The following is a 288,358-nucleotide window of genomic DNA, read 5'->3' as shown; positions in this document are numbered from 1 at the left end:
TTTTTTGGGAATTATGACCATGGCGGTTACCGCCATGGTCATCTGCCGCTTCTCCGTTCCGCCCACCAGGGCGGAGGCGACCGCTGGGCTGGAGACCTGGGTCTCCAGCCCGGCGGTCGTCACTATACCGCCGGTGGTATTTTGATCCGGCTTACCGCCATGGATTTCATGCGGTTGGAACCGCCATGAAATCCATGGCGGTAAGCACTATCAGTGCCAGGGAATTCCTTCCCTGGCACTGATAGGGGTCTCCCCCACCACCCACCCCATCCCAACTCCCTCCCCTACACCCACCACCACCCCTGCCACCCCCCAAAGGTGGCAGGACCCCCCTCCCCACCCGACCCCCAACATCACATCACTCATGCACACATGACACGCATGCAGGCACCACCAACACACAAACACGCACACACACCGACATACATGCCAACATCCACACACACAGTCAGACACACACACCCACATTCATACATACACACACACAACCATGCAGACATACCTACAGACATACACGCACTCATTTCCATACTCACAACACCCCCGCAAGCATACAGGCACTCACACATCCCCACTACATACACACATGCACACCCCCATGCACGCACACAACACACAACACCCCCCATCCCCCTCCCCTCACGGACGATCGACTTACCTGGTCCTCCGGGAGGGGACGGGTGCCATGGGGGCTGCTCCGCCGACACCACACCGTCAACAGAACACCGCCATGCCGAATCACAGGACGTGATTCGGTGGGCAGTGTTCTGTTGACGTGGCGGTGGAGGTGGAGCAACCTCCACTTCCCTGCCGCCCGCCAGTATGGCTGTTGGCGGCTCTCTGTCCGAAAAAGGACGGAGAGCTGCCAAGAGTCATAATACGCCGAGCGGAAAACCGCCACCACTGGCGGTCTTCTGCACGGCGGTCCCTCAGTGGTCTTGACAAAAGACCACTGAGGTCAAAATGACCTCCTATATCTCCAAAAGATTATCCTTTAATAAAGACTAAAGCCATTTCTAACCAGACATACATCAACATTCACACCTATTTAGTTCTCTGTCTGGAGAAGAGAGATTTTGAAAATGCAGGGCAATGAAGCATTAATTCATGTCCTTGTCCTCCCATCACTATTGCTGTCTCTAAAATATAAATTAGGGGAATGACAATCACAAATCAAACCTTTTTTAATTGTACAGCATTGAAATAATGACATTCATTTGATGCCCTATTTCTCCTCTTCCTGTTGCCGCATGTAGGTGATAGAGAACCTGGTTCTCAGCTCCAATTCAAGGGTGTTTGCAGAAACTATAAAAGAGTCCCCCACAATAGACCACTCTTTAAATATATGAGTGCCGGAGACTACTGATCACCTAGCACTCAAGACACAACATACGGCAGTCAGGATGACATTCTTATTTGTTGTGAAAGGTAGAAAGCGGACAGTCATGTTAGCAAAATACTTTAAAAAAACACTCTTGCGGAAATTCCCACTCACCTAACATGTAACAAGGAACCTTCAATGTTCCAGAAAACACTACCGTTTTCATGGGATAGCAAATAGTCAATCTCTTTGCCGAGATGGTTTTAACAAGTAGGAATGTAACACTTCTTGTAAGGTAGGGTACTCAATGGCAGATCTCTCTTTCAAATCACTAGTTACTAAATCGTGATACAGCCGGTTCCTACAAGCTACATATTACAACAGTAATTGTTAAACCTGGAACTGATTCCTTCATCTTACCCCTTGCTTAATTTTGCACCAAATCCTCTCATTATATCCTCAACAATTAGTGGTAAAAATGAGCTCAGCATTTTAGTAAGAAATATTCCCTGTTTTCTTGTCTTTCTGTAACCATTGCCTTCCCTAAAATGTAAAATTGTAGACATATAGGGGGTTATTCTAACTTTGGAGGAGTGTTAATCCGTCCCAAAAGTGACGGTAAAGTGACGTGTATACCACCAGCCGTATTACGAGTTCCATAGGATATAATTGACGCGTAATACGGCTGGTGGTAAATCCGTCACTTTTCCGTCACTTTTGGGACGGATTAACACCTCCTCCAAAGTTAGAATAACCCCCATAGACAGGAATCCCAACTTAAGTGCATGTATGCTGACTACTAAAAAGTCACCTTATGCCACATGCCCTTTAAATGTACATATGCCAGACATCAATACTCTCTAGCATGCTGTCTCAAAACTAATGGGTTCAGGAAGTCACTAACCTTTACTGCTTAAAGAGCTCAAGAGTTGTATGCACACCTATCAGTGAGGTGATTGGGACCTGTGCAGCTTAAAACTTGTGAGGGTTGGTTTGTGGTGCAAAACCTTTACTCATTCATCTACCTACTGAATAAGAATAAGCAGTGCACAGGTATTGGGCTACACACGACAGTAGTTTCACACGTGCAGTCTGCACATGTGTGCTCATGTGTGTGCAGATGTGCTCACATGTAACCAGCCAAGTGCTGCTATCCTAGCTGCATCACAGTGGCTTTATCTTGAAAGGTGGACACTGGTGGTAAACACTTGCAGTCCAATTAACAAGTGATTACCATTGGTGAGACACAAATAGTGAGATGTACATACAATAAAAAGTTCAAAATCCAGGTGATCAAAAGGCAAAAAGTCTGAGTAGATTAAATGGGCAGAAATCATTTGCAACACCTACCACATCACCAATGCCAGCAACTCAAAAACATAGTTAAACCTCTGTGAAATGTTAATTTATCTGAACCTTGCCCCACAATGATAAATTTAGTGAGGACAACCCTGGGAAATCTCTTGAGGACTTTGCAATGAGTGGCTTAATGATGTCTTTCACCTTGTCCTGCCAGGCATTGATTAACAAGAGTGCCCAGATAATTATGGTTTCTTGGCACTGGTGTGTACAGAAATTGGGTCTTTCTTGTTGCTGGTCTTTAGGGGTAGGACATCTCTTTTACCACAATTAATGCAGTTAAGCGAGAAGGATGAAAATTAGCTGATTATCAACTGTGTTTTCTTTATTGATGTGAGGGGAGTGGTGAGTGTAAGGAGGATAGCATCTATATATAAAAAAAATATTTGTGACCCTGTTCGTGTTCAGATACTCACTATGCAACAGAAGTGTCTAATGGCATCTCTTAGTGTTTTAAGGATGGTCAAGAAAAAAAAAAGCAAGAGCAGGCAACCCTATCTCATACTTTATCATCATTATCATCATCATCATCATCAAAACAAAGCTTTAGTCAGTCATAAAAACCATCAAAGCATACAACCAGAATACTCCATATAAATTACAAAAATAAATAGAATAGATAAATAAAAAATTAAATCATCAGAAAATGCTAACAGCAATAAAATCAGTCAATCTCGAGACCCAAGAACTGAGCATACATGATTAGTACTAGGTATCAAACATGAATTCCATAAAAAAAAAAAATACAGCCTTCTATACATAGATAAAAAAAGAAAAATACATATTAACAATCTTTTAAAAAACGGGTATCAACATACCATGCGGCCAAAAGAAACCTGCTAACTGCATGTGCCAAGATGGTTGAAGTATCGCTTTTAAAAATCCTGAGAGCAATAGAATATTGTCTGATGCCCAGGCTCCTGCAAATTGGATGTATCTACTTACGCCGGGAGATAGCATAAGCTGTACAAAAAACAGAAAATGTTCAACCGACCCCTAGGCAATGCCACAAGCTGGGCATAAGATTGATACAGATGTCGCCCTCCAACTACTTTTAAAAGACATTAGCAGCAAACACCCATAACAAAAGCGAACGTAAAAGCTCCTGGCTAAGGGTTCAGGGATAATATCTAAGAAGGACTAATACCAAGGGTACCACTTAAAATTGAGAAATCGATTGGTCACCTGCCCATTGGTTGTGCCAAGGGGATAATTGTTCCTGACATAGGTCCTATAAGCTGATTTCAGGGATTGCACCTGGGCTTTTCTTAGGCCCTGTAGGTGCTCCCAAAAACTCCAGAGACCCGGATATGAAACCAGTTTGACACATGCTTGACCCATGGTATAGAGGCTACATCAGGTCTTTTTAAGAGATCAAGGAGTGAGTTCCTATAAATACTGAGTTCTGGCATAGACCAGGTTGTTACCCAGTAAAGGAGAGGTCTTAAAGCTAACATGTCTGATATATTCGATTGAAGCCAAGATCCAGATAAATAGGAACCAGAGGGGTACTACCTGGACACACAAGTAATACTCTACCAAAACAATTTTCAATCACAGTTTGTGAGCTTTGCAAAAACTCCACACCTCTGCACCATAGGCAGCAGCATTTTGTGCTTTTGCCAGGTAAATCTTAAGGGTCGGAGAAACAGTTCTTGCGCCAGTACTTTTATACAAGTGCAAAATGGCACTTGATCCGTGTTGCAGAAGAGATGAGCTCTTGTTAATCTGGTCATCCCAGTTAAAATTATTAGAGATCCAAACACTAGATAATCTATTGAGCTAACTCTATCCAAAGAAACACTTCCTACAGAAATTGTGCATCTCGTGGCTGGCCCCAGACTGAACGCCATCAGTTTGGTTTTGCTGACATTCAGTTCCAGCCCGTGGTTGGCACAAAACGCAGTGAACCTGTTAATGAGAGACTATAGCCCCATCAGAGTCTTGGAAATAAGGAGGGAGTCATCCGCAAAAGCAGTATGGGAATTTTTGGGGCATGGAGAGAGGGAGCATCATTTTGGCAAAGAGACACAGCTTAAACCACCTCATTTATATATAAAGTGAATAATGTTGGTGACAGAACGCAACCTTGATGAACCCCCCACTGAGCGGGGATGTCATCAATTAATTCTCCCTGGCTGCCCCGTCTCATCTGAGCATAGGTGTCCTCATGAAGCCACTCTAACAGATGAATTATATTCCCAGGAGTGCCTGCTTTATGTAAAGCCTCTCACAACTTCCCTCTAGGAGCCACATCAAATGCAGACCGAAGGTCCACGAAAACAACATAAAAATTTTGTTTGGCAAGAAGTACATATTTCCAATATAAAAGAGTCAACCGAAAGACATGATCCATGCTACTTGTTCTGGATCGAAAGCCAGCCTGAAAGGGAGACAGCACATGATTGGCATCAACCCACTCTAACAACCTATCCAATACCTGCTTTGCAAAGATTTTTTGGAGGTTATCAATAAGGCTAATAGGTCTGTAGTTTGCAGGAGAACTCATTTCATCCTTCTTGTAAATGGGTATAATTTCGGGCCCTTCCAAGTATCAAGAATTGGGCCCCTGGCTCCAATTGCATTAGATATCACATTAATATATATCTAGACCGAATGTGCGGCTCAGATTTGTATAGGTCCCCTGGTATCTTAGCTGAGCCAGGGGCTTTGGTGAGTTTTAGGGAGGCCATTTCAGCATTGGTTTCCCCCAAGTTAAAAACAATGCAGTCGTCAGGACTACTGATGCTCACTTTAGGCCCTCCTGAAAGTAAGTTCTTTTCAAGCAGCCTCAGACAGGGAGAGTCATGACTGGATGTATCACAGGGTGGAGCATATAGATTGGAAAAATGATCCAACCAACTCTCTAGTTGGATATGAGTTTGATTAAAGCTCCTACCCTCATTATGACTATAGGAGTCACATTATTGTTTCATCTAGTTGTGTCAAGCAAATTCTACCAGATGGTATCTTCCCAATTTTTCTTTGCCTGTGCTATTGTCAACACCAGGGCAGTACGCACTCTATTGGCGACTAGAATGTAAAAACCCAGCACTCTCAAAACAACGTAATTTATGCATTGTGCTGATATGTTGTTGTTTAACCTTTTGCATTGCAGAGTTCAATCCTGAAGACTTATTTTTAATGTGCTTACAAATGCTGTTCATTTGCAATGTATTGCTGAGGGCTTTCAGAGTGTGTTAGGGTGTGGTCCCTTTCCATGGCCTTCTAGAGACTTTCCCTGCAACATGCCTGGGTGTGGTTGTGGGCTGGGCCAAGACTCTATAAAAAGGAGCCAGCCCAGCTCCAACTGCTCACTATTCAGAGGTCCCGGTGCAGAGCAGCAGCTACTTCCTGAGCTCCTGTCCCAGTGGCCTATTTGATCTTCCAGACATCTGACTTTCATTCTTCATTTGGAGATCCTTGTTCTGAGTGGTAAGACGGTGGTTGGGCTGGCCTCCCGACGACGTTATCGAGAACTCTCATGTTCTTGGGCCTAATTCTTTTATGATTTGACAGAGTACTTTGCACGTGTGAAATATGCGCTTGAGTGTTTGTGACATTTCCAGGGTGACTTGCGAATCGGCAACACGCGCGATTCGTTTCATGATAATTTAATCTTGTTATTCATTGCACGCTACCATTTCTTGACATTTGCATGGTGGCTTAAGAATCGGCAAGACGCGTGATTCGTTTTATGGTGTTTTAACTTTGTTGTTCATTGCGCGCTACCATTTCTTGACATTTACATGGTGGCTTAAGAATCGGCAAAAGACGCGCGATTCGTTTCATTGTACTTTGATCTTGTTATTCATTGTGAGCTCTTATTTCTTGGCATTTACATCGTGGTTTACGAATCAGCAAGACGCGCGATTCGTTTAATGATGATTTGACTTTGATATTCATTGCGTACTACCATTTCTTGGCATTTTACATGGTGACACTCGGATCGGCAAGACGCACGATTCTCTCCTCGAGTTTAATTCATGTTGTTTATTGTATGCCACTATTCTAAGATATTTATCATGTAATATTCGAGTTGACAAATTATGTGATTTATTTTCCTGAATCCATATTGTGTTATTCATGGTGCACAATCCTTTTATGGTGTTTACTATATATAAATATATGTATATATATAAATCTACAATATGCGCAATTTGTGTTGAAACATTTTAAGAGTACACAGAAGCTCAGAGTTTCTAGATGCAATATTGTATGGTCCAAGTATGTATTCTCAAAAAAGGATTTATATGACTGGTTTAAAATTTAGTCAGAATGTTTTTCTGATTCTCATGTAAAGGAAAGTACTTGAATAAGAAAGTTTTCATTTAATCCATCTTGATTCCCTTACAGGTATCCGGCCATCTTGAAACTTAGTCATTTTAAACTTAATTCTTAGATTGTTCATGTTTTCAGAATAACTATGCTTAGAATCATAGTCTAGTATTGATTTCAGGAGATATAATTTTCATAGTGTGTGTTCTAACCTTTTTTTTACTACAGGTCTCCTTCCCAGCTGTTTCCCTTCCTAATCCCCTCTTCCCCTCTTGAACTCTCTTAGCCTCTGTGATTTATCTAGCAGAGTCTTGGAGCTGTTCAGTGGTGGACGTGTTGGGAACGTGCGACGACCCCGAGGATCTGGTGACTCTGACAACTATGGACACTTTAAAGGCAGTTTTGGCCATGCTAATCTTCCCCTGTGAGTGAGACACAATAGCTACTTTAGCACTGATTTGGCCTTTGAGCAATCATTATTAAACCACTCTTTTTTTGTGTTGAGGCAATTCTCTTGGAGTAGTCTTACTACAAAAAATGTCCCGTAGTTTAGGCCGCAAAATCTTGTGAATGCTGAGGATTGGGATGTTTCCAACCTCATACTCCTCATAATTTGATAAAGCATCAATAAAAAAATTATAAATATCCTTGTGCAAATAGGGATTTGACATCATTTTTGGCCAATTAACACATTTGTGGTCATTGGCCACTGGTGGCTGAGGCACCAAGGTAAAATGATTATTATGAGATCTCCTGAATACATCACTATGTAGAGTAAGAAGCAGAGAATTATGATCATTCTTGTGCAAAAGGCAACCCCTATATCTTCCAGCATTGGCCACAACCTAACATCCACTAAAAAGTAGTCAGTGACACTAGTAAACTAGCCTCGCTTGAAGACAGGAGCGTTACTTAGATCTGAACGCGTACAACCATTACAAGCTCTGAGCCCTCATTTAAGACACAGCGATGTTAGCTGAAGTGCAGCACGAGAACAAATTCGCTCTTGTTTTCCCATCAATTGTGGAATACCCCAATATCCATCCTTATCAGCCATCAGATTGCAGCTATTAGAAAATGGTTCAAATGAACAGATGACATCACCTGCGACCACTTAGTTAGAAGAATAGTGCAATGCGTAATAAATTCAGATAACTGGGCCAAGGTCTGAGACTCTATACCCCGTGATACTGACCTAGCATATACATTAATTATTACAAGCTTTAAGCCTTGTTTGAATTCAAGCTGTAGACCTAGTAAATCTATTTTAAGGACTGAATTAGTGCACTGCCGATTCTTATTTATCAATATGAAGAGGCCTCCCTTAGCCTGATTGCTGCCGCCAATGGTGGGCTGGGCCTCCACATAATAAGATTTAAAAAAATCCAGGAAAACTGGGCCCAAAGCCCAAGTCCCCTGAAATATACATATTTCCTGCTTATTGACATAGGTAGCCCACTCTGGATCCACTAGTTTGCTTCTCAACCAAGTCAGATTCCAAGACATGATGTATAACTTAGCACTATCTTCCAAGGTACTAGACCAACATTGCTGGGCCTTATACACTCCCCTAAAGTCAGCAGTCCCAGCCAACACCCCAACTCTACCCACAAAGGCCACTGGCAAAATTGCTGCATGAAATTTAGTGAATAGTCAATCAACAGTTGTTGGATGAGTGGAATTGTTACCTACCAGGGCAGGAACATGTGTTTGGCTAAGATCACACTTACCACCTGCTGTCCCCTTGCAAATTGTAGGTATGATGATATCGGGTGGAGATAGTTTTAGCCTGATGCTTACCCCTCTAGGGATCCTGAAGTAACAGATGCGCAATTCAAAATCAATGAGATTGGTCACTAACAACTTGCCAATAAGAAGAATAGAGATAAAATCATGGTTTGACCCTTGCAGGCTATGTCTTTCGTCCTCTAAAATATCCACTCTAGCAACAAAGAGGCAGTTATGCTGAGCTCTCAGCCAGTAAATAACCTTATTTATCATGGAATCCTGATGGCAGCCCTAGTGGCAGCTTTGGTACCCCAATCATAAAGATAATGCTTCCTGACCTCCCCACACCGTGTGCCTGTTTCTTAGATGTTAATGATCTTACTTCAGACAGTTGTAAACTGTAGCATCATGTCCTGGTCTTTTGTACTCTAGATGTAACTTCTCCAGCCAACACCTGAATGCCATCCTCTCCACAAGGGTCCCCTATGTAAGCAGCAGGTTAGACTTGGACAGGGCAGCCAAAGTCAGCAAAATTCCTCCCCTAAACATCAAGACTGCGCTTACGCCTTTTGGCCTCAAAGGAGGCCTCTATTCCCTCGACATGAGAAGCAGGTTGATTAATAGGATGCAATTTTGTGGCAAACCCTGAAGGCTGATCACTTAATAATAACCTAGGTTCTGAAAAAACAGTACCAATTGACTTTCCCCTTGAAACAGGCACAGTTCCACCCGTACTTGACCTCGGGCACCTACACCTACAAAACTGTCCAGAGTCCCTTGTTACTTTGTCCAACAGCAGCAGCACCAGGCTCTTAACTTCCTCCAGTTTCTGGTGCACGGACACCAAATCAGGGTTACTACACAACCTCTGCAGGTTTCCTATGCCCAAGGATATATTGCCCAAGGTATTGTCTCCAGCAGGTACCCCAGTGCATGCGGGAGTAGCAATATCACAGGGCCCCCAGTTTTAGGCCAGAGGCCCATACCGGTTGGAGTTCAAGATGTTTAGAACCACAATGATCTCAGGACTTAGGGGAGGGCAGAGGGCCTCCTCTTCCACAGCAGGACCTCCATCATCAAACTTGGGGGCAGCCAAGCCAGTGAGCTGGATAGTAGTCAACACAGAGGATGAAACTGAACTTGTGTGTTGGATCGCTTCCTTCTGTCCAGTCTCTCTAAAGGTTTTAAATGGATGCGGCCTTTTCTTGAACATATCAGGAATTTTGTTGGCTTGGCGGCCTCAGTTTGCAGGGGATATAGTTGCATTGCTTCTCAGAATGGCCTCCACTTCCTCTACCAGGGTATCTATATTCTCTGGAGTGCTATTCTCCTTACAACCCAAAGGGCTGGTTTTATTATTTGGACGTTTCTTAGGTGTTTTTAGGACCACATATATGTGCATGAGCGTCTACAGCTGTACGCTTCCCCATAGCCTTGATGTTATTCTAAAAAGATGACTACAAAAAGACTGATAATAGTGTGGCCCAAGTTCTGTAATGACCAACTTTTGAATCTAAAACTTACTTCTGGAGAAACGAAGGAAACGCCCAGCCCGGCCTCTTCCAGGCGATGACGGGCGAAGACAGGACCATCTTGCACGCTTTTATAGTGCGTCAGCAGGTACAGAGGGAAAGGTCTCGAGAGCAGTGCAGGCTGGGGGGATGAAGTCCCACCCCAGCTGACATCTTGGCCTAAAGGATTCTCCAAATGACAAGTGTGTCTCATACTTGTTTTTATTGGTAAAACATTAGATTTGAACCCACTGCAGTTGCTTATGGATATAGACTATATATAAAACCATTTTACAATGATGGTAAAGCCCAGACCAATAACTGCCCTCTTCATGGGATTGGAACAAGCCCCCCTCCCCTAACCCCCCAAATAAACATTTCTAAAAGTTTTTTGTCCTGTTCTAAAGAGAGGGCCATTCTGAAATCTGAGTTAATATATACTTCACACAGGATGAGCATCAGTGTCCTTATGTTGCTACTTGAGGATTGTCTCAGCACAAACCACACTTGGGAAAGATAAATCAGGCCTGGGGTTACCACTTCAATCTACTGGCCAAAATCTTATTGTCCTTATTCAGGAGGATTATCGGTCAATAAAGCACTGGAGATGACTTTTCCCTGATTTTTTTTAATATTGGCGCTATTAAAGTTGGGTCGCAGGGCACCAGTAAATTTGGCATCTTTGAACAGCCATTCAACATTCTTGCTAACTTTTCATGCCCATAATAGTTGGGAGCTTTTCCTGCCACTATTTCAGTGATGACAGTATGGATCTTTTTAACTATGATAGTTTTACCTAAGTTACTTTCAGAAGCCCTTGGAACAGTATGCATTAGAAGACCTGAGATGAATGTAGTCCACTGAGTAATACTGTTCCGCTGACCAGAGTCATTTTGCTTCCTGAAAAAATAGCTGGTGATATCTAAAGGGTTTGCCAACAGATTCCCATTTTACCAACAAATGGCTGGGATTACCACAGAGGTTTCCAGTTGACAGAGGTGCAACGCTAACAATCTATCTGCTTCCTCTTTGTATTTTTATAGTGTTGTCTGGCAGTTCTTGACACAGTAAGCATGAAAAGTCTTGACATGAACTCAGTCCCCTGTGCAACAGGATCTTGTTGGTCAGCGTCTAATCATCTTTCTTCAGTTTGTGAAATACATAAACCATAAAAGAGCATGCATTAAAACTAAGGACAAACTTAAATGGTGCAATTCTCTCTAGCGTAATTATTTATAATTACAGAAAAATTGTGAGTTTTAAATATGTGAAAATTTAGAGCTATTTTCTTAGCATTAAAGGCCCTCTTGCATCCAAAATGAGCCTGAGGATGCATTTTGGGCTAAGAAACAGCAGTAAATGCTACAGGAGACAAACAGCAGAAGCCAGCAGCTGCTTGCTCTCTCTTAGATCATTGTTCCTGTGTTGCTGCAGCATGATTTTTGCCCTACATTACACTTATGGCTCTGGGCTTAAGTTTAATGGTATTTATTTTTTTAACGTTTCTGTCTGTATTTATCCATTTTTATTTTTTGCTCATTTTATCATCTTTATCCATATTTGTTTTTGTCGCAAGGAAAAGAAGACTCTGCAACTAGTATTTTTTCACATTTCTTTAAATAGACAATACAAACTTGCACTCAGTTGTTATAAGTTTATATATATTTAAATATATGGCAGATTAAATAAAAACAATACATTCACCTGAAAACTTTGCTATAGTAGTACAATCATATGTGCATTTCACGAGACTTTGCAGACACTGAAGCTCACACTTCTCTTCACCGCCTTGAAACTCAGATTTTTATTGCACCAATAGTGTGGGGCAAATGGTATTTTGTATTGTCACTGTAATCCGAGAGGTGAGCGATCCTTTGCTCCTGATTCACACAGTGTGAATCAGGAGAGAAGGATTGCTCACTTCTCCGCTGACAGTACAAAAGCAATGTCTAATTTGTAGATAAAAACATGCCAGTGCCCAAAGCCCTCCTCTTAAACACACAGCTGCTGCAATTAAATGTGCAAACACATAATTCTGAAGCAGAGTAATCCTGAAGCCATTTGGGGCCTCTCCAATCCATTTAATGCTACTCCCTGCCCCTTCAGCTCACTCTTGCAGCTTTCTCCTTTGTGATGCTTTTTCGTTATTCTCTTCCTCTGTCTTTGCCACATGTGTCTTTTGCTCGCAGTAAATGCTTGAGGCAGGAAAAATAAGTGCCGGCCCTCAAAAAAAGTTGTTGGTGTGCCAGACCAGAAACAACAAGCACAAATTAAGCATTGTATAAAAGACCATTGCCCACCATTGCCCCGCACTACTGAGGCAATAAAAATGCAGGTTACAAGATGGTGCAGAGAAGTTTGAATCACTATGGTGGGCAAATGGTCTTTTGTATTGACACTGTAGGCGGAGAGGTGAGTGATCCTTCTCTCCTGATTCACACAGTGTGAATTTGGGAGTGAAGGATCGCTTACCTCTCCGCTTAGTGACAACAATACAGCAGTATTTTACTGTTTATATTTATAATTACAGACAACAGAAAAATAGGTTTCCGCCTGTATACTGTATTATACTTAGTTAGTAAAATTGGCATAATTCAGTAATTTTTATAATTTTGCATCACAAGAGTATTGTAATACAGAACTACAGAAATTAAGAAATTGTTCTGATTGCTTTGGCGTAATTAAAATTTAATCCAGGCTTAATTAAAACAAATAAAATACAATATCTTAAAATCATTAGAACGTGCCTAATTTCAACCTACAGAGGATGTAAGACATTCTATGATTCAAAATGCATATTATCCAAATTAATTAATCATTTCCTAATACGCACAGTCTCTGAGACAAAATTTACTACTGCACTACAAAACATTATGTTGTCTGAATTAATCAAATATGTCAATGCTGGTTTGTATTTGGTAAAATTTCTATTCAATTAAATGTTTTAAAAATTGCCTTCTTGGGACACTGAAAAATATACAAAATAATATAAAGTGTGCAGTGGATTGTATAGCTGTCCGATCACAAGTACATGGAAGCTTAACATTGTTCCACTGTCTCATTTTAGGAAATGCCACCATACGGTGAGCTTAACCTAAACAAAATCATGTAAGTGTGTTTCTATTAGATCATTTTGAAACATTAAAAAGATAACGTTGGGTGCTATCGTAGGAAAAGAATAGTTGAGTCTTACTTTACATGACTCAACACAAGCTTTCTTCTGCTCTCTAAATGTAATAAACAATGCCTTGAGTTCCTTTATTGAACAGCTAATTATCATCATAGGTGAGTGCAAAAACTAATGGTCATCCAATTTATTTAAAAGAGGGGTGCTATGTGCAAGATCTAGATCAAGGCAATCCTTTAAAGTACCTCTAGTAAAGGAAGTTTCTGGCTTGGATCACCGCGCAAGTCAAAGAAAAGCAGGCTTGACATATAAAGTGTTCTCAGTGTGGGATATAACTAACTCCTTATAAATGGCAGATACAGAAGTCAATCAAAGAAGAGCAAGCAACATTTGAGGGACTTAGGGCCTGCTTTATATTTAGGGGGGCGGCCCGCCATTCCGCCATGGGGACGGAGTAAATTACTCCATCCTCATACTGCAGAGGCCACCCACCTCATTTACAAATGACCGCCGAACAGGCAATGTAAGAAATTGGGCTGTTGGTTGACTGGGTTGTGAACCAGGATCAAGCAGCAACTGCAACTCTTGTCAGGATAAGCCACAAGCAAACCCCAACTTAACCTGTGCTCAACCCCTGATAACTAGGCACGGAGCCATCAGGCTTAACTTAGAGGTAATGTCTAAAGTATTTGTGAAACACTTCAAACAGTAACACAGTGAAAACACACCACAAAAGGAGCCCATCACAGAGTTAGAGAAATAGAGTAGTATTTAATAAATAAAACAAGACATAAACAACATAAATCCAATTAGTGAAACCAATCAAGAACCACAAAGTGCTGTTGGGGATATCTGGTCGTGCTCGACCAGGACAACATCACAAGTTCGGGGCAACTGTGATGAAGCACAGGCCAGCTATATGGACACAATTAGGTCTGCTGAACAAAGTACCTTAAATCCTGGTAGCAGAGTGTTGTGTGGATCCGTATCAATGATGCGTTGCGCAGCTTAGTCAATGCATTGGTTCTGAGATGCAGTGAGGCTGCAGTGCGAGGTCCTGTTCCGTTGAGGATCCCGTTGACAGGGCTTGCGATACAAAGACTGGTGTACATTAGAGGTGATGAACCAATTCCAAAGAGTGTTGATTCGGAGGTTCATCGTCATCGTCAAGGCTGCCGTGGATGAGAGATGGAATGACCCGTTCTGGGGAAGCATTGCACATCTGTGGTTCCGAATGTGATGCATCGGACCCAAGATGCAGGATGCGGCAGAGATGTGTTTCTTTTGCAAAGGGTTCAATCCATGCAGAAGCAGCAATGCTTCAGTTCTGCTCAGGGATGTGCCACTCAGCCAAGGAGCTATGTCAGTCTGCTTAGGGATGCATCAGTCAGCAGAGAAGATGCATCGATTCAGCTGGCAAATACTTTAGGCCCAATTGCATGGGTCCAGGACTGGGGTGGCACCACTAGGCAGGGTAGACTCACAGATTGCAGAGTCCAGGTGCAGATGCAAGGAGGTTGTAAGCCTGGTTTGTGCCTGAGGCTTCGGATCAGGAGGGCAGCCAACTAGCCTTTGAAGTCATTCTGGGATCAAGAAATACAGGACCAGTCCTTCTCACCCAGGCAAGAGGGTAGCAGATAGCAGGTCAGCACAGTAAAGCAGGAGTCCATCAGAGTGCAGTCTAGAAGAGTCATTCAGCAGCACAACAGTCTTTCTTCCTTGTAGATTATCCACAGACCCAGAAGTGGGAATGTCTGTGGTCCAGAATGTATACCTTGGTGCCCTGGTTCTGGAAGGTGGGAGCCACTTCTAGTCAGTGGCTTTGAAGTGCAATCATTTCCTTGCCTCCCCTGCCTGGCTCCAAGCTGGCTGGAGTGACAGTACAGGGTTATTAAGCCCTTTGTGTGTTGACAGGGCAAAGACGATACCGGTATAAGTGAGGGTGTGTGCAGCTCCTCCACCCCATCCTGTCCTGGAATTGCCCATCAAGTCACACCTAAGCTCCCATTGTGTGGCTGTATCAGAGGAATACACAAAGCCCAACTGCCAACTACACCCAGTCATGTGACCTGAGACAGGCTGTGGGCAGCAAATGACTAAGGCAAGAAAATGTCAACCTTGTAAATGTGGCATTTTCAGAATTGCAATTTAGAATCTGACTTCAGCATAATTTAGGATTTTAAATTGTGATTCCAGAGACACCAATGCAGCCTGTAGCAAAAGTTAATCCTAGAACAGGATTTCCTTTTTTGAAAAGAAAAACTATAATACTCACCTCATCATGAGAGTCTACTGTTCCCTACTGCCAGGTTTTACCTGCCGGTAAGAAACAGTAAAAAATTACTACATGCCCGCTGATCCAAATTGAGCAGTCGGTCATGTAAACATTTTGTCTGATGGCCCTTACTGCCCAGGTTTGTCAGAGAATTTCCGTGATGGTGGAAACAGAGTAGCCTCTGCCGTGGCCAAATGTCAGGTCTTTCGGCATTTGAATGGGGCAGATGTTCATATTGGCAGTATTGAGACTGCCTCGCCTTAGCGACATAGTATACATACTGCCAATATAGAGATCTGGCTCTAATTCTCTTGTCTTTGAACTATTGTGTTTGAACCATAACTCCATAGACCCGTCCCACATAAGCCAATCCCTCAAGACACTTGTAATTGTATATGGTTAATATATCTCTACAGGGTTTGGAGTCCAGCTTTGTAGCAAATCAAAAAATTCCTTCTGTTAAATGTGATAAATTAGTAGGAATATAGCCAGTCATATTGCTTCCGAAGAACATACCAATTTCTCATGTGAGACCTAAAGCATGTTCCAACAGATTTCCTTTCTCCCCATTGTGATAACAAAAGAGGTTTCCATGTGATGGATTTGCAACACTAAGACTCAATCTACTTTTTCATTGTGTTCATAGTGTTTCCACCTTATCCTTATCCTACTGATATCCTACCTGTATGGTGAAAAAAACTGTTAAGGTCATATTTAGGTCACAGCTGTTGGCTTTCTCAAGGTCTTTCAACAGGCTGGCCAAGGGTGACCTGGAGTACTGAGCTTATGCTGAAGTGTTTTTAATCTGTCCTTATAATTGCTTCTATTTATCACTTATTTTTTTTACATCTCAACACAGTCCCTCATCGTTTTGCCATATAAGTATGCCTTAAAAAAGTCATCCAGTGAATGTTTGTTGGAGAAAAGATAATCCAAAAGATGTGCTTGCAGCACTTAGTAGGTGGGTTCACCAATCCTAGGGAAAGCTGAAAAATTACTGGAGAGTGATTCAGAAAGCTGCATTTCAAGATAACACAAGATAACACATTCAGATGTGCTGTATTCAATACCATAATAAAGTTAATACTTTTGTGTATTCTGTGTCCAGAGGACAAAAAGGTGAATTCCATGGCTGCCTAGTCAGCCATACATAAGTTAGGGCATGATCATTTATTGCATTCAAGGGAAGGTTTGTGTCCCCACCATTCAGGAGATCTGGTCTACCTGATCTGTCAAGGAGGAGGTCAAAAATTGTATTTTAATCACTCCCTATAATCAGTTTATGTCTGCTGCTTTCTGTGATAATCCTAGATAGACCAGAGAAGAAAGTGAATTTATTGCCGGTAGGCATTTAAAGCGACCATCCCCTGTTTTTTTATCTTAGCAAAGACATACCTGCCTTTATTGTCCTTCCAGGTTTTCACATTGCACATTGGGAAGGTCTTGTGAAAATGAATTGCCCAATGGCCGTTCTTACAAAATTTTGGTGTATAGTCGTTCTTCTGTGTAGCTACTGGGATGTCTGCAAAGACAGCTCTCCTCACGCAGTTCCTTTTCAATATCTCTGCTTCTGTGGATATTAAATGTGCTCTTGTATGTTGGATCTGTCTGTTTTTGCAGTGTCTCAACTAGATTTTCTGTTCCTGAACCTGCTTTTTTGGCATTAGAACTCTCTCCCTAATACATGGCAGACATGGTACAAATGTCATCTACCTGATTGGTACATTTAGTTTACTTTTATGTACCTATTACATTGTACCTCATGTATCCAGGGCCTGTGAATTAAATGCTACAAGTGGGCCTGCAGCTCTCATTGTGTCACCCACTAACTTAGCCTTTTAAAGCATGTCTCAGGCCTGCCACTGCAGCATGTAGTGCAGTTTTAAACCACCATTTCGACTTGGCAAAACACACTTTTTGACTGGCATAAACCTTCCTTTGTAATAGTTCTAAGTCACTCTTAAGGCAGGCCCTAAATTCTCATAGGGCAGGGTGCATTGTATTACAAATGTATGACCTGTATACTTACGTTTTACATGTTCTGGTAATGAAAAACTCCTAAAGTTGTTTTCCACTGTTGTAAGACCTATCTCTACATAGATTAACACTGAGGTCCTTATTTACAAGCTCTTTGTGCCACCGCTGCATCATTTTTTTTCACACAGTGGCGGTGTTAGCAGTGCACTACATTGCTCCATGTTCACAAACTGACACATTGGACCCAATGCATCAGTTTGTAAAGCACTGCATCACATTATATCTGCCCAAGGTGTAATGTATGCAGAGTATGCTTTCCCACAGAAAACACCATGTAGAACTGACGCAGTGAAATGTACAACTTTTCACTGCGTTATTCTACGACTTAACCACATAAAAATTTTACCGCCTGCTCAGAGCAGGCATAAAATTGATGCAGGGTGTTTTCTTATGGGACTCGTCTCTCATTGCTGGAGTTGTGTCAGTTTAACGACTGAACTCCAGCAATGCACCAGTTTAGCGGCAACAAATGCATCAGAATTTCTGACACATGTTTAAAAACATGTACCATGGAGCTTTGAATTGTAAGTTTAGCATATCCATGGCGTCATTAGGAGATGTGAGGCAGACACAAGAAATCTGATGCACCGCTGCTGATGCATCTGATTCTTGTATATGAAGCCCTGAGTTTCCTAATTACATTTAATAAGCGCTAACTCTGGATAGGTAGCAAATAGAGATAGGATGTTTACACTCAAGTGAATTGTAATTTAAAGTCCTCTTTAATGGTAAAGTTTAATTTTAAGTCATGATTCTGAAAAATAATAAATTTTAGTTGCACAAACATTTGTGCCTTCTGCCAGTGTACTATGAATGGCTCTGCTGTTAAGGTTTTTATATTGCTTCCAGACAGTAACACGAAAGGGGCTTGGATACGGATATGATGGGCCATCCTCACAGGATGACGAGAGGAGCTATACCCTGCCTCACGTACACTTCAAATGTCTTTGCCTCCAACACACACAAACGAACCTGACACCAGGCTTGCTTTTTTTTTTGTCACCAAAGACAGTTTAGAGCTTTGAAAGGGGAAAGGGAAGAACTTTCCTGAATCCAATGTGGGGGCAGGTCGGTGAATACCCTCTCATGAATGCTGGCACCAAATAGAAATATTGGACCTCCACTCATCGGAACACTCATGAACTTGTGAACAATACAGAAAAACAGCTGCCCTGGTGCAAGAGGACTGCCCTGCTACTGAGGACTGCCTTTGCCTCGGGCTAACCTGAGTGACTCCAACAGTCAGTTGGCTGACCTCCTGTGTGAGCTACATGGACCTAAGAAGCTTTAGAGGCCTCCCTCCAACTGACCAGCTAACCTACTGCACTAGACCTGCCCGGATCTGCAACTGGACCTGCCTGAGCCCTGCTGCCTCTAATGGAGTGTGCTCTTGATCCCCAAAGAGTGTCCTGGACCCATGGCTGGTATCAGTTTGAAGTGTAATTCTGATGTTTGGGATCTTAGCGACAGCTAATGAGCCCCTTCATGCTGATACTCTGCCTTTAACGATGACCACCAACGTGAAGCTATAGTGAGACCTGTTCCCTGCACTACAGTGACTGCTAGCGATGACTGGCAACATGGGATTTGCACTCTGCACTAAAAGTACGACAACTTGTGGTGACTTCCAATGTGAAGCTCCAGCAATGATCATCCGTAATGCTCTCCCAGCTCTTCTCAGCCTATTCCTCTGAAAAGTAAATTCTTCATGCTGGATTTTGAGAAGGCAACTTTTTCAGGCAGACTAACCTGGCCCATGTATCTAACCCATGCTCCTTTGGAATCAGCCTGAACTTATGACTTTCCTCTGGTCTCGGATGACCAGGTGTCCATGAGTGATGATTGTGCTTTTAGGTACTACTTTCACATAAAACGTTGAAATTGCATATCTCCAGTTGAACTGAATGGATTTTATTTATTAAAATTTACTTCAAATTTATAAATTGGTTTGGGATTTTTCTTGTGTTGCGTTTTCAGTTGTTTACTGTTTGTTTGCTGCATCAGTACTTTACGCATTGCTTTAAGTTAAAACTGACTGCTTTGTGCCAAGCTACCAGAGAGTTAAGCAAATGTTAATTTATTTATCTTTGTGGATCATCCAGACAGGGATTGTGGTTGTTGCCTGAGTGGGGATTCCACCCCCTCACCAAATAACACAATTTCTTATACTATATCTTTGCTATGTGTGGGGTTTTGGAGGCCAGATAAGATGGAATGTTTTCATGTTCCATGAAGTATGTGAGGCAGTTTAATTTGAGAAAAATAACAAAGTGTTTGGCATGTATTCTGGCCTGATCCATTTGTGAAGGAGTATAATGGGGCATAGTGGTTTGGATCCTAAGACGGTATTAGAGAACTCAATTGCAATCATTTATATAGCTCACAAAGATAAGTAAATATCTTTGAGTGCTGCCTAGGTGGGAGAAGAAAAAGGAAAGGTGAAATCAGTAAGAAAGGAGGGGAGATTGAATGGGATATGGAGCTGCGGTACTTGAGATCTGTAAGGACATGTAGCAAGTTACTCCATATTATACCTTAATCTGTCCCTCCTCTCCAGTGGAAACTATCAAAAATTAAAACAGCCAGAATACAAAAAATACGCCATGTAGCTTTCTTATTTGTAGACAGGTGGGCTAATCCCTCCAGCCATGTGCATGGCAGGACAGCCAACATCAGTTACTGGTCGGGCCAATACCATCCCGACCTTTCATCTAACAGTCATGCAGTGCTAGTGCTACAGATGTCCTGTGTCTCCTATGGTTCCCATCCTCTGAAATGGGGTTATTCTGTAGTGTCCAGAAATTACCCTCTATTTTCCCATCTATATATGCAAGATGAACACCCAAAACTGGAACAATGGCAAAAGGAAGCATTACTACAAATAACTGTACTCAAATCATCTTTCGTAGTAGCCACAATAAAAAGTAATTGCCAAGTCTGGATGGGGTGCTTTATTGTAGTTCAGGGCTTATGCAGGGATCTAGATTTGTCTCTACCCCTTAGGGTGTGTACAATAGTAATTTTTCCCCTCTGTCATCTCACTTGCTTGTGATTGACTTCTGGCATTCTCTTTCCACTCTCAAATCTTCCCCAGGAGCATGGGCTACATGTAAATGCCTGCTATTTAATCATGGCAGGCATTTCCATGCAAAGTTCCAGAGTTGAGGGGGAGCATGGCGGCCGGCAGGCATGCCGCACGCTGAGCATCCTACCTGTGCTCCCCAGTGGATGCTGAGCGCAGTGTTTTCTTTCCTCCCTCTGGCGAAGGTGCATCAGCGGCATAGGCCTCCCGGTAGGCTTATGTGTGGGGGCTCCAGCCCCTCAAAGACGGACGGCGGCGACTCGGCTGGAGCTGCGGGTTGGGCACGGGCCACCCTGGAGGTCCGGAAGAGCCTCCAGGCAGCGGGAAGAGTCAGCACCAGTCGGGTTGCTGAGCAGGCGGCGACCTGCAAGGCAGACATGGAGCAAGACAATTCTGGCAGGAGGACGAGCAGGTATCTCTCTTCCTCTAAGGTGGTAAGAGGCTCTATTTTAGGTAAGAGAGAAGCCTATAAAAAGGAGGCATTTACTAATAAAACAAAAATAAAAGACTTAAGTTTGTCTTTAGGAGGAGGTGGGGAGGAGGAAGATAGACCTCAGACTAAAGGCCCTCCCGGTGAGGAGTTTGGATGGAATTTGAGAAAAGCCACTTTAAGACAGAAAACAAGCATTGGTAAAGTCAAAGTGACCCCCCCTCTGTGTGGGCATTTAGGGTTCTTCCATTAGCAATCTCTACTTCTAGTGCCCAGATGGAGCAGATGGTTCAGGTGGTTCCATTCCCACAAGAAGAGGGCATGGCGAAGGAGGGTATCATACCCCTCGGTCTCGAGGAGTTATCTCAGGTTGGGTCTTGCTGCGATAGCCAAGGGGGAGGTATGCTCATTATGGAAGATTTAGAGTTATCTAATCATTCTAACCCTGGGGGGCCTTTGGGGGGATGGGATTTCCCTCCCCTCTGGGTAATTTGGGCCTGGCTGAGCAATCTGAGCCCGATAAATTGGACAGTATGTTTCTGGCACTACAGAGAACATATCTAAAGGGTTTGCAGTCTCAGAGGCAAATCAAGGAAAGATTAGGTTGGCTTGTGTGTCCTTAGGAAAAAGGTTTGATCTTCCAGCCCTTAGGATCCAAGCCCTCAAAGAGTCAATGGAGACCATCAAAGGAGAAATGAGTAAGAATAAGGAGGAAATTAAACTACTTAAGGAAAGTGAACATAATCTACAGGAGAAATTGGAGTATCTGGAAAATTCTTCAAGGAGGAACAATCTAAGGATTTTAAAGGTGCTGAAGGTGTGGAAGGAGACGACCTAAAAAATATGTTGCTTCTCTAATAAAAAAATCAGTGCCCGTGGAGGAAAGTGAAGCTGAGATCATAAAATATATTCAGAGGATCCATTGAGATCCGTTCAGGAGAGATCTTAACAAGAAGAAGCCGCAGAAGATTTTGGTTAACTTTCAGACCCATCATTTGAAAGAAAAAATATTGGTGAAAGCATTGGGGCTGCGACCCTTGAAAGTTGAGGAGTTCTCATTTGAGATTAGGTCCGAATTATCTAGTGTAACATTAATAGGCAGTGGGAGCTGGGAAAAAGATTGGAAGAATTTAAAAGTGTAGGTGCAGTAGCCCAACTTAAATTCCCAGCAACTTTGCATGTAATGTACAATAATAAAATGTACAATATTAGAGATCCAGCCTTAGCAGATGAAATACTAGATGGTATAAAAAAGGGTGACACTGTGCAGGATACGCCGGGGAGCTCAAAGGAGCTCTATATGAGACCAAAGGGTCTGTTAATAGAACAGGGGGTTCCCCTGGTCTGTGAGGGTGGGGGTGGCAAGAGGGGGGGTCACAGCGAAGGTCAGGGAGATGGGGAGTGCACTGAAGGTGGTTTGGTTGGAAGAAAGCTATAAAATGTCCTTATGCACCTTAGGTCACTTATGTATAATTGTATAGGGTTATAGGGAGTCAGGGGGAGGGGCAGGTTTAATTCAAATAATGTCCTGGAATGTTAATGGTTTAAGGGTGAAGGCTAGGACAAGGAAAATTCTGTTGTTGCTCAGGGAATATCCAGTGCATAAAATAATCTTGCAAGAGACGCACCTAACCAAAGAGGAAATGTCTAGCTTGTTCTCCAGTCATAAATGGATCCGACACTATGTTTGTGCAGATCACAATTTTAACACTAGGGGGGTAGCGATTTTAGCTAAATGACAGGTGAATGTATTATTGATAGGAGCCAAAACGGATAAGTCAGGCAGATGGCTCATGGTTACTCTCCAGTTAGAAGGAAGAAAATGTACAATGGTAGGGTTTTATGGCCCCAACTGTGATGATATAGAACCCTTGCAGAAGGTCTTTACGAATCTTTTGAATTGTATGGATCGGGTTATTATGGTTGGGGATTTCAATGTGGTCTTAGACAACAAGTTGGATAGGTCAGCCAGTTCTAGGTCAGCGGGTACACCAAAATCACAACAATATTTTAAATTAATGATGAAAGAGTTCCAATTATGTGATTTATGGAGGTTAAGAGCAGACGAGGACCGGGAATTTTCTTTTCACAATAGAAAGTACGGCCAGGCGTCACAAATTGATTATGTTTTAGTAGATAAATCTGTGTGCAGCCTAGTAAAGGATATTATCTATTCTCCTGCACATTTGCTGACCATGCTGCAGTGATTTTAAGAATGAATTGTCCTCAGGAGATGAGCGGGAGAAGGTGGACTCTTGATAGAACTTTACTGTTAGGAGAAGATATCATAGCCTGGCTTCGGAAGTACACGGAGGAGTTTTTCTTTAGAATTAACTACGGTTCAGCTCCTATAGGTATAGTCTGGGATACTTATAAGGCAGTAATGAGGGGGAGGATTATAAGTTTTGCCAGTTATAGAAGAAGGCAGTATAGGGATCAGCTGGAGGGTATTGAGAGTCAAATACGGTTATGTGATTCTGATTTGGAGAAAGGGGGTGACGAGGAGTACTGGAACAATAAAAGAAGGAACTTGAGTCAGCAGTTGGAGTCGGTTTTACAAGCTGAAATAGGGAAGAGATGGGAGGTAAACAAGCAGATCCAGTTTGAGATTGGAGATAATATGATGAAGTTGCTGGCCTGGAAAGTTAAGGAAGATCAGGTTCGGGGTAATATAGACGAGATGGGGATAGTTACTCAGGACTAGATTGACATCCCCAGATGAAATAAGGGAGGCCTTTCTAAAGTGTTTTGTATCTATATGGAGGGAGGATGAGGAAGTAGAGGACAAGGCAGCTGAGAAGTGGTTAGATAGGGATGTCCTTCCCCATCTTACGCAGGACAAGCATTCATACTTGAATAGACCTATTACAGAGGGGGAAATAAGGACAATTCTTAAAAAAGAGTAATAAGGAGAAGGCGGCAGGACTGGATGGTATCCCAATTGAATTCTATCAGATTTTAGGTGATTCTATAATTCCTCCGATGGTCCAATTGTTTTTGGAGGTTTTTGAGGAGGGCGTTTCTCTACCAGTTTTGTGGCGTGAAGCTACTATTTCTCCTATTTTAAAACCAGGAAAATCCCCCAGTAAAGTGTGAATCATATAGACCAATATCTTTGTTGAATACGGACTACAAAATTTATGCTAAGGTTTTAGCAAATAGGTTGAGTTGGGTAATAGGTGAATTAATTCATCAAGATCAGAAAGGCTTTATACGGAATAGGTTTATGCACGAACAAACATTTAACCTAATTGGTGCTATTGACTTAGCTATTACGTATCAAGAACCATTGGCAGTAATAGCTTTGGATGCTATGAAAGCGTTTGATAGGGTTACTTGGAACTATTTAAACTTAGTTCTGGAACGGAACAATTTGGGTAGCAAATTTTGTTAAGCAATCCGCTTGATTTACCAGTCACCAGAGGCGAGGGTTCTGTTGAATGGGGTGCTTACGGATTCGCTTGAGATCACTAGAGGCACTAGACAGGGCTGTCCTCTTTCCCCCTTATTGTTTGATCTGTATATAGAGCCCTTTGCAAGGAGGATCAGGCAAGATCCAAAAATTTCCCACTTTAGTAGTAAAGGGTGGGTGAAGAAAGTTGCCTTATTCGCTGATGACCTTTTAATTTATACTTCAAATCTATCTGACTCTTTTTCGGCATTAGTAAGTTTGGCGGAAGGCTTCGGGAGGGTTTTGGGCTACCATATTAATCCGTATAAAACAGAAATAATGGTATGGAACTTGGAGGTCGATAATTGCCATACGACAAAATCTATGAGGTACTTAGGCTTATTAATAGATCAGGAGGTGGACCGAATTGCAGAAGTTAATGCTAGGTCTGTAGTAAGTTAATGTAAAGATGGGCACACTTACCCCTTACATTGATTGGAAGGGTGCATTTGGTTAAAATGATGATCCTCCCTAAGTTGAATTTACTTTTCAATTCCATTCCATTATTAATGGATAGTAAGCTCCTGAGTAGGTTTCAACAAAAGCTCAATTAGTTTATTTAGGCACAAAAAGGTGCCAGGATTGCATGGAAGAAACTGCATAGAAGAAAGGAGAAAGGAGGCCTTGCACTTCCTGATTTACAGTATTACGCAAGGCATTCCATCTTAGGAATGTTACAATGCTATTCTCCAATAAAGATCCTTCAGCAGTTGGAGAAATGCTTAATTATATGGTAACAAGAGTAAATGGTGCAGCTACTCACTTTTTGTATAAGTTCGGGGATCCCAAGTTTTTTAAAGAAAGTGAGACTGAAGATATTGCAAGATGCAGCTAAAGTGTGGGATAGGGTACAGCGAGTGGCAAGAATCGACTACTATAGTTTTTGGGCTCCGGTCTGGGAGTCCCCGGGGACGCCTGAATGTCTTACGGATGTACTAGCTTTGCCTCTTACGAGAGCGGGAATCCAATACTGGGGGGATTTATTCAGCAGTGGTTCATTACTTTCTTGGGAAGTTTTTACAGAACTGACTGCTGGGAATTTGCCTAGGTTGAAGAGCATACAACTGAGGAGTTGGTCCCAGAAGGTTACAGCTAGGTTGGTGGCCGAAAACCAGTTTGTAGTTAATATAATAAATAACCAGGCGAGTGTAAGGAAGATCTCTAGTTGGTACTGGGCCTTGGTGGAGGCGCAGGATGGGGATTTCAACTTGCCGTATTCCCTTTGGGGGGAAGTTATGTCTGTGGATCAAATACAAAGTTGGTGCGAAAATTCAATGCGTATTGTATATAAGGAAGTCAAATTAGCATCTCTGTTGAGGAACCATCTTTTTACTTTGCATATGGTCTTTGTTACCCCAGCGAAGCTCTTGAAGATGAGAGGAGGGGATCCAGTTAATTGTGCAAAATGTGGTTTATCGAAAGCTTCAGACATCCACATGTTTTGGGACTGCCCATTGGTACAAAGCTTTTGGGTAGAAGTTTGTAAGGTTATCGCGAATGTTGTGGAGCAACAGATTTTGCCGAGCCTCCCCTTGGTAATTTTTAGTGTCCCGAAAGAAGGCGAAGTTAAGGGGAGGGTGAAGAAGAGATTAATTTGTTATGCAACAGGAGGGAAGGCTAGGAGGGAAATATGTTGTAAATGGACATCCTCCCCCCCCCCTTCATATATGGCTTGGTTCAGTGCACTCAATGGGATCTCTAGGCGGGAGGTAATATCTAAGGATTTAAATAGGGAAGGAAAGGTGCAGGTATGGTCACAATTATGGAATAAGGGTGTACAGGACAACACTGTTTGATAGAGTATCATTATTAACCTATATACTGGCTGATGATTGAAGGCTAGGTCAATTAAACTGGTATTGAGACCAAGTGAGAGAGACCCGGCTGCCCCCTGGCATTACATATCTCTATATGTGAGTGTGACCATCTGCTCGCTTGGATGATATAGAGTTGATTCAATCAGAGGTGTAAGAGAACAATAAAAAGAAAAGAAAAAAAAAGTTGCAGATTTGCCAAAAACATCCAGGTAAAGTTCTTTGCTTTTGCCACTGAGAATGATTAGCACGTGGGCGATTCAATCCTTGCCTAATCTCACATTTTCAGAGTCATATTCAAGGGGCCAGGAACTGTCAACTTTTAAGGCTGGTTTTCTGTAAAATGCCTGCAGTGATAAAGATCTTGTGTTCCTTACAGTGAAAGGAAACAATTTTTTTCTTTGCCACAGTCAATATCTGGCGGCTTTTTGGTAACGTAAAAGAAATACTGGGTTAATCATGCTTTTAGAGGTGCCGAGATGAGATCCTGTGTGTCCTCTGAAATTCCTACAACGCAGAAGTCATGCTGAAAGGCTTTTTGGTAACACAAACAAAATGTTTTGATCAGTCTGGGTTTCTCATGCTTTGAGAGGTGCCAAGACTGGATCCTATTTGCCCTCTGAAAGTCCAACTGAGGAGAGAAGTCATGCAACCACAACTCTGGGAGACTTGAAGGGAGGAAATGCATCAAAGCAGAGTGCCCAACTCCTTCAGGTATTCCCATGAATCATACTTTAGTCTCTCCTATTTATTTCTTCCAAATCCAATATTTCTGTTGCCCTGCCATGACTCTTGCTCCTTTGTTTGTATCTTCTATTCAGGTATCTATTTCTCCAAATCTTTGTTTTGACATATCCTGCTGTGTCTTGAAAGTGACTATATTATCTCCTATTGACATCCCCACCTTCACAGTCTCCATAGGCCCATCTCTAATTGCATCAATTGTCTTGTCTGTGTATCCAGAGTCATATCCTCCATGGTAGGTGTTTGACTAGATAGGTGTTCAGCTTTTGATTTGCCTGCCACTGCTTCACAATAGGACTGTTGTTTTTGATATTTCAAATTAGACATTAACGTTTTACTAAAGTTTCAACAGATGTAGTGTACTCCTGATCACACCACAGGGTCTACTAGATAAACCACTTCCAACAATACAGTACTAGATGAGGGCTGTTACTCTTCCATATGTTAGAGGTCACCAAGCTTTCAGATACAAATCAGGTGTAGCAGATGCACCTTTGACTAACTACCGGGGGCAGCGCATCCTGGAGACTACCATTCTGTGTCATCAAATGTAGTCACATAAAGTGTCATTATCCCACCTTCAGCTTTTCAATTTTGCTGTGCCCATCTTACTTCACAGAACTCTGTATCTTTGGAAAATGATTGATTCTTCCTCATCCCATACCCAGCTGTATTGTTGGCAGACCAGGAGACCCTGTCTTCATAACAGTACCAGTCTTCAGTGTGTTAAATCATGGCTCTCCTATGAAGCCCAGGCATTTCACCCTAGCAGCATGCTGCAGAAATTAGGCAGGTACCAGATGAGTCAACTGGTAAAGGTGAGTTCCCACTTGCTAGTATTTATTTATAGGCATCTCATTGCCGAAATTAAATACCGCTCTGTGGTGTAAGGGTTTACTGCTGTTTAACATGTCTAGTGCCTAATTAGATTCTTCTATCTTATCGGAGTTGATCTAAATGCAATTTTCACCCCCTTATTACTAGCGCTAAAACATGATGATGCCATGTTTTTAGACTTCATATGAGCAGCATCCAGTTTTTCCTACAGTTTCCTTAATAGATAATTACATTGAGCGCTGTCGCTTCTTCCTTTCTTTTTGCAGATTGACTACCTTTTATTAAATATATTGAATTCTTCTACATAGCTGACGCTGAATATATTTCCATGGTATGTTCTCGTTTCCTTTTGACTCTAGATACACATGTTTGTCAATAATAAGTAAAAAATTACTCTTTATAGTTATGTGCGTTCTAGTCCACTCATGGGTATATTTGAATTGCTGAATAATGGGTGCCAGCACCGCCACTTTATTTATCACTGCATCCATTGCTTAATTGTATTCATCACGTTTCTCACTCAGCACAGTGGTTTATCCTTTCCATTTCAATATATCCATTTTTGATATCATGAAAGGAATAGTTTACATTTATTTCTTGATCTTTCTACTTCCCTACTGGGAACCAATTGGTGCAACTGCATTTTTTCACATGGGCATTTCCTTTTGCTACAATCTTCTGCTGACTGTGCTTTTGGGTCTGATGGTATAGCAAGGCCCTTTTCCTAAGATTTTGGGTACCCACCTTTTGGTGCTTATTAGTCTATATGACCTCTTATTTTTACTCTCATTCTTAATTTACTTACTCTCATTTCCCACAGCCTTGAGAAAGCCCTGGTGGATATACCATAAAGGGTGAAACACGTGTTGGCTGAGCACTTTGTATGTTCTATCTGTTACCTACATATCTCATAATATGATGGAATAAATACAACTTCACCTACCACAAGCTTGACTCACGTCTCGGATATTACTTCTCCCTGCAAAACTTTGGAACCTCGTATGCTAATATCTAAGCACCTTCCAAGGCAATGAGAAGCCTATAAATTAATACTAGCAAGAGGGAACTCACCTTTACCAGTTCGACTATTTCATATATGGGGGACTAGGGTCCAATCCCCCGGTTTGAGCTCCCACTACCTCTTAACATTACCAGTGAACAGGCATTTTCTTATCACCAGATGAGTCAAGTTAATGATTCAGTGCCAAGCTGAAGAGAAGATGTGTTTGAGATCTTCTCTTTCCAAGATGCAGAACTTCTGACCCTGCATTTATCTCCTTAAGTAAGTTGGCAAATAACAATATATTTCTGAAAGTAAAAAGTTTTACTGATTTAGCTCCTGTTTATATTTTACTCTTTTTGCTTAATCTTGCATTCTCTATGAAAGTGAGTTATTTTCATGATGTTGAGTTTCTGTATATTTTTATTGTGTGATATATTACTCTTATATGGAACATGTTTAGAACTGAATCGCCTCAAGGTGCTTACAATTGGCCACGATCGAGAGCTATGAAGCTGTGGCTGAAGGCAGTGTGAGTTATTCACATTGCCTATCAGTGGGCCAAAAATGTGTTCAGAAAATATGGCCATTCTATCTTTGCCATCTCTGCAGAGCATACAGAGCAATGGTCACGTATTCCAGTTGCAATTGTTATTCTGTGCAAATGGGTGTGAAGGCAGTACAGAGTTGTCAAAATAGGTACACAGTGGAAGTAAAAGAAAATGCAGTGTTTACAGGTGAGTCGGTGCGTTGTGCGTTTGGAGGTGGTGAAGTGAATAAGATGGCAGGAAGTGCATTCAAGAGGGATTTAAAACAGGGTGCTGAAGAGGAAAGAGATGACGTGTAAGTTATGCAGGTGAAGGAGATGTTGAGAGAAAAGGTCTGTGAGCTTCTCGGTGCAGAATGCCAGTTTTGGACCCATGACAAATGCCTCCCAAGGGCAGGACCAGTGGGCCACGGGAAGCCCAACCCCACGAAAGAAAGGCGAATGGATTGGTCGACATGCTTCAACCTGGCAAGTCAGGTGCGAAGGCAATGGACACTGTGGGACATAAAACAAGCAACCCCCAGCATTGAGCAACCTCCAGCACTGATGATGTTGTAAGACCATATATCGAAGTGGGAGCAGTGCAGTGGATGCAGCGCCAAGGCAGACTCCGTTGTGAGTGAGAGGACCAAAGGTGCTGTCAAAGAGCCAAGACTGCAGAGTGAAGGTACTGCCAACGAGCCAAGTCTGCAGCAGTGCCAAGGACCACCAAGCAGACCAGATCGGCCAGCGACAACCCCCTGCAAGTGGACAGCAGCTAGGAGAGGCAGAGAGGAGTGCAGGGTGGAAGAAAGGAAGCAGTGAAAGAAGCAAAGCTTCTGTTAAAGCAGTATCAGCGTGTCATTGGGGGCAGAGCTCTGCAGCGCGTTGTCTGCCACCATCCATGGAGATGAGCATAAGGTGGGAACAGAGGCCAACACCCTCCACTAATTCGGCACTTAAAAGGACAGCACTAGCATTGTTTGGCAGGCAAAATTCAGGACACGGACTGAACCCATCCCTAGGAGATCCCAATTGGATTTATTAGAGAATCATACTGGCAGACTGCACTGAGTGGGATATAGCGCAGTGACAGAACAATTGACTGTGGAGTGGCAGGTCACAGGCCACATACACGTCTTACCAGAGCAACTACAGCTCCTGCCAGCTTTGGTCATTTTTCAGTTAGAATAAAACTGCAGCGAGGGTGCCTTTAACAAAGGTTGTGCACTTGCCTTCACTGAGCAAGGACAGTGAGATGGATGATATGAGCAAGCCATTGGGCAAAGGATGAGTGAGAAAGTCCCCTGCACATTACAGGGATGATTGTAAGACAATGGTGAGGACAGTTGGAGGGCAAATGGGAAAAGCCACAGAGCGAAACCACCAGGAGCCAGAGTTCGATGACGATGTGGACAAACTATTAAGGAGAGTGAGACAACGTAGAGGCAGTAAAAGTAAGGCAAGACCACCTGAGCAGGGCCTGGCTAAGAGACAGAGAGCCGGGCAAGAGGGAGGTCCGAGAAGCAGCCAACTTGGGGCAAGAAGAATAGTGGCTCATGGTGTAGGTGGCTGCAGCCATAACGGTACCCCCTGTTAAGCATACGGTGGCCGGGGCTCTAAGTAGTGTAGAAGCACAGCGAGGGCTCAACCCTCCAACATGGGGTCACACCACAACATGCCAAATTAGGGGGACGACTCTCCTACTCCTCTGGAAAGTGAGGGAACAAGCAAAGGGAGCAGTAACAACAACCTGAAAGCAGTTTAGGGCAGGGTGCCTGGAGCTAGTACGGCAGCAGCCACAGAACCAGCTCAAGAGCATCGGACATCACATGAGGGTGAGCAACCAGAGCAGCTGAAGCTTGGATGCAGTGCAGCACGGGGGTGTCCAATGGGAACCATGAAGGATTCACACATGGCGGCAGGGCAAGAAACCAGCCAGACTGCAAGCAGGGCAAGTCCTACTCAACAGTTTGCTGGAAATATGGCAAAGATTAATGTAAGTGGGGGCAAGCCTGCAAATTTAGACATAGCTCGAGTAAATGTAGAGGGACTCACCCAGCAGTCGAGCGTAGAAATGCAAAAGGAACAGGAGAAGGGAAGGACAGCAGCAATAAGAAGTAGATTAGTCGAGACAGGGCTCGGGCCCCCAGGATGTCTCTACTCAACCAATCCACATAGGGCAGCTGTTCTACTCACTCAGTGGGTATCCAAGAAAGGCGAAAGGGCTGCTATTGGTCAAGGGATTTACAGTAGGATTTACCATCTCATACAGTGGCCCCCAGGGACACCGCATGTGCAAGAATCTGAAATCAGTCAGTGACAGCGCATCAGTGGCTAGGAAGAAGGTGGCAAAGGAGCTGTCCTTGAGAAGGGTGACAGTCCCATTTTCTGTCCCACCCTTAAATACTTCATAGTATTCCCCCCGGGGGTGGTTTCTAAAAAAGAGGAAAGGAAATTCAGACTAATTCATCAGCTGTCATACCCCTGTGAGGTTCAGTGAACAGTGGGCTTGACCCAGGTAGCTGCTCAGTATCCTATGCTACGGTGGATGATGCGGTGGATCAGATTAAAGAGTTAGGAAAGGGTGTGTTTTTAGCAAGTTCTTATTTAAAAAATGCCTTCTGCCTCCTGCCAGGGCACCCAGATAGCTATCATCTGTTGGGGGTTGAGGGTTATTTTTATTATGACAAATGCCTGCCATCGGACTGTGTCATCTCATGCTCATACTTTGAGACATTTAGCTCCTACCTGGAATGGGTCCTCCTAAAAATGTGTTTAGCAAGGGGGTGCATGCATTACCTAGATGACTTCTTATTCATTGGTAGGGTGGGCACCAGTGATTGTGAGGAGCTTCTGCAGGCTTTTATGATGCTAGCTAAGTAACTGAGAATACCTTTGTCAGAAGGAAAAATAGAATGCCCATCCACTTGCCATATTGTTCCTGGACCTAGAGCTGGATGCTACAGAAGGAGTGTGCAGGCTCCCCTAACCCAAGGTAGAAGAGCTACAGTGGGACATTGACGCCATGCTTACAAAGAGGAAGGTGAAACTAGGCAAAATCCAGCAGCTCCTAGGCAGGCTCAATTCATGAATAGGATGATCCTGGCAGGCAGGCCTTTCGCCAGGCATTTAGCGTGGTTATGCAAGGGTCTCACCGAGAAGCACCAAAGAGTATGTCTGGCACAAGGAGTCAAGAAGGACCTAGAGCAGTGACTGGGTCTCCTGAGTAGCTTTAATGGAACACTAATCTGGGGGGATCCTGGGTCTCCGCAAGGCAACTCAAACTGTTCACAGATGCAGCAGTGGTGAGGGTTTCAGAGCAGTCCTGGGATCAGTATAGACAGCAACTCACTGGCTCATCTCATGGAATGTGTGAGGGGTCACCAAGAACATCATGGTGGTGATGCTTTTCCCTATAGTCATTGCCTTCGCCATATGGGGGGAAGACTTGCGAACAGGTAGATCATGCTATGGTCTGACAGTCACGTGGTGGTGAATGCGTTAAATCTAGGGACAGCCCAATGCTCCCTGGTAGTGCGCCTATTACACCACCTAATGGTATGTCAGTTAATGGACAACATTGCAGAGGGCTAGGAAAAATCCTGGTTATGAAAACTCAGTGGGTGACAAGGTATCTGATGCCCCATGCAGCTGCGGGGACTAGTGGAACTGTCCTGACGATGTTGGTGGAAGACGCGTTAGCCCCAAGATAGCAGAAAGATAAGTAAGTTCTGGGAGGTCTTCCAGAAGGTGACTGTCTTGAAGGGGTGGGGTGAGGTCACTGCTGAGGAGATACAAACGTTTATACACTGGGCTTTCACAGGGTGCAGGCGCAAGGCATGGCACAGGCCCCCTCATCGTGATCTCATACTATGCAAAATTGTACTCAGGATGAACCCTACCAACTCCTTCTACTGCAGGGCGGCCATGAAAAGGTGGAGTAGACTACAGCCTAGGCACCATGACCAGTGACTACCCATTGAATTCTCAATGTTTTGGTGCTGCTAATAGCAGCTCTACCCAAGGTATACAGGACTGAACACGAGAGCGTGCTCTTCAAGGCAGTTTTCAAGCTGGCTTTGTTTGGGGCTTATCATGTCAGTGAGCTTGTTGCACCCTCCAGGTCAAACCCAGGGGTGGCATGCCTCCAAGGGCAAGATGTACTCATGGGTGATGGATATATGACAATTCACCTGCAGAGGACAAAAACAGACCAAGGGTGTAAAGGGAAATATTCTGGGCTTTATAGCCTGGATGAGGGTACCCTCTGCCATGTGTGCAGCACTAAGGATTACATGAGGCTGGGTATCCAAAGGACTTACTGCTGTTTTGGCATGAGGATTGCTCTTGCCTCAGCTGCTTTCAATTCTTGGCAGTATTTAAAATGGCCACCACCAAAGCTGGGCTTCACCTGACAGGTTTGGGTCCCACTCCTTCTGCATAGGCACGGCCTTGGTGCCAGTAGCAAGTAGGACTAGCGAGGATTGGATAAAAAGATTGGGTCCCTGGTCATCAGGCGCATTTAAGGGTTACATTGTGTCTGTGGGCCACTAAGTTTTAACCTCCCCCCTTTTTTTCTCATGGCAACCCCCCTGCCCCGTCGCTGGGAACAGAATTTGGATTGTTGGCCACTCTTATGTCTCACGAGCACAGTGGTGGGCAGTGCGAAACAATTATGGAGGACTTCGGTTGTGAAGCACATCTGTGCCGTGGATGGGCCAGACTGGGATGAGATAGGCCCAGCTACACCTCGCCGTGCGGAGCACCATGCTGCAGAAAGGCAGGCCAGATGCCAAGGTGATACCCCTGCGAGGGAACAACCTAACTTGCCTGGGTAGGAAGGACTTTTTGGGTGTGATGGTATTGGGTCTCACAGTGGTGGCACAACTGACCTTTTATGGTCTGAAATCACAGCAAGGGCAGAGTGGAGGGGGACCAAGGAACACGTGGCAGTTAAAAGATTCAGGAGAAAGTTGAACATATACATGGCCACATTATGCAGGGCCAATCCTAGGGATTTTGTGAGGCAGGGGTTCATCAACCTCAGGACACCAGGGTTTTATGAATCAGATGGGGTCCACTTGGAGGGGGTAGGCATGGAAATGTTCTTGTTAAACATAGTTGGAACAGTAGAACAAATAGGGTTCCCATAGGGCAAGAAAAAAAAGGGGGAGCTGTCTGTGATCAGGTAACCACATGCAGCATGGCGGAGAAAAAACACAGCCAGACGGATAGCATAATAGCCTAAAGAAGACAAGCTGCTCAGATAGTGTCCTTGGGATGCCTCATGGCAGGGCCACAGGGGAGCAGACAAAGGCCAACAAGGGTTAGCAGCAGGCAGACACAGCACTTGCAGGCCTGCAAGGCCAGGGGTCCTTGAACTGCAATTTGGTAGCAAGGGAAGCCTAGCGCATAAACCTCTGTCTACCTGACTAAAGGGCCTTCAGGAGAAAAGGCTGTGCTGGAAGACTGGCAACCAGTAAAATAACATGCGAACCATAGGTTAACCTGAAAGACACAGAAACCTTTTATAGTGCACTGAACTTGATGACCAGAATTGCAATGTTTTACGTTTTGGATGTAGAATTCAATAAACTGTGGCCATTTGTATCTCAGTAATGTCTACCTCCGTTTGCATCTCGGGGAAGGGGCGGCAGGGGTATCCAAGGAATGGCCAGGAATGGGAGATGGTCTTTCTCACATCTGAAAGGGTTTGGTTCATAAGCCAGTCGGCCCAGCAGACCAGTTTGGTCCCGGTGACAAACTCCTCTCAATAGTGGGACCAGAGGGCCATGGGAGGCCCAAGTCTGCAAAAGAAAGGTGCTCAGATTGACCGATATTCTTCAAACCGGCCAATCAGGTGCAAAGGCAAAGGACACTGCAGAGTTTAAAGAGGGAGCAAGGTGGTAACCCAAAAACAAGTGACCCCCAGCCTTGACCAACCCACCCCCTCACACCATGGGAGCGGGCATTGCAGCCACAGGTTTGCGTCTAGGCGTGAAGTAGAGAAAAAACACAGCCAGACAGGTAGCACAATAGCCTAAAGAAAAAGAGCTACTCAGGTAGTGTCTTTGGGATGCCTTGTGGCAGGGACATGGGCGAACTGACAAAGGTGAACAAGGATTAGCAGCAGGCAGACACGGCACTTGCAGCTCAGGCAAGGCCAGGAGGCCTCCCACTGCAATTTGGTAGCAATGGAAGCTTAGTCACATAAACACTGACTACCTTACCAAAGGGCCCTCAGGAGAAAAGTCTGTGCAGTAACACTGGCGGCCAGTAACCTAACATGCAAACCACAGGGTAACCTAAAGGACACAAAAACCTTTTATTGTGCATTGAACTTGATGACCAGAATTGTGATGTTTTATGTTTTTGATGTACAATTTAATAAATTGCAGCTGTTTGTATCCCAGTAATGTCTACCCGGTTTGTGTCACAGGGAAGAAGGGAGAGACCAGGGGTATCCAAGAAATGTCCAGGAGGGGGAAATAGTCTCTTGCACATCTGGTAGGGGTTAGTGTGTACATGTCAAACAGACAGAACACAAAATAATTGACTGAGACACCTTTAAGGCTATCCCTTCCACATGCCTCCCTAATGTTTAATGCACAACATCAACACATTTCTGAATTGAAACATTTTCAATATTAATTATTTACAACCAAATGTTTGTTGTTACTCAGTTTTCTTAAGTGCTAACAGAAATTAACAAAGAAAATAGCTCTGGCTGGTTTTAGTGTATGTCTGTGTGTTATATATCTGAGTGCAGTAATAGAAAACTCAGAGAGGCACCAAAATACTAGTTGATTGGCACACTATGAGACACACACAAATTTAGTCTATGTGTTTAAGCCACCTTTCTTAGTTGCAGAGGTCATGCCCCTTTTATCACAACCTGGCTTTCAACACTGTAAATGGCCAAGACCCTTATGCCACCACCTGCACAGGACCCGCCCATCCCTGCTTATCACTGTTTTTCCACATAATAATAACAACAGTTGCATGGCTCTAAGATTTGGCAAACAAAATTTCAGCTACAACTTACTCATAAAATTTCAGCTACAACTCACTCATAAAATTAAGCAAAAATGCACACGCAAAATATAAGCCATACTAAACGCTAATAAATTATTTTTATCACAGAATTCTAACCCCACATATAACTATCCCGAATCCACAAAATCACTGTGCTTCAACACATAGCATAAGTATAGAAATAGTAATTCTGACTAATACCCATCTAAACATCGAACCCATAGATTTAGAAATAAACAACCACGTAGTGCACATCCTAATATTCATAGAGCAGATCAGGTAACCGCAATGATGCATGTTTTTACATCATATTATTCCCAATGAACCACACATGAACACAAGCATAGAACCTAGAGCAGCACTGCAGCAGTTGTAGCCCAAATGGCTTGCTGCTAGCTTTCGCACCTGTGATCACTCCCTCACGTATGTGTTGCGTGTGAGATTTTGGCCCACCGGCTGGACCGGGGAACGATGTTTGACTTTGGATGCCGGCGGTGCCAATGTCTTCAAGGTGTGTTATTTTTGCAACTTGCCGTCTCCTAAATTTTGACATGTCTGATGAAGAAATCCACTGCAGTGTCCGTAGGAGAGGAAGACAGAGGAGCAGGGTGAACCAGAGTCTGAAAGGACAGGACTGCAATGAGTGGGCTGGTTCGCTGGGGGGCGCCCACTTGAAGCAAGAAGTTGCTCAGCTGATGGAGAAAATAGACATTCCAGTGTACGTGAAGCTGACCAGCTCCTGATATTCTGAGGTAAGCGACTGCAGCTCGGTCCAAGGTATTTGGTGGGGCCTGGTGATTTTAACATGAGGAAGCACAATGTAAGGATACCTTCTACTGGCCAGAATATATCTCCTGCTCAGAGAGTAATGCGGCAGGTAGGGCACGGACGCCTGGCAGTGAAGGCCAGAAGGAGCATGGGGCAGGTAATGCAGCAGGGGGTGTAAGCACTGTTACCAACCTCGGGGCAGCAACAAAGGCCAAGGAATACACAATATTTCAGAAAGTTACAAGCAGCCAATTGGTAAAGGAGACAAAGTGAAAGCAACAATTAGGTCAGGAGAATTCAAGACTGAGTTCAAATATGGACAATGGACAGAGTGACAGTGAGGAAATAACTGATGTTAATCCTCAAGCAACAACTTATTTGGGGGGAAAAGGTGTTACAGGCGTGACCTCCTTGGTTAATGAGGCACATTGAGGGTCCGCGGGTTAGGGATGAACCTGCTGACAGCAATAAAAGAGACACTGATTGGACTCTGTGCTGTAAGTAGAGACTGTGAAAGTTTTGTTTGAGACGATTCTCGCTGAAATTCATGAAATAGGACAGCAGATGGTACAGGAAATTGAAAAGCTACAGCAAAGACTGACTAAGATTGAGCAGCAGATAAGGCGGGCTCCTTTGACAAAGAAATTCTAATTGAACAAAAGAAGGTTCAATATTTAGAAAACAAGGGTGGAAGAAATGAAAAATCATGCAAGACGTTCAAACTTTTGATTTATTTAGATCCCAGAAAGGAGTGAATCTCAAGGGTCAACCCAGAATGTAACACAGTTGATGGACTATCGTATTAGGAAGCATATTTTAGTGAACTCACCAGCTGACCTGATGATCATGAGGGTGCACAGAGTCTCAGCACATCAGCCAGTAAACACAAAGTTTCTAAGAGTCATTTTGGACAACTTTTCAGACTATCAGATTAAAAAGAAGTTTCTGAAGACAGCGATTAACAAACAAACAAATCACTCCTGTTATCAGACAACATTCATATGCGCTTGTTTTCAGATCTATCAAGAACAGTGGCTTAACATCGAAAAGATTTTCAAGGATTGGTTAAGGAATTTTGGGGGTCATTCCGACCCTGGCGGTAAATACCGCCAGGGCCGGGGACCGCGGGAGCACCGCCAACAGGCTGGCGGTGCTCCCTTGGGCATTCTGACCGCGGCGGTTCGGCCGCGGTCAGAACAGGAAAACCGGCGGTCTCCCACCGGTTTTCCGCTGCCCTGGGAATCCCCCATGGCGGCGCAGCTTGCTGCGCCGCCATGGGGGATTCCGACCCCCTCACCGCCATCCTGTTCCTAGCGGTTCCGCCCGCCAGGAACAGGATGGCGGTGAGGGGTGTCGTGGGGCCCCTGGGGGCCCCTGCAGTGCCCATGCCAATGGCATGGGCACTGCAGGGGCCCCCGTAAGAGGGCCCCACTTTGTATTTCAGTGTCTACATTGCAGACACTGAAATACGCGACGGGTGCCACTGCACCCGTCGCACATCCTCCACTCCGCCGGCTCCATTCGGAGCCGGCATCCTCATGGAGGGCTGTTTCCCACTGGGCTGGCGGGCGGCCTTTTGGCGGTCGCCCGCCAACCCAGTGGGAAACCCAGAATGACCGCCGTGGTCTTTTGACCGCGGTACGGTCTTCTGGCAGTTCCCTCCAGGCAGGCGGCTCCCGCCGGGTTAGGATGACCCCCTTTATCTTGTGGGGAAGCAACCCTCATTATTTCAACAATCTAAGTTGAAGGTATTGGTTAATCAACAATTTCAAGTGTTCTCAAGTGCTGATGAGGCAAAGGTTTTCTTGTCTAAAATGTCAAAGTCTTGAATGCCATAAATGTGAATTATTGAGTTGACAAAAGAGGGAACAGTCTGTATGAAGCCTAGTGTTAAGACTGGGCTGAGCTTTAGTAGATTGTGGAGAGAGAGATAAACAATGAATGCCAAGGGAATTGTCAGGGCACCATTCGAGGGCAGGGAACCTTGGGGGAAAGGTGAGGAATCCCTGAAGGATGAGGTGGTGGTGAGGGAGAGAGCAGTTGAAAAGAGCAGGGTAAAGGTGAGTCTTGAATGGTTGAAGTCGAAGTTGAATGCAAAGACTAAGGGCCTAATTATGATCTCAGTGACATTGCTGCCGAGACTGTCAATACAGCAGGGGTGAGGCTGTTATCAAGGTGGTGGCCTCACCCCAGTCCTGTTATAAGGTTTCTGCTGGGCTGACCAATGGAAATGTCATATTACAAAGACTGTGACAGTATTGACTTTTGCTCCCTTAGGGAGCTTAGGCCAATGCTGTCCCACACCAGCACCCTCAGAAGTGCGCTTTCCGAGGGTGCTGGCAGGGAGGCTGTGCACTGCCTAAGACATGGTCATGGGAAGTGCAGGTACCCCTCTGTGGCTCCCAGCACTGGCTTTCCGCTAGCCTTTTCATGGTGAGGAACCTGTCATGAAAAGGCTGGAAGAAAGTGAAGTTGTGATCAGCACTATGGTGCTGCCATGGGCACTGCCGTGGCTGACTACGACTTCAACCGTCTCCAACCCATCAGGATCCATGTTCCTGGTGGTGGTCTCCTGATGGTCTGACCGCCGGGAGTGCAGCAGTACGACTGCCGCTGCGAGTCTGACGGTCTGTGGACCACAAAACTCGTAATGAGGCCCTAAGTTGTTGGGCACGTGCATATGTCTGGATAAGGTGATAACAGGTAATGTGAAGGTTAGAAGAAAAAACTGAGCAATATGATATGTTAAAATTATTACATGCAATGTGAATAGATTAGTAAATAGACGTAAGTGTGAAGCACTGATGAAGTGGCTCTTTTCATTCAGCTCTGAAGTTATCCGTTTGCAGAAAATGCATTTCAGAGCAACACCCAGAAATTGCGTTTAACAGGAAGGTTTTCACAAGCCTATTTCACCTCACCTGGGGTGGCAATAAGGGGTGTAGCAAGGACAGATTGGTCAGTTTTGTAAATGAATCTGGCCCTGTGACGGATGATCCGCAATCTTTGAAACAAATATACGACTCAGCCATGAAAGCAGAGGGGATCATTGTTATGGGAGGGGATTTTAACTTTATTCAAGATATAATAAAAAGACACCTCAAATAAAATGAAGAAACAGCTACACAGCCAAGCTGCTGAAAATAAGGAAGCAGGATTTTAGGTTAATTGACCATTGGTAGGTAGATCACCCAGAAGTTTAACAATATACATATTACTCGAATAAATAGATTTTTTCTTATAACAAACACAGTGAAATTGGGGGCTCTGGAAATTGAAGCAAACTCATTGTCTGACCACTCAATAGCCTATCTTCAAATAAAGCTGAGTCTGCTCCTAAATGTAAGGCCAAGGTGGCATTTTGATGTATCGCTCCTTTCAGATCAGATTTGGTTGGAGGAGATGAAGTATTTTATAAAATATGTTTTTTTAAATTAATTGTAATACCTTATCCAATTTTATAGTTTGGGAGGTGTTTAAAGACACATTTGGGGGTAAGTGATAGCTTATAAAGTGAGATGTAATAAGCTTTGTCTTGTGACAATCCAGACGCTTCAAGCTATAGTTGATAAAGCTTTGAATGATTTTTTGGCAATCAAGGGCAGTCTAATAGCCTTGGCAGAATATCAGTAAAAGAAGAACTTGCTTGACAAAGCAAAACAAGATTTGAAAGGACTATTTTTGCTCAAAGAAATTTGGGGGGATAAAGCATTTAGGCAAAAGCTATATGAGGAACATCAAAATATTGGGAAAAATGTGGCCTGGATTCAAAACAATGTCTTGATTGTGTCGCCTCTGGAAGGAATGTGTAAAATAAAGCTGTTCGCTGATGACATTCTATTATATTTAATGGCGGAGAGTGGGAATTTACAGCAATTGACTGATGAAATTAAAGCTTTTACCAGTATAGGAGGCAACAAAACAAATGAGGCAAAAATGGAATTTGTATTACTTAATGCATCCAAAGAGGATCTTCCAGTCAGTCTACAATCGTTACCTCAGTGACCCATTCGTTATCGAGAAATCTATGTTATTAACGATTTCACTAAACTTTTCCCAACTAAATTACAGAGCAACTTTCAACAAGATTAAAGTGTTGCTTGAGCGGTGGACTTTTTTACTACTTATGGTTATCGGGAGTGTTGCTTTAATCAAAATGTCAATTCTGCAATTGCTTTTATTTCTTTTTATTAATCTCCCTTTGTGGATACCTAATTTATATTTTAAAGAACTTGACATCATTTCTCAAAAATGTTTATGGCAGAATAAAGAGCCTATTGTAAAGAAAGCAATATTAGAATTGGAGGATGAGCAAAGGGGACTGGCATTGCCCCACCTATTATCGGGCAGTACTTCTGGGCAATCTGATCTATCTTTCAAAAACAGCTACAAAGTTTGACTATTTTTTTCTGTAATCTTATGATCAGGGAAAGTGAGATTAAATTGCCGGTATTTTTGAAGACGGCGAAGTTACCTAAAAAGTCTAGATATAATATTTTGGGGGTCGTAAAACAGCATTGTTGGAAAATGGGTTATTGGTAAAGGCAGGTAAGTACCTACACTTAGCTATAGGCCACTAACCTCCACCTAGGTCCAGTTAGGTCTCAGTAAATTAAACCTAGCTCAACCCTTGGTAGCTTGGCAACGAGCGACAAGGCTTAACTTAGGAGACAAAGCGTAAAGCATTAAAATATCACAAAACAGTAATTAAATAAAGCACAGGAAACAGTTTAAAAATCCACAATCAATTTATAAAAATAGGAAATATTTTTAGCTTTAAAATGACACAAAAACTAGTATAATCGGATAAGGGGAACCGGAGATATGAATTTTTAAAGAATTAATGCTTTCTAGAGCATAGAGGCAACTAGCGCTCAAAGGGTTAAAAAGGTCACACTGGAAAGGAACAAAGTCCAGAGTTCAGGCCACCCACGAGGTAACACTGTCAGACTTACTTTCAGAAGTGTCTGATTCAGGAAAGTGGTCCACAGCACAAGCCAAGGGTTCGGAGGCTCTGGTGTGCCTCTTGGGACTCTGGGACTACAACTCCCACAATGCACCTCTTCAACTTATGGAGTTCCTCCAAACATCTCCAAACTTCTGGATCTTCTTCCAGAGGTCCTTTTTGTGTCCTTGAAGTGTCCACAACTTGATCAAAGGTTCCAGAAGTTTTGAGTTGCTCCTTGAGAGTTGGGGCTACAATTCCCAGAATGCACCTGGTCAGAATCCTCAAATGTCCACTTGACGCTGGTCAGCTGGGCTCTGCTTGCAGGACTTGATGCAGGGGACTCTGGGCAGCTCCTTTGTACCTGTAGCAAACAGGGAGTCCCTTTTTGAAGCAGTAGAAGACAGATAAAGTCCTTCTAGTGGTGAAGCCCAAGTGTGCAGCTGGTGCAGTCCTCCAGAGTACAGTGTCCAGGTGCAGGTCAGGGGTCCAGCAGGGCAGTCCTTCTTCTCCTGTAGTTCTTCCTTGTAGGAATCTGATAGGGATCTGAGGTGTGGGTGCAGGTCTGCCAGTTTTATCCTTGCTCCTGGGTGAAAAACAGGGGGGTCCTGGTTCTCCAATCAGGGGCAAGGTCCTTCCCCCTGTGATGACCACTTCCTGGGAAGTGTGGCAAAAATTAATCCCAGGGAGCAACATTCCTCAAAAATCCATCATGGCTGAAAGTGATTTTTGGAGGTTACATCTGGCTGAGCCCACCCACTGGTGTGGTTAAAATCCTAAACACACCCCTCTCCTGCCCTCTCCTAATCTAATCAAGGGGCACCTAATTGTCTGGGTTTGCAGGCTGTGAGGGTGTTGCTGGGTTGCTCCAAATGTCCTTGTCTGCCTTTGAAGACCAGTTTGACAGCCCTCCCCCTTCCTGCTCCACCATCTGCTGAGGGGAGATCTCCTCCCCCAGGCACATCTCTTTGTGTGGAGCCACGCCACTTCACACCTCATCAAGGCAGCCTGGCCAGGCTGCTCAGGCTGGCTAATCAGAGCACAGCAGCAAACACACTGCAGGGCTGAAGTTTAAAACTCTTTACCTGAACAAGTTATATTCAATCCAACAACTGGAAGTTGTGGTATTTATCATAAAAATTAACTGGATACCAAACTTCTGGTATCTGTTACTTAAGGGGACTTTTAAAATTAAAATAAAGTCTCCCCATTCTAGCCTATGGAGCCCATTCACTACAATGAGGGAAAAACGAATTTGCCTGTTTTACCTCACCAGGGCTTATAAAACTATTTTTATCAGGTCCCTGCTTATAGTTACATGGCACCCAGCCCTAGGAGCACATAGGGCACACCTTAGGGGTGACTTATATGTAAAAATAAGGTAGTTTAAGACTTTGGAACTGCTTTTAATTCCAAAGTCGAATGTGCATGTAACTTTAATTTAAAAGCAACCAGTAAGGCAAGCCTGCATTTAAAATGACACTGGGCACCTCAGCAGTGCACCTATGGGTGCACTACCTATGCAGGGGTCCCTAAACCTACATGCCCTACCATATACTAGGGACTTATAGGTAGGTTGACTTAGACAATTATAATTAGCCTAATGTGCATACTGAGTTTACACAGAGCACAGGCCCTGGGACTGGTTAGCAGTACCCAGGGCACCATCAGAGTCAAGAAAACTCCAGCAAAAAGTTGAAAATGGGGGCAAAAAGTTAGGGGGCCTCTGCAATTAGCCCTGTTCTCCCACAAGCATCAGCAAGCATTTTTAAGTGTTTGGGAGATTGCAACTTCCCATACGTCCACCCTGTTACAGGATAGGGAAATCTGGGGATTGGCTGTTGTAGAGCCAATGATATATCTATGGGAAGATAAATGGTTTAATAATTTGGGGGATTTTTATATTGGTATGAGTTTAGTTTCATGGGACCAAGTAATGTAACGATTTGGGAGCAATAGTTTGTTTCTTCAGCTCAGTTGTAGACAAATAATGACTGTGTTAAAAGTAAACTATCAAAAAATTAAGGTGGATCCTCGTTCCTTAGTCCACTTGTTTTACGAGAATGGAATTTCAGGAGTGGGAAATTAGTATAGGCTTTTGCAAAAAATCTAGCCAAGTAGTTGTACCAGATGTTCTAGAGAGAGTAGCTAGAGAAACGAGATGTAGATTAACAATAGGTGAATGGCAATATATTTGTGAGCTGGGGCATAAATCTCTAAGAGTAGCCAATTATATGAGAATGCTTCTTTTTCAAGGTGGTTCGCTTATTATACACTATTTCGGCTCCATAAAATGTATCTGTCTCAACTTAATGTTTTCCGTCTGATGCACCTGAAAAAGGTGATTGAGGTCATATTTTCTTTGCCTGCCCTAGGTTGCAGCAATATTGGGTTCAGATGTAATCGCATAAGCGAATACAGTGATGTTGATGGCTTTCTGTAACAAGTTGTTTGGAATCAATGGCACTTTACTAGTACAGCTGCATTTTATATCTGCGTAGAACTCCGTTGTCGTGATCTTTCAAATGAAAAAGAGGTTACTGAACAATGACAACGTATCTGTAGAGTTGCACTTTATATGTTTGAGTGGTTTTGCTAACAAAAAGATTTGTGATCTTACTAGTTTAACTTGTACCTCTCTCCTGATGATTTATCTTAATTGTTGAGTAAGCTGCCAACTTGAGAGGTCTAAATGCACGTTAATAGCACAAATGCACTTTAAAATTTGGATATGGGGTGTGGCTTGGTACCGTTTGAAGATGGCCACCTTCTATGGAGCTCCGTGAACGCTGCGAAAGTTGGGAGAGCCGGCTGATGCCTGTGGGCACTTTTTATGTCCCTGCACTAGAGCAGAGGTGGGGGAACATACCTGGAATGCAGTGTACCTCTTAACAGGATTTCAGAGGTACTTTTAAGCCCTCTTTGTTGATTTTGATGGCGGTCATGTGTGGAATTTCATTGCAGCCCCCATTTTGTTTTTTCTTTTTACTTCACGTTTTTCTTTTTCAAGTATGCTTCGCTGCTTGAAAGATTCCTTTTACATTTTGTGACCTACAAGTGTACGGTTTTACATTCTCTGCTCAACGTGCCTTGCCTTTTGGATGATTTTGTCCAGCTTTATTTTGTATATATTTTATGACTATTTGGGCAAAATTATATATTTTTGCTTATGAGCAGATCTAGGAACCTTCAATTGACTACTAAAAAAGAGCAGAGCAATAAAAGTTCTGATAATATTCCTTTGTCAAACTCTTTTGCTCCTTTATCAAATAAGGAAAATACAGGAGCTACTTCTCTAGGTGTTACCTGTTTCTCCTCCTGCTCTTATTAATAAAGTTCCGTCCAAGCTTCCGGTAACGGACTCAATGTCCACAAATAAGAGAGCTAAAAAGGATCCTCCATCTACCATTAAAGTTACAGATACCCTATCGTTGGAGTTACTTCTTGTGGAAATAAGGGCGCTTAAACCTTATATGGAAGATACAAATAAACAACTACAAATATTGGATGACAAATGGTCTCTTGTGGAGAACAGAGTCTCTTGTGTGGAACGAAGAGTGGAACGAAGAGTGGAAGCGCTTGAGGATTCAGTTACATCGATTTAATCTTTACAATCTGAGGTTGCTATGTTGAAAAAGCATGCAGAGGATATAGAAAATCGGAACCACAGGAATAATCTATGTATTTATGGTCTGCCTGAAGGAATTGAAGGTTCAGACTCTTTATCTTTTTTCAAGCATTTCTGCCCAAGATTCTGGACCTGCCTACTTCTCCTGTTTTGAATATACAAAGAGTGCATAGACGTGGTCATCCTTCACATTTGGCTTCGACGTCTAAGAAATCGAGAGGAATAATACTTTATTTTTTTGAATATACAAACTTGCTAAAGGTTCTCAGAGCAGCAAGAGCTAAAGGTCGGATCACGTGGTCAGGTTCCAATCTCTTTTTTGCTCAGGACTATGCTAAGTCAACAGCAGACAAACAGCAGAAATTTCTAGATATGCGTCCGGCATTGAAGTCGCTTAATGCTCGGTATGGTCTTTTCCATCCGTGCTTGTTCAAGGTGACTTACAATAATAAGAATACAACATATGTGGACCCAGTATTTCTTCAACGGTTTATTAATTCTTGTAGAGGTGAAATAATTGGATGTGTTCTTTGTTGGTCCATTGTAATCTTAAACGTGTTTTGATTATTTAAGGAATTTGAATGTTTCCTTTGTTCTCTCCTTTTAGATCTTCATGCATTCAATGTGCCCGTTTTTTGTGGTTGCAACCTGGGGTGGTCGTATCTCCCTTCCCTTCCGTGTCCACGGTTATGGAGTGAAGGTTGTGTCGTCCTCCCTTTCTGGTTTCACCACCCTCACGTTGTTTTTGTCTCATAGGTATGTTTTTATTATTCATTCAGTGTTCTTTCTGTAGTTGTCATGTTTTCTTCTAAATTATATTCTCTTTGTTTTCTTCAACTTCCTCTCCTATTACTTTTCTTTCTTTTCTTTTCTTTTCTTTTCTCTTTTTTCTCATGTTTATAATTTTATTTTTCACTTACTGTACACTAAATATTTTCTTTTGGTTCTTTTGGTTCAATTTCTTCACATTAATATGTGGTGTATATGCATTAATCTCATGGTCATATTACTTATTCTTTATAGTAAATGACAATTAGATTTCTTTCATGGAATGTTAAAGGTTTGGGATCCCCAATAAAACGTCAAAGAGTTTTAACTCATATTTTAAAATTGAAAGCTGATTTTGCACTGTTGGAAGAGACTCATATAACAAGTGTTGAGGTGGCCAAACCTAAAAGACAATGTGTGGGTCATGTTTTTGCCTCTCCGGGTACGGGAAAAAAAATTGGGTTACTATACTCTGTCATAAAACTTTGAATATTTCTGATTTTTCTCAGGATTCTGATGAGCAGAGTAGATGGGTTATAGTTTCAATGAATATTAATAAAGTACCTTTAACTATATTTAATGTATATGCTCCTACCCAACCTAATAAATCCTTTTGGAATTAAATATTAGCTAAGTTAATGACTCTTTCAGATGAATATTTAATTTTTGGAGGAGATTGCAATATGGTTATGGATCCTTTTCTTGATCGTAAATCTAACTCTAGATTTGTACCATCCACCATATTTTCACAGTTTACCTCCATGATTAAACAAAGAGCATTAGCAGATTTTTAGTGATTGTGTAACTCCACATTACAGGAATTCTCGTTTTTTCTCTAGTGCATTCTTCCCAATCGAGGTCTGATTATTTATTTGTCTCACAATATCTCGTACAACATATTTTGAGTTCGGAAATTGGTTCCATATTAATATCGGATCATGCTCCAGTGTGTTTTGATCTTGATATTGTGCCATATAAACGGCCAAGTAACAGATGGAGATTTAATAACGCATTGGTTCTTGATACTAATTTTACTCAGCTTTTTTAGAAGTTTGCTACACAATTCTTTGTAGAAAACGATACCCCCAGCTATCTGTTCAGATTATTCATTCAAAGTGGCCTCTAGGGATTTTATTATTTCATATGTTGCCAATAAAAGGAAAATGTCTAATAAAAAGTTATTTAACTTAATGGATCGTATTAAACAGCTAGAAAACCTCTATTACTCTTCCAAATCTGAAGGTTGTCTCAAGGAGTTACTTCAAGCTAAATTCACTTTTAATAAAAACTCTACTGATATTGCTAATTCTTATCTTCTTAAGTCCAGTGCTAAGTATTATGGGGGCAAAATAAATCAGGAAAAAGATAGAACAAAGATAGAATCTATTTGTAACTCTACTCACCTTTTATTACACAAGAATGAATATATCTTGGATGAATTTGTTCATTTCTTGACAGAGTTAAACACTCCTGATTCTCTTCCCACGCAGGAGCTTATTGAGGAATACTTGTCTACCATTAATCCACCTGTACTCCCCTCTTTTGAGTTTACTGCTCTTGATAATGATATTTCTCCTAAAGACATCCTAAATGCACTAAATCTTCTTAAAAAAGGTAAAGCTCCCGGCCCAGATGGCTTTATTATTGAGTTCTATTTGTATTTTTCTAATTTATTAGTTCCAGGATTATTTAATCTTTTTACTTATTTTGTTAACGCCAAATCTTCTGGAGGGTCTTTTCTGGAGGCTTTTAATTGTTCTTATACCAAAAGATAACAAAGATCCAACGTTTTGTAAGAATTATAGACCCATATCTCTAGTAAACACAGATTATAAAATGTTTGCTAAATTTATCGCTATGCGTTTGGAATTGATTCTCCCTAAGTTAAATGGTGAAGCACAGTCTGGCTTTATTAAAGGACATTTATTATCAGATAACACACGCTTATTTTTGAACATTGTAAGTAAATCTGTGATGTATAAGGGTTCACTTTCTGCAATTGCTCTTGATGCTGAAAAAGCTTTTGATCGTGTTAACTGGTCCTTTAATTTTTCAAGGCTTTCATGGTTTGGCCTGGAACAAAATTTATAAATCTTATTTTATTACTATTTTCCTCTCCTAAGGCTGCTATTTATCTAAATGGTCTCATCTCTCCCTTGTTTTCACTTCACAGAGGAGTTCGTCAGGTATGTCCGTTATCACCGCTATTGTTTGTTCTTGCCTTGGAACCCTTTTTATTGAAACTTAAGGCTAATCCAAATTTACATGGTTTCCAGTTTGGGGAAGGACAGATACACTTTTTGGCTTATGCTGAGGATATCTTACGTTTTATGTCAAATCCAAAATCTTCACTTCCTTCTTTTGTTTCTGAAGTAGAACATTTTGCTTCCATTTCAGGGTATAAATTAAATAAGGAAAAGTGTGAAATTCTTCCTTTAAATAAATGTTGCCTTCCAGATGACTTTAAATCTTCCAATTTTCACTGGAATAATGATACAATTAAATATCTTGGTCTTTGGTTTAAACCTTCATTCCAAGATACAATTTCTTGTAATTTTTTGCAATTATTTTCAAGCCTTGATTCTCTTATATCTAAATGGAACCCTTTATTTTTATCCTGGTGGGGTAGATTAGATTCTCTAAAGATGATGTTACTTCTTATCATTCTCTTTTATTTCTCAAATATTCCAATTAATATTCCAAATAATTACTTTAAGAGGTTGAACGTTATTTTAACTAAATTCCTATGGAATAATGGGAGATCCAGAATGTCTCTCCAAAAATTGGTGAGACCTAAAATTCACAGAGGTGTTAATTTTCCGAATCTTCATTCTTATCATATGACTTTTTCTCTTGAGCAGGTATCCTGTTTATTGACTGAAGATGTCTCTGCTTTTTTACCTTTATGGGTTGAAGTTGAAAAGTCTTTCGTTGTTCCTTTCACGTTTCCGGAAGTATTAACTTTGTCAAAAAAAACATCATATATCTCCCTCCTGATTTAAAAAAATTCATGCAGAATTCTGCAACCTATATTTGCTTCATACAATGGAGACAAGGGGAAATTTCTGAATTCGTCAGTATGGTATAACAAACTTATCAAGTTGAATAATAAAACCATCTACTGGAAATCGTGGCATTTGAAGGGGTTAAGATGGGTCCATCAACTCTTTGACAATGATTCCCCTATTTCTTTTGCACAAGGACGTTTTCTTTTTTCATTTCCATCCTCTTTTAATAAGAAATATGATGCTCTAATAAATGTTGTAAATACTTCTTATAAATCTTTTCCAGTTCAGCAAATATCATTGGTCCGTCCTTTTCCAATTAAGAACCTGTGATTACAATCTGCATCAGCTTCTAGTATTTATCAAACAATTACAGCTCTTCCTGAGGATAGACCTAAATCAGCAATAGAAATACAATGGGAGAAAGATTTGGCTATTTTACTTTCACCTTCTTTATGGAATAAAGTGTGGATTAAAATACTGTCAACATCAGGACAGTGCCCGCTCTACGGGCGACTTAAATGCAAAAACCCAGCTCTTATGCAGGGTCATAATTCATGCATTATGTTTCTATGCAGTATGTTAACCTTTTGCATTGCAGAACTTTTACCTTGAAAAGCCATTAATGCTGTTTGTAATGTATTGTTCATTTGCAAGGCTTTGCTGCAGGCTTATAGGGTGTGGTTAGGGAGTGGTCCCTATTCTAAGACTTTCTAGAAGCCTTTCCTGTAGCATGGCTGGCTGTGGCTCGTGGGCGGGGCTTGGCTCTATTTAAGGGAGCCAGCCCAGCTCCAAGTGCTCACTATTCAGAGGTCCCGGTGCAGAGCAGCAGCATTTTCCTTAGCTCCCATTCCAGAGGCCTACCTAGGTATTTCCAGGCCTGCCCTCATTTCCTTGGTGATCCTCAAGCATGGCGGTAAGGCAGAGGTCGGGTTAGGCCCCCGACTCCGTTTTCAATGACATTCGACTTTTGGGCCTAATTTTGAAATCGCGTGTGCGATTGTTTTTCCTTGCATTTAACCTTGCCTTCAGGTCGTCAGTGTGCGCGATCATTTCATGGCATTTGCATTGTGATGTTCAAATCGGCAACAGTGTGCGCAATTCATTCCTGGTATTGAACTCTTGGCATTCAGGTCGGCAGTGTACGCAATCATTTCATGGCATTTGTATTGTGATGTTCGAATCGGCAACAGTGTGCGCGATTCATTCCTGGCATTAAACTCTTGGCATTCAGGTCGGCAGTGTGCGCGATCATTTCATGGCATTTGCATTGTGATGTTCGAATCGGCAACAGTATGCACGATTCATTCCTGACATTGAAACCCTGGCATTCAGATCATCAGGTTGCGCAATCATTTTATGGCTTTTGAATAGTGACGCTTGAATCGGCAACAGTGTGCGCGATTCATTCCTGGCATTTAACTCTTGAAGTACAGATCGGCAGAGTGCTCAATCATTTCTAGATCTTGAAATCTTTGATGTACAGTTTGATTGTTAATGTGCATAATAATTCCTGAACAATTGAAACTTAAGACTCTTAGACAGAGTGTGACATTGTAGTTTTATTCATGATTCTAGTGCAGTTCATTCATGAAGGAAAAACCATGTGTTGTTTGATCTTTGTTATAATGTAGTGACTATTCTAGGAACCAAATGGAGAGTGTTTAATATTCAAAGTGTGAGATGTTACACTCTGGAATGCTCATATGACAGTTTGCATAATCCTTCTTGATTTCCAGGTACCCAGATTTCTGAGGCCTAGTTATAGGGAAACTCTAGGCCATTCAAGTTCTCAGTATAATGTTATTTGAAAGCAAAGCTTATTGAAAGTTATTGTGTTTAATCTTGCAATTGTGTTGTTTAACTCTTGCTTCCGCAGGTCTCCTTCCCCGCTGTTCCCAACCCAAAACCCATTCCCCCACTTGGCCATTCTTTAACTCTGTGATATAATATCTAGTGGAGTTTGGAGCTGCCAAGAGGTGGACATGTTGGGAACATGCGCAAGCCCCGAGGATCTGGTCTCCCTGACAAATACGAAAGACCACAAGAGCAGCTAATGCAATTCAAAGTTAATTTTTTATATATAATAGGTTATTAATTACACCTTCATCTTTACATAAATTAACTTTAACCTCTCGCCCTCTTGTTGGTCTCGTAGTAAGCCGGTATCAGATCTTAAATACATGCTCTTTGAGTGTCCATATACTTTTCAATTTTGGGTTAAAGTATGGAATCAAATTAATACTATTTTTAAAACTCAAATTTCCTTAACTTTTACAAATATATTTTAGGCAGCCTAGCTGCTGACTGGTTACGTTTCCCAAAAAGTTCAATTGTAATTTTAGATTTATTGTTGGCTGTTGCTTTACAACAAATTACGAAAACTTGGAAGGACTCCTCTCAATTATCCTTTCAGGCTTGGTGGTATGGTGTATGTTACAACCATCGGTTGGATAGAGCTTATTTTTACCCTGTATCCCTGGGTATTAAAAGAGACATGTTATGGTTACCTATTACGAATTACCTAAACTCTTTGGCTTACTCTTCGTGTAATCATTTCCCTCGAAATGAGGAGGTTTCTAAACCGCCATGAAATGTTTCTCTTTACTATTTTATTGTACTAAATCCTACTATTTATAACTCTTTCTACTAATATATTTAATATATGTATATCTATTTGTGATTTTAAGTATTAATATATTTATTGTGCTTCTCAATATTGTCCCTTTTAGGAAATTGAGCAGTTATTGTTTTATTTCTCTCTTGCTATCAAATGTGTTTATATCTTTTGGATATTGTATGAATCTTCAATAAACTTTCTCTTTTAAACGTAAAAATTTTGGGGGATATATGCTGTTAGTTGGGACGTTGTTGAGAAATTAGTAATATATTTAATGCACATATGTACTTATGCTCTTTAACACATTTGCGGAAAGGTTTTCAATATAAGAGGGTCATTTGCACTTAGCGTTAATGATGCTGTTGAAAAATCTGTCGTATTCGTAATGCTTGTATGCACTTTCTTGCTATGTCCAACAATGTGGAAGATGCTTCTTTTCAATTTCTTCTTTTTGTAATGTTATTTCCCATCTTTTATCCTGCTCAATAAATAGTGTTATAAAAACACATGTGAACTTGCATGACTGCAGGACTTCTTGTGTGACCACCTCTCTTATGCTAAAGCATCATGGCCCTCTCTCTTTATCGCTCCAATGACATGGGTAGACACCACGACAAAAACACAATGAAGCCACAAATCTAGTCTTCACAACCAATATTTTCACCGCCCTCAGAGGTGACACAAATTACACTCTTCCATACATAGCACTCCCACTGAGAGCATGCTACCTTTTCCTGCGCCTCGACAAGGGAAAGAAGCGCTCTATAAATGTAACTACAATACAACCTACACACGTTAAACAGCAATACACATAAAGCTATGAGATTTAAAGTGTTCTCCAAAAGTGTACATTCAGCATTATTCCATCCATAGACAAACAAACGACACCTAAGAAATAACATTTTCTTTATTATGTGTAAATACCAAAGCTTTGAAATGCAAAACAATGCAAATAAATAATCACACATTTGAATATTACTTGGAGGCTCTCACTTAGTCATCAGGAACAGAGCACAAAGTTATCATTCCTAACAACACACAGTACCTTTGAATATTTATTTTTTCACAAATCTCTATTTCTACAGCAGCACGCTCTTCATAAAACAGTTCATGCATTTTCATTAGTGGAACGTGCATTTTTATTAGCAGTACATATCCTTTTTCCACATGGTTGCATGTGACACATCTGATGACACCATCACTTCTTTTTCAGAGGTCGAGTACAAATAAAACCGATGAACCGCCTCGTTAGTCTGTTTTTGATTCCCCTTCAGATGGAACCGATGGTTGTTATACTGAAAAAAAGCTTCTACAATGGAAATCATTTTTATTTTAGGATTCGAGTTATGAAACTATTCTACCCACCGTGGCTAACACAAGGAGCACGGGCATAGAATATTCGGCCAGCAGCAGTGCAACTCCACATACAATTCAGGCTGTAGCAGCACTGCAAACACGAGCATAAGCAACATCAGTGCAAGTGTTCTTTCCATCACATTAACAGCATGGTCAGCGGCTGTAGAAGCTGCTTCCATCCTCCCACTACCACGCATACACACGCACTACCGCCCACACAGGAACGCTAGGCATATTGTGTCACATCAGAAAAGTTTACATTTTGTGTCACCAGAAAGCTGGGCTTGTATCAGCTGTTACAGTGCGACGTGCCATCAAAATGGTGGGCATGCTTCAGCCTGATGCCGCCGTCCTTGGTGGTACCGGACTTGGGCCTATATTTATACTTTTTTAGCGCCGCATTTGCACCGCTTTTTAACGCAAAAGCTGCGCAAACGTACAAAATACTATTGGCCTATATTTCTACTTTTTGATGCAAAACTGGGCCGACGCAGTTTTGCGTCAAAAATTTTAACCCTGGCTAATGCCATTTCTTTGCTCCGCTCAGGCGTCAAATTTATACTTTGACGTTCTGCGGCGCGAACCACTGGTGTGAGTCATTTTTTTGTACTCAAACCAATGCGTCACGTCGTAAAGAAAAACAACGTTAACGCAGCAAAATGACTTTAATCCAGTTTACGACATCGCAAACCGGATACGTGGCTTTTTTGCATCAAAAAGCGGCGCAAACACACCAAAATGTGCAAAGGAGAGCCAACATGGATCCCAGAAGCTTTGAGAGACCCCAGGAAGATGACAACCGACCAGGAACCAGCCAAGAGGACCCACACAAGACCCAGGAGAGGGAGAAGAAGAGAAGGAAGTGTCGGTTCAGTGCAGAGGAGCAGGAAATACTGGTGAAAGAGGTGACGGAACACCAGCACCAACTTTTTGTCACCTCTAAATTGCCAATTAGTAGGAGAGAAGCAATTTGACAGAAAATTGTTGACAAGATAAACAGTGTGGCAGAAGTACGGAGAACAGTCATCGAGTGCAAGAAACGCTGGCCTGACTGCAAGCGCAGGACCAAGGAAAAGATGGCCAGGAACATGAAGGCAGTACTGCAGACTGGAGGTGGGAGTCCAGCACCGCAGGAGGCCCTGGACCACATGGAGGAGATGGTGGCAGCCATCATCCCTGAGGAGATCGTCACAAGGATTCAAGGACAGGACAGCGCAGACTACCAGGAGACAACACAGATGCAGGGTAAGTGGCATGGAGAACTAAAATGCCTATTTGTTAACTGTAAGCAGGGGGTGGTAACATACCTACTACACAATGCGTGGAAGTCATGATATTCAGGGAGTGGAATGGGCAAAGGGCACAACACAGGGGCATGGGCTGTTCAGAGGAAACCTGGGGCACAGTACTACACTAGTAACACAAAAGGATGATGGACGGAGTGCTGACAATGCATACACTCACCCCCAGTCACAGATATGGGTTTAATCCATCGTTCTTTTGCTCACCATGCCACCCCAGTTCGGACCCAGCCATATGCAAATCAGTCTTGACCCTGCTCCTGATGGGAACAGTCCAACCCGAACTGCCAGGCCAGGTCCTCCCTGGACCTGAAACAAGCATCCTGGGACCGGTTTCAGGGTATCACCCTTCTTCAGCCAGGCTAGCTTGATTCAAGTGGCACAGTGAGCAAGGGACCCACGTTTGGGCATACCCTTCCCACTTAGGGCAACATTAGTAACACAAAAGGATGATGGATGGAGTGCTGACAATGTATACACTAACCCCCAGTCACAGATCTGAGTTTAATCCATCGTTCTTTTGCTCACCATGCCACCCCAGTTCGGACCCAGCCATATGCAAATCAGTCTTGACCCTGTTCCTCATGGGAACAGTCCAGCCCGAACTGCCAGGCCAGGTCCTCCCTGGACCGGAAACAAGCATCCTGGGACCGGTTTCAGGGTATCACGCTTCTTCAGCCAGGCTAGCTTGATTCCAGTGACACAGTGAGCAAGGGACCCACGTCTGGGCATACCCTTCCCACTTAGGGCAACATTAGTAACACAAAAGGGTGATGGACGGAGTGCTGACAATGCATACACTCACCCCTAGTCACAGATCTGGGTTTAATCCATCGTTCTTTTGCTCACCATGCCACCCCAGTTCGTACCCAGCCATCTACAAATCAGTCTTGACCCTGTTCCTCATGGGAACAGTCCAGCCCGAACTGCCAGGCCTACAGTACTACACTACACCAACAACCTTTGCATTGGCGTATGCTGCCATGCCAAGGATGTTGAAAAGGTAAAGGCAGTCCAGGAGGGTAGGATACAACGTAAAACTGGCCAGCTGTCACACGACAGCTGGTATTCTCCCTACATGAACCAGGGCTCAATTAACAGTATCAGGCCATATCCGCAAGTGGAATTTAACACTGACAACAGTTGCCACCATCACCTCTGCTGTGTGTGCACGGCAAGTATCTAATGGCAGTTAGGTGCCCATGGACAAACACACCCAAATTAGAGGGTTCAGGATGACAACATTATCAATCCCCTGTAATCAATAAAAATGGGCTAATCCTGTCAAATGTGAATGTCCATAGTCGCTACAAACATCAGCCATTGTTATAAACATTATGAGGTACACAGCAGTAATGTCATACCCATGCTGCATATTTCAGGGTCCACCCTGTGCCTGGGTCACAATAGCTGCAATGACACCAGGCAACATCCCAACTGTTATACTGCTCAGACAACTGCATTGAGGGGGAGGTCATATGTTACCGGCTAGTGAAATACACCCGCACAGCCAGAAAAGGAAAAGGAATACTGCTAGAACCATCAGTGCAATCCAATGTAGCACACATTCCCCAACATCAACATTACACACTACCAATGCTGACATCTGTAGTGTGCCATGGCAATGCTATACATAGTATATGCTAGGTCTCAGCAACATATAGCTGGATGTGAAATATCAGAGACTCAGAGACTGGGGCAGTTCCAGTTTGTTAAGTGTGGTACAAGTGCCATCAGAACACCCACAGCCAGTGCAAGGCCACAACATGAGAATGGAAGTAGACAGAGGGTTGAGTTGCACAATAAGTTGGCAACATACAATTTGGGCAGAACCTACACCTAGAGGATGTGGCGCAGACTAGTCCCCAAACTGCCCACACTACATGTGACATGCAATGGGGCATAGGCCTGGGATAATGCTAATATTAAAGACAGGAACAATGAACAGGATCCAATATCACAATGTGCAACTATTAGGAAGTCAGGCATGTCACATTACAAATGCCACAACACAGACACACTAATTGTACTATATCTCTTTGCAGAGGACGATGGCTCACCTGGGGATATGCCTGTCCTGGACTTCCCTGATGACATGCTGATGACCATTAGCCAGCAGACCCTCCAAGATGTCCTTGGAACCCTCCAGACCCCACCTTCAGTCGCAAGGAGGAGCACAGATACAGCAGTCATCACAGAGGACTCACCCACCACTCCAATAGTACGACCTGCCAGCTCCAACCCAGATGAGGACTCCGACGACACTGGCACCAGCTTTGAGAGGACTGTAGTTGGAGTACAGTGGGAGCTGGCCAAGGAGGTGCGGTGGGAATGGAAAAGCCAACTTAGAGGGGGTGCATTCCTGCATGATGTCAACTGCAGAACAGGCAGCAGCCATGCAAGGGCGAACATCAATCTTGTAAGAACTTCAACAAAGTGTGAAGGAAATCAGCACAGCAGTAAGGGAGTTGACACAACACCTCCAACAGCAAACCTATAAACGCATGCACAATGCAATATTGACTCCCTCAGGGCTGACCTGGCTGCCTACTACAGTGATGTAGCTGCTATCCCTAAGAACCAGCAGCTCCTCTTGCTGCAGTACTGCCCTTAATAGCTCCACGGTTGGCAGCTACCGTGATTTCTTACTCCACGTCTTCAAACACTGAAGTGTGTGGTGCCCCTTCAAACCCACCACCACCAAGGGCAGAGGAGATGACACACACATCAGAAGATGAAGATGTGGAACAGATCACCTTCACCTGTAAGAGTACCCGGAAGCACTAGTCCCTGCCACATAGGCACTTATAACCAAGGTCCTGTGCTTTGTAACATGTCAGTCTTGCAACAGCTGCTCACAAGCACTATTCTCCAGCCCACTGTTTACCTTGTCACTATGCCCCGTGATTGTCTCTCACTACCTCATTGGCAATTCATGTTCCTCTGCACTGTACGACACTTCACCCCAGCATGTCCAATGACATGTCCTTTTGCACTTGTGTAGGATCACAATGGAAGATGTCACACTAATGGACTCACAATCCTGGATTATGTAAATATAGCACTACAGCACTTAAATATAAATAGCACTTTCACAACCACTTTGTCTCTGTGTAATGTGACACATCAACCATGAGGGAGATCAGTGATATTTGCCTCATGTCAATGCCCATAGAATGTCAATACAACTGCCCTGAAAGATTGTGGGCTCATAACTATGCACTGTGGTCTGGATTGTACCATCATCTGCCCTTCCTGAGGGTTAATTCTGAAGTCATGCAGTTTAATGCTGTGTTGGACAGAATAAGTCTTCTTCAAGGGATGTCTAAGCAGAAAATAATTGTCTTCAAAATTTTCTTCCAGACAATCTTTAGCTATGTGACATTTGACTAAAACTTTTCATCACACACACCATACAGCAGGAATGGATGTGTACGAGTATATGTACAAATAAGTAACCTGGCTGTACAATGTAACATATGATAGGTGTGAGTTATGTATACTATACTACATGAGATTATACCATCACTCACCTTATCAGGGTTCACATGAACATCAGGCTGCAGGCAGACTTAACACAGTGTCCTCAATACCAAATCTTGTCTCAAAGTATGACAGATTGAAAACATACATCCAAACTTAACAACACATTGGGAACCATGGAAACCTTGAGTGGTGTGTGCAATGGATGGCAGATTCCTAGTGAGAAGCTTTGGTGTAGCTGCTAATGTGACACCTCAATTGGGATTTGGATGCAGGATGGAACACACATGCAAATACTAAATTGACACTGTTCACCCATGCAAAGGACCTGATCCCCAAGCATATGACACATACTGTAAAGGAGTACCTACATATTTATTCAACTGTAAAAATAGGATGCTAAAACTAGGGGAAACACCTTAACTAACCTAACCTATCCTAACTACACATTACCCACAACTGGCCCTAACTACCCTAAGCTAAACATACTTATCACATTTAACTAAACACTCTAAACATCAACCCTCCACCCCTCTTATATGACGGGACACACAGATGACAACATATACTAACCTAAACACATACTATCTTATACTAAACTAATATATATATATATATATATATATATATATATATATATATATATATATTTATCTATATATATATATATGTGTTGGAGGGTGGAGGGTATGATATTTTTACATGTGATTTTTTTGTGGGTGGGTGGGGGATGATGTTGGGGGTTTTGTGTACTAAATAAAAATATATATATATATAAAAACACAGAGGACAACACATACTAACCTAAACACATACTATCTATACTAAACAAATATATATAGATATATTTGTTTAGTATAAGATAGTATGTGTTTAGGTTAGTATGTGTTGTCCTCTGTGTTTTTATATATATATTTATTTGTTTAGTATAAGATAGTTTGTGTTTAGGTTAGTATATGTTGTCCTCTGTGTTTTTATATATATATATTTTTTTATTTAGTACACAAAAACCCCAACATCATCCCCCACCCACCCACAAAAAAATCACACGTAAAAATATCAATACCCTCCACCCTCCAACCCACTAACAATAACTAAACTAACAGCCTATTCTAACCTAACACTAAGCCCCCTACAGCCACTAATTAAAGGAACCAGGAAAGAAGAGGGAGCGGAGGGAATCATGGGTGAGGGTATCAAAGTCACAAATTCGCCCTCCGCAGGGTCTTCTTAATCGCACGCACTCTCTTGTTTATCTGCGACACCTCCTGCTGCAGCCTGTCCAGTCTGCGCAACATCCGTTGCATGTCACGTTGCATTGCACAAAATTCCATATTGTCAATGACAGCAGCAGGGGTGGTCCAGCAGGTTTTGCTCTCTGGCAACAAGGTGAGCCCAGCGGTGCTTCATTGATACCCATGTATCACCCTGCCACCTGCTTCACCGTCAGGGTTAGGAAGTGGCACACCAACCAAAGGAATGCCCCCAGCTCCTCCTCACGCATTCTACCCAGACGCGGCCTACCCAACATGACAGAAATAATAGTAAAAATAAAGGGTACAGAGGAAAATAAAGGGAAAGGAGGGAGGAAAATGAAAGTAAAGTAACCCACAAATAGCCCAACTATCCCCAAACTAACAATACCCACTACAGACTTTCAACAGTACAAAGACAAAATTAGACACCAAATATGACAAATAAACACTTACAAAGAACAACTGAGACAATTACAAATAAAACAGATGACAAATAGGATGGCACACAGGAGACAAAAGCACAAATGGGACAGACAAAACTCTAAGCACAGCCACACAGTTTAGAAAAATCACAGACTGCAAAGTGAAAGTGAAAGTGCACCCACTGTACCATATTTGTAAACAGAATATCCTATTACATCACTTCCTGCCTCAAATGCGGTGCGTTTTTATTATGATGTGTCAAAATTGTATGACGTTTACACTCTGTGCGTCAATTTTTTTTAACGCAAATGCTTTAAAATTACCCCGCATCCATAGTTCAAAATATTTAGCCTTGGTAAACAATTTCATGGGGTACAGTGTAGGAATTACCGCTGGATGTATAATGTCTGTGAGTGTCATTTTTCAACGCATATGCAGCAATTTTTTATGCATATGCGTCTTTTTTTACGCGTTTGTGTCAAAATTTATGTCTTTTACTGTGTTTGTGTCATTTCTCACATTTTTAAAGTACATGACATTTGTAACTGTACAGAGATAGTCTGTTTGCACCTGCATTGTGAATTCCAGTGTTTGGGCACATGTGGCGGATCACACTACTGCAGACCATGATACTCCAGTTGTTGTACCGGATGAGCACTCTTCACTGATGCAATAGATACCCAAACTTTTCGAATACAAATTAGTATTACCCAGTTTGAGCAGGTTGTGCATCAATAGAGGATAGCAAGGCTACGCAACGTAATACATAAACTCATTGACTGTGTGTCAATGTCTGTGAATTGGCTATTTTAATTTTTGTTGGGCCCCTGTGTGAATGTCACAAGACGTGCTTTCATTAATGCGCTTGTATGCATGTGTTGTAAATGTGGATAACCTTCACAAACTATTTAGTGTAGATATGAGTAAGGATATGTGTTTGTCATACACGTAGCATCTAATGCTGTGTGAACTGCACTGACATTTGAGACAATACATCTCCCATGACAAACTATGCACAGGATAGATAGAGGACGGTTGATAATGGCAATGAGTAAGCCATCACATGTACAGGAATGTTGGATACCACATCCTGGTAACTTGTTTGTACACTACCCATGAGTCAGTCTTTTGAAAATGCTTTGTAGGTATAGTGTTTGTGGCACAGAGTCACAAAACAATCCAAAAATGTAATGTCACTCCCCTGTTTGAGTCCTATATATAACCTATGTTTCTCGTGTGGCAGTGGAGGACCAGCAGACCAAGCTGCATATGTTCACATATTTTCAGTGGTTAATTGCACAAAGGTGTCCAGTTCAAGTGTGTGGCCATGTGTACCCGGTGTCATTATTGTCCTCCATGTTGTCACTTTTACGTGCATGTCTACTCATGAGTCTGTGGATCCATTCCCTGCATTAACAGAGTATCCTTCAAAGCAGAATTGACCAAAAGCCAAAGGGGAATATGTTATTGGTTTGAAGGGCCTTTTGGTTATGGCATCCGGATTGTGGTGTGTGCAAGTTTGCTGAGATCTTTCTATTGTGTATTCATTTATTATTTATGGGTATGTCCTGGACTTGGGATATAGCACAGAGACATGAACAAATTAATAAATCCATTTATAAAGTTAACATCACCGACTCTACCATCAACTTGTTCATTAGTGTAATTCCATATCTCCATTCTTGTCAATAGTTGATGCTGGCGTTCCTCTTATGTCACTACATACAAAGCTTCAGAGAGTCTAAGCAAGAACGCAGAGTAATATTATCGGATGGTTGTGCCATTCTATGTGTGACTTGTCAGCTAAAGTCAAGCATTTCTCATAATTCTTCAACATTGATAGACATATTTATTCTTTGATTGGGGTTCATCATTGTGATATTCACAAGCTTTTAAAGTAATGATCCTAAATGCTTGGATTCTGAAGCTAACATTTTCTGATTGATGATTACTATATCTGGCTTTGGGGTGAAATGAACTGATAAAAGGTACAGGTGGTGAGGGACCCTTTTTGCCCGCATATATCAGTTTACTGTTTTCTTCATTATTTTTGGTTCGTCCCGTCATTGAGGTTGTTTATTGTAAGCCATCACATCCGTTTCTTTAACTTCAACGTTTGTGCAGCACACAATGCTGAAGAGTCTGTAGTAGGGCAGATCCCATTTATGACTGATTAACACATTGGAACACAGTGTTTCTTTTTTTGGCAAAATCACTAAGATACTTACTATAAATGATTATCTTACAAAAATCAACAAAATAACAAAATATTACACACCATAACAGTGCAACGCAAAGAATGTAACATACCTATAACCTAACAAATATCACATAACTATAGCAGTTGCAAAGTTAACATATCAATCCAAACTCACACAATAACAATTCATCACAAAAAACACCATACAATAATACAGTACATAAAGTCAACACATCAACACATCAGATTAACCACCCATCACAGCACAGTAGACCCTGAAAAACACAACAACAAGGTATTGTGATAGCAACACATAAAAAACACATAACAAAAATAGAAGCTAACAAAATCAAAACACAGCCCCGTTGCATTGTCATGCAATTGTGTTTAGTGTTGTGTGACTATGTTGTATTAATATTTTGAGTCAGTGTGCTACTGTATAGGAATACTATTTTTGTGTTGTTAACTTGGTTTTGTGTTCTATTCTATAGTATTGATGTTCTTTGTTACTGTTGGCTTGTTGGTCTGATTTCTGTTGTTTTTCATTTTGGTGTGTTGTGCTCTGTTATGTTGTTGTGTTGGCCCGTTGCTGTATTCTGTTAGTGTGCAGGAGGGTTGTTGTGTTGTATTGCAGTACTGGTACTATGGTGTTGTGTAATTGTAATGCACTGTTGTTTTATATTATCATTATTGTGGCTCACCTGCAATCATCAGATTAAATATGCACAAATATGTTTGTCATGTTACCACCCCCAAAAATCTACTTTCGTGATACAGTGGTAAAAGACATTCATGCCTAACCATGTGTTATAAAAAGGAACACAATGTTTGTGATTTGATTTTATTTGTGTTGCACAAATACGTTATGGGGATTCAGTATTAAAGTTCCTTATCTAAACAAATCTTTGATTATGTGTAAAAAATCTTGCATGGTGCTTCAGACTTCTGATGTGGTGCCAAAACACCCTAGTGTTGAAGTAGCATGATATGCAACATAAGTGCTTAGATAGGACAGCATACATCTGTCATGTGTTTTGATGTCATCTGTGAGCATCAGAATAGTGTTCTTATTCAGTTTTTCTGGCCGCCCCATTAAAGTGAAAAGAGGGAGAGGTAAGATGCTTAGGCACATGGCTACTAGGGTGTGGTTGGTGAGACACTGTGTGAAATCAGTGTGGGTTTTTGTGGTGTTTTGATATTGAGCTTGTTGTTGTGAAAGCATAAGCACTTATACACAAAGCGAAGTGCTACAGTTTCAGGTGGGTGTTATGTAGATTCAGGTATAATTTAAATTATGTTGTCATCATTCATATAATTTTGTGAATTTTGCAATATGCGCGGTGCATACAATTTCCTAAATTATTCCAAAATGTAAAATGTTGTGCCCCACATGGCAAAATATTACTGGAAGTGCATGGGAATAACACAGGCAGTGAGAACATAAGAAGCTGTTGCTCATGCCACTTGTATTTTTTTCACTCTTTCTTAACCACACAATCCATCCTCGTTTAAACCATAAAATGAGAATGTTAGACCAGACATGCTGAGGTGGTGCTTCCTTAACTTTTTTTGCTTTTTCTAGTAGGTTTTGCTGATTCCCGCTTAGTGGCCTCAGGGCCCTAGGCACTTTCCCACTGTAAGTACAGTGTGAATGTGCATGTGCACCGTCCCACATATGTTAGGCAGTGGCACTGGCCTGTGTGTGTGCACTAGCACCAATGGTGCTTTAAACATGTATCCTGCCTGACTTAGCAGGCCTATGTGAGCACCTGCACCTATAGTGCCTTTAAACATATGTTTAGCCTGCAAATGCAGACTTGTGTGCACGCAAGGGCACGCATGCCCAGAAAGTGATGAATATCCATGTGTGTTTTCACTTATAGGAGAGCTGCTTTGCCCATAGGTTAACATCGAGGAAGTGTTACAATTCCTCCTAGCTACAACAGTGGATTGCAGCACAGCAGCCTCATTTTGTTTGCTATCTTTGGATTCATCTTGATAAGCCCCTCTATGGTAAAGGTGGTTTTGTAAATAATCATGGAGAAATTCCACTTCTAGAAAGTGGACATTCTCTGCCTTTCAATTTGACTCGAGTCCACACTGGGGGATGTAGGAGCATATCTATTCTTTCCCCCGCGACAGCTATAAAACTTGGGCACACAGCTGGAAAGAAGACCTCTGCCATTTGTGGGCCTGGCTAGATAGATTGGAGGGAGAGGTTCTGACACTTGGCCTCTTGAGGCCAGATCATGGTCCCACTAAAGATTAAGATCTGCATTCCACAGCCCCATGGTAGACAGGACTGAAATTAAGGGGAGTCGTCCTAAATGTTTGTTCAGTCTTCATACCAACTAAAACGCACGCACAAGCTGTGCCAGATCTCAGTGACTTATTGTTGAAATTGCCTCTGGATATATACTAGTGATGGGGGGACTGGGACACAGTGATTGACCCTATGGAAGATAGAACAAGCCCAAAAACCAGCAAGAGGAGTCCTTTTTCCCTATCGGCCCTCATGGATGCTATAGGCCTTACAGGCCTTTTGGAGATTACAAAACCCCTTCGACTGCCAATACGCATTTCACTCGGCGGCACACTCCAGCGCATCCAAACTGGATTGTCTAATGACCAATCACAATACCGCATTCAAATTTGTAGGGTCCAAACAGGGGGCCAAAGGATTATCTGATGGTTCACCACTGAAAGTGACACTTTGGGGATCACTCCCTAGGCCAGAAGCGATGCCACGTATAAATCCCTGGTACTTTAGAGATAAGAAAAGATTATACAATTTAAAGAAGCGGAGCACTACCTTAAGGACAATTCAGGCACAGTCCAGTCCCCATGTTTTCTGTGGGAAGCCTTTAAAACAGTAATTAAAGACTAAGCAATCTCTAGCACTAGAGTGAGAAATACAAGAGCTAGAAGCTGCAGCCCCAGACCAGGCGAACAGACAGAGGAGCCATGAACTCCGACTCAAACAAAGCGAGTTTCAGACACTCTCTGGAAACTTAGCTAGAAAACACACACTGTGTACACAATTTCGACTCTATGAGGTTAGAAATAAAGCACGTAGACTCCTGGCATGTCTGGGAAGATGTGATCAGGGGAGGAGTGCTACAGATTCAAGACAATAAAGGGGGTTACTGCGACCCAGCAGAGGACAATATAGACACATTTGTGATCTATTCTGAGATTCTCTATATCACTTCCTCTGGGGTCACACCAGAGGATTGTGATGAGTTTCTTAAAAACATTCAAGTCCCTATCTGACGTGGACAGAGACACACTGGAGAGTGAACTCTCGAAGACCAAAAGTATAGAAGCCCTGAGGTCCCTTCAGGGGGGAAGGGGCCGGGTCCCAGTGGCCTACTGTTTGAAATTTACAAGGGGATGGCAACGAAAGTGCCTACACATCTACTGGCTATGCATCACAAGGCACAGTGGGTGGGCAAAATCCCCATGGACCAGAGGATGGCGACGATCATGGTGATCTGAAGGAAAATTAAGCCACTTATGGGGTGCTCTTCCTATTGCCCCATTTCACTCCTAAATGCAGAGGTCAAGGTGCTGGCAAAATTACTGGCATTACTCCTACATGTACATGTAGTGATCACCTCAGTGATATACCTGGATCAATTGAGATTTATGCCCCACAGGGGAACATGCCTTAATCTCAGGAGATTATATGGAGTAGTTCACTAAACAGGGAAGGATGTTCAAGAGCCAGATGTAGTACTAATGCTAGATACCGGAATGGCTTTCAACAGTATTGAAACAGACTTTCTGTTTGCTGCACTGCAGCACCTTGACTATGATCCCAAGTTCTGTTCTTGGGTCCGCTTTCTAAATGCAAATCCATTAGCAATGGTGATGGTCAACAGAGTTCTCTCTAGGCAATTTGGCTCAGTTAGAGGCTCACAACGGGGATGCCCACTGTCCCTCATGTTATTCAAACTAGCGTTGGAAACTCTGGTGGCCTGGGTGGGAGAGGACCCAGTCCTCTGGAGCGTAGAGGGAGGAAATGACTGGGAAGAATGAATCTCCATATTTGCTGATAATGTCAATTTATACCTCAGTTTCCCTACCCTGTCAATTGGCAGAGTTCTTATAATTTTCCATAGTTTCGGAGATCATTCTGCCTATTGTATAAACTGGATTAAATCATTTCTGTTCCCACTGACAGGGTAGTGACCCAACTCTTGAGAAGGACATCACTACCCATACCCTCAGAAGGGTTCACCCATCTAGGAATCCACATTACTGGGAATGCCATCTCTACACGATCCTTGACAGACTCCATCACGATGTAGACAACTGGCACAAGCTACCATTATAATTAATGGGTAAAGCCACCTTGTATAAAATGCTGGCCATACTGCACTTACTATGTGCCCTAAATAAGACACCATTCCCCATTCCTCCTCCATTCTTCCAAAAAATAGAACAAGAGGTCTGACATTTGCTCAGGGACGAATGACTGGCAAGGATCACGCTGAAGAAGCTTCAGAGAAGAGTACGATGGCGGATTGGCAATCTCCAACATTGTTAAATACTATTGTGGTAATTAATGATTGGGTCTGCACAGACTGTCAAGAACCCGCAATACGGGCTGAACAGGATGCAATGAGGACCATAGGCTACATCCCCATGCTATACCACAAAATAATTTGGAAAACACTACCAATCTATACTCGAACTGTCGCTGATATATGGTGAGCAGCTACTCATCTCCTGGGGGGGAGGGGCAGATTGACAGAACAGACCCCACTTTGGGACAGTGATCAATTATCTGAGGTCAGGGGATTACAGGGATTTTCCATGTGGGAATTGATAGGTATCAAGAGTCTGGGGGACCTGTTGAAAGGTGATAGACCTAAGGTCTTTGAGAAATTAGAAGCTGAGTTTCAGCTCGCTGACGCAGAGTACTATCATTACTGACAAGTAACACATGCCCTCGGGGTTCTCCTCTTATGGAGTTTCAAATAGAGGAATCCTCATCCCTGGAATATCGACTCTTACTAGACCCCATGACTGAAAAGGCCACCTCACTAACATATAAAAAGATTATAAAAAATGCCCCGGAGGATCTGGAACCACTCAGAGCACAATGGGAAGCAGAATTAGGACACTTGGGAGAAGAGAAATGGGCAGAGTTACTACAAAGCCCTGGAAAAATAACTATTCAAATGGGATTCCGCCTGATTCAATTACGTTTTTTATACCAAACATATTACACTTCTACCCTGCTTTATAAAATAGGGAGGGCCTTAACCAAGGACAGCATCAGAGGGTGTGGACAAGAGGGCACATTTCTACATACACCTTGGTCCATCCTGGGATACAACCCTACTGGGTGGGAGTCACTTGATTGATGACACTGGTGACAGCAATTCCCATTACCTTAGATGCAGAGTGGCTTCTCCTGAAAATGATGGGTGAACAGACTGGGTCTAAATATAAGGCAATTTGGAAGTCATTTGGGGCCATCATAGCATTGCTTAGAGGAACATAGCAAGGGCATTGGGAGTGCCACAACCCCGACGATTCAAGATTGGCAAAGGGATACGGACTGGTGCCAAAGCACAGAAAAAATAATATACCAAGCAAGAGGTTGCTGGGGAAAATGGAAAAAGATATGGGGTTAATGGGACATTCCTTGAGTAACCGAGATGATACCTGAATAACTATGGAGAGCAAGCCAGGAAAGTTACACAACCGGACATAGCGAAAATGGTCATGTATCACTGTCCATGAGGTGGGGTGATTAATGTACTTCACAAAGGGATCGGATGTAATGCTTGCCTATGTTACTACAATGTAATATACATGTAATGTGAGATGTGACCATTGGCGCCACTGTGAACAGCATGTGTCCCAAAGTGACCCTCGCCCGTGCTTTGCAGACTAGGGCTTGCGTCAGAGACCCGAGTGAACTTTCTGAGAGGTGGCCAGTCCTCCATTTGTCGACTGTTGCCTGATCATTCATTATCTCTCCCCCCACAACTTTTACCTGGGATCCTGAATAAGTGTAATTCCTGCTGTGAGTGTCCTAGTGTCCTAGTGTCCTAGTGTCTGTGGAAAGGGTGCTTTCATCTCAAGCTTAAGGGGTGGGGGCTGGGTAGTAGGAACTGGTCGCAGGATGGAGGGAGGTTTGGACCCAGGGAGTGTCTGCGAGTGCAGTGAACTCTAGCCTGCCGGACATCAGTGCACCACATTAGGATGCTGGGAGTGAGTGTGTAAAGGTGCATGTTATTCTAGACTTCCTGATATCCGTGGCACCACGTAGCAGTGCAGAGCGAGTGGGTAGGAGTGATTACCTGCGGTTGACTACACACCCGGCGGTGTGCCCATACACGTTGTTTTTTTGTCAGAGGAATATCATGGTTGATATTAGGTTTACCCTGTGTGGCCTAGGCAACTGAGCTATTTAAAAGTACTGATATCTATTCTCTATAAGCCCACATTGCTGCTATCGTTGTGAACCTGGGTGCACCCTATAATTGTGTGATATTGAGTTGGGTGATCGCTGTGGTGGGTAACGTGCAGACAATGTTTTGGCACTGCATGAGGTTTCTGGCAGGGAACGTATTTTTTTCTCACATGTGCATACTGCTAATGTCATTTGAACAGAATTGCGCCTAGTACTGCTAGTGATATTTCTAAATGTGATTTATGCCCAGATTGACATGATGTTCATGTTGTGTTAACTAATATGTGTGTTGAATGCAAACTTTATTTACATGCACCTCTTGTGAAGTCCCTTTTGTGGCGCTCAGTGTATTTGTATTTGTGGTAGTGATGTGCCAAAGCTTTACACATGTCCCTGTGATAAACCTGAATGCTCTGTGCCAAGGTACCCAGGGGTGAGTGTAGGTTACATAGTGAGTGTAGTCACCAACCCCTGATGGGAGTGATAGGTTCTGCCTGGCTTGGGCCTCGCCTCAGCCAAGCAGAGTGTGGCTCCTCCAACATTTGAACGCATTTCACACTACAATATAATGCTAATTAATGAATGTGTGTTAGACCTGACAGGTTTAGGGTGGTCACCCTCAACTTTTTGCCTGCCTCCCTTCACTTTTTGACACTGTTTTTGCTAGTTTTAGGACTCTGCGCACTTTACCACTGCTAACCAGTGTTAAAGTGCAAATGTTCTCTCCCTTAAAACATGGTGACATTAGCTCATACCCAATCGGCTTAGTTAATTTACTTATAAGTCCCTAGTAAAGTGCACTACATGTGCCCAGGGCCTGTAGATTAAATGCTACTAGTGGGCCTGCAGTGCTGATTGTGCTACCCACATAAGTAGCCCTTTAACCATGTCTCAGGCCTGCCATTGCAAGGCCTGTGTGTGCAGTTTCACTGTCAATTCGATTTGGCATTTAAAAGTACTTGCCAAGCCTTAAACTCCCCTTTTTCTACATATAGGTCACCCCTAAGGTAGGCCCTAGGCAACCCATAGGGCAGGGTGCTATGTAGATAAAGGACAGGAGATATACCTGTTTAGTTTATATGTCCTGGTAGTGAAAAACTCTTAAATTCGTTTTTCACTGCCGTGAGGTCTGCTCCTTTCATAGGCTAACATTAGGGCTACCCTCATATACTGCTTGAGTGGTAGATTCTGATCTGAAAGGGGTAACAGGGTCATATTTACTATGGCCAGAATGGTAATATAAAATTCTGCGGACTGGCAAAGTTGGATTTCATATTTCTATTTTAGAAATGCCACTTTTTGAAAGTGAGCATTTCTCTGCACTTAAATCCTTCTGTGGCTTACAATCCATGTCTGGCTAGGTTAGTTGACAGCTCCTGTGCGCATTTCACTCAGACAACCCCAAACACAGGATGCTCAGTAACACCTGCACATATCTGCATGCTGAATGGGTCTTCCTGGGCTGGGTGGGTGGAGGGCCTGACACATGTCAAAGGACAGTGGCCTGCCCTCACACAATGGACTGCCAAACCCCCTACTGGGCCTTGACAGACAGGATGGAACTGAAAGGGGACCTTGTGCACTTCTAAGCCACTCTTTGAAGTCTCCCCCACTTCAAATGCACATTTGGGTATTTAAACCGGGTCTCTGACCCTACCAACTCAGACACTTCTTAACAAGATATCTCCTGGGAAAGAAACTCTGAACCAGAACCTGCAACCTGCCAAGGGAAGCTGCCTGGCGGCCCAAAGGACTCATCTGGACTGCTTTGCTGTAAAGGACTGCTTCCTTGCTGTTGCCCTGCTGCCTTGCTGCCCTCCGGCTCTGCTGAGAAGTGCTCTCCAAGTGCTTGGATTGAGCTTGCCTCCTGTTTTCTGAAGTCTCAGAGCCAAAAACACTTCATCTCTGCAAATAGCTCCTTGTGTGGGTAAAATCAACGCACAGCCTGCCGGAATCGATGCACAGCCTGCCCGGCGGTGAGACAATCACCTCAACGCCGAACCGAAACAACGCATTCCAGCTCCCTGAGTGGCGATCGACGCAGAGCCAGCCTTGCGACCTGAACTTCGACGCACGTCCAACTGAATCGACACATAGCCAAGCCAGAACGATGCAGCCTGATTTCCTGCAAGAGGAATTGACACAGCACCTACTGTGAGACAGAAATTTCCCTGCATCACCCACCGGATCAACGCAGCTCCTGTGACATCGCCCTGTACGCCCAGGATTTCTCTGCATCGTCCCCGGGGTGTCCAAATACCCCGCAACCCAAAGAGGATCCAAGTCTGTGGGCCGGAAATCGACGCAAAGCTCTTGTTACATGGAAAAGCATTGACGCATTGTCTGTGTGTGCCCAGAGAAACCGATGCACACCTCCCCGTTTTCCACGCATCTCCTCCTCTGCGGTCCCGTGTGGATAATTTAGATGCAAACCAGGTACTTTGTGCTTGCAAGATGCACTTATTGCTTTTTAAGAACTAAAGACTCTATTTATCATTACCAAAGTGATATTTCAACTTGTACTTATCAAATCTTGATCGTTTTAACCTTATTTTATCCAGATAAATATTCTATATTTTTCTAAACCTGTGTGGTATATTTTTTGTGGTGTTTATACTGTGTTATTGCCTGGTTTATTTCACAAATACATTACACATTGCCTTCTAATTTAAGCCTGACTGCTCAGTGCCAAGCTACCAGAGGGTGGGCCCAGGATAATTTGTATTGTGTGTGACTTAACCTGACTAGAGTGAGGGTCCTTCCTTGGACAGGGGGTAACCTGACTGCCAACCATAGACCCCGTTTCTAACATTGGTGACCAGCGGTGAGGATAGGACTTGTATTTGTGCAGTGACATACAATAGATATACATACACTATCTACCCACAGTTAAAGGTCAACTTGATTTTTCTCTTTTTTTTCAGCAAATTTCATTTTTTTGCTTGACATTTTAAGGATGTTGAGGAGGAGGAGCCAGAAGATGGCCCCTCAGAGGATTTGCCACCAGCAATGGGGGATGTTACCCCTGGAATTGTTCTCCCTGGTAAACCAGGGAGCAGTGTCTCTAGCCATCGCCTGACTGCAGAGGAAAGGAGGGAGGAGAGAGAATTTCAATTCCAAATGGCAAAGTTAAACATGGAGGCAGAGGAAAGGAAAGCTCAGAGATAGGTAGAGGAGAGCTGAGGCTGCAGCTGAGAGAGCCTTGGCTGAAAAGAAACTTTGGTTGGCTCATGAACTGAGTCTCAGAGAGCTGGATATGAAGGCGAGGCAGTCTGAGTCTGGCAGTGATGGTGGCAGCATACATGCAGGACCTGCTGGGGAAAAGAAGGTTTGTATACCCATAAATGTGATGCCAAGTTATGTGGTGGGAGATGACATTGATAAGTGGTTGGTTGCGTACGAAGTTGCGCTAAGGGCTTCAGGGGTTTCTGAAGAGCTATGGGGGGCAGCCTTGTGGTGGTATGTACCAATAGTGGGGAGGGACACACTCCTTGCATTGGCTCCAAGGGAACGAGACACATATGCACCCATGAAAACCTCTTTACTTGACAGGTTTGGGCTGACCCCTGAGGAGTACTGTCAGAGGTTCAGGGACAGCACTAAACTCTCCACACAGAACTGGGTAGACTTTTTTGATTTCTTCAGTAAGGCACTGAATGGACGGGTGTGGGGCAGTAAAGTAGATAACTATTTGGGGTTGTATAATTTGATCCTGAAAGAGCATATGTTCAGTGTTTGTTTTACAGAGTTGCACCAGCACTTAGTTGACAGTAAGCTGACTGATCCTAGAAAGCTTGCTGAGGAGGCAGACCTATGGGTTAGCACCAGAGTGTCCAAAAGGGCACCTGGGGGAGGCACCCACAAAGGTCGTCAGGGTTCCCACCAGAAGAAAGAGGGGGGAGACAAACTTAAAAATAAGGAGTTCTCAAAAGGCCCCCAAAACAATTCCCAGGGGGGTGTTAACCAGTCCCAGTCTAAATTTGGGAAGAGTCTAGGGTACTTTGACAAGAAGCAAGGGAAATTTTTCCCCAAATGCTTAGAGTGTTTCAAGCATGGACACTCTAAGGGTGACTCCCAGTGTCCCAAGAGGGCACAGCCCCACACTGGACATCAGACACTTGGGTTGGCTGATGTAGCGCTCGGTGGGAGGGGACAGTCCCAGTTAGCTTTGGGGAGCAGATAGACGTGTCACTCATATCTGTGGGAGAAGAGGAAATGGTGCCAAAAACCCACATGCCTGCCAATACTTCCAAGTATAGGCAGTGGGTCGGTCACCATTAATGGGCAAAGGTTGGAGGCTCTGCGTGACACAGGAGCCAGTAGGACTACTATCAGGGTCAGCTGGTGTTAGCAGAGCAGGTCATCCCTAATACATTCAACTGACAATCGCGAAAGCCACCTATCGGTAGTAGCTCTGGTTCCCTTTGAGTTAGGGGGTCTCTGGTACTCTAAAAGTAGCTGTGAGTCCTGCCTTGGTTGTAGATTGTCTGTTAGGCAATGACCTTGAGCATAGTACCTGGAGGGAGTTAGAGCTCAGGTCCCAGCTGGAGATGTTAGGTTTGTCTGAATGGGTCTGCATGACCACCCGGTCCATGGCTGCCCGGGAAGGGAGTCGAGGTTATCTGGAGCCTGGAACAATGGCTCAGACAGCTGCACAGAGGAAGGTAAAGGGGCATTGGAAACCAGCCCCAGGAGTTCCTATGGTGGTTGACGGGGCCCCAGAAGAGGAGGCCCCTAAGCCAACTGGGGAATACATTGTCGCCCTGGTAACCTGCCTGAGCTTGCCGGTTTGCGAGTAGAGGCAAGTCTGCATGCCAGAAATCGACACAAAGCCCTTGTTGCGTGGAAAAGCATTGGCGCATCGTCTGTGTGCACCCGGAGGAACCGACGCACACCTCCCTGTTTTCCACACATCTCCTCCTCTGCGGTCCCGTGGGATACTTTAAATGCAAACCAGGTACTTTGTGCTTGCAAGAGATACTTACTGCTTTTTAAGAACTAAAGACTCTATTTATCATTACAAAAGTGATATTTCAACTTGTTCTTATCAAATCCTGATCGTTTAGACCTTATTTTAGCTAGATAAATATTCTATATTTTTCTAAACCTGTGTGGTCTATTTTTTGTGGTGTTTATATTGTGTTTATGTATCTTTTATTGCACAAATACTTTACACATTGCCTTTTAAGTTAAGCCTGACTGCTCAGTGCCAAGCTACCAGAGGGTGGGCACAGGATAATATGGTTTGCGTACAACCTACCCTGACAAGAGTGAGGGTCCTTGGTTATACAGGGGGTAACCTGACTGCCAACCAAATACCCCATATCTAACAATGTGCATTTTAGGTAACTGTACAAAAGTTCACGTAATTTTCAAAAAATTACAAATAATTACAAAACAAGCATACTGTGCTAATTTTGCACACTCCTACTTTTATCCTGACTTCCATGGCATCAAACTCTTTTAGTCATGGGAGGCAGTATTTCACCATCGTTTTCGGGTCATCTTACAAAAAGCCATGTCTTTGCTACCATCCTGGATTCTAGTTGTTCATGGGTCTTTCACATTTTTTCCAGGAAATCATTCAAGTGGTTGGCTGCTTTCACTGATACATTCTTTCTTCTATAAATATATGTTCAGTTGGGGTACAAAATAGATATGTAAATTTAAGGGATGAAGAAAGGTTATGTTGGGTCACATACTTTGGAAATGAGAAGTGCCCACTGTGGCACATTGTTAGACCTGTCAGCCTTAGGGTGGTCTCCACACAAATGTTTTGGCTACTCACATCCCTCCTATATTTTACTGTTTTCATTTTTGTTGGCCCTAGAAGTATGTGCACTTTACCACTGCTAACCAGTGCTAAAGTGCTTGTACTCCCTCCCTAAACCATGAAAATATTAGCTTGTACCTGACTGGCATACTTACTTTAGTTGTAGGTCTCTAGTAAAGTGGTATACCATTTACCCAGAGCTGCTAAACTAAATACCACTAGTGGGTTTGCAGCACTCATTGTAGCTCCTTAACACGTCTCCGGCCTGCCATTGCAGCTTCTATGAAGTTTTAAAACACAAAACCCCCTTCTTAACACATATAGGTTACCCCTAAGGTAAACCCTAGACTGCTCTTATGCCAGGGAGTAGTGTAATTAAAATGTTGGACATGTACTATTAAGGTTCACATGTCCCGGTAGTGAAAAACTCACAAATGTGTTTTTTCACTACTCTTCGACCTACCTCGTCCATTGGTATAACACTGGGTTACCTTATTACACTTAATAAATAATAACATTTGTTTGGGTGAAGGGCCATGTTTGGTGTCTATGGAATTGTAATTTGAAAACCTCTTTAATGGTAATGTCAGATTTAAGTCACAATTCTGAAAATGCCACTTGTAGAAAGTTGTCATTTGTTTTGGTCCTATCTGTTTAGGGCCTGCAACCTGTTTCATGGGCCACATGAAAAGGTGTAGTTGATCTTTGTGTATTCCTTTCAGACAGCAACACAAAAGGGCACTTGGGTGTTGGCAGGATGGGCCACCCAACAGGAATGCAGGTGCGGAGATGTGTACAGCCCTCCTTACACTTCCAAGACACTGCCTCAGCTCACACACTTCACACTAGCCTTTTTTCCCTGCAACAAGACTGGGACCACGGCATTGAGGCAGAAAATTCCAGACACTTCTAAGACGGAAAAACTCCAGATGTTTCTTCCACTTCAAAGCCGGCATTAGCTATAAAAAATAGGACCCTCAGAACCTCTGTTTAGTTCACTTCTGGACCTGTGTGAAAGCTCTCAGAGGACGTTCCTGATGCCTGTGGCCTGCTGTGTACTACAGAGGACTACCCTTCTACACCAAGAGGACTGTCATGCTGCCGGAAGCCTGCCCTGTTCCCTCAGAAGACTGGCCTGCTGGCGAAGACCTACTTTCCCGCTTGAACCCTGGACTTACAGAGTGACTCCAAGGGCTAGTTCACTGGCCTTCTGATCAGAGCCTCAGGCTCCAACCATCTTGAACCAGCACCTGGACCAAGCCTGAGTGAGCTTTAACACTCCAAGTGGTGTCCCTCCAGTCCTGCACATTGGAAGGGGTGCTAAGGGTGCCCAGATAGCCCAAATCTAAAACTTGGTGCTAAGAAAATGTTCTTCCAAAAAGTGCTCTGCAAACTGACAAGAGAACGTGAGATACCTGATCATCGATCCGCCCACGGTTCATCACTGGTCGCCTGACTTTGCAGCAGCTCCTGCTATGTTCTTTTCCCCAGCAGAAAATCCTGCTCAGCCTCACGGGACTAGATGTCCGGGGTTGGCAATTTGATCGTTTAAGTGCTATTTTCCACTGTAGACATTAAAAATGTATACCTCTGGTTCTCCTGATTAGACATTGTCATTTAGGTGTTATATTTTCACTTTATTACTGTTTAAGTGCGGCATACATTCTCTACACTTTGCCTCTAAATTAAGGCTCACTTATTTTGTGCCAAGCTTCCAGAGGGCTAAGCATAGGTTAATTTAGTAACTTTTTGTGGTTTATCCTGGCAAGGATAGTGGCTGTTGCTTGAGTAGGGTTTCTCTCACCTCAACCAACAACCCAATTTCTCCCACAGGTAAAGAATAGATACCCAGAACTGTGCAAATTCACACATGTGAATGATTATGGACTCCAGTCTACCACTGTTTCTCCAAGAGACCAAAGTCACTATAAAGACCTTTTAAACTATGCAAACTGTTTCACCAGATCATGCCACATCTATGTTTCCCTTACAAGGTTCTGGTTACCATTTAATGCAAAATATTATAGGTTATGCTCCAGTACGAACAGTCCAAAACCAATTGCCAGGCAAGGTCTCCCTGAATGGGAAAAAAGAAATCCCAAACTGGTATCAGTCTATTTGTGCCTCATCTTGATATGCAGCTTGATTCGTATAGTAGAGTGTTATTGGACCTTTGTCTGGGCATATACATCATAGAGCACTCCATTGCAGTAAAAAAAAATGTGATGAGTGAAATTTAATCAATTTCGGCCACTGGGAATTACTCAGGACCGCATTAAAGCCCATTGTCTTTCCCAGTTTCAACAGTAATTGAAAAATAAGCATTCAAGTAACACCCAGTGTCTGAGACATGAGAAAAAAACACCATCGGTATTGCATTATAATTTAGCAAACAGGACTTTTTCTACCCGTAAACTCTAATTTCTTTGTATGTTTTTATTGTTGATTTTAAGAATAATAAACGGCAAAGTGCACACTGGAGATAACCCACCCATGGCCAGGATAGGTAATAAAAGAACATGTCTGCTAGTCGAAACATTCTTTAAATCAACAATATTTTCAAACATCTTTAAACAACCTGAAGAAAAAATTAAATCTAGGGCTCCTACACCCTTATGTGGCAGCCTTTAGTTTCATGTGTCGGTTCCTCCAAGATGATCGACTGTTCATTCCCCGTTGTCATTCAGCAAAAAAAAGGTGTGCTTGATGACCTACAATGTCTGGAACTATTCTTTTTAACAATCAAACAAACAAGTCCTATCAAAGTTTTCATATGTCTGAGAAATACTTCCTCTTACAATATCCCCATTAACACTACATTGAGAGATGTGGGCACTGATAACTGTGTTTTGATAGGAAGAGTTCTTGGTATAAAGAACAATACCTTAGTAATTCTGAGTAGGTCAAAGTCATGTGAAAAAAAATCCTTTTATAAGCTTTATATTTGGGGCATATTGAAAAGTATCGTCTTCACATCTTCCAAACCTTTACATCTTCTTTGTATCTTCCAGAGCCTTATAGGTGTATAGGACATCTAATGCATATATAAGCCTACATTTGGCCCAGATTGCTAAAGTAAGTGCTGCCATTTTAAATTCCTCCATTTATCTTTTTCCCAAAGGCCTATGTCTCCTCCCATGTTAATTTGATGGCTGTTAATCTTCCGGGGCAGTTACTCTGCAAGGTGAGGCATATTTGAGAAACGTGTTTACCTCCATTAATGGAGTTCATGAGTACCTTAAATTGTATTGGGTTATAATCAGGGATCCAGTCTGGAGTTCTGATGTGACAATGTAGCTCATTTTTTCAGTTGGAGGAACTTATAAAATTATGTCTTATGTAGCTCAAACACCTCCACCAGTTCAGAGAAGGTTTTAAGGTGCTCACATTGGAGATGCTAATAGTGTCCCAACCCTTAAAACATTTCAGATTGTTTACATGGTTCAACCAGTTCCAACAGCATTGTTTCTCCTATTCATCTGTACCATCCCACCTATGTAAATGTTTTATTCCAGCTGTCAAAGACTGCACTAGTGATTGATGGTAGATAACAGCTAATTCTTTTGCAATATAGCAGCACATGACCATTCCCTTCAGCTCTGTCCTTTGTAATCTGGTGGATAGGTCTCCTCTCTCCGTAAAACATCCGTTTATGCATTAGCATTAACTGGGCTGCCTAGTACTAGAACTGGATATTGGCCATGGCCAAGTCCCTATCATACCAGGAAAATAGACATTTTTCAAATGCCACTTTAAGCGATCACAGGAATGTCTTAACCTCTTTATTGCTCTAGTAGATGTGGTCAGGTTTTTGAAAGTGGTAATTTTGAACCATATACAACAGTTTGGGGATCAAAACTATTATTACAAAGCATCCCGTCCTATGATAGAAATAAGCATTGAATTCCATCTTTTTAGGTGTTTCTTGGTGAACCCAAGGAGTGAAGAAAGTTTTAAGTCCCATGCCAATCATGGCTCATGTGTAATATGTATGCCCAGGTTTTTAAAAATGTTTATAGCTATGAGTAACTGACTTTGCCAATTAACCTCAAAATCAAAGCCTTGTATGTGTAGAAATATGATTTATCTATTTAGATCAGGAGGCCATATAGTTTGCGATTTTTTCTCAGTCTTTAAAAACCCTGATCATTGAGGTATCTAACAACAGTAAATCACCTGCATACAATGGTTCATGGTCATCAAGCCAGTCTCCCAATCCAACCTATCCATGCTCCAGGTTGTGTGGCGTTCTGTGGCCAGGGTAAACAGCGGGGGTGACAGGGAGCATCCCTGATGGGTGTTATAGTGTATTGGGAATGAAGAGGAAGCCGCACCATTGACTCAGTCTTGAGTGATTGGATCTGTGTGTAGTAAGCAAATATCTCAAAAATAGTGGAGCTAAATTTGTCATTTCCAGTATCCTAAATTGATACTTCAACATAAAGTGTTGAAAGTCTTCTCATAGTCAAGCAACATGATGGCTGCTGGCCCAGGCAATGTATACACTGTTGAGATAGCCAGAGGTAATCTTCTAAGATTATGTCACATGCCTGATCTGTTTTGGTCCAAATGTATCAACAATTGAATTACTTTAATTGATCTGTTGCTTCTGGCCTTAGCTACTTTTTTGTTTTTTAACGTTTATGAGTGGATTTGGATTATACACACCACAACTGCTAGAGAGACATCTTGTTTTTTTTAGTACAGTGGTAACAGCCAATTTTAAGTCTTCTGGCAAAGACTCAATTTGGGCAGCCTCCTCTATTGCTCTATGAAAGAGTTTGTATGACTACCAGAGAGTTTTTAAACATTTCACTGGGCAGGTCACTGGGACAGATGTTTTCTCACCAGACCTGTCTGACAACACATCAGATTGTTGCTCATGTGTTTGGGGTTGGTCTAAGTCCAGAGGGATTTACCTATTGCAGTTGTGGGATTATTCATCAGCATCTCTTCCCGGCTATTAATGTTTGTAGGACCTTTTTCCTGGTATAATACCCCATTAATAATCTACAAAAGTCTCAGCTAGCTCCTATAATGCAGTGGCTTCACCCCAGCAATCATTTGTGCCCTAGGGGCAATATCACTCTGGCCATGCTTAGCTGCCAGGCAATTAATATGTTTCCCTGTCTTTTCACCAAATTTATATGTCGTACTTTGTGATGCCATCCACCTACCCTGAAACCAGGCCCAGGATGCTTGTTTCCGGTCCAGAGAGGACCTGGATTGGCAACTTGGGCTGGACTGTTCCTATGGGGAACATGGGCAAGACTGATTTGCATATTGCTGGGTCCAAACTGGGGTGGCATGGTGGGCAAAAAAACGATGGAATAAACCCAGATCTTTGTGACTGGGGGTGAGTGTTTGCATTGTTCAGCATTCCGTCCATCATCTGTCTTGTTTGCTTTTGTGCCCTAAGTGCGCCGGGTATGCCCAGACTTGGGTCCCGGGCTCATTATGCCACTGGATTTAAGCTAGTCTGGCTGATGAAGGGTCATAGTCAGAAACGGGTCCCAGGATGCTTGTTTCCTGTCCAGGGAGGATCTGGCTTGGCAGTTTGGGGTGGACTGCTGCTGGGGGGAACAGGGTCAAGACTAATTTGCATATTGCTAGGTCCAAACTGGGGTGGTATGGTAAGCAAAAAAACGATGGATTAAGCCCAGATCTTGGTGACTGGGGTGAATGTCTGCACTGTTCAGCATTCCGTCCAAGATTTGTTTGTTTTTATTTTGTTGCTCTAGGTGCGCCGGGTATGCCCAGATGTGGGTCTCGGGATCACTATGCCACTGGATTTAAGCTAGCCTGGCTGATGAAGGATGGTAACTTGAAACAGGTCCCAGGATGCTTGTTTCTAAGCCAGGGGGTACCTGACTTGGTGGTGTAGGCTGGACTGTTCCCATGGGGAAGAGGGTCAAGACTGATTTGCATATTGATGGTTCAAACTGGGGTGGCAGGGTGGGCAAAAACAATGGATTATACCCAGATCTTTGCAACTGGGGGTGAATGACTGCATTGTTCAGCATTCCATCCATCATCTGTTCTTTTTTGCTTTTGTTGCCCTAAGTGCGCCGGGTATGCCCAGATGTGGGTCTCGGACTGACTATGCCACTGGATTTAAGCTAGCCTGGTTGATGAAGAGTGATACCCTGAAACCGGTCACAGGATGCTTGTTTCCAGTTCTGGGAGAACCTAGCTTGGCAGTTGGGGCTGGGCTGTTCTCCTAGGGAACAGGGTCAAGACTCATTTGCATATTGCTGGGTCCAAACTGGGGAGGCATGGTGAGCAGAAAAAACAATGGATTAAAGCCAGATCTTTGCGACTGGGAGTGAATGTTTGCATTGTTCAGCTTTCTGTCCATCAACTGTTCTTTTTGCTTTCGTCACCCTAAATGCACCAGGTATGCCCAGACGTGGATCCCGGGCTCACTATGCCACTGGGTATAAGCTAGCCTGGCTGATGAAGGGTGATACCTTTAAAGCGATCCCTGGATGCTTGTTTGCGGTCCAGGTAGGACCTGGCTTGGCAGTTCAACTTAGAATGTCCCCATGGGGAACAGGGTCAAGGCTGATTTGCATATTGCTTGGTCTAAACTGGGGTGGCACGGTGGGCAAAAAAATGATGGTTTAAACCCAGATCTTTGTGACTAGGGGTGAATGTTTGCAATGTTCAGCATTCTGTCCGTCATCTGTTCTTTTTGTTCTTATCCATCTAACCTTTGCCGTACTCAAAACTGTCTGTCTCAAAGTTAATTAAACTGTTTCTAATCTCAGAAGTAGAGTCTCAGAGCATACTTCACTATATACTTTTCCTTATCTGACTAATTGAGCTTTGAGACCCACTATGGCTTCCTCTCAGAGCTTCTTTGGAAAACCATTGCTCTACTACATATAACTGCACCACATGTCTCCAAGCGTGAAATCAAGCTCTCATCAATTTTAACGTACTTTTCTTCACGTAGTTATTGAACAAGATCACTGATGTGAAGTGAACAAGCGTTCAACCTCCCAGTGCCCTTTGTCCACTTTGGTTCTTGACCAACATATAATTATTTTGGGACATCATCTGATAGACTTCTGGGGTGATATATGCCCCTTTTACTTTAAAAACATCTATTCCAGGTATCATCAAAATAACTGATGTCTGATAATGGCCATGGATTTAAGAGAAGTATGTTGATTTCTTAGCCCCAACGTTCCAGTTTGTAGATGCATCTGCCAAATCCATGGAAATTACTCCGTTCAAAAGTGGACCATTTCAGGACTCACCCAGATCTCTTTCACTGGTTGTATCCCACTCTCCGTTCATTATTATATTAAAATATTTCCTTATCACTGTAAACTCAAGCGGAATTGCTGCAATCACACACCCATAGCTGTTCCACACAGGCATATGTGGACGGTGTGGTACGTATCTCTGGTTGGCCACCAAGCTCTCTAGGTACAGATAGGAATCTCCCTTGTGCATCCATTTTACACTGTGAATGGAAATAATAATGAAGAATTATGGAAACTCCCCAGAAACCTATAGTGAACCGAGCATGAAACAACCATAAATAGCCATCTTCACCCAGGAATGCTTAGTTATCAGGTGGATTTCCTCTAACATGACCACTATCAGTCAAGATATCTTAATAGATTGAATTACTGTCCTCTTTTAATCTGATCATTTATGCCATTGATTGATATTCTGGGAACATATTTACACCAGGCATTAGTGTTGCTCAATTGCATTGATTGGAATCTACTGTCTGCACGTGTCTGTGTGATATAAGCTCAATTTGGTACACTACAATAACCTACCAAACTTAATATACCTATCATAGGTTCCCACCCCCCAACTCCCTCGCAACCTATACTCATACCCAGAAGCATCTATCACCTTTAAACTCTCACAATACTCAACCAAAAAAAGGCACATGTGACATCGTCCATCAAACAGGACCTGCCTATCAATACCCAAGAAAGAGGTAGGAATGCCCCAATCATCCACCCCAACTTTATGTCCAAAGATCCACCCCTCTACACCCTAGCACCCCATCTTCAGTAACAACCCTGCAATGCATTAGGTCATTATATTCCTCATCCCAGTTACAGAGGAGTGAATCCCCATCAGTCTCCACCCTCACCCCCCACTCTCCCAGAGACAGTCTCTTATCTGGCAGTCAGAATATTAGGAATTGTCATGGGACATCTGGGATGCAATTACACACACTCCAAGGCAAACCGTGTATGCAACTTCCATCTGCTTCTGTTTCTATGCAGTTGAATTCCGCATATTGCATTCTGTAAGGCTGCCTGTCATGCTTCAGGAATTTGTAGGGCATTTCTTTCCTTAATTTCTTATTCTTGGCCACCCAGTCCCACATTGTCTCTGCTGACTCAAATAAGAGGAACTTTGAATTATGGACGGCTTTCAAGTTTGCTAGACAAAGGAGCATGTAGGCAATGCACATGGGATCAGCTTGTGTTTGACATCTCAAAAAGATTTTCTTTAGTGCTGCACCTGTTGAGTATAGCCAGACAAGACCATGATACAGGACTGTAATTTACTTTAAAAGATGAGCAATTAGTGGAACAATGTCGTAGTCCTTATAGCTAAGGATCTTGGTAATGAGTGCTCTGTGAAGGGCTCCAGTTGACGACCATTGCATCAATTCACAGTATGCATACTCAATCAGAAAACAAAATGAAAGTTGATCAGGTGGGAGCCATTTATGTAGCCAATCTTCGCAGGTGTGATCTCTTCTCATTTTCTTGGAACCAACACCAATTTAGTATATTTTAAAGTTTTGGTTTGGCTGTGATCCAGAGGGCTTTTATAATTTGCTATTGTTCCCAGTCCATGTCAATATTACTATTTAAGTTCTTTTCCTGTCACAAAATGCCAGTATGCCAATAGCTGGCAATAGGCACACTGCTCCAAGCTACCAAGTCCCATAGCCAAGTCCACTTGATTAATGAGTTGTAGATAGCTCTCCCACAAACCTCCTATTGTGTCCATTCCAACAAGATGATCAAGCCACAGGATATTCAGGGGACCAGTACATGACTGGAACTAGAAGTATTCAACCAACCAGATGCACACCTGTTGGAGTGATTTTCAGGTGTGAATCATTCCACTTGCAGTACAACTCCCTCCCCTGTGTAGTTCCCAGGAATCCACCTCAGGCTTCACCTCCATTCTACTTCATGGCACATCAAATTCACAAAGGAAAAAGGCACATCTCTGGCCCAGTACACAGGGCACCCAGTCATCAGCACAACACCAACCCCAGTCTTGAGTATCTGGGCCAGCATGCAGTCAGTCATGCTTGTGGCCAACAGGTTGAGCACACGGCGGCACATGGCACTCTTTGAACTTGTCACTTACTTGATGATCCCCTGTCCACTCACCTGAAACACTGTGGTTACTGGATGTTTTGGGTCAGAGGCACATTAGAGTCAAAACTTGAAGAAGATAACCACTGGATTAATTTTTCACACAAGTGTACCTTCTGTACTTTGAACATATAGTTTAACAGTTACAAAAACAGTTGAATCTCTCATATCAGTGGTCATTTTTTGTAAATTAGAGGTACCAACATAAAGCTATCCCTGACATGTTAGTGGGAAGTCCTAATCTATTAGGCCCATCTGTGAAATGATGGTTCTCTCCTCCACAAAAAACAGAAATGTAGCCAAGGTGTATTTGTGATGAATGTTGATCTCCTGTAGTTATCCATTGCAAGACAGTGCCTACCCCTAATATTATTTTTGGCATGACAAATTGGTGATAATTCCTCACCTCTTGTTGTCATAATGAAGACTCTTTCCCTCTGCTGTCCATATCATAAAGGTGGTAGTTTTTGGCATACTGTCTCTTCCTTGTCATGATGCAAATATCAATCACTCCATGTTCAGCAGTAGTACATGTGGAAAGTTGATGAAAATGATACATTTACATTTGGCACCAAAACATATATTTATAAAAAAATTTAAAAGAAGAAATTTCAAGGAAAAAAGTTTGTTTTTGATGGTCAATTGTTCTGATTTCTACAAACAATTTTTGGAAACATTTTGCATTTCCAAATGATTATCAAAAGAAGATATCTAAGTGATAATGTGTACTGCTGTCCAAAACCCTAACCTGTAATAATTGTGTTATCTGTCTGCTGTCCAAACCTGCGAAGTCACCTCAAGTTGAGCACTGCAGTTTCAGCCTGTGAAATTGGTCTTGCTCTGCTACTGTCCCTGACATTGTGAGATGTGTGTATGGTTTCCACCGTGCCCCTTCCAATGAGGTTACCAGTCATAATATATGACATTCGAAGGGATAGTGTGGAAAAGTAAAAAGAAGTGAAATATAGAAATATATGGTAAATAGGTCAAACTGTTTATGGATTTTTGGTGTTAGAAATGAACCACTGTTTCAACATTCTGTAAGACAACCACAAGCAGTCCTGTGGAGGGGCAGACTAGTTTGCACAATGTGAAAGCACTGGAATATTTCACGTTCTTCTTATGTTCCTTGTACTTTATACTTGGAAGCTATTTGTTCTCCTTTTGATTTTCATTGCCACAGCTAGAAACCATATGAGGCCCACAGAGAATAATTCAGTGATTTAGTGTCAACACCTCCACATCTGTGATTAATCCACTTGCCTCTGAAGAGCACCTATGTTAGTACAGATCAGCCAGCTTCCAGCTCTCATGAACTGCCACAGGGCAGGATCTTAGATAGGACAGAAAATACAATGGGCTCAAGGCATCTCTTTGCAGCAGTCAGCCATGCACGCAAGAGATGGGCCAAAACAGTCCTACTTCTCATTGAAACAAATAACACATAGACATAAATCATATTTACAGATAAATATATATACAGATAAATATATATACATATATATACAAATATACCATAAAGTTTAAACCTACTGAAAAACCACAGAGAGTCACAAGCACCACTCTCATTGTTCATTTCTGGACACCACTGAGCCTACACATTCTTAATGTATCTGGCATCTTCCACATCTCTGCAAGCAGGCCTGCAGTGGCAGCCTTACTGACTGCCAAGAGCACTGGAGGTTCTGCATATTGTCATCTCTTATCACTGCCAATTTAATTAGGAGCTTTAATTAGTTTAATGGAAGCCAACCAAGACTATAACATCAAGGATTCGTTAGATTGTTATTTGAAAGCCCAGGACTTGAAACAGTGTTCTGATGGCATGGGGTGAAGTAACCACTTTCCAGGCAGCGCTTGGAAGAGATTATAGAAAACACACCCAGCCGAGTGTTAGAACTGTGCTCTAGCAGCTCTGCATTCTAGCAAGCGTGTGCACTTGCAGGCTTTCCTATAGGTAGCTGTCCACAGACAGCATTGCGCACTAACATGTTGTCATTAGCAGTGGGTGGAGGAGGGTGCAGCATTCCCAGAAATAACCATGCTGGAGTTCGGAGGGTGAATGTGCAATGAAGATGCATGTAAATTTGTTTTTTATATTGTTATCTCTGCTGTGCTTTCAAATACACAGGTCACATTTTAGACTGTCTTCTGAGAAATTGTTGTTTATTCTTTTAACATGGGTGTTTATGTTTCTTTCTCTGACTGCAAAGTGAGAGGATTTCGTAAAGTAAAATAAGTGACAGTCTTGCTGGTGTAAAATGAGAGAGTGTATGATGCCATTTTCCTAACATACTACAGAATTAAAAAACCTATAAATGAACTGTACAAATATTTCAAAATATATCAGCATTTTGTGAAACACAAAGTATGCCCTTTTTTGCACTTCTGACGTGTGAGTGAAACTAAGACTTTAATAGGATCAAACAAATCAAGACACTTTACTTAGTGATGTGTAATTAATCACTAAAAACCAATTGCTTGTGAGCTATGTAACCTTATTTGTTAAACTGTATGTCTGTGCAAATGTAGCAGCCATTTTAATGACAAATGTGTTGTCTGTAAATGACAGTGTGGTACCACATCATGCTTTAGTAATATATTTGCAACAGTGTGCTAAAACATGCACTACCCTGCTAAATATAGTCCAACCCAACCACCACCACTCTGCTGCTGGATAGGCAGGGCTAGTGCTAGATTTGTAAATGAAAGAGTGGCGGTGCCCAAGGTTTCTGCTCAGAAGTCCACAACTGGAGAAATTAAAGGTGGACCTCTTTAATTCACTACTAGTCACTCAACTTCTGCATGTTCCTTCTTTCTTCCTTTGTGATGGTTTTGCATCTTTTGCTCTGTGGAAATATTTGATGCAGAAAAATAAATGCTGGTAATCACAAATAAGTGCCTGGTGGCCCCCACCACCAACTTAAGCACTGGGATGCATGGCTCATTTGCTACACTTGTTATTTGAAGGAATCTTAGATGTTTCACAATCTCTGTGACCAGAGTAATGTAACATTGATGGCATCATACCCACTCCAAAAATTGTTCCGGCCCCACTGCCTGCATGCTGGCAGGTGACTTGACAGCCCTGAACAAAAGCACCACTGCTAACTGAAAGTTCTTTTAATTGGATCCTCATATACAGGAACCCAGAGTTTTGGTAGCCCTCTAGACACCCATACACACTGGCAGCCCAGTAGCAGCAATGAGCTGTTGACTCCCTCTTCATTGATAGTCATGTGGTCTACTAGGCTGGTCCATAGACTTTCATCAATTTTCAAGCTTTTCTGAAATAAGTAAACACAAAGGGAACATGTGCTGTGAAGAAGTGTTAAAAAGTGGGCAGTCAGGGGTATGGTTTACCCGCCGAACATGGTGGCCGCACATTAGAGGTGCGCCAGGCGGTCAAAGCATAATCCTGCATCATCATGCCACATTGTACCCCTGCCAGACCCCAGAAACATCCTGTGCTTACCCCCAAATTGCTGGCTACCCAACAAGGACTTGGGTGCATGCACTGCCACTGACAGCTGAAGGGAGCTTGTGGCCTGGAAGAGCGTGGCAGGCTACAACATGACAGCGGCGTCGGTGTAGCAGAGGGGCCAGGGACTGAAGGAGCCATCACCTTGCCAGGCCTGCTGCTGTTGTGTGGCCCCACTGGCACCTCGCTGGTGTGGGGGGCAGAGTCCGGAGGCCCACTTCAATCTTTCAAGGACCTGACTTGGAGTGCTGGAGTGCACTGAGGCATGGTGCATTCTCAGCCCCCTGTGGGTGATCTGCTGGAGCCGACATGGAACCGCCTGAAAGGCTGCTGCTGAGGGAGATGCCCTGAGAAAATACACAAGTGAGTGCACCCGGGCTCCCTGGCGGGGGCTGGCGGGGGCTGGGGAACACCCGGTTGAGGCGGGGAGACCCTTGTCAGGAGGGGAACCCCTCAGCAGGATATCCTTCTGTTCATCATTTGCTCTGCCCTCCTCCTCTAATTTCACCCTTTTTTGCTGTAGGGGGCGAGCTACACAACTGGTTTGACACTTGACCAGGCCGGAGGGCCTCAGTCTCCTGAGGGGCCCCGTGGCACATAACATGTGCTACAACACTATACATTAACGTTGAGACCATCCTTGCTGCAAGGGTGGCAGCAGCCATGTGGAGGCTGCAGCAGAGGCCCCACTGACGACTGGCAGGTGTTTGATCTGCATGGCACTTTCCTCTCACAAACCTACCTGTGACAAACGCTTTACATACTGTACTGCCACCCTACAAAAACTCACTGGCCTGAATGCTATCTCCACTGATGGGGTGGCCGATTTGGAAACTGGCATACTCAGAAGTGTGGTGCTTGTTGCTGTCTCCAGAGGCCCCTCTGGACCAATAAAGCCCCCACTGTGCTCCTTCCAGGGACTGGGCTCTTCCTGAAGGTTGGCAGACTGTTTGTGTTAGTCCTGTGTTTCGCCACAGGGGTGCGGTGGGTGACGCCTGGGTGTGGAGGGGTGCACTTGATGGATACCTGCCAACCATGATCAAGGATAAGCGTCCACCTGGCCCAAAACAGAGCACAATGGACAAATATGCACAGCCTGGTTCATTGTGCCAGCCCTTAGTCCCTATGATCATGTCATAGCAGACCAAACAATGAAACATTACTGGCTGCCATCACACACTCCTGCAACATGTTGGACGTTAAGATTGGGGTGAGAGGCTCAGATATTTCCTTGCTTCGTCAGGACCTCCGAAAGGCTGTGGACTGAATAACCGAAGCTGGCATGAGGGTCTTGGGAGTGGAGGGCTCAGTAGGCATCCTTTAAGAGGAGGTTAATAAACTGGAAGCACTGACTAAGGAACTGTCACTCCAGATTGAGGACACAAAGGGAAGGGCCCGACGTAATAACTTAAGATTTATAGGCTTCCCCCAGGGCTATGAGAGTGGTCTGTGGATGCCTTTTTGACCAAATGACTGCATTCTGTGGTCCCTGAGAAGACCTCTCCTCATGTTTCATTGTCAAAAGAGTACATAGGGCATTGTTTAAGAAACCACCTACCGGAGCACGCTCTAGACAGATCATTGCCTGGAACCTTGAACTACATGGACAGGGACACAATACTCAGACATGCATGCTCACAACCCAAGATCACATATCAGGCTTCTCCTATCATGATTTTCCCCACTACACAAAGATGGTTCAGCAGCAGCATCAGTCTTTCATTGATTCCAAACAACAGCTCTGTGAACTCAAACTGCCATATATGTTGCTCTACCCGTATCGTTTGCAAGTGGTCTTCAAGTCACAGACAGACTTCTTCGCCAGAGGAGGACTTCTGTTGGACTGACGAGAGGGTGAAGCTGAAATCTCACTCCATGCCATTAATGGATTCAGACTCCTCGCAGAGCTCGAACAGAGCTCCCTCAAAGGATCCGTCAAAGAGGTGACGCAACAGATCTCGCTCCTCGTGGCACAGCAACAGAGAAGATAATGCAGCTTGATGTGGGGCCGAGGGTGACTGGAGTGACCGTCCTTGGCATCTCCCCTTGTCATGTCAAGACATATTGGGGGGGGGTAATGTATCCATACTTTAATAATATATTTCAGCGCAGTGTGGATGTCAATTGCCATGGATGGCCTCTCTCCGTGTTGCTATTTGCACTGGTGGTCGAGCCCTTAGCCTTGTGAGTCAGAACAGACACTCAAGTAGGAGGCTTTGAGCAGAGTCTAGAGTGCTCAGATAGGATTGCACTGTATGCAGACAACATATTGTTTTTTATGGCAGACCTCAAATCTATTGGCCCATGCTTTCTCCAAATTATGCAAATATTTGGGGAAATATCGTGCATCTTCATGAACATCTCCGAATCCGCATTACTACCATTAAACGAGTACACAGGGCCTTATACGTGGATGCCTGACATATGGGTGGCAGGAGAGGATTTCAATTATATGGGGGTGTATCTGTCCCCCAACGTGGGATGGTCGTGGGCTAGAAATATTGAAGCGGCAGTTGCCCGGGTACTGGATGAGGTTTGCACATGGTTGCTCCTCCCCCTGTCTGATGGATAGATTGGTCATCTTTAAGATGGTCTCCCTCCCCAGATTGCTGTACGAGCTACAAACCTATCCTTACATCATCCACCACTGTTGGTTCCTATAGTTCAACTGTATATTTTCAGGGTTCCTCTGGAAAGGGGGATCTCTCTGCATTGCTCTAGCCACCTGCTTCCAATCTACCTATATTGGAGACATCACCTCGGCTGATCTGAACTCCTATGCAGCTTCACAGTTAATTATAATGAATGAATGGTGTTGATTGGCATTTGCAACTGAGAGGTGGACCATGGGCTACATCTAGTTGCTGGACCACCTATAAAGCAATGCAAAAATTGACCGCCTTCCCACTGCTGGTCATTAGCATGCAGTGAGGCACACTGCTGCGCATGTGATGGTGGGACAAACTCACAGAGCGGACACCACTAAGGCATGGCACAGCTCTACAACAGGTGGCTTGTCTGGAGAGGTTTGGGAGGCGTGATGTGAGAGGCATCTTGACTCTCAGAGATGTTATGAATGGCGCATTCCTAAAATCCTTTCAGGAACTCCAACAGTACTACCAACTACACCACAGCCAATTTCATTGTTACCTGCAGCTAAGACATGCCATTACTCCCTGCATTAAACACCTTGACTCACTACCAGAATTCTACCAGAATTCAATCCTCTGGTTCTTCGGTGACTTAGGGGACCACAAAATCTCCAAACTATATTGCTCCCTGGTTATTAATAGCACTCATAAACCTACAGCTCTCCGGTGGTTGTAGGAGGCAGACATAGGCACACTAGACGACTGGTCAGAGGTGATGGGGGCACAATGAGAGGAGACAATATTGGTACACCTCTGCCTTATCCAGCTCAAATAACTTCACAGGACCTACTACACTAGACATCATCTATGGCGCATGGGGTGGTGGGCTCTCTGTTATGCCTCCAGTGTTAGCGGATGGCACCTTCATGCATACAGTGTGGAGCTGCACCGCATTAGCTCATTTTTGGTTGGGAGTCACCGGCTGCCTCAGTGAAGCAATTCCACTAGACCCCAGACTGATCATACTTCACATCATCGATGGGCTTGGTGGCAACAGATATAAACTGGGACTCCTCTTCCTAGGCCTCATCATAGCTAAGACGAATATATCACAGGCCTGGAAGTCAGATGGCGCACCATCTCTAAAAGTGTGGAAACGGTTCTTGGATCATTGTCTGGGTCTCGCAATTCCGGTGTTCCAGGCAAGGGGCTGCCTGCACAAACACCCCACAATATGGCAACGGTGGGCTGAGTACAGGGGCATAGTTTTGGCGCCTTTTCATAATATTCACACATGTTTAGATGACGAAGTCAGGAATTACAATACAACATGACTTGACCAAGACCATTAGCTGTATGCTAGGTATTATTAGGGGTGCGAGGAGCGGAGGGGCATGGGAGCGGAGAGAGGGTAGACAAATGTGCCTGATGTATGTCAACTTTATAAGCTTTCTTTTGCATAATCCTGTCAGCCTGTAGGCCGGGTTATGTGGAAAATGTAATACAATTTGTTCGCTTTGGTGAATGAGTGACACACCATTTGAACCACATTTTGGGCTCTGCTGTTAGCTATATTGGTTTGTATTTTGAATTTTTAATAGTAATTAACGTCCATTCGTTCATAGAATGAATCTTATCGTGTTCCATCAAAATGAGAAGAAAAACAACCTCTTTTCTCTGATGACATGAAACGTCAATGTTATTATCACTTATATGGTGCATGGCCCCTGCTAATGAGGAGTTGTCGAAATGTTGACTGCTCTGAATATCGTGTACTAGAACATGGTTTTATGATAGCAAAGAGTGTTGAAGCAGTTTGACCTGAATGCGAAGAGTTGGGTGTCTTGCACGAGAGACAGAGATGTGATCTAATCATATTGTGGTGAACTTGCCAAAGCATCCATGATGACTAGTTGCCTTAGAAATGTGTAGCGAGTCAACGATGCTTAAGTAAGTTTTGATGATGCTCTTAAGGAATTGCTTGTAGCACATGGCTATGCGCAATGGAAGCTGAGTGGCAGCCCCTAGGCTAAACCACGTATAAGAATACCAGCACAAAGGTAGTGGAAGGAGCTGAATGCGGATATCTGTTCTTTAGCAAATTGGTTCCACCTATTTAGTATGCCAGGATTTTTTTGCTTTGTAAGGTCAGGTGTTTTTTACCTTTACCGTAGGTTCGTCTCACCATCTGAGTCTCATTCACGATAATTACTTGGTAATTGTTTTGCACGTGTTCGCTGCCAGTGTCTTGTTTTAAGATAAGGCCACTGCAAAGATGCTAGGGTAAGCATTGGGCTGGTTATGGGCGAACATGTTTGGTCATATGTACCCATGTGTGCCAGCCAAGCATGAGAGACTACAGTCGTGCGCAGACTGGTAGTGGACACAGGTAACCTGCTTTTGGCAGTTTTAAACTGCAAGTGCAATCTGCCAAAATAAGGTCTGTACAAAATTTCAATTATGCTGGAGCAATCGGATTCATTTGGGTAATTCCGTATTACTCTCTGACACAAAACTACTGATTATAATGTGATTACGCCAACTTGCATAGTTAAAAGTAGTTTGTGGGAAAAGAATCATATCGCAAGAGCACATTTAGAAAGTGCAAACATGTGTCCATGCTGCTGTTTATGTTCTGTTGCATTTTGTGCTATTTTCTTAGCGCAAAATGCATCCTTACATCCATTTTGGATGCAAAGGTAAATTTTGTGTTAAAAAAAAACTAGCACTAAATGCTGGAAGTAAGTTGGGGAAAATTCTACCCCAAGTGCACATTCAGCAAGTGGGAGTGGCTGCTTGAACCTGCTGTTCATAGTCTGCTGCATTTAACATTATTTCTTAGTGGAAAATGCATCCCTGTTTCTATTTTGAATGCAGGAGTAATTTTTTCACACTAAATGCAAAATTACTCATCATGCGCAATTCCACGTAATCTTATCTAACATTTGAGTAATTCTGTATGCCTACGCTACACAGAATTACAGGAGTTTCCCCCAACCTTAAAAATAACAGCTTTTCACAGGACTAATTATTCCTTTATATGTTAATATGTCACCCCTAAGTAGGTCTTATTGACCATAAAGACAGGGTGCATGATATTTAAATGTAGGACATATAGAAATTAGGGCCATATTTATACTTTTTGACGCAAAACTGCGCTAACGCAGTTTTGCGCCAAAAAAATTAGCGCCGGCTAACGCCATTCTGATGCGCCATGCGGGCGTCGTATTTATTGAATGGCGTTAGCCGACCGGGGCTGCCAGGTGTGCGTGAAAAAAAACGACGTACACCAGGCAGCGCCGGCGTAGGGAAAAATGGTGTTTGGGCGTCCCAAAATGGGGCAAGTCAGGCTGAGGCAAAAAAATCGTCTTAACCCGATTTGCGCCATTTTTTTTGGGCGCCCAGACGCCATTAACATGACTCCTGTCTTAGCAAAGACAGGAGTCATGCCCCCTTGCCCAATGGCCATGCCCAGGTGACTTATGTCCCCTGGGCATGGTCATTGGGCATAGTGGCATGTAGGGGGGCACAAATCAGGCCCCCCTGTGCCACAAACAAAATTAAAAAAAATACTTACCACAACTTACCTTTTCTTCCCTGGGATGGGTCCCTCCATCCTTGGGTGTCCTCCTGGGGTTGGCTAGGGTGGCAGGGGGTGTCCCTGGGGGCAGTGGAGGGCACCTCTGGGCTCATTCTGAGCCCACAGGTCCCTTAACGCCTGCCCTGACCCAGGCGTTAAAAAGAGGCGCAAATGCGGGGCTTTTTGCCCCGCCCACTCCCGGGCGTCATTTTTGCCCGGGAGTATAAATACCACGCACATGCCTGGGAGTCATTTTTTAAGACGGGAACGCCTACCTTGCATCTCATTAACGCAAGGAAGGTGTTCACGCCAAAAAATTACGCTAACTCCATGAACTTTGGCGCTAGACGCATCTAACGCCAAAGTATAAATATGGAGTTGCCCGTGCTGGTGATGGCTCCCCCAATGGTAAATGTAAATGTGTATTGGAGCCAGAAAGTGAACAAAAGGGCCTGGGTGTAGAAGTGGGGTGGGATTACTGACGGGATGGCTTAGAGGAGTCATGTCTTACCTGATTACATTTCAAAGGAACCTTTCTCTGGCACACACATAGGAACCTGTCACCAGGTGTGCCCTTGTCCTTGTTTCACTAGCCAGGCCGGAGCCAAACCCAGGAAAAGGGAGGAACTATCCAGAACAAGTGTTAGGGTTAGAAACAGGGGTGGCCACCCTCCCCACCAGCTGGCACTGGCCTAAAAAAGTCAACCCTGGAACACGAAAGGGAGCAAGAACCTGGACAGTGACCGCTGCAAACCATAAAAAGCTGGAAGGACAAGAACTATTATGGACTGAGGACTCTGTCTGCAGCTGACTCCAAGACTACTCGGCCTCTACAAGGTCAATGATGCTGGCCCCTTTACACCCCCGGAGGACCAGTTGTGAGAAGACTTGGTTGCAGATTTAAGAGCCCCTGGCACCTCCTTGTGCCACATTAGCGTCATTTCTTTTTCCGCTACTCTGGCCCAAGGCCAAAATCACCATTGCCAAATTTACAAAGTGGCGCAATGCATATATCGCACCATTTTGTAATCCTTTGCTCTACATTATGCCTGTGCCAGGCATCATTTTTTTGGCACTTTTAACTCCTGCCCAGAGCAGGAGCTAAAAGGAGGCACACCACTGTTTACAAGGGGCCGCAATGGGCTTTGTAGGATTAGCATCAACATGTTTTACCCTAATCCTGCAAAGCTCCGAACTAACGTAAAAAAAAGTCCGACACTAGTTCCCTAACTACTGCCATGGTGTGTCGTATCATAGATACGGTGCACACATGGTGGAGTTAGGGGGGCGCTAAGGGGCTCTAGAAAAGTGGCGCTGCACTTTGTCCAGCAATACTTTTCATAAATATGCCCCTTGGACTTTTATGTCCCAGCAGGAGGAGGAAGCATTAGTAGCCAGGAACAAAAATAAGGTAGTGCAGGGAGCCAGTAAGGACAGCTCCCTGCAAAATGTGCCCCTTTGGAGACCACCACATTGCCATAATGAGGCCCATTACTCTGGGTGCTCAGGGTGAGACCCGAGCAGCTATTTAAAAAAAAAGACAAACAAAGAAATAAAAGTGGCACAAAGCCACATCCGTGAGTGCTGTGGCTCTCCCAAACACAGCAAGAGAGATGCTAATAAAATATTCACTGTTCCAACTGAGGGAGCACCTATAATGCCCTGTAGGACCTAATTGGAATGTTTCACTTGGCTTGTGGTGCCTCAAGAGGTGGAAGGGTGCCACTAATGGTTTCAAGGAAGTGTTTAGGGACTGCAGGAGCTACCTCTTGAGTAATTTGAAATTAACACTATGGCCCTCATTCTGACCCTGGCGGTCTTTTCGCAAGACCGCCGAGTTACCGCCGCGGTGAAGACCGTCGACCGCGGCGGTATGCCGCTGTGCGCATTCTGACCGCTGGGAGCGTTCCGCCGGAAAACCGCCAGCAGCCACACTGGCGGTCGGCGGGAAAGTGGAGACTGGTCAACCTCCACCGCCACGCCAGCAGAACACCGCCCACAGAATTACGACCCACATTTCTGTGTGGCGGTCTTCTGTTGGCGGTCTTCTGTTGGCGGTCACCTCCCCATGGCTCCCGTCGCCTCCCGGAGGACCAACGCACAAGGTAAGTTGATCGTCCGTGAGGGGAGGGGGTGGGGGGGTGTTGTGTGATGTGGGCGTGCATGGGGGTGTGCGTGTGAGTGTGTAGAGGGGGTGTGTGAGTGCGTGTATGCGGGCGGGGGGTGCTGCTGTGTCTATGGGTAATGTGTGCTGTTCGGCAGGTGCGCATGTCTGCATGTATGTGTGCGGGTATGTGTCCCCGTTGTGTATGTGTGTGTAGGGGGTGTGTATATGTGCATGTTGGGGGTGTGTGCATGTCGGGGTGCATGTATGTGCATGTCGGGCTGGGGGTGGGGAGGGGGTTCGTACCACCTCTGGGGGGTGGCAGGGGGGTGGAGGGTGTGGGGGGAGGACTCGGGTGGGTAGTGGGGGGTGGGGGAGACCCCTATCAGTGCCAGGGAAGGAATTCCCTGGCCCCGATAGTGCTTACCGCCATGGTTCGCACGGCGGTTCCCGCCCGCAAGAAACCGCGGCGGTAGGCAGGGTCATAATACCCTTGGCGGTCTTGGGACGACCGCCGGGCCGGAGTGCGCAAACTCCAGCCCGGCGGTCATGACCGCCGTGGCGGTCGGAGTGGAGAAGTGGCGGTCGGTCGCGGCGGGGACCGCCGCGGTCAGAATGCCATTTTTAATACCGCCGGTCTGTTCGCGGTCCGACCGCCGTCTCTCCGCCGACCGCCAGGGTCAGAATGAGGGCCTATGTCTCCCAGGTCAGGTCATAGAATGCATTAACTGGGGAGACTTTTTCTTTTTTTTCAAGCTTTCAAGGCTGAAGCTTTTACTCTATAGCTTGGTAGTGGAGGTGCTGCTTGTGGTTTGTTCTATGTTTGTAGTTTATTTAGCATATTAAAAGGTATTAAAGACAGATTCAAACATTTATCTTGATGCTTTATTGATAATATATATCGGTGATAGTGATTTTTGATAAACATTGTAATGCTTTATTGACAATAATGATAAAATGTTCATTTTTAAAATATGGTTCCTGGTCTTTTAATGTAAGACCCTGGTGCAACCAATAGGTTTATTTAATTTGTTAATATGGTGGTGCCCTGCCAAAGCAAGTATGCTTCCCTTATATTTTGATGTGGTGACCTCTTGACAAAGCCAATAGGCTTGCCTTATACTGTTGTTGTAATGACCCCTTGACAATTGACAGATTTTTTAAAATTTAAAATGAAAACCCCTATATTGTATTGTTCTGTCTGGTATGGGGGTTGTTGTAATTGTAGGGGTCATGACTCATTGGGGTCAAATGTGATTTCAGAATATCACCAAAGGTATTTCCATTTGCCTGATGTATACATTTGTAAATAAATGCATAGTATTTAGTGTGTGTGCAATGTATTTTTCATTTTTCAAAGAAAAAGCACTGACTGGACAATTGTTTATTAAGTGTTATTATTGCATGCCAGCGAATAGCGCTTACCAGCTCACACAACACCTCCTCTGGAAATGCTTCTAAGGATTGTTATTGGGAAGGTAGGTATCTTTTCCTGCACATAAATAATCCTGACTACAACGCAGGCACCTTTGCTCCATGGTGCAAGTGTGCCTGCATTGGCACAAGGCAACACATAGTGTGTCAGAGCAGAGAGAGGGTAGGAATGCACCTCATGTTAGTAAATATGGCAAATTCCTGCTCTCTCCATTTGATGCAGCCCAGCGTATTAAGGTCTCTGCCTGTGTTGTGTTGCATCACATCACCAGAAATCTGGCCCCAAATTTCTCACAGGTTCCAGTTATGGGGTTTGGTCTGTCTGGAGGGAAGGTGATTCCTACTAGAAGACAGGTGCAGGAAAATGTCTCTTTTTGCATGATCACTCCCATTTTGTGGTAAAATTCTATAGTTTTTTTACTATATGCACTGGGACCCAGTGCATTTTCTCTGACTTCTAAAACATGTCAAAATGCCTATAAGCCCCTTGAACATGGTCACATCGGAACCAGGGTCCATAAGTTAATTGTCACTAGTGATCAGCAGCATACATTGTGTCATTACTAGAGTGACATTGAAACACATGTCTGCAGGTCTACCACTGTAGCCTCTCTGTTCAGTTTTAAAGCTGCAATTTTCATCTGTTAAAATACCTCTTTTGAAAGGCCTAAACCATAGGCTATGGCAAGGTGCATGGTTTTAAAAAGTAGGACACTTAAAGCTTAATGTTAAACATGCTCTCACAGTGGCAAGGCCATTAAATATATTTTCACTGTAGCAGTGTTAGCTGTTCTATATGGAAGTATTGATTTGCACTGTTAATTTGTTTGAGACCTGTCAGTTGTAGGGTGGTCTTCCTCCAGTTTTGTTGCCCTTCTTCTTCAATTTTGCTGATCTTGTTATTGCTCTCCTTTGGACTCTATGCACTTAACCAATGCTAGCCAGTGCTAAAATACATACGCTCACTCCTTCAAACATGGTAACCTTCAATTGGCATGTTTAATTTACTTGTAAGTCCCTAGTAAATTGGTTCTACGTGTGTTGTGCCCTTGGCCTGTTAATGAAATGCTACTCGTGAGACTGCAGCAATGGTTGTGCCATCCACTTATGTAGCCCTCAGGCATGTTTCAGTCCCACCATTGCAGCCTGTGTGTGCAGTTTTAAACTGCCATTTTGAGCTGAGAAAAGAAACCCTTTGCAAGGCCCAAACCTGCTTTTTTTAATACATAAAAATCACCCTAAAGTAGGCCCTGAACAACCTACAGGGGAGGGTGCAATATATTTGAAAAATAGGACATGTAATTTTGAGTTGTACGTGTCCTGGTAGTGAAAAACTCTCAAATTCCTTTTTCACAATTGCAAGGCCTACCTCTCCCATCAGATAACATTGATGTTACCTTATTACACTTAAAAAGCTGTAATTTCTATGGGAACAGGTAACTAGTCCATGATTGGTGTCTTCGGAAATGAAACATCCTCTCTTATGGTAAAGTCGATTTTAAATTACAATTGTTAAAATGCCACTTTTACAAAGTTGGAATTTTCTTGCGTTAGCCACATCATGCCTGTCTCTGGTTCATATGACTGGGTGTAGCTGACAGTTGGACTTTGTGTATTCTTCCTAGACAGCCAAACATATTAGAGAGCTGAGGTGTGCTTGAATTGGCCATCATTGGCAGGATGGGAGGGCGGAGCTAGGCACAACCCTACTTATGCTTGAATAGACTGTGTCTTGCTTCCAATTAAATGGCTGCAGACCCTCTGTAGTAAGTCTGGAACCAATACAGGGAAGGCAGGATGCCTGGGGCCTTCAAAAGGAAACCTCTAGAAGTTTATTAAACTTCAAATGCAGAACTAGGTCTAAGTTCTGGACCTCAGACACCAACTCTTCAGTAAACTACTGGACCTGTGGATATTCTGCCAGGAAGGAGGACTGCTGTGCTGCTAAAAGGACTGCCAAACTACTGGACTGCTCCCGATCTGGACTACTGCCTTGATGGAATGCTGCCTTACTGTACTGACCTGCTGCCCTCATGCCTGGGTGAGAAGGACTGGACCTGCATTTGTTTAACCCAGGACCCCAGAGTGACCCCAAGGTTTACTTAGCTGGCCTCCTGTCTAGAGCCTCAGGGACAGAATGCTCCAACAACTGTGCACCCAGCATCTGTACTCTATCATCTGTGAGTTCTACCCTGCCAAGTGGTGCCACCCTAACCCTGGACCCTTGGAAGTGAGACTGTAGGTGCTCTGCCAGCCCTTCTGTGGATACAGTAGAGCCAACCCATCTTCTCTGCTGTGGAACGCAAACCAGAGCAGACCAAAGCATCACCTCTGCTGCAAGGTTTCTCCCGACACAAAGGACTCTGCACTGAACTTGCAGCACACAGTAGAGCCACTGACTGTGAGAAGTTTTTCCCAATGGAGGCCCTCACATCACCAAATCTCTCATTGATGGCAATCTTGAGGCCAACCCGGGTTCTTTTATTGGAGCCTCACGGATCCTCGGAACTGACCCATTGCCTCAACTGCAGAATACATCCCCGTCAACCACTCTGCATCACAAGCCCTCATGGATGGGATCCTCAACGATGATGCAGGGCTCCGCAACTCCTCAGAACGATGCATATCTTTGGCTGTGTGGCACATCCTCAATGAACGACCTTGCAATGCTCCGCAAACAGGATGAAAGGTACTCTGCACAGCAGTCTTAACTGACTCCCTGTAGCCAGGCTCTATCATGGTCGGCATGAGCTTGTGACTATTTCCCAGTCTGGCACGACCAGATACCCACAGTTGTTGCTTTGTGCTTATTGGCACTATTTTCAATGAAATCTTTAAACCTGTAATGCTGTTTAAACTATTTGGATTTTTGTCATTTTTATCTTGTTTTATTCATTAAAAAGTACTCTATTTTTCTAACCTGATGTGAGATGCATTTGTGGTGTATTTTCACTATGTTACTGTTTGAAGTATTGCACAAATACTTTACATATTGCCTCTGAGTTAAGAGTGCTCTGTGCTTCACCCACCCCACTGCAGGCAGCCAAAACTCGGATGTTCATTTCCATTGGCAGTGCACAGCAGCAGGGTTGTTCTTATGGCCTGGCCTTTGCCAGAACGTGCACCCAATGCCACTGGGGCAGCCAACCTCTTTAAACACTGCCTATTCCCCCCAAGGGCAGCTAACCCCTTGCAGATCTTCAAACCACTTTTCATGCTTTTTTTTTTTTGCATCACCTTTATGACCATCCAAGCATCTCTTTAAATCTGATTTTCTTGAAAACCGCTGAATGGTTTTATACCATATAAAGAAAAGCACACTTTCAGAGCAAACTTCTAACTTCCTGCAAAATTTGATATACTTCTGTTGAGTTAACACGAGAAATCAACTCTTTGGGGTCCCCCTTTTTCTTGGCCCTGCTTGGCAGACTGGCATATAACTTTCCAGGAAGGAGCTGAGTTGGATAAACTTTATTTCAAGAATGTTTTTTACACATTTGTCAAACAGCTCCAAAGTTATTTGCAAAACAAAAACTGTTCTTCCTTTGGAAGCACAAACCTAACTATAGCTACTAAATGAGGGCATCCATAGGGTTTTAGCCACCCAGTGGGAGCAAGTTTGACTCTGGGCAGGGGAGATACTGTGTCAAAGGTAGTGGGCTTCCTGGGTCACAATGATTGGGTTGCCCCTGGGATTAGGTCCCCGGGGATTTAACAGGCTCATGGAGCAGGGCAGTGCAGTTGCCCTCCCGTTTAAGTTTGCCAGGCCTTTTAAGACTCAGAGAGTGGGGCTGCATGGTCCCCTCTCCTCTTTTGTGGAATTCAGACCTGAGGGAACCTGAGGGAACCTGAGGGAACCTGAGGGATGGGGTCTCTGGGGCATCTTAGGGCTGGAGAAGAGGGGCCATGTGACACCCTTCTCCTTTTTCAAAGAATTTGGTCCCAGGGGATGGGGATCCAAAGCCACAAGGGATTAGGTCACTGGAGCTCAATGAGAGTTGGGGGAGGGGAGCTGCATGACCCCTGCCCTCATTTTACACATCGCCCCTGCGGATAGGATCCTAAGGGCCTCCCCAGGCCCTAGCCCACTTCATGTTTTTTTTTTTAACACCTTCTCTGCCAGGCCTTTTCCCCTCCTGTGCCGAGCCTTTTTTTTTGGCTATTTGGGGCACTTTGCGCTTAGGCCCTCATACCTTTTTGTCCACATAAGCTATCCACACCAAGTTTGTGTCCTTTTTTTCTAACATCATAGGGGTTCTATGGGTACAGAGTTTGTGGGTTCCTCTGAAGGAGACCAAGAAAGTAGCCAAAATATAGCAACAATTTTGTTTTTTTTCAAAAACAAATGGGAATAAGGTCTGCAGAAGAAGGCTTGTGTTTTTTTTCCCCTTAAAATGGCATCAACAAAGGGTTTGTGGTGCTAAATCACCATCTTCCCAGCTTTCAGGAACAGGCAGACTTGAATCATAAAACCACATTTTTCAACACAATTTCAGCATTTTACTGGGACATACCCCATTTTAACTATTTTTTGTGCTTTAAGCCTCCTTCCAGTTAGTGACAGAAATGGGTGTGAAACCAATGCTGGATCCCAGAAAGCTAAACATTTCTATAACGTAGACAAAATTCTAAATTCAGCAATGGGTAATTCGTGTAGATCCCACAAGGGTTTCCTACAGAAAATAACAGCAGAAATAACAAAAATATTGAAATTGAGGTAAAAAAACAGCCATTTTTCTCCACGTTTTACTCTGTAAATTTTTCCTGACATTTCAGATTTTCAAAAGCAATATACGTCTGCTAGACTCTTCTGGTTGCGGGGACATACAGGGCTTGTAGGTTCATCAAGAACTCTAGGTGCCCAGAGCCAATAAAGGAGCTGAACTTGCAACAGGTTTTCATTGTATACCAGGCATACAGCAATTAACTTGGTGAAATATAAAAAGTGAGAAATAGGTATCAAGAAAACGTTTGTATTTCCAAAATGGGCACAAGATAAGGTTTTGAGAATCAGTGGTTATTTGCACATCTCCGAATTCCAGGGTGCCCATACTAGCATGTGAATTACAGGGCATTGTTCAAATAGACGTATTTTTTACACATTGTCTTACATTTGGAAGGAAAAAATGTAGAGATAGACAAGGGGCAATAACACTTTTTGCTATTATGTGCTCCCCCACGTCTCCCAATTAAAATGGTACCTCACTTGTGTGGGTAGGCCTAATACTCCCGACAGGAAATGCAAAATGGAGACATCAGATTTTTACGTTGAAATCTGACGTGTTTTTTGCAAAGTGCCTAGCTGTAGATTTTGGCCTCTAGCTCAGCCGACATCTAGAGAAAGCTACCAAACCTGGGCATTTTTTTAAACTAGACTCCTAGGGGAATCCAAGATGGGGAGACTTGTGGGGGTCTCACCAGGTTCTATTACCCAGAATCTTGCAAACCTCAAAATTTCGCCAAAAACACTTTTTCCTCACATTTCAGTGACAGAAAGTTCTGGAATCTGAGAGGAGCCACAAATGTTCTTCTATCTAGCATTTCTCAAAGTCAACAGATAAAAATGGTACCTCAATTGTGTGGGTAGGCCAAGCGCCCGCAAACGGAAATGCCCCAAAACACAACATGGACACATCACATTTTCCCAAAGAAACAGACCTGTATTTAGCAAAATGCCTAACTGTAAATTTTGGTCTCTAGCTTAGCCGGCACCTAGGGAAACCTACCAAACCTATGCATTTTTTGAAAACTAAACACCTAGGGGAAACCGAGATGGGGTGAATTGTGGGGCTCGCACCAGGTTCTGTCACCCAGAATCCTTTGCAAACCTCAAAATTTGGGCAAAAAAACACTTTATCCTCACATTTTAGTGACAGAAAGTTCTGGAATCTGAGAGGAGCCACAAATTTCCTTCTACCCACCGTTCCTCCAAGTCTCCCGATACAAATGGTACCTCACTTGTGTGGGTAGGCTTGGGGCCTGCAACAGGAAATACCCCAAACACAAGGTAGACACATCACATTTTCCCAAAGAAAACAGAGCTGTTTTTTGCAAAGTGCCTAGCTGAGGATTTTGGCCTCTAGCTCGGCCGGCACCTAGGGAAATCTACTAAACCTGTGCATTTTTGAAAACTAGACACATAGGGGAATCCAAGATGGGGTGACTTGTGGGGCTCTCACCAAGTTCTGTTACCCAGAATCCTTTGCAAACCTCAAAAGTGTTAAAAAAAATACTTTTTCCTCACATTTCATTTCGGTGACAGAAAGTTATAGAATCTGTGAGGAGCCACACATTTCCATCCACCTTGCCTTTCCCCAAGTCTCCTGATAAAAATGGTATCTCATTTATCAGGGTAGGCCTACTGCCCGCGAAAGGAAATGCCCCAAAACACTATCTGGACACATCAAATGTATCAAATAAAAAACTACCTGTTTTTGCGAAGGGGTCACCTGCATTTTTGGTCCTGGACTCAGCAGCCATCTAGGGAAACCTATCAAACTCAGACATTTCTGAAAACTAGACACCGAGGGAGTCCAGGGAGGTGTGACTTGCACGGATCCCCCAATGTTTTCTTACCCAGAATCCTCAGCAAACCTCAAATTTAGCTAAAAAAATCACATTTTTCCCACATTTCTGTTTGGGATCACCGCACCGGAAAACAATTTCCTACCACCCAACGGTCCCCTCAGTCTCCCAGTAAAAATGATACCTTACTTGTGTAGGTGGGCCAAGTGATTGTGACAGGGAAGAGCCAAAAACATGTCGAAATTGAGGGGGAACCACAGCAGGTCCAAAAGGGAAGTTTGAAAAAAATCATTTTTAGGCTGACAAGTGCAGCAGAGTTTTTATCGGTATAGATGAGACAATGCTGGGTGGTAGGAATTTTGCGGATTCCTGCGGATTCCGGAAGTTTCCATCCCTAAAATGTGGGGAAAATGTGTGAATTCCTGCAAAGTTGGAGGTTTGCAGGGCATTGTGGGTAAGAATATGCTGCTGGGTGCATGTGAAGCACACCACCCTGGAATCACCCAGATGCTTAGTTTTCAGATATGTCTAGGTCTTGTGGGTTTTTCTACATGGCAGTGTCCCAAAGTCCATGAAGTGCAACCCTCACCATTCCAAGTGGGATGATTTTGAGAGTTAGTCAAGCTCTCATGGCCCAAATCTAAAACCGAAACCCAAAATAATCAAATGTCCTCCTGCTTGCTGTGGGATAAGATGTTTTAGTGTGCGGGGGAGAGCTGAAAGACTGTTACCCCCTTCAGTGCGGGTGGGGGCATAACCAGGCTCATACTGGGTGGTGGCCACCACCCCACTATTTTTTTTTATTTTATTCCCTGGCATCTAGTAGACTTTCTGTCCCCCCCTCCAGTGTGGATCGAGGGTAATCGCCCCATCTGCCCACTGGTGGCCAGAACAACTTTGGCCCCATTTATTTGGTGTGGGGAACGGCCATACCCCCCACCCTCTTATTTTGAAAAAGAAAAATCTTCCCTGGTCTCTGGTGGGCTTTCTGCCCCACTTGGGGGCAGATGTGCCTTCCAAAAATAGGCCAATCTGTCCCCAAGGGGGGCAGATATGGCCAACAGTAATGTGCCCCCATGGGGAGCGGCCCTTGCCCAAGGGGCTGCCCCCCAACAAAACACACACATACACACACTCCAATCCCTGGTGCCTAAGTGGTTTCTGCCCCCCGGGGGCAGATCGGCCTAATAGAAATAGGTCGATCTGCCCCCAAGGGGAGCAGAAATGGACAAAAATAAATTTGCCCCCCCACCCCCCTCCAGAGGAGTGACCCTTGCCTAAGGATTCACTCCCTTTGCGTGAAATTGATACCAAAAAAAATTCCCAGTGCCTAGTGGTTTCTGCCTCCCTTGGGGGCAGAGTGGACTAACAAAAATAGGCCGATCTGCCCCCAAGGGGGCAGAAATGGTCTAAATAAAATGTACCCCCCAGGGGAACGACCCTTGCCTAAGGGGTTGCTCCCTGTTAGAAATTGGTTCTTTGGTTGGCAGTCAGGTTACTCCCTGTCCAAACAAGGACACTCACTCTAGTCAGGGTAAGTCACACACAATCCAAATTATCCTGTGCCCACCCTCTGGTAGCTTGGCACTGAGCAGTCAGGCTTAACTTAGAAGGCAATGTGTAAAGTATTTGTGCAATAATTCATACAATAACACAATATAGCACCACAAAAATACACCACACCGTGTTTAGAAAAATATATAATATTTTATCTGGATATTTGCAGGTCAAAACGATCAAAGATGCAATAAGAAAATGTAAAGGTATCACTGAAAAGTGATATAAAGTGTCTTAAGTCTTTTAAAAGCAAACAAAGTCTCTTTCAAGCACAAAGTACCTGGTTTGAGTGAAAAATCTCTGCAAAGGGCCGCAGAGGAGGAGGAGTGGGGAAACAAAGGAGTGTGCGTCGATTTCTTGGGCCGCACACGGTCGATGCGTTGTTTAGCTTCCACGCCGGGACGGCTGGGCGTCGAATTCCAGCGCTCAGTCGGGGATCCTCTTCGGGTTGCGGGGTTTTCAGACGCCCCAGTGTCTGTGCGTGGAATCCTGGGCTTGTTGACAAGCTCTGCGTCGTTCCGGTGGGCGGTGCAGGGAAATTTCTCCCTCACAGCAGGTGCTGCATAGATTTCCCCTCTGGAAGTCGGACGCCATCGTCCCAGGTCGGCTGTGCATCGATCTGGTGAGCCGTGCGTTGAAATTCCGGTTGTACCGCAGACGCCGCGTCGATCTTTCCCTTGCGAAGTGGAGCGTCGTCGTCCCGGTTCGGCGTGCGTGAATTTTTCACTGCGGAACAGGCTGTGCATCGTTTTTAGCAAGCTGTGCGTCTAATTTTCGTCGCACAAGGAGTCCAGTTGCAAGAGAGAAGTCTTTTTGGTCCTGAGACTTCAGGGAACAGGAGGCAAGCTCTATCCAAGCCCTTGGAGAGTACTTCTTCACCTCAGCCAGGGAACAGCAAGGCAGCAGGGCAACAGCAAGGCAGCAGTCCTTCACAGAAAGCAGTCAGGTGAGTCCTTTGGGCAGCCAGGCAGTTCTTCTTGGCAGGATTCAGGTTCTGTTTACAAGGTTCTTCTCCAGGAAGTGTCTGAGGTGGTAGGGCAGAGGCCCTGATTTTATACCCAAATGTGCCTTTGAAGTGGGGGAGACTTCAAAGAGTGGCTTAGAAGTGCACCAGGTCCCCTTTCAGTTCACTCCTGTCTGCCAGGGTCCCAGTAGGGGGTGTGGCAGTCCTTTGTATGAGGGCAGGCCCTCCACCCTCCCAGCCCAGGAAGACCCATTCAAAATGCAGATGTATGCAGGTGAGGCCGAGTATCCTGTGTTTGGGGTGTGTCTGAGTGAATGCCCAAGGAGCTGTCAACTAAACCCAGCCAGACGTGGATTGTAAGGCACAGACAGATTTAAGTGCAGAGGAATGCTCACTTTCTAAAAGTGGCATTTCTAAAATAGTAATATTAAATCCAACTTCACCAGTCAGCAGGATTTTGTATTACCATTCTGGCCATACTAAATATGACCTAAATGGGAAAATGTGTTTGTTCGTACATATGGCCCAAAGTCTTTTGCCATTTGTACAGCAAAATCATGACATTTGAGGTGAGCAAATCTAGAGTGTCATATGGCATCTCAACTCAGACGATGTTTCAAAACACAGTGCATGGTGGAGTAGTGGGTTATGGTTTATGCAGTATGCACAACTTATAGTAATGTATTGTAATAGGGACATAAATATGAGAAATCCCTCCCTGGTAACCTTAACTATAACTACAGAGTGGCTACCGCACTCTATAATATATATATATATATATATATATATATATATATATATATATATCATGCACTGCTTATGACTTCACATATCACATCTACTTCTGCCACTCTTTTAGGCTGTACTCCATTCCCACAGCAACTCATACTTCTGGGAGGAAATGAGGCCTAACAGCCAGAGCTGCTGACACTTGAACTGGAGAACCGGGTCATGTCCCTGCTTCAGCTCACCATCTTCTGATTCTCAGGAAATCACTTGGGCCATATGTACAGAATTTAGGGACTGCGAGTTCCTCATTGTGATTCTTTGTAAATCACATTTAGGAAATCACAATTCCTAATGTACAAGTTAGTAAAAGTGATTCCTAATGGGTTTGCAATATACCGCTCTCATGACTATAAATGAGGTAGGTGGCAACTTGCAACCCATTAGTACAGCTGCTATCACAGAGATGGTGGCCTGCTGGGTTTAGCAGACCACCATGTCTGTGATTGCTTTTTGATAAAGCAATCCATTTTTTTTTTTTTAATGCAGCCCTTTTTTCTTAGAGAAAATTGGAGGCATTTCAAAAAATGAAATGAAATGTTTAGCTTTCATTTTTAAGAGTAGGCAGTGAACTATTAGTCCACTGCCTGCTCTTAAATAATGTTTTTTTTTCAACATTCACAAAGGGGACGGATTCCTATGGGGACCTGTTTCCACTTGCAAATGGTTACCAGCCTCCTTGAGGTGTTGGTAAAAAAATAAATGTTTCGCAACCATAATTTGGTTGCAAAACAGGCACACATACCACTATGAATCTGTTTTTGGGATAGTGAATCAGTATGCATGTGCAATTCTTAATTGCAATTTGGTAACGCGCTACCAAATCTCAGTTTGTTCTTTATACATAAGAAAAAACATTTTTCTAGTTGGGAAATGGCCCAAATTTGTCCTTTAAAACACTAGGGTGCCGATTTAAGAGTGCCTAGCCCCTCCTTGCTCCATATTAGTGTCATTTTTTACACTAATGTGGCCCAACAAGGCCACAATAGCTGTGCCAGATTTACAAAGTGGAGGAATGCATGCATACCGCCACTTTGTAAACCCTTGCGCCACATTATGTCTGTGCCAGGCATAATGTATGCAAGGAGTTATTCCCCTGTTAGGTTGGCAGAAAAAATGTCGCAAAGAATTCTAAAAGAATGGACAGCCCCAGGGTGAAGTCAGGCATCCAAGCACTGCGAGGGCCGTTGTGGAGATTAAACAAGCTATTGCCCAGAGTTTCAAAGTGGGACCCATTAATTAGATTAGGCACCGAGCAAGAATTATGTGGTCCAAGGGAATTGAGCCCAAGATGTGCTGAGGTGGGAATTGAACGCTGGTCCCAGGCCAGATCTCTGCATCAGGTTTTGTCGCTCTAACCATTGTGCCACACATCTCCACAGGACCCTAATGGGACCCTCTCTACTGTTCAGGGTTAGCGCTAAAATGTTGGCACTAACCCTGAAAAGTACATCAATTGCGTCAAAAATGTTGACACTATTGCCCACTACCCTGTGCCATGGTGCACTGTATTTTAAATGCAACGCACACATGGTGACATTCGGGGGATAGATGTATTCTAGGAGCCCCCAGCAGCGTGTCGGCATTGGGGCACAGCCTTGGAAGCAGTCATTTTAATGGCCCTAAACTCATCTCAATTTATTCTGTTTCCCCCAGTAAATAAACAGAGAACAAAATAACTTGGGCATGCATCTGCATTTTTTCCTATTTATCTATGAAAGCTCGAAGTCCCAAATAATACAAAAGCAACGTTAATCAACAATCGTCGAAGGGTGGGGTTGGTGGGGTTAGGGTGTCAAAACGTTATGGTAGATGAACTAAAAAATCATTTGTTGGAATTGTCTACTTTCAGTCAGTGGCTTAACAATGGTAATGCGTTCAGTTTTTTGTGCAATCATTGCTTCGATGTAGCAACCTCTGCAGAATGGGATCCCTCTGAGTATGAGATTTTCTTTTGTGCATCATTTTAATCATTTTACCTTTTTCAGAATTAATTTTCTTCGGCATGTCAAGGGGACACATGAGGTGAAATGGAGGTGTTAGTCTGGGCTGGCAGCCAGACATTGCTGAGGGGAGAGAAAAAACTAATTAGTGTCTTCTTAAATTGAATATTCCAAGAATAGTTCAGCAAAGGACTGTGTGTGTGTCGACTCATTCACTTCCCATGCGCTGCATAAGGAGATTCCAAACCCACGTGCTGATAGGTGTCACGCGGTAATTTGCCGCTTTTTAGCCAAAATCTTTTAAAATGCACAGTGAGAAATCACTATAAAGCTGACTGCGCACACTGTGAAGTCTGAGTCTGGTCTCACATGTACTGTTTTTCTGTCTGCACCCCATCTATTCTCGAGGCACATTCCAGTCACCACCTTAGCATTTGCTGCAGTCTTTACCTCTAGAGTTATCTCATTCTTTGACTTCGTTCCCCACCAGTATTTCAGTTGTTGTGGCCGCTGGTTTTGTTATGTAGTGGAATTGTTCCAACGACCACACACTTGATCTGTTTGCATTGCACTGCCATCTCTTGCACAGACTCCTTGGCAAAAGTGGCGCAATCAACAACTGACAAATGTAATATTTAAAAGCCCCTTGCGCTGCCTTAGGGCCGCCATAGCATTTTTTTTAATGCTAAGGTGGCTTTTACCTAGCGCCATATTTACAAAGTGGTGCAATGCATGCATTGCGCTACTTTGTAACCCCTTGCGCCACACTATGCCTCCGTCAGACATAATGTATGCAAGGGGGGCATTCCAACACAGGGGGGCCCGAAAAAATGATGCAGTGAAATTTACTTGATTTCACAGCACTATTTTTTCCGTCATTTTTAATGCCTGTTGAGAGCAGGCATTAACATGACACACCCATTAAAATCAATGGGCCTCCCTGTGCTTTGCTGCACTAGTGTCAGAATTTTTGGTGCTACTGCAGCAAAGTGCCACAATAGCATCAAAAAGGTTGACTCTGTTGTAGTAAAGACTGCCATGGTTGTACTGTATTGTAAATATGGTGCAACCATGGTGTCACTAGGTGGGGCAAGGGTGATACAAGAAAAGTGGAGCATTGGGACCGATGAACCACTTTCTTGTAAATATGCCCAAAGACTTCCCTACAGTGACTGGCCTTTCAAAAATATTCTGCACCTCCCGAGGCAGTAATACATAAATGAATACAACTTCCCTTCCCATAAATTTTTTGCACTCACACGTCTATTAGTCCTTTTCTCCTTTGAAACTTCCAGTCGACTCTAATTCCTGCTGACTTCTTAACTGTCTTTAACCACTTTCTTCCTCACCTGTCCTCTATCTTTCACCAGAAACCATTCTGTATTTAACGTACTATCCTGTCCTACAAAACAATTACCACTTTCTTCAGTTTCCCTACCTCCCATCCACAGGACCATGAGACTATCCTTTGCTTCTTAGACATATTGGTCCAACTCTGCCATCCTAGACTTACCAGCCCTCCTACTATCCTTCATATTACCAATGCTTCAGCTCATGTTGTATGTTACATTATAAAGTTTTAGGTCCTTGACCCAGCCTGTGCTATGCTGAACAATTCCTGCCCTCCTGAAAATTCATTTGCTGAGGTAGCCAAGACTAACTTTGAACATCTCTAGCATCAGCATCCAGGTAATTTTGGCCAGATTTACAAGAAAGTGGCTCATCAGTCCTGATGCGCCACTTTTCTTCCATCACCCTTAGTCCCCCTAATGTCACCATGGTATCGCTGTATTTACAATGCAGCACACCATGGCGTACATTACCACAATAGCATTAGAGTTTATGATGCTATTGTGGTGCTTTGCTGGATTAGCACCATAAATTATGGTGCTATTCCAGTAAACCACTAGGTAGGCCCATAGGTTGTTATGGGCCCGTCACTTTAACACTTGCACTGTGCAGGTGTTAAAAATGATGGAAAAACTGATGCAGTGAAATCTTGTAGATTTCACTCTGCCATTTTTTGCGGCCTCCCTGTGCATAATGTGGAGCAAGAAGTTACAATGCATGCAGTACGCCACTCTGTAAATATGGTGAATGAGAATGGCCTTCTTAATGGCTCATTAGTGCAAACAAAATTATGCTAATGTGGCGCAATGAGGTGCAGGGGCCTTGTAAATCTGGCCCTTCCTGCCAGAAAGTTGTCTTGCCCCACTGCAACTAGTTATTCACTTGCAATCCAAATACCTTTTTAATAACTGCCTCATCTCTATCAGGTAATACTTGCATATTTTTCATTGCTCCTGCTCCACTGAGATAGCTTCTCTTACACCCAGCAGCTGTGGGCTTTCCCTTAACCCATTACCATCCTCCTGTATGGCAGAGAACATTTTCCAGTCAGCTCCATCTTGTCAAAACTGCGTTCCCTGGTTATAACTAGCCTTGGAGCCCCTTCTGCATAGATATCATTGATGCCACCAAGTAGCATAGCCAGGACTCCAATGGCTTTAATGCAAGAAGAGAAATTGAGCCACCATTCCTTGGTTTTGTACTGTAGTAAAAAAAGACATTCACTAGGGTGAGGCAGACATTTCATATCCCTAGCTGCAGGTGCCTTTGAACCTGCTGCACAATTGACAGCTACATCCTGGTGCCACCCTCCAACTTAATGCCTCCATCACCCTGTAGCTCGATCTTTATATCGCCAATGTCAGAAATGTTCCGCTGCCTAATCACCACCTCTTCCTCCAGCAGTCACCATACCCCTTATAACACCTTGCGCTTCTCTCGTTGGTCCCATTGCTTGCTATAACTTTGACATTTCCTAAATTAGTCCCCAATCTTTACTTTCCCCAAATGGTATCATTTCATCAGAATGTCGCACTGTAAAGCACATCCCTATGAATAGCACAATGCTTCTCAGTAAAAAAAGGATTCGATTTAAATTTCTGTGTTCAGACGACCTGAAGCTGAATATCTAGGTAAACTCAGTAGCGGCTGGAAACTTTGAAATTGGTGGTGTGTAAATATCCCCTTCCAGAAAACATTTTGATCAAAAATAGCCAAAAAATGCATTTTAAAGCATAATTTTCTCACAAATTGGCTGAATTTCCCTAAACTCTACAATGGTACTAGATAAATAATTACAAATCATTAATTGCGTGCAAAGCAAGCCCAGTACTCCACAAACAAGATGGGATTCAGTCTTTCCAAAAATAAGCATGACAAATAATGGAATAACTGTGATTTTTCAAAATGTAGCTCACATCTTTCTACACTTCTATTATCTCTTTCTTTCATTTTCAGCCTGACCCTTTGACACTGGGGACAAAGATAGCAATTAGTGTCCCAAGAGCAGCATAAATTATCCCCAAAATTTCAACTTTTGAAAATGTATTCTTGTTTATCCCCAAACATCAGCTTTGCAGTTTCTGAAGCAACACATATGTTACTACAAAATGCTACCTATCCATTTTTAATAAATAAACACTTATTTTGTCCTGTGATTCCAGCATTTTTTTAAATAAATATATGTTTAAAGTCCATACAGTGCATCGATGGCAGTTCAACCCATCACTAAATCACTAACACATTGGCTGCTGCTCACAAGGACTCAAAGTGAAATGTTCTCTGAATATCAGCCTCAAAATATCCTTGGGATACAATATAGAGGATAAAATTGTGAAAAAATGTTTTGAAGGTAAGTAAGACTAGATTGTCTATACCTCGCTCCACATATATATGTACCTACATAGTACATATAGGTAAGTAAGTCTAGATTGTCTATACCTTGCTCCACATATATATGTACCTACATAGTACATATATCTTCAAGGTACACAGACATGGAGTTAAGAATAGTGAATCTATGCTTCTCTATATGCACTTACAATTCGATATTTTGTCCTTCGATATGCTGTCCTTGATATTCTTGCACCACAATATACTGGGGATTAATATTCTGTAATACAATCCTGAAACTATGAGGTACAATCTTCTGCTCTGTACAGAACCGGTGCCCCATAGTTCTAAGCCCTCTGACTGACACCAGAGGCTTCTGATGTGGCTGGTCTGCAATGGATGACAAATGAAACTAGGTTGCCCTGAGGAAAACAACTCCATATATAGTGAAGATGTGTATGCAATACACCTGACGACTCATGTCAGAATACTGCCAGTACCTAAATTCTTTCAAGAAGACCTGTAAGACAACTCCCTTAAAGAAAGCCTTCCCTGAACAAATAGGTAATGGACCTGTTAACGCGTCCGTCTATGTCAATTTATACACATCAGGACTCGTTTTAGGCCAATGAATCTTTGGGCCCAGTGGTGAGACACCGTAGGACGAGATAACTGATCAAAATATCAATCAATATGTCAATGACATTGTCAACATTTAACACCAAATTATATCTTACTTTAAACATTAATAAACATTTGGCGCAACCATGACCTGTCAGTCATGAATAACCACACCTTGATGAAGATTATAAGTTTTTATTCCCTATTGATTACAATCTAGTAGCAAAGGCATTAATCTCAAAGTCAATAAGCATATAAGCACGATTACAAGATGACAACCACAATAAGTTTCAATAATTGCAAAGATCAGCAGCATAGACAATCAGATAGATATAAGCAGATTATGACACATCGAATTTTCTAAGATACTAGTTCAGCATAGCACCATGTCAGTCACGTCAGTTTGTCAGTCAGAATGAATACCTCGTCTAACCTCTAATTAGCATTAGCATGTTGGGCGTCATGCAAAACACTTTTGAACACCAATTTGGAAAACATCTAACTACGGTTCTAATAAAACATACAGCAGTTGGTACCTAGAAAGAAAGGCAAAATGAATTTTCATTAGCAATTTTATAATTACCCTCCTCTGATTAAGTCAGCATTCAGGATCAGTCTTCATCTTCAGGACACCAGTCAAATCGCCATCAGTCTATCTAAGTTAGAGGCAAAACACTCTCCTCTTTAAGAGAAGAGAGTAAAAGACAGTAATATGGGCAAGGATGGTTTGTCTAAACCTCGAGTCACAAAATAGTGTGACAGAGTTTCGGGATGCAATCAATATCATTCCCTACCTAATGACATTTACTCCCTGTGTCATGGGTTTTTATCCCTTTCTCGTGATTCATTCCCCCAAAATTCTATTGGTTAGTCAATACACCCCATCATTGTTAACCTATCAAATTATACATTAAGTAATGCATTTGTCATCTCTCGATATTGTTTGGTCTTCTGATTGGTCTTCAGAATCGGCTTTTCGTAGGTGGCATATCCGGGGTTACTTCATCATCTTGGCACACGTCTCAGGTTAAAAGTTCTCTTTCCCTCGTCTCATTGTCCTTGGAAGTATCTACAAATGTTTCGAAGCACATCATTTTATACTAAAAGATGCTAGCATGCGGATGGGAAAATGTACCCATGTTTCAAACTAATACAGAAAGAACAATAGCTGGGTCATGGTCGTTTGTAAGTCCGCACACTGAAGAGACAAGAAAAATACGCTTTAATATGAGAGCTACACAGCTTCTGCTTGGCTCATGCTAACTTAAGATATACGAGTTCTAATGAATGCAGTTCTATACGTTTTACTGTACTCCGTTAGGCAAACTATAAACGATTATTTCTTACAGTTGACATTAGTTTATACATTTTAATGATTCTTCATATTTGTGAATACACTTTAATGAATGTTTTATTTAGTACAGCATTGTTAGACATAAGCATTTCACGTCTATAATATGTAATATTAAATACGCTCTCTCAGTCCCTCCTCTGATGACGCTCGTCATCACAAATCTTCCAGGTTTTAATTCTTCACTTTACGCATAATGTGCATTTCAACATCTTTTCCCTTTTGTGAGCTTTCCCATATTTCATTAAACATTTTCTCTCTTTCACTTTCTTCGTTTCTTTTTGTTTTGTTAGCCAGATTTTTCTTCACTTTATTATTAATTTTGCATGCTCCCCAAAATCCCAGTATACAAATCAGAACAATTAATAATCCCATCATAATTTTTGCAAGTACCCCATTCCAAATGTTGGTAAACCAGCTTCCCACTCGGGCAATTCCCTTTCCAATTTTCTCCCAAACACCAAATTCTTTTAGATCCTTCAAATCTATACTATCTTTAGTCAGGTTAGTAAGCATGTTTCTAATTTTCTTACTATTGTCAGGTATATACGAGCAGCAATGTCGTTCATTAAGCATTTTGCACACACCTCCACTCTTTGCTAAAAGAATGTCTAAAGCAAGCCGGTTTTGAAGAGTCATAGCTCTTTCTGCAGCAAGTTCAGTATCCATCAGAAGTATAGCTCCTGTAAAGTTTGTCAGCATGTTATCCACAATAGTAGACAACTTTTGAATTTTCATAGAGTTTAGAATAACCCCCACTGAAGGGATTATAGCTCCAAATATGTCACCAATGACAGCCGCCACTGATTCTCGTTTTTGTCTGGTATGATGTAATTCAGACGTTTTAGGTAGTTGTTTTAAGTCATCAATCTGGTAAATCTTTGGGAATATTATTCCCAAATAACATGTCCCATACCATCCCTTAGGGAGACGGTAATATGCATTTAACCCACAGATGTAATAGATTCCAGGAATCGCTGGGTCTTGTCCATTTAACATAAAGGTCCATTTGCTCTGAAACAAAAACACATGTCTACATTCACTCGTTCCCACAAACAAGTTATCTTGATCAGATTTTGGTCTATATATACAGAGTCTACCTACGTGTAATGCATCTATAGCTAACTTGCCTTGTGTTTTAATTTCAGTATAAGCATAATCATTTGCATAAGTGCGTTTTTCTAAACCTTTTTCTAATCTTTCCTTTAATGCTTTTCGTCTATCATCTGTGTGATCCAAAAAACTTTTCTCTACAGGAGACAGTAAGCATGTTAAGTTATTGCGATGTGCATAAGCAGTTCCAAATGTTAGTGTTGGCTCAAAGAATCCTCTAACTAATTTTATATCATGCACTTTAGCTAACTTATTTAAGAATTCAATAACAGGCACAAAAGAAAACACAACGTCTAAATTTGAATAAAAATATTGCACATGCTCTTGATCATAAAATCTTGTTAGTAGCAAGCTACAACTGATCCCATACGTAAGAGGGAGGCTATGATAAGTAACTCCCTCCTGCACAGATGAATGAATTTTAGTGCACACATAACAGTTCTTCGCATTCATAGTTTCCACATACTCGTTTAATAGGCGATAGAAAACATTAGTAGAAAGCTCCCCTTTTGCATTAGTTCTCTCATGCAGATGTCTTGTGTCTTGCTCAAATTTCTCCCATGGTGATAGTTTATTAGTTGTAGTAGTAGTCTCAGGTTTTGAAATTGCATTAGTAGTTTCACTCTCTTTCCATGGCATTCCCACAATCACTCCCACAATCATTATTGTGCATATAGCGCCTATCATAAGTCCTAACCAACCACACACTTTACTTCCTTTGTTACTATAAGCCATGTTTGTATAGAATCAAATAGCGGATTAACAATCAACTCTGAGTAGCAAACTCTTTCTGCGTAATTTACAGCGTCTTCACTCACTCCAGGACCCTTTTCGTCAATTCAGGTTAGCAGCTTGTCGTAATCAGGTTTCTATAAGTCAAATCCAGGTTTAATGTCACTTTCCGGTAGTTTTATTTCTTCTCTAAGATTCTTGTTTATTATTTTTCAGCTTTCACAATTTTCGATGTTTTTACCTTCAGTTTTCTTGTTGTATTTTCTTCAGGTACCGTAGTACTGTCCTGGTACTTCTCGATCAAAACAGAATGCTAAGAATTCTTGTTGCCATTCAGAGGTTGTAGCATATGCCCATTCAGGACCGGTATATCTTCTGTTTGCTATTCTTTTTCTTTTTATTCTTCGTTCACCTTGCTGTTCTCCTTCACTCAGATCGTCTGCTCGTGAGGTATCGCTTTCCTCTATTATTGCTTCATTTGCTATTTCTCTTATTCTAAAGTGTGATTTGTCTGGCCAAATGTCACCTCTGTTCGTCTTACTTCGGCGTTTTCCTTCAGTACCTTGGACAGCACCTTCTTTTGATAATATAGTGTTTTCTCCTGATAGGCTTGGAACTCGTTCGGCAGACCTTGATTCGTTCTGATCTAAATTTGCCACTTCTTCGCCTCTCTCTCCTTGTTCGACACTGTATTCAGATTCTGAATTGTATTCGTCTGCTTCTGGGAGAACCTCTCCTTGACTTTGTTCTCCTGCTGCCTCCACTGAGATTGGCACTTTGTCACCTCTCTCGAACTCACTGATAGTTTGAGGGACACTGCTGTTCTCAGCGGGCTCTCCTGTAGTCTCAGATCCTTCTTGACTGATCTCTGACTCTGAGACTTCACCTCTTGAAGTTGCCGTACCGGAATTTTCAAGTTCCTCTTCAACAGGACATGCTACCCTTTTTGTATGACTGGCATGTATCCAGTTGGGAACCCCGGCACACTTCACAGCAGTGGTGGTCATCAATATCACTTGATATGGCCCTTTCCAACGCGTCTCAAGACACGATTTTCTTACGTGCTTCTTGACAACCACCCAATCTCCAGCTTGCAGAGAGTGTCCTGGTTCCCCGATTGGTGGTAACGTGTTAGCTTCCACCTGGTGAGAGAAAGAGCGAATCACGTCAGCCAAACTTTTGCAGTAATCCAACACCATATCATCTGTATTATTCACTAGTGCATTTGCAGGTACCGCCGGTAACCTCATTGCTCTGCCCATGAGGATTTCATGTGGGGACAATCCCGTTTTCTTATCTGGCGTGTTTCTCATAGACATCAGCACTAGAGGCAATGCATCTGGCCACTTCATGTTTGTTGCTGCGCACATTTTTGCTATTCTTGATTTCAAAGTACCATTCATCTGCTCGACTAGTCCTGATGCTTCAGGGCGATAGCTACAATGCAGCTTTTGTTCAATGTTGAGTGCGGCACACAGAAGCTTAATCACCTCATTGTCGAAGTGTCTTCCCCTATCCGATTCTATAGAAACCGGAAACCCGAACCTGGGTATTAATTCTCTGAGTAGCAGTTTTGCAACTGTAAGACTGTCATTCCTACGTGTGGGATATGCCTCAATCCAATGGCTAAAAACACACACAATCACCAGCACGTATCTCAGACCTCCACAAACAGGCATTTCAATGAAATCCAATTGTATCCTATTAAATGGACCACCAGCTCTCCCAATGTGGCTCAAAGTTACCACAGTTCCTTTTCCAGCGTTCATCTGTTGACAAATGACGCATCTGTGACAAGTAATCTCTGCGGCATGTCTGAATTTTGGATTGAACCAATCAATCTTAAATGATCTGATCATGGCATCTCTTCCCAAATGTGCCTGCCCATGATACAATTGGGCAAATTGTGACAGAAGACTGTTTGGCAAAACTAGTTTTCCCTCTCCTGATACCCAAATATCGTCTGCTCTCTGTACACACTGCATTTTCTGCCAGGAATGTTTTTCTTCCTTACCAACGTGGCTTTGTAGTGTCTTTAATTCGTCTAAAGTATCAACCACCCGTAATGCTAGACTTAAGGCTGTGTCATTCTCAGGTTGTGGTAACAGTTTCCACTGTTCTTTGAATGATATACAATTCAATGCACAAAATCTGGCAACTTGGTCTGCATAACCATTTCCCATTGACACAAAATCTTGTGATCTGGTGTGAGCACTGCACTTCACCACAGCAATTTCGAGAGGCAACTGAATCGCATTTAACAAATCTCTTATCTGTTCTCCATTTTTCACTGGTGAACCAGAGGATGTCATGAACCCTCTTTGTGACCAGAGTTGACCAAAATCATGTACAATTCCAAATCCATATCTGCTGTCTGTATAGATTGTGACCTTCAGATTTACAGCAGCATGGCAGGCTTTTGTGAGAGCTATCAATTCTGCCACTTGTGCAGAAAACACTTTCTCGAGCCAGGAGGCCTCGACTATACCGGATATGGTACATACTGCATAACCAGCTCTCAAAGTTCCTGATGAATCTCTTAGACAGGACCCATCAATGAGCATAATGTAATCGTTTTCCTTTAACTGGGTATCTTTTATATCTGAGCGAGGTTTGGTACTTAGCTCAGTTACCTCCAGACAATCATGCTCAAACTCTTCCCCATCCTTTATTTCTGTATTTTCAATGGGAAGTAGAGTTGCCGGGTTCAGTACAGTGCACCTTTTCAATGTGACATTTGGTGACCCCAGAATAATTGTCTCATATTTGGTAAGTCGGGCATTTGTCATGTGTTGTGTCTTAGTTCGTGTCAGCAGAATTTCAACAGAATGTGGAACAAATACTGTCAAGGGATATCCCATGACTATGCCTTCACATTGTGAAAGGCTTTGACCAACTGCTGCGACTGCTCGCAAACAACCCGGTAAGGCTGCTGCGACAGGGTCCAAAGTAGCTGAAAAATATGCTACAGGGCGATTTGCATCTCCATGGACCTGTGTTAAAACAGACAAAGAACAAGCATCACGTTCATGACAGAACAACAAAAATGGTTTCTCATAATCAGGCATTCCTAATGCTGGAGCCCTGCACATGCATTCCTTCAGCTCTAGAAATGACTCAAGCTCTTCTTTTGTCAATGAGATTGTGTATGGTTCATCCTTAACTTCCTTTCCTGTCAGTTTTGTTAATGGTTTTGAAATGATCGAAAAGTTGGGTATCCACTGGCGACAGTAGCCCACCATTCCCAAGAACATTCTGACATCTCTCTTTGTTGTTGGCGGATTCATTTGTAAAACAACTGTTATTCTCTCTTTTGATATTCTTCGAGACCCTTTTTCAATCAGATGCCCCAAATATTTTACTTCTTTTTGGCAGTACTGCAGCTTTTTAGGTGACACCTTATGTCAGTTTTTCCCTAAATGATTTAATAAGGCAATTGTATCATATTTGCAGTTGTCTTTGGTTTTGGATGCAATCAACAAATCATCAATGTACTGCACAAGAGTCGAATTATAAGGTAGCACAAGAGGTTCCAAATCCTTCTTCAATATCTGATTGAAGATGGATGGTGACTCAGAAAACCCCTGAGGAATTCTGCACCAACTGTATACCTTATCCAGGAATTTGAAACTGAACAAAAACTGGCTGTCTTCGTGAAGTGGAATCGAGAAAAACGCTTGTGATAGGTCTACTACGGTAAACCACTCAGCATCACAAGGAACCTGGTACATTATTACTGCTGGGTTGGGAACCACAGGGCAGCATTTTATCACAATTTTGTTTATTTTTCTCAAATCCTGCACAATTCGAACTTTCCCACAGGGCTTCCTCAAACCCATAATTGGAGAGTTACACGGACTGCTCAGGACCTCTTTCAAAACTCCCTGTCTGAGAAAATCTGCAATTATCTGTGTTACTTCAATAAGGACATCCTGAGTCATGTGATATTGTGACACTTGTGGGAACACTGCGTTCGGTTTTATCTGCACCTTGACTGTTTTTACTCCCTTTATTAATCCAACCTCCTTTCCAGTCAAATCCCACACCTTCTCTATCACTGATTCTTGCAGATCAGCTGGTAGATCGATCAAGGTGAACACTGGAAAAAGGGTAATTAGAGGGTAATCTTCATTCATCTCTCCTCCTTCTTCCATGAGTTGACCCTCATCTGCCTCATCATCACTGTTTGTCTGAACCTCTATTCCACCATTAGAACAGGTAATTGAACATTTGGTTTTGCACAATAAGTCTCTTCCTAACAAGGATACTGGACTTGAATCGCATACAACAAATCTATGCAGGCCCTGGAAATTTCCAATTTCAACCTGCACTGGGTCAGTGATTGGATTAGTCAGGTATTGATTAGCCACACCAACCACTCGTATGGTGCGCCCTGAGAGAGGTAATCTTGGTACCTCTGCACTGCGAACAGTAGAGCGTGTAGCTCCTGTATCGACTAAAAATGAGACTTTGTAGCCCATTACTTTTCCCTCCACATATGGGCCTCTCTGGTCTACCTCTAAGGATGCGGCGAGTCTGCACTCTTCACTGTCTGAGCTATCATCTGACCAGTCCTCATTCATCTCATTTTCACCTCGTAATGGGAATTGTTGTACAGTGTTATTTTGATTAGTTACTTGACCTGTGACCTGTTGAGGAAGCGTCACCTGTTACTGTCCCATCGGAGCTAGAGGTAACTGCATTTGCTGTCTAGGCACCATAGGGATCTGCTGTTGCATTGGTTGTACTGACACTGTTTGAAAACGCTGCATTTGCATTTGCTGCATAGGTTGCACCCCTGACATTTGCACCAAATTATTTTGATAGTTCTGATTCGGGTGTCTCATTCTTGAACCTCGTGAATTTTGCAATGTACCGGCATTGATACTCTGCTGAACTGTACCATCTTGTATTATATTTGGACAATCCCGTTTCCAATGTCCCACGCCCCCGCACGCATGGCATGGTGACATCTTTTTCACTCCTTGACCATCACCTTGAACAACAACATTATTCATGTCCGAACCACGGTTCACAAACCCTCGACCTCTACCTCTTGGCTGTGCCTGAAACACACCATTCAATTGTGGTTGTTGCTGTATCATTTGCTGAACACCATTTCCCTGTATTCCAGCCTGTGCAGCCCTTATCTGCATCACCATCACCTTCTCCTTCAACTTTTTCTGCTTTAACTCAATTTCATCACTACAGTATTTTGCGTACTGTAATACTTCATCAATCGGTTTAGTTTGCCAACAAATCAAATGATTTTTAATCATTTGGCTGACCTCTGGTCTCAGCCCTTCGACAAATCTGAACACAAGATGATTCATGTCCTTCGGTTCAATTGTGTCAGTACCACTGTAATGTTTAAATGCTTTCAACAATCTTTCATAATATGCATGTATTGACTCTTTAACCTCTTGAGAGGTCCGGTCGATTTTCTGCCAATCAGTCACCTTCGGCAACACCTTTTGTTTCAAAAACTCAATTACTTTATGATAATATTTCATCACCTCTTCAGAAGGCGCTCCAGTCACTTTATCCCTTGCTGGTTCCTTTGTGGGCCAATCTACCCCTCTTTTACACTCAAGCCACAAGTCCGGCGGAACAATAATCTCAAACAAGGTATTTAAGTCTTCCCAGAGACACTTCGCAAGCTTCACGAATCTATCTGTCTGTTGGTACCACTCGATCGGTTTTTCTCTTAACCTGGGATAATCATTCGTAAAGGACAAAATGTCTCCCCTGGACCAAGGCACATGCACCAAAACACCACCAGCTGTTTCTCTCATAGGTAGGATTTTCACTGTCTCTAGGTTTGGTGTGACTGTTGTTTCATTAGATACTGGACTATCTCTTTTCCCCTTGTCTCTTTTCTTCATCCATCGACCTTCCCATTTCTCTAGTGCTCCCCAAATTTGTGCGCTTTGCAGCAGCTCTTTCAAATGTGTCTTCATGCCTGCAGATCTCATGTGCTCAAAATCTTTTGAGTCAAAATCTAATCTGTAACTCCGTTTCAAATGTTTCGTGTTTCCAATGTCGATATTGTATTTGTCTGCCAAATTCGTTAATTTCTGGTGTACTTTGCCTACCTCTTTGGTGATTTTAGGGCATAAGTACCTTAATTCTGTCTCAGTGTAAGACTCCAACCTATTTACTCCCATTGTTCCATCCACCAATTCAGCAGCTTCTGACCCCAAGTCGTACTAGATTTAGGTATTCATCGCGTTTCTCTTTCTCAGGTTCGATTGCAGTTGCTGTAGCCTTTTGTGATGTGCAAGTTTTCTCTAACCACTCATTTAGCTGTTGTACTGTAAAACCCTGCAGTGAAATGTTCCCATCATGTATCATTGGAGTATATGAGGTATTTGTACTCATAGTTTGAGGAGTCAGGACTCCTAATCCTGCTTGTCGCATTGCCTCAAGAGGTGCCCCTATTGGACTAAGGTCGATTAAGGGTCTTGATTGTTCACAAGCCTGTCCTCTCTGTGCCATTATTTGTGGGGTTATAATAGGCCCTCCTCTTATCATTTCATGAGTTATGACTCCCTGTTCACACGTCCTTGTTTTCTCCTGTGCATACAACGGCACCGGGGGACCAACTTTAATGGGTAGTGATATAGCGGCAGGTGTCTGGCCTGCTCCCAAGCTTCTTGGAGCTTCAACACCATAAGTCTGCTCTAATAATCCTGGTGCAGGTTCTTTTAAAGGACCCGCTACTGGGTTATACCCAGGTATCAGTTGTGGTGGTTGTGACACTAACTGTGGAGTTGACTCGATCTGAACCAGTCTTGGTTTTGTATATATCGGGTCTGGGGGCACCACCAAGTTCGTAGTAGTCTCAAGTACTGGAACATCGGGATAAATTATTTGTATCTGTGGTGGAGGCTGTAACTGTATCGGCGGGTCTGGAGCAGTGGGTACACTGACACCATTCTGTATCAAAGCTGTATCGCTAGACTGCACTGTATCAGTAACACCCTTTTCTTTCGTCTGGTTCCCAGGATCCAAGCTAGTGCTTGGAGCACGGTCGTTCACTGCGTATGGTGGCGGACGATCATGTAACAATCTATCCATAAACGCCTCATCATCTGAGTCGTCCTCTTCTTCCCAAGATCTTTTATTCTCTTTGTTTTTGCCTGGTTCTTTGTCAGTTTTGCAAGAAGCTTTCTTTCCCTATATTTCCTCTCCCTGGGTTATTGCCGGAAACAGCTTCAACCCATCCACTATTCCCCGTCTCCACATTTTGTTCTCATTGTCCCATCTAGCCTCTGCATAGGATTTTTCTGCTCTTGTCAATCTCCTGTGAAATCTTTCTTGTCAATGTTTAAGAGCCATCAGGTCCCAAATTGCCAAAGTCTCATATTGTGCTGGTCGAGGAGGTGGTTTCTGCGTACTTAACATCCACCTCAGATTTTCTAACACCTTTTGATTAAACGTTCCATGTTCAGGAAACGCTAGACACCCTTCTTTCTCTGTCAGTTTACACCATTGTTTTATCCATAAACACGGTGCGACACCCTTTTCCTCCATAACCGTGTAAGCTGGTGTACCCTCAGGTAGTGTAGGTTCCCCATCAGTTGCAACGATATATACATCTCCCTTTAAAGCGCTTTTGAATGCCTTAACAAAATTCATTTTATTTTATTTTTACTCAGGAAAACGGCTTAGTTCCCAGGACACTCTTCACCTACCCTTTGCTCAACCTATTGCCTCTCACGGACGGCAGCCAATCCGTGCGTGACCCCTCTCGAAATCTGACCTATCCCAGCACGGCACCACTGACGTCACACTCACACACTGCAGCTGACAAAGTCTTGCGGCTTGTCCACACCTTACTAACTTCTTACAACTCATACAAACTAATGCAAATTATTGCTAGCACTTAAATGACAACACAAATCTGCCGGTTTACTACAGGAAGGGTAACACATTCGCGTCAGAACTTTACAGAGGTTTCACTTGAAGCCTCGGCCGCTACTCTCTCCTTCTCAGTTCCCTCATACGCAAGCATCGACCTGCAAATCCTACTCTCGACTTGTCAATGACTCCTTCTAGTGCACTTTAGAACTTGTCAAATCTCCATCGAAGGTTTCACGCATGCATCATAACTCGAAACTCGACCTGTCAACCACGCCCGATTGACCTATTAAACCGCACAGATTACAACATAAACCATTTTAACATCATACTCCGGAGTCTCAGACCTCAATAGGCCCGTATACAACAACCAACCACGTGGATAATTTTGAGCAACAAGCGCTGCATTCACATGAAGTACGCCGACTTCCCTACTCTCATGCTGTGGAGTACGCCCACTCCTTCTAGACAACACTTAATTTGGCCTAATCATACTCAAATATTCCCAATCACCTGCAAAAGTGCATAAGATTTAATAAGCGCAAAAATCCCTAACCACACATACTATGGCGCCGAGAACATTCCCAACTCATTTAGGCAGGCTCCGAGATCCCGGGAAAGCCCATGGCAGATCTAGCCACTCATCGTTTTGCCAAATTTCATTATCACAGAAAAAATTAACAATGAAAACTCCGTCCTAGGGCCCCCAAGGGCCAAACCGTACTCTGCTACCAGAACTGTTAACGCGTCCGTCTATGTCAATTTATACACATCAGGACTGGTTTTAGGCCAATGAATCTTTGGGCCCAGTGGTGAGACACCGTAGGACGAGATAACTGATCAAAATATCAATCAATATGTCAATGACATTGTCAACATTTAACACCAAATTATATCTTACTTTAAACATTAATAAACATTTGGCGCAACCATGACCTGTCAGTCATGAATAACCACACCTTGATGAAGATTATAAGTTTTTATTCCCTATTGATTACAATCTAGTAGCAAAGGCATTAATCTCAAAGTCAATAAGCATATAAGCACGATTACAAGATGACAACCACAATAAGTTTCAATAATTGCAAAGATCAGTAGCATAGACATTCAGATAGATATAAGCAGATTATGACACATCGAATTTTCTAAGATACTAGTTCAGCATAGCACCATGTCAGTCACGTCAGTTTGTCAGTCAGAATGAATACCTCGTCTAACCTCTAATTAGCATTAGCATGTTGGGCGTCATGCAAAACAATTTTGAACACCAATTTGGAAAACATCTAACTACGGTCTCTAATAAAACATACAGCAGTTGGTACCTAGAAAGAAAGGCAAAATGAATTTTCATTAGCAATTTTATAATTACCCTCCTCTGATTAAGTCAGCATTCAGGATCAGTCTTCGTCTTCAGGACACCAGTCAGATCGCCATCAGTCTATCTAAGTTAGAGGCAAAACACTCTCCTCTTTAAGAGAAGAGAGTAAAAGACAGTAATATGGGCAAGGATGGTTTGTCTAAACCTCGAGTCACAAAATAGTGTGACAGAGTTTCGGGATGCAATCAATATCATTCCCTACCTAATGACATTTACTCCCTGTGTCATGGGTTTTTATCCCTTTCTCGTGATTCATTCCCCCAAAATTCTATTGGTTAGTCAATACATCCCATCATTGTTAACCTATCAAATTATACATTAAGTAATGCATTTGTCATCTCTCGATATTGTTTGGTCTTCTGATAGGTCTTCATAATCGGCTTTTCGTAGGTGGCATATCCGGGGTTACTTCATCATCTTGGCACACGTCTCAGGTTAAAAGTTCTCTTTCCCTCGTCTCATTGTCCTTGGAAGTATCTACAAATGTTTCGAAGCACATCATTTTATACTAAAAGATGCTAGCATGCGGATGGGAAAATGTACCCATGTTTCAAACTAATACAGAAAGAACAATAGCTGGGTCATGGTCGTTTGTAAGTCCGCACACTGAAGAGACAAGAAAAATACGCTTTAATATGAGAGCTACACAGCTTCTGCTTGGCTCATGCTAACTTAAGATATACGAGTTCTAATGAATGCAGTTCTATACGTTTTAATGTACTCCGTTAGGCAAACTATAAACAATTATTTCTTACAGTTGACATTAGTTTATGCATTTTAATGATTCTTCATATTTGTGAATACGCTTTAATGAATGTTTTATTTAGTACAGCATTGTTAGACATAAGCATTTCACGTCTATAATATGTAATATTAAATACGCTCTCTCAGACCCACACCCAATCCCCATCCTAAATATGGACCTAACCAATTTCCAAGCATACTGAACACCTATTGTACAAGGGGAACATGTGGCCTAATCTTGTGGATGTTCTATGAATATATGTTCAGATGCTTCCCTCTTGTTGAGCTTTGAGTGGTGGTTTGAAGATAATGTGTGAATGTAATTTAGTACTACTAAATACATGAGTTAGGCGCTGTCCTTCCAAACTCTAGGGGTCTCCAGAATGTTTTCTCCTATGGAGTCATTTCAAGCTTCCCAGATGCTCGGGTGTAAAATCTATATCCCTGTTGTTATCAACAGTAAGGACCCAATTAAACCTTGAGAATCTCTTGAATAATGAGAATTATCAGGAAATCAGTTATTCCTAATAATTTTACTTTATTCCACACACCTTAGATTTCAGTAGCTACCTCCAGATAAAGCATTAGTGGTCTGTTTCAACTAAGTAGACCCCCTAATTCCCGGTAAGGTCAGTTATCAATGTGATTGGCTTGAAAGGCCATTATAGGCGTCTCAAAATCAGGTCCCTGCTTATTCTCCTATTCCACTGTTACCACGTTGGAGGTGTCCGATTCCTGACGGCAATTCCTAACTGCTATATAAATACTATTACAATACAATACAATACATAACAATAGGATTTTTAGGCCCAGATTTAAGAAGCTCTAGCGTCAGTTTTTTATGCTAATGTGACATTAGGCTTAAAAAATCACCATGCCAGATCTACAAAGTGGCACGATGCATGCATTGCGCCACTTTGTAACCCCTTGCACCACATTATGCCTGCACCAGGCATAATGTATGCAAGGGGGGCGTTCCCCGGTTACGGAGGCCGAAAAAATGGCACAAAGAAAGCTGAAAGATTTCTTTGTGCCATTTTTTTGCAGCATTTTAAATGGGCCTCAATGTGCTTTGCAAGATAAGTATCAACATTTTGATGCTGATCCTGCAAAGCATCAAACCAGTATCAAAAATGTTGAAGCTAGTTCCCCAACTACCTCCACGGTGCGCCGTATATTAAATATGGCACACATATGGTGGTTTAGGGGGCCCTAAGAGGCGGAAGAAAAGTAGTGCTGCTGCGGATTCATAGCCACATCTCTTATATCAGACCCAAATTCTTTCAAATAAGCATGGATTTGTCTTTGGCGCCGCTTTTGGAGTATTCGTCAACGATCTCGTGTTATTGGTAGTTTACTGTACCATTCCACTCTCATAAACTGTTTGCTTGAATAACTACTTTATATCTTACAGTGCACGGAATATCACATATTAAAATCTTGAATGCAAATAGGAACCAATATGTTTTTTTGCTTTTTTCAGTGCTGCAGGAGTGTTTTCATGTTTTAGACAGAACTTGAACTTTGTTTGCTGGGGCGTTACATGTACACTGTTAAAAAACTATAGGCCAAAACATGCATGTGCAAAAGTTATTCACAAACCTTTGCACATCTGAGTCATACCTATTGGTTTTGCTAACGCTTGCTTCTCTTCATTCTGCCTCAGATCTCAGCTGCGTATTTCTGTTTTTTCTCTGACGTTTATCTATTCCTCTACTTCGACTCTCTGTTTTATTTCTCGTTTCCTCATCCTTCTACCCATTACCTCTGCCTCAAGTCTCTATGGTATATCTCACCTTCCTGGGACGCTCCATCGCGCATTGCTCTTCTTGTGGCATATTTCAATTAACTCGCTCTTCTATTCCTTCCCTTCGTTTAGAGTGTCTCTCTGGCATGCTTCAGATACCTCATCCTTGTCTCTCCCTTTTACCTTACGTTTATGCTATGCTTTCCCTTTCTTTTTTGCCTTGTGTGAGCCCATGCCCCTCACTTATTTGTTCAATCCCGGGCCTCATCTGTATATTTTCATCCCCTGCCCTAACTATCGGTCTCGCTAACCTAGCTTTCTTTACCTAGCCCCTTCCTTCTTTACCTTTCTGAGGTGTCTTCACCGTGGCTCGTCTCTTTTTACCCCCTTCTGATAACCCAACTCTCTCTCCCCAATTCCTTACCTCTGTTTATTTATTTTCTCAGTCTCACCGACCTATGTCTCTGCCTTCTATTTTACCTCAGTTCCGGTACGTATGCATACATGCCAACAGACCCGTTTCGCGCGGAAGACTCCCGATTTTTAAGGCAAAAATGGCTTTATTTTGGCCCGAAAATCCCTCTCCTTCAATAGAAGTCAATAGGAGAAATGTTTTCTCCTAATTACTTACTCTTCTAAAATGTTGCCATGTATGACAAATGTGTGTATCTCTCCTCCCGCCGCACTTACCTCTTTCTCAGATATGTTGGAGTTTCTCAACAGCCTCTGTCTGGCAGGACCCATTTTAAACATTCTCTCCCTCTCACCTTCCCTCCCCCGCCCTCCCACCGCCCTCTTCTCTCTCTCCCTCCCCGTTACCCCTCCCTGTTTATCCATTTCGGTATCTCCTTTCTAACTCTCCCCACTGCACCTCTCTCTAACTCCCCACTGTGTCAGTCCTCGCTCCTTCTACCCCTCCGCCCCGTCTGTGCCGCTCCTCTCTTCCTTTGTTTCTGTCCCCTAGCGATTTAATATCCATTGAGTTGTGCGTGATGTGAAACAAATGTATGCAGCTTGAAATGTAGTCTCTACCTCACTTTGGGGATTTGTGCTTAATATAAATACTGAATTATTTATCTGTGTTCATGTTATGCTTTTGGTGCAGCACAAGTAAATTACATTGCCTCGAGGCGTTATATGTATGAAATTGGTCACGTGTTTACTTATATCTCTGCCTTTATAATCCAAATAAGTCCAACGTGTATTTTAATTTAAAAAGGTTCAGAGTGCTGGGAGATCAGGCGATTAATCTTACACTGCTATTTTTGTTTAGTTTTTTTTCTATGGCTGACCTCGACATAGTTTTTAGCTGGTCGTTGGATAGGTCCTCGTCCTGCTTTTGTATAGCTGAGTGAATTTTTCACTTTAGTCACTAGATGTCGCCGTAACATAAAAAAGCTCAAATGCTGCTGTGTTTAAAAGTATTATTACTGTGAACGGGAGTTTATTTCTAGGGAACAATCCCCGACATGCGCCTGTACGTAATGACGTTCAATTGGGCATGCAAATTATGCCTCATTTAATGTTGTTTTCCTGGTGATTCCATGGGAAAGAAGCGATTGTACTCCAAGTAAACCTGTAAATTGGCTAGTAGGGTTAGTGCACTTGCTGCAGGAATTACATTTAAAAACTCCCGTACCAGTTTCCAATCCCGCCAGAGCTGGCTCAACCATCATGAAAGTGAATGTAAGTTAATTCATAAAAAAAAAAATATGATCATAGCGATGAGGCGTAAAATAGGCTGTGGCGGGCTCTGAGTAAATGTTCAAGATTACCAATGACCCACTCTTTGGTCGGCTCAGGAGCCAGTCCTGCAGGTGTGATGAATATTGCTATTTAGTCGTACAAACCGGATGTAAATGGCCACACGTTAAAAACAAGATAGGGGCAGCTGACACGCCCTAGAACTTTGAGTCACCAACAGATATTGCAATGACGTCACTTAGGGGGTCATTCCGACTTTGGCGGGCTGCGGAGTCCGCCCGCCAAAGTAACCCCGTCGGAAGACCGCTCCGCGGTCAAAAGACCACGAGGGTCATTCCGACTTTCACGCTGGGCCGGCGGGCGACCGCCAAAAGGGCGCCCGCCGGCCCAGCGGGAAAGACCCTGCAACAAGGAAGCCGGCTCCGAATGGAGCCGGCGGAGTTGCAAGGGTGCGACGGGTGCAGCGGCACCCGTCGCGATTTTCACTGTCTGCAAAGCAGACAGTGAAAATCTTAATGGGGCCCTGTTAGGGGGCCCCTGCACTGCCCATGCCAGTGGCATGGGCAGTGCAGGGGCCCCCAGGGGCCCCACGACACCCCTTCCCGCCATCTCACCGCCAGAAACAGGGTGGCGGGAAGGGGGTCGGAATCCCCATGGCGGCGCTGCAAGCAGCGCCGCCATGGAGGATTCCCTGGGCCAGGGGAAAACCGGCGGGAAACCGCCGGTTCCCCTTTTCTGACCGCGGCTTTACCGCTGCGGTCAGAATGGCCCTGGAAGCACCGCCAGCCTGTTGGCGGTGCTTCCGTGGTCCCCGGCCCTGGCGATCATGGACCGCCAGGGTCGGAATGACCCCCTTAGTGGGCCAAACTGTATCTGCTTAAAGACGATGAAAGTCAGAATCAGCCATGCCAGCTAGGCCAGGAGACATACCTCGTTGCTCCATTTAGTACCTGTTGGAGCGTAGATCTTATAATCAAAATTAACATGTAATGTTTATGAACTAATGCATAATAATGCCCCATAGAAAATGTATTAATGTGTTTTTTACTAAACGTGAGTCTGAAATGTGCCCACGGGGAGTGGCCGTCAATATATACGGGGACTAATAAAATTGACTAATAATGAGTTATTAATGCACTAATGTATGATTTTGTATTAGTATTAAGAGCTATACATTAAGGTTTTGCAAATTAATTCACTAGGCCTTAGTTAGCATGAGTCGGGCCTAGCTGCCCGGTTTCATATTAAATGTGTTTTTCTAATGTGCAGTGTGCTGACTTGCTGAAGGACATGTAATCATATTTTTCTAGATGCTAGAAGATGAGTGGAACTGTAGTAGATCCGTTCTCATGAAACTCGCCTTGCTCAAGGAAACATTCTTGCTGAATGCAACAGTGTAGACTTGCAAAAGGTACAAGGTTGCCTAAACCGGTATGGACAATGGGACTACTGACTGGGGATGCGAGAGGACCACGAGAATATGAAATCATTCCAGACATTCTACCAGTTGGAGACGTCAATCACCAGAACCAATAAACTACGTGAGAACTGTTATGAGGTGACAATTATGATGGTACCACTGGAAACCAATAGGATGGAGATAGTGGGGTGCCAAACCTGTCCAATTAGAAATTAGGGGACTGTACAACAAAAAAGGTATAAAAACCTTTGACACGAGGAGCCATTAGGAGATGCCATTGCAAATTTCTTGCTATGATCCAGACACTTTGTCACTCTGCCTAGAGACTTTGCTGTTTGACTCTTCAAACCATCGTCACCCTTACCTTGCTCGTTCTATACTTCTCCTCCTTATGAGGGAAGTGTCCCTACTTACCCCATCTTGCTGAACTTTGCTGTGTTTCCTGGCTGATGGCGAATCAACTGATGTCCTGAGGACAAAGACTGACTCTGTATGCTGACCCATTACGAAGGGTAACTATATGATGATGAAATTGTAATTGTCTGTTTGCCTTTCCTTTCTAGGTACCAACTGCTTCTTTTGACAGAGACCATAGTTAGATGTTTTTCTAAATTTGTGTTGCTAAATTGTTTTGCATGAAGCCCAACATGCCAATGCTAATTCGAGGTTAGTTAAGGGGTTCACTAAACGGACCCAAATAGACAAATGACTGAATCAATGCTTTGTTGAACAAATGCGCTAATGATACTCTGCTAAGGTTAACCTATGTTGACGTCATGTTATGTTCTAATGTTCGTGATCTTTGCTTTGATTAAATCTTATTCGAGTTGCCATATTATGACAATGCTGATGTGTTTCATGGTTTTGAGACTAATAAACTTACTAGCAGAATTGTAATCAATAGGGAATAAACATCATAAAATCGTACTAAACTGGTGTGGTTATTCATGACTGAAAGGTCATGGTGGTTTCCGAGTCTTATTAATGTTATTGATTAATCTAATTGACTTGTTATGGTGACTATTGATGACGTTATTGACTTATTGATTGACATGTTGATTAGTTATCTCGTCTTAAGGTGTCTTCAATCAGGGTCAAAAGATTCAACGGCCTAAAACGAATCCCAGAGTGAGTAAATTATCTGGAGAGGGACGCGTTAGCATACCCACGGCCATTTATTTATTTATTTGTATTTAGTGTTTTATAAAGCATCAACATGACAGTCAAGGCATCAGAGCGATTTACTTAGAGAAATCTGACGAGGGTTACATTACAGTGTTGGAGTGTGTCTTTAAAAAGCAATATTAACATGAGGAGCTTGTTAATATTGTGTGATAAAGCTGCATAGAAAAGGTGTTAACAGAGAAAATAATGCACATGCTTGAACTGTGCCCACGGGGAGTGGCTACCAATGTATACAAAGACTAATGAAAGTTGCTAATTCAGAATTAACTATGTACTAATGTTTTGAATTTGTATTAGCATATCATAATTAGAGTTATGTATTATGAATTGTTTATTAATTAATGGGCCTTAGCTTAGCAAGGGTCTGGGCCTAGCTGCCTGGTCTCATATTAAACTGTATTTTTCTAACGTGTAATGCGCTGTTTTCTTGAAGGACACAAAGCTGTACTTTTCCAGAAGTTATGTGTGTGTAGCCTTATTAAATTCTTTCTCATGAGAACTGACTTGTTCAAGGAGACGTTCTTGCTGAATGCCACAGTGTAATTTGTAACTGGTGCAAGGTTACTGGAGTAGGAGAAAACAATGGAGACACTGACTGGAGCCCAAAGTGTAACTTTTCTTACCTGACATTCTAACCGATGAAGATGTCAATAACATGGTCCAATCCTCTACATGAGAACTGTGGTTTGTGGAAAATTCTGGCGAAATGTATGAAGGATTATTGGACAGAGATAACGATGCACCAATTATTATCCAATGAGGAGTTAAGAGCTAATTAGAGAGTTTTGATTTAACGGAGGGACCCAAGGAGAAAGGGCAGTTCTGGCGCGCAGAAACTTTGAGACTCCACTTACCTTACAGAGACTTTAACTCTTTTGCTTTTGGCTTATTACTTTAAACCATCCACTACCCGTCCTTACCTGATACTTACTTCTCCTCCATATGAGGGAAGATCCTATCTCTTAGCTATGCTATATCGAGACTTTGCCCCGTCCTATCTCTGTTGATGGTGAATCGACTGATGTCCTGAGGATGAAGACTGACGCTGTTTGCTGATCTGTTGGATTGGTAGCTATCTGATGCAAAATTGTAATTGACTGTTTGCCTTTTCTCTTTTGACAGAGGCCATAGTTTAGATGTTTTCTAAATTCGTGGTTGCAAAATGTTCTGCATGAAGCCCAACATGCTAATGCTAATCTGTGGTTAGATAAGGTGTTCACAAATATCCTATGCAAATAGACAAATGACTGAGTTTTTGCTTTGTTGAATCATGTATTACTGAGACTTTGCTAAGTTGCTTCTTATTAATGACGTGTTAATACTGAATGAATATTCTCTATGCATTGATAAATTGCGTTCTAATTGAAAATCTGAAGAATTACTAATGAGATGAATTGCTAATGAGATTAACAGAAATGACATTAGATTGTAACTAATAGGGAAATAAATATCCTAACACTTAACTAAATTGGTGTGGTTATTCATTACTGGAAGGTCCTGGTGTTTTCAACTTATTGATTCTCACTAAATGTTATTGGTTAGTTGTTGATTAATTATTGTGATCATTGATTGGATTATTGATCTATTGATTGGTGATGCCAAAAAGACATCTCGTACTGGGAAGTCCCCGAACGTGGTCCAAAGGTTCATCGACCTAGACGTGTCTCCTTGTAAGTTTACTTATCAAGGCTCTGACGCGCTAGCAGTTTTTGGTAGCAGAGGTGATGGTTCGGCCCTTTGGGGCCCTATTGCGAAGGATTGCGGGGTGTGATAATTAACAGTTTTGGTAACAGTAAGGTTGGGTTTGGCCCTTTGGGGCCCCAGTACAATGGACTACGGTTTGACAGATTGTTGCTAGGAAAGGTGTCGGGTTTTGGTAGAGAATGATGGCCGTGGTTTGGAAGTAAACAAGGTGTATCGGGAAAATTGGGGTTTGGGAAAATTATTTTTTCAATGATGCAAATAGGAGAGAGGATGTGCTCCTAAGTCCCAAATGACTTTTCCGGAATCTTGGAGCTTGCTGAAGGAAGTTTAAGTATGTTCTCGGCATTCTAGTGATAGTGTGCATGAAGTAGATTTTGCACTTGCACAGCTTATGCATATCGCAGGTGAAGTTTGTGAGGATTTTAGGCCAGACGATGATGTTTTAGTAGGAGTGTGCATACTCCCCAGTGTGAGAGTAGGGATGTCGGCGAACTTCATGTGAGTGTTGCGCTTTGTGCTAAAAAATTGTCCACGTGGTTGTTGATGATGTACGGACCCTGCGTGGTCTAAGACTCCAGAGTATATTGATAAGTGTATGAGACACTTGGTTTATGTTGTAATTTGCACGGTTTAATAGGTCGATAGTGAAATCGACGAGTCGAGTTTGAGTCAAAGTGAGTGAATGAAAACTTCGATGTAGATTTGGTGAGTTCTAAAGTGCACTAGAACAACTCATTGACAAGTCAAGAGTAAAATTTGCTTGTGAGTGGGGGATCTGAGAAGGAGAAAGTAGCGGTCGAGGCTATGCAAAATCTCTGTAAAGTTCTGAAGAGATTGTGTTACCCTTTCCTGTAGTAAACCAACAAATTTGAGTTTATTTTTGGTTGGTGCTCGCATTATATTGCATTAGTTTGTGTGAATGTGAGAGTGGGAGGACAAGCCGCAAGACTTTGTCAGCCGCAGGGTGTGTGAGTGTAACGTCATTAGAGCCGCGCTGGGATAGGTCGGTTAGTAAGAAGGGTCACGCACGGATTGGCATCCGTCCGTGAGAAGCAATTGGTTGAGAAGGTAGGCAAAGAGAGTTATGGGAATTAAAGTCACTTTCTGATTCGATTGTGAGCAAAATAAAAGAGATAACATTAAAATTTTCAAGGCTTTAAAGAGCACTTTGAGGGGGGATGTATATATTACCGCGAGTGTAGGGGAAGTTACCCAGCCGGAGGATACACCGGCTTATGCTGTAATGGAGAAAAAGGGTGTTGCGCCATGTCTTTGGCTAAAGCAATGGTGCAAAGCCACAGAGAAAGAAGGGTGTTTGACGTTTCCGGGGCATTGAACGTTCAATTTGAGGATTTTGGAAAACTTGCAGAGGGTGCTAAATGAGCTAAAGCCACCTCCGAGGCCAGCACAGTTTGAGGCATTAGCAATTTGGGAACCGATGGCAATACGACAACAGCAACAGAAATTTGAGAGGAGAATGAGGAAAGCAGAAAAGACACTAGCGGAGGCTAGGTGGGATAGTGCACAGAGAGTTTGGAATCAGGCTGTTTCCAGCAAAAGCTCAAGAAGGTGAAGACAAAGGGGGGAAAGCCACTTATAAGACTGACAAGAGTCCTTCCAAAGACAAAGAGGCTAGGAAGCCCTGGTCAGAGGTAGATGACTCAGACGATGATGAGTTCCTTAATCAGTTACTGAATGATCGACCACCGCCATATGCAATAGATAACAATAGACCGAGTACTAGTACATGTCCTGCAGGTTCGTCCCAAGAGAAGGTGACAACGAATCCAATACAGGTTAGTCTTGTCTCAACCCCAGTTCCGGTGCAGAGTAGTTTTAGTGTGTCCACTGCCCACGATATGCAATCTCAGTTGCAACCACCACAGGTTCAGAGACTTTACCCCGATGTCCCAATTTTAGAGACTACCACAAATCTGATGATGCCGACAGAGCCAATATATGGGAGACCAAAGTTGATTCGGACTAGCAAACTCCACCTTTACTGCCACAGGTACAGCAACATAGGGTTCCAAATTATACTTCGGTCACAGGCCGCAATCAAACATGGCACCAGTGATAAGCTAGAATGTGGGAGTTAGTCCTCCACAGGTTTTGGGGAACAGGCAGACACCAGCCACCATATCTTTGCCCATTACAGTTGGTCCACCGGTGCAGTTGTATGCGCAGGTGAAGCCTAGTGTATGCGATCAAGGGGTAAATGACTCACGTAGGAAGTAGGTTTGTAGGAAGCTCCCAAGAAACAACTCCAGTGGAACCGACATTTGAAGGACATAGGTCCCTGTTAGATTTCAGTCCGACTGGTGCTCCTCCAGAGACCATGAGGCAGACAGGTTCGAGACTGTTGACTACGCAGATCACGAGTGGCAATATACCGCAGACTCCTTTAGCGCAGGCTGGGAATATCTCATTACAGGGTTTAACAGCACAACAGTTGACCGACTGGTTAGATTAATACTCCACAGACTGCTCCTGTAGCTGCAGGGAGAGCGGAAGGGGAAGAACACTTGAATTTTGTGAGTTTGTGCATGGAAGCAAATTAACTTGTTGAAGGGAGCATGGAAGTGAACAGGTTTGAGTCATACACTGAAGCAGAATTGAGATACTTGTGCCCAAAGATAACTAGAGAAGTGAGCAGGGTGCACCAGAGGTTGGCAAATTTGGCAGATAAATATGGCATCGATTTAGAAAATACCAAACATCTGAAGAGGAGTTACAGGTTAGATTTTGAGCCAAAGGATTTCGAGCACATGAGGTCTACAGGGATGAAGGCACACCTTAAACAGATACTGCAGAATGCACATGTTTGGGGAGCCTTAGAAAAGTGGGAAGGCAGATGAGCGAAGAAAAGAGACAAGAGGAAGAGTGACTGCATAGAGCAGCCAGCAAAAACCTTACCGGATACCGGTACGGTAAAGATGTTACCAATGAGAGAGACTGCCGGAGGGGTTCTTGTCCATGTGCCGTGGACTAGAGGTGATATTCTGTTATTCACAAATGATTTTCCCAGGCTGAGGGAGAAGCGAATAGGGTGGTATCAGCAGACGGACAGGTTTGTGAAGCTTGCTAAATGCCTTTGGGAAGACCTGAATACTCTCTTTGAGATCATAGTTCCAACTGATTTGTGGCTTGAGTGCAAGAGGGGCGTGGATTGGCTGACCGAGGAACCGGCAAGGGACAGAATCACAGGAGCACCGTCTCCTGAAGTGATGAAGTATTACTATAAAGTGATCGAGTTTTTGAAATGAAGCGTTTCGCCGAAGAATATTGATTGGCAAAAGATTGATCGGACGGCTCAGAAAGCAAAGGAGTCGATACATGCCTATTATAAGAGGTTGTAGAAGGCGTTCAAACACTACAGTGGTACAAAGGTTGTTGAGGGGAAGGACATGAACCACCTTGTGTTTCAATTTGTTGAAGGGTTGAGACCTGAGAGTAGCCAGATGATTAAGAGTCATTTGATTTGCTGGCAAGCAAAACCGATTGACGAGGTGGTGCAGTAAGTGAAGTACTGTAGTGACGAGATTGAGTTAAAGCAGAGAAAATTAAAAGAGAAAGCGATGGTGATGGTGATGCAAATTAAGGCAGCACAGTCAGGGATGCAGGGAGGTTGTCTACAACAGATGGTGCAACAGCCGCAAGGAAACTGGATTTTTCAGGCGCAAGTGAGAGGTGGAGGTCAAGGAGGCTTTGTGAACTGAGGTCCAGATTTGAACACTGTAGTAGTTCAAAACGATGTGCAGGGAATGAAAAAGATGTTACCTTGTCATGCTTGCGGGGTCATTGGACATTGGAAGCGGGAGTGCCCGATGATGGTGCAGGAGGGTGTTGTTCAACAAAGCAATAATGTCAGTTCATCTCAAAATGTGAAGGGACCGAAGCTGAGAGGTCCAAATTCAACTTTTCAGAATAATGCGAATCAAATGCAGGGTTTTTAATCCATGCAGCAGGTGCAGATGCCACGTATACAGCTGATGCAGTTACAACAAATGCAACAGCAGGTTTCCATGGTACCTAGACAGCAAATGCAAGTGCCTTTAGTGCCAATGGAACAGCAACAGGTGATGCTTCCTCAACAGGTCACAGGTCAAAGCATGAGTCAAATTAACACAGTGCAACAGTACCCATTGCGTGGTGAGAATGGAATAAACGATGAATGGTCGGATGAGAGTTCAGATAGCGAGGAGTGTAGGCTTGCAGCGTCCCTAGAGGTAGACCAGAAAGGGCCCTATGTTCAGGGGAAGGTAATGGGTCACAAGGTTTCATTCTTAGTTGACACATGAGCTATGTGTTCTACAGTCAGAAGTGCAGAGGTTCCGAAACTGCCCCTTTCGGGATGTACAGTTAAGGTAGTGGGAGTAGCAAACCAACTCTTGACTAATCCGATCACAGATCCTGTTCAGGTTGAGCTTGGCACTTTCCAGGGATTGCACTGATTTGTGGTTTGCGATTCAAGTCCTGTGTCCCTACTGGGAAGAGATTTAGGCCCATATTTATACTTTTTGACGCAAAACTGCGCCGGCGCAGTTTTGCGTCAAAAATATTACCGCCGGCTAACGCCATTTTGGTGCGCCGTGCGGGCGTCATATTTATACTTTGATGCACGGCGGCGCAAACAACAGGTGGGAGTCATTATTTTTGACGCACACCGCGGCGTCAAGTCGTAAAGGAAAACGACGTTAACGCAGCGGAAATGCCTGTGGGTCGATTTATGACACCGCAAACCGGATATGCGCCGTTTTTTTACACAATAGTGTCAAGAAAACCCGCGAACACTGCCATTTCACCAGAGGAGAGCCAAAATGGATCCCAGATGCCACTACAGACCCCAGGAAGATGACAGCAGACCAGGAACCAGCCAGGAGGACCCACACAAGAACCAGGACACTTTTAAGAAGAAAAGAAAGTGTTGTTTCAATGCAGAGGAGCAGGAAATCCTGGTTAAAGAGGTGACGGAACACCAGCACCAACTGTTTGTCACATCAAAGTTGCCAATCAGTAGGAGAGAGGCTATATGGCAACAAATTATCGACAAGATTAACAGTGTGGCTGAAGTACGCAGAACAGTCATTGAGTGCAAGAAACGCTGGCATGACTTCAAAGGCAGGACCAAGGAAAAGATGGCCAGGAACAGGAAGGCAGCAATGCAGACTGGAGGGGGGAGTCCAGCACACCAGGAGGCCCTGGACCACATGGAGGAGATGGTCGCAGCCGTCATCCCTGAGGAGATCGTCACAGGGATTCAAGGACAGGACAGCGCAGACTACCAGGAGACAACGCACATGCAGGGTAAGTCGCATGGTGAATTGAAATGCACTAATGTCAACTGCAACCGGGGGGGGGGAAATACCTACTACACATTGCATGTAAGTCATCGTATACATGGAGTGGCATGGGTAAAGGGGCACGGCAGGGGGGCATGGCCCGTTCTGAGAAGACCTGGGGCACACCCTTACACAACACCAACAATAGTCCCATGGGGGCATGCTGTCATGCCAACGATGGAGCAAAGGGAAAGCCACGACAGGAGGGAAGGTCACTACGTCAAACTGACATACTGGCACTCGTCAGCCAACATACCTCCTACATTAACTAGGGCCCTATTAGCAATCCTCTAGCCAAACCGACAACTGCAATGTAACTGCAACAACAGTTGCCACTACCACCGCTGATCTGTGTGCAGCTCAAGTAGCCAATGGCAGTAACCTCCCCATGGAACATACATACCTAAATTAGGGGGTGAGGATAACATCTGCAACAATCTCTTGAAACAAGACAAAGGCCCCAGTACACTCAAATGTCAATGCCCATAGTTGTCACAAACATCAGCCAAAGTAAACAAGAATAGGAGCGACACAGCACTAAGGACACACCCATGCTGCATATGTCAGGGTCCATCCTGTGCCTGGGTTACAAGGCAACATCACAAATGTCATACTGCTCAGACAACAGCATTGAGGAGGGGACACATGTAACTGGTCACTGAAATACACCTGCACAGTCAGAGGACGAAATAGGACACTGATACGACTATCAGGGCAATCCAATGTAACACACATTACCCAACATCAGCAGGACCCATTAACAATGTCAACATCCATATCACATCATAACATTGCCATGCATAGGATATGCAACATGTCAATTACATTTAAGTCGATGTGAACGATCAGGGATTGGGGCAGGTCCTGATAGTTAAGTGTGCTGCCAGGGCCATCAGAACACCCACAGCTAGTGAAAGGTCTCACCATGAGAATGGATATACACGGAGGGTTGAGTAGGACAAGAAGGTGGCAATTCTCTATTTGGCATAAACCAACACCTAGAGGCGATGAGGCTGACAAGTCTGATAACTCAATAACAAACATGTGACACACAGGTGGGCCATAGGCCTGAAACAATGCCCATCTAAAGGACTGCAGATATTAATACAAAACAAGATCACAAAGTGAATTCATCAAAAGGCAGGCACGTCACGTCAAAATTGTCACAACACAGACACACTAATTGTACCCTGTTTCATTGCAGAGGAAGATGGATCTCCTGCCGATATGCCTGTCCCAGATTTCCCTGATGACATGGATGACAAGCCGATAAACATTCCCCAGGAGACTATCCAAAAGGTCCTTGAAACCCTCCAGACCCCACCTTCTGTCACAAGAAGGAGCACAGAACAAGCATCCATCGCAGAGGATCCACCCACCACCCCAATTGTAAGACCTGCCAGCTCCAATACAGCTGAGGACTCAGACGACACTGGCACCAGCATTGAGAGAACTGTAGTTGGAGTACAGTGGGAGCTGGCAAAGGAGGTGCGGGTGGGGATGCAAAATATGGCAGCCAGCCTTGATGGGGTGCGTTCGTGCATGATGTCATCTGCAGATCAGGCAGCAGCTATGCAAGCCCTAACATCTATCTTGCAGGAACTGCAGAAAACCCAGAAGGAAATCAGCACAGCTGTAATACAGTTGACCCAACACCTACAACAGCAATCCTGTCAACGTGTGCACGAATGCAACATTGAACCCCTCAGGGCCGACCTGGCTGCCTACCATCGTGATGTGGCTGCTATTCTCAAGAACCAGCAGGCCCTCCTTGCAGCAGTTCTGCCATTAAGACCTTCACAGGGAGCAGCGACCGGGATGTCTGACTCCACGTCTTCTAACACTGAGGTGTGTGGTGCCCCTTCACAACCAACAACAACAAGGACAAAGCAGGCAACACACACATCAGAAGAAGAAGACATGGAACAGATCACATTCACAAGGAAAATGACCTGGAAGCACTAGTTCCTGCCACATGGCTGACATTTACCAAGGTCCTGCGCTTTGTAACTTGCCAGTCTTGCAACAACTGTACTCAAGCACTGTTCTGCAAACCACTGTATATCTTGTCACCCAGCCCAGTGATTGTCTCTCTCCTACTCATTGGCTAAGTCTGTCTCTCTGCACTGTCTGAAACAGCAACCCCAGCATGACAAAAGCATTTTGGTAAACCCTTGTGTTGGATCACAATGGAAGATATCACTATAATGGACTCACAGTCATGGACAATGTACATATAGCACTACAGCACTTTTCAATAAATAGCACTTACACAACAAATCTGTCTCTGGGTAATGTGACATATCAACTGCGCAGTAGATAATTGAAATGTCCCTACTGTCAAATAACATAGCTTGTCAATACAACTGTCCGGATATTATGTAGTTAGAGAAATCTGCACAGTGACCATGATTGCATCATACTCTGCCCATCCTGAGGGAATAATCTGATGAAGTGAGAAACCATAGACCACCATGCTGTGTTGGACAGAAGAATGCTTCCTCAGGGGATAACTAAGTCATCAAATAGTGCCCGCTAAATGTTGTCAACGTGCAAAAATAACACAATAAACATGTCACACTAATCTAAGTAAACACTAAAAAAACTGCACAAATGAAGGTGTCTGAGTTAACGTGCAAATAGGTAATCATGCCGAACTGTGTCACAAATGATGTATGAGGGTCATGAAGACAAGAATACAAGATTGCCAATGAGAACTCATCTTATAAGGGTGTGCATGATCATCACACTGCAGTCAGACCTAAAACTGTTTCCCCAATATCAAGTCTGGAAGCACTGTTAGTGACTTTGAAAACACACTTATCAACAGAAACACATTGTCATCCATATTAACTGTGATTGGTGGTTGCAACAAAGGGTAGACACTTTGCAAGGTAGGTCTGGGTTAGCTGCCAATCGTACAGCTCAGTTGGGATTTGTTTGTAGCATTGGACACAGATGTTATAGTACAAAAGAGATGTACACGGAATCCAAACCCACGATCAAGTACCATTCAACACATACTATTAAGGGGTAACCAAATATTTATTAAAAGCTAACCATAGATGAGGAAACTGAGGAAAAAAACTTACCTACCCTAATCTACCCTGACTACTCATTACCCACAACTGTCCCTAACTAACCTAAGCTACACTTACTTATCACATGTAACGAAACGTTCTAAACATCTACCCCCCACCCCCCTTATGAGACGGGACACATTGAGGACAACACATACTAACCTAAACACATACTATACTATCCGAAACAAATATATATTTTTTGGGTAAATTGTTTTTTGTATGTTTTTTTTTTTTTTTTTTTTACACACAAGAACCCCAACATAGCCCCCCACCCACCCACCCACACATGTAATAAGTCAAAAAAGAAACAAGCAGGACCCCCTACCCCCCACACACTAACACTGACTAAACTAACAGGCTATACTAACCTAACACTAAGCCCCCTATGCCCACTAAGTATAAGAACAAGGACAGAGGAGGGAGGGGAGGGTATCATGTCCATCTATTCAACTGTCTAGAGGTTGGCCCTCCGGAGGGTCCTCTTGATATCCTTGACCCGCCGTTTAATGTGCCGCACGTCCCGGCTCAGGTGGCTCACCTTGCGCAGCACTTTGTCCATCTTGTTTTCAAGTCTATTGAAGGCTGCAGGGTCAACAGCTGGAGCAGTGGCAGTCTGGGTACCGGTGGAGGAGGTCTGTGTGGGCTGTCCTGCACCGGTGGCAATGCTGGGGTCAGGAAGTCCAGCAGATGTAGATTCAACAGAGGCAGCTGTGGTTGGGGCCACCTGGCTCTCATTGGTGGTTGTTTCTGTGTTGGCTGTGGTGGGCACAGTAGGCCCACCCTGTGGGAAGGCTCGCCATGCCCCGGAGGCACGTTCATGGCGATATCGCCGGGCCATCCTCTGGAACCCCGACTCCACCAGCAGGATGTGCTGGTATCGCATGGCCCGACGCTGAAATTCACGGACCTGGTCTGGAGTCATGTTAGCTGCTGTGAAGACAAAATGCAGATATGCCACATTAGTAACTGCATTGTGTGAAACAGCACAGCAAGTTAATCAGACAATACATCTACTGTACTTCTAACAGCTCATATCACGATGCAGAGCATCGAATGTCCCTGAGGAAGTACATGGCAGGCCAGACAACAAAGGTCACATCACACAAAGCACATTCATAACCCACAAGATGGGTAAACTCTGGCCTTGACTTGCAATCTGAGTTCTGACAGTTAACATCTAAGAATCATGCTGCATATCCTCCACTAAGAGCTGGGCTACAAATGTCAGTGTACGGAAAGCAAAACTAAAGCCACATGGTCTGCAAGTTGTAACTGGACTTTCCAGTATGGTACCAAGTGCCAAACCTGAGTGTGTATACTAGTATGCAACCAAACCGTCACTTCTTCACAGGTATGTGTAACATACTGGTAGCATCAATACTTGGTACCCCATTCACAAACCCATGGCCGTGTTTGAGGGGGGGCGGTGGATATACAACTATCATTTGCCAACAACATGTACACCGAGGAGTGTATCGGCTAATCCACACATGTTTGTCTCTACAGACACACCACAGGTAAGGTCTATCTACATTTTGGAGTCAGCAAACCCTAGAGCACTCATAGGGTCAGACATGTCAGGAAAATCAGAACTTAGTACACAACATATACTTCCAGTGAGGTCTGACTTACATCAGACACAGAGTTGCTAGAACACCCATGATCATGAATTGCATGCACACCTAGGCCATTACACTCAGGTTCCACAGACTTGATGCACTACATGTGGAAGTACATGATGCTAGGAGGTTCTACCTACTGTTTCAAAATTATGTAGGTAAATAGTGAAGCAGATGTCTATTGGGGAGCTATTAGCTCCACCAATCTTAGAGAATGTGGGTCTGACAGGCTGACTAAATAGGGGCTGCTTCCATTGCGACTCTTGGTGATACAAGTGTCAGAGACATGACTATCCCCTGTACTCACAGTGGGGCCTACAGGGATGTCCTACAATCCCTACATGATACCATTGGATACGCATTGGCTAACTCAAAACATGTGAAAACTGCATTCCCACTCATGGAACAAGTGAAAAACTTGCCCACAGCATCACACCTTGCTATGCGTCCAACTCACACGAGTCCATAACCAGCAAACACAACACATAACAGACATATCAACACTTACTGTAGTGGTCGGGGTCCTCAAATGTCGCCACCTCTCCCACAGTGTAGGGCGCCGGTTCACCTGTAAGGTATGGAAGGAAGAAATGTGCTCAAAACCTGTGCACAGTGCAACATTTTCAGTATCATTTACAATGTGTAGGCTTAATAAGTAAATGGCAGCCATTCAGACATGATGGTACTGCATATGATATTTCACGGCCAACTTGTACATAGCATGGGTCTCCTGTGACAGTTACACATATATCTGCACACATACATTGGCCCTAACTATCATGTGGTTGCAAACTTGACCCATAATTGGTGAGCACTAAAAAATATGGAGTGTAATCGTCTCATCATGTGCATCCAAGAGAAACATCCAACGCCTGGTTACTTGAGGACTGCATTACCAGTCAAACATACCTTGTGGCCATGACACATTTAGTGCACATAGGCCCAATGTACAGAGGGAGGGGCAGGGACTCCTGGAAGCCATCCTGTTGTTACAGTATAGTCAATTGATGTGGCCCAGCTATGGTGATTTGCACCAACCATGGAGATGTAAAGCCATGTGCATACACTTGGACTGCCATCCATATTTGGATTGTGGCTCAAACGATTCCAACAAACATCTTACGATGTTAGCTGAGGGCACCTTACACCTTTACACAATGTATTCAAATCATGAACTGATATTTATCCTAAAAGATTAAGAAACACAATAATCCCACACATTCATAGTACTTCTGTGAACGCTTTCCTTCCACACTCACCAGACTCACATGAGACCAATGTTTGAGCCACTTTGCTATTTTAAATTGTCGTGAAGGCAGCACTCATTTTCAGCATCATGTAGTGATTCTAAAGTCAGTCTAGCAATTGCGTCAACATAGTTGGCCTAAATATTGGTACATCTGTACTTCTCTGTCAATAATACCCTATATAGACATGATTGGCTCCTATTTTGTTAGCTGTGCTGACAGAAAGGCCGCACCAATTTCCTTCATGGTAAAGTTACCTGTAAGTTTGCTGAGCACATGCTACCTGACAGCTAGCAATTGTGATCCTTGCCATAGTGCATCAATGATCCCCTTATATGTCCCCAAAATTACACACAGTCATCAAGTTAGCTGGCAGACATTGCACTAATCCACTGATGTCACTACAGAGCATTCATTTGTGCAAAATAACAATAGTCGTACTCACCAACAGTGCCACCAATCATGATTCCTAGGTGGTCCAAGAGATCCTGCTCCGTGGTGATGAGGTCAGCCCACCGGTGCTTCAGCTGGTGGTCACTCCTCTGGCTGACATACACACGCTGCAGGTGATGCAGCACCTTTCCCCACCAGATTCTGCGCACCTCTGTCGGGTACCCCTGTATGACCCTGCCTGGATCATGAGCGGCAAGAAATGTGTCACCAGCCAGATGAAGCCCCCCCAACTCCTCTTCCCCCATCCTGCCAAGACGTGGCCTACCAGACATACTTCTAATTGAAGAGAAGGAATAGGGGTAAAAGAAATGGAAAGGGGAAATGGGTGAAAGTAGGGGTAAAAAGACAGAAAAAAAGTAAACCTAAACACTAAAAGAGCCCAACTATCCCCAAATTAACACTACCCACAACAGACTCCCACAAACAAGAAATACACATGATAAATGGACAAATGTGGACAAAACACAGTACTACAGTATACACAAACAAAATTTATTTCACAAAAGGACTTTACAGATAGCACACAGGACAAATACAGCACAAAATCTCTGGACAACACTCTCTACACAGCCACACAGTCTAGAAGGATCATAGACTGCAAAGTGAAAGTGAAAGTACACCCACTGTACATGATCTGTAAACAGGATATCCTATTACATCACTTCCTGAATGAAAAGTCCCTCCTTTTTCGCATTATGCGTCATTTTTTGTTGCACAAAACTGTATTTGCGTCATTTTTTTGACACACAGATGTGAATATTAACCCGCATCCACATAATGATACATGGACTGTACAAATATCTGGATGCGGGCTTTATTTCACTCCTGTGCGTAAAAAAAAAGACGCAAATACAGTTTTGTGCATCAAAAAATGACGCACACCGCTAGGGACATCAAAATTGCAGTGCATTAACTGGTTTGGGGCATTTTTACTTGTTTTTTGGCTATTTTACACTTGGAACACATCAGAGATTGGCTAATTGAAGACAGTATGGTGTTGAGGGTGTATTTTCACATGTGTGACATCATACTGCAGCTGAACATCATCCACTACACCCTTCACAGTATGTTTACAGTTGGCTGACGTCATAGATGGTCATAAGTGTGGCCCACATATATGTATGGCACAAATTGTGCATGTTTGCCATAAGGAGAGGATAGCAATGTGACGCACATATGTACAATACCTAATTGCCTTTGGCTCAAAGTGTGTGCTTTGACAACTAATTTGTTGGTTGACCAGGTGTGTGTGTACATCACATGAAGCATCATTGTACATTTGGTTGTATGAATGTGACGTCCATGTGTCCAACCCTAAGATGCAAGTAAAAATTGGAATGAGCAAGGGCATGTGTTAGTCATACATGTAACAACACCCGCAAAGTATACCTCCAAGTTATAGGGTCACGTAGACACCACATATGACATAGCAGGCACCAGATGGATGGCAGACACATGTTCATGTCAAAGGCCCACAATTTCTACATCCTATGTCCTAGAGTATTGGTAAGAGATTCCTAGGCACTAGTTGATGAATCCCACAGTGAGTCATACACATGCATTGAGGAAGTGGGTACCATGTTGTTTGCACAGACAGACAAGGGTCAATCTCATATGTATGATGACACCACAGTTGAGGCCATAGAAGTAAGTCCCAACTATCAAGTGGCTGTGGTGGACCAGCATACAAGACAGCACGTGTCCACGTATTTCCAGTGATCATTTGCACATAGGTGTCTTGTTCATGTGTGTGGTCCAATGATGATCCTGTAGATTTTTTGGGATGTAATTTGTCACAGTTCGGGCCAGGACTCATCATGAGTCAGTGGCAGCTATTCCTGTAACTACTGAGTGTCCTTTGTTGATCAATGTGAGTAAGGTAGATGTGGACATGTGAACCAACATGTGGATGGTCCCACCCTGTCACTAAAGATGTGTAATGAGACAGTCAACAGGGCAACCTTGGTGTGCTGAGTGAGATAATGTCTCAATTGTCATGTTCCGGCAGGTGTCATTACAACATTTGTACACAGGTTGGCCTCTGCACTTCCCACTGCATCTGGGAACATCATAGCCTCTGTGCTGTTTATTCTAGCAGCTATTCAGCACACACGGCCCATCACTATGTTGTGCGCACTGTGATGCTGTGTGTGAACTGTCATGGTTCTGACATTTGTGTATTAGTCATGTACATTATCAGAGGTTGCTGGTTGTGCTGAAAGCCCCGTACCCAAGCCCTGCCTATGACCCTGGGACACTGTCACACTTTGTCATTCATGCATAAATGCAACCCAGAAAAGGGATGGGCCATGAATTTTGCATTTCCAAGAGGATTTAACTCAAATGGTACAGTTAAAAGGCAGATGATGCTATACAATGTATTTGTGTATGCATGGTAGAAGCCCATGCCCAATGCCCCCTGATGAATGGCAGGTTTGCTAACGCAAGTGTGGTACATATGTAGACACAGGGATACTTTAGTGTGACACACAGACAGTTGCCAGTCAGGCTGACAGAATGCAAGATGATTCAGGAGCCAGCTACTGGACAAGTTACATAATCAGTGGTCTGACTGAGACTGTTTGGAGGACAAACTAGACAGTTGACATGTCAATCTGTGTATGTCCTGTGTTTTTGAAGGTGACAAATGAACCCAAGGGCTGTGTTACACGGCTTAATTACTATCAATGGTTGACGATGTATTTGACATAACGGCAACTACTATGCTGTTCCAGGCATCATCAAGGGCAGTGCTTTTTGTAATGGGTGGTGTGCATGGAGGTATTCACAGGTGTGGGCTGCATCTGTTTCTCACCAGTCCTGTAGGTGAGACTTGCATTCTAAGGGCCAACAGACATTTTCACAAGGGGAAGCAATCTACATGTGCTAACAGGGCTTTGAAACTAGAAGACAGTGTATAAATTGACCTGACGTCCATGCAGTCAGATGTTCTTTGACAATGGCATACCTTAGGAAAGGGTGTAGCACACTGGGCTGCTAATGTTGGTCTGTGTTTGTAGAGGAGGTATTATCAGGGTACACATCTTAGTATTCCAGGGACCTCTTCCGACAGGTGGGTTGTGACCAGGTGCATGGGTGTGTAATGAGTTCGGAAATGAGCTGACATGTACATGGAATGTCATGTGCGCAATGCATGTCATATGTGTGGCACTTGTGCTGTCTATGTTCTGCTTCTATGGAACTCTAGTCACAGATATTCCTTGCAAATGTTGGATGCAGTTGGACTAACTGCTGTCAAGGGTCTTGTCAGACATTCCTGTTAGTGATGCCAAAGCACATTGACTGCCTCATGTATGAGGCTTGTTTTCCCCTTATTGAGTGATGGTGTCATAGTTGTGTGCCATATGCTGCGTTGGACCTTGCTTTCAACATGTATGTGTGAAATAGTTGTGGTCCTCTGCTATAGGCCTTCAAAGGAGATATGTACATAATATATGTCATTAAGAGTGTGTGCGTATGTGACCATTGTATGTTAGGCATCACATAAGCTCTGGGATGTTCCGTGTCCTACTCAGTATCTCAGCAATGCTCCATGAGGCAACACTCTTATTCTGATAAGTAGAGATGAAGGTGTGTAAAAAGGAATAGCCAGACCATGATATGGTGATTATAATAGGTGTTTATTTACATTGGTTAACTAAAGTGGTGAAGGTGATCATATTCAGAAGAAATTATTTACAATCTGTTGCCGCCTGTGCCAGCTGTGTTCTGTAGTTCCCCCTCCTGTTGCAGGCCAGCATCCTCCTCTTCCTCCTCTTCAGGCATGCGTGGCTCTGGTTCCAGGAGGGGAATGTTTCTTCTGACACAAATGTTGTGCAATATTGCACATGTGAGGATGATCCTACAGACCATCTCAGGGGAATATAGGAGGCTAACACCAGTAATGTCAAGACAGCGGAACCTTGACTTGAGGATGCCGAAGGTCTGCTCGACAATGCTGCGTGTCCTCCTATGTGCCTCGTTGTATGCACGCTCTGCAGCTGTACTCGGGTTGCCAAATGGTGTCATAATCCATGGCTGGATGCTATACCCCTGATCAGCTGCAAGAGAAAATGAATGGGATCATGTTGATGTAGATGGCACTATTGAAAAGACCTTTAAATGCAGTAGTTGTCTTGTGTTGTCTGTGACTCTTTTGTGTACTAATGTGACATCCTATGCTTGTAGGCTATACCATCTGCATTGTGTTGTTTCCTTGGCTGAACAAGTGTTTGTCTGCTAACCATTTGTCAGCAGTATGTTTTGGGATTTTCAGTACAGTGTGCCCTCCCTAGCATTGTGACTTGTGATACAGGTGTCCGTGTGTCTTCACTGGGGGTGAGATGATAGTTCCATGCAGAGTTAAAATTGAAAGTGTCGTTAACACGTTCATATCAAAGTACCCTGGACATCCCATACCTTTAGACTTAGGCAATGTATTAATGTAAAGGTCATTGGGACACTTACAATTTGCAAGGTGACATTTAGGCAACCACACTCATTGATGTCTTCACATTAGGCTGTACAATAAATTCCGATGTGTGACAGGTTCAATGGTGACTTAAGAAACATGGCTAGCGATGTCACGACCTCAGTGTGTTCCTGTCGACATGTTGCTGTTGTGGTGTATGTGTTGTGTGTCCTAGAGGGTTGCTGTGCAGTGTATATATATGTAGGTTTTTGTACTTACCAACAAGTAGTCCATTGCCATACCGTCCATCCTGGAAGTGTTGATTGATGGTGCAGTGACGGAAGATGAAGGAGTCATGGACACTCCCAGGATATTTAGCCACGATGTTGGTGATCAATCCTTGGTGATCGACTATGGCCTGCACGTTGATGGAATGTGTGTGCTTCCTGTTGCGGTAGAGGTGTTCAGTTGCAGCAGGTGGCACAAGGCGTACATGTGTGCAGTCGATTGCACCAAGGACGTGTGGGAAGCCACTGATTGCGTAGAACCCCTGTTTAGTTTCCTGCTGCTTCTGCAGTGTGTTAGGGAAGCAGATGTGGCGGGGTGTCAGTCGAATGATGGCGTCCAGTACTTTGGGCAAAAAGGCGGAGAATGATGGTTGTGATATTCCGCCAACCAGGGCACCAGTTGTTTGAAAAGAGCCACTTGCCAGCATATGAATTACGGCAAGCAGCTTTGTTTCTGTTGGGATTGTGCGGGGTGTCACCAAAGTGGGGGCCAACTGCTGTTCAATGTTTCGCAGCAGCTGCTGAATGGCCTGCCAGTTCAACCGGTACCTCTGTATGATGTTGTGTTCCCTGAGGCCCTGAAGGGTTGTTCTTGGGCGGAATATCCTCTCCTGCCTTCTGCGCTGCCTTTGGGGTCCCTGCTGGTGTTGTTGTAGCTGCTGTTGTTGTTGCTGGGCTCTGCGTCTGCGTGCATGCTGGATTAGAATCACCTCCATGGCTCCCTGTTGCTGCTCTGCTGTTTGTTCTGATTAAATACAGGTGTGTTTGCCCCATTTTTGCCCTGACCCAGGCGTTAATTTTTTACGCAAATCGGGCTGTGCGTCATTTTCTGGCTCCGCCTCCCGGCCGTGCGTCATTTTTGCCCGAAAGCATAAATACGACGCATGGCCGTTTAAGCCATTTTTTGGACGGGAACGCCTACCTTGCATATAATTAATGCAAGGCGGGTTGCCGCATTCAAAAAATGACACACACAGCGGAAATTTGTCGTCCGCCGGCTTGGGCGTCAAAGTTTAAATACGGGGCAACGTTTGCGCTGATTGTGCGTCAAAATATTTGTATTGTATAAATATGCCCCTTACTGTGCAAGACAAGGTGTTCAATCACCTGTTCCAATGAGGGGATTGAGGTTCAGACAAACAGTGATGATGAAGGAGAGGAGCAGGTGTCAGAGCCTGAAAGTGATACCACAGACGAGGAATATCCTCTGATTAACTTCTTCACGATGTTCCCAGTGGCTGATCTCCCGGCAGACTTGCAGGGAACAGTCCAAGAGAAGGTGTGGGACTTGACAGGTAAAGAAGTAGGACTGATAAAAGGAGTAGAACCAGTTAAAGTCAGTGTGAAGCCAAATGCTGCATTCCCCCAGATACCGCAGTACCATATGGCGCAAGATATCCGTATAAAGGTTACACAATTAATTGCAGACTTTGTGAAACAAGGAGTCTTGAAAGAAGTCTTGAAAGAAGTGATGTAATTCACCGATAATGGGACTGAGAAAGCCTTGTGGGAAGGTTCGAATTGTCCAAGATTTGAGAAAGATCAATGACATAGTGGTGAAATGCTGCCCAGTGGTGCCAAATCCAGCTGTGATTATGTTTCAGATTCCATGCAATGCAGAATGGTTCACAGTAATTGATCTGTCCCAAGCATTCTTTTCTGTGCCTCTTCATGAGGACAGTCAGTTTCTCTTCAGTTTTAAATTCCTGGACAAGGTTTACAGTTGGTATCAAATTCCTCAAGGGTTTTCGGAATCACCTTCCATATTCAATCAAATACTGAAGAAGGATTTGGAGTCATTGGAGTTGCCTTTTCAATCAACTCTAGTGAAGTACATTGATGATTTGTTGATCGCATCTAAAATGAGGGATGAGTGCAAGTATGATTTGATTGCCTTACTGAATCACTTGGAGAAGAATGGGCACAAGGTGTCCCCAAAGAAATTGCAATATTGCCAGAAAGAGGTGAAGTACTTGGGTCATCAAATTGAGAAAGGGTCGAGGAAGTTATCCAGGGAAAGAGTAACTGCACTATTACAGATGAATCCCCCAACAACACGGAGAGATGTTAGGATGTTTCTAGGAATGGTGGGTTACTGTCGTCAATGGATCCCAAATTTCTCAGTCATCTCCAAGCCATTGGTGAGACAGACGGTCAAAGAGGGGCCGGATGTGATAGTGTTGGGAGAGAAGGAAATGAAAGTGTTTACTGAGTTAAGAGAGAGCATGTGCAGGGCTCCAGCTTTAGGTATGCCTGATTACCCAAAGCCTTTTGTTCTGTTTTGTCATGAGCGTGATGCCTGTTCTTTGTCTGTTATGACACAGGTACATGGAGGTGTAAACCGACCAGTAGCATATTTTTCAGCTACGTTGGACCCAGTCGCAGCAGCCTTACCAGGTTGTCTGCGTGCAGTAGCAGCAGTTGGACAAAGCCTCACACAGTGTGAAGGCATAGTGATGGGACATCCTCTAACAGTCATGGTCTCTCACTCTGATGAAATCCTGTTGACCCGTACTAAAACGCAGCACATGACAAATGCAAGACTGACAAAATATGAAACAATTATATTGGGGTCTCCAAATGTAACGTTAAAAAGATGTACAGTGTTGAACCCGGCAACTTTGCTTCCAAGTGAAAACATAGAGGTTGAGAATGTAGAAGATGTAGAACATGATTGTCCTGAGGTAACAGAAATGTGCACTAAACTGAGGCCTGATATTAAAAATACCCAATTGGAAGAAAATGACCAAATTATCTTTGTTGATGGCTCATGTTTGAGAGACTCAGTAGGAGTGCTGAGAGCCGGATATGCTGTATGTACAATTTCTGGTATCCTGGAAGCGTCTTGGCTTCAAGGAGTATATTCTGCTCAAGTAGGTGAATTGGCCGCTCTTACTGGAGCTTGCCATGCTTCTGCCCAGTTGAGAGTGACTATCTATACTGATAGCCGGTACGGATTTGGAATTGTCCATGATTGTGGACAACTGTGGTCACAGAGGGGTTTCTTGACCTCCTCTGGGTCGCCAGTGAAAAATGGTGAGAGAATTAAGGAGTTGTTGCACGCGATTCAGTTACCTCATGAAATTGCAGTGGTGAAATGCAGTGCGCACCTGAAGTCACAAGACTTTGTTTCAATGGGAAATGGATATGTGGATCAAGTCGCAAGGTTTTGCGCATTGAACTGTATATCGTTTAAGGATCAGTGGGAATTGTTACCTGAAAAAGAAAACGAGACATGCACAGGTTATGCATTAGGGTGATTGATACGTTAGAAGAATTGAGATTGTTGCAGGGACGTGCCAGCAAAGATGAGAAACGTTCTTGGGTTAGGATGCAATGCATACAAAGGCCAGAAGATTTGTGGGTCTCAGGCGAAGGGAAAATGGTCTTGCCGAACAGCCTTTGTCACAATTTGCAAGGTTTTACCATGGTCAAGCACATATCGGGAGGGATGCCATGATCAGGTTGTTCAAAATTGACTGGTTTAACCCGAAGTTCAGACAAGCTGCAGAAGTGATTTGCCATAGGTGTGTCATTTGCCAACAGATGAATGCGGGAAAAGGAACAGTGGTGAGTTTGAGCCACATTGGGAGAGCTGGAGGTCCATTTAGCAGAATGCAATTGGATTTTATTGAGAAGCCCGTGTGTGGAGGTTTGAGATATGTGTTGGTGATTGTGTGTATCTTTAGTCACTGGATTGAAGCATACCCTGCACTGAGGAATGACAGTCTCACAGTAGCGAAGCTGCTGCTTAGGTTTATGATACCACGTTTCTGTTTTCCGATTTCTTTAGCATTGTAGTTACCGCCCTGAAGCATCAGGACTGGTGAAGCAGATGATTGGTACTCTGAAGTCGAGAATGGCAAAAATGTGTGCAGCCACGAATTTGAACTGGCCCGATGCATTACCTTTGGTGTTAATGTCAATGAGAAATACCCCTAACAAGAAAACAGGATTGTCCCCTCATGAGATTCTCATGGGCCGAGCTATGAGACTGCCCGCAGTGCCTGCGAATGCTCTTGTGAATATCACGGATGATATGGTGTTGGACTATTGCAAGGGTCTGGCTGATGTGGTCTGCTCTTCTTCTCACCAGGTGGAACCTACCACCCTGCCACCGATAAATAATCCAGGACACAACCTGAGAGCTGGAGACTGGGTTGTCATCATGAAACACGTAAGGAAGACGTGTTTGGAGCCACGTTGGAAGGGGCCATATCAAGCGATACTAACGACTACTACTGCTGTGAAGTATGCAGGAATTCCGAACTGGATCCATGCCAGTCACACGAAAAAGGTGACGTGTTCAACTGATGAGGAAGTTGAGTTGTTGAAAGTACCAACAACAGAGAAGGAAGTCTCAGGGCCGGAGAGTGATCGAAGGGGAACTGAGACTGAAGGAGAGCCCTTTGAGGACGGCTTGGTCACTCCAGTAAGAGACGAGGGAAAAGTGATCCAGAGGGGTGACGGCGAGCCTATCTCAACTAAGGCAACAGGAGAGCCTAAGCAGAGTGAGGTTCTCCCAGAAGCAGACGATTATGGAAATGAGCTAGAGCATTTGACAGACCCAGAAGGCGAAGGAGTTGAGGTGAAAGAGGGTCAGAGAGTCCAAACTCCTCCTGAGCAGATTGCAGGACCATCAAGAGAAAACACCACAGATCCCAGAGAGGGCAAAGGGTTGCCACAGGAAAGATCAAAGGCCAGAGAGATACTGAAAGGAGACAAGTGGCCAGAATTGCACGTGAAAAGGGGAGAAGTGGTTGTCAAAGATGAAATAGAGGAAGAAGTTGATACAACAAGGAGAGAAGACCTAAGTGAAGGAGAGTTGTAAGGTGATCGCAAGTTGAAGAGAAAGAGAGTAGCAAACAGAAGGTACGCAGGTCCTGAATGGGCGTATGCAACAACAGCTGTATGACAACAAGAGTTTTTAGCGTTTTGCTTTGATAGAGAAGTTCCAGGTCAATACTTTGGCACCTGAGTCTGGCTGAAGAGCCTGAATTGGTGTAAAGATTTGAATTAAAGTTGAAAAATTGAGAAAAGGAGAGTGAAAATTTACCGGATGAGACTTGAAAACCTGAATTGACTTTTGAAAAATGATTCCGACAAGCTGCTAACCTGAATTGACAAGGATCCTGGGAGTGAAAATGAAAACTGTAAATAATTGCTGAAAGAAAGTTTTCGCTTGTTTTGACTTTGCTGTGAGAAAAAAAAAAAAAGAAGAGAAAAATTCATTCTGACTATCCTTTGTTGTTTGAATTAACCATCCTTCACTTTCTGATTCTTTACAGATCATGGCTAACACTAGTCAGGATAATAGAGGGAGTAGGCCTTGTAAATATTTGGGTGTTGGTTTGGGTGTTGTGTGTGTGTGATATTCATTATGGTTGTTGTTGTGGGTATGACACTGATGGATAAGAGTGGGGCTAACAATGCTACAATTCCTGAAACTACCACTGCACTAACAGCTTGGGAGAGGTTTGAATAGGATACAAAATATTTGCATGAGGGAACTAACGCAAAAGGGGAACTTTCCTCTAACGTTTTCTATCACTTGCTGAGTGAGTATGTTGACACAATGGATGCGAAGGATTGCTTTGTGTGCACACAAATTCCTGTTTCGTTACAAGAGGGGGTTACTTATCATAGTCTGCCACTAACTTATGGGATAAGTTGTAGTCTGTTACTAACAAGATTCTATAATCAGGAAGAGATTCAGGGCCATATTTATACTTTTTCGACGCACAACTGCGCCAACGCAGTTGTGCGTCAAAAAATCTAACGCCGGCTAACGCCATTCTGAAGCGCCATGCGGGCGCCGTATTTATTCAATGGCGTTAGCCGGCGTTAGCCGGCAGAGCTGCCTGGTGTGCGTGAAAAATAATGACGTACCCCAGCCAGTGCCGGCGTAGGGGAATATGGAGCTTGGGCGCCAAAAAATGGGGCAAGTCAGGCTGAGGCAAAATTTTCGCCTCAACCTGATTTTTGCCATTTTTTTTAACTCCCAACCCCCATTGAAATGACTCCTGTCTTAGCAAAGGCAGGAGTCATGCCCCCTTGCCCAATGGCCATGCCCAGGGGACTTATGTCCCCTGGGCATGGTCATTGGGCATAGTGGTATGTAGGGGGGCACAAATCAGGCCCCCCTATGCCACAAAAAAAAAAAAAAATTACTTACCTGAACTTACCTTATGTTCCCTGGGATGGGTCCCTCCCTCCTTTGGAGTCCTCCTGGGGTGGGCAAGGGTGACGGGGGTCCCTGGGGGCATGGGAGGGCACCTCTGGGCTCCTTGCGAGCCCACAGGTCCCTTAACGCCCGCCCTGTGGTGGGATGTAATACTTGCCCTGAATTGTAGCAGGTGAGCCTGACATCTTCTTAGCAGATGTCTGTGGGTGGAGGTGTCTTCCCCCAAGAAACGTTTGAAAAATGGAAAAAGAAAATGCATTTTAATTTTTTTTTTAAGTCACGGGCTCTGAAAAATCACTCATTAAATATTCAAGTCTTGCATGGTGTGCCAGGCAAATTTAATCTCACTCTCCCCAACAGTTGATGCCGTTTTCCAAGATGTGCTTGGGGGTGCTCCCATATCTCAAAAATATTTTTATTGTGCCAGGTTCAGCGTATTGGCATGGGTGCTCCCCACATGCAATGAGTGCCCCTTTAGTCCAGTTTATAAAATGCTAACATTTTGTCATTGTGCTGTCCATAAACCTTGGGTGACCCTTATGTGAAAAATTATTTTAGGGCTAGCATTTTATTATGAATGCCCCCTCATATACTCCATAGATGTCCTCTCTTATGCCAAAACTGATCTCCAGTTTTCCAGCACCAGTAATTTAGGGGCTTTAAGCCTTGTTTACTAAAAAAAACAAGTGTCATGCAGTGCAGCAACCAAAGTTACTGTGCTTCCTTGCAGTAGGGAAAGATAGCCATACAGAGTTATATATACCAATATATCACACTGCTGCTCTCTTCTCCAGAGCTGGCATACAAACAGGTAGCATAGCACCACATGTATTCCATTGAAACCTTGTGCAAAAATGTGCACATCGTGATTAACATAGGTTTTGTACTTAAAGAGTAACCTTCCAGAACAAAATACTGTTTAGACAAACTTTAATACTTTTCACACATTGTATTGTGTTGCATATTGCAGCACACATGCAATGCATAAATAGTTAGAAGAAATTAACACAGTTCTCCAACTTAACATCTGCCTCAAGAAGGTATTATTTTTGGGTGAAAATCTCTGTCTAACATTTTTAGTAGATAGGGCTTTGTGTCAAACAATCTGTGTTGTAGCATGGAAACACCCAAATAACAGCAATGGCAGGCCAGGTGATGCAAAGTAGCACAAAACATCACACTGCATTATATCCACTACTTTCCAGAGTAAAGAAAGTTTTGCACTGTGCTAAACCTGTCATCCTTAGGGTGGTCTTCCCCCAAAGGTTTACCTTACTCCTCCATTTTTGCTGATCTCGTTTTGTTAGCATTAGGACTCTGTACACTTAACTACTGCTAACCAGTGCTAAAGTGAGCGTGCTCTCTGCTTTACACATGGTGAAAGTGGACTAAACCTATTTGTCACTTTTCATTTACTTATACGTTTCTAGTAAAGTGGCACTAAATGTACCGATGTCCTGTACATTAAATGCTACTAATGTGCAGTTTTAAACTGTCATGTCGACCAGGCAGATAAACCTTTAGCCAGGCCTAAGCCTTCCTCTTTTTAATACATACAAGTCACCTCTAGGATTGGCCCTGAATGACCCATATGGCAGGCAGCAGAGTATGTAAAAATTTGGGCATGTACATTTAATTCTTACATGTCCTGTTAGTGAAAAACTCCTAAATATGTTTTCACTACAACAAGGCCTGCCTCTACCATTTGGTGCCTGAAGCCTGTTTCCTGGGTCACATGACTAAGCGTAGCTGACAGTTTTTCTTTGTGTAGTGCTCCCAGACAGTGTGACAAAATGGGAATAGATGTTGGCAGGATAGGCCATCTCTGACTTGATGATGGGGATAAGTTGTCACTTACCACACTTGCACATTACAAAGGCTCTGCCCAGCACACTCACAAAGGGGCAGATTTAGATATTGGCAGATGGGTTACTCTGTCACAAAAGTGATAGCAATCCCGTCCGCCAAAATCTAAATCCCATTAGATTTTATGGGATTTAGATTTTGGCGGACGGGATATCCATCATTGTTGTGACAGAGTAACTTGTCTGCTAATATCGAAATAAGGCCCAAAGTGTTTTGATACTAGTCCTTTGTGTCCCCCTATAAGCTGGAGCCGGGACAGGGAGGCAGGAAATTCCAAGCACTTCTGGGGGTGGAAACCTCCAGAACCTTCTACTAATATAAATAATATATCCTCAGACCCAACTCTTCAATAGACATCTTGACCTGTGAAAGACCAAGAAGAAGGACTGCTGTGCTGCAAGAAGGACTGCTATTTTGCTGACTGAGTGAGATGGACTACACCTGCATCTTGAACCCAGGACCACCAGAGTGACCCCAAGGGCTTGTTGCCTACCCTCCTGGTCATATCCTCAGGAACAGAAAAGGCTTAAATCACATAGAACTCTGCACCTGGACTCTGCCTACTGTGAGTCATGTCCCCAGATGTGGCCACTCCAGTCCTGGACCCTTGGAAGTGAGCCTGAAGGTGCTCTGACAGCCCAGTCATGGTCTTCTGGGCAGAACAACGTAGCACAACACATCTCCTCACATCTCCACTTCAGAACCACCACTGCACGATGTGTCAACAACACAGGGATTCACATCACAGCCTGCAGCTTCCTTGGAACCACCACAAAGTGACTCATCTTTGATAAAACTGCTACTCGTCACTCACTCTCAGTGTCACACATAGTCACAGGGTCATACATACAAAGGCACATTCATACTCACGCTAACCCTCACCGGATCCACACCGCATACACTTAAAAGCATTTATTTTACTTACCCCAACTGGTCCTGTTCACCTCTAGAAGTTTTCTTTTTTTACTATGCAAATAGAGAATCAAATACTGAATACTATTATTCACTATTAGCCTACTAAAAAAATAGGCTTAAGGGGAGAGTAGAGCCCAACATCTACAGTTTCCCTCTGCCCCAGTGTTCCTGGCACTGATTTTGCCACCTCTGAGCCCAGGGGTCGCAAAAGCAGTGCTACGTTTCACAAGGGGCAAGCAGAGACCTCTATATGAGGAGGTGGTATGATGTTACACCTATCAGTTATAAATAACTATTATTATTACAATGATTATTATTGTTTAAGTCTCTCAGCCAGAACGTAACTTTGGGAAAGTGTTTATTTTGTGTAGATATTGTGTCCACAGGCGGAAACTACTGCCCCTCCCAACCCAACTAGAGTGATAGATTCCTTTTGAGGAACCTGAGATTGTCAGTTTGCGCAGACCTCAACAAGCTGCCCTGAAGCCTAATGATGGATAGCCTACCGTAATTTGCAGTGACAGAGTTAAAATGCGATGCAATCTTTCAAGTAGAAGGAGGGAATAATATATACAAAAATTAGAAGAGTGGTTTATTTCCCCAAATTCAAAATTATTTAAAAAATATACCCTGCCTAATGTACCCGTCACCCCGAGAACTTCCAATTGAAAATAAAGTCTGAACTTTAAGGACAATCTTTTAAAGATTGCCTTATTTTAGAAGCCCATATTCAGGGAAGCAAGAACACTGTTCAATCATCTTGTCCTTCTGTCTCCCCCCACATCAAGGAACAATAGCATTTTAGCCACACTCTGAAAATGTTCTGTACATGTCTGGAGTTGACTCATTTTATCACTGCCCTACATTTTCTGCAACACCCTACACATTCTTAATGGCTTGACTATTTCATGGAATCTCTCAAAGATGTGAACTATCTGACAGTAAATAGGTAAATACTTTGTTAACATCTCCCAAATGTCAGACAAAATATGACCTCGGAGATCATGAACAGGAAATTAATATTACACTCCTAAAAACACATCTCTTCTCTATTTACATGGGTGTGGAATCCTAAAACGTTAGATTAAAAAAACGATTTGTCATCTGTTACAAACCTTGGATGTCGCTGTTTCTATTCCTGAAAGAGCCTAGAATCCTCATAGCTGCCACATCTGAAGTTGGTGCAACACAACTGCATTACATTGTTTTGTTACTTGTTACTGAAAAAATTAAAACACCTGCAGAGACTAATAAAATACATAGCTGATTGTTACAGGCCATCTACTCCCAATGTTGGTACTCCAGGCTGATGATAAGTTCAAATTAATATTTTTCAGTTTCTAACAGAAGCAATAGCAATAACTTGTTGTTAGACTTTCCATCCTTGACTGGTCTCCCTTAACTTTTTGCCTGTGTTCCCCAGGTTGTTGATGTGTGCTGGACTCTGATTTTGCTGTTTTTGTTACTCTGGGCACTTTACCACCGCTAACCATGGCTAAAGTGCAAGTGCTCCTTTCGTTTTTCACTGTTGCAAGGCCTGTCCCTCTCATAGGTTAACATGGGGGCTACCTTTAATATTGGATTAAAGTGTAGATTCCCTTTGGGAGTGGATGGACATGTGGAGTTTGGGGTCTCTGAGCTCACAATTTAAAAATACATCTTTTAGCAAAGTTGATTTTAAGATTGTGTGTTTGAAAATGCCACTTTTAGAAAGTGGGCATTTTCTTGCTTATACCATTTCTGTGATTCTGCCTGTTTGTGGATACCGAGTCTGGGTCAGTTTGACAGTTGGGCTGGTTTCACCTCACACTAGACAGTGACACAAAGGGAGCTGGGGTGTAGCCTTCATATCCTGATGAGCCATCTGTGCTAGGAGAGAGGGGAGGAGTGGTCACACACACCTGAAAGGGCTGTGCCTGCCCTCACACAATGCAGTCTCCAACCACCTGGTGAGTGTCTGGGGTCTGGCCTGGGCAAGGCAGGATTTCACATTCAAAAGATTGAAGTGGGCCTACTTCAAAGGAGAAATTGGGTATACGAAGGGCACCCAAAACCACAGACTTTAGGAACCCTTCTGGAAACAAGAGGAACCTCTGCCTGGAGAAGAGCTGAAGAAGAAGAGCTGTCCTGCCTGTGACTGTGCTTTGCGGAGCTATCCTGCAGTTGCTGCTTCTGCCAGAGTAAAAGGGCAAAGACTGGACTTTGTGTGCCTTCCATCTTGAGAAGAAATCTCCAACGGCTTGATTTAGAGCTTGCCCCCTGTTGTTTGAAGTCTCGGGGACAGCAAAGACTTTTCTGCCCTGTGGTGCCCATCCAGTTCCTGGGACCCTGAAAGGAGAAGCTGGCAGCCTAAAGACAAGGAAATCCATGCACAGAATACCATGCTGGGAAAAGTTCGACACAACTCCGATCTGCGGCTGAAGAAATGACGCGCCGCCGGCTCCGCAGCTGAGAAACGACGCTCGCAGGAAACGCGACCAAAGAATCGAAGCACGAAGCAGGAGAGACAACGTGCAGCATGACTGAAGGCGGCTGAGAGATCACAACCCGCGCTGCAGGGTTTTCGGATCATCGTGCGGCTGGATTTCTGACTCAAGTACCACTCTGCGTGGAAAAACAATGCAAGGCCTTCCCGGACCCAAGAGTGCTGACCGGATCGACGCATTGCTCTCCTGCGGAGAGAAGAAATGACGCGCCTGACCCGGCAAAAGGAGAAACGATGCACGGTCCCGCTCGTGAGTGGAATCAACGCCTCGAAAGCCCTTTTTGGCGCGCACTTGCGCGTGCAGGGTTATCTTTGACGCACCCAAAGTACTTTTTCACACTGACAGCATTAGTGTGTGTTTAAAACTACTTTAAGACTCTTTTTGATTTTTAATTGATAACTTGACTTGTGTATTGTGGATTTTTGTCATTTTGATCATGTTTTGCTCAGATAAATATTTCCTATTTTTCTAAACTGGTGTTCTGTCATTTTGTAGTGTTTTCATTGAGTTACTGTGTGTGTTGGTACAAATACTTTACACCTGGCACTCTGAAGTTAAGCCTACTGCTCTGCCAAACAACCAAGGGGGTTAGCAGGGGTTAGCTGAGGGTGATTCTCTTTTACCCTGACTAGAGTGAGGGTCCATGCTTGAACAGGGGGTAACCTGACTGTCAACCAAAGACCCCATTTCTAACAGTTGTTTTGTACAGCACTTCAGACTGCATTTCTTCCATTCCTAAGTGCTGTAAATAACTGATTTCTGTTACTGTATTTACCAACCGCAGAATGGAAGGCAGCACTAATGTTGCCATAATTCGAATTCATGACCTTCAAAATAATGCGAGTTTCAGTGACACACATGCATTTCTTTCTGCCGTCTTGGTGTATGCTAACCATTCCTACTCACAGTGAAAAATTTTAAAAGTTCTGAATTACTATTAGATTTTGTCATGTCCTCCACAGCCCATGAGCATCGAAAAGAACACACCACACACTGGGCTGGTATTTAACATCTTTATTCCTCAGTGTACAACATTCAACTGACTTCTCAATATCCTGTAACCATTAAAGACCACATCTTAACACCTCCCACGTTGATTGTATAATCCATTTTCTTGAGTCTGCCCCCTAGCAATGGGGTCTTAGTGCTCCCAGTTCTAAGACATTACAGGGCAGATTTAAGAAAAGTGGCACTGCACCCAGGGCAGTGCCACTTTTCTTGTGCCCCTTAACGCCCCCCTACTGCCACCATGAGTTCACCGTATTTAAAATATGATGCACCATGGCGCAGAGTAGGGTGCAATAGCGTCAAATTTTTTACGCTATTGATGTACTGTTCAGGGTTAGCACCAAAATGTTGGCTCTAACCCTGAACAGTACATAGGGGCCCACTGTAACCAATGGTGTGCCCCCTTCTAATGCCTGCTCTGAGAAGGTAATAAAAGTAGCCACAAAAAAGGATTCCACTGCACCATTTTTGTGGTCCTCCTAACGGGGGAGCTCCCCCTCTGCAAACATTATACACGGCGCATACAAAATGTGGTGCAAAGGGTTACAAAGTGACGCAATGCTTGCATTGCACCACTTTGTAAATCTGGCATAGCGATTTTTGAAGTCTAACACCACCTTAGCATAACAAAATTATGCTAATGTGGCACTAGTGCTTCTTAAATCTGGGACTACATCTCCTCCCTTTGTTAAACCAAAAGGCACACAAAGAAAACATGAACAAATAGCAGCATTACAGTTCCTCAATCAGCCGTCTGGGTGCTCGCACAATTCAACTAGACTGAATGACATGAAGTAGTGGTGCTGTTCCTGGGGTGGACCTTGAGGCTACAGAGTCTGCTCAGGGCTTTCTGGTGGAACAGCTTCCTCTGGGATTGCAGGGATCGATATTCACCTGGACAGATGTCTGAAGTGTGACGAGTCCCATATAATGGATTTTCCAGGTCAGTGCTCTGTTATCATATGTCGTTTTCTCTGCATGACTTTCAAAGGTTGAACATCAAATAGAGGATCTGTCTTTCGTATCCATTTTTGTTTGACGTAAACCCAGTCACCCTCATTGAACACGATCTCTCTAGTCCGACGGCGCTGATCAGCATATGTCTTCATCTGATGTTTCTAAGCAATGTCAGTAGCAAAAACCTTGTCATCATTCAGAGTTCAATTAGAGGTCCATTTTGGTAATTTGGTTCTTATATCTCTCCCAAACATCAGGATGGCAGGACTCTCACCAGTGGCAGAGTGAGGAGTCGATTAATAGGCACAGAGGGCTTGGCACAATGCTTGACTCAGCTCAGTGCCCTCCATTGTGGCAGGTTGGATCATTCATTTGAGGGTCCCCAGAAACCATTCTACAACATTGTTGGCTTGAGGCCACAAAGGTGTGCTTTTCTGATTCTTGATATTGAGCCTCGTCAGAAGCTTCTTAAACTCCTTGCTGATGAACGACAGATCATTGTCAGATTTGAGGGTGTGCTTTATGCCCAACACTGCAAATATGCTATCTAGCTGCTCAATCAATATCTCATGAATTGTCGATGACATATCCTCCACCCGAGGAAACCAGGAATACTCATTGATGACCACCAGGAGATGGTGTCCATTTGCCAGGTGCCCAAAGAAATCAACAGCTATTCTTTCACACACATGCACAGGAACATCAGACATGTTTAGTGGATGTCGGGTCACAGTGGGAGACAGGCAATTGCATAAGTGGCACTCCTTTAAATCCCTCTTGACATTCTCATCAAGTTAAGAGAACCACACTCTCAATGCCCTCTTATTGACTACAATGCCACAATGTCCTTCATGAGCTTGCTGTCTCAGGCTAGCAGGTAAGATGAGCTGGGTTCCTCTTAGCACAATGCCTTCTTTGGTGACAGACAGTTCCTCTTAGACATTTTAGTATATTTTGAAATTCAACATTGTAACTTAGAGGTTGGACACTCTGCCTCCATGATTGTGCTGAAATAATATTTTTAAGGGACAGCATGTCCTTATCAGCATTTGTGGTGGCAATACACTGCTTAATGGACAGAGCTGCAGGTGTGCTAGACTTTACAATGAAGTTGTTGGATTCCTCTGCAGTTTTTGACATTGAGCTGTGCCGCTGCTGGGGTACTCATGAGAAATAACCTTCAGGGTTTTGATTCTTGCCTGGATTATGCACAATTGTGTAGTCGTACTCTTGCAGAGGCAACCCCCACCTTCCAATGCAGGCAGACATCTTGGCCTTTGGATTTCCGAAAATTCGAGTAGCGCCTGGTGGTCTGTGACGATCATGAAATGCTTTCCCTCCAGAAATACATGAACAGGTTCACAGGCCCATACAAATGCTAAACTTTCTTTTTCCGGCTGGTAATAGACGTGTTTTGTGTCAGACAAGCTTCAACTGGCGTACACCACGGTGCATCTCCAAACATTCAAATGTTCACTATGCTGAGCAAGGATTGCTCCCAGCCCCACCAGGCTTGCATCAACAGTGATCTCAGTGTGGAGTTTAGGATCAGAATAAGCCATCTCAGTCGCATTTTCAATTGAATGTTTTATACGCTTGAAACTGAGATCACATTCAGTGGACAATTCAAATTGAACATTTTGTTTTGTCTGGTCTCACAATGGGGCACCACTTACTGTGGCAAAATCACAAATGTACAGTGAACAATAGCTGGCCATGCCCAAGGAGGACTGTCCCATGGAAAAATGTTGTGCAGGACTAGTGGCAGATAATACTTGCACTTTATTAGGACAAAGGAATCATCCCTCCATCAGAAAACCTGTGCCCAAAGAATTTGAATTTTGTGTTATGAAATTCACATTTCAGCATTTAATGTGAGACCTGCATCCATAAGTAACTGACACACTTGTTTGAGACCTTTATCATATTCTTATTGTGTTAGGCCAAACACCAGCATGTCATCACTGTAATTGAAGGCATGTGTAAAAGGCTGAATAATCCGTATTTCTGCAGCAGATGACATGCCGAAGCTCAGTCTTTTCTATCTGAACAAACCAACAGGAGTCAAAAAAGCATTAATGTACCTGCTGTTTTCTTCCACTTTGATTTGATGGTACCCTTTGTTCAAGTCAAATACTTTACACATTGCCTCTTAAGTTAAACCTGCCTGCTCTGTGCCAAGCCCACAGAGGGTGAGCACAGGTTAATGTATGGTGTGGAACTGACTTACCCTGGCTAGGATTGTAGCCCCTACTAGGACAGGGTGGCTACCTATGCCAAATAGAGACCCATTTCTAACAGTAGTGAACGTCACTTTCTACATTGCATGAATCAGCCTCTCTAGCAGGTCTCAGCCGTCATGCCTGATGGTGCAGTTGTGACTGTTTACATCACAGGTGAGTATCTACTTATTTCTCACACCTGGTTGTTGCTGCCTTCTAGTGCTTTCTTTGTATGACTGATGGCTCAGTGTTGTAGCACAGCATCATCAGTTTTTTCTTTGCCTGGCTGGCAAGTCTTGGTGGGCTTTTCCAATTTTGCCCCCTTGTTAGGCCTTCAACTTCTACACAGGGCCTTGTACAAGCTGGAGTGGAGCTTGCACTCCGCATACGTCAACTGCAGGCTTCTTCAGTTTGGCGGAATACACAAGCAGTTTGCTATTCCTTGCATGCTCTCAGGGAGAGTAGTTCCTTTACTTTGGGAAATGTACGCCCTACTCGTCACCAGTTGTTGCATCCTCCCTAGCCCGGGTACATGCGCAAGAGTGCATCATACTGGAGCTCATATCTAAAATCTTTATTCCTCAGCGTACAACATTTAACTAACTTTTCAATATCCTATAACCAATAAAGACCACACCTCAACACCTCAGAGATTGTTTGTGCAATCCCATTACTTTTCCTTTCCTTGTGTTTCTCCCCTGGCTGTGGGGTCTTAGTGCTCACAGTTCCAAGACACTACAGATTTATGGTCCCCAACCAAGGTTCCTGCCTATCCCTGAGCCCTATATTTGCAGGTCTGGGTAGGAAACAAATAAATGTGCCCTGAAAAAATGATAAACTAGCCACAACTAGAACAAGCTCATAAAAGCCATTATGTTATGGTAGTTCATCTTATTTTAAAAACTGCCCCTGACTGTCAGTCTATCAACAAAATGACAGAGTGGAGGAATCATCAGCCAAATCCTGAATATTTACTTCCATGTAAAAAAAAATAGAGCACAAAAATATCAATGTGCATAAATATTGTGGTCAAAATATTAACAACTAGAATCTAGTGAGGGTAAGCCCATATTGGGAAGTAGATATTTATTGTTCTTGTTCTTAACTCTTCATCTCCACATCTCCGTACCTACAACTTCACATTTATGTATTAAATATAGGCAATAAATAACAGGTAGCTGTATATTATGGTCAGATATCGCCATGGCTGGGGTCTGGAGACATCATAAACCATGAAGCAGAAGCCCTAGTGGGTTGCAAATGTCACCTGATCACCAGGACGGCAATATATAACCACATTATACATGGTATCCATTATGTATTTTGTTATATTACACATTTATGTTGGTGCAGTTAGCTTGAAAAAGCTGTTTTCTTGAAAGTATGGCTAACAATATGTTAATGCATCCTTTTATGTTAATTTATTACACATTAGGACTTGTTTTAGGCCAATTAATCTTGTGACCCAGTGGAGAGACACCGTAGGACGAGATAGCTAATCGATATGTCAAGCAATATATCAATAATGCCATCAATATTTATCACAACAATACACTTTACTTTGGTTGAAGACATTAATCAATTTGTCGACGCAATCATGACCTTTCAGCCATGAATAACCACACCTTAAATAGAATTTTATGAATTGTATTCCCTATTGATTACAATCTACGAGCAAAAGAGTTAATCTCAATACCAAGAAGCATAATAGCATAGTCACAATATGGCAACTGTGATACAATTTCATTAATGCAAGAATCACAAACATCAGAACATAGCACGGCGTAAACATAGATCAGAATACAGCAGATGTCATATACATGTCAGTTCAGCATAGCGTAATGTCAGTCGTTTGTCTATTTACGTCAGTCTGAGTGAACTCCTGTCCGAACCACTGATTAGCATTAGCATGTTGGACTTCATGCAAAAACAATTTAGAACACCAATTTGGAAAACATCTAGCTATGGTCTCTATCAAAAGGAGCAGTTGGTACCTAGAAAGGAAAAGCAAACAGACAAATTACAGATTGCATTGTCATAATTACCCTCCAAAGATTAGGTCAGCACACAGGATCAGTCTTCGTCTTCAGGACATCAGTCAAAACGCCATCAGTCTAAACTCGACTAGGGGACATAGGAACACTTCCCTTGTAAGGAGGAGAAGCGTAAAGGGCAGTCTAAGGGTGAGGATGGTTTTAATAAGTCTCAAAGTCACCGAACAGAGTGACAGAGTTTCTGAATAAAATCAATAGCATTCCCTACCTAGTTCTAACGACCCTTCTGTGACATGGGTCTTTATCCCTTTTTCGTAATACAGTCCCCCAAAATTCTATTGGACATTTACTATACCCCACTATCTCTAACCTATCAAATTAAACATTAGGTAATTCCAATTGTCACCCCACATTTATTCATAACATTTTGATTGGTCTTCATAATTGTCGTCTTCGGAGGTGGCACGTCCGGGGTTACTTCATACCTTGGCACGTCTTCCCGGGTTAGCAGTTCCATTGTCCATTGGTTTAAACGTCCTTGTACATTACATTAATCTACATTTGTTTCAATTTTGTATACAAAACTTAAACTAAGGCACCAAATATGCGGTTGAGAACGGAATCACAAAGATACATTCATCTTCCAAGTTGAAGAAAAAGAACATTTGCAGGGTCATGGCCCTTTGCGAGTCAGCACACTGGAAAACAGAAAAATGCATTTAATATGAGAGCTAAGCAGCTAAAACCCACAGCTCACGCTAACTTAAGGCCTATAAGATTTTTCAATATAAATGCAATATCGTAAATGTTAATATAAACTTGATTAACCATAGCATGAACAATTTTACTCATCATTATTAGTTTGCGTATACATTGGTGGCCACACACATCTTGGTCACAATTCAAGTGCACGTTTAAGCAAAATCGCTATTATTGTCATTTTCTATGTAGCATCATTAAGCATTGATATAATCATTTCATTTCAGTATATGTATTATTTAAACTACGCTCTCTCAGTCCCTCCTCTGATGACGCTCGTCATCACACGAACCTTTCCCTTTGACCTTTCACTTTTAATTTTTCACTTTACGCATAATGCGCATTTCAACATCTTGTCCCTTATGTGAACTCTCCCAGATTTCATTGAACATTTTCTCTCTTTCACTTTCTTCATTTCTTCTGGTTCTTTTAGTCCAATTTCTCTTAATTTTATCATTGATTTTGCATGCCCCCCATAATCCTAATAGACAGGCCAGAACAATTAATAAACCCATTAGTATTTTAGCAAGTAGCCCATTCCAAATATTGCTAAACCAGCGCTCTACTCTGGCAATTCCTTTTACAAATTTCTCCCAAACTCCAGGTTCCTTCAAATCTTTCAAATCTACACTATCTCTAGTTAGGTTAGTAAGCATACCTCTAATCTTTTTACTATTGTCCGGAATGAACGAGCAACAATGACACTCGTTGAGCATCTTGCAGACCCCTCCACTCTTTGCTAAAAGAATGTCTAAAGCAAGCCGATTTTGAAGAGTCATAGCTCTTTCTGCAGCAAGTTCAGTGTCCATCAGGAGTATAGCCCCTGTGAAATTTGTCAGCATGTTATCCACAATAGTAGACAACTTTTGAATCTTCATAGAATTCAAGATAACCCCTACTGAAGGGATTATAGCTCCAAATATATCACCAATGACAGCAGCCACTGATTCTCGTTTTTGCCTAGCATGTTGTAATTCAGACGTTTTAGGTATTTATTTTAAGTCATCAATCTGGTAAATCTTTGGGAAAACTATTCTCAAATAACATGTCCCATACCATCCCTTAGGGAGACGGTAATAAGCATTAAGCCCACAGATGTAATAGATCCCAGGGATCGCTGGATCTTGTCCATTCAACATAAAGGTCCACTTACTCGGAAACAAGAACACATGTCTACATTCACTTGTTCCCACAAACAAATTGTCCTGGTCCGATTTCGGCCTATATATACAAAGCCTACCTACATGTAATGCATCTATAGCTAGTTTGCCTTGTGTTTTGATTGCGGTGTAAGCATAATCATTTGCATATGTGCGTTTCTCTAATCCTTTTTCTAATCTTTCTTTTAATGCTTTGCGTCTATCATCAGTGTGATCTAAAAAGCTTTTCTCTACAGGTGATAGTAAGCAAGTCAAATTAATGCGATGTGCATAAGCAGTTCCTAATGTAAGCGTCGGCTCAAAGAATCCTCTAACTATTTTTATATCATGTTCCTTAGCAAGCTTGTTCAGGAATTCAATCACAGGCACAAAGGAAAACATAACATCCAGATTTGAATAAAAGTATTGCACATGCTCTTGATTATAGAATCTGGTTAGTAGCAAACTACAGCTAATCCCGTAAGTTAAAGGAAGGCTATGGTAGGTAACCCCTTCTTGCACAGATGAAGGAATCTTAGTGCACACATAACAGTCTTTCGCATCCATGGTCTCCACATACTCATTTAGCAAGCGATAGAATACATTAGTGGAAACTTCCCCCTTTGAATTAGTTCCCTCATGCAAGTGTCTTACATCCTGCTCAAATCTTTCCCACGGTGTTAGTGTTGTAGTTTCAGGTTTTGAAGTAGCGTTAATAGTCTTTTTCTCTATCCATGGCATTCCCACAATTATTATTGCACACACAATACCTATTATAAGACCTAGCCAACCACACACCTTACTCCCCTTGTTACTACCTCTATTATAAACCATGTCAGTATAGAATCAGATAGCAGAATAACAATCAACTTGAGGATGATTTAGAACTTTTCTCTTGCTCTTTGCGTGTATTTACAGCGTCTTCACTCACTCCAGGACCCCTTTTGTCAAATCAGGTTAGCAGCTTGTCATAATCAGGTTTCTCAAAGTCGAATCCGGTTCTAATGTCACATTCGGTAATTTATAAGTCTCTTTTCTTAGTTTTCAAATTTTTCGATTTTAACCAGGTCTTTCCTCTAGATTAGTTCAGGTACCGTAGTATTGGCCTGGTACTTCTCGATCAAAACAGAATGCTAAGAATTCTTGTTGCCATTCAGATGTTGTAGCATACGCCCATTCAGGACCTGTATATCTTCTGTTTGCAACTCTTTTTCTTTTCAACCTTCGTTCACCTTGCTGTTCTCCTTCACCTAAGTCTTCCACTCGGGATGTATCGGTCTCCTCTGTTATTGTTTCATTTGGTATGTTTCTTATTCTTAAGAGTGGTTTCTCTGGCCAGTTATCACCCTTGTGCGTCTTCTTTCGATGTGTCTTTTAAGGACGCTGGAAAGCAACGTCCTCTTGTGATATGGTGTTTTCACTTGATGGACCTGCAGCTGGCTCAGGGGACGCTGGCACACTCCGATCTCCTTCTATTATTTCTCCCTCTTCTTCTTCTTCTGGATCTGTACCGGGTTCAAGTTCTAACCCGTATCTGTCTACTTCTGGGAGAACCTCTCCTTGACTTAGTTCTCCTGCTGCCTCTACTGAGATAAGCACTCTGTCACCTCTCTCGAACTCATTCACTGTTTGAGGGACGAGGCTATTCTCAGTGGGCCCTCCTGCAGTCTCAGTTCCTTCTTGGCTGTTTTCTGGCCCTGAGACTTCTCTTCCTGGACATGTTGTGCCGGAAACGTCAAGTTCCTCATCAGCAGGACACGTTACCTTCTTCGTGTGACTGGCATGTATCCAATTTGGAACTCCTGCACACTTCACGGCAGTGGTAGTTGTCAAGATTACTTGATACGGCCCCTTCCAGTGTGGTTCCAAACACGACATTCTCACGTGCTTCTTGACAACCACCCAGTCACCGGCTTGTAGGGTGTGGCCTGGATCTCCAATCGGTGGCAATGTGTTAGCTTCTACCTGGTGAGAGAAAGAGCGAATCACATCAGCCAAACCTTTGCAGTAGTCCAACACCATATCTTCTGTGATATTCACTAGAGCATTCGCAGGTACTGCTGGCAACCTCATAGCTCTGCCCATGAGGATCTCATGGGGGGACAGTCCTGTTTTCTTGTCAGGGGTGTTCCTCATTGACATCAGCACTAAGGGCAACGCATCTGGCCATTTCATATTGGTAGCTGCGCACATTTTTGCCATTCTTGATTTCAGAGTACCGTTCATTTGCTCTACTAGTCCTGATGCTTCAGGGCGGTAGCTACAATGCAGCTTTTGTTCGATGTCTATTGCGGCACGCAAGAGTTTAATCACCTCATTGTCGAAGTGTCTGCCCCTATCTAACTCTTTAGAGACTGAATACCCGAACCTTGTTATTAGTTCCCTAAGTAGCAGCTTTGCAACTGTGAGACTGTCATTTCTACGTGTGGGGTAGGCTTCAATCCAGTGACTGAAAACACACACAATCACCAACACATACTTCAATCCTCCACAAACAGGCATTTCAATGAAGTCCATTTGCATTTTGCTGAACGGACCACCAGCTCTCCCAATGTGGCTCAAAGTTACCACAGTTCCCTTTCCAGCATTCATCTGTTGACAGATGATGCACCTGGGACAGATAACCTCGGCAGCATGTCTAAATTTTGGGTTGAACCAGTTGATTTTAAATGACCTGATCATTGCATCTCTCTCAAGGTGAGCCTGTCCTTGGTACAGCCTGGCAAACTGAGACAGAAGGCTGTTTGGCAAGACTAATTTCCCTTCTTCTGAGACCCACAGATCATCGGCCCTCTGTACACATTGCATTCTTTTCCAGGATCATTTTTCCTCTTTGCTAGCACGACCTTGTAATGTTTTTAACTCATCTAGGGTATCGACCACCCTTAATGCAAGGTTCAAACATGTGTCGTTTTCTGTTTGCGGTAACAATTCCCACTGTTCCTTGAACGATATACAGTTCAATGCGCAAAACCTTGCGACTTGATCTGCATAACCGTTTCCCATGGACCCAAAGTCTTGTGATTTAACATGAGCATTGCATTTTACCACAGCAATTTCAAGAGGTAACTGAATTGCATGTAACAAATCCTTTATTTGTTCGCCATTTTTCACAGGAGAACCAGAAGAGGTCATGAAACCTCTCTGTGACCATAGTTGGCTAAAATCATGTACAATTCCAAATCCATATCTGCTGTCAGTATAGATAATGACTCTCAAATTCACAGCTGCATGGCATGCCTTAGCAAGGGCAATTAATTCTGCCACTTGTGCGGAAAACACTCTCTCGAGCCAGGAAGCTTCAATAATACCAGCTATGGTACACACAGCATAACCAGCTCTCAGTGTTCTAACAGAATCTCTTAAACAGGACGCATCAACAAACATGATACAGTCATTTTCTTTCAGCTGTGTGTCCTGAATATCTGGTCGTGGTTTGGTACACAATTCTGTTACCTCAAGACAGTCATGTTCGAATTCTTCCTCATTGTTAATTTCAGTGTTTTCAACAGGAAGTAAAGTTGCCGGGTTCAATACAGTACATCGTTTTAGTGAATCATTCGGTGACCCAAGTATAATTGTCTCATATTTTGTAAGACGTGCATTTGTCATGTGCTGAGTTTTGGTTCGAGTCAACAAAATTTCAACTGAATGCGGAACCATTACTGTTAGGGGATATCCCATAACTATGCCTTCATACTGCGTAAGGCTCTGACCAAGTGCTGCAACTGCGCACAAACAACCCGGTAAGGCTGCTGCGACGGGGTCCAAGGTAGCTGAAAAATATGCTACAGGGCGATTTGCACCTCCAAGGACCTGTGTCAAGACAGACAAAGAACAAGCATCACGTTCATGACAAAACAGTAGAAAAGGCTTCGTATAATCAAGCATACCTAATGCTGGTGCCCTGCACATGCACTCTCTCAATTCCATAAATGACTCAAGCTCTTCTTTGGACAAAGCTATGATATATGGCTCATCCTTGATCTCTTTGCCTGTTAGTTTTATCAAAGATTTTGAGATGATCGAGAAGTTGGGTATCCACTGGTGACAGTAGCCCACCATTCCCAGAAACATCCTGACATCCCTTTTTGTCGTTGGAGGGTTCGTTTGCAATATAGCTGTTATTCTTTCTTTTGATATTCTCCTGGACCCTCTCTCGATTAGATGCCCTTGGTATTTCGCCTCTTTCTGACAGTATTGCAGCTTCTTAGGTGACACCTTGTGCTTTTTGTTTCCCAAATGATTCAGTAAGGCAATGGTATCGTATTTACAGTTGTCCCTTGTTTTGGATGCAATCAGTAAATCATCGATGTACTGCACTAGAGTCGAATTGAAAGGTAGTACCAAGGATTCCAAATCCTTTTTCAATATCTGATTCAAGATGGACGGTGATTCAGAAAACTCTTGAGGAATTCTGCACCAACTGTACACCTTATCCAAGAATTTGAAGCTGAACATAAATTGGCTGTCCTCATGAAGCGGTATCGAAAAGAAAGCTTGTGACAGGTCTATAACGGTGAACCACTCAGCATCACATGGAACCTAAAACATGATTACTGCTGGATTGGGCACTATGGGGCAACATTTTACCACAATCTCGTTTATTTTTCTCAAATCCTGCACAATTCGGACCTTTCCACAAGGCTTTCTCAAAACCCTTATGGGAGAGTTACATGGACTGTTCAAAACCTCTTTCAGTACTCCCTGTCTCAGAAAATCTGCAATTATCTGTGACACTTCGATAAGGACATCTTGTGCCATATGATATTGTGGCACCTGGGGAAACACTGCATTTGGCTTTACCTGTACTTTAACTGGTTCCACGCCTTTTATTAGCCCTACTTCTTTTCCTGTCAGATCCCACACTTTGGGGGTCATTACGACCCTGGCGGCTGGCGGTATGTTGGCGGTAACACCGCCAACAGGCTGGCGGTGTTCCGCCACCAATTATGACCTTGGCGGAATTGCCACGGCCATACCGCCGGCCCCTCCATTATACCGCCAGGATTCCGCCTGGCGGTCATAATCCCCAGGGCAGCGGTGCAAGCACCGCTGCAATGGGGATTATGAGTCCCCGACCGCCGGCCTGTCCGTGGCGGTACACACCGCCATTGAAAGGCCGGCGGTAAGGGGACTTGGGGTGCCCCTGGGGGCCCCTGCACTGCCCATGCACTTGGCATGGGCAGTGCAGGGGCCCCCAGGCATAGCCCCGTCGCGCATTTCACTGCCCGAATTTCGGGCAGTGAAATGCGTGACGGGTGCTACTGCACCCACTGCACATCAGCATTGCCGCCGGCTCTATTACGAGCCGGCTGCAATGTTGATGTGACATTTCCGCTAGGCCAGCGGACGGTAACACTGTTACCGTCTGCTGGCCCAGCAGAAATGTCATAATAGGGAGACATGAATACCGCCGGCAATGGCGGTATTCTGTCTCCCGGGGCCTCGGTGTTCTTTTGAAAAGACCGCTGAGGTCGTAATGACCCCCTTTCTCTGTTACCGTTCCTTGTAACTCGACAGGTAAATCAATCATGATAAGCATCGGGAATAAGGTAATTAAAGGATAATCCTCATTTGCCGTCCCTGTCTCTTCCTCTGAGAACTGACCTTCGTCTCCTTCATCGTCACTCTTTGTCTGCACTTTGATACCGTCATTGGAACAGGCAATCGAACATTTTGTCTTGCACAGTAAGTCCCTTCCCAGTAGGGATACTGGACTTGAATCGCAGACTACAATCCTATGTAGCCCCTGGAAGTTGCCGATCTCAACCTGTACTGGATCTGTAATCGGGTTTGTCTGATATTGGTTTGCTACTCCAACTACCCTTATAGTACGCCCTGAAAGTGGTAGTTTTGGAACCTCCGCACTTCTGACTGTAGAGCTTGTAGCTCCGGTATTGACCAAAAACTAGACTTTGTAGCCCATCACCTTTCCTTCCACATATGGACCCCTCTGATCCACCTCTAAGTATGCTGCAAGCCTGCACTCTTCGCTATCTGAGCTATCATCTGATCACTCTCCATTCATGCCATTTTCACCTCGTAATGGGAACTGTTGTACTGTATTATTTTGACTCATTACCTGGCCTGTGACCTGTTGAGGAAGCATCACCTGTTGCTGTCCCATAGGAGCCATTGGTAATTGCATTTGCTGTCTAGGAACCATGGGAACCTGCTGTTGTACTGGTTGCATTTGCGCTGGCTGAAAACGCGGCATTAGCATCTGCTGCATGGGCTATACCCCTTTCATCTGTACCAGGGTATTTTGAAAATTCAGGTTCCGATGTCTCAGTTTTTGGGCCCCTTACATTTTGCAATGTGCCGACATTAGTGCTTTGCTGAACAACACCATCCTGCACCGTATTCGGGCACTCCCGTTTCCAGTGCCCCACGCCACCGCACGTGTGACATGGTGACATCTTTTTCGCCCCTTGTATGTCATTTTGAACCACAACAGTATTCAAGTCTGGACCGCGATTCACGAACCCTCGGCCTCGACCTCTCGGCTGTGTCTGAAACACCCCATTAATTTGCGGTTGTTGCTGTATCATCTGTTGAACTCCATTTCCCCGTATTCCCGCCTGAGCAGCCCTTATCTGCATCACCATCACTTTTTCTTTCAGCTTTTTCTGTTTCAGCTCAATCTCATCACTACAGTATTTCACATACTGCAACACTTCATCAATCGGCTTTGCTTGCCAACAAATCAAATGATTCTTAATCATCTGGCTAACTTCTGGTCTCAGCCCTTCGACGAATCTAAACACAAGATGGTTCATGTCCTTCGCTTCAGTAGTCTCAGTACCACTGTAGTGTTTGAATGCCTTTAACAATCTCTCATAGTAAGCATGTATTGATTCCTTAACCTCTTGTGAGGTCCGGTCAATCTTCTGCCAATCAGTAACCTTCGGCGACACCTTTTGTTTCAAAAACTCAATCACCTTATGATAGTACTTCATCACCTCTTCAGAGGGTGCCCCGGTCACCTTATCCCTTGCCGGCTCCTTCGTCGGCCAATCTACCCCTCTTTTGCACTCGAGCCACAAATCAGGCGGAACAATGATCTCAAACAAGGTATTCAAGTCTTCCCAAAGACACTTTGCAAGTTTCACAAACCTGTCTGTCTGTTGATACCACTCGATCGGTTTCTCCTTCAATCTGGGATAATCATTAGTAAAAGATAGGATGTCTCCCCTGGACCATGGTACATGAACTAAGACACCACCAGCTGTTTCTCTCATTGGTATTATTTTTACTGATTCTACATCGGGTAAAGTTTTGGCTTGATTTGACCCTGGACTGTCACCTTTTTCCTTATCCCTTTTCTTTGCCCATCTGCCTTCCCACTTTTCCAGTGCACCCCAAATTTGCGCACTTTGCAACAATTCTTTTAAATGTGCCTTCATTCCCGTAGACCTGTGCTCAAAATCTTTGGAGTCAAAATCTAATCTGTAACTTCTTTTCAGATGTTTAGTGTTTCCGCTATCAATATTGTTTTTATCTGCCAGGTTCGCTAATCTCTGATGCACCTTGCCTCCTTCTTTGGTAATCTTGGGGCACATGAATCTCAATTCTGCTTCCGTGTTTGACTACAATCTATTTACTCCCATCGTACCCTCCACCAATTCAGCAGCTTCTGCCCCAATCTTACAAAATTTAGGTAGTCATCTTGCCTTTCCTTTTCCGGTTCGACTGTAGTCACTGTAGTCTTTTGTGAAGTACAAGTCTTTTCTAGCCATTCGTTTAGCTGTTGTACTGTAAAACCCTGCAGCAAAATGTTCCCTGCATGTATCATTGGTGACTGTGAGGCGTTCGTACTCATCGTCTGTGGAGTTAAAACCCCTAGCCCTGCTTGACGCATTGCTTCTATGGGTGCTCCCACTGGGCTAAGGTCTATTAAAGACCTTGGCTTTTCAACTGCTTGTTCTCCCGGGGCCATTATCTGGGGGGTTCCTATAGACCCTCCTCTTATCATATCTTGGGTCATTACCCCCTGATCACATACGCCAGTTTTGCCTTGAGCATACAGTGGCACTGGTGGACCGACAGTAATTGGCAACGATATGGCAGTAGGTGTCTGACCTGGTCCCAAAATCCGTGGAGCAGTAACTCCATAGGTCTGTTCCAAAGTACCCGGACAGGCACTAATGTCAGACCAGCTACTGGGTTGTACCCTGGTATCAGTTGTGGTTGCGGCTGGGACAGCAATTTCGGAGTTGACTCAATTTGCACTAACTTTGATTTCGTATATATCGGGTCTGGCGGCACTGTCAGATTTGTAGTAGTCTCAAGTACTGGAACGTCTGGGTAGATTCTCTGTATCTGCGGTGGAGGTTGCAACTGTATCGGTATGTCTGGTGCAGTGGGTACACTGACACCATTCTGTATCAAAGCTTTATCACTAGTCTGTACCGTATCAGCAACTCCCTTCTCCTGCGTCTGGTTCCCAGGATCCATGCTAGTGCTTGGAGCGCTATCGCTCACTGCATAAGGTGGCGAGCGATCATGTAATAATCTGTCCATGAATTCCTCATCATCAGAATCATCTTCCTCTTCCCAAGGTCTTTTATTCTCTTTAGATTTGTTTGAATCTTTATCTGTTTTACAGGAGGCTTTCTTTCCCTGTGTTTCTTCTCCCTGTGCTATCGCTGGGAACAATTTTAATCCGTCAACAATTCCCCTTCTCCACATTTTACTCTCGTCATCCCATTTAGCCTCTTCATAAGATTTTTCTACCCTTCTCAGTCTTCTCTGAAACTTTTCTTGCCTCTGTTTAAGAGGCATTAGATCCCAAACCGCTAAAGCCTCGTACTGAGCTGGCCTTGGAGGTGGTTTCTGTACGCTTAACATCCACCTCAAATTTTCTAGCACCCTCGTATTGAATGTCCCATGTTCTGGGAATGCTAAACATCCCTCTTTCTCTGTTAATTTGCGCCACTGTTTCATCCATAAACATGGCGCAACACCTTTCTCTTCCATAAATATATAAGCTGGAGTACCCTCGGGTGGTGTAGGCTCCCCATAAGTTGCTACAATATATGCGTCTCCTTTCAGAGCGCTCTTGAATGCTTTGACAAAATTCATTTTGCGATTTTATCTTAATTGTATTTTAATCAGAAGTGACTTAGTTCCCAGGACACTCTTCACCCACCTTTCTCAACCTATTGCCTCTCACGGACGGCAGCCAATCCGTGCGCGACCCCTCTCGACAACTGACCTATCTCAGCGCGGCACCACTGACGTCACACTCACACACATTGCAGCTGACAAAGTCTTGCGGCTCGTCCGCTCCTCACTGAATCCACACAAATGAATGCAAAATTATTGCGAGCACCTTAAATGACAACACAAATCTGTTGGTTTACTACAGGAAGGGCAACACATTCGCTTCAGAACCTTACAGAGATTTCACTTGAAGCCTCGGCCGTTACTTTCTTCTTATCAGTTCCCGCATATGCAAGCAGAATTCAACCCGCAAATTCTACTCTCGACTTGTCAATGGCTCGTCCTAGTGCACTTTAGAATTTGCCAAATCTCCATCGAAGGTTTCACACATACATTTCGACTCGAACTTGACTTGTCAACCACGCCCGATTGACCTATTAAACCGCACAGATTACAACATAAACTCAAGTGTCTCCTACACTTGTCAACATACTCCGGAGTCTTAGACCACGACAGGTCCGTACATAAACAACCAACCACGTGGATAATTTGTTGAGCACCAAGCTCATATGAAGTACGCCGACTTCCCTACTCATACTGCGGAGTACGCCCACTCCTACTAAAACAACATTTACCTGGCCTAGATACATACAAATTTCACAATCACCTGCAAAAAGGCGTAAGCTAAGCAAGCGCAAAAACCCTAAACCACACACATTATGGCGCCGAGAACATCCCCAACTCACTTAGGCAGGCTCCGAGATCCCGGGAAAGTCATGGTGAACTTAAAAACCCATCATACCTCCAATTTGCATTATCACAGGAAAACAGGTTAAACAATGATTCTCCGTCCTAGGGCCCCCAAGGGCCAAAACCGTCGCTCTGCTACCAGAACTGTTAACGCGTCCTTTTATGTTAATTTATTACACATTAGGACTCGTTTTAGGCCAATGAATCTTGTGACCCAGTGGAGAGACACCGTAGGACGAGATAGCTAATCAATATGTCAAGCAATAGATCAATAATGTCAGCAATATTTATCACAACAATGCACTTTACTTTGGTTAAAGACATTAATCAATTTGTCGATGCAATCATGACCTTTCAGCCATGAATAACCACAACTTAAATAGAATTTTATGAATTTTATTCCCTATTGATTACAATCTACGATCAAAAGAGTTAATCTCAATACCAAGAAGCATAATAGCATAGTCACAATATGGCAACTGTGATAAGATTTCATTAATGCAAGAATCACAAACATCAGAACATAGCACGGCGTAAACATAGATCAGAATACAGCAGATGTCATATACATGTCAGTTCAGCATAGCGTAATGTCAGTTGTTTGTCTATTTACGTCAGTCTGAGTGATCTCCTGTCCTAACCACTGATTAGCATTAGCATGTTGGACTTCATGCAAAAACAATTTAGAACACCAATTTGGAAAACATCTAGCTATGGTCTCTATCAAAATGAGCAGTTGGTACCTAGAAAGGAAAAGCAAACAGACAAAAACAGATTGCATTGTCATAATTACCCTCCAAAGATTAGGTCAGCACACAGGATCAGTCTTCGTCTTCAGGACATCAGTCAAAACGCCATCAGTCTAAACTCGACTAGGGGACATAGGAACACTTCCCTCGTAAGGAGGAGAAGCGTAAAGGGCAGTCTATGGGTGAGGATGGTTTTAATAAGTCTCAAAGTCACCGAACAGAGTGACAGAGTTTCTGGATAAAATCAATAGCATTCCCTACCTAGTTCTATCGACCCTTCTGTGACATGGGTTTTTATCCCTTTTTCGTAATACATTCCCCCAAAATTCTATTGGACATTTACTATACCCCACTATCTCTAACCTATCAAATTAAACATTAGGTAATTCCAATTGTCACCCCACATTTATTCATAACATTTTGATTGGTCTTCCTAATTGACGTCTTCGGAGGTGGCACGTCCTGAGTTACTTCATACCTTGGCACGTCTTCTCGGGTCAGCAGTTCCATTGTCCATTGGTTTAAACGTCCTTGTACATTACATTAATCTTCATTTGTTTCAATTTTGTATACAAAACTTAAACTAAGGCACCAAATATGCCGTTGAGAATGGAATCACAAAGATACAATCATCTTCCAAGTTGAAGAAAAAGAACATTTGCAGGGTCATGGCCCTTTGCGAGTCAGCACACTGGAAAACAGAAAAATGCATTTAATATGAGAGCTAAGCAGCTAAAACCCACAGCTCATGCTAACTTAAGGCCTATAAGATTTTTCAATATAAATGCAATATCTTAAATGTTAATATAAACTTGACTAACCATAGCATGAACAATTTTACTCATCATTAATAGTTTGCGTATACATTGATGGCCACACACATCGTGGTCACAATTCAAGTGCACGTTTAAGCAAAATCGCTATTATTGTCGTTTTCTATGTAGCATCGTTAAGCATTGATATAATCATTTGATTTTAGTATATGTATTATTTAAACTACGCTGGGGTCTGGAGACATTATAAACAATGAAGCAGAAGCCCTAGTGGGTTGCAAATGTCACCTGATCACCAGGACGGCAATATATAACCACATTATACATGGTATCCATTATGTATTTTGTTATATTACACGTTTATGTTGGTGCAGTTAGCTTGAAAAAGCTGTTTTCTTGAAAGTATGGCTAACAATATACATTGATTGGAATTAAAATGTGTAGGTTTTCTTTATGTTTCTTAAATAAATTATTAACAAAACAATGAGGATTGGTGAAGTCAGTGGACTTAGGAGGGTCTGTGGATGTTATGTTTAATGCATATTGATGGTTTTCTTGCATTTGTCACATATTTTACCTCATAATGTTTAAAATTTGCAGGGTTTATCTAAAATGTTGTTTTTATCTCAAATGAATAAAAATAATACTGATATGAAATGTAATGCATAACTTTGTTTTTTTTCCATTTTTTGCCTCATAATTTAGATAACCTTGCCACATAATATGGTCCACCACTCAGACAATATGAAAACTCTACAGAGTTGTTCGGAAGATGCTATTTTGGTGACGTATCCATATTTCCCAGCAACCATTAAATAATTCAATTTTTCAAGGTTCATGTGAAATATAAGTTTTATACCATTACATTTTGTGCAATAATAGATAAAATTACTTGAGTGAAGTGTGGCTGTGCATGGTGTAAGTTATAAGTTGCATGGTTGCCAAATAGAGAAGTTTTGGTTTTAATCAGTACTCAATGCTAAGCAAGGTAAAGGTTGAATGGACCTCGTGTGGGTTGCAGAGGTAGATTGCAAAGTGCTTTGTGGCTTAAAGATAAGTCTGTTGCCACAAAAATGAGAGAAAAGCAAAGATTTGTGTTTACAATAGATTATCCACTAGTAGATATCTGGGCCCATGTTCTATTAAGTAGTTGCTATAGAGAAAATCAATGTAAAGTGTACATTTATAACTTGTGGAACTGTAGAACGTCCATAAAGATTTGGGGACATTGCTTGTTGTTGAATAATGTAGAATATAGGTGTGACTCACTTAGAGATGTGTTAATTCACAGTGTGTTTGTAAGCATGGGTCTAAGTTTGTTCACCATTGTGGCCATCTCAGGAATGTGTGTAGTGTATTTTACCAAACAACAGAGAGTTTTCTGTATGGCCAGCTGAAGGAGTCTTATAAGTAGCTAAGGTATACTGGTCAACAACTCCACTCAAAATTGCGGGTCATGTGAAATCATAAACAGAGTGATCCCATGAATGTAGGGGACAAGCACTTTTTAGAGGGTATTCAAGGTTTAAAATTTGGGTGATCCCATTATTATTTTGGAGGTATTTTGTTTGTTAGGTGAGTAAATAGTAGTAAAAGAGGATCAGATTGCTTAAACGTCAGTGTTTTCTACTGTATTTGTGTTTTTTTTTAAGGTATATTAAGATCTTTTTACCATACCTAACTATAACACCACTTTAACATCAGTGAATTTCTGAGGTTTTTCTATTGGATCCTAAATTTAGCCTCTGTAAACTGTTCAGGTGGACTACTCCACTGCGCATGGCTTATGGCGATGCCCAGTGGGGGTCGAGAACATAGGTCTTCATTACAACCCTGGCGCTCTGTGATAAAGCGGCGGTAATACCCCCAACGGGCCGGTGGTAAAGAAAATGGAATTTTGACCACAGCGGAAACCGCCAACACAGACAGCCACTTTAACACACCGACTGCCATGGCGGTAGCAATAAGCACTGCGGCGGTAACCGTCAACAGCCTGGCGGAAGACAAAGTACCACCTACCATATTACAACAAGCCGATCCGCCAGCTTTTCTGGGGCGGTACCAACGCCATCAAAAGCACGGCGGAAACAGAACACAAAAGGGAAACGACTCACCTCTGGACACTCATGGAAGAACCACGACGTCATGGAGCCCGAACTACAAGTGTATCCCATGCTGGTATACCTCCTCCTACACCAGGAACACGAACGGCGGCGAAGACGACCACAGTGAATACTGCACCTAGCACACAAGGGAGGGGGGGGAGAGAGTGACACACACACGCAACACCCTCAACCCCCACCCCCAACACCATACACACAAATAGATGCAACAACATTAGATATCCACCCCGAACCCCTCGGTAATAAAGCAAGGACAAAAGGAAGTGAGTGAAGTCAGTGTAATAATATACATGTGGAGAAATACGTCCTTAAAGCACAAAACAGTATATACAAAATATACAAATGGAGGGACAATGCCCAGTCCAAAATGTCCGTGGCCAACAGGGCCATATCACATAGGCCAAGGCCCCACTTGACTCCTGCCTCAATACGGAGAGAACACTGCTGGCATCAGGTCGAAAATACACAGGCACCTCAGGGGGAAGAAGAGGGGTCCAATGCCACTGCTCCTGGAGGGGGCTACATGCCCTCTGCGATGTCCTGGGGAGTGCAAGGCCACAGTTTCTCAAGTGGGTTGTTTGCACACTGCCTGGTCCTGAGGAGTGCAAGGCCACAGTCTCTCAAGTTGGTGGTTTGCCCACTGCTTTGTCCTAGGGAGTGCAAGGCCACAGTCTCTCAAGTGGGTGGTTTGCCCACTGCTTAGTCCTGGGGAGTGCAAGGCCACAGTCTATCTAGTGGGTGGTTTGCCCACTGCCTGGTCCTGGGGAGTGCAAGGCCACAGTCTCTCTAGTGGGTGGTTTGCCCACTGCTTGGTCCTGGGGAGTGCAAGGCCACAGTCTCTCAAGTGGGTGGTTTGCCCACTGCTTGGTCCTGGGGAGTGGAAGGCCACAGTCTCTCAAGTGGGTGGTTTGTCAACTGCTTGGTCCTGGGGAGTGCAAAGCCACAGTCTATCTAGTGGGTGGCTTCTCCACTGGTTCTGGAGGGGGCTTTGTGCCCAGTGTGCCTCATCCTGGCAAGGAGGGGGTGAGTGGATGCCTTCTTCCACTGGTTCTGGAGGGGGCCTTGTGCCGGGTGTGCTTCATCCTGGCAAGGAGGGGGTGATTGGATGCCTTCTTCCACTGGTTCTGGAGTGGGCCTTGTGCCCAGTGTGCTTCATCCTGGCAAGGATGTGGTGAGTGGATGCCTTCTTCCACTGGTTCTGGAGGGGGCCTTGTGCCCAGTGATGCAGATCTTGGAGGGTGCAAGTTCACAATCTCTCACCTGGGTGTCACACCTACAGTTGCTGCAGGGGCCAGGACGCACTACAGCCCATGGCGGCACGACTACACACTGCCTGCCGGCGGTGACAGCTGCTCAGTAGTGGCAGTGACCGGGCTGGTGGCGGTGCTGCCAGTGGTGGGGGGAGGCTCTAGCCCTTTCCCCACAGCCTCAAACAGCTGCCCAATGGGGCTGCTGCTGCTGGCAGTGGTGTTGGTGGCAGTGCAGGTGGAGGTGCTGGTGGCGGTGCAGGTGGCAATGCTGGCAGTGTTGCTGGCGGGAGTGCTGTCAATGGTGGGGGGAGGCTCCAGCCCTTCCCCCGCAGCCTCGGATGGCTGCACACTGTGGCTGCTGCTGCTGGCAGTGGTGCTGGTGGCGGTGCAGGCGGTGGTGGTGGGGGCATTGCTGCTAGTAGTGGGGGGAGGCTCCAGCCCTTCCCCAGCAGCCTCGGATGGCTAAAGTGCCATGGCTGGTGTTGTTTGCCCAGATGCTGCTTCAGCACCAGGCACCAGATCCATCCTGCCGGCGGCGTCTGTGCCTTTTTCATTGCCCTTGGCAGCTGGTGGTGCCTCCTTGCTTCTGCCAGCTGGTGGTGCCTACTTGCTTCTGCCAGCTGGTGGTGCCTCCTTGCGTTTGCCAGCGGGACTGGGTAGAGGAAGTTGGAGGGGGGAATCTAGAGACAGGGACAATTGCTGCCATCAGGGAGGAGGCCAGAGCCTGGAATGATCTATGTTGGGCCGCCATGCCAGAGTGAATGCCCTCCAGGAATGCATTTGTTTGTTGCAAAGGCCCTGCCAGACCCTGGATGGCATTCACAATGGTTGACTGCTGAACAGAGTTGGATCGCAGGAGGTCAACAGATTCCTCACTGAGGGCAGCAGGGCTGACTGGGGCAGGGCCTGAGGTGCCTGGGGCGAAGGAGATGCCCACCCTCCTGGATGAGTGGGCACGGGAAACATGCTGAGGGGCTGCTGGGAGGGCGGTGCTGGTACGGCGGTGGCGGCTGTACCTGTAGTTGGAGTGGCCACAGAGATGTCTGCCACCACTATGGAGCTTCCATCGGAGGAGGCGTCACTGTCCGAACTGTCCCCTCCAGTCTCCGCCGTGGGGCTCCACTCGCCCTCCGTTGCACTGGTGCCCTCACCATCAGTGGATTCGGCCTCATGGTCCATGTGGGATGCAGCTCCCTCCGTCGCCGGTGCCTCTGCTCCTCGTCAGATGATGCTAATGCACACAAGGACAGGGTGACAAAACAAAAAGGGGGGAAGAGACAGAGGATACACTTGGTCAATGCCAGCAACAACACCACTGTTCACGTACACAGCACACAGGGAACAGCCCTATGCACTAGGCCATGCACTACCAGTTACAATGCTAGTCACCAGGCCATGGGGTACAATGCCTAACGCTAATAGCAGCACACCTGAAACCCGCAGGACCCTTCCCAGTAGTAGATGCCCACTAGCATATTTGGGTTTGGAGTGCATCAGAGCCTGCCCATCATGGAACCTACCCTGCCATGTTCGTCCTGGCTTAAGGGTGCAATTTTCTGATTCTGAAACTCTACTCACCATCTTGTGGCTGCTGTGATGCCTTCAAGCACCCATCCAACTCCGGATAGGCCATCGCCAGGATGCGAAACATCAGGGGGGTCAGGGTACGATGGGCACCCCTTCCTCATTGGGAGGCATACCCAGCTGGGCCTCTGCCATCTTCCTTGCCCAGCACCACAGGACCTCCCACCGTTTGCAACAGTGGGTGCTCCGCCTGTCAAAGACCCCCAGGGTCCGCACGTCCTTGGCGATGGCACGCCAAATACCCTTTTTCTGATGGGTGCTGACCTGCAGAAAAAGATACATAGATAAAGGTATTAGTCATACCGTCTGGCCTGTTACACTCATGGCCCACCATATCTCTCCCATCCCCTTACGCACAGACATTGACCACCATACATGCAGCACTCTGCCCAGGACCCCTCAGCCACCCCCCTTACACAAGGCTTACACTCACAGCACTCCATGCATTCATGCCCCATGCATCGTGCTCACAGTGTACTCACCTGTTGGTCTGGAGGACCATAAAGTAAACAGTACTGGGGTTGAACCCCATCCACCAGTCTCTCCAACTCCTCCGAACTGAAGGCAGGGGCCCTTTCTCCAGACACTTGAGCTATGGTTGCTTCCAGACACAGGTCAGAGCAGCACTTGCAGTGTAGGTCCTCTCATGTTGAAGGTCAGGTAGCAAGTGAGTGAACAGATAAAAAAATGTGGTCACATCTGCGGCGGTGCATACCATCACCACCGGCAAACATCACCATTGGCTACTGGAACCCATAGGGCCCAATGATAACCAATGTGGTGTTGCACGGCGGTCGTCAACCGCCTCCCGCAAAAGCGCACGTCAGCGGAATTACCTAATTTCCACTTGTCCCTCCACACAGGTCAGGCTGCCGCCATTTCAGGGGGGAACAGGCCATGCCACCTAACTGTGTCACAGCAGACATTAGCACATTCCTGGAACTACTCATTCACATACTGTTTCTGTCACAAAATGCAAGGCATTTTACTCTGAGGATATCTTTGAATATGACCATCTGCTCACTGTTTTTCACCCTAGTGTTCAACCGCTGAGGATGAATAGGAGATGGAGACATACCCCCGTGTACAGACCCCTGGTGGACCTGGCAACAATGGAAGACAGGCACATTATCCTAACCTACAGACTTGATAGGGCCACAATCCAAGAGCTGTGTGCCCAATTGGAGCCAGACCTGAGCTCAGCTACCTTTCACCCCTCCGGGATCCCCCCTCTTGTGCAAGTCCTATCAGTGCTACATTTCTTAGCAAGTGGCTCCTTCCAAGCAACAGTGGCCATGGCAGCAGGGATGTCACAGCCTATGTTCTCAAACGTGCTGACCAGAGTGTTGTCTGCCCTGATGAAACACATGGGCAGCTACATCATATTCCCCCAGGTGGAGGATTTGGCCACAGTGAAGGCTGACTTCTATGCACTGGGAAATATCCCAAACATTGTTGGTGCTATTGATGGTACATATATTGCCTTTGACACCCCCCCAGAGAAATGAACAGGTGTTCAGAAATCGAAAGAGCTTTCACTCTATGAATGTGCAGATAGTGTGCCTGCCGGACCAGTACATCTCCTATGTGAATGCAAAGTATCCTGGGTCTGTGCATGATGCTTTTATCCTGAGGAATAGCAGCATTCCATATGTGATGGCTCAACTCCAGTGCCAGAAGGTGTGGCTAATAGGTGAGCCCATGGTCCCCACCCAGTGTCTATTGGTATATGGGTGTGGGTTTAGCCCTAAGGGTGAGTGTCTGGCTAACAGGTATCCCTCGATATTGACTCTGGTTACCCCAACCTCTCATGGCTACTGACCCCAGTGAGGAATGCCAGGACAAGGGCAGGGGAACGTTACAATGAGGCACATAGGCGAACAAGGAGGATCATTGAGTGCACCTTTGGCCTCCTGAAGGCCAGGTTTAGGTGCCTCCATCTGACTGGTGGATCCCTGTGCTACTCACCCAAGAAGGTCTACCAGATCATTGTTGCATGTTGCACAACCTGGCCTTGAGACGGCAGGTGCCTTTTCTGCAGGAGGATGAGGCTGGAGATGGGTGTGTGGCAGCGGTGGAGCCTGTTGACAGTGACGAAGAGGAGGCAGAGGATATGGACAACAGAACAACTATAAATCAACAGCATTTCCAGTGACACACAGGTAAGACACTATAACCTCACCTTCGATTGCTGTTTTGTGAAGTTCATTTTCTCTGCCTGTCTGCTGTTCCCACTAACATGGCCACTTATTGTACCCTTTAACATGTCTATTTGCAGATATTTATGCCCTCCTGTGGCTCCTGGTGTATTGACTGCAGCACATTACAGGTCAGAACTATGTATACATCACTGTGCAGTCTATTTGCAATGTCTGCTGATTGTTAAACGAATACATCCTTTAATCATTTGACATACTCCATACTTGTTTTTTCCAAGGGTGTTTATTTTAGTGCTGAGAAGTAAATGGGGTTGTGCAATGGGCTTGGGTGATGATGGAAGAAAGTCCAGGATATAGTTCAGTCTATTTGTATCACAGGTGCATTGTCCAATGGGGCATAGGAAGTGGAGCAATGGCAGTTCAAGGTGGACAGGGTGACAGAGTGGGACACAAGGGTTACAATCAGGAGAGTCTTATTTCCTGGTGGGTGTCTTGGCAATGTCCTCTGGCTTCTGCCTGGATCGCAGGGACCGTTTGCGGGGTGGTTCTCCTTCTGCAGGGGGTGGGGTGCTGGTGGCCTGTTGTTCCTGTGGTGGGGCCTCCTGTCCACTAGCGTCAGCAGAGGTGGGAGACTGTTCATTGGTGTGGCTAGTGTCAGGGTGTGCCACTGCCTTCCTCATGGTGTGGGCCATGTCTGCCAGCACCCCTGCAATGGTGACCAGAGTGGTGTTGATGTCCCTCAGGCACTCCCTGATCCCCAGGTACTGTCCCTCCTGCAGCCGCTGGGTTGTGCCTTGTGGAGAGTCGGTTCACTGGGCCTGTCCTCCTCCTGTTGCACAGCAGTCCTCCCAGCTTCCCTGTTGTCCTGTGCCTCTGTCACCTAAACCGTGACCCCAGATCCCTGATTGTCCTGTGTTTGTGGGGTTGCCTGGGGTCCCTCTAGTGGTGGACACACAGCTGATTGACGTGTCCTGGGGACAGTGGTATGGGCCCGCTGGGTGGGTGCTGTGCTGGTGTTTCCTGAGGGGGGAGGCTCTGTGGTGGGATAGGACTGTGCCTGGGTAACCGACTGTCCAGAGGTCCCTGATGGGCCAGGTTGGTCATCCATATCCACACGTGCAGAGCTGCTGTGATCACTGTGGGCCTCTTCGGGGAGGGGGCTGGATGTTGCTGCACCTCCTCTTCGGTGACGTTGTGTGGGGGTCCTGTGGTATGTAAAAGTAGTGTTATTGTTACTGTGTGTGACATCTGGTGCATGGGTATTTTTCCCTCTATAGTTGTTGTTACCAAGCCAGCTTTGGCTTGTATGAGTAGTCATTTGGTTGGCTAAGTGAATGTCTCTAGTGTGCATGCTGTGGTGATGGGTGTCCATGCAGGGCTGTGAGTGGTGTCCATGCATTGTTGTTGCATGCGGTTCTCGGTACTGGCAGGGGTGGGTTGTGATGGTGGGGCGTATGTGAGGTGGTGGGGTGATAGGGGTGAGGGTAGGGGTGGGGGTATGTGATGGCATGAAGGTGGGGGGGTGCTATTAATAGAGATTTGACTTAACAGAGTTCAGTCCTCCTGCTACTCCTGCCAGGCCCTCAAGATGCATAATTTCCAAGAGTTGCTCCTCCCATGTTGTTAGTTGTGGGGGAGGAGGTGAGGGTCCAACACCAGTCCTCTGTACAGCTATCTGGTGTCTTGCAACCACGGAACGCACCTTCCCCCGTAGGTCGTTCCACCTCTTCCTGATATCATCCCTTGTTCTGGGGTGCTGTCCCACGGCGTTGACCCTGTCCACGACTCTCCACCATAGCTCCATCTTCCTAGCAATAGATGTCTGCTGCACCTGTAATAGCTGTGGCTCTACCCGGATGATTTCCTCCACCATGACCCTTAGCTCCACCTCAGAGAATCTGGGGTGTCTTTGTGGTGCCATGGGTGTAGTGTGAGTGGTGTGTGTGAGGGTGTGTGGGGTGATGTGCTGGGGTGTGTGCTGTGAGGTGCGTGGATGGTGTGTGGGTTATGGTGTTCTGTGGCTCTGGTTCTATGGGTGCTACTGGTGTGTGTCTCTCTCTCTGTTGTAAATTGTTTGTAGTGATAAAAGGTTGTGGGTAATGTGGGTGTGTGTTTTATATTGGCATGGGTGTGTGGGTGTGGTGTGTGTATGTGTGTCAGGTGTGTGTAGTTGGAATTGTCCAATGTGGTTTTGTTTTGTATGTGTGTGTGTATTTTGAGCACGGCGGACTGTACTGCCAATGGTTTACTACGGTTGAATGTCCGCCATGGTGATTCGTGGGTCATAATGCTGTGGGCGTATTTCTGTTGGCGTAAAGGTGTGGGTTTTGGTACCGCCATTTTATCACTGACCTTTGGTGTGGCGGACTTGTGTGTGTGTCTGTTTAGTGGCGGATTTCTATGTGTGGGTCTTAAAATGCGTAGCGGAATACCGCCTCGGTCGCAGTATGTTGGCGGCAGTCAGCATGGCGGTGAGCGGCACTTACCGCCAATGTCATAATGAGGGCCATAGACTGGGGTCTGGCAGGCCCTCTATCCAACCCCTTTCAAGCATCACACTTCAAAGCCCCTGGACACAGCCTATAGCTGCATGCAGAGGAGATTCAAAGCAGGTCTCCACCTCTGGTAAATTTGACGTCATTTTTTGAAACTAGGGTTTTTTGTAACTTTATTTTAATCTTTATGAGGTTTTAATGTATTTTTAAATTAATTTTTCTTAACTATCATGAACTATATGTTTAAATTTTAAATTCATTTTTTTAATTTGCTTGTAAAAAACATTTCTTTATTACTTACATTTTGTGTGCAAGTATTTGTGTTGATGTTTCAAGTCGCTCCCTATATCCTTCGAAATATTTTTTCATTAGTATCACCAGAAGCCCGCACTCGCATACTTGTTTTGCAGTATGTTGTAAAACACTGCATACAATAATCTTCTTCCTGTTGTTGTTGCTGCTGTACTTCATGCGGTATAGTTTCAACTTCTTCTTCTGCTCTCTGATGCTCTCTCTTCATGAACAATCTGGTTAGAGTGCAGAACACACAGCTACTTCCACATGCTATTTGTACCCAGTAAGTGCTGCTCTGCTTGGCACTTGTGCAGCACCTCGTTGCGCAAGGTGCAAATTACATTTTGAACATTGTTTTATTTATTTTCGTGGATCGAAGCGTAAAGCAATTCCAGAACACAAATTCACTTTAAGACCTATTTGGTTGTGCTGCTGTAGATGTTGATGACACAACTATCACATTGTCATTCTGTGATGTCTTATCAGGTTATGGCCTGTGGATGGAGTGTGAGGTGGCTGATACTCTAGATTTTGTCTTGAAGCCATGCCCGAGATGGATTCTCTGGACAGCAGTTCCTCTATAAATCAGCAATATGCTAATGGTTTTCAGGAAATTGCTTTCCATTTATTTATGAAGCCTGTGGATTTATTCTTTGAGTAGTGTCCGGATAGGCTGAGTGGCCAAAAAGTAGTTATTTTAATTTTTATCTATTTATTTATTGTTTTGGTATCCTATTGGCACCACGGTACCCCCACAGCACCCAGAGAGTCAATGACAGAATTCTGCAAGACTCTCGAGAGGCAAATTGAAGCCAGAGGTGTCCTGACAGGCCCTAATAACTAAGGGTTTTAGTTGTATTTGCTAAAATGTCTGTGTATTTAGATGTTGTGGCACTGCAGTAGCACAGAAATAATACAGTGGTACCTGTGGACACATGAGACAACATCTGATTGACTGGTGTGATTATATTCATGCAATTTGAAGTAGATCCAGACCCATTTCCTGGCCTAGGAATCTGGATATCACTCAGTTCACAACTTGTATAATCTGTCTTTAAATAGATGTGAGGTGCGCAACCAGGTAAAGTGCACCCTATTACAGAGAATGCACTGCACTCAGGGCAGCAGCAAACTCATGCTGCCCTGGGGGCAGCACACTCAAGTAAAATATGGAACGGCTGCTTACAAGCTGCTCTATGTTTCACAGTGCAGGTGGCAACCCACCTGAATTTTGAGAAGGGATTGCAGATCACAGTGAATGGCTGCAGGAGGATCTCTGGGACATCCATTAGGCCTCCTTTCATCCTTGTATAGCCCACTTTCAGTTCAACTCCTGATAGCTTTTTTGCCTTTGCCCCTATGTCCATAATAAGGCACGGGTGCAGAGGCAAAGAAATTCCCTAATTTGCATGGACTCATACCCCTATACAAATGAGTGAATACCCTCTTGAGATACCACTGGCGCTACAGGTGTGCCAGTGCTATCTCTATTACAGAAGGGGCCACATTTGCGACTGCAGCCTCTTGTGTAATACAAAGTGCCCTGGAGGCACACAAAGTGAGCTCACATACAAATGCGGCCCCAAGGCACTTTCTGTAGGGGGGGCCCTGGATGGAATGTCATTTGGAATGCTTCTAAAAGGCTTGCATACAATCTCTTCTGTGTGATGTATTAACAAAATGAGGGAATGTGGAGTGTGTTTAACAGTCACCACCATCACCTTAATAACAAGTCATGGGGCTGTTTTCAGAGCCCAGATGACATCTACAAGTTCTTGTTCTAATATTAGTCTAATCTCCGAATATTTCCTTGGTTAAAGGGCAAGAAAGATGCTCTAAGTTAACCAAACCCAACCAAACCGAGTGTTACTAAGGTACAAGTTTGACTATCCCCAATTTGTAAATAATCTTAATGGTTAATGGAAGACTGGGTTTTAGATAAGTTAGTGTAAAGGAAACAGGATAACTCATGAACCTGTTCTTGAGTCACAGCAGTAAGGGAAGAGATGTGATAGGCAGTTCAAGATGTCCAATTACCTAAAACACATTTTAGTTGGTCCCCCTCCTCTTTCTTCACCACATAGCACTGCGTATTTAGTAGCGTAGTGTTCACTACATAAATCAGTAATACATACATACATTACATTCGATTCGCCTTGTTCAAGGATCCGATATCCCCTGCTTTAGCAGAGATAATGGCCTTTTAGTATTTTTTCTTTTCGATCTAGACCTCCCTGGCAGCACTATTAGTTTATGTTATAATATGTAACGGGTATTTGGATAGCACACATCTGTCGCTGTATGGCCGCATTGCAATGTCGGTTGACGGAGTGTGCAAGGTGGCGTTCTTTCTCCGTGACTGTGTTATTTCATAGCAGCAGTAAACTATATAAGTCTTATCAATGACCCATTCCTACCTCAGTAAATGGTATGCATGCATCCAGCGCACATTCATATTTTTCTCTTACAGAGACCTACTTATGTGCCAGTTCACTAAACTCACTTAATAACTGAGATTCGTGGAGGGCTTAACACATTTATTGTTGTAGCCCAAGTAACATGCAACATTTGGAAGTTAAATTGAAATTATTGGTGTTCTCATTCTTGAGTGTGCTTCTACTCATGTGAAATTGTTCCCGAATTACAGCCTATTGTCTTTGTTAGGTAGATCAAAACAGTTTGTCAAACCTAGAAGGTGCACTGTCTGCATTTAATAGACAGTCTGTGCTTTTACATGAAGACCTTGGGAGAATAATGATCATTTGATTATCATCCACACACCTGCTTTACATTCAAAGTGTGATTATTGCTCAACTCTATTGGCCAGGTTTACAAGGAACTAGCACAGCGTGATGCGAAAATTGCCAGCGATGTGCTACATCAGTTCTGAAATGCATGGATGCACAGTATTTACAAATATGCATGCAGCACATATAGAAATAGAAATAGTCATTACTGAAGATTGTTTATGTGCAGGAAGAGACACCTTCCTGCACATAAACAATCATTCATGGTGTTTTACTCTTTCTATATGTGCTGCAGACTGCTGCACACATGGAAACAGCAAAAACGATGAGAAATAAAGGTTTTTCTGCTCAGTGCGAAAATATGGTGCAGTGTACAGTGCCACCAAAGCATCACAAAAAGTGATGCTCCGGTGGCGCTAGGGGCTTGTAAATATGCCCCATGTTTCTAAAAAGATGAATTCGAACTACTATGTTTTGACACATAGAGCTCCATGGCAGACCTAGTATTAACTCGAATGAGCAGCCCTCAAAGTGAGAGCTGAAGAAGGGATAAAGGGGTGGTTAGTCCCAGGTATTCCCTATTTTCCTGGATCTGAAAGACAGGTTTGTGTTGAATAGAAACTTTACCCACTGAGGCTTGGAGTTGTCTTCTATGAACAGAATTATTGAAACAGAAGAGTGTTCCACGGGGTAGAAGGTGCCATGGTTCAACTATTGTGCAATGATTCTCATCAATGTTTGGTTGCTTCCTGCTGCACTTCTCAATACAGCTGTTGTAGGTTTCTTTAGACAGGTGCATACAGTAGGTTTTATTACATTTTGTTAGTAGCCATAATTTAGATCCCCTTTTGGGATGATGGAGGGTGATAGTTTCTTGGTTGTGCTTGGGGTTCTGGGAGGCATGACTTCAGAAGCCACTAATCAACACCAGGACCCCAATCCTGTTAATGTTATCCACAAAACTGGTTATTGTTGAGCTATTTACTGCAAAATGAGTTGATACATACAGCATTTGTTGCTGAAATGCTCTTGATACTTTCCAATAAAAAATGAAATTGAAAAATAAAACAAATATAGAGTCAATAAACTTTTAGAAGAGTTGTTATAATTTGCACCTTGGTTTATTGTAAAACAGTCCCTTTTTCATGGGGCCACATGTACGAATGAATGGTTTTGTGATTTCCTAATTGTGACTATTTGTGACTTGCAATGAGGAACTCTCAAAATGGCATGTACATTTGCATGCTGGCCAGATTTAGGGCCAGATGTATGAAGAAATGGCCATGCGAATCGCAAATAGCGATTTTTAAGAAATCGCTATTTACGAGTCACAATAGGCCATGTATCATAATTGCGATTCGGAATTAGCGATTTCTTAAAAGTCGCTATTTGTGGTTTGCGAGGCCCAATTACCGAATCGCAATTTGCATTTTCGCAAATTGCGATTCGGTAATTGAAAATCGCAAATTGAGAGAAATTTCGAGAAAGCACACCTGGAGGAGTCTGATGACATCACAAGCAGGAAATGAGTCATCCCAGGCAGTTTCAGGTGCCACACCCAAACCAGCATCCAGAGAGAGCAGCCCAGCCACACTGAGCAACACTCTGAAGGAGGCAGCACACCTGAACAAGGATGGACACCTCAGCCCAAGGAAAGGAGAAGGGAGAAAGAAAGAGGAAGCTCAAATTTAGCGGCAAGAGCTGGAGGTGCTGACAGAGGAGGTGGTCAGGAGCCATGACTGCCTATTTGGTAAAAGCTCACTCCAGGTGCCGGAGAGTGAGAAAAGGAGACTCTGGGCAGATATACAGACCAAGATCTGCGCAATTGGAGTGGCGCAGTGCTCGGTCGACGAAATGAAGAAGAGGTGGTATGACCTGCGGTCCCGTGCGAAGATGAGGTTGGCAAGAAGACTGCAGGAGGCCAGGAGCACATGAGGCGGTCCACCCACAGAGGCACCATCCACCCCGTTAGAGGACCTAGTGGAGTCCACACTCCTCCCTGAAGCAGTGAGTTGGGTCACAGAGATAGACACCTCTGGCACACCAAGTACCAGCCAAGGTAAGTGCAATATTGAATTGTAACCCCATATGTGTATGCACAAAAGCCCCTTAGGAATTAGCAAGTAATGTACAACATTGTGAGAAGTAGTCCATTCCACATCGTAGAAGCAGCACAACAATGCATTGTGGGAGTGGCAGTCCACAACCCAGAGCATAAAGTAGCACATACAATGTAATTAAGTAGAGCGACACCCAGAGGAACACAACACCCACAACACAGTGAAGAGAAGAACCTGTACCTTTATTACCATTGTGTGCCCTTACTTGCAACAAACATAACTGACATGCTGCATATTGTCGTTGTAGGTGGCCTAGTAGCCACAGCATGTGCCAGCGTAGGGGAGACTGACACCCATCCAGCCTAAGACTCAAACACGAGTGGGTCTCTCACCATTGCGCCACTGTGACGCAGACCCAGGGCACTGCCACTGCCAGAGCTCGGTCAGGACTCGGATGAGCAGCAGGAAAGCCACATACACCATCCCCAACTGGCAGGCGCACCCAGATGCAGGAGGCCAATTTTCAGCAGACCACAGCACCCCGCAGGATGGCGACAAATGCCGGTGCACAGGCGAATGAGGCAGGTGAGGGTCCCTCCTTCTTTGGTGGGCTGGAAACAGCTATGTTGCAGCAGCAGCGCCTACAGAACAGAAAGATCACTGGTTTACAGAAACAATTTCAGCAACATAATGCCAACATGGGGGCCTGCATCACCAGCTTGAGTGCCTGAATGTGAATATAGAACAGCTGCATGAGGGACAGGTGCAGGCATCGCAGGACACAAGAGAGCTCACTTCTGCTGTGCAGGATCTATGCCAGGAGCTGTGCCATGACAGAGTGAGTCACCGCAGACAGGAGCGACCATTCATGAACATGTTTGGGGGATTCTGTCGCTCTGTCAACAGGCTAGCTACTTCAACCTCACTGATTGCACGTCGTGCAGTGGCTGCACAGGTGGAGGCAGCACACAGCAGCAGGGATGTGGCTCACGGACTTGTCCAAATCACAAATGTGATTGACAATATCATGGGACAGAGGTCAGCCACACCTAGTGAGCTTTGTCTGGGGGACACAGAGGACACTTCCAGCCTCAGCAGCCTAGCTGTACCCACAATGGACACCAGACGGCGCAGTGGCAGGCACAGCACTGCCACTGAGGTGGACAATCGAGGTGCCAGTGAGGCAACTGGGCACCCGAGTGGTGTGTGTGGCCGCAAGAAGTAACTGTAGCGGCCAGAGGGGTAATGAGTACACTATGAAGTAATAGTGCATTACTCTGAACTTCTATTGTTTCTAGTTTTTTTAACTCAATTTTTTTGCTATTCGTTGGACTAACATTACCTGACATTAAGGTAATAAATTTACTTCACTACAGGTACATTTGTCAGTGCATTTGTCTTATTCATACTTACATCTGAAATGGTTGTGTGTGATGTCAGCATGCCTTTGCCTTCCCTCTGCTGCACTGGTCCTGTCTGCTGGCTGTAGGGGTGGTATGGGATCATCATCCTCATCAGATTCAGTATCACATATTTCTACAGGTATGCCCCTAGTGGTAGCTATATTGTGCAAGATTGCACAAGTAGCCACTATTCTACATGTGGCCCCTGGGCTGTACTGTTGTGCCCCTCCACTTTTGTGGAGTCACCGGAAGCCACTCTTCAGCAGTCCAAAGGTGCGCTCCACTACGTTGCGGGTCACCCTGTGTGCTGCACTGTATCTCCGTTCAGCAGGTGTTGCAGGATTGAGGTAGGGCGTCATCATGTAGATGTGCACTGCGTAGGCACTGTCTCCTGGAAGGGACAGAGGGTATGCTGAGTAACTGAGACATCTGACATCAGCACGCCATCAATGCGCCATTGTATAGAGGGACAAAATCTAGTAGATGTCCTTCTCCAAACTCCCCAGCTAGCAGTCTTGTGTGAATGCCGCTATGGCGAAAGATGTACGAATCATGTGTGCTCCCTGGGTACCTGGCCAAGAGATCAGTAATGATGTAGGAGGCATTGCAAATCACCTGTATGTTCATTGAATGTTGGTATTTACAGTTGCAGTACACATACTCTGTGGCTGATGGTGGACAGATTGCAACATGTGTCCCATCTATGGCACCTAGGACGTGGGGGAACTGTGCTATCTGGTAAAAATCTATTTTTGTCTGCTGTATATCCTGTGGGGGAATCTGATGTACTGGTGTATCCTGTTCAGCATGGCGTTGATAAATGCATTGAAAAATCTAGAGAGGGCACTATGTGATACCCCTCCGGCTGCTGTTATGACCCCTTGATAGCTCCCTGAGGCGAGTAGGTGGAGGGAGCATAATACCTGCACATGGGTGGGTATGCTGTGAGTCCTTTGTGTTCTGCGCTGCAGTATGGGTTGTAGATCAGCTATCAGATGAAGTATCATGGCTGAGTTCAACCTATACCTATCAAATATTTCCTCCTCTGTCTGGTTAAAAAGTGTAATGCACACTCTGAAAATGCACTCCTGTCTCCTCCTCCCTCTCCTCAAACCTGCCAAGATCCTCATCCTCCTCGCCATGACGTAGAGTGCAGTCATTGTGGAAAACAGTCTGAGACATTCTGGGCCTCTTTATATAGGTTGCACCCGGTTACCACCTGGTTTCACTTAGTGGTATTTTGCATGTGCAAAATGCCATTCTGCGAAAAATTTGCAATTTGCGATTTTTTGATGCATCGATTTGCGACTTGGATTTAGCGAATCGCAATTTACGCCTCACAATTTACTACTGGAAATACCGAATTGCAAAATGCGACTCGCAAAACCAGGTCACACCGAAAAAAATCTAAATTTTTGCGATTTCTTATTTTTGGTCTGCGAATGCCTTTCATGCATCGCAGATCACGTTTTTGCATTCGCAAACAGCCAGATTTTGCGATTTGCACCGTTTGCGAATGCAAAAAAGTTTCATACATCTGGCCCTTGGTGATTCAGTAACAAATCACATCACTAAATAGGAAATTACAAATTGCCATTCCCTGTTTGTTTGCAATTTGCAAATGCTATCGCAAATTGCAAGCCATGTCGCAATTGGCAATCACATTGAAAACAATTGTGATTCTGCTTCTGGGTCACGGTGATGACCCCACTAACAGGAAGTGCTGCCCAGGAAAAGCCAGGAGAGCAGGCAGAGTGAGGAGAGGAGTACTGCTGCACAACCCTAGTGACCTGAGGAGCCCATCAAGCACCGAAAAAACCACAGAAATGGCCAGCCAACAGGCAGAGGAGGCAGGGCCAAGAAAGTGGAAATTAAAGTTCTCCAAGAAAGAACCTGAGATATTAACTGAGGAGTGCTGCAATAACCATGAGCTTCTGTTTGGCCATGCTTCAATGACTGTACCAGAGTCCCAGAAATGTTAGATCTGGAAAGACATGTAGCAGAGGATAAACGCTGTGTGGAGTGGCAGATCACTGGATAGAAGTAATAAAGAAGAGGTGGTACAACCAGTGTTTCCGCACAAAAGAAAGGGTGGCAACAGGCCTGAGTGAGTCTCAGGTCAACAGAAGGTGGTCCCTCAATTGTACCACCACCCACAATAATGGAGTCCATGGTGGAGCCCATCCTGGAGCCAGACACTTTAGTTGGATTTGGGACCCTGGACACATCTGTGCCTCTACCGTCACAAAGTAAGTGCTAAACTTTAACTATGTCAACATTTCTGGCCTTAAACCTGATGTCCACATGCATGCATGCACAGGCATATCTGGATGGTTTTTTTACAAGTGCAACAAAACCCACATGATTCTTTATGAGAAATGTAGTCATGGATTGGGACAGTGTGTCAGTGTCAGAAATGTGTACAATGATGTAGTACGGCCATTGAGACTGTGTATCACATGTAACATTGTTAATGAAATCTCCAATATCGATTTAGATACACCTGTGGATGGAATTGAAGGGCCAACAGATGAGGGTGAAAACGTGGACCATATGGAGGAAGATCAAACAGAAGTGCCTGAGAGTGTGCCTACTACATCTCATGGCCACTCCAGCACTGTGTCCTTCTCCCCACAGCCAGCTGCAGAAGAGGGTCGAAATACCACACAGCTCCCACTCCAAGCTGGCAGCCAGTCATCAGATCTCTGCAGTAGCGCTCCACTCTGCATGGACATAGACACAGTCACTCACGGTAGGTTTCTGGGTCCCAGGCGACTTCTAACCAACATGCGTTGTATGGTGGGCTGGAGGAAGCAATGCTGCAGGTTCAGTACCTAAAGCAAAAACAAATGAGGATGATAAACCGCAAATTGACAGTTGGGTTCAGGACATTGTCAAAGCAGTTGGCAGAAAATCAGGCCCAAATGGACACAGAAATTGACCACCTAACAGCTGCTATAACTAAACTCTGCACCCAGATGTCAGAGGACAGGAGCATGCAAAGGCGCAGGGGGAAGAGCAGTGCTGTCTGCATGGATGCGATGTCCAGGACTACTGCGAGAGTTGCACAGGCCTCCTCTACACTATCCAAGTGTAGTGTGGAACTACAGGCGGTGATGGGTCACTTCATTGGGGATGTCTTGCAGGGCCTAGGCCAGATAACTGCTGCAGTGGAGGCAAACCACAGTGCCCACATTGCTAGAGGTGTGGGTGCAGAGGCTCTGGACATTGAGTTGTTCAGCAACAGCAACATCTCTGCCTCAGGTGCCTGTGTGCTGCTACACAGTAGCAGCCGCACTCCTGCATCTCAACAAGGTGCCATCTCACATACTGGATGCACTTCAAAAAAATTAATTGATGGCCCCAAGTCAGGGATTAGCATTTGTTCATCACTTTAGTTGTTGGTGATGTAACCATTCTCCATGTTTACATAATGGGCTTATGATTTTTTGTGAAGAACAAGTTGTCTGTCAATGTTTGCTCACACCTGCAATTAAAGGTAGCTTTACTTTAACCAATCAGTCATTTGTTATATTATTATGTATATGAACATGACTTACTATGCAAAGTAATGTCTGGCTATGTGGTACCTGTGCCTTCTCCTCTCAGCTGCTCTGCTTGCCTCGGTTGGTTGGTGGGCAGGTGGGCAAGGATCCTCATCCTCGGAATCACTTCTGGACACTTCAATGGGTAGGCCTCTCCTGCAGGCAATGTTGTGGTGCATGGCACAGATTGCCACAATCTTGCAAGACGTTTCTGGCACATACTGCACGGGCCCCCATACTTGTGCAGGCACCTAAAGCAGGATTTGAGGAGTCTGAATGTCTGCTTAATCACCAACCTGATGTGCCTATGTGCCAAATAGTATCTCCTTTCATGTGGGTTGGCGAAAGGCAGGTAGGGTGTGAGGGTCCAGAGCCACAAGTCAAACGCACTGTCACCTGACCAAGCAAATATCTGTGTGAGACAACATGCAATAAGTGAACATTGGGCAATAGCATGCATGTGTTATCATTACTTTACAGGACCTAGTTGGTAACCTTCACCAAACTCCCCTCTTTCTAATCCCACTGTGCTTGAACATGTAGAAGTCATTTGTACTCCATGGATATTGTGCCACAATATCTGTGATGGTAATGTAGGCATTGCAGAGCACTTTGATGTTCAGGGAATGGGTGTTCTTGCAGTTCCTGAATAGGTAGCCCAGGTGAGATGGGAGACATATGGGCACATGGGTCCCACCTCTATACCCTATGAACTGTTGTAATCTGGTCGAAGGGTAGAATTACAATTTCTCAGTTTGCATTTCACCATCATTCTTGGGCAGGTAAATGTGGTGGTTTATGTAGAGGAGTATGACGTCTATGAAAGTATGAAAAAAATGCTAGAGCACACTCTGTGACACCCCTCCAGCCACAGCTATCACATTTTGGTAACTGCCACTGGCCAATAGGTGAGGGAGCACAACACCTGAACATGGATGGGAAATTAATCTCTGTGCTGCGTACTGCTTTCATGGTTAGGCATTAAGAGGGCTATTCGCTCCAAGATTACATTGCTACTCAGTCTGAATTTTTAATAAATCTCTTTCTCTGTCTTCTCAAACATAGTCAGCCTGACTCTCAATATCCTCTCCTGTCTCTGCCTCTGCCTCTGCTGAGCAGCCAGTATGTGCATCCTCCTCGCTATCACGTACGGGCAGGCATTTTGGAAGCCCTTGATGCATTCTGGGACTGATTTTATACTTTGAAACGAGTTACCACTTGAATTGAATTGGTCGTAAATTGCCATTTTCAAGGGTGTAGCTTGGTCTGTAAGATTGGGGGGAGGGTATGAGCTTCACATTTCCCAACAATCACACTGGCACATAATGTTGCAATATATTATACGACAGGCTGGCGCACAAGAGGGGCTTAGGGGCAGCAGAAAGAGAGAGCGATGCAGATTAGTAGGGGCACTAAGTGCGATAAAACACATTATATTGTGAAATAACCAACATTTTTGAAGTATTCCCAGACAGAATGAGGGAGAGAGTATGTGTGCCTTTTGGTTTGTGTGTGTAAAATTCCTGGTGAAATCTGACATGACACCTCACCATACCCAACTAAAAGCCCCTGTACCAAACTATTTATCACAGGATACATTTGATAGGGGGTGTAACACCCCACACACCTCCCCCTGGCCATTTTGTGACTATTCACAATTTGTGACTCACTTGAACAGTTTGCTACTCGCTATTATTTCTACCACATTTGGCATGACCACAGCAATGGGCGTCATTATCCATGGTCCTCACAGGGGTTTGGTTATCCAGCAATAATGCATTCTTCCAGTTAATGATGAACCCCTTTTGGGTTTCGGCAAGTTAGGAGTTTGCTGAGGAGGTCCAAAGTCATGGACAGTCTCTGCAAATACTTTGCAGTGGTATAAACCTACCTTGGTCACAGTGGTTGGAATGGTGGAACCCTTCTCTGGCCATAGCAGTACAGTTTGCTCAAGCAACTTTTAAATCAAATGCTACTATTGGCCCTGAAGCACTGGTTGTGCCACCCACATGAGCAGCCTGTAAACCTGGTTCAGACCTGCCACTGCAGTGTCTGTGTGTGCAATTTTAAACTGCCAATTTGACCTGGCTAGTGCACCCACTTGCCAGGCCCAAACCTTCCCTTTTTATACATGTAAAGCACCCTTAAAGTAGGCCCTAGGTAGCCCCAGGGGCAGGGTGCAGTGTATGTTAAAGGTAGGACATGTACTGATATATTTTACATGTCCTAACACTGCCAAATTTGGTTTTCACTGTAGCAAGGCCTATCTCTCTCATAGGTTAACATGGGGGCTGCCTTTAAATCACTTTTAAGTATAGTTTCCCCTTTGGTAGCAGATAGAAATGTGGAGTTTGGTGTCTCTGAACTCACAATTTAAAAATACATCTTTTGGTAAAGTTGGGTTTTAAATTGTCAGTTTGAAAATGCCACTTTTAGAAAGTGGGCATTTTCTTGCTGAATCCATTCTGTGACTCTGTCTGCTTAAGTATTCCCTGTCTGGGTCAGACTCGCAGCTGGGCTGTTTGTGAATCCCCTCTAGACAGTGACACAAAGGGAGTTCATATCCTGATCAGTCATCTGAACCAGAGTGGAGGGAGGGGTGGTCACTTACACCTGAATGGGAAGTGCCTGCCATCACACAATGCAGTCTCCAACCCCCTGGTGTGAGTATGGAGCCAGTCCTGGGCAAGGCAGGATCTTGAGAACAACAAATACTTTCCTTTGAAGTTTGCCTACTTCAAAAGCAGAAATGGGTATAAGAAGTGGACCCAAAATCCCAGATTTTTAGATTACTTCTGGAATCAAGAGGTACTTCTGACAAGGAGAAGAGCTAAGGAGGTGGAGGAGAAGTACTGCCCCTTTTCCTGTGACTGTGCTTTGCTGGGTTGGCCAGGAGTTGCTGCTTCTGCCTGAAAGAGGACAAAGACTGGCATTTGTGGCATATTCCTACTTTTGAAGAATCTCCAAGGGATTCAATTGAGCTTGCCTTCTGTTTTGAAGTCAGGGCCATCATAGACATCCTCTGCCAGGACCTGGACTCTCCGCTGATACTCTTGCCCTGCTAAGTGGTGCCCTGTCCAGTCCCTGGGTCCTCGAGTTGTGAAGTTGGCAGAACAAGGACTGAAATCCAGACACAGAACACCTTGCAGGGAAACTTTTGATACACCACCTGCAGCACGGCACAAAAACAACACGTCACCCGTTTTGCGGCTAAAATCAACGCTCCACCTGCATCGCGGCTGGAAGATCAACGCAGCTGGAGAAATGACATAACACCCTCTTGCAGCTGCTGATAACAACGCAAACTCCATGCAGTGCGTTTTTCAACATCGTGCGACCAGATTTCTCACGCATTATCTCTGGGTGTCAAAAATCAACTCAAGTCTGCACGGATCTGAGGTGCCCATCAAGAAATCGATGCATCACTGTTTTGCTGGAGTGAAAAACGACGCATCACCGACCCAACCGGAGAAGAAACGATGCACGGGCTCACTTGCGAGTAAGGAGTCAACGCATCGTTGACTTTTCTGAAGTACACTCACCTGTGCAGCTTTATTTTTTACGCAAACCAGATACTTTGTGTAACAACAACTTTTCCATTGTTTTCTATGGAATAAGATCCCTTTTCTTGACTCCTGTATGTTGGATTTTTGTTGTTTTGGTCTTGTTTGATTTAGATACATATTGCCTATTTTTCTAAACTGGTGTGGTGTCCATTTTGTAGTGTTTTCACTGTATTACTGTGTGTGTTGGTACAAATACTTTACACATTGCCTTTGAGATAAGCCTGACTTCTTGTGCCAACCTACCAAGGGGGTGAGCAGGGGTTATCTTATTAGTGTAGCTCCCTTAACCTGACTAGATTGATGGTCCCTGCTTGGACAAAGTGCATACTGACTGCCAACCAGAGACCCCATTTCTAACACACACCACTACTGATTGCCATTCCACCACAACAAAACACGTACATGTTGCAAACACACATTGATGTACATCAATGACACCACATACACACACTATTGACACTGCACCCACACATGACACAACTACAACATCCTACACAACTCCACACTTATATACACATACCCACATCACAACTGCACACATCACGACAATGACCGCCACACAATACTCACCTGAGTGTTGCATGCTGCAACATAACGCATAACACAACGTACACAATAACATCAATGCCATTTGCAAGTGGCGCACATACTCACACATCCACATGACCCACTCCAGCTCCCTTAACCTCACCCAGCCGATTGCATCACACACACACACACACTGACTCACACACAGTACTGACACCAAAATGACAGTTGTGTATGTGTGCAACAAGTGTTGAGTACCAATGTGTCCCTATCCGTGTCTGATCCACTCATGTCCCCAACATATGTATGTCACAGTGATTTTCAAAATTACGATGATATGTATATGTTTGCAGTGGTACCGAGCTCATGTGCAGCGACCCCCCAATGTATACAGTCAATGCGGGTTCCCTGCCTTTGTGTCCAGCGACTGGGGAGTTGTGGTGCCTCCATGGTAAAGTGGCAGCAGCGAAGGAGGGTGTTGTCCAGCCTTGTCCAGCCGGAAACAGCAGTGGAATGGTGAAAAAAAGGTGAGTTTTCCCACCCAGTCGGCCAAGTCAGAAGTGGAGGTCGGACTACCACATTTTGCTTGGTCCTAAGGCACATCCAAAACTGCACGGCGGTATGTGTGGTTGGGGTACTGCTGCCAGCTACAATTTCCTATGACACCCTTGCAATGAATGGGACTCCTTGGCAGAGTCGGCAGGACTCAGGCGAGTTAAAGTCTATGGGGCTGCCAACATCTAAATATGGCAGGTGGACCTTCAGACCAGCTGACAGAGTTTCCGTTGAAAAGTGGTGGCGGCGAATTATCATCAACATATAAATCAGGCCCATAGTTACTTATAGGGACTTTTAGTAACACTTCATCCATCCGTCTGTGGTTGCGTCTTTCCCAGTTTCCTTTCACCTACTAAAACACACATCAAGGGGCACTGAATTAGCCTACTTCAGCCTCTGGCTTACTTCACTATGAGTCACAGCATGCTCCCCTTTTACAAGGAGCACATCCACACACAAAGTATTTCCCATCAGCTCCAGGCAGTACTAAGGAAATATGTGTTTTTTCAGACCAAAAACATTTATGCCCTTAGCAAATATTCTTTTTTAGATTGATGAAGGCCCAACAGCTTCCTGAGTATTAAAGTTTTGCAAACACCATGACAAAACAAGAATTGCCAAAAGACTGGCGACCAACACCAAACCTATTGGCTTTGCCAATGCTTGTTTAGATGTGTTAGCACCATAATATACCCAGTTTGTTCTTACTCAATCGTAGTCAATTTGCAAAGAACATGGTAAGTGCAAGAAAGGGTAACTCAATGCATCTTCTGTCACTCACAACTGTATTGAGTTCCATAGTCAGACCTATAAATTCAGTATTGCACACACTGTTTTTCTGTTCCCAGTATATTAAAATGATTTGCAATTATATATGTACTCAAGTAAGTGAACAATGCTTACAAAGGCAAGGTCTACAATCCATTGCAACAAGTGGCAAATTATATTTACATTTCTCTCCATAAAGTGCCAGCCACGCTCTAGAAAACAATCTGTGTTTCTACCCTCAGGGCCCATTAGCTTATCCCAAAGCAAAATCCCTCTTGATTTACAAGGAGACCCTGACACGACAACAGCACAGAGCAAGAATGCTGATAGAAAGGAATGGAAAAAAACAAGCATCAATTTAGGCACAAATATAATATACATAAATGGCATTCCGTGGTAATGCTATGCGTGCCCCTGGAAAAATGTTTGTACTTCACCTTCAAGTGACAACTATGAATTATTAGCATTACTTTTTTTTATTTTAAAGTCACAGCAAATCAGAAGAAAGAGAAACAGGCAAGGGCAGAAAGGCCCTCCCTTAAAGCGAGATAGTTTTTGACAGGATGGTGAATAGGAAGGCAGGTACAGCTGAAGTAAAGACATCTAAATGGCTCTTTCATTACAGAACTCGAAGGTTCGCTCAATGAACTGAACATTTGCTGCTAGAACTAAACTGATCGACAGGTCACAAGCCTGAATCATGCCAAGGTCAGCCCAGCCTTGTATCGCATCGGTGGCCGTAAATTGCAATCCATGAGCGGATAATAGTAAAGTCTTACTTACTAACTACAGAAGAGCTATATAAAATCTTTATTATTCAGTCCTTCACTTCTATAAGGTACATAATGACTATCCTGGTTCTGTATAGTTTTTCAGATGTCGTACTTGCATTATATTGATAGCAGTTCCCGGGGCTTGTCAGTCCAGACTATAACCTTCAGGAAATATAGCCTGGGTTCAGTTCTTCAATTTGGTATCCAGACCTTTTTACACAACAATCCAAATTAAATCTCCATAGTATTGCATAATGCTGAATATTTGGTTCCTTGAATTTGACACAATACTACTACATAAGAACTGCTTAAGTGGGCCCAACACTGTGTGGCTTCAGTAGAACTGGAAACAATGCTCTGCATGTTGCTTTCGGAACTGGACTCAGTATTCTAGATATTGCATCAGAATTGGATACAGTGTTCCACATTAGTTCTACAAACCTAAGCACAATATCTCAAGGACCGGATATGCAAAGATTTTACTGTGAGTAGTTGTAACTTTTATAGAACTCCTGACCTGGTACTGAATGCTCTCAGTGTTAGACATGAGGGTCTCTAGTTGGCAGAGGTATGCACCCTGTTCGAGTAGGGATCACAATCCTAGTCAGCATAAATCACAACGCAACCTAAATTATCCTGTGCTCACCCTCAGGTAGCTGGGCACAGAGCAGGCAGTCTTAATTTAGAAAGCAATGTGTAAAGTATTTGTGCAATAACTCATACAGCAACACAGTGAAAACAACACAAAAAGTACTCCAAACCAGTTTAGGAAAATAAATACTTTTTATTTGAATAAAATAAGACGGAAACAACAAACATCCAACATGCACAAGTCAAGCTATCACTTTTTAAAGGTTTAGATGAGTCTCATTCCTTAAGAATCAGTGGTTGTATCCTTTTAACACCTGAATCCTTTTACCTGGGATGTGTAAAAAAATAACGATGCAGTGGGCCGCAGAAGAGGAGATGCACCGGAAAGTAAATTGATGCATCGATTTTTGGGCACGCAGCCTTGGTTTCTCACTGCAATGTGGGAATATTTTGATGCACAGGGACGATGCGTGGACAATTCAAAACGTGTTGTGAAGAGGCAACAGGCACTGCATCAATCTGGAAAGCAATGAGACAATTTTTCAGACACGAGAAATGAGATGCATCGATTCTGCAGGTGTTCAGTCAAAAATTTTACAGGCGTTGCATTGGTTTTTCCAGTGCTGTAGATTTTTGCATTCAGACGAAGGCTTTGATGGTCCTGAGACTTCAGAACAGGGGAAAGGCTCAGTCCAAGCCTTTAGAGAGCATTTGGTGGGGGGCGCAAAGTCCTTCCAGCAGAGTCAGGGGCCTGCAGACAGCAGGGCAGCAAGCAGGAGAACAATCCTTCCAGAAAAGTAGTCCAGATGAGCCCTTTGGGCAGCATGGCAGTCACTCTGACAGAGACCAGTTGTATGTCCAGAAGTGTCTGATTTTAGGGGGTCACAGACCCAGTATATATACCCAAATGTTCCTTAAAGTGGGGGGAAAACTTCAAATAGTGGTTTTGAAGTGCACCAGTTCACCTTTAACCCCAGTCCTGTCTTCCTGGGGATCTGTGGGAGGTTATCAGTCCTTTGTGTGAGGTCAGGCCAGTAGCCTTTGAAGTGTAATGGAGACCCTCTCCACCCTTGCTGCCCAGGAAGATCCATTAGTATGGAAATTAATGCAGATGCAGCTGAGTGTCCTGTGCTTATGGGTGTCTACGTGGAATTCACAAGGGTAGCTGCCAGCCATCACAGATCAAACATGGATTGGAGACAGGCTGTAAGGAACGCAGAGCATAAAGTGCAGAGAAATGCCTATTTATAAAAGTGGGATTTCTAAAATAGTAATGTTAAATCCAACTTCACCAGTAAGCAGGATTTCCCACTACCATTACAAACATACCAAACATGACAATGCCACTCCTTTCAGATCAGAAATTACCACTTAAAAGGATATAAGGGAATCACTGATGCTGGCCTACAAAAGGAGCAGGCTTCATTGTAGTGAAAAATGACTGGGAGTTTTTCACTACACGGATATGTAATGTTTACAAGAACATGTCCTGCCTTTTACTTATAGCATCCTGCCCTATGGCATATATAATGAAAGGGGAGTTTAAGGTTTGAGAAGTAGTTTTAAATACCAAGTTGAAGGGATAGTGAAACTGCAAACACAGGCCTTGCAATGGCAGGCCTGTGACATGGTCAAGGAGCTACTTATGTGGGTGGCACAATCAGTGCTGCAGGCCCACTAGTAGCATTTAATTTACAGGCCCTGGGCACATATAGTGCACTTTACTAGGGACTTATAGGGGAATGATATGTGCCAATTGGATAGGAGCCAATGTTACCATGTTTAGAGGAGGAGCACAAGCACTTTAGCAGTGGTTAGCAGGGGTAAAGTGTGCAGAGTCCTAAAACCAGTAAAACCGAGATCAGAAAAATGGAGGGAAGCAGACAAGAAGTTGGGGAAAGACCACCCTAATCAGTAAACTAGAAGTACTGATTTCCCTGTATAAGCCAGGAGTATTCCATGCTTACCCTGAGATGTGCCACAGCAACAGCTTTGTGGATAGTATCCTCCAGAACTAGACTCAGTATTACACATGAGGCCTCTAGACAGCCGTTCAGGATAGGGTTTGCACCATGAAAGTCCTTGCTGCAAACTCAAGCACAAGCTGCAAGCAAGCCGGATGGACATTTGTCTCAAATTGAGGTTTAACATCAACAAATCAGCAATTCAACATTAACAGTGAAGCACATTTTGCCCCCCCACAAGTATGACAGAGAGTAGTAGATTTGCAAAACATGAAGGTTTATTAGCAGATTACCAAACTTAGACCTAATTGTTCAAATTAGTCATAAAACAATTAACATCTTATAAAAGTGTTGTTCACTATAATCCAAATTGAGTCAAATATAGCAAATACAAAGGTACGCTATTTAAAGATTTTCATGTGCAAACTGATTAAGATTCAGTTTCTCCTGAAGGGAAATTCCCTAATGTTAAGTTGAGGATTCAAATGAGGTTAGGGGAATTTAAGCAATGTTTGTCAGCAAATAAAGCCTCTAAAGGCAGAATCTAAAAAGATTCAGTCAGGTCAATAAGAAAGAATTTGCTTAAGAGTTTAACTCCATGAGCAGGAACAGAACAAGGCATGTGGTCTCAAGAGAATATGAACGGGCATCTGCTCTCAAGCAGCTCTGAATCTAACTACCTCTGCAATGCACAATTAAAACATACAATTAGTCTACAATCGGTAACACTCTCCACAGTTCCCAGGAAGTGGAAACCAATTAGGTTTCAGAGTTTCCAGATATCACAGCTTTGACCTTCTTCCCAGCTTTTGCACAATGGAAGATTTGAGCTGACTAGCTGTCAAAAGAAATCTCGTACTACGATAGTACATTGCAGTTAGCTCGTCCCAGCACGGGTGGGTAAAATTACCTAGTGAGACTCACACAGAAAAACAGTTCTCACAGAAACAGTAACATTTACAAAAATCTAGTGTATGCATCATCACAATCGTCAACTTGACATAAACACGGAAGTCAGATCACTTTTCGAAGTATAATGACCTTCTATCACTTGTGCAACATATTTCTTCATCTAGCCATGGTCGAGTTATAAGGGATAAAGGGGGTCATTCCGACCCTGGCGCCGCGAAAGACGGAAGCACCGCCAATAGGCTGGCGGTGCTTCCTAGCCCATTCTGACCGTGGCGGTAAAGCCGCGGTCAGAAAACCGGGGCCGGCGGTTTCCCGGCGGTTTACCCCCGGCTGGGCGAATCCGCCAGGGCAGCGCTGCAAGCAGCGCTGCCTTGGGGATTCTGACCCCCTTCCCGCCAGCCTGTTTCTTGCGGTTTTCACCGCCAGGAAGAGGCTGGTGGGAACGGGTGTCCCCTAACAGGGCCCAGGGCGGCTTTTCACTGTCTGCTTAGCAGACAGTGAAAAGCGCGACGGGTGCAACTGCACCCGTCGCACCGCTGCAACACCGCCGGCTCCATTCAGAGCCGGCTCCTGTGTTGCGGCCCTCATTCCCGCTGGGCCGGCGGGCGCTAACTTGCTTAGTGCCCAGCGGGAATGTCAGAATGCGGGATGCGCTATTTTGGCCGCGTGGCGGCCAAATGGCGCTTCCCGCCTGGCGGGCGGCAACCGCCGCCTGCCAGAGTTAGAATGAGGGCCAAAGTGTCACCCGGCATATATATGATACTGATATTGCAAGTCACAGAGGAGTTCCATAACCATATAGAAGAATGAGGCTGAAGGCAGAGTTGCTTTATAAGTTCATGGAACTCCAAGGTGACTTGCAACATCATTATCATGTATGCCGGGGGGATCCATAATCCGATATAATACATGGTCACTTCATCACCTTTCCCACAAACCATTTAAAACCTTGGCGCGTAGCTCTTTTATATAAAAAAGTGAGCATGTTTAGCATGTTTGCAAACACAGACAATAAAAATTAAATCTACAGTGCAAAATTGAACACATCAAAAACATGTTAGATATTTGTTGTAAACAGATATTCGAATCAGTTCAGTACAAGTCTTTTTTTAAAAACAAATGTAGTAACTCGGGATGTGTAGAAATAAGCAGATAGATTCTAGCTTTCCTCTATCTAAGGAGTGCAAAATATAAACATACTCTCTTTGCTTGAGATTGTAAGCTATTAAAATAAAGCAAAAGAAAGAAAAATGTTTAATTTTTTATACTTTAAACAGCTGTTTCAATTATAGTCCGTGACCTGACCTGCCTTTCACCTCAGATGCTGGTTCTGGCAGCAGGCATTGTGGCTTCAGAACCTGGCTGTAATAGCTTATAATCATTGAGATTTGATGCCTCTTCTTTATAATAGGTGACTGGGTGCATCACAAGTCACTGATTATAAAGGAATTAGAGACTGCCGTTTATACAGAGATTACGGAATCCCATGTTTTAGACCCGGCATCCCTGGCATGGTTTCCTCTAATTTTTTGCCACAGACCTCATATTTTGCTGACTCATTTTTGATGACTTTGAGAATATGAGCACGTTACCACTGCTGACCAGTGCTAAAGTGCAGGTGCTCTGTACTCGAAACATGGTAAGATTAGCTTCTGCACAATTGGCTTATTTCATTTACTTGTAAGTTCCTAATAAAGTACACTATATGTGCCCATGGCCTGTAAATTAAATGCTACTAGTGGGCCTGGAGCACTGATTGTGCCACCCACTACAGTAGCCTTTCTAACATGTCTCAGGCCTGCCACTGCATAGCCTGTGTTTGCAGTTTTAAACTGCCATTTCGACCTGGCAAGTGTACCCACTTACTAGGTCCAAACCATTTGTTTTATTACATTTAAGTCACCCCTAAGTTTGGCCCTAGTTAGTCCCAAAGGGCAAGTTGGAGTGTATTTAAAATGCTGGACATGAACCTTTAAGTTTAACATGTCCAGGTAGTGAAAAACTCTCAAATTTGTTTTTCACTACTGCAAGGCCTAGCACTCCCAAAGGATAACATTGGGATTACCTTTAAACATACTTGAAATGTAATTTCCAATTGGGAAAATATAGAAATATGGAGTTTGATGCCTCTGAACTCACAATGAAAAATCACAACTCATGGAGAAGTTGGATTTTAAATTGCACGCCTCAAAATGTCACTTTTAGAAATTTTGCATTTTCTTACTTTAACGATTCTGGACCTTTGCCTGTCTCTGTGGTAGATGACAGCTGTGCTTTGTGCATTCCTGCTAGACAGTCACACACAAAGGGAGCTTGGGTGTGACATTTGCATCCTGATGGCCCATTACCAAGCTGATGGGCCTTCCTGGGCTAGATGGGTGGGAGGATCTGACACTTATATCTGAACAGGGCTATGCCTCTCCTCACACAAAGGGCTGCATACTCCCCTGTAGAGTGTCTGGAGCCAGGGAAGGAAGGTAAGGGACCTTGTGATCTTAAAAGGCCTCTTTGGAGTTTACCCCACTTCAAGGACACATTTGGGTATAAGTAGTGGACCTCAAACCCCAAAAAATCAGAACCATGGACACTCTGCCAGGAGAAAGGACTGCTGTGCTGCTAGGAGGGACTGCCACTCTGCAACTGCATTGCTGTGTTGGCCTACTTCTTGCTGTGTTCTGTACTGTAGGAAGGACTGCCACGTTGCAACTTGCTTTGCTGTTTTGGCCTGCTGCTTCTTTCCTGCAGTGAGGAGAACTGGACTTGTTCTTTACATCCTTACACCCAAGATTCTCCAAGGGCTTTTTGGCTTGTCTCCTGTTCTCTTGCAGTCTCGGAGACATCAAAAACTGCCTGCAACTCTCCTAGTGCTGCTGAACTCTGCCATTTGTGAGTCCTACCCTTGCTTGAGGTGTCCCCTCGAGTCTTGGACCTCAGATGTGGGGTTTAGCAGCCTTTTCCCTCTCGATGCATTGGGAACTTTGTGCTTATCTGTACTGATGCTACTCCTCTTTGACACTGACGCAGCTGCTGCTTGATGGCAGGGCCTCGATATCTGGCACTGTTCAATGCCGACGGACATCGGATCCACAATCTACTCAGCTCAACGACAATGCTCAGAGCGGCTCGATGTTGATGCATTTTCCTCCACTTCAACAGAGCTCGATGAGTATGTAGGACCCCCTTTGCGTGGCTCAATGGCAACACAGCAGATTCTCAGTGGTGACCAAGGTCCCATCAAACATACTGTTTCAGGAGGACCTCTCTGGGTCCTCTAGCTGGTCTACCCTCCAACATTGTCTGTCTGGATTTTGTATTTGCACCGGTCCCTTGCGACCTCAAGTAACCTTTTGACCAGTAGTGACTTCTAAATATTGTTTTCTCATTTAATCTTTAAAAATTCACATCTCGACTTCTACTTATTGGATTTTTGTCATTGTGGTCTTGTTTTACTCAGATAAATATTCCCTATTTTGCTAAATTGCTATGGAGTCTTTTGTGGTGTCTTTCACTGTGTTACTGTTATTAAGTGTTGGACAAATACTTTACACATTGCCTCTCTAGTTAAGTCTGAATGCACTGTGAATGTGCCACAATAGCGTAGAAAATGTTGATGTTATTGTGCTAATGACTGCCTTGGTGCACCGTATTATAAAGTTGGCGCAACCATGGTGTTGTTAGGTGCTGGTAGAGGAGTGCAGAAAAAGTGGCGCATCAGCTCTGATGTGCCATTGTTTCCTAAATATAGGTCTTAGGCTGTGTATCTGACTTACCCTGACTAGGATTGTGGTCCCTGATTGGACAGGGTGCATACCTCTGCCAACTAAAGACCCAATTTCTAGCACTATGTATTATAAATTTAATCAGCATGGTACAGACAAATTTTGACAGGCGTAATTGTAGATGTAATTATAAGGCCGGCCTACATTTTCTTATATTAAGAGATTTCAGTAAGGAAGTAAGAAACATATTCCTTGGGATATTATATAGTTGATAGAAAAAAAAGGAAGAGCAACATTGTTTTCTTGACCCTGAATCACACGGAAAAGGTGCAAGATCTGAATCTTTATGCACATCTTTGGGTTAAGAAACCAAAAAATGTCCTATGTTAAAGCAGAACCTAAACAAGTAATACTTATAACAGTGATTAGATATAAAGTATAAATAAGGTTCTAATAATTTGTGGTTGATAAGAAGTGATAAGCAGCCACTCACCTCTTACTGCATTTTGAGGCTTCTATGTTCATCATTAACATGGTTAAAAAGTATAATTGAACAGTCGCTTTAATGTAAGAAGTATTAGAACATTGGAACGTTGGCAGCTCCATTGAAAACAATGGAGTGCTGCAGGCTTTTACTGGCCGGTAAAAGCCCGCAGCGCCAACATTCCAATGTTCGCTTTGTTCACAGCAACAGCTGTGAACAAAGCCTCACGGAGCCCGAGGGGATTTTAATCCCCTCGGGCTCCGTGATGAATTTGTTTTATTTAATAGAACATTCTGTCCTGAGTGGCAGAATGTTCTAATAGCCTTAGAAACTGCCGTAGCGGGCTCTACCGGCTATTAAAGGCCCTCTCCCTTGTTAAAGGCCCTCTTTAACGCGGGAGCGGGCCTTTAATAGCCGGTAGAACCCACTACGGCGGGTTCTAAGGCTATAATACATTCTTGATTCTCTAAGAATTCAGGCCACCTCATAAAGGAAATTGCTCTTTTATTTACATCAGCCTGGGTGTAGAACATATGTTTTCATCACTTCAACCTACTGCAGCTCGACCTAGAGAAAGAGTGACAGAATCACAACAGCCAAAATGCATTTTCAATGTTAGTGTGCTCTGTTGCTCAAATATAACGTAACAATCACAACTATGGTCAAACGTAACATGAAAATCACGTTGTGCATATGAATATATGAATATATGATGTGCATTAGTACATATGTTGGGTAAAACAAAAATAGTTATCGAATGAGATATGACAGTGTAGCACAGCGCATCTTTCCCTGTTGGTCAAAGGTGTGATGAGATTTATCAGCTCTTTATGGCTGTAAATAGCTAAGGAGAGGAAGGCGTGCCAATGTGAAGCATATACGGCTGTGAACAAATTTCTTCATTTATTATCTTTTTTCATTTTATGCGGTGTATTATTACAGAAATGGTGAAACCTATCAAGCAAATGAGTGTTGTACACAATAGAGAGCTGGACAGTCAGGCTGCAGGGATGTTTACATGGTAAGGAAATATAATAAATCACGTCAGTGGTAATGGGTTGCAAAATATACTGTCTCATACAAAGCGGTGAAATGACAGTTTCAGAATATAGTATTCCCAATAGTGACACTCAGTGAGACCTATATAAAACATTTAACATATATAGGATTTGAATGCAATGAGGAACCATAACACCACTTAAATGTTTTTGTCTCCTGTTGGACTTTTTCCCTTTTGCAGGGTCATCTCCAATCATTTTGCCTCCTTCCTCCTATTTTTTCTGACCTGTTGTTGTTGGCTTTAGGACTCTGGGCACTTTACCACTGCTAACCAGTGCTAAAGTGCATTTGCTCTCTGTGTAAATTGTATTGTTGATTGGTTTATCCATGATTAGCATATTTAATTTACTAGTAAGTCCCTAGTACAGTGTACTAGAGGTGCCCAGGACCTATAAATCAAATGCTACTAGTGGGCCTGCAGCACTGTTTGTGCCACTCACATTAGTAATCCTGTCAACACGGCTCAGACCTGTCACTGCAGTGTCTGTGTGTGCAGTTTTAAACTGCCAATTCGACTTTGCAAGTGTACCCACTTGCCAGGCCCAAACCTTCCCTTTTTATACAGGTAAAAAGGGGCAGGGTGCACTGTATGTAAAAGGTGGGACATGTACTTATGTGTTTTACATGTCCTAACAGTGAAATACTGCCAAATTCGGTTTCACTTTAGCAAGGCCTACCTCTCTCATAGGTTAACATGGGGGCTGCCTTTAAATATTATTAAAGTGCAGATTCCCTTAGGGAGGAGATGGAAATATTGAGTTTAGGGTGTCTGAGCTCACAATTTAAAATACATCTTTTAGTGAAGTTGTTTTTTTGATTGTTTGTTTGAAAATGGCACTTTTAGAACGCAGGCCTTTTCTTGCTTAAACCATTCTCAACTCTGCCTGTTTGTGGATTCCCTGTCTGGGTCAATTTGACAGTTGGGCTGCTTGCACCTCTCTCTAGACACTGACACAAAGGGAGCTGTAGCCTGCATATCCTGATGACCCATCTGTACTAGGAGGGAGGGGAGGAGTGTCACTTACACCTGAAAGGGCTGTGCCTGCCCTCATACAATGCAGTCTTCAACCCCCTGGTGTGTATCTGGTGCCTGGCCTCTGCAAGGCAGGATCTTACAAACAAGAGAGACTTTCCTTTGAAGTTTGCCTACTTTAAAGGCAGAAAGGAGTGTAAGAAGAAGACCCAGACCCCCTGAAAATTAGATCTCTTCTGGAATCAAGAGCAACCTCTGCCAAGGAGAAGAGCTGAAGAGTTGAGGAGAAGTGCTGCCCCTGCCTGTGACTGTGCTTTGTAGGGCTATTCTGCAGTTTCTGCCTCTGCCTGTAAAAGGGGACAAAGACTGGACTTTGTTGTGCATTCCTGCTTGTGAAGAATCTCCAAGGGCTTGAACTGAGCTTGCCTCCTATTGTTGAAGTCTCAGGGCCATCAACGACTTCCCCTGCCAGAACCTGTACTCTCTGCTGAGACTGCAGCCCTGCCAAGTGGTGCCCTATCCAGTACCTGGGCCCTTGAAAGGTGAAGTTGGCAGACAAGAGCTGAAAATCCACACACAGACCTCTGTGCGGGGAAATTTTCAATGCACCTTCCGTGACACGGCTGCTAAATGATGCGTCACCAGCTTCGGGGCTGAAATCAACGCTCCACCAGCATCGCGGCTGGAAGATCGACGCACCATGGCTGAAGAAACGATGCGCAACACCCACTAACGGAGGCTGATAATGACGCAAACCCCACGCAGCACGGTTTTGTGTCATCCTACAACCGGATTTTCAACGCAACATCACTGGGCGCGGAAAATCAATGCAAAGCCTGCCCAGACCTGAGGTGCCAGTCTCGATCGACGCATCGCTCTCTTGCGGGGGAGAAGAAACGACAACCCGACGACCCAACATGAGGAGGAATGACGCATAGTCTTGCTTGCGAGTGAGAAACAGATGCATTGCTGGCCTTTTTTGATGCACACTCGCCCGTGTGGCATTATTTTGATGCTACCCAGGTACTTTTGTGAAATAACAGCATTCTCACTGTTTTCCAAGGATTATGACTCCTATTCTTTGAAAATTCATAACTTGACTTGTGTATGTTGGATTTTTGTTGTTTTGGTCTTGTTGTGTTTAGATAAATATTCCCTATTTTTCTAAACCTGTGTTGTGTCATTTAGTAGTGTTTTCACTGAGTTACTGTGTGTGTTGGTACAAATACTTTACACATTGCTTCTGAAGTTAAGCCTGCCTGCTCATGCCAAGCTACTACCCGGGTGAGTGGGGGTTACCTGAGGGTGATTCTCCTTTGCCCTGACTAGAGTTAGGGTCCTTGCTTGGACAGGGGGTAACCTGACTGCCAACCAAAGACCCATTTCTAACATCTCCACACTGATTTCAGGATGCAATGGTAAGAAGTGCGCAACTGAATAAGTCAAGTCACATAAATGCTAGCGACAAAGGTATTTTGAGGATATTAAGGTCTGTGGTTGTGTAAAATGGCACTCGCCTGAAAGAAACAGTGCAAAGATCAGGTTCGATTAAATGGCAGGGCTCACTATATAAGACTGATGGTAAACCAGGAGACGTGGTTGACAGGTGAGTCGTCAGGTGCTTCTTGAATTATTTAGATGACTGAGAGTGTTATGGGTTTAGTGTACAATAACTCCAGAGTTCTAGGGGCCATGGGATAACACTTAGGCCCAAATTTAAGAAGGGCTTAACATCAACTATCGACACATTAGCGCCATTTTTTTGACACTAATAAGATAATAGTGTGACAAAAATGCCACACCATATTTACAAAGAGACGCAATGCTTGCATTGCACCACTTTGTAAACCCTTGAGCCAGAATATGCCTGCGCCAGGCATAATGTATGCAAGGGGGTGTTCCCCTGTTAGGGGGCCTGTAAAAATGGAGCAGTGGAATCTACAAGATTCCACTGCCCCATTTTTTGCAGCATTTTTAAAGCCTGCACAGAGCAGGTGTCAAAAGGAGGCACACCATTATTTTTAATGGGTCTCTATGTACTTTGCAGGATTAGCCCTGACATTTTTGGCACTAATACTGCAAAATACAACAATAGCGTAAAAAATGATGTTGCTATTGTCCCTAACCTGCGCCATGGCATGCTGTATATTAAATACAGCACACACATGGTGGCGTTAGGGGGGTGCAATGGGCACAAGAAAAGTGGCATTTTATAAAATGAAGTACCACTTTTCTTAAATCTGGGCCTTATTATCTACTGGTTCTTTTTTTGGGTCAGCTCTGGCCCTTCAGGCCTGCTCCGGTATGGCTAAATGTGTTCAAGGTACAGCAGGTGATAGAGAGGTTGCCACCAAGGTAATCTAGCTTCTTGAATGCCATTTTCTTGTGTATAATGTAGTACATTTAGAACAAAATGAAGGCTGGGAGTAGTAATCCATGAAGTCCCCAACCCTGGGGTGGGGTTTACTGGACTTTGTCTAGATGATGATCATGGTTGTATGGATGGCAGTTTTTAATGAAGCCAGAGTGGAACTAAGCATGCCTGTTAGCAATTCATTTGCGACACTGATGTGAGAGGGAGAGGAGGGCCTAGCAAAATTATGGATTTCTTTGCAGGAGAATCTGATATGGGAGCCACAGATGCTTCCTTGGCAAAGGGATTTTCAATCGCTGTGGAAATGGACTCAAAAATGGGGCTTCAAATCTTCGCATGCACCCCGACTCAAAATTAACACAAATCCTTACAATCAAAAACCAATTTATACTTGTTTTGCGCCTAACTTGCGTAATTTTTTATGCAAATTTGGTGCAAAATTAACTCCATATTTATACTATGGCACTAGACCTTTCTAGCGCCAAAGTTATGGAGTTAAAGTAATTTTTTGGACATGAAAACCTACCTTGAGTCAATGAGATGCAAGGTGGGCGCTCCGTTGCAAAAAAATGACTCTATGGCCTCAGTGAAATATTTATCCCCCGTGATAAAATCAGGCACGGGGGAGAAGGGGTCAAATAATGGTGCAAAGCTTGCTTTGCACCATTATTTAATGCCTGGGTCAGGGCAGGCGTTAGGGGACCTGTGGGCCTATTTCCATGGTGGAACAGGGATGCCCCCACCCACACCAGAGGGACAGTGGAGGATGGGGGACCCCATCCCATGTAAGTATAGGTAAGTACAAGTAAGTCTTTTTTTTTTAAAGCCCCATTCGGGGCCCTGAAATGGGCCCCCCCTACATGGCACTGGGTGCAATGGCCATACCCAGGGAACCTTGGTTCCCTGTGCTGACCATTGGGGTGGTGGGCATGACTCCTGTCTTTTCTAAGACAGGAGTCATGTGGTATGGATGGTTTTGTGTCAGAAAATGACGCTAGGTAGGTTAGAGTCATTTTTGATGACTCTAACCTGCCCAACGTCATTTCTTGGTGCAACACCCCCTTCTCCCATATCGCCACCCCCACCCAGCTAACGTAATTTTTTTACGCTAGCATACCCTTTGCGCCGGCTTGCACCATTCCATAAATATGGTGCCCGGCTGGTGCAAGCCAGTGCAAAACTTTCTGATGCAAAACTGCATTAGTGCAGTTTTGCACCAAAAAATATAAATGTGCCTCTTAGTTTCTTTATATATATATATATATACCAACAGCTTCATTTCTGCAATATTCTTTCAGTCAAATGCATGCACTATCAGAGATCAAGACTGCCATGCTAAATTGCAGTGTGCATGATGCAGATAACTGCTGATTTGTCTCAGCTCCACAGCTGCTAAGAAAACTGTAGTTCTCCTTATACCTGTGCACATCTTCCATAATTTTCAAGCCTGTGATTTTGCATGACATGGTTAAATCACGATTCTCACTAGGAGTCTGAGGATGGTGAGTACCGATTAGAAGCTTCTTGTTCTAACTATCAAGACATATGTAGAGTGAAACTTCAAGGAGCTGACACTTAATATAAAAATCCTTATGTTTTATAAGAAGACATTGCTTAGTTGGTAAAACAAAGAGTGCTGGTGGGCTAAGCTATGAGCAGAAGTCTGCAACCGGTGCAATTAAACATTGGGGCACTGAATACCAAGGCTGGTAGTCTTAAATAGAGGTTGGCGAGTTAACAAATTAGAAGGGAGAGCCCAGAGCAAAGCCAAGGGTGGGTCTTGCTCGGCTGTTAGAGTCTGTTAACGTGTCGAGTCGTGAAAATGTTTGCAATTAAATCATAGAACAAGCACCCCGTAAAATATGACAAAGTCTTTTCAAAATTCAATTAAGTTTAATTCTTGAACATGTGAAATCTTTGACAAAGATATGTCACATTATACTACTACAATAAGAGTACTAATTTAAAGTGCTAGATTTTTTTATTGAAAAATATTTTATTAGCTTTAGCGGATACAGAAAGAATAAATGGGAGGTAATAAGGAGGGGTATTGGGCATACATAATTAGGAGAATGCTTGTGATATGTGAATACATCCAAAAGTAGAACAAAATATGATCAGCTGGATACAGATCTAAATCACATATGTATGCACAGCAATATCAAAGGTGGTAAAGCCCAGGGGAGAAGGTCTGGATGGGGCAGGGGGAGAGGGAAGGAGATGGCATAACGGTGCCCACGGAGAAAGAGGGATAGAAGAAAGAAAGGGGAGGGGAAATGTCCTTGGTGGAGTACTGGCACTGATGTGATGAAAGGCATTTGTTGCTAAACACCTAAAAGAGAAAGGTGAGTTGGGTTACCTCTAACGTTGGGGTTGTGAGAGTGTTGTGTTCTCAAATATATATATATATATATATATATATATATATATATATATAATAATGTATTCCATAGTTTCTGAGAAGTCTGGCAGTTGCAATTGTTGTTAGAGAATATGTTGTCTGTGTTTCTTATGAAGCAGACCCACAGGCACCAATGGTGTTATGAGTGATTTTTGGAATGATTTCCATTCACATACAATATTTCTTATTCCTATCATCAGTAGGAGGTCCATGAGACACGTCTCTGATTGGTTTAGTTTCAGGGTTGGAGAATGGGGCCAATGGACTATGGTGAATGTAGGAAAATGTAAGGAGTTGTGAAGGTTGAAGACTGCATTTATATTTTTCTGAATTTCATTCCAGAAATGATGGAGCCCTCCACAGTGGAAGAAGATATGGATGAGGGTGCCTGGGGAGGTTTGGCAGTTCCAGCAAATGTCTGAGTCTAGAAGCCCTTATCTAGTTTTACAACATGAACTTAGAACCCTTGTCTTCCCATGCTGGTGACATCAATGTGCATCCAGGACATCTCTGTCACTCTCCCATTCACAAAAAAGTAGCAGTATACCTTTGAAAGGTGCAGGTAATCCAGTGTACTGTGAGGAGAAAACCCCAGTATTGCAGTGTACTATTGCAGTTTACGTTGGCAGCTCTTGGGGTCTTTATGTTTGTGGGATATGTGCAAACTAGCTTCAAACAAATACCTGTATCATCATTATCAGAATCTGCAGTTACCATCATATGACTGAACACTGCAAATAGTGGCTCTGCTACTGAAAAAGAAAGATTAAAATATGGCAGACGACATTAGCAGTTTCAACTTGTATACATCTTCTGTATTGTGAGGGTAGATGATGCTGTAAATTCTCAAAAAGGGGAATGCAAGAGCTTCCCTCCTACAATTAAAAAGTTTGGAAGGGTGTACTTTATATAAAGAAATGGGACAGAAGACTGGAATAAAGCTGATGACAAGGCCCACCTGCCTGTTGTTGCGCGTGCCAAGTGAGACTGATCAGGACCCAGAGGGTAATTAGAGAGTGTCTAAAGGACAGAGACAGACCTCCATCTCTCTGCCCCAAAAAACTGACCATCAAGTGGTCTTCAAATACTTGCCCATAGCCCCGTACTGTCTGTGTGCCCACCTTCCCAATCAAACCTTGTTTGAAAGAGCTGTCACCCTAACTTCACATCCAGGGTACAGCAGAGAGTGGCAGGCAGGAGCCACGTGAGAGGTCAGCTCGCTTTGGTCTCGATGTTCCAACAGTACCACAAGTTGAGCCTTTGCCAGCCTTCAGACTCCAGCAAGGCTCAAGCTTTGAGTGGCTCAGCCACATCTATTCTTAAATCCACCTCAAGCCTCTTCAATCCTCTACCAAACACTGCCTGCCCCTTTATCTCCTACGACCTCCCATTGTGATGGTTTTGCTGTTATTCTCTTCCTGCACCTTTCTAGTTTGTGTGGTTTTCCCTTTCTTGTGCTCAGTAAATTGCTGATGTGGACAAAATAAGTACTGGTCCCCAAAAATAGTGCTGGTGGGCCCCACCGGCAAACTAAGAGTTCAAATTAAGCACTGTTTTTAGCATTTTTTTTATTTAAGATGAGAGCTAGCTTATACAACAACACACTTTAATATCCAAAAATATCTTTATCGCCAGCCTTTATGTGAATTGACGTATTCAGTCCTATACTTCTTACCATGGCATCCTGAAATAAAATATGGAGACATCATTTTTTAAGTGTTGTTATGGGGTTTCAGTGTGATTGCATCGATTATATGTTAAACATAATGTATCCATCCTACATCCAAAACACCTCTCAAACTTCTTTACCATCGAAAGAGCGCATAAGGCCCTGCTTCTTTTGCCAATGCCTAGAGCTGCCCCGAGAACAGTCATAGTGAGAGTGTTCAAGTACATGGATTGGGATGCCACACTACAGATGGCCCGCTCGATGGTGATCTAAAATTTGAAAATGCCATGATCCAGTTTTTTTCTGACTTTACACTGCAAGTGTAGAGACAAAAGGCCTGATTTAGATCTTGGCTGTAACGGTCCCACCATTGACTTTTTGACCGAAAACTCATCAACCGCAGGAACGCTCTGCCATCTATATTTGGATGTTAGAGGTCCCATAGATGAAAGCCCGCATTTGAACCGCCATCTCTGCCAAGAAACACTGCGTGCATTGATGCCAAAAAAGTGGATGATGGCGGGACCCCAGACACCTTTCCTGCTGTGCTGATTTGGAAGTGCCATACCACCAAGAACAAAGTAGTAATCCCCATGTTTGAGTTGGCAGATTAGAGGTTGAAAGGGGGTGAAAACTCACCTTTTTCCCCATTCCTCCCCCGTTTTCAAGCGGACATGACTGGACAACACCTACCTTCCCTGCTGCCACGGACCCATGGAGAATACACAACCCCCCCATCGCTGCACTCAAAGGTAGGGACGTACCAATGCCAGGGTACAATGGGTGGGCACTGCATGGGAAGTCGGGACCACTTGAGGCATATACATGTCACAGTAATTTTTTTAATCACTGTGACAAGCATATGTCAGGGTGACAATTGTGTCACACATGACTATGGACACACAGGCACAACACGCATATCACACACATACACAACTGTCATTGTTGTGTCATCAATCATTGCTAAATGAATGCTGTTACCACATAAATTGTACAATTACACTGGACAATGGTGTCCAAGTGTACTCATTGCAAGGGGGCCTATACGGGTAGGTTTGTGCTATCTGTTGTGTATGTGAGTCAGTATGTGTGTGTGTTTTGTGTGTGGATTAGCTGTTTGATGTGGAGAAGCTGGACTGGGTGGTGTGGTTGCGTCTGTATGTGTGTCACTTGCATGTGAGACTGATGTTGTTGTTTATGTTGCGTTGCCATGTGTCACATTCAGGCGAATGTTGTTATTGTGTGGTGGACATTGTCTAGAGCTATGTAGTTGTGCTTGTCTTTGCATGTGTTTATGTAGCTGAGTGTGTAGCTGTGTTGGTTGTTGCGGTTGTGTTGTGTGTGGGTGGGTGCAGTGTCAATGGTGTGTTTGATGTGTGTTTTCAGCATGTATGGGTTGTGTTGTGTTGGAATGGCAATGGATGAATGTGTGTATGTGGTGTGTTGTGTAGTGTGTAGTGCAGGTGTACACATATGGCTAAGGATGTGTGTGTGTCACTTACCTCTCCTAAATAGCCCATGCCATTCTACAAAGTCCTTTGGCTTCCACTTCCATCTCCCTCCGTGAGCAATCTGCCCCCATTCAATCTGCTTGCAGAACTGTAACATCTAAATACAGAGGGCGGGACACAGTTAGCTTGATGGTCTTTATGTGTGCGCTGTTGATGCCGCTTGGCAGTAACACCACCAAGTTCTAAATCTGGCCCAAAGAGAGTTTTGAGGATGTCAAGAAGGCACTGAGAGCCAAAGAACTAAAGTACATGATGTGTTACCTAGCTCATGTTCAAGTGATCACTCAGGGCAAGTCCTGGCACTTCACCACTGGTGGATCCTTGGGAGTGGCTTGAGGGCTGGCATACCCCAGGCCGGCAGGAAAAAGGGGGTGCCAGGGAGGGGCACTGAAGAGAGTAGTTGAGGGAAATGGTGAACGGACCTCTTAGATGAGCAACTGGGACAGAGGTCTTCCTGAGAAACATTAACCTGCCCTGTTCCATTGATTGGATGATCGTTGAAACCTCGGAACTTCAGAGGTAACACTAAAATTTCTCTTGGGTCATTCTGCAGCCTGTTGGTGAGGCCCAACGTTAGAGATCACAACCAGGTGCCCACCTTTTTGTGGTGGATTTCTGGGGTGGTGGGGCCAGTGGACCAGACAGTAATGAATCTTGAAAAGGAGGCATCAATACAATATAATTCAAATAGTAAGCTATACTTTGCACATATTCTTTGTGTTCAGACCATGCCACTGTTGTAGCCTTTAAATGTTGTGTTGAAAGGCGATCTGCATACAGGGGTGGTCGGCAGTTCTAAGGCTGCATTGCAGGATAGCTGAAGGGAGGTTGGGTTGTTGTTAAGTGATGAAACAGTTTTTCTTTTGTGTGTTTCTTTGCAAGTATTGTTCAAGTACAGTGACACAATGAAGTAATGTAATAATATAATGTATCTAAGAATGCAGGAAGGGAGAGGATGTTGGATGGATGGTTGGGAAGGGGCAGTTCCCCGTCAGGACGTGGATTGCTTGGTCGCAATTAATAAAGGTGTTACTTACCTTAATTTGTGTAGCATTTCTCTTCACAAAATTGGCAACGATTTGCAGCCGAGCATGGTAAACGAACCCATCGAGGCCAGCTGAAGTTCTACATATCCTGTAACATCCTGCATTCACTAAAAAGGAGCTGTAGTGGAGTCCATAAGGCGGTGCTTTCATTTTCGTTGTGGAGTGCCGATGACACTGCAAGGAAGGGCCCTGTTTTCAGTTGAGAGCTTAGTAATTGAAGGTTTTGGCTCTGGTTGGGGCTGGACGAGCTAACTAAGTTCCCGATGAGCTTTCTTCAACCTGTGCATGCAGCTATTCTAATGTGCATCTCATCCAGGAAGTGGGATCTACGCGTCAGATCTAGAGCGTGTCATTTGTGAGTTGACTCACATATCCGGTGTTTGTCTCCTGTGGTAAAAAGGGAATTCATCTTCTTTTTCCAGAGACGGCCACCAGTGACGGCAATTTGTTACAGTGGAGGTACGGAGAATAAAGAGAATGTACCGTGTGAAAGGTGATCCGCTCACCTTTAAACTACTTCGAGTGGAAGACTTTCGGTGATCCGCTCACCTTTAATATTAAACCTGTTTATTATCACATACTTGTAACTATTTTGACTGGATGACCTTTAGTTATCCGCTCCCCTTTAAGATTATGGCTGTTTATTACCACATATGGAGACTCTAGTGTATTTGTGGAGAACATTTGTTGATTCCCGCACCTTATATGCAATTTATTTCATTTTGCCTAGCACGTTGATAGATACTGATTAAATTCTGGGGTACTGATACACAGCTTTTTTTAAATACCGTCGTTGTTCCTAAACAATCAGTATTCATTACACATATTGTACAGTTTAATCTCCATAACAGCAAATAAATTGGTAGTATTTTGTTTCATTTTGCCTAGCAAGTTGATAGATGCAGATTAAATGGTGAGGGTACTGATACACAGAAATATTTGTTTTTATTGTTGGTGTTCTTAAACAGTCAGTTTTTATTTCACAAATTGTAGAGTTAATCTGCATTAGTGCATATAAATTGGTAGTGTTTTGAAGGGAATTTTGTATTACCAACATGGCCAATATTACTGTCAACCCACCAAAATAATTTTTGTGTAATACAGAGAAGCTACCCATTCCATGGCTACAATGTTAGGAGTACTTTTTAATTATATTGTGACTTTAGATTTTGAGAATAGATTGTCATCTGACAGGAAAAATAGTTTATTGTTATACTCACTATGCCCAGAATGATTAAGAATATATAGTCAATTGCAGAGAGACATGATATGGGGAGACGGTAATGTATTTGTAGGAGCTATTGCACAATTGGACAAGTATTTTTCTCCTTAAGTTTCTGCAGGGATCATTAGATATAAATGCTTTCATAGGAAACAACAGGAGGAAGAAACTACTGATGAATAAGTGACAGCACTAAGAAAATTGTCATTGGATCGTAGATTTTGTGGTTTACTTGAAGAATTAATAAGACATCAGGTATTAATGCATGCACATGATTCAACAATACAGGAAAGATTGTGGATTAATGGAGATGCAGATTTAAAAGGCATAGGGCTTGATTACTACATTGGCCGAGGGGATTACTGCATCCCAAATGTGACAGATATCCCTTCCGCCGTATTACAAGTTCCATTATATCCTATGGAATTTGCAACACGGCAGGCGGGGCATCCGTCACGTTTGGGACGGAGTGATCACCTCCGACATGGTCGTAATCAGGCCCATAGTGCCTATTGTATGGAAAGCTGAAATGTTAGCAAGATGTGCAAAGACAGTAAAGAAATGACTGAATCTGAATCGGAGGTTGTTGCAAAAGTTTCCAGTGATAAGGTTGGAAATAAATCTTATAAAAACAAAAAGGGGACAAACTTAAAATTAGTAATGAAAAATTAAAATGTTACAGGTGTGATATTACTTCCCACTCAGTGTACCACCAAATACCCCTCCATCGGATAGCAAGAGATACCCAGCTTTTGTTACCCAAGTGGGGTGTTTTGAATTTAGAAGAATGCCGTTTGGCTTAGTGTCAGTGGCAGCTGTTTCAATGCCTAATGTTCAATTGTATTGGGAAAATGAAAGGGATTTCAGTTTTTTCAAGATGGCATACTTGTTATGTGTAAAGGCAAGGAGTGAAAGAAATACCGCACAAATGTCCTTGTTTTCCTTGTGTTTATTCCAAGAAAAGGGAAACCGACCAACCCAGTCAAGACCTCTTCATCCACTGCTCTTTTTCATTTACATTCTACATTCCAATTCTCCTCCTAGCAACACGTTGCTAGGAAACATTACATCAGCATGGCCATGCACCATACAACATATCTCCCTTTTTACAAAATTTAATTAAAATGAATTTCCATAAAATATTCCTTATCCTACGGTCTCCTAACTACATTATTTGTTAACAATAATTCCTATATGTTCATATTCTATAACATTACATGCAATAATCCCTTAACCGCTTCGGTAATTCATTTTTCCTCCTGAGATTTTTCCAGATGTACCTTCCATTTCTCTCTCAACCTGTTCCAGCATTTTTCTTTTCACCTCCATGACATCTCTTCTCACCACTCACACTCAATCTGTCACCTCCATGACTTCCCTTTTCACCATTCACACTCGATTTGTTCCACTTCTCTAACTCAGTTGCATTTCATCTCACTTCTTTCCTAATATTCCACCTCCTACCATCATCTAACTCTATACTATATTTGTACACCTTCACAACACGTTTAGGTATTGACCATTTCGGCACACCTTTCCTCACACCCCCTATAATCCTAGTCTGTACAAAATATCCGCACTCATAACTACACCCCTTCACATCACTTTCCACCTTCCGACAATATTTGCTTTGTCTTTGCTGCACCCTTCGAACAGGTTCTTTCACATCTACCTTCCTATATCCCATTCTTCCTATCCAGTCATGTACAGCTCTAGTACAAGGTTTTCTTCCTTTCAAAAGCATAAAAGGTGATTCTAATTGTTAGACCTGACAGCCTTAGGTTGGTCACCCCTAACATTTTGCCTGCCTCCCTCCACTTTTTGGACACTGTTTTTGCTGGTTTTTAGACTCTGCGCACTTTACCACTGCTAACCAGTGCTATAGTGCATATGCTCTCTCCCTTTAAACATGGTAACATTAGATCATACCCAATTGGACTATTTAATGTACTTATAAGTCCCTAGTACTGTGCACTATATGTGCCCAGGTCCTGTAGATTAAATGCTACTAGTGGGCCTGCAGCACTTGTTGTGCCACCCACTTAAGTAGCCCCTTAACCGTGTCTCAGGCCTGCCGTTGCAAGGCCTCTGTGTGCAGTTTCACTGCCAATTCGACTTGGCATTTAAAAGTACTTGCCAAGCCTGAAACTACCCTTTGTCTACATATAAGACACCCCTAAGGTATGCCCTAGGTAACCCATAGGGCAGGGTGCTGTGTAGGCAAAAGGCAGGACATGTACCTAGGAAGTTTACATGCCTGGTAATGTGAAACTCCCAAATTCGTTTTTACACTGCTGTGAGGCCTGCTCCCTTCATAGGCTAACATTGGGGCAGTCCTCAAATACTGCTTGAGTGGTAGCTGCTGATCTGAAAAGAGTAGGAAGGTCATATTTAGTGTGGCCAGAATGGTGATATAAAATCCTGCTGACTGGTGAAGTTGGATTCAATGTTACTATTTTAGAAATGTCACTTTTAGAAAGTGAGCATTTCTCTGCACGTAAATCTTTCTGTGCCTTACAATCCACGTCTGCCTGGGTTTAGTTGACAGCTCCTTGTGCATTCACTCAGACACACCCGAAACACAGGATACTCAGCCTTACTTGCATACATCTGCATTTTGAATGGGTCTTCCTGGGCTCAGAGGGTGGAGGGCCTGCTCTCACACAAAGGACTGCCACACCCCCTACTGGGACCCTGGCAGACAGGATTGAACTGAAAGGGGACCTGGTGCACTTCTAAGCAACTCTTTGAAATCTCCCCCACTTCAAAGGCACATTTGGATATATAAACAGGGCCTCTGCCCCTTCCAACTCAGACACTTCCTGGAAAAGAAACTTGTATTCAGAACCTGCATCCTGCCAAGAAGAACTGCCTAGCTCCCCAAAGGACTCACCTGACTGCTTTCTGTGAAGGACTGCTGCCTTGCTGTTGCCCTGCTGCCTTGCTGCTCCCTGGCTGTGGTGAAGAAGTGCTCTCCAAGGGCCTGGATAGAGCTTGACTCCTGTTCCCTGAAGTCTCAGGACCAAAAAGACTTCTCTCTTGCAACTGGACTCCTTGTGTGGCGAAAATTCGATGCCCAGCTTGCTAAAAACGATGCACAGCCTGCCCCACGGTGAGAAATTTACCACACACCGAACCGGAACGACGCAGCCCGACTTCGCAAGGAGAAGATTGACGTGGCACTTCGATGCATGGCCCACAGGATCGACGCACAGCCGACCTGGGATGATGCAGCCGGACTTCCAGAGGGGAAATCGACACAGCTCCTGCACTGCAGAAGAAATTTCCACGCAACATCCACCGGAACGACGCAGTGCTTGTGACTCTGAAAACCCAGCAACCCGAAGAGGATCCATGACTGAGTGCCGGAAATCGACGCACAGACGTCCCTGTGTGGAAACTAAACGACGCATCACCGTGTGCGGCCTGAGAAATCGACACACAGCCCCTTTGTTTCCACGCTTCTCCTCCTCTGCAGCCCATTGCGGAGATTTTTTTTCCTGAACCAGGTACTTTGTGCTAAAAAGAGACTTTGTTTGCTTTTAAAAGACATAAGACACTTTATATCACTTTTGAGTGATATCTCTACATTTGCCTAATGCATCTTTGATCATTTTGACCTGCAAATATCCAGATAAATATTACATATTTTTCTAAACACTCTGTGGTGTATTTTTGTGGTGCTTTATTGTGTTATTGTATGATTTATTGCACAAATACTTTACACATTGCCTTCTAAGTTAAGCCTGACTGCTCAGTGCCAAGCTACCAGAGGGTGGGCACAGGGTAATTTGGATTGTGTGTGACTTACCCTGACTAGAGTGAGGGTCCTTGCTTGGGCAGGGGTAACCTGACTGCTAGCCAAAGACCCCGTTTCTAACATTGGTGGCAGCGGCTCTCACTCTAATGTAGTAGAATGCAGAGTTATGCGGTAACTCCACAACAAAGTTTGTATCTCTTCTTTCTAATTTAGCCCATTCTGCGCTGATAACTGTATATTTTCATTTAGAACTCTGTTAAATCGTTCCACTAAACCATTCTCACACGGATACCCAATCGCTGTTTTTTTATGCTTCACCCCACAACTTAATAAATAATCTTTAAATTCATCTGAATTAAATTGTGGACCATTATCTGTCACCAGTTTTTCAGGATATCTTTCCCTTCTCCACACCTCTTCACAAAAATCCACAGTCATACGTGACCTAATATCACTCACCACACTGATCCTCAGGCCACTTGGAATAATAATCAATCATTACCACAACGTATTTTCTCCCACACCCCTCAATTTCGTATGGCCCGCACAAATCCATCCCAACTTTCTTCCACAGTTTACTTGGAAACTGTACAGGAATAAAAGGCATGTCTCTCACAGTATGTGACTTGTCACAACACACACACTCTTACATACCTTTCCACATAACTGTCTACCTCAGGCCACCAAAAATCTTCTCTGGTTCTTCTTTTCATGCCAAACATTCCACCATGACCCTCATGCAAAATCTCTAATACCCATTTCATTAATTCTTGTGGCACAACAAACTTGTCTTCTCTTTTTAATATTCCATCCTGTTCTGACAACTCATTCCAATTTTTTTTGTAGTTCATAAGAATTTTCTCATCATTCATCTTTGACCATCCTTCCGGTAAATATCGTTGTATCATCCGCATTTCTTCATCATTCATTACTGCGGCTTTCCATTCAACTTCGGGAATAGCTTTAACCCTTGCATCACTAATATCAGCTACCACCCACTCATCGTCCTTTTCATCATCCTCCGCTTCTAAAAGTAGTCTTGATAGACAATCCGCATTTACATTTGATAACCCAGGTACACACTTCATAGTGAACATATACTCCTGTAACCTATAAATCCATTTAGCAATTCTAGGAGATGCTTGCCCTGCCTTCTTTATAGTAAACACATCTATTAACAGCTTATGATCAGTTCGTAACTCGAATTTCCTTCCCCACCCATAATTCCTAAAATGCAGCACTCCCCACCAGCATGCAAGTGCTTCCTTCTCTATAATAGAATAACTCGCTTCTGCACCTCTAAGTGTTCTTGACGCAAATGCAATTACTCTTTCATTTCCATTGATTACTTGCATCAGCACTGCTCCCTAACCACACGCACTAGCATCCGTAGATATTATAGTGTGTGACATCAAACCGCTTCAGTTCCACAGCATTTACAATCTTCATTTTCAATTCATCAAATGCTTAATGACATATGTCCTTCCATTCAATCTTTGTCCTTTTTTCATCAATTCACATAATGGTTGTGCAATATTAGCGATTTTTTTTTACAAACTTAGCATAGTATTCAGCAAACCCTAGGAAAGATCTTAATTTTTCCTTGTTGACGGGACATGGTGCTTTCTCAATAGCCTTCATTAAACTAATTTTGGGTTTTATTCCATCATACGATATAGTGTGACCTAAATATTCCACACTTTGCTGGGCAAATTCACATTTACTAATCTCCACAGTGAAATCAACCTTTTCTAATCTTCTACACACATTTCTCAAAAGATCATTATGACTTTCAGTATTTTCTGCCCACACCAGAATATCATCCTGGAAAAATCTTAAGTTTTCCATGTCACCTAGGAGCTTCTGAATTACTCGCTGGAAAACAGCCGAAGCGGACGCAAGCCCAAAGATCATGCAAATGTATCTAAATGCACCTTTGGGAGTCACAAAAGAGGTTAAATGCCTTGAATCAGGGTGTAACATTATCTGATGTTGAGCATTTGACAAATCAAGCATGGAATATACCTTGCCGCCCTTGATGCTTGCCAACAATTGATTTATATTGGGAATAGGGTGACGATCTACCCAAATATTATCATTCAGATCCCTCAAATCAACACACATCCTAATTTTTCCATTTGGTTTCCGACCTATAATGACTGGACTTAACCATTCTGACAATTCTATATTCTCAATTACTCCTAGTTCTAAAAGTCTGTTTAGCTCTGCTTTCAACGCTTCCTTCAATACCGCAGGCACACTTCTGACTTTATGAACGTTTGCTGTTGCACCATTCTTTAAAATAATTTTGTGCATGAATTTATTTAAACACCCTAGATTGCTCCAAAAAAGATTAGGGAATTCGACTTTCCACTTCACCATGTCTTCGTCCTTCACCACCATGACCTACTCTTCTGCATTTGGATTCAACGTTATACTCAACATTCTTTGTTCTTTCCATCCCAATAAACACCTACTACTTTCCGTAACATACACCCAACATGTGGTTCTCCTTTGCTTAAAACACATTCTGTTTAGAAACAGCCCATTATCTGTAACCTGTTTGCACCATACCCAAACAACTCTACATCATTCTTAGGTAAGTCTGTCTTCCCCACCTTGCCCAATGTCTCCTGATCAATCAACGTATACGGTGAACATGAGTCTGCCCACATCTGTACCTTTATACCATTTACTGATACTATACATTTAGCAGGATTATATTCATCTTGTTTTAACATATTAATAACACTTTCTGAATCTGTTACACATTTGTCATCATCACACATCTGCTCTACTCTATCCTGTAACATCAACACTTCAATATCGTCTGTTGAGGAACTATCACTATCTACACCATGTTTACTCTGTATTAAATTAACATTGCCTTTGCACATAGGTTTCCTTTGATTACAAACCCGCGAAAAGTGTCCTATTTTGTTACAATTGAAACATTTAATTTTAATCACAGGACAATTCTTTGATGACGCCACGTGTTTGTTGCTACCAAATCTATAACAAACACTTTTTTCTTCGTTAAGAACTTTTCCACCCCTGATTACACATTTCTTGTATTTATCTTCCCTTTCCACTTCTTGTATCGTTGTATCTTGTGAGTCCCTTTTCTCGAATTCCTTTACATAGATGGTGTTGTATCCTCAATTCTGTTGGCTACCGGTATGGCTTTATCTAATGATGGATCCTTTAAACTTAATACCTTTTCCTGTATCTTAATACTTTTAGTGCAGTTGATTAATTGGTTCCATATAATTTCTTTATGTAACTCCTTAAAATTACACGTAACTGCTAACGTGCGCAAAGCACTAACATATTGTTCAACAGACTTCCCAGAAGCTTGTGCCCTTGAAAACAATTTGTGTTGTTCCACTACCACACTGATTTTTTTTTCATAATGTTCTTGTAGTGCTTTGATCGCTACAGTATAAACATCTTCTTCTTCCCTTTCCTCATCAGAACCTTTTTCACCCTCAATGTTTGAGTAGACACAAGGTAATGTCTTAGGCACCTTTCTTCCTTTCACCCCTAAACTATGTTTTAACAATGCTAATTTCCTATTTGCTACAAAAATGGCACCTCCCAGAGCTTCCAAATATGCTTCAAAGGCCTCTCGCCAATCTTCCCATGACATCACAGGATCTCCTGGGGTAGCTAAAAATACAGGGGGAGGAGCAATTGATTGCATTTTTTTTCCTACCTATATTATAATTTTCACACTTCGAAAAACAAACCAATATAATAAAAGTAGTCACCATTGTCTTAACTTTTCTTAACATAACAAACTAATATAATAAAAGTGGTCACCGATGTCTGCCACTTCCAGTTAAATGAAACTGGTTGTCATGGATATCTGATGCTCCTTCCTTGTGATTAGTTAATGCTATTAATGTGGCCGTGAATCTCTCCGCTGTCGTGTGAGCTTGATGCCGTGTTGCATGCAGGAGATTGCCTGTACAACTGGTTGCCGTGGATACCTGACGCTCCTTCCTTGCAAGTAGTTAACGCTATTGATGCCGCTGTGTGTCCTTTCGCTTCTGCGTAAGCTTGAAGCCGTGTTGCCGTGGATACCTGACGGCAACGTTCTTCACGCTAAAACAAGCATGGCAACAAGTCCTTCGTTCCAGCGCGTGCTTACCGTGTTTGAATCAATACACTCCTAACTGAAAATATTTAGGGCGTGTGCTTCAGTGCGCGTCTGCCTCCACCAAAGTGCTTAAAATAAAATGTCCTGATTGTGAGAAACTAGGGCTGATTGCAGAGGCCCCATAACTTTTTGCCCCCATTTTCCACTTCATGCTGGTGTTTTCCTGACTCTGATGGTGCCCTGGGTACTGCTAACCAGTCCCAGGCCCTGTGCTCTGTGTAAAATGGATATGCAAATTAGGCTAATTATAATTGGCTAAGTTAACCTACCTATAAATCCCTAGTATATGGTAGGGCATGTAGGTTTAGGGACCACATCATAGGTGGTGCACACCTAGGTGCACTGCTGAGGTGCCCAGTGTCATTTTAAAAGCAAGCCTGCCTTGCTGGCTGCTTTTAAATTAAAGTTATATGCAAATTCGACTTTGGAATTAAAGGTACTTCCAAAGTCTTAAACTACCTTATTTTTACATATAAGTCACCCCTAAGGTGTGCCCTATGTGCCCCTAGGGCTGGGTGCCATGTAACTATAAGCAGGGACTTTATAAAAATAGATTTATAAGCCCTGGTGAGGTAAAAACAGCCAAATTCGTTTTTCCCTCATTGAAGTAAATGGCCTTCATAGGCTAGAATGGGCAGACTTTATTTAAAATTTTAAAGTCTCCTTAAATGTTACATACCAAGAATTTGGTATCAAATTGATTGTTATAATAAATCCCACAACTTCCAGTTGTTGGATTTAATATAACTAGTGCAGGTAAAAAGTTTAGACTTTACCTAAAAAGTTGCCAATTTCAGCTCTGCATTGTTTTTGCTGCTGTGCTCTGATTGGCCAGCCTGCAGCAGCTTCTGCCAGGCTACTTTAATGAGGTGTGAAGTGGCCTGGCTTCACACAAAGGAATGTGCTTGGGGGAGAGAATCTCCCCTCAGCAGATGGTGAGGCAGGAAGGGGGAGGGCTGCCAAACTGGTCTTCAAAGGCAGAGAAGGACATTTGCAGCACCCAGCAACACCCCCACATCCTGCAACCCCAGACAGCTAGGTGCCCCCTTGATTAGATTAGGAGAGGGCAGGAGAGGGGTGTGTTTATGATTTTTAGCCACACCAGTGGGTGGGCTCAGCCAGATGGAACCTCCAAAAATCAGATTCATCCATGTTGGATTTTTAGAGACTGTTGCATTCTGGGATGGATTTTTGCCACACTTCCCAGGAAGTGGTCATCACAGGGGGACGACCCTGTCCCTGAATGGAGAACCAGGGCCCCCCTGCTTTTCACCCAGGAGCTAGGATAAAACTGGCAGACCTGCACCCACGCCTCAGATCCCCACCAAATTTCAAGAAGAAGGAACTACAAGGAGAAGAAGGACTGCCCTGCTGGACCCCTGGCCTGCACCTGGACCCTGCACTCAGAAAGACTGCACCAGCTGCACACTTGGGCTTCACCACAAGAAGGACTTTGCCTGGCTTCCACTGGTTCAAGGAGGGACTCCCTGTTTGCTACAGGTGAAAAATTGCTATCCAGAGTCCCCTGCACCAACTCCTGAAAAAGTGACCAGCTGACCACTGTCCAGTGGCCAAAAAGGAGTTTGCGCCAGGTGTATTCTGGGAGTTGAAGTCCGCACTTCCCAAGGACCATCACAGAACTTCTGGACCCTTGGGGTGAGCTGTGGACCCCAAAAGAACCTTAAAAGAACATCTGGGTGAAGCCCCAGAAGTTTGGAAAAGATTGGAGAATTTTTGAAAAAAAGCTCCATAAAGTGACCGACTCGACGCGGAAATTCTAGCCGGCTTGCCTCAACCGCGACCCGGCCTGACTTCGTGGTTCGTCCCGGTAAAGAAAAACATCCAAAAAAGAGACTAAGTCCGAACGTAAAAAGTTGACCGGGACCTTCCAGCCATCGTATCCGAGAAGGGCTCCACGGACGTCGGATCAAGATCCAGGTTTACCCCGGTCGAAGGATTTTCATCTCGAAAAAACGACTAAGTCCGAAGGTAAAAATCACCACCGAGGAAACCGACTTCGCGTATCCGGACAAGGGCTCCAGGAGGTCGGATCCAACTGGCAGGTTCGTCCCGGGGAAGAAAAACATCAAAAAAGAGACTAAGTCAGAAGGTAACTTTTTAACCGAGGCCTCCCGCGACTTGTAGCCGAGCAGGGCTCCATCGCGGTCGGCCTGAAAGTTTGACTTTGCCCCGGTCCTGGTGCAACCAGATGACCCGATTGGCGCTTTTTGTTTCTAAGCGCTAGAAAATAATAATACTTTAAAAATTCATATCTCCGGTTCCCCTGAACCGATTTTAATCGTTTTTGTGTCATTTTAAAGATAAAAATATAAGCTATTTTAATAAATTGGTTTTGGATTTTTAAACTGTTTCCTGTGTTTTATTTAATTACTGTTTTGTGATATTTGAATGCTTTACACTTTGTCTCCTAAGTTAAGCCTTGACGCTCGATGCCAAGCTACCAAGGGTAGAACTGGGATTAATTTACTGAGACCTAACTGTACTTATGTGGAGGTTTGTGGCTTGTTGCTAGGTGTAGGTACCTACCTGCCCTACCAATAACCCATTTTCCAACACTGATTCTTCATCAAAATCAGGTGAGCACACTGTGTTCGAATCAGCAGCCCCCCATGAAATGCTGCCCTCGTTGCACACGCACGTAGCACTACACCTTCATGTCACGGGTTAAACTTGTTTTCTCTTTAATTCAAAATCCACTGAATCTTCTATCCTTTAGACAACCAGCACTGTGAGAACACACATCCAGCCACCAATACAGCAGTCCATAGAAGGTTGATAGTTCACTTATTATTATTTTTTCTCACCTTCTCAGGCCCACAAAATCTGTGTTGGGCCAAAGGTCCGAATACAGGCAAGTACGCAGATCCTACCCTCGTTGCCAAGAAATACTGCACAAATTTCCTTGCGTTTTTTCTAAGATAAGGGAAAGCAACCAACCCAGTCAAGATCTCTTCATCCACTGCTCTTTTTCATTTATATTCTAGATTACAATTCCCCTCCTAGCAACACATTGCTAGGATACATTACATCAACATGGCCATGCACCATACAATAAGGAGGACCATGACAAGAAGTTGGAAAAAGTACTGGAAATATTAGAAACTGAAGGCCGTATAGTTGAATATGCCAATGTAGGTTCACTAAGGAACATGTAATTTACCAAGGTCATGAGATTAGTAAACACAGAATTAAGCCTAAAACTATTAAAAGCTATAAGGAAGTCAAAATACCCACAAAATAAAAAAGATTTACAGTAATTTTGGGGGTTGGTAGATTTTTTTTTCAAAATATGTGCAGAATTTTTCAATGAAAGCTTTTAAATTAAGGAAATTGTTAAAAGCCAGTGCAAAATGTGTGTGGTCCAATTCATGCAAACACGATTTTGATAATATTAAATGGGCAATTTGTTCGGCACCAGCACTACAAGGGTTTAATCCTCAAGGTACCAACATGGTAACTACTGATGCCAATAGCAAAGGGTTAGGGGCTGTTCTTTTCCATGGGGATAGTGGAGGAACTTAGGTAATAGTTGCTTTTGCTTCACAGGAGTTATCTCCTTACGTAGAGAACTATGCAGTGCTAGAAAGAGAAGCTCTAGCTCTTGCGTGCGCTTTGGAGCATTTGTGTTCCTATGTATGAGGAAAATAAGTGATTGTTAGATGTGACCCTAATCCTCTTGGGAACATTTTGACTACTGTGGGAATACCTGGAGTATCATCTAGATTAGACTGCATATCTATGAGGTTATAGGATTTTATGTATAAAGTTGAGTACCTACCAGGGAGGACTTTTTATCTAGAATTTCTACTACTCTATTAGAAAATCAAGCTGATTTATTGAAGAACGAGAAAGTTGCATTGGAATTTGAAACAGGAAAACACTCAATAAATCTGGAAGAATGGAAAGGAGAGATTGAGAAAGATCAAGATTTTTAAAAAAAGTCATCAAGTTTGTGAAGATAGAATGGCCAAATAGGAGCATTCTCACAGCACTGCGGGAGGTACTTAATGAATTGGCTATCGTTGATGGCTTACTTAGTGGAGAGAAAATCATTCTATCTTCCTCTTTTAGGAAAAAAACATCTCAGTGTGCCATGAGGGGCATTTAGGAATAGTGAAAACTACATCAGAAATGAAAAGTTTAAATTTGTGACCAGGTATTGATAATGAAGTAGAAAGAATAGCTTGTATTGTGTTGCATGTATGTCAGCGGATAAATATTTGGAAACGTAGAAACCCCCTATGAGTTCTACCTTTGAATGCTCAAAAGTCCCATGGGAAAAAGTAGCCTGCTGATATTATGGGACTGATTGGTAATTCTCAGACATGTATTCTAGTGTTGCTGGATGCATTTTCCCAATGGCCAAACATCAAAATAGTTGAGAAAATACAAACAGATAATATACTGAAGATCCTCAATGAGATCTTTCAAGTTGAAGAAATACCCATGACCTTGTTCAGTGATAATGGAGTGCAATCTGTCTCAGGAAAAGTTTAAGATTATTAAAAAAATATGGTATTTGTCACAAAACGTCTTCACTGTACAATCAGTTTAGGAATGCAATGGTGGAAAGTTTTGATAGAGTCTTAAAGGGGGCCATGCAGTTAGCAATGAAAAGCAATTCTTGTTGAGTAACACAAGTGTACAAAACTGTTTGGTCCAATAGAGCAACGGAATTGCCAAGCACAGGTTTCTCCCGTTTTCAATTAATGAGATAAAGAAAACCTAGATCAAAAATGAACACAGGGTGGTTACCCACCCCTGTTGATGTGACTTGGTCATAGGGAAAGGTCAGAGAAAAAATAATAAACATGAAGAATATAAAAAGTAATATGGCAAGAAACATGAAGTTACATTTTGTGAATTAAAAGTTGGACAGTGGGTAGGAATTAAGAAACTAAGGGCCATATTTATACTTTTCGACGCACAACTGCGCCAACGCAGTTGTGCGTCAAAAAATCTAACGCCGGCTAACGCCATTCTGAAGCGCCATGCGGGCGCCGTATTTATTCAATGACGTTAGCCGGCTGCCTGGTGTGCGTGAAAAAAAATGACGTACACCAGGCAGCGCCGGCGTAGGGGAATATGGAGCTTGGGCGCCAAAAAATGGGGCAAGTCAGGCTGAGGCAAAATTTTCACCTCAACCCGATTTGCGCCATTTTTTTTGGCTCCCAACCCCCATTGAAATGACTCCTGTCTTAGCAAAGACAGGAGTCATGCCCCCTTGCCCAATGGCCATGCCCAGGGGACTTCTGTCTCCTGGGCATTGTCATTGGGCATAGTGGCATGTAGGGGGGCACAAATCAGGCCCCCCTATGCCACAAAAAAAAAAAAAAAATCACTTACCTGAACTTACCTTATGTTCCCTGGGATGGGTCCCTCCATCCTTAGGCGTCCTCCTGGGGTGGGCAAGGGTGACAGGGGGGTCCCTGGGGGCATGGGAGGGCACCTCTGGGCTCCTTCCGAGCCCACAGGTCCCGTAACGCCTGCCCTGACTAGGCGCTAAAAAACGACGCAAAAGCGGCTGGACGTCATTTTTTTTGACCAGCCCACTCCCGGGCGTGATTTTTGCCCGGGAGTATAAATACGGCGCACATGCCTTGGAGTCAATTTTTTAGACGGGAACGCCTACCTTGCATATCATTAACGCAAAGTAGGTGTCCACGCTAAAAAATTACGCAAACTCCATGGACTTTGGCGCTAGACGCGTCTAACGCCAGAGTATAAATATGGAGTTCGTTTTGCGTCGAATTTGCGTAAAAAAAAACTATGCAAATCCGGTGCAAACGGAGTATAAATATGCCCCTAGGAATAGTTCCGAAGGGTGTTAGTGCTTACTATGAACCTAAACTCATTAGGCAAGTATTAAAAAATGCTGTCAGATTAGAGGATGTCAAGGTATGGAACTTAAAGAGGGCAGCACTTTGCTCTAAAGAATATGGTGTGGAAAGACCAGAACAACAAATCATTAGGAAGTACAGTATAGATGATGACAAGAGGCTTTTAGAAAATAGAGAACAAGTTAATGACAATGTTGTGATTGGGAGCATGGAGTAAGAGAATGCACTTGGTGGAATTCTGTTGTTAAGTATAGAAGAAGATGTAAGACAAGAGAATCATGAAATTGATATTGATTTCATTCCTGTTTCTTCCACTAACAAATATTCTAAAAGACTAAAGAGGTTAATCAAACGTCCCATGAAATTGGGTGCCAATGTGTGTGATTAAACAATTTAGTTTCATTTTCTGTGTGTTAGTTATGGTTTTATTAGTAAATTCAGTTATATTAATAGTATTCTTTTTTATGTGAATTGAAGGTGAAAGCATAGTTGTTCAAATAAAAGGGTAAATATGTGAAGTGATGTCATAATATAACGTATCTAAGAATGTGGAAGGGGAGAGAATGTTGGGTGGATGGTTGGAAAGGGGCTGTTACCAGTCAGGACAAGGAGTGTTTGGTTGCAATTAATAAAGGTGTTACTTACCTTAAATTGTGTACCATTTTTTACACATGATGGGAGTAAAGTCGAGGGTGCCGATTGGGGCAGGGGAGGAAATGGGATGTCCCTACCGCTAGGTACAATCGGGACATCCTGATGGGCCCACACTTTTCACATGCACCAATGAGTACACCACATGAGAATGCTTTAGATATATTATCATGGAGCATCAATGGACTGGGCAGTAGGATTAAGAGAAATGTAGTGTTACTGTACCTGACTTGGTTCTCCTACAAGAGACCCATCTCAAAGCCAATCATTATAAGCATCAGACAGGTTTGGTACCACCCTAAAGGCACATGCAGGCTACACAACAGATGCCAGATGGACAGGAATTCTGATCAGGCATTTGTGGAGGCGCTGGGGCTAGTAGAATTATGGCAAGATTAATTATTTCTCTGCGTCCCACAGTACCTTTTCCCACCTTGATCACATCTTTATACAGTTAATCCATGCTGGCAAGTTTAGGGACATGGCGCACACGGAGCAGGGCATCTCCAATGATTCACCAGTGGGGGTGGTGCTGTGTGGCCAGATGAGGGACAGTGTGACATCCCAGAGAATTGCCTCATGGCATTTGCAGGATAGGGACGTAAGGGAAAATCTGAGTGAGGTGGCAGATGACTACGTCCAAGAACAAGGGTTCGGTGAACTCTGCCTGTGTCCTGTGGGAGGCTTTCAAGATGGTTCTGCATGGGCCAGCTACCGCATCAATTGGGTCAAGTCCTGGGTGTATCGACTAGCAGTCAATACCCTGAGTTTCACCCCATACTGTAGCGTACCTGTGGCATTGGAGAACTTCCAGTATCTTGGTATATTTGTCACCCGGGATTCAGAGGAATTCCTCTGAAAAAACCTGTATGTGCAACTGGATGGGCATTGTCACCATGTAGAACACTAGAGAACTCTGATAATCTCCCTTATGGGCAGAGTTTCCCTTTATAAAATGATGATCCTACCCCCATATGTCTTTCAGAATACACCATTCAGAGTCCCTAGAGACTTTTTTAGCAAATTAGATCATGACAATTGATCCTGTGGGACAGTGGTAGCTCATGCATCGCCCTCCAAAACCTACAGAGAGGAGTCTATGACGGAGGCCTGGCAGTCCCAGACATACTTAAATACTATTGGGCCACTCAGCACATTGTTGTGAATGAATGGGTCTTTGCAGATCATACTGAACTAGCCCTATGGGTTGATAGAGGGCCAATGAGGCCTAAGGGTTACCCAGTGATTCATTATTGGTCCCAGCAAGAGTGTACACTGGCGATTCATACCCCAATGCTGATCAGATTGTGGAAAGAGCCTCGAAATTCCTGGTTTGGGATGGGAAACTAATGGAACAGATCCCCTCTATGGAAAGGGTGACCTATTAAATGTGGTGGGGAACTTAAGAAGCTTGACAAAATGGATCTTGATTGGAATAGAACACCTGGGCGACTAGAGGAGGGGGTCCTCACGGTGGTGTTTGAGGTAATTCAGCAGGAGCATGAGAGGACAGCAATCAAGCAGTTTAGATATTTGCAGGATAGGCACACACTCAGACACCACATAGTAGATGGAGATCAAGTGGCGGAGGTGACACCACTGGAAGATTACCTAATCTTAGTCCCTCTGATTGAAAAAGCCATTTCCCTGACATACAAAAAGATAACAAATAATTCTCCAGACACCATGCAATTATTGTGGGACGAGTGGGTGGAAGATGTTGGTGCATTAGATCTGAAGAATGGGCGAAGGCAACGCAGGGCCCAAGGGTTGTGGTGATCAGGGCCGGATTTCAGCTGGTTCAATTGTGCATCCTACACAGATCATACTACTGTAGAATGCTCTTGCGTAAAATGGAAGAGGGGTGATTCTAAGCTTTGTTTCGGTGTGGTCCAAATATTTGGAGGATATGTCTCTCTTTTACACTTTGCCTCCAAACAGGATGGCCAGGCTGCTTAATATTATGCTGTTAGGCACCCTACTTATTGTGAAAAGTGCACAGATGTTTTCACTATTGCACTTTTTGGTTGATGAGCGACAAAGCAAATAAAAGCATTAAAAAAAAACAAAATTAACAATAGTCTTGTGGTTGTGACAATCCCAAACAAATTTTTACAACTTTGTATCTGACTACCGATGACATCACAAATTAGATAATCAGTGATTGCTAATTACATCATACATGGGGTGGTCAATGACATTTACAGCAATGCTTCATACAAGGGATAGAACATAAAGGGATGATATGCCATTGTGTAGATGAAGCAGAATTTTGCCTTGCCTGTAAGCCATGTTGAACATTCTACATTGAGGTGCTCTTGGCATAGAAAACATGGCCTGTAGTGTATCCCTGTATGTATCAAACAACAGGCAGGACATGTGCACACTATAAACAGGGACACAGAATGTATCACAACTGATAAATATCAGTGTTTTTCTGTTCTTGATTGCAACCACAATGTCGCCTCACTGAAGTACGTTTTTATTTGATGACTATTTGGGTTGTCTAGTTCTGCACTCTGTTTATGACCCAAAATACTTACCATATATGCACACATGTGTGTATGTATGTATGTATGTGTTAGTATGTATATTGGTATTTGTAAAGCATGATCCTGACTCAAAAGTAACAGTGTGCTGTAGAGGGGGGAGGCATGGCCTCTGGAAAGAATAAAATATTGGGAGAGAGTCAAAGTTAGACTGTCAGGTCAGTGGTAGTGATCCTTGAAAAGGTATGTCTTGGTGTAGATATTGGTGCAGTTCCAGATCCTGGGAGCAAAAGCAGAGAAGACATGCCTTCTTTGTCTTTCCGTCTTGGAAGATTCTGTCTCTGGTCATGTTGCTCGTCTTTCATTGTACCTCAAAAGTGGCTAATTTGTTTGTCAGGTAAATTTGTGCCCTGTGGTTGAAGGTCTTTTTGATTGATGCAGCTTACCTAGAAGATCCTGGCTGGAAGGGGGAACCAGTGTAAATCTTTGACCCCTTGATGTCCCATGCCCCTGCATGTAGAACACCTTTTAAGGGTGCTAGCTTGGTATCAGTTCAGCTGCTGGGTAGGACTTTGCTTACATCTAAAAGTGAGAGGACTAAGGCTTGTACAGTTATTCAGAAGTTCTCATTCATGAGAAACGGATTCATGTCCTTCCAGAGAGAGAGTTGGAACTAATCTGCCATGATCTTCATTTCAATGTGTTGCTTGAATTGGAAGTCTATGTCTGTGTTTTGCATGGTCTGTTGTTTGCTGACTGATGAAACCTTGGAGGTTTACATGGAGGTACAAGCTCTAATCTAGGGTTTTTGGTGCTGTTGATGTTGAGTAACAGTAGGAATTCAGTGGCATATTTATAAGAGGCTTGCACTGGCATTGCGCCAAGATTTTTGATGCACAGAGGCACAAGCCTAAAGACATATTTTTAAAATGACACATTTGTAAAAATGTGTTGTTTTTCAAGTGTTGCGTGGGGCAATAGCTGCTCCTAAAGCAGCTCCATTATGCAACATATATATGCATTGTAGGCGTTTCCCCACAAATTCCAATGCAACTGTAACATAGTGGTTTTTATGGGTTTACCACTGCATCACACATCTCCGGGAAGTGCAACACAATCTGCAAACCAAGTGTAGGATATGAAGCAGTGGTTATGGTATAGAAACTTTAACTTTGCAAAACACTTTGACAATCTCAAGTACACCATGGAGATTGTCATTCTGCAACTAGATGTAGGAAGGAGACCACCACCACCACTACCACCATGTAGACAGCGAAGGAGGAGGGAGTATCTGTTCTGAACTTCTCATTGGCCTCACGGAAGAGGGGGGGGCATACAATTTTACAGACTCAGCAGGGACTCTATCATTGAATTGCTGCAGATGATAGTGCTAAGTCTTCAGACTGCAGCTGCAAAAAGCCATGCTATACGTGCACATGTCAAATTGATGACTGTTCTACACATTTTAGCTTCTGGATCATTCCAAACTACAGCTGCAAGATTGAAAGGTATTTCACAGGAAGCAAAATATGGCTTTCTCCCATCTGCCTTGGATGCCATAATAAAACTGACCCCGCAGTACCTATTCTTTCCCAAAACTCATCAACCGCATTTGGAGTCCAAGCAAGGGATTTACACCATAGCAGTATTACCTCATGTGCTTGGAACCATTGATTGCACACATGTGTAATTTGTGCCCCCTGCAGTGACTGCACACCTATACAGGAACCGTAAACATAATTATTCAACAAATGCCCAGGCAAATAGTGGACCATCAGTGACTCTTCATCAACATCCTGGCAAAGTACCCTGGAAGTGCTCATGACACCTACAGATTCCGCCACAGTTTTATCAATGAGCAGTTGAAGAATGGCTGTTACATGCATGGACCACTCAATGGTAAGGAAAGCAGATTAAGCAATAGTTTACCTACATTTAAATGAATGACTATACATCTGTCTGCATCTTTGTGTTTTAGTTGTGTGTGATGTGCACCTAGTATTACTATGTCACACAAAAATGTAGCCAATGGTGTCCAAATGTCTGAATACCTATAGATTCAGAAATGGAAAGATATTAACATACACAGTGCTAGGTGATGTAACCTGTCATACTGTGTGAGCTGCCAGAATCACAAGAAGTGCAACTGAGGTCTCAGCAAATTAAAAACGTGGGCCCCAGAAATCTTTAGAGACCAACATGAAAAGAACTACCTCTAAATTTTGTGTGATGTGTGGGTAATGGTGTATCAAGGATGGGATAATATACCAAAACTTTGCATTTCAAAATTGACAAAATGTTGACTTCCAAAGTATCTGTTTCACACATGACAGTATATCTGTTGTCTGATTATTTCCTTAGAACCACAAATGTGAATGTACCCTCAAATATTAATGACTGTCTTGCAATGAAAGTGTTGGATAAAAAAAAGGAACTTGTGTAATCTAGGTACATGGGTCACACTAAAAGATCAGGGGCCAGATGTAGCAAGATACAATTTTGTCGGTGCCACTCGCAATTTCCGAGTCGGAAAATCGTATGCAGAATGATGTCTCAGACACCTTCTGCGAATCGCAAGGGGGTCGCAAAGACCCACCTCATTAATATTAATGAGGTGTGTCGCAATTTGCGACCCCCTTGCGATTCCTTGCACTCACAGGGATAGTGGCCTGCTGGAGACAGCAGACCTCCATGTCTGTGACTGCTTTTTCAATAAAGCAGTTTTTTTTGTATTACAGCCTGTTCTCCTTAAAGGAAAATGAGTTGCAATACAAAATAAAAAAATGAAACCATTTGGTTTCGTTTTTTCAGAGTAGGCAGTGGTCCATTTAACCACTGTCTGCTCTGAAAAAATATTTTTGGCAACAATCACAAAGGGGAAGGGGTCCCATCGGGACCCCTTCCCTTTTGCGAATGAGTTAGCACCCACTTGACATGGGTGCTAACTGCGAATTGCTTTGCGACCGCGTTTGCGGTCACAAAGCAATTCTGCATCGCGGTGCGAATCGCAGATAGGAAGGGAGCACCCCTTCCTATTTGAGAGTTGCATTCCCATTTTGCGAGTTGGTACCGACTCGCAAAATGGGAATGTGCATCACGATGCGCGCTTTGCATGGTGCATACTGCGAATTTCACAGTTTGCGCCATGGAAAATGCTTTCTACATCTGGCCCCAAATGGCATGTATACACCGGCCATTACAACTTTTAAAGTCACAATTTCCTCATTCTTAAAAGGCTCATCAACATTTTACGTCAATTTTATAGATGAGTGCAAATATGACGCAAGTTGCCTTCATATGTAATTACAGAAGCCATACAGTAGGAATAAACTTAGGTCACATAGTGGTGATGGAAGGGTATCCCAGTGTACTAGACACTATCAAATCTACATAAAAGTAAACATAAAATGCTGTACGAGTCAAGGCCTATAAGAACAGAATCTTAGATATTACACATAAAGACCTCAATGTAACTGTACAGGTCTGTTGGACCAAGTTAGTCTTCAAAACATAATAAGGTCTCATACTGATTATTCTCACTTTTCCATTTCTTTGTTTAAATCTAAGTACACGTAGACAAATTGGCATGGTAAATATAATATCTGAATGATGATCATTTAAAACTAAAACATCTATTTCAGATGACATACAATGGTAACTTGTAATAAGGAACTATACATGCACATTTTTAGCAAACAATGTAAGGGCTTGGCATACCATGTACCCAATCAAGCATATCATAGTTGAAATCATGTCAAATGAATTAGTGACTGGCAAACGTACTGTCACTATTCTAACCCATAGACCTCAATATTGTTACAAGTGACTTCCTTCTAAATCTGTAGACATGTCACAAACACAGATCACAATTTACACCTAGCAGAAACAAAAAGTCTATTTAGATTATCTGGCCAATCTGTCTAAACACATTACCCCTGCATGTTGAGACTACTGTACCCCTGCCCTGAGGATAGAACTAATAAGTTGTGTGGCTCACCAACTCTGGTAAATCCCAAAATCGGAACAGGGAATATGCTTCCGTGCCATGACAGAGGCCTGTTTTAAGGATTGCAGTCTGCTTGGACAAGGATGGTCCACAGAAACACCTGCCCTCATAATAGCCCCTGTTGTGCAGCTCCAAACCCGTGCATCGCCCATGTAGCATAGATCTGAACCTGCTCATCACCCCTATCGCGCAGCTCCAAACCCACCACCACCCATATTGGATGGGTCTGATTCTCTGGGGGTAGGGTCAGCAATGAGTACCCACCCAAGGACAGGAAGGACAGGTGGGAGCATGTACACTGGTGCCTCAATAACTACTTGGCCTGGATCAGACTGTCATTCAAATAAAACATTGTTGGGCTGACATGGTGGCACGGAGGGTGATCTTGAGGACCTGCTTGGACTGGAGATCGGAAGCCGAGTAAGTATGTATGTATGTACCATCTGCATGTAGTAATGAAGCTATGGCAGTTTTGCAAAATGTGAACATTTAAGGGACATTATTAGAATTGTTGTATTTTCACATTACATCATGCAACATGCAATGGATCAATTTAATGAAATTAAGCAACCTAGGGGAACTTTGGGTGCCTCAGAATGGCTCCATTAAGCCAGGGTAAAGCGCCACAATGGCAATAGCTGCATTGCCATACCCTGGCACAAGGGGATGGTCTCCGAATTGTGGGTGGCTGTATTCCATGAAAATGCATAGAATTATGACATTCCCTTATTTAACATACGTGAATGACCAGGGCATGCTCGCAAAATGCCGGAGTTCCACCGTTGATGGCTAAGCAGGAAATATATGTTCAATCTCCATTTATGTTAAACATTCCATGTGTGCTCCATTGTGCTGCATACATACACAGATTACTATGCCTCAGACAAATGTAAATGTGCAGAAATATGGGCCTTACAGGACAATAGAAAACAAACCTGCTTACAAGGCATGCATCCTTGCACAAAGTAGCAAGGTACCAAGAATTTCCTCTAGTCAGCACTCTATGCACCAGTGCCATTAAAACTCTGATATGGCTTTTACAATTTCATATACTGTGTATAACTGTCCTTTCCCATCAAAGCACTACTTTGTTTTGCCTAGGGTCAATGGTGTCACCCATGTGTCATGGTAGAATGGGCTCTGACATGATGCTGACCAGCAATACTAAAAACATCACATGCTTCAGGCATGTGATGATAGATGGCTCTGACCTCCATCATCCAGCCAGCTCAGCCCTGCAAGCTGACAAACTGCATCCTATATTATTACAGCGTATACATATGTGTGTTGAGTGTTGGATGTATCTGAAATGCTAGGATGACATAATTTTTAACATTAAATTTTGACAACGTGTTACTGCACTATTTACAATGAAATGTCCAAATCGCTGTCTTCTAGGTGGTCATCTCCCATACAACCACGGTGATGTGGACAGCTGAATAGACCCCAATGCTACCAGTAAGTGTAATAAGTACATGTATGTAGCCTCCTTCCTCCTATTTCTTCTGACCTGTTTTTGTTGGCTTTAGGAATCTGGGCACTTTACCACTGCTAACCAGTGATAAAGTGCATATGCACTCTGTCTTTATTGTATTTCTGATTGGTTTTCCATGACTTCCGAATTTGAATTACTAGTAAGTCCCTAGTAAAGTGTGTTATTTGTGCCCAGGATCTGTAAATCAAATGCTACTAGTGGGCCTGATGCACTGACTGTGCCACCCATACGAGTAGCCCTGTAACCATGTCTGTGTGCAGTCTTGCACTGCCAATTCGACCTGGGAAGCGTACCCCCTTGCCATGCCCAAACCTTCCCTTTTGCTACATGTACCTAGGGTAGGCCCTAGGTAGCCCTATGGGCAGGGTGAAGTGTATTTAAAAGGTAGGGCATGTACTGGTGTGTCTTACATGTCCTGATAGTGAAATATTGCCAAATTCGTTTTTTACTATTGGAAGGCCTATTTGTCCCACAGGGTAGCATGGGGATTGCATTTAAATTCCTCTTGAGTTCAATTTCCCATTGGGAGCATATGGAGATATGGCGTTTGGGGTCTCTGAACTCACAATTTAAAAATACATCTTTTGGTAGAGTTGTTTTTTAGAATGTCTGTTTGAAAGTGCCACTTTTAGAAAGTTGGCATTTTCTTGCTTAACCATTCGGTGCCTCTGCCTGCCTGTGGAATCTACGTCTGGGTCAGACTGACAGTTAGGCTGTTTGTGAATTCCCTCTAAACAGTGACACAAAAGGAGCTGGCAAGTAGCCTGCATATCCTGATGAGTCTACCGGGCTAGAATGCTGAGAAAGGAGCTGACACCTGCTCCTGAAAGGGCTGTGCCTGTCCTCACACAATGCAGTCTCTGGCCCCCTAAAGTGAGTCTCGAGCGAGGCATTGACAGGCAGGATCTTGTGAACAACAGAGAATTTCCTTTGATGTTTGCCTACTTCAAAAGCCAGAACTGGTATAAGTAGTGGACCCAAACCCACAGACTTTTAGAACACTTCTGGATCAAGAGGAACCTCTGCTAAGGAGAAGAGCAGAAGAGCTGGAGGAGGAGGAGTACTGCCCCTTTGCTGTGTGTGCTTTGCTGATTTGGCCTGCAGTTGCTGCTGCCTTAAGGAGGGCAAAGACTGGACTTTACTGTGTATCCTGCTTGTGAAATTTCTCCAAGGGCTTGGAGTACAGCTTGCCTCCTGTTGGAAGTCTCATGGATATCAAAGACTTCAGCATCATCTGCCTACAGCATTGAGAACTGTGAGTTTTGGTTCTACAACAGAAGAAAAATCACTGTGACACCGTCAACAATGCCGCTGACTGCACCGTGACCTGATGATGCCACACGGAGCCGTGCCGTGCTTTGCACCACAACCCTGGTCTCGCCGCCACCGCCACCTGACACTGCTACAGAGCAGCTTCTTGCACTGTGACCCGTGGGCCCTGAACTCTGCATCGTCTTGCTCACACTGCAGCCTTGGCATCCCCAATGACGCTGCTCCACGCTGACTCCAACACCACTGCCTGCACTGTGGCCTCAGGACATAGCTCGTGAGATGCACTAAGCACTGTCCCATCCTGCACCGCAGCCCGATCCACAGACGCCAGCATCATTGACTCCAGCATCATCAACAGGCATCCCTGTCTGCACTGCGACCTGAGGGTGCCGCACGGAGCCCACCCCACGCTGCACTGCTGCCTTGGGCCTACCGATAACAGCGCTTCAGCAATGTTGATGACGCTGCCTGCATCGTTACCTGAGACACCGCACTGCTCTGCTTCACACCTCAGCCCTGGTCTCACCGACACTGCAGGACACTGTCACCGAGCCTTTGCCTGCACTGTGACCTGTGAGCACCGCACGTTGCATCGCCCTGCTTAGCACCGCAGCCCTGACACCATCAACCAGTGCTCCTGATTACATCATCAGCCCGAAGTGCCATCAGCAACGCGTGTGACTTCAAGGGCCCAATGATCCCCGCACTGATCTCCTGAACTGACACCTGCAATGCTAGCGACACCACACTTCAGATCTCATTGCGAGGAGCACAACACCCTACATTTCCAAGGTATTGTTTGCGGGTCTTCCTGACACCATAGCTGGCCCGCAACGCCGCAGCAGGCCTAAACTGTTGGATTTGTTGTTCACAACCCTGTGATAGCCCCAGACGGAGCAATCGACATCAAGAAGCTGTAATTTTAAGTTAGTCAACGCCGTGGGACAGCATCCAATAACCAGGGATGACATCAGGAAGAGATGTAACGAATTACAGGGGAAGATACGTTCCATTGCAACAAGACACCAACTCGCTGTACAGAGGACTGGCGGTGGACCCCTACCTCCTCCCCTGCAACTAACAGCATGGGAGGAGCAACTCTTGGCAATCATGCATCTTGAGGGCCTGGCAGGAGTAGCAGGAGGACTGGACTCTGGTAAGTCAACTCTCTATTACTATCACCCCCCTACCTGAATGCCTTCACATACCCCCACCCTCACCCTCACTCCCATCACTCCACCACCTTCCACACACCCCACCATCACATCCCACTCATACCAATGCCAAGGCCTGCATGCCATACCAACGCATAAACACCACTCACAGCCCTGCATGGACACCTATCACTAAAGCATGCATACTAGAGAGAATCAGTTAGCCCACCACATACCAAATTACACAGGTGAAAACTGCCAGGGCAAATACAAACAAAGAAGGAAACCCACCGATGCACAAAATGTCACACACAGAAACAATAACACTGCATTTACATCCCCACAGGTACCCCAGCCAATATCAGCGGTGAAGAGGTGCCAGCCCTATCCAGTGCCCCAACAGAAGAGGCCCACAGTGATGACAGCAACTCTGGTCGCCTGGATCTGGATGACCAACCTGGCCCATCAGGGACCTCTGGACAGTCGGTTACCCAGAAACAGTCACACACCACCACAGAGCCTCTCCCCATCAGGAAACACCACCACAGCACCCACCCAGTTCACCCATACCTCTGTCCCCAAGACACGTCAATCAGCAATGTATCCCCCACTACAGGGACCCCAGGGCACACCTCATACCCAAGACAATCAGGGACCTGGGGTCAGTGGCAGTGGGCACGCAGTTCAGGGGACAGAAGCACAGGCCAATAGGGAAACTGGGGAGAGTGCTGTGCACCAGGGGGAGGACAGGCCCAGGCAACTGACTTTCCAGGAGGCACTCACCCGAGATCCTGGGAACATACCAACATTCTCAGGATACGCTGGGTCCGATCCAGGCCATGCACAGGTGAACAGGTGGCTGCAGGAGGTACAGTACCAGGGCATCAGGGAGGACTTGCAGGCCATCAACACCACCCTGGTCTCCATAGCAGGGGTGCTGGCAGACATGGCCAACATCATGAGGGAGGCAGTCTTACAGCAGCGGGCCCCTGCCACTAGCCAGACATCTGAACTGCCTTCCACCTCCACTGCCGATAGTGGACAGGAGGCCCGCCACAGGATCAACAGGCCACCGGCACCCCTCCCCCTGCAGAAGGTGAACCACCCCACAAATGTTCCCTGCAATCCAGGCAGAAGCCAGAGACTATTGCTAAGGCCCCCGCCAGGAAATGAGACTCTCCTGATTGTCACCCTTGTGTCCCACTCTGTCACCCTGTCCACCTTGAACTGTCATTGCTCCCCTTCCTATGTCCCCTTCGACAATGCACGTGTGATACAGACTGGAACTATACCCTGGACTTTCCTCCATCATCACCCTATCACAATGCACTTGCCCCTCTTCTTCTTAGCACTTCAATAAACACCCTTTGAAGAAATACAAGAATGGTGTATGTCAAATGTTTTAAGTATGTATTCGTTTAACCATGTTCAAACATTATAATTCAACTGTACAGTAATGTTCACATAGGAAAGACCTGGCTGCAGTGATCACATCAGGAGTGATAGTGGGGCACCAACATCTGAAAAATGAGTTGTCAAAGGGTACAGTGAGTGGGCATAGAAGTGGGAAATAACAGCATGTCAGTTACAAAGATAATCCAAATAATTACTATTAAATGTGAAGTACCACTGTCTTACCTGTGAGTCATGGGAAGTATTGTTGAATCACTGCAGTTCTGTTGTCCTCATCCTCGTCCTCTGCCTCCTCATTCTCACTGTCCACAGGGTCCACTGCTGCCACACGGCCATCTCCAGCCTCCTCCTCCTGCAGAAAAGGCACATGGCGTCTCAAGGCAAGGTTGTGCAACATGGAGCATGTCACGATTATCTGGCAGACCTTCTTGGGTGAGTAGCACAGGGATCCACCTGTTAGATGGAGGCACCAAAACCTGGCCTTCAGGAGGCCAGAGGTATGTTTGATAATCTTTCTTGTTCGCCCATTTTCCTCACTGTAACGTTCTTCTGCCCTTGTCCTGGGATTCCTCACAGGGGTCAGTAGCCATGATAGGTTTGGGTAACCAGAGTCACCTGCAAATATCGAGGGACAACATTTAGGCACACACTATCCTATATGGCCCACATCATACCCATACACCAACATCTACTCAGTGGCTAACTGGGCTCACCTATAAGCCACAGCCTGTGCCTCTGTAGTAGGCCCATCACATTTGGGATGCTGCTATTCCTCAGGATACAGGCATCATGCACTGACCCAGGATACTTAGCATCGACATGGGAGATGTACTGGCCCGCCAAGCATACCATCTGGACGTTCATGGAGTGGAAACTCTTTTGATTTCTGAACACCTGTTTAATTTGCCGGGGGGGGCAAATGCAATATGTGTTCCATCAATTGCCCCAATTATATTGGGGATATGTCCCATTGCATAGAAGTCAGCCTTCACTATGGCCAAATCCACCACCTGGGTGAAAACAATGTAGCTGCACATGTGTTCAGTCGGGGCAGACAACACTCTTGTCAGCACTATTGAGAACATTGGCTGTGACATTCCTGCTGCCAATCCCACTGTCACTTGGAAACAGCCAGTTGCCAAAAAATGGAGCACAGATAGGACTTGCACAAGAGGGGGGAATCCACTGGGGTGACGGATAGCAGATATTGGGTCAGGCTCCAGTTGGGCACACAGCTCCGTGATTGTGGCCCTGTCAAGTCTGTAGGTGAGGATAATGTGCCTGTCCTCCATTGTTGCCAGGTCCACCAGGGGTCTGTACACTGGGGTATGTCTCCATCCCCTATTCATCCGCAGAGGTTACAGTAAGGGACAAAAGAGTGAGGAATCGGTCACAAACTGAACATCGTAGCCACAACAGTACAATGCATGATGTTTTTTAATGTATAAGTGGTATTTCTCCTGTATGTCTAATTTTGAACTGTGACGCAGTTATTATCTAGGGTCTTCCCCCACCTCTGAAATGGCACCCACCTTTCCTGTGTGGATGGACAGGTGAAAGTGAGGTAATTCCACTGACGTTGTGCACCGTTGCGGGAGGCAGTCAGGAAACGTTGTGCAACTCCTCATTGGTTAACATTGGGACCTAAGGGCCCGATGGGGTACAGTGGCCAATGGTGATGTACACCGCAGTGAGGGTATGCACTGCCATGGGTATGACCGCCATTTTCTATCTGATCACTCACTTGCTACCTGACCTTCAACAGGAGAGGCCCTACACTGCATGTGCTCCTGTTACCTGTGTCTGGAACCTGCCATGGCTCGTGTGACTGGGGAAAGGGCAACTGCCTTCACCTCGGCGGAGTTGGAGTGACTGGTGGATGGGGTCCTACCCCACTACAGACTGCTTTATGGGCCTCCAGACCAACAGGTGAGTACATTGTGAGCACGATGCATGGGGCATGAATTCATGGAGTGGTGTGTGTGAAGGCCTTGTGTGGGGGGGTTGGTGGATGTCCCCTGGGAGGCGTGCAGTTGGTGTGCTGGGCCCTGTGTGTTCAAATGGTGGTGTGAAGGGGTACGGTGGGCCGTATGTGTAACAGGCAGGATGGTCTGACTGATACTATTTCCTGTGTGTATTTTTCTGCAGGTCAGCGCCCATTAAAAGAAGGGACTATGGCATGTAAATCGCCAAGGTCGTGCGGACCCTAGGTGTCTACGGCAGATGGAGCACCCACTGTCGGAAACTCTGGGAGGACCTGAGACGTTGGGCATGGAAGACGGTTGAGGCCCAGCTGAGGATGGCTTCCAAAATGAGGAAGAGGTGCCTGCCGAAATTGACCCCCCTGATGGCCCAAATACTGGCGGTGGCCTGCCGGAGCTGGATGGGCACTTGAGGGCATTACAGCAGCCACAAGGGGGTGAGTACAGTTCCCATCATTACAACTTACGCATGGAAGGGGGGGACCCAGGTGGGAGATGTGTGTCAGTGGGTGCCTCTAGGCCAGGCCTGACATTGCAGAGTAGGTCCCATATGGGGCAGGGTTTTGAAGTGATAATCCTGCTACCTATCTTGTAAGCATCCACAACTGGTCAGGGCTGTGTGGGTCCCAGGTGTGCTGCAGTTGGCGGTATGTGCCCCTCCCCATGCCCTGGTGGCTAGCATTATTACTGGTAGTGCATTGCATAGTGTGTATGTTGGAAAATGGGTTATTGGTAAGGGCAGGTAGGTACCTACACCTAGCAACAAGCCACTAACCTTCACTTAGGTCCAGTTAGGTCTCAGTAAATTAACCCCAGCTCAACCCTTGGTAGCTTGGCAACGAGCGTCAAGGCTTAACTTAGGAGACAATGTGTAAAGCATTAAAATATCACAAAACAGTAATTAAATAAAACACAGGAAACAGTTTAAAAATCCAAAACCAATTCATAAAAATAGTTTATATTTTTATCTTTAAAATGACACAAAAACGAATAAAATCGGATAAGGGGAACCGGAGATATGAATTTTTAAAGAATTATTATTTTTCTAGCGCTTAGAAACAAAAAGCGCCAATCGGGTCATCTGGTTGCACCTCGACCGGGGCAATGTCAAAGTTTCAGGCCGATCGCGATGGAGCCCTGCTCGGCTACAGGTCGCGGGAGTCCTCGGTTAAAAAGTTACCTTCTGACTTAGTCTTTATTTTGAAGATTTTCTTCAGCGGGACGAACCTGCCACTCCTATCCGACCGCCTGGAGCCCTTCTCCGGATACGCGATGCTGGATTCCTCGGTGGAGATTTTTACCTTCGGACTTAGTCGTTTTTTCGAGGTGAAAATCCTTCGACCGCGGTAAACCTGTATCGTGATCCGACGTCCATGGAGCCCTTCTCGGATACGATGTCTGGGAGGTCCCGGTCAACTTTTTACCTTTGGACTTAGTCTCTTTTTCGGAGATTTTTCTTTACCGGGACGAACCACCAAGTCAGGCCGGGTCGCGGTTGAGGCAAGCCGGCTAGAATTTCCGCGGCGGGTCGGTCCCTCTATGGAGCTTTTTTACAAAAATTCTCAAATCTTCTCCAAACCTCTGGGGCTTCACCCAGATGTTCTTTTAAGGTTCTTTTGGGGTCCACAGCTCACCCCAAGGGTCCAGAAGTTCTGAGATGGTCCTTGGGGGGTGTGGACTACAACTCCCAGAATGCACCTGGCGCAAACTCCTTTTTGGCCACTGGGCAGTGGTCAGCTGGTCTCTTTCTTCAGGAGTTGGTGCAGGGGACTCTGGTTAGCAATTTTTCACCTGTAGCAAACAGGGAGTCCCTCCTTGAACCAGTTGAAGCCAGGCAAAATCCTTCTTGTGGTGAAGCCCAAGTGTGCAGCTGGTGCAGTCCTTCTGAGTGCAGGTTCCAGGTGCAGGCCAGGGGTCCAGCAGGGCAGTCCTTCTTCTCCTTTAGTTCTTTTCTTGTTGAAATCTGGTGGGTATCTGAGGCATGGGTGCAGGTCTGCCAGTTTTATCCTTGCTCCTGGGTGAAAAGCAGGGGGGTCCTGGTTCTCCAATCAGGTACAGGGTCGTCCCCCTGTGATGACCACTTCCTGGGGAGTGTGGCAAAAATCCATCCCAGAAGGCAACATTCTCTAAAAATCCAACATGGCTGAATCTGATTTTTGGAGGTTACATCTGGCTGAGCCCACCCACTGGTGTGGCTAAAAATCATAAACACACCCCTCTCCTGCCCTCTCCTAATCTAATCAAGGGGGCACCTAGTTGTCTGGGGTTGCAGGATGTGGGGGTGTTGCTGGTTGCTCCAAATGTCCTTCTCTGCCTTTGAAGACCAGTTTGGCAGCCCTCCCCCTTCCTGCCTCACCATCTGCTGAGGGGAGATTCTCTCCCACAGGCACATTCCTTTGTGTGAAGCCAGGCCACTTCACACCTCATCAAGGCAGCTTGGCTAAGATGCTTCAGGCTGGCCAATCAGAGCACAGCTGCAAAAACAATGCAGGGCTGAAATTGGCAACTTTTTAGGTAAAGTCTAAAACTTTTTACCTGAACAAGTTATATTAAATCCAACAACTGGAAGTTGTGGGATTTATTACAACAATTAATTTGATACCACATTCTTGGTATGCAACAATTAAGGAGACTTTAAAATTTAAAATAAAGTCTCCCTATTCTAGCCTATGAAGGCCATTTACTTCAATGAGGGAAAAACGAATTTGGCTGTTTTTACCTTACCAGGGTTTATAAATCTATTTTTATAAAGTCCCTGCTTATAGTTACATGGCACCCAGCCCTAGGGGCACATAGGGCACACCTTAGGGGTGACTTATATGTAAATAATAAGGTAGTTTAAGACTTTGGAACTACTTTGAATTCCAAAGTCGAATTTGCATATAACTTTAATTTAAAAGCAGCCAGCAAGGCAGGCCTGCCTTTAAAATGACACTGGGCACCTCAGCAGTGCACCTATGGGTGCACTACCTATGCTGTGGTCCCTAAACCTACATGCCCTACCATATACTAGGGACATATAGGTAGGTTAACTTAGCCAATTATAATTAGCCTCATTTGCATATCCATTTTCCACAGAGCACAGGCCCTGGGGCTGGTTAGCAGTACCCAGGGCACCATCAGAGTCAAGAAAACACCAGCATAAAGTGGAAAATGGGGGCAAAAAGTTAGGGAGCCTCTGCAATCAGTCCTGTTTTCTCACAGTGTAGAACTGTTCCTTGTGTGTGACGGTGGTGTGTACGCCAATGGTTGTGTTGGTGCAGCCATTGACCAAGTGTATCCTTTGTCTCCCCCCCCTTTTTTTTTTGTCACCCTGCCCTTGTGTGCATTAGCATCATCTGGCGGAGGAGCAGAGGCAATGGCGATGGAGGGAGCTGCATCCCACAGGACCCAGGAGGTAGAGTCCACCGATGCTGAGGGCACCAGTGGGACGGAGGGCGAGGGGAGCACCATGGCGGGGACTTGAGGGGACAGTTTGGACACAGATACCTAATCCGATGGAAGCTCCCTGGTGGTGGAGGACACTTCTGTGACCACCCGAACTACAGGTGCAGCCGCCACCCCCGTACCAGCACCAACCACCCAGCAGCCCCTCAGCGAGTTGCCCATGTCCGCTCGCCCAGGAGGGTGAGCATCTCCTTCGCCCCAGGCACCTCAGGCCATGCCCCAGTGAGCCCTGCTGCTCTGAGAGAGGAGGCTATTGACCTTCTGAGATCCATCTCTGTAGGGAAGTCAACTATTGTGAATGCCATCCAGGGGCTGCCAGCCCAAATGCAACAGACAAATGCATTCCTGGACGGCATTCACACTGGTTTGGCGGCCCAACAGAGATCAATCCAGACTCTGGCCTCCTCTCTGATGGCTGCCATTGTCCCAGTTTCCACCCTCCAACTTCCTCTTACCTATCCCATTCCCCTCAACCCCAACCCATCCCATGCACACAAGACAACACACAAGAGTGGCACAGGCAAACACAAGCACCGCACTTCATCCCACAGGCACTCACACAAACACCATCCAGATGCAGACGTACCAACATCCACTGCCTTCATATCTCTTCCTCCTCTTCCTCCTCCACCTCCCTCCCAGTTGTGTCTACACTCACACCTGCATGCACTACATTCCTCATCCACTACCGGCATCACCACCACACCTAGCAGAACACACACCTCACTAGCAGCACCTTCATAACAGCCATGCACACGTCCCCTGTGTCCTCTCCCACTGTGTCTGTCCCCCCCTCCCAAGGTACACAAACGCAGGCACTCAGACACCCAACAGCCATCCACCTCACAACAGCATCCATCCCATGCACCTGCACCCAAACACAGCAGACAGACACCTCCTACAACCACTCCCTCTTCCTTCACTCCCAAACCTTTTACCTCTTCCTACCCCAGTGTCCCTAAGAAGTTTTTCCTCTTCACCATTGACCTCTTCCCTACCCCTCACCCCCGTCCTTCACGTCTGGCCAGAGTGGCAAAAACCCAGGCAAGCACCTCAGTCACTCAGTCGCCGGGACCAGTAGTCTCCACACCCACTAGTGGTTGGAAAGGATCCAGGGCACCAGGCAGCCTCAAGGAAAGGGTGCCTGCCCCTAGTGCTGCCAGGAAGGGCAAGAAGCCATTACCAGCTGCTGCTAGGAAGGGCCAGGAGCCTGCCCCTAGTGCTGCCAGGAAGGGCAAGGAGACTGCCCCAAGTGCTGGCAGGAAGGGCAAGGAGCCATCACTAGCTGCTGCCAGGATGGGCAAGGAGCCTCCCCCTAGTGCTTCCAGGAAGGGCAGGGACTCTGCCCCAGCTTCTCCCAGGAAGAGCAAGGGGCCTGCACCAGCAGGCAGGAAGGACAAGGGGCATGGTGCAGGGACTCAGACATAGCCCCCACCACCAACCATGATTGTGCAGCCATCTGAAGCTGCAGGGGATGGGCTGGAGCCCCCACCCACCACCACCACCAGTAGTGGCCAGCCGTCCGAGGCTGCAGGGGATACGTTGGAGCCTCCCCCACCACCAACAGCAGCACCTCGACCACCAGCAGTGGGCAGCTGTCCGAGGTTGCAGGGGATGGGCTGATGCTTCCCCCCACCACCACCAGCAGTATGGTAACGATATGTAGTCCTGCCTCCATGGGCTGCTGTGTGGCCTTCCCCCTGCTAATCCTGTGGGTATGACACCCACCTGAGAGACTGTGACCTTGCACTCCGCAGGAACAGAAGCACAGGGCACGATGCCCCCTCCAGAACCAGTGGGTAAGACACCCACCAACCCCAGCCTCTCCAGGATGAAGAGCACAGGGCACCATGCCCCCTCCAGAATCAGTGGGCAAGTCACCCACCAACCCCAGCCTCCCCAGGATGAAGAGCACAGGGCACAATGCCCCGTCCAGAACCAGTGGGCAAGTCACCCACTTGAGAGACTGTGGCCTTGCACTCCCCAGGACCAAGCCCAGGGCATGTTGTCCCCTCCAGAGCATGGGGGCAAGTCACCCACTTGAGAGACTGTGGCCTTGTACTCCCCAGGATCAAGCACAGGGCATGTTGCCCCCTCCAGGACCAGTGGTGTTGTTCCATCTGCCGGCTGAGGTGCCCCTCTTTCACCATCCCCCTGAGGTGCCTGCCTATTTTCCAACTGATGCCCCTGCAGCGTTCTCTCCGTGTTGCTGCAGGTGACAGGTGGGGCCTTGGACTTTGGCACGTGGCCCTGTGACCCACGCACAATGAGGACTGGGCAGTGTCCCTTGAACTGTACATATGTATATACCATTTGATTGAATTTTTGTATTTCTACTGTATTTATAATATTACAATCACTTTATCACATTCTTGTAGTCCTTGCATTATTCAGGAGGGGTACAGGATAAATATATTTTATTACTGCATCTGATTGTGTGTATGGTGTTGGGGGTGGGGGTGTTGCATGTTGCGTGTGTGTATTACTCTCTGTTTCCTCCCTCCCTCCCCTGTGTTCTAGGCAGCTGTACTCACTGTGGTCGTCTTTGCCGTCGTTGGTGTTTGTGGTGGAGCAGGACGTAGAGAATCATCTGGAATATCTGAAGTTCTGGTTCCATGGCGGTGTGGTTGTTCCTTGCGTCTTCAACGGTGAGTCCTTTCACTTCAGTGCAGTGTTTTCAGCAGGCTTTTGATGTCATCGGTACCGCCCCGGAAAAGGTGGCGGTTTCCAGGGCCATTATATGGTGGGTGGAACATTGGCTTCCGCCTGGCTGTAGGCAGCTACCGCCGTGGTGCCTGTTGTTTCCGCCCTGGTGGTCAGTGTAGTAAAGAGACTGTCTATGGGAGTTCTCACCACCATGGTCATAATTTGGCGATATTTACTGCCAGCCTGTTGGCGGTATTGCCGCCACTTTATCATCGACTGCCAGGTTTGTAATGAGGGCCTAAGTGTCTTGCTGCACTGCACTGAATAACAGTTGTAACCATATGGTCCTTTGTTTTAACTTACCTTGTAGTTCTTCCTGATCCTCAAAAGCAGCACTATCCTGTCCGGCAACTCCTGCCACCAACTCCACTGGGACGAGTGACACCATCTGCTCCTCCAATGGGTCCATCTCCTCCTGGACATCAGGTCCTCCTCCTGGACTCATGGTTGCCTTAAGGTTCTTGGCCAGTTTCTCTTTTGTCCTGCATTTATAGTCATGCCATCTCTTTTTCAACTCCAGCACTGGCCTTTTTTTGGCATACATTGTTGATTGTATCCAGTATGGATTGCCAAATGGCTTCCATCTTCCCTAATGGCAATTTGGAGGTGACAAAGAGAAGGTGTTCATTTTTTGTCACCTCAGCTATTAATATCTGGTTCTCCTCCTCAATGAAATTTGTCTTCCTCTTTTTCCTTCTTTGGCATGCTGCCTGGTCATCTTGGCTAGGCTAGGAGTTGTTGCCCTCCTGACTGGAGTATTGTGTTCCCTCCATATTTTAAGTTACTTTTGGTGTGCTGTTCTGTCTGCCGTTTAATTTTTTTTAAATGTGTAGTTTGCTTGATGCTTCCTGCTACGAACGCACTACTAAGTAGCGCAATGCTGATTTGAGGCACCTGGAAGTACTTTGCGACATGCGGATCAGTTTTGCGTCACATAAGGACCAGTTGCGTTACGATACATTGCATAATTTATTCAGAAGATACGTCAAAATGTTTGACACACCTTTGAAGCTTGCGACATGGTGCCCCATTCCATTAATCCGGTGCATCTATGTTGCAAGTAAATGGCGCAGTGCAGCACCCGTTTTTTGATGCAAAGCTGCCACAACGATGCTGCAACACAGCATTGCTTCAGTTCTCATAAATATGGCCCTCAGTATTTTTGGGGTTTAGTTTCAAGAAGTTATCTGACTTCCAAGATTGGATTAATTTGAGGCTGGTTTTGAGTCATTAGTTGAAGATATTTTTAGGTACACTTGGGTGTCTGAGTATTGACGAGTCTTGATGATACTGTCTGAAAGAATAGATCAGACAGTTTCTATGTAGAGCAGTGCTTCCTAAATATTTTAGAACCATTACTCAATTGTTAGAATGATAGAATGTTTGAGAACTAGCTGGCCTTAATTGACATGAGGCAGGGGCATTTTTTAAAATTTAATAACAGCAATTGTATGCAAACTTAACAACCCTGGTTATGTAAGGATATTTATCAGCCCATGAAAGTGGCTGATGGTGTAGTCTGGAGCTGGAACACCTTTCAGAATGGGATGCAGGCCTTTGGCATCTATTCACTAAAATATTGGTGTTGATACCAGTGATTTAATCAAATTTGAGAAAACCCTTCTGCAGCAGTGTATGGAGTAAGGCCTCATATCCAGTTTGTGTTAAAACGACGCCTAATGAAGCATTTCGGTCTCCATATATATTTCACAGTTTTATACAGTGTGAACACAGCCCAAGGAACACTTTAAATGAGAACCACGATTACAGTAAACAAGGAAAGATTAATTTTACTATAAGCGTGGGAGCTTCAGTTATTTGCCCAGAGTCAAAGGATGTTGAGCCTATACCTGACCTTGAATCTGGTTACCCAGACCTAAATTCTTCAGCTCCAGCCATTAAGTCATATCTATATTGCTCAACTTATATGTAGAGTCATACACAAGTAGTATGGCTTTATATGTTTATGAAGAGTGGGTATTTTCTCTGGTGAAATGGCTTTGTGAAGTAAGAGGTTAGCAGTAAGAAATGCTGGAAGGTTCACTCAGAGTCTTGTTTGGGAATACTTGCAAGTGTTTGTTTTAAAAGTGGATTTAAGGACAATGTTCAGCACCTTTCCAGTGGTACACAAACTGATCTAATCATCTGAAAGATTGCTTACAATGAACCAGGACATTCGTGACACACCAAATATTGGCCCAGAGTTTGGGAAATGATGGTGCAGAGGCTAAAGATGATGGGAGAAAGGATGAAGCACATAATACTTCAAAGGAGATGGAGAGTGTCCATGATTTTGTGCTACCTATTCACAAGAGATGGAGTCACTTGTGGTAGGGTGTGAACCATTTGAAAGTAATGCCTGGAAATCGCTTGCCGGCTTTCAGCGTGTTGTTCAGATTGGATAGTCAGCTGTATTGAAGGCTGCAGAGAAGTCACGCAGGACAAGGAGGCAGAGGTTATTCCTCTTGTTGAGAAGAAGTGCATCAGTGACTTCTTGAAGTGTAACTGTCTCATTGTTGTAGCATGGTAAGAAGTCATGTAGTACCTCACTCTTGCTGATGCCCACACCCCAGGTTTGATGGTGACTACTTTCTTGAGAGTTTTCCTGTGAATGGAAGATAGCTAAAAGGGTGGGAGTTGGTTATCACAATGCTTTCTTGTGCCACGTGCCACTCTTGTGCCCTCTGTGCTGCAGGCCTTAAGCAAAGGCCTCATCGTATCATCCCCTCATGATGCCTCTCAGCCTCCTGCAACCCTTGATAACCCTTTCAGAGCTTTTGAACCCTGAATCCTCCTGCACCATTGTTCACTTAGTATTGCACCTGCTAAAGAAGCACATTTTTCCTGGGTAATTAGTCCCATCAGCCATGACCTTTTGACACTAACCATAATGCTATTTGATTCCGCCTGCTATTGGTTAATTGTTTCAAACTGCCACTTACACCTGCCATCTGCAAAGGTCATACTCGTTGGGTTTAACACATGGGGGGTCATTTTGACCTCAGCGGTCTTTTCTCAAGACCGCAGAGGGACCGCCGTGCGGAAGACCGCCAGTGGTGGCGGTTTGCCGCTCGGCGTATTATGACTGTTGGCAGCTCTCCGTCCTTTTTCAGACGGACAGCCGCCAACAGCCATACTGGCGGGCGGCGGGGAAGTGGAGGTGGCTCCACCTCCACCGCCACGTCAACAGAACACCGCCCAACGAATCACGTCCTGTGATTCGGCGTGGCGGTGTTCTGTTGACGGTGTGGTGTTGGCGGAGCAGCCCCCATGGCTCCCTTCCCCTCCCAGAGGATCGTCGGACCAGGTAAGTCGATCGTCTGTGAGGGGAGGGGGGTGGGTGTATGTTGTGTGCGTGCATGGGGGTGTGCGTGTGTGTATGTAGTGGGGATGTCTGAGTGCCTGTATGCTTGCGTGGGTGTCGTGAGTATGGGAATGAGTGCGTGTATGTCTGTAGAAATGTCTGCATGGTTGTGTGCGTGTATGTTTGAATGTGGGTGTGCATGTCTGACTGTGTGTGTGGATGTTTGCATGCATGTCAGTGTGTGTGCGTGTATGTGTGTTGGTGGTGCCTGCGTGCGTGTCGTGTGTGCATGAGTGAAGTGATGTTGGGGGTCGGGGTGGGGAGGGGGGTCCTGCCACCTTTGGGGGGTGGCAGGGGTGGTGGGCGGTGTAGGGGAGGGAGTCGGGGTGGGGGGTGGGGGGGACCCCTATCAGTGCCAGGGAAGGAATTCCCTGGCACTGATAGTGCTTACCGCCATGGATTTCATGGCGGTTCCAACCGCAGGAAATCCATGGTGGTAAGCTGGGTCCAAATACCGCCAGCGGTATAGTGAAGACCGCCGGGCTGGAGACCCTGGTCTCCAGCCCAGTGGTCGTCTCCGCCCTGGCGGGCGGAACGGAGAAGCGACGGATGACCATGGCGGTAACCGCCATGGTCATAATTCCCAAAAAAAGACCGCCAGCCTGTTGGCGGTCTTATCGCCGCTTCTCCGCCGTCCGCCAGGGTTGTAATGACCCCCATGCTCACTTCCATGTTTCCTTGTAACTTTCCAGTTACCCGCATGAGACATGTGCCTTTCTGGAACAGACTCTCCCATCATGCATAAATACCTCATCAGAACCAGAATCGGCACTTGACCTTGTTCCAGTCCAGTTCAAGCTTCTTCCCCGCTCTCACCTGCTGAGCCATCTAGTATCCTCCAGTGCCCTAGTCTTCTATGCATTCTTGTTGATAACACGATCCTAACTCTGACTACATTTTCTGTGTCTTTGTTTCTAATACTATGATTTCATCTCCTCTTGGGCTCCTTGCACCACAGCTTCTAGTCTTCCTCTGGATTCCAGCTGCAGGAAATTAGGTCACTAGATAAGTTTGAGATTAAGCTGAGGCCGAGTTCTTAGAAAGTGGTAACCCATTCTTGGAGATCGGACGTGAATTGTTTCTGCATTTCTAAAAGTCCAAGCACTGTGGACATTTTGGGCCTCCTTATGACCCTGTCGGTCATGAGACCGCCAGGGCTGCAGTGGAGGTAGGACTGCTGCCAAAGCAGGGGTCCAGCCAGGGAGCCTCCACAGTCCAACCACCGACACCACCAGGTTGCCAACAGCCTGGTGGTCTCAGCAGTTTGTAATCCGCCAGGGTGGCACTGCATGCAGCACCACCCTGGGGATTACGACTCCCCAATCCACCAGCCTTGTCATGGCAGTTGGACCGCCATGGAAAGGCTGGAGGAATGGGGCATTAGGGGCACGTTGGGGGCCCCTGCACTGCCCATGCAGGCAGTGGAAAGCACGTCGGGTGCTGCTGCACCTGCCGTACCACCACATTGCCGCTGACTCAATTTTGAGCCGCGTTAATGTTAAGCCCTGTTTGTTTCCCACTGGGCTGGCTGGTGTAAACGCTGTTTCCACCCACTGGCCCAGCAGGAAACTTGTATTATGGCCGGCGGTGTTCTGTCCGCACAGACAGTAAAATGGCAGGACGAGTTTTCAGACGGCTTCCGCCACACGCCAAACTTGTAATGAGGGCCATTATCTTGTGGGCACTCTGAACTTGATGGCTTCTGAACTGAAGGTCTCCACATCAGTATTTCTTGACTAGTTGCATCAAGAACTTAGAAAGACTTTAGAGCTCACAAGCTATACATTCAAGCTTATTGTATGTTAAGACATTCTTCGGAGTGCCAGAAAACTCCAGCTTACCTTTAATTTATTCTGCTCTCAAGCATTTTTTTTGTGATAAAACCTGTAAGTGACATTGTAAAGTATTGTTTAAACACTATGGCCCTCATTATGACTTCGGCAGACTTTGTACTGACAGATTTCAGCCACATTTTGGGCAGAAATCGTCCAGGAGGCATGCTGGCAGTCAGTCGGAGGCACATCGGTGGTTCCACCACCGCCCCACCCCACCAAAAGGACTCCACCAGGCGTATTACGCTAACGGTGGTGGAAGCGCCTGTTCCCATTCCCTTCCGGATGACCTCCTCGCCGGACAAGGTAAGTTAATCGTCCAACAAGGGAAAGGGGTGGGAGGGTGGGGGGTGTTGTGTGTGCGTGTGTGAGTGGGTGTTGTCTCCGTGTGTACATGTAAGTGTGTATGCATGTGTATATGCGTGTTTGAATGCATGTGTGTATGCATGTGTGTATGGGTGTGTATGCATGTTTGAATGCGTGTGTGTATGCGTGTATGAATGCGTGTGTGTATGGGTGTGTGTATGCATGTTTGAATGTGTGTCTGATTGTTGAAGTGAGTGCGTATATGGATGCTGTATGTAAGTGTTGGTGAATGAGTGTATGCGGGGTGCATGAATTAGTGTATGTGGGGTGCATGTGGGTGTTTGTGTGCATGTGCGTGTATGTGGGAGGGAGGCATTGTACTATAGGGGGGCGGGGTAGGAGGGCACTGTTCTAGAAGGGGAGTGGTGAGGGGGGCACTGTTCTAGAAGGGGGTGGGGGAATGGGGATTCTGGTATGAAGGGGTGGTGGGGGGTATTGGGATTGCAGGGGGGAGTCATTTGCCGGTGACATGAAAGACATTTCCTGTCACCGGTAGTCTTTCCGTAAGGGTTTTCGTGGCAGTGCCAATGCTGCCGAAACCCTAGTGGAAAGCCGACTCATGATACCGCCGGCGGTCTTCTTTGGACCACCGGGCCGGAGATGCTAATCTCCGGCCCAGCTGTCCAACCGCCCTGGCGGTACAAGTGGGGATGTGGCAGGTTGGCACAGGCCAACCCACCACATTCATAAGGTGGTGGCCTTCACGGCCGGCCCGTCTCAGTGAGACCGCCACCTTGGCCCTGGTGGTCTTCAGACGCCCAGGGTCATAAGGAGGCCCTATATTGTGAGAACTGTTAGTAAACAACTCCTCTTGTTGTTTACAGTGCACTGCACCCACATGAACCTTTTAAGGTCCAGGGAGAACAGACCCTCCTATGCAGTGTTGCAATGCAGCAGAGCGGACCCAGTAATGCAAGCCTATCTTTTCTTGTTTTATCCATACCCCATGTCCCCTCAGAGGCAGTTAGTAAATCAAGGTTGTAGTTACTTGATTTCATTCTCTGCCTTGGGTGGGATAAGAAGTCCAGCATTATCTCCACAGTCGGAATCAGGTGAGTGTGTGATATTGGTCAGGTCGGCTGTGTCCAGGAATGCTTTCTTTAGAAATGCAGGATCTGACCTGTGTTAAGGGCATCTGTGAACTTTCCTTGATTTAGAGAAATTATGACAATGTGAAAAAATGGTGTGAGGGTCTCTACTTGGAGGGATATGATGAAGGAGTAAGGAAAGGTGTTATGCTTCTAGGAGGTTTTCTTGAAAGAGTCCATGATAATGGAGAGATCTGTGTACAAGTTTGGACTGAAGGAGGTTCACTTGGTAGTGAGCCACTGGGGTATGGCTGGATTTAAGGGAGCCATGGAAGTGGTAATGATTTTGGATCTGAGTTTGTTAATCTTTTTGATGAATAAAAGATAAGTTGTGTACATTTGTTGACTGAACCTGGAACTGTGGGTTCTGGGAAATGATTGGTGCAGCCTTGTAGAGGGATTTGCCTCTGTTGATTGCCTTACTGAAGGTGCTCTTGTAAATGGCTTTAGCTTTTTTGAGGAGGAATGGGACAACAGTGTTTTGAGTATAGAAATGGCATGTAGGAAAATTCATCTTCTCCATTTCTTTTCCTGTTTTCATGCAATATGTTTATTTTTTATTATGCTCTGGAGAGTAAAAGGCTGATGAGGATTTGGCTTGGTGGATTGGGTTTTCAGTGCGACATTCAATCTGATAGTGATGATACAGGAGCTGTGGAGAGTATTAGCATCCTTGAAAGTGTGAAGTGTCCCAGTAGATTAATTGTTCTTAGGTTTTTTCCAGATGAATGACTTTAATGGGGTTGAATGTTATTTTTATTTTTTTCAGTTGTCCTTGATGCTGAGGTGTAGTCTGTGCAATGATGAAGTGAATGATGAGGTGGTCAGTTCTATCCAGGACTATAGATGTCTGCAGTGAATATTAGGAGATGTTATTAGGATGAGGTCTGGTGTGTTGGTGTGCTGATGAGTTTTTTTCCCCAGTGTGCTCCCAAGTGTGTACAAAGCTTTATTTATGCAGTTCACGTTGAAGTTACGGGGGAGGTTAAAGACTTTAACCTCCCCATTAACTTCAAGTAACACAAGTAAATCTCAAATTAACCTGTGATTAACCCTCTTGTAGCTTGGCATTAAAAGCAGTCAGGCTTAACTTAGAGGCAATGTATAAAGTATTATTGCAGCACTTCAAACAATATTAAAGTCACAACACAACACCAGAAGAATGCTACAACAATTTAGAAAAAAAGAGTAAACGTTAACAAATTGTTTGACACCAAAACATTAAAAGTCCAATAATTAGAACCGGAGATATGTAATGTTAAATACTTAAGGTAATTAAGAATATAAAAGCACAAAGCGCCATTCACAGTTATCTGGTCTCATGGCTATCTGGTCATGCAAGACCAAGCGAGAGTCAAAAGTTCAGGCTGACCACAATAGGTTGCAGGCCAAATACAGAAACCAGGTTAGTCCCGCTAAAAGAGTTGCCTTCAGAAGTTTTTCCCAGAGAGTCCAGTTCATGGTGGAGGGGGCCACAAGAGGCAAGGGGAGCATTGCAGACAGTCAGTGCTGAGGGTTTGTGGCGACGGTCATAGTGGCCCGCCACCACTGGTGGTCACTGTAGGACGTAGAATTGGGTACACTGGAACTTTGCATTGGCAGTCAGTGCGGGCAGCAAGATCTTGGCACAAACAGGCCTGTTCACTGTTAGGAAGAGGTCAAGACTTCAGGATTTCTCCCTTTCTTTGAGAAGGAGCTCAACTAATGCCACACCCTGGGTCATAGACCTGAATGGTACCTCTTGGATATTGGGAACTCACTCCAGCAGAGGCCAGCAGGATTCAGACAGTTCCAGTGGAAGGTCCAGATGCATTTCCAGGTAGCAGGTCAGCTGGGCAGATGCAGGGAGACCTCTGGAGCTTGTGATGTCCCTGAGCTCAGAACAGGAGGTCACTCAGCTAACCTTTGAAGTCACTTTGGCCTGGGATGATGTGTGCAGGTCCAGTCTTCCTTCACAGCAAGCAAGACAGGCCCCAAGCAGCGAGGTGGCAGAGTGTCCTTCTTTTGCTGGATCCACAGGTCCAGGACTGTACTAAGGTGTTGGGCCTAAGGGTCCAATATCTATACCTATTGCCAGCTTCGAGGTAGGAGATGCCTGTAGACATTTCCACCCCCAGAGATGCTTGGAATTCCTTGTCTCCCTGCCCTGGCCCCAGCTTGACTGGGGGCCAAAAAGCCTGGTGTGAAACCCTTTGTGTCTGTGCTGTGGCAGAACCTTTGTGAGGTGCAAGTGTGGTAGGTGACAGTTCCTCCTCCCTAACAAGTCAGAGATAGCCCAGCTTACCAACACCTATTCCCCCTTTGCCTCATTGTCTGGGAGCAATACACAAAAGTTGACTTCCAGCTACATCTAGTTCTGTGATCCAAGATAGAGGCTGCAGGCACCAAATGGTTTAGCACAAGAAAACGCCAACTTTCTAAAAATTGCATTTTCTGAATTTTGAGTAAACTCCATTGCTGCTAGGTCTTTTCCCCCGCCTGTGATAAACCTTTTTTTTGGCTAATTGGGGTAGTTCAGGCTTAGGCTCCCTTAACTTTTTGTCCACATAAGCTATCCATGCCAAATTTGTGTCCTTTTTTCGAACAACCTGGGGATTTTAGGGTATCTAAGGTTTGTGGATTTCCCTGGCGGGGACTAGGAAAATGAGCAAAATATATCCCATTTTTACGTTTTTGGGGGAAAATGGGAAAAAAGTGCTGGAGAAGAAAGCGTCTGTTTTTTTCCCTGCAAATGAAATCAACAAAGGGTTTGTGGTGTTAAAATCACAATCTTACCAGCTTTTAGAAACAGGCAGACTTAAATCAGAAAAACACATTTTTAACACAGTTTTGGCATTTTACTGGGACACAGACCATTTTTCCTATTTTTTGTTTTCAGCCTCCTTCCAGTTAGTGGTAGAAATGGGTATAAAAGCACTAGTGGATCCTGGAAAGCTATAAATTTCTGAAAAGTAGACACATTTCTGAATATTGCAAGAGTTCATTTGTGTAGATCCTTCAAGGTTTTTCTATAGAATGTATCAGTTGAAATAAAAAAATATTGAAATTATGTTGGAAGAAACAGCCATTTGTGTCTACGTTTTAATCTGTAACTTCTAACTATGTAAGACTTTTGAAAGCTATATGCCATTACGTCTGCTGGACCCTTCTGGTTGCGGGGAAATATAAGGCTTCACCAAGAATGCAATGTACCCAGAGACAATAACTGAGCTTCACCTTACAATGGTTTTTCATTGTGTACCGGATGAAAAAAAGGTATCAAGAAAACCTATGCATTACCGAAATTGCCATAAGATATGAAGTAGTGGTTGTTTGCATATCTCTGAATTTTTGGGTACCCATATTAGCATGTGAATTAGAAGACATTTTTCAAAATGACTCCTTTCTTACACACTGTCTTACATTTGGAAGGCGCAAATGCAGAGAAAGACAAGTGGTACTAACACGTGTTCTACTGTTCTGTGTTTCCCCTAAGTCTCCTGTTAAAAATGGTACCTCACTAGGGTGGTTAGGCCTAGTGCTTATGACAGAAGATGGCCCAAAACACAAAATTAATACATCACATTTGTTCACCCAAAACTGATTCTTTTTTAGCAATGTGCCTAGCTGTGGATTTTGGTCCCTAGCTCAGCTGGCACCTAGAGAAGCCTAACAAGTCTGTGCATTTTTGAAAACTAGACACCCAAGGGAATTCAGGATGGGGTGCCATGTGTGGCCCTCACCAAGTTCTGTAACCCAGAATCCCTTGCAAACCTTACAATATGTCTAAAAAACACTTTTACCTCATATTCATGTGATATGAAGTTCAGGAATCTGAGGGGAGCCACAGACTTCCTTCCGCCCAGCATTACCTGAGTCTACTGATAAAAATGGTGCCTTTCTTGTGTGGTTAGGCCTAGTCGTCGTGACCCGAAACGCCTCAAAACGCAACACGGACCCATCACATCTTTCTACCCAAAACTGACCCTTCTTTTTGCAGTGTGCTTAGCTGTGGATTTTGGGCCCTAGGTAAACCTAGTAAGCCTGTAAAAGTTTGAGAACTAGACACCCAGGGGAATCTAGGATGGGGTGACTTCTGGCTCTCACCAGTTTCTGTTACCCAGAATCCCTTGCAAACCTCACAATTTGTCTAAAGAAACACATTTTCCTCACAATTCTGTGATGAAGTGTTTTGGAATCTGAGGAGAGCCACAAATTTAGTACCATCTTGCGTTCCCCCAGGTCTCTCAATAAAAATGGCAACTCACTTGTGTGTGTGCACCAAATGCCTGCAACAGGGAAAGGCACAAAACATATTGAGGTCACATCAAAATTGTCTGTCACAAAACAACCTGTTTTTGCAAGGGAGGCACCTGTGCTTTTGGTCCCAGGCTTGGCGTCCATCTAGGGAAACCTACCAAATCCTGACATTTCTATAAGCGAAAGATACAGGGGTAGAGGGAGGTGTGGCTTGTTGGATCCCCTAACGTATTCTTACCCAGAATCCCCTGCAAACCTCAAATTAAGCTACAAAAATCATATTATCCTCACATTTCTGTGTGGGATCATCTTACAGGCACAAATTTCCTACCACCCAGTGTTCAACTCCCAATAAATATGATACCTCATTTGTGTAGGTGGACCAAGTGCCTGCGACAGGGAAGGGCCAAAAATGTGTAGAAATTAAGGGGGAACCAAAGCAGGTCCAAAAGGGCAATGTTTTCATGTGTTTTTAGGCAGACTCTGCTTTGGGGACCCATACGCTGGGTAGAGTTTTCATCAGTACAGATGGGGCAATGATGGGTGGTAACAATTTTGTGGATTTCTGTGGATTCCAGAAGTTTCCATCACAGAAATGTAAGGAAAATGTGTTATTTCAGGCAAAGCTGGAGATTTGCAGGGCATTGTGGGTGAGAAAATGATGTGGGGTGCATTGAAGCACACTAGCATGGACTCTCTCAGATGTTTAGTTTTCAGATTTGTCTGGGTTGGGTAGATTTTTCCAGGTGGCAGCATACCCAAATCCAAAAGGTTCAGCCGCTCACCAATGCAAGTGGGACAATGTTGGAAGTTAGTCACGGTCTCTTGGCCCATATGTAAAATCAAAACTCAAATGAGTCAAATGTCCTCCTGCATGCCATTGGGATGAGATGCTTTAGTCCGCGGGGCTGGGCAGAAAGATTGTACCCCCCTTCAGTTGGTGTGGGGGCTGGTTATGCTATTTTTAATTCCCTGATGCCTAGTGGGCTTTCTGTCCCCACCCCTCTGGCAGCTGCCAGCAGATAATTACCTCCATCTGATTCCTTGGGTGGCAGAAAGACTGTGTCCCCATTTATTTGGGGTGGAGGCACAACCATACTCTAAGTGGGCAGCCCCAACCCCTCTATTAAAAGAAAAAAGAAAAAAAATACCTGGTGTCTATTGGGCTTTCTACCCCAGTGGGGGTAGTTTGGAAGTAATAACACCCAATCTGCCCAGGGGGGCAGAAAGATTGTGCCTATTTAAGGAGGGGGGGGCATTGCCTTGCCCATTCTGGGCAGCCCCCAACCCTGACTTTTCTAAGAAAAAAAATAATCTGTGGTGCTTATTGAGCCTTCTGCCCACCGGGGAGGACAGATTGGGGTGTTTACCCTATGTGCCCCAGGGGGTGCAGGAAGACATCAGTCCCCATTTATATGGGGTTGGGGCATGGCCATGCCCATGGTGGGAAGGCCCCTCCTCACTTTTAATTAAAAAACCCCTGGTGTCTGTTGAGCTTTACCACCCATGTGCCCCAGGTGGGGCAGAAAGACTGTTTATGTCAGGGAGGAGAGGGGGCATTGGCATGCCCATTTAGGGCAGCCTCCAACCCAACTAACAAAAAAAAATCCCTTTTGCCTAGTGGGCTTTCTGCCCATCCCGGGGGAGCAGATCGGGGGCTAAAGCCCCAGACTGTTGTTTGTGTTTGGAGCAGGTGGGGTTATTGGCATGCCCATTTTGGACAGCCCCTACCCCTAGGTTTGAATAAAAAAAAAAATCCCTGGTGCCTAGTGTGCTTTCTGCCCCCCCTAGGGGGACAGATCGGGGCTATTGCCCAGCAAAAGCCCTCGCCCAAGGGGCCGCTCTCCCCTCCCTGGTGCCTAGTAGAGTGGATCCCTGCATGTGGATCACCCTCCTGCTGTGATCCCCATGAAGGGATCCACTAGGGAGGGGTACTATTGAAAGGAGAAATTCTTCCCTTTCTAACGATACCTCTCCTGTATGCCTCGGTCTTCGGGTGGTTGAGATAGCCCCCTGAGCACCAAGGCAGTGAAATGACATCACTGAAATGACGTCAGCACTTTTGTTTTCACTGAAATTACGTCAGTGCACCATGCGCGCTGCTCGCTATTGCAGTGAAAACTAAAAACCGCCTCAGGAGCTGGGAAAGCTCCTTCCCAGTTCCAGAGGCTGTTTTTAGAAAAACAAAATCCTTCTGCTATGAACAGCGGAGACATTTGGTGCTCGTAATGATGAGGATGGAATGGTTCCGTCCTCTGCACACGAGCGCCGGTGCATCCTCAGCACTGAAGGGGTTAAAATCCAATTTTTACCATTAAAGAGGGGTTTAAATTACAATTCTTTAGAGACCAAAGTAAATTTTCTTACCTGCTCTCAATTGAAAGCTATTGAATTTTACAAAGTAACCCAATGTTATCCTATGGGAGAGGTAGATCTTGCAGCAATGAAAAACAAAATGAAGAATTTTTCACTACCAGGACACGTAAAAGTTAAAACTACACGCCTAACCTTTTAGATCTACTTCACCCTGCCCTCTGGCCCATAAAGGGCCTCCCCTAGGGGTGACATATGTATTAAAAAGGAAGGTTCAGGTCTTGCAAAAGGTTTATTTCACCAGGTTGAAATGGCAGTTTAAAACACAAAGGCTACGGTGAAGTGAGCAGATACCTAAGGCCAACAAAAAATAAGGGCCTGATTTAGATCTTGGCGGTTGGGTTTACTCCGTTGCAAACGTGACGGATATCCCATCTGCCGTATTATGATCCTGTTAAATCCTATGAAGATGGTTATACTGCTGATGGGATCTCCATAACATTTGTAAAGGAGTATTACCTCCGCCAAGCACTAAATCAGGTTCCAAGTCAGTAAAAACAGGAGGATTGACAGCAAAAGGTTGGGGGAAAACCACACCAAGAATGTCAGATCTAACACGTTTGTACACTTTTCCTTAATTTTTTGTAATTATGTGAAAGCACATTATGCAGATTTAGCCACCACTAATGTGCACATGGCCCATACATCATCCACACATGTTCTACCCCCAAGAAGTGCTTTGTAAATGTATAGATATATATTGAGAATTAGGTTTGAGATTGGCTATAGGTGGAACATTTGAATATGGGCTCAAAATCAATATGGTTGTCATTAGCTCTGCCAGCGATCTGAACTGGGGTTAGGAGACACATTCCAGAAAAATTGTTGTGGTGACCATGAGGGACTTGGTGAAGACTCCCCAGATGCAATCACGTTTTGAGTGAATGGTACATTACCAGAATTAAGGTATCACAAGCCAAGGACGAAAGTATACATATACCTTTGCTAGCGCTCCTGGTCCTTAGTAAGTAAACTTACAAGGGGATGCGTATAGGTTGATCAATCAATCAATCAATCACAATATTTATAAAGCGCGCTATGTACCCGTCGGGGTTTCGAGGCGCTGAGGGGAGGGGGGGGGGGCGTGGTGCGCTGCTGTTTAGCGGTCGAAGAGCCAGGTCTTGAGGAGCCTTCTGAATGCGAGGAGGTCCTGGGTCTGGCGTAGAGGTGTGGGGAGAGAGTTCCAGGTCTTGGCGGCGAGGAAGGAGAAGGATCTGCCGCCGGAGGTCTTGCGCTGGATTCGGGGTACGATGGCGAGGGCGAGGTTGGCGGATCGGAGTTGACCTGTTGGAGTGTAGAAGTTAAGTCTGGTGTTGAGGTAGGAGGGTCCGGTGTTGTGAAGCGCCTTGTGAGTTTGGGTGAGGAGTTTGAAGGTGATCCTCTTGTCTACCGGGAGCCAGTGGAGTTCCTTCAGGTGAGGGGAGATGTGACATCGGCGGGGTATGTCGAGAATCAGTCGGGCGGAGGCATTTTGGATACGTTGGAGTCGTTTGATGTCTTTGGTTGGGATGCCTGTGTAGAGTGCGTTGCCGTAGTCAAGTCTGCTGCTGACGAGGGCCTGGGTCACCGTCTTTCTGGTTTGTGTTGGAATCCACTTGAAGATTCTGCGGAGCATTCGAAGGGTGTTGAAACAGGAGGAGGAGACGGCGCTGACCTGTTTGGACATGGTGAGGGCAGAGTCCAGGATGAAGCCGAGGTTTCTTGCGTGGTTGGCAGGGGTGGGCGGGGGTCCGAGGTCGGAGGGCCACCATGAGTCGTTCCAGGCCGAGGGAGTGCACCCGAGGATGAGGACTTCCGTCTTGTCGGAGTTGAGTTTCAGGCGACTGTTGTTCATCCAATCGGCGATGGCTTTTAGTCCCTCGTGGAGGTTTGTTTTGGCGGTGAGCGGGTCTTTGGTCAAGGAGAGGACGAGCTGGGTGTCGTCGGCGTAGGAGATGATGCTGAGATGATGTTGGCGGGCCAGTTTAGCGAGGGGGGCCATGTAGACGTTGAACAACGTAGGGCTGAGGGAGGATCCTTGGGGGACGCCGCAGATGAGGTTGGTGGCTTTGGAGCGGAAAGGGGAGAGACGGACTCTCTGAGTTCTGTCGGAGAGGAAGGATGAGATCCAGTGGAGGGCTTTATCTTGGATGCCGGCTTCCTGGAGGCGGGTCAGTAGGGTGCGGTGGCAGACTGTGTCAAAGGCGGCTGATAGGTCGAGGAGGATGAGGGCTGAGGTTTCGCCGTTGTCCATTTGATGTCTGATGTCATCTGTGGCGGCGACGAGAGCAGTCTCAGTGCTGTGGTTTCGTCTGAATCCGGATTGTGAGGGGTCCAGGATGGAATTGTCTTTGAGGAAGTGGGTGAGCTGAGTGTTGACGATCTTCTCGATGACTTTAGCTGGAAAAGGGAGGAGAGAGATCGGACGGAAGTTTTTGAGATCGTTGGGGTCGGCTTTGGGTTTCTTGAGGAGGGGTTGGATTTCTGCGTGTTTCCAGCTGTCCAGGAAAGTGGCGGAAGTGAAGGAGAGGTTGATGATCTTGCGGAGTTCGGGGGCAATGGTGGCGTTGGCTGAGTTGAATACGTGATGAGGGCAAGGGTCCGTAGGGGAGCCTGAGTGGATGGTGTTCATGGTTGTTATGGTTTCTGCATCGTCCACGTGGGTCCAGGCAGTGAGGCGGCAGTCGTGGGAGGAGACGTCGGGGCTGGGGTCTGACGGTGGACCGGTGTTGAAGCTGTCGTGGATGGTGGCGATTTTCTGGTGGAAGAAGGTCGAGAGGTCGTCGCAGAGTTTCTGGGAGGGCGGGATGTCGTTGGAGTTGGCTTTTGGGTTGGAGAGTTCCTTCACGATGCCGAAGAGTTCTTTGCAGTCGTGGGCGTTGTTGTTGATGCGTTCGGTGAAGTGGGCGCGCTTGGCGAGGCGGATCCGTTGGTGGTGTTCACGGTTGGCGGTTTTGAGGGCGGCGAGGTTGTCGGGTGTGCGTTCTTGGATCCATTTCTTTTTGAGCTTCTGGCAGATGCTTTTGGAGGTGGTTAGATCGTCTGTGAACCAGGCTGGTTTTTTCTTTCCTTGGATTGCGGTGGGTTTCTTGAGTGGGGCAAGGGTGTTGGCGCAGTCGAGGATCCATTGATGGAGAGTGATGGCGGCTGTGCTCGGGTCGGTTGCGTCGGGTGGAGGGTTGTTGATGAGGGTGCTGGTCAGTTGGTCTTGGGTGACTTTGCCCCAGCGGCGGTGAGGAGGTAGCTGGATGCGGTGTTGCTCTGTGATTTTCTTATAGGTGAAATGGACGCAGTGATGGTCGGTCCAGTGGAGTTCGGAGGTGTGGCTGAAAGAGATGTGGTTGCTTGAGGTGAAGAGGGGGTCAAGGGTGTGTCCGGCGATGTGGGTGGGAGTGTTGACTAGCTGGTGGAGTCCGAGGTTGAGGAGGTTGGAGGTCAGTGATGCGGTGTTGGCGTCGTTGGCGTTTTCCAGATGGTAGTTTAGATCTCCCAGGAGGATGTAATCAGTGGAGGCGAGGGCGTGGGTGCTTGCGAGGTCGGCGATGGTGTCGTCGTTGATAAATCTTTTGGATTGCATGGAATATCCTAGTCATGTAGTGACTACTAAAATCAATAATCAACATAATCAACCATCAATATTTAATTGACAACATCTAAAACCATTTATTCATGAATAACCACAACTTGATAAAGTGTTAAGCAAATTTTATTTCCCTATTGATTACAATAGTAATCATCTGTTAGATCAACTTTATTTAATCAGTTCCTTTATTAGTTCATTAATGAGACGTCAATAACATAATCACATCAGAACTTGAAGAAAACATATGCTTGAATACTTCCTACATAAGCTAAGAGAAGAATTCCAGAAAGAATAGCGGAGTTCAGCAGATAGCTCGTCGGTCATTTGTCACTGTCAACGTCACCCTAAAAAGCCTACCTAACCAAGATTAGCATTCCCATGTGGGATTTCATGCAAAACAATTTAGAGAAAACATAAATTTGGAAAAAACATCTTTCTAAGTGAGACTCTATAATCAGCCCAGTTGGTACCTAGAAGAAGATGCACAATTTGTCAGTCACATTTCATAGCTACCTATCCACAGAATGGATCAGCAACAGAGTCAGTCTTTGTCTTCAGGTCATCAATCGATCAGCTACACATCAGGCTCTCAAGAGTATGGGCCCAACAACAGAATCTCGAACAGCGTCTCCTGACGTCATCAACGTCTCCCCTCACATTTTTCGCATCTCCCGCATCTCAAATTTTAGCCTCTTGTCATGACTTTTTATTAGGGTCTCCCAGTCCATCCCCTTAATTCCCAATTGGTCAGTCATTCAGCAGATATGATTTTAACCTACAGTATTTGTTTACCAAATCTACAAATTTTAATATTAGTCCTTTCACATGATGCAGATTGGTCCACTATATAATGTCCTCATCATCCGGCTCTTCAGGTATCGAAATTGTTGCATGTTCCTCTTCAGTCAGTACCTCCATTGTTCAAGTCCTGGGAAAGTACATTTAGCCTACTCTACACATAATTGTAGCAAATTGTCTTAATCATCTCCTGTCTGCCAGTACATTGCAGAAAATTCTAGCTAAGCAACTTTAACATCAGGTGGATCAAGGACGGGTCATACATCCAGCTTCTTGCAACACGTTTAATATTTCAGCTCTCTGTGTGTGAGGCCTAGGAAGACTAGGCCTTAATTTCAGCTAAGTAAGCACTGCAAGTTAATGCAAAACATAGGTTATACATTTCTATATGACATATTACTACATTATTCTCTTAAATTTTTCATTATTTCACACAGTTTCAGTTATATTAGTACAATCTCGTATAAGTGGCTGACATGCCCCGAGGGCACATTTTCAAACGTGCACAATATTTTCTCTACGATTAATTTCTCTTTCAACTTTTCATTATTCAAAATAAATAAACATCATTAATAATTTTCTAATTAGCATACCTGCTTCAGCAGTCTCTCCTCTGATGACTAAATATGTCATTACACCTTTCTTTACCAATATTTTACAGTTCTGTCTCAGCTGTATTTTGCCTTCGTCTCTCATTTCCCCTAGATTGTTCTTCCCTCCTCTGATTATTTTTAGTTCTCCTTAATTTTATCTTTTGCCATAATTTACACATGCCCCATAATTCTAATATACAAGCAATCACAATTAATATTCCCTGTACAATTTTCAATAAAACCTCATTCCAAATTTGACTAAGCCAATTGCCCACTGAAGCTAATCCCTTTCTCCCAAACCCCTGGTTCCTTCAACTCCTTCAAATCCTTACTTGAATTAGTTAAGTTAGTGAGTAAGTCCATTATCTCTTTATCATTGTTGGGTATGAATGAACAACAATGCTTCGCACTAATCTTCCTACAGACTCGCCTAAAAGTATGTTCAAAGCAAGCCTATTTTGAAGCGTCATAGCTCTATCCACAGCTAATTCAGTATCTAACAGGAGTATTGCCCCTGTAAAATTTGTCAGGATGTTATCCACAATAGTAGACAACTTCTGTATCTTGATCGAATTTAAGATAACTCCTGCAGAAGGAATTACTGCACCAAAATATCTCCCACAATTGCAGAAGAGGTTTCCCTCCTCTGTTGCTTATGATGTAATTCAGTCATTTTCTGAAACTTCTTTAGATCATCTGTCTGATAAATTTTAGGGAAAACTATCCCCAAATAGCATGTCCCATACCATCCTCTAAGAGGACGGTAATACGCATTACGTCCACAAATATAATAGATCCTAGGAATCGCAGGGTACTGACCATGCAGCATAAAAGTCCATTTACTCTGAAACAAAAACACATGCCTACATTCACTCCTTCCCACAAATAAAGTGTCAGTGCGTGATTTTGGCCTGTATATACAAAGCTTCCCTACATGTAATACATCTAGAGCTAACTTCCCTTGCGTTTTAATAGCAGTGTAAGCATAATCATTCTTATAAGTTCTCTTCTCCAATCCCTTCTCTAACTTTTTCTTCAATGCCTTTCTCCTGTCATCAGTAATCCCTATAAAGCTCTTTTCTAAAGGTGTAAGCAAACATGTTAGGTTATTCTTGTGCGAGTACGCGGTCTCAAACTTTATTGTTGGTTCAAAGAAGCCTCTAACTAGTACTATATCATGTTCTTTAGCTACCTTACTCAAATATCTAATAATAGGAACAAATGAAAACACTATAGGGGTCATTACAACCCTGGCGGTCCAAGACCGCCAGGGCTGCTCTGACGGAAGCACCGCCAACAGGCTGGTGGTGCTTCCCATGGTATCACGACTGCGGCGGAAGGGCTGTGGTCGCACCACCGGGACTGGCAGTTTGAGCCGCCAGGAAAAGGCTGGCGGTATGGGGAGTTGCGGGGCCCCTGGCGGCCCCTGCACTGCCCATGCTACTGGCATGGGCAGTGCAGGGGCCCCCTGACAGGGCTCAGTGTAGCTTTTCACTGTCTGCTCTGCAGACAGTGAAAAGCACAACACCGCCGGCTCCATTTGGAGCCGGCTCCTGTGTTGCGGCCGAGATCCCCTTTGGGCCGGCAGGCGGAAACTAGGTTTCCCCAGCGGGGATCTCCTAATGGCCACGGCGGGAGTGCGGCCGCAATGGCGGCCACCCGGCGGTCCGATCTTGGCGGCCGGCTTCAGCCGCCCGCCAAGGTCGTAATGAGGTCCTATGTCATAATTAGAGTAAAAGTATTGTATATACTCTTGGTTATAGAATATTGTTAGTAGCAAACTACAGCTTATGCCATATGTTAATGGCAAACTATGGTACATAACTCCTTCCACTGAGGAAGGAATTTGTGTACACACAAGACAATTCGTTGCATCCATCGTCTCAACATACTCACTCAACAAGCGATAGAATACATTAGAAGAAAGCTCTCCTTGAGCATTAGTATAATTATTCAAGTATTTCTCATCTAACTTAAACATTTCTAAAGCTGCTAGCGTAGTAGTTTCAGGAACAGAAACAATAGTATTCTTTTTCATATCATGAACAGATATTCCCACAATCATTATTATAAACATTATTCCATACATAACTGCCACTCCTACACTCAAATATCTACAATACCTAACATTTCTAACTTGGTTATTTAGCTCAGCCATGATCCATAAAGAATCAGAAAGCAGAAGTAACTCTTAAATGAAGTTCAAAAAAATGAAAGAAAAATTCTCTTGTGACAGTTCAATTTCACATCCAGGAACCCCTTTTCCTTTGTCAAAATCAATTAGCAGCTTGTCATTTCGGGTTTTCAATTGTCATATCAGGTTATCAATGTCTCCTTTAGTTTTATTTTCAATAGTTTCTTTCTTAGGTTTCTTAGATCAGCTCAACAATTCAGTCATTCGATCGCCTTCAGGTTACATCAAAGTACTGACTCGGAATGTCTCTATCAAAACAAAAGGACACAAACTTGTGTTGCCATTCATTGGTAGTTGCATATGCCCACTCAGGACCTGCGTATCTTCGACTTGCTCTTCTCTTTCTTTTCAACCTTTGTTCACCACTTAATTCTCTTTCACTCAGTTCTTTTTTTCTCGTGGTATCCACTTCTTCCTCTATTGTTTCATTTTTGACCAATTCCTTCTTCTTTCCAATCTGTGATTCAGGCCAATTATCTCCTTTTTTCGTTCCTTCCGTCAGTATTCTTCTCAAGATTGGACTCTTTTCCTTTCCTTTCTCTATGGTGTTTTCTCTTAATGGACTTGCAACGGGCTCAGGAGGAGTTGAATCACTTTGACTTTGATCCGTCTCCACTCTTTCACCCTCTTGATCGGGCTCTTGCTCTGTCTGCTTTTCAGCACCGTCTGCTTCTGGGAGAACCTCTGCTGCGCCAGGCTCTCCTGTTACATCAGTTGAGATAGGTTCTTGTACAACCTCCTGTAATTCTTCACTCTCGTCTCTTACAGGGGTGATAGACCCATCTTCCACAAGCTCAGGTTCATCTTCAGGTTCTGTTGGCTCTTGTTCTGCTTCAAGTGTAGTTATCTGTTTCACTGTTGGTGCTCTCAACAACACTTCTTCATGCTCTTGTGGACACACCACTCTCTTTGTATGACTTGCGTGTATCCAGTTCGGAAGTCCTTCACACTTTACAGCTGTTGTTGTCGTTAGCACCACATGGTAAGGACCCTTCCAACGCAGTTCAAAACAGACATGCGGACATGCTTTTTGATGACGACCCAGTCTCCGGCTCTCAGATTGTGACCTGGGTCATGGATGGGTGGCAGGGTGGTGGCCTGCACCTGCTGAGAGAAAGAGCGAACCACATCAGCCAGACCCTTGCAGTAGCCTAATACCATATCATCTGTTATATTGACAAATGCATTTGCTGGAACTGCTGGCAATCTCATTGCTCTGCCCGTGAGGATTTTATGGGGCGACAGCCCTGTCTTCCTGTCAGGTGTGTTTCGCATTGACATCAACACCAAAGGTAATGCGTCTGGCCATTTCAGATTTTTAGCGGCATACATCTTGTCAGTTCTTGATTTCAAAGTATCATTCATTTGTTCCACTAGTCCCGATGCTTCAGGGCGATAGCTACAATGCAACTTCAATGCTCAATGTTTAGTGCTGCACACAAGAGTTTTAATCACTTTGTTATTGAAGTGAGTTCCCCTATCTGATTCTAAAGAGATCGGAAATCCGAAACGTGGTATTAACTCCCTAAGCAACAACTTTGCTACTGTGAGACTGTCATTTCTCCTTCTGGGGTATGCTTCAATCCAATGACTAAAGACACACATAATCCCCAACACGTACTTCAGACCTCCACACGCAGGCATCTCAATGAAATCCAATTGCATCCTGCTGAATGGACCTCCTGCTCTTCCAAGGTGGCTCAAGTTCACCACTGTCCCTTTTCCCACATTCAGCTGCTGACAAACTATGCATCGATGACATACTGCCTCTGCTGCTTGCCTGAATTTAGGATTGAACCAATCAATCTTGAACAATCTAACCATGGCATCCCTTCCAATATGTGCCTGTCCATGATAGTAACAGGCCATCTGAAACAATAAACTATTAGGCAAGACCATCTGACCTCCTCAGAAATCCAAATTTCATCAGGTCTTTGGACACATTTTAATTTAACCCAAAGTCGTTTCTCTTCTTTGTCTGCATTTTCCTGCAGTGTTTTCAATTCTTCCAACGTATCAATCACTTTTAATGCAAAACTTGTGTAAGTATTATCTTCTTCAGGCATCAGTTCCCACTCGTCTTTAAACAATATACATTTAAATGCACAAGACCTTGCGACTTGATCCGCATAGCCATTTCCCAATGGGATGTAATCCTGTGAATTTTGATGTGCATTTCATTTTACCACTGCAATCTCTTCAGGTAACTGTATTGCGCACAACAACTCTTTTGTCTTGTCACTATTTCTTACTGGTGTACCAGTAGAGGTCAAGAAACCTTTTTGTGACCACCATTGACCAAAATCATGAACAATTCCAAATCCATATTGGCTGTCTCTATAGACTGTGACTCTTAGTCTTACAGAAACATGGCATACTATAGTAAGAGCTACCAATTCTGCCACTTGTGCAGAATATACATCTCGAAGCCAGGAAGCTTCTAATGTGCCTGTGATCGTACATATTGCATATACTGCTCTCAATGTCCCTTCCCCATCTCTGAGACATGAACCATCAACAAAGACAATTTGGTCATTTCCCTCCAATCGTGTGTCTCTAATATCAGGCCTCGGTTTTGTGCACAGTTCAGTTACCTCAAGACAATCATGCTCGATGTCTTCCTCTTTTTCACTTTCAACAGTATCACTTGGAAACAATGTCGCTGGATTTAACACTGTACATCTTTTCAAGGTTACGTTTGGAGCACCCAGTATGCTTGTATCATACCTTGTCAGACTTGCACCAGTCAATTACTGCGTTTTTGTCCTTGTCAGTAAGATTTCAACAGAGTGTGGTACCATTACTGTCAAAGGGTATCCCATGACTACCTCCTCACATTGAGAAAGACTGCGGCTACTGCACGCAGACAACCTGGTAAAGCTGCTGCGACTGGGTCCAAGGTAGCTGAAAAATAGGCTACTGGGTGATAAGCACCACCATGGACCTATGTCACAACAGATAAAGAACAAGCATCACGTTCATGACAAAACAATATGAATGGTTTTGTGTAATCAGGCATTCCCAACACTGGAGCTCTGCACAAACTCTCTCTTAGTTCAGTGTACTTTTTCATCTGAGTCTCATCTAGAGTAATGGGATCTGTAACTTCCTTATGAGTCAACTGCTGTAAGGGTTTGGCAATCTCAGCAAAATTTGGAATCCATTGTCGACAATACCCTACCATTCCCAGAAACATTCTAACATCTCTTTGTGAAGTCGGGGGATTCCTCTGCAAAATCATGGTAATTATCTCCCTGGAAATTCTCCTTGACCCTTTTTCAATCTATTATCCCAGGTATTTCACTGATTTCTGACAATACTGCAGTTTTATAGGTGACACCTTATGTCCAAATTTTCCCAAATGATTCAACAGGGCAATCGAGTCGTACTTACACTCGCCCCTTGTCCTGGATGCGATCAGCAAATCATCAATGTATTGCACTAGAGTCGATTGGTATGGTAATTCCAACGACTCCAGATTCTTTTTCAGGATCTGATTAAACAGTGATGGTGACTATGTATACCCTTGTGGAAGCCTGCACCTGCTGTAGACTCTATCTAGGAATTTGAAACTAAAACGAAATTGACTATCCTCATGAAGAGGCAGAGAAAAGAATGCTTGTGACAAGTCAACCACTGTGAACCACTCTGCATCGCAAGGAATCTGAAACAGTATCACTGCTGGATTTGGCACCACTGCACAGCACTTAAACACCATGTCGTTCACTTTTCGCAAGTCCTGCACAATGCGCAATTTCCCACACAGCTTCTTCAAGCCCATTATCAGTGAATTACATGGACTGCTCAACACTTCTTTCAAAAACCCTTGTTTTAGAAAGTCTCCAAATATTTGCACCACTTTCATTAGGACATCCTGTGCCATGTTATACTGTGGAAGTTGTGGGAATACTACAGTTGGCTTCAACGTGATCTTAATCGGTTCCACTCTTTTAATCAATCCTACATTTTCTTGCACTGTTCCCTGTAAATCTGCATGCAATTCTTTCACAGTAAACACTGGGAAAAACTCGATCAATGGGTATTCCTCATTAGCATTGTTCACCATTGTCTCAGACACCTGTTCTTCTTTATCATCACTATTAGTTTGTACCTCTATTCCAGCGTTCGAACAACTAATGGAGCATTTTGTCTTGCACAGTAAGTCCCTTCCAAGTAGGGATACTGGACTTGAATCACAGACTACAAACCTGTGCAGTCCCTGGAAATTACCAATCTCAACCTGCACTGGATCTGTGATTGAATTTGTCAACTGTCTGTTCTCCACTCCCACAACCTGAACAGTCCTGCCTGAAAGAGGCAAATTTGGAACTTCCACACTTCTTACTGTAGAGTGTGTAGCTCCTGTGTCCACTAAAAATGAGACCTTGTAGCCCATCACCTTTACTTTCACAAAAGGTCCTCTCTGATCTACTTCTAAGGACGCTGCAAGCATACACGGTCCTTCATCCGAACTGTCACTCATCCATTCTTCGTTTATTTCATCCTCACTATAAAATGGGAATTGGTGTACTGTGTCATTACTTCTGTCTTGTCTCTGGCCTGTTACCTGCTGAGTAAGCATCATCTGTTGCTGTTCCATTGGGGCTTGAGGTATCTGCATTTGCTGTCTAGGTACCATAGGAACCTGCTGCTGTATTGGTTGCAACTATGTTAGATGTGCATGCGGCACCTGCATCTGCTGCATGGGTTAAAAACTCTGCACTCGGTTCTGAACATTTGGAATAAATTCTCGAATTTTTGGGAATTTCACAGTTTGAAATGTACTGATGTCACCACCTTACTGAACAACACCATCCTGCACCATCAACGGACACTCCCGCTTCCAGTGTCCCACGTTTCCACACAAATGACACTGTAACATCTTTTTCATTGCCTGCATGTCATTCTGAACTACCACAGTACCCAAATACGGACCACGTGTCATGTCAATTCCATGACCTCTACCTCTCATCTGAGGCTGGAACATAATAGTTCTCTGCTGCTGCGACATCAGTTGTACTAAAGCTCCTTGCACTCCTGTCTAAGCTGCCTTTATTTGCATCACCATTGCTTTTTCCTTCAGTTTTTTCTGCTTCAATTCAATCTCATCACTACAGTATTTTGCATACACAACACTTCATCAATTGTCTTCACTTGCCAACAAATGAAATTACTTTTAAGCATCTGTCCTACTTCTGGTCTCAACCCTTCGACGAAACTGTGCTGGTCTGAGTAATGGCTTTGTCTCATATAATGTAATTCGCAATTTTTCCAAAATTCTCAAATTAAATGTTCCATGCTCTGGAAACGCTAAAGCTCCTAATTTCTGTGACATCTTGAACCACTGTTTCAACCACAGACATGTTGTGACACCTCACTCCCCCATCACAATATACGCCGGTGACTTTTGCGGTGGGGTTGGCTCCCCCACTGACGTCTTAATGTATGAATCACCCTTCATGGCACTTCTAAACTCTTTAAAAAACTTCATTTTGTCTACTGTATTTATTTCAATTCAATAATGAAATGACTTTTACTCCCAAGATTCCTTTCACCCGCTTAGTCAACCAATTGCCTCTTACGAACGGCTGCCAATCCGCTTGCAACTCTTCTTACTAACCAACCTATCCGAGCGCGGCACACTCTGATGTCACACTCACACACTGCAGCTGACAAAGTCTTGTGGCTTGTCCTCCTAGACTTGAACTCCCACAAAACTAATGCGAAATATTGTGAGAACTTAACCAAAAACCCATAACTAAAACAAACCTGCTGGTTTACTACAGGAAGGTACACAATCGCTTCAGAGACCTTACGGATTTTCACTAATGGCCCTTTCGCTCACATAGCTATTCCTCTTTCTCAGTCTCCCACATCCTCAAGCAAATTTCAACCCCCAAAATTTAATCTCAACTGATCAATGGGTCTGTCCTGGTGCACATAGGACTCGCCAAACCTCAGTCAAAAAATTATCTTACTCATTTAACTCACACACCGACTTATTGACCACACCCGATTAACCTACTAAACCAGACAGATTACAACATATAACTAAGTGTCTCCCACACTTGTTAATATACTCCGGAGTCTTAGACCACGCCGGGTCCGTACATCACCAACAACCACATGGACAATTTCTTTGAGCACAAAGCCCCACACACATATGAAGTTCCCTACTCTCATACTGCGGAGTATGCACACTCCTACTAACCTCATATGGAGTACGCAAACTCCCTACTTTACCTCACATACATCACAA

This window comes from Pleurodeles waltl, chromosome 11 (assembly GCF_031143425.1).
Source record: "Pleurodeles waltl isolate 20211129_DDA chromosome 11, aPleWal1.hap1.20221129, whole genome shotgun sequence".
In the NCBI taxonomy this organism is placed as follows: Eukaryota; Metazoa; Chordata; class Amphibia; order Caudata; family Salamandridae; genus Pleurodeles; species Pleurodeles waltl.
This window is presented reverse-complemented; position numbering follows the sequence as displayed.